This window comes from Capra hircus, chromosome 1 (genome assembly GCF_001704415.2).
Source record: "Capra hircus breed San Clemente chromosome 1, ASM170441v1, whole genome shotgun sequence".
Taxonomy (NCBI): domain Eukaryota; kingdom Metazoa; phylum Chordata; class Mammalia; order Artiodactyla; family Bovidae; genus Capra; species Capra hircus.
Genome location: NC_030808.1, coordinates 134630441 through 134892506, shown reverse-complemented (window position 1 = coordinate 134892506; position 262066 = coordinate 134630441). Strand labels below are relative to the sequence as shown.

At 41.9% G+C, this 262066-nt stretch overlaps 1 protein-coding gene and 2 long non-coding RNA genes across 5 annotated transcripts; 1 reads left to right on the top strand and 2 right to left on the bottom strand.

Annotated features, from left to right (window-relative positions):
• On the top strand, positions 6606 to 11748 carry LOC102171466. The gene is made up of 4 exons (XR_001295892.2): positions 6606 to 6811; positions 7115 to 7271; positions 8506 to 8618; positions 11385 to 11748. It is a non-coding gene; the product is annotated as an uncharacterized LOC102171466 (long non-coding RNA).
• LOC108636920 lies at positions 57360 to 60008 on the bottom strand. 2 transcript variants are annotated; one of them, XR_001918636.1, is made up of 4 exons: positions 59747 to 60008; positions 59457 to 59610; positions 59028 to 59082; positions 57360 to 58261 (listed from the first exon to the last, which is right to left on the bottom strand). It is a non-coding gene; the product is annotated as an uncharacterized LOC108636920 (long non-coding RNA). The 2 variants fall into 2 exon arrangements; XR_001918637.1 differs by having other exon boundaries at positions 57404 to 57451.
• RYK (receptor-like tyrosine kinase) lies at positions 127224 to 238493 on the bottom strand. 2 transcript variants are annotated; one of them, XM_018051063.1, is made up of 15 exons: positions 238178 to 238493; positions 213154 to 213275; positions 201577 to 201676; positions 199632 to 199766; positions 196557 to 196610; positions 192362 to 192506; positions 185167 to 185267; positions 181717 to 181842; positions 179082 to 179168; positions 169581 to 169650; positions 162053 to 162185; positions 161051 to 161160; positions 160729 to 160888; positions 129608 to 129744; positions 127224 to 128097 (listed from the first exon to the last, which is right to left on the bottom strand). In XM_018051063.1, the coding sequence occupies exons 1-15, from the start codon at positions 238404 to 238406 to the stop codon at positions 127986 to 127988; spliced, it is 1821 nt and encodes a 606-aa protein (XP_017906552.1). In that variant the 5' UTR covers positions 238407 to 238493; the 3' UTR covers positions 127224 to 127985. The 2 variants fall into 2 exon arrangements, with proteins under 2 accessions (XP_017906552.1, XP_017906543.1); XM_018051054.1 differs by having other exon boundaries at positions 181717 to 181851; positions 238178 to 238421.

The window sequence follows — 262066 nt, the reverse complement described above, 5'->3', positions numbered from 1 at the left end:
CCTGCAGTGCAGGAGACTTGGGTTTGATCCCTCCATTGGGAAGATCCCCTGGAGAAGGGAATGTCAACCCACTCCAGTATTCTTGCCTGGAAAACCCCATGGCAGGAGGAGCCTAGAGAGCTACAGTGCATGGGGTCACAAAGGGTCAGACTCAGCTGAGCGACTAACACTTTCACTTTCTTGTCCTCATGGCTGGCTCCTCTACCGGCTTCCTCTCCTAATTCCAGGGAGAAGATGGAAAATATGAAGGGGCTGTGATCACTTCAGGGAAGCAGATCTCTCCTGTGCATGCTCCGCTGCTTTTCCTTAAATCTTGTTGGCCCAAACTGGGTCACACGGTCACCCATTAGAAGGAGGCTAAGAATTGTAGTTAATATCTGACTGCTTCCTTTCAGTGTCTACAGCAACCCATTTCCCCTAAAAGAACACCCTCAGCGTCTGTTTCTAAGATTCTTCTCAGATCCTGTGATTTCAGCAAATACTTCTCAGCACTAGAAAAATAAAGCACAAGGACAGTTCCTGACTTCAAAGATTCTAGGATCTCAGGGTGGGGAGCAAGAAGAGAAAGCATCAGAGTGAGGTAGCAAAAGAGCTGTTGTGTACATTGGCTGCAGGAACACAAAAGAAGGGCAACAAGAAAGCTGCCTGGAGGAGGTGACTCTCAGACTGAGCCCTAGGGACTGTAAGGACTGGGAGGATTAGAGTGAAGGAAGGTAAATCTACTCCATGATTTCAGTCTGGCTGGAACTGAGACCAGAAGACAGTGAGAAGGTGTGCAGTGAAGATGTTGGAGCACTGAGTGGCATGCAGTGAAGTGCAGGTCTTATTTCCAACATGCTGCTGCTGCTGCTAAGTCGCTTCAGTCGTGTCCGACTCTGTGCGACCCCATAGACGGCAGCCCACCAGGTTCCCCCGTCCCCGGTATTCTCCAGGCAAGAACACTGGAGTGGGTTGCCATTTCCTTCTCCAATGCAAGAAAGTGAAAAGTGAAAGTGAAGTTGCTCAGTCGTGTCCAACTCTTCACAATCGCATGGACTGCAGCCTTCCAGGCTCCTCCACCCATGGGATTTTCCAGGCAAGAGTACTGGAGTGGGGTGCCATTGCCTTCTCTGTCCAACATAATGGAGAGCCTTTAAAGGCTTCTGAAGTGCCCATGCTGGTTTGCATTTTACATGGGCCTATGGGGCAGCTGGGTCAGTGTGCAGTGGGGCAGTCTGGAAGACATCTCAGGAGCTCTGCAGCAATGGGGATGATTCTGGGGAAGAAGGAAAGGCACAAAAGATGTTGGGCATCCAAGTGTCAATGAGGGAGATGTTAGGGATGAGTCCCAGAGTCTGACTTGGGCAATCTGCTTTGGTGATGCTGAGTGCTGAAGAAGAACCCAGAAGGAGCAGCAGCAACTGGGGGAATGTGGTGAGTCCCTGAGGCTCATTAGAGTTCAGATTGCCTGGAGTACGTGCAGGAAAGAGATCCAACAGGCAGATTGGCACAGCAGTCCCGTGCTCAGAGGATATGCTGGGCTAGAGGTCGGGGGCTGGGTATCCACATGGAGGCAGTGGGTAAGCCTCGAGAACAGATGTGTCTCCTGGTGAACATGTGTTGGAGAGCTAGGTCCAGAAGCAGCCACAGCAACACCCAGTTGGCACAGGGGGTGGAGCCAGCAAAAGAGACAGAGGGGAAGAGTCCAGCATGGAGAGGAGCAAACCCCAGAACCCACGTCCGCGTGTTGATAGAGCCCCGGGGCAGTGTTCTGAGGAGGAGGTCAGGAGCATGCCTGGGATGCTGAGAAGGGATGATAAGATCCAAGGATGGCCACTGGACCAGCAGTAGGACCTTGGCAGGAGTGTTTGTGCTGGGTGATATGAGCAGAGGCCAGACTATGTGGCCTGAGGAAGACCTGAGAGGGAGAAAGTGCAAACAGGGGCCAGTAGAACTTGCTCCAGGGGTGCAGAGTGGAGGAGAAAAACAAAGGAGCCAAGCAGCTTCTCATCTTAGCCCTGAAACTTCCTCTCCGCCTGAAACTGGAGCAGTCACGTTCCTCTTGGGCTTTGGCTCATGCTTCTCCCCCTGCCTTGTAGCGCTTGGTTTCTGCCCTTCGAGGGTGGCTCCTGTTTCTATCTGTTCTGGGCCCCCATAACAACAATAGAACTAAAGGAAACTAAAGGTCGTTGTGCCCATTTCACAGATGAATAAACCGAGGCTTGGAGCTCTTCCCTAACACACACTGTGTGTTCCTCCTGCCTTTATTATCACAGGTAGCAGTGGAGACGATACGTGTTTTGCTGAGGGCACAGACCCCCGAGTCACACATAAACGCCACTGCCCCTCCTCACAAGCTGTGCTACTTAAATAAAGAGGCCTGCATCACCTCTCAGTGCCTCTGTGCCCCTTCCCAGCTGTCATAAGTGTGCATGAGACCGTGCTAAGTCCCCAGTGCTCGTGCGGGAGTTGCTGGTGCCCAGTGGGCGCCTGGTGGTTGGCAGGATTGAGCTTGGTCTCTTCCTCTAAGTCAGTTGTGAGCCCTTTGGGACAAAGCTTCTGTGTTCATTCTCTTCGCCAAGCATATCCTGTAGCTTTAAGATGTTTATTGAGTGGAATCAAGTTGAAATGAATCCCAGAAAGACCCAGTGACTGGGGAAGGCCTCATTGCTCCAGAGGCCCCCAAGCCCCTCCTGCCGCATACCAGGCTCCCCCTTCCCGCTGCCCTCCCTTTCACTCCACCGCCTCCACCCCCTACCCTAGGCCTCCCTAGTCAGCCTTGTTGTCACTGTTGACTGGCCAGGGGCCTCTTGGTGTGTTTATCGGTCCCCGGGCCACACCCACCACTCCTGCAGCCGCAGATGGAGGTCTATGACAGTTTGGACTTAGCTATGATTTGGGGCTAACTCTGCCTGGGTTGGGAAGATCCCCTGGAGAAGGGAATGGCTCCCCACTCCAGGGTTCTAGCCTGGAGAATTCCATGGACTGTACACACTGTAGTCCATGGGGCTGCAGAGAGCTGGACACGACTAAGCGACTTTCACTTCACTTCACTTCATTGCCCACCTAGCTCCTTGTGTGCCAAGGTGATGGGCGTGGGGTGGGGTGGGTTGGGATGGGGCAGGGGTCCCCCAGTGACTACACCCCCCACTAGGTGCAGGGTATCTCTGCATCCAGATGACACTGGTGTGGCAGCCTCGTCCCCAGTGAGCGGCTCTGGCCACTAGTTTATATTTTTATTGAACAAACGCTCAGTGTTGACAGTCCTTGCCTCCCACTGGCACAAAGCTGATTCACTTAATCCTCAAAACAACCCAATAAGAGGAGTTACTTCTATTAGTGCCATTTTATATTTGGAGAAACTGAGGCTTAGAGAGGTTAAAATAACTTGCTCAGGGCCACACAGCTAGTAGGTGGCAGAGCCAAGATTCAAACCCTGGCCGCTCAGAGCAGAGTCTCAGCTCCTAAGTGCATCCTCTGCTCCCCACTCCCCCACCGGAGGGCTCTTCAGGGCTCTGAAGTCCACCTTGGGCCTCACCCATCCCTGCCGCTGAGGACCTCCGCTGCCAGCAGCACACCAGCCTGAGTTGGGGTTTGAGCACAGCCTGGGGCCCCTGGGATCCTTCTCAGTCCAGCTCTGAGGGCCCTTCACGCCTTTCTTCTCTACCCGCACCTTCCCTCCTGCGGCACCTTCAGCAGGCCACCTGAGCCTCACTCAGGGGCTGACCTTGCTCCCCTCTCCCCGCGGGAAAATGCAGCAAAGAGAGGGAGGGGCAGGGTGTCCCACTCCTGGGACCCCAGCTGCATTGCATGTTACCTATGGGCCACCAGTGTTTGCTCAGGGTGGGCACACTGATGGCATGTCCGCTTTCTTCCCAGAAGAGCTTCTCACGGCCTGATGTCTTGTTCCAGCTCTGGGTCTCACCCGCTGCAGGTCACTTGTTGCTTTGAGAGGAGGTATGGCGGGAGATTCAGCAGAGGCAGGAAGAGAGGCCCCCACAGCCCTGACTCTGCACCCCTCCCCCTGGGCAAGGAGCCCAGCTGGCCCCCATCCTCTGTGCTCCATCCATCCAGGTTCAGGTTGTCCCCAAGCGGAGTTATCACAGCCAGTCCTCCTGTGTGATCACCGGCCAGCCTCCCTGCAGCGCACCAACTTCACTGCAACCTCCTGATCCTGCCATGTGAGGGCCCCGGGCACATGGATCCTGTCCTATGGATGTTGCCAAGTAACCAGAAAACTAGTGCTTTGTCTCTTTGCCATGGCGTTTGTTTTTGAACTGTTTGGTAATCTTTAGGTTATAGTCTTTCAAAAATAATTTAACTGTGTTTGTGCTCTACTCCACCCATCATTTGGCACCGCTATTAAACCTTTACTGACTTTTCTATTTTTCCTGTTTCTTTCCAATAAGCATGTTTTTTCCTAGAAAAATCACAGTGTACTGTTTGGCTCCTACTTTTTACAATAAGCATTTTTCCATGCTGAGAGGGGCTTGTCACCATTTTTTGAGTGGCTGTGTGGACAACCAGGAGTTATGTAAGCTTCCGCTGCTGATGAATGTTGGGGGTGTCTCTAACTTTTGTCTTTTGTACACAGGTACTTGATGGATAACTTTTTGCAAAAAAACTCTTTGCCTTAGGACTGATGGCCAGCAGTGTCATTTGAACACCGCTAGATATTTTTCTCTGTGATATTCAAAATTATGCCTCCTGCTTTATTTCTACCACTTAGGTCTCTTCTCCTTACCAATGACAACCCTCCTGGCCCCTGTAGAGGGTGGCTGGCCCCCAGGGGAAATAGCCTGACTTGCTGTAAAGTTCACCCAGGTCCTGGGGTCCTCCTAAGGTCTTTCTTATTTCCAGTGGCTCAAACAGAGCCCTAGAACTCAGAGAGACACCTTCAGGCTGACCCGCGGGCGCCAGGTGATGTGACTGCCTTGATCTGCGGCTCTTTCCCCCTCCCCCAGCCCTGGAGAAAGAACTGTAGGTCAGAGGTCTTGGGTAGGCACCTTCCCCGAAAGAGCTGATCCGCACCTGTATGGTCCAGAGAGGCACCCCTTTTTCTCTCTGCCCTGTCAGCTTACTGGCTGTGTCACGTAAGGCAAGTCGCTCAACCTCTTGGTGCAGCATCGGCCTCTCGGAGCTGCATGAGGAGTGAGCGGGACTCACAAGCCCTCGAAATGATTACCACTGTTAGCATGGTTGCTTTCTCCCGGCTCAGAAGTGCTCCCGGCTCAGCAGTGCTCCCTCCTAGGCCCTGTTCCATCCTCAGCTGTTCCCTGCTTTTCTCCTTAGGAGGCTTCCTTTCTCCAAAAATGTCTTCCCAGAGGGAGCCTGGCAGACCTTAATCCAGCCCCTGCTGTGGAAGCTGCATGCGGGGTCAGGGGGGGTCACCTGTCACCCAGGCCTGAGGTGGCTGAAGGCATGAAAGGCCCAACCTGCCTGTCCCTAAGGAGCTTAACTGGAGCCCTATCCTCTCCTGATGCTGGGGATGAAGTTGGGGGGAGTCCAGGAGGGGCACTGCAGAGTGAGGCACCCTCCTAGGTCCCCTCTCCACTCTCCCCACTGAAGCATCCCCTCGTTCCCTCCACGTGCACTAGGAGAAGCTGGGCGTCCCAGTCCCCGCCCTGTAATTCTACCCCCACCACCCCCTGCCTGGGAGCCAGAGGCCTGGGCTGCAGCACAAACACGTAGGCAGTTCCTCGCCCCGCCCTCTCCTTGAATCTTCACACTTGTCCACAGCAGGGTCAATCCACGGGAGCCCCGACGGAGGCTGTGCTAAGCACTTTTCGAATTTCTAAAAGTTCCCACCCAGCCTGGACAATTTTGATTGTCCCCCAGGGCACCGGATCCTGCTCTGCTCCCTGTCAGGCTCTGGGTCAAGGTCTGGCCTCATGCTCCCACCTGGCTTCTGAAGGCAGTCGGTTCTTTTGTCAGTCTTGCTTCTTGACCCAAATCTCCTCCTCCTGTATTTGTCCAGGTCTGGGGTCTCTTCACTGGAAAGGCCTCTGGCTCCCTCTTCCCTTCCCTCCTACCCCCCCATAGCTCCCAAGTGTTCTCTGAGGCCTGCTTCTGTCTCCTCCTCTGAGAGGGAATGGGTCCCACCTGGCTGTGCACACACCCTCTGTGCTGTTTGGACGGACCCCATATCAGGTGGATTGTGAGCTTTCGGGGCAGGGACCAAGGACAAACACACGGAGATAGCAGGATGCCCGGGAGACAGGAGTCCCCCACCACACCTGGGATCCCCATTGCACTGATCACACAGACCTTACCTCCCAGATAAACAGACCTGGGCCTTCTGGGGCACCTGACCTGATGCAGCCAACCCTTCCTCTGACAGTTCCCCAATCTGTCCTCTGCCGCCCCTGCCCTTCCAAGAAGAAACAGCTCTGCTTTCTCAGCGGTAACTTTGGGGCCTCTAGAGCTCTGTGGGGCCCTTCAACTGGGCCGGGGTCCCTAACACACCCTGGCCCGTGTTCCTCAGGTGCTGAGTCACCTGGTGAGGTCACTTTCCAGTGATCTCTCCGTGAGGCCACCTCCCTGGTCATGGGTCACCAGGCGGGAGCGCTGGGGGGTGTGGCCCCATTGCTGGGAATTCGGGAAGAGAATGTTGATTGCTTCCGTGTGAGGCCAATGGGGGAGGAGGAGGAGGGCCACCCGGAGTGTTGGAACCCAAGACCCAGGAGTCCACAGCTCCCTCACACTGAGGAGCTCTGAGAACCTCGCTCTGGCCACAGTGGCAGGGACGATGGCCAGCAAAGTGGACATCTCCTGCCGGCCCTTCCCCACATCGCCTGGTTCCCCCCTTCCCACTCGCATGTTACGAGTTGAGGTGGGTGGGCCCTATTGGGGCAGAGGGCATGGGGCCTGGGCCTCTGCTGGAGCAGTCGGGAGAGCATGCTTCCTTCGGGGGCTGCCAGCAGTGGGGACGCCTTCCTGGAGGCGGGGGTGTGGGAGGCGCAGGTTCTGGGTGAATCTGTCCCAGGATGTGACCACTGAAGGAGCAGGAATGTGGGCCAAAGTTCACTGAGGCTTGTGACTGTGTCCCTCAGGCTCTGGGTCCCACTGGACCTCAGCATCTGGACTTTGCAGTCTGTGAGGCAGTGAGTTGATCTTGGCTTCCTGTTGCTCACAGGTAAAGTACGCTGATGAATCCAATAAACCAAGGTTTGGACAACACCAGGCAATTCAGAGAGCAGCCTCAGAGCCAGAATCTCACATAACCTCGAAGCTGCCTTGCTGGGCAGGTCTCGCTGTTACTACTCGGAAGAGTAGAGGAGTAAAGGTCAGAGGTAAGCGTGGTTTGGCACCTGTATCTTCTAAACACAGACCTCATCTTTCTGCTGGGTCTCATGTGCCACGGAGCTCTAATGCCGTGCTGGAGTCAGGCCCTGCCCGTTGAAGACACAAGGATGGGGGCTGGACTGCCCACCACCGGAGGAGATAGCCGAGCTGCAGAGGCTCCAGAAACATGTGGGGAAACAGCTCCGGGGGCGGACATGGTCACTAAAATTCATGCTCAGAAAGAATCTGTAATAATGAGGAAAACACTATGTCATAATGTCAAATAAAAAATAGGACAAACTTATAGATTACACACACATATATATATTTATATAATACTCACAATTATGTTTTTCAAAAGGCATAGAATTTTTTTAAGACTAAAAATATAGCAAAATGTTAAAAAGATGATCTTTCCATGGTGGAAATATGAGTTTTTTCATCTCATTTTTTCTACATCTTTCTCATTTCTTTGATAAATTTGCTTTATAATGAAGCAAATATAATATGCTTTATTTAAAGAAAAAAAAAAAACAGAAAATCACTTGGTCACATAGCAGTTTTCCATAAGTACCATTTTCAGAATTGAAAACAAACCAATCCTTTGCCTGAAACGACATCAGGGAAGCTACTCTTGGTCCAGTCCTGCCTTGACCATTCTCCCCTGGCGCTCAAGTTCCATTCACTGACTTTGGCCAAAATTCACACCCATCCTGTGCCCTCCTATGAGAGCTTGGCTATTCAGGGGGCTCATGTCACACTGCTGCTTGGCAGTAGCCCCCCTCATGGTGAGCTCTAGCCCACAGCAGCCTACAGGGAACTCTGGGCATTGTGCCCCTTTCGCTGGGGAGAAAATCAAGGTCCAGGGGACCTAAGAATTTGCCCTCAGTGTCAGGGCTGGAACCTGAACTGCAATCCACCTGATTCCAAAGTCCACACCTCTGGCCATGACGTGACGCAGCCTCTATTCTAAAACCTTCCTGGGTCACTTGTTTCTTTGACCCTTTCACAAATATTTACTGACCACCTACTATGCCCATGACACAATTATTATTTACAAAGGAGACGTGGAGAAAATCTGAGATATCAGCACACCCCAGCAGCTCACACTGCAGCCCTATTGTCTCAAAGCGGGATGTGTGCAGCCTGGGGGTGCCAGGTCATCTTTTAAGCAGCAGGCAGAATACATCACAACTTCTATTTGTAGCTGTTTTCTAATATTTTTTCATTTCTATTTTTAAGCATTTATAATACACGTGATATACTGCATACTGCATGTCTGCTCAGCGGCTCAATTGTGTTCAACTCTTTGCGACCCTTCGGACTGTGGCTCCTCTGTCCATGGGATTCTCCAGGTAAGAGTACTGGAGTGGGTTGCCATGCCCTCCTTCAAGGGATCTTCCTCACCCAGGGATCGAACCCGCATCTCCTGCTGTGCAGATGGAATCTTTACCACTGAGCCACCAGGGAAGCCCATACCCTACAGTGACATCCTTATAAAACATAGGTGATAACTCTTTGATTGGCATATGATCTTGTTTACGCGTCCATGTACATGAAGCTGTACATCACGGTGATCAGGGATGGCTTGTGGAGAAGGTGCGAGCTGCACTGGGATGGGTTAATCTGGGCAGAGTGAGAGGAAGAGGCCATCAAAGGCGACATCACAGCCCGGGGGGAACTCAGGGAATGGGATGTCGGCCCCCTCGTCCCTGCCTCCTCCTTCAGGCTCAGAGCCTGCAGAGCATCGGCTGGCCCTGGCGACCTCTGGGCCCCTGAGGTTCAGGCGGTGCCCACTTAGTCCAGCAGTTAGGCTCCCACCCTTGCCTAGGACATGGCCCCAAACTCAGGGTCTTTGGAGTCAGATCCTCCTCCTCCTCTCTTCCAAGAGCCCTCCATGCTTCCTCCTAGACCCAACTGCTCCCTCCATCCCACCCCTTTCAGCCCAGCCTAGCCCACCTTGAACCCTGGGTCTGCGGTCCCCACTCCCCACCTCCTCAGCCTCTGCCCCTCTGTTCCTTCTGCCTGCATCTTGTGGGACTGACTGCCCTCAGGACCCACTGCCTGAGAAAAGCTGCTCATTCTCCAAAATCCAAGGCCAGGCGGTGGCCATGGGGCCAGCTGGAGGTTTTCTCTTGGGTCCCTGAGGCCACTTCCAAGCCTTTGCTCCTTGAGCCCTGCCTCCTGTAAGCTCAGACATCCAGCCCAGGCCCCCTCGGCCCCTTCCTTGCCTCCCTCCACTGGGCGCTGCTGTACCCCTCGAACACTCTATGCTGGCACATCCCACTGCAGCTGACCTCACACTTCACCATCACACAGCGCCTTAACACCTTCAATTCTCCCATTTATCTGTCCCCACCTGCTTCTATTTCCTTCTAGCTTAGAACCCAGAGAATTTCCAGCAAGGGCTATCCATCTCCTCGACCAGGAGTGACCAACCCTCAGGCTGTGCCCTGAGTCCATCCCCTTCTGCTCCCTTGGGCAGTAATCTGCTCCTTCAGATTTGCTCCCCTCCTTCCTGCAGCCTCAACTCTCTCTTTTGAACCTCTTCCTTCAGCAAATTTGCTTATGTTTCCGTGTTTCCAATATTAATAACAGAACAATCACCCACCTCTTGGCTTCCTCTTGCCCCTGCTCTATCTTTTGTCCTTTTTTATGGTCAAGCTTCCTGAGATTGTCTCTATTTTTCTCTTAATCCATTGCACACTGGCCTGGGTATTACACCATCACAATGGATTGCTCTTGACAAGAGCACCAGGACCTTGTTAACTTATTCCCTGGATGCCTGATCCTGGCAGGCTCTCCACAGCCTCGAACATATACTCATGGGAATTTGCTCTCAGTTTAGTTTACATACCACCCCTTCCTGCTTCCCTTGTCCCCACCTCAACTGCTTCTCAGGCTCCCTCCTGGCATCCTCATGGTAAATACTCCTCAAACACCCAGGGGAAATTCTGATGCAGCTGGTCTGAGAAGGGCCAAGAATTTGCATCCCTTACAAGTTCCTGAGTGATGCTGCTGCTGCTGGTCCACAGACCACGCTTCAGAACCACCACTTTATAGAGGAAAGTTAGCCTTGGCCTGAGCCCTTCAGTGAATATAGCAGGCTCGTCGCAAAGTGGGCCCCTGCCACCCAAGCTAGGGAAGGTTCTGGCTCCACCTGGGCTCAGCTCACAGCAGTGAGGACTTTGACAGTGGCTTGCAGTGACTCTTGGCTCATTTTCCAACTTACTTCTAGTCGTTGTTGCTGTGGCTAAAGAACAGAACATAGGCATTGAGGGTCATTATTGGTGCTCAAAGCGGAGATAAGTGGCAGGGATGCCCATCAAAGGGTGTTCTGCCTGCTCCCAGGTCAGACTCAGGCCTTCCTTTTCTCCGCTGCATTTTCTCTTTGCCCCATCTTTCGTGTCTTAAGAGCACACCAAGCCATACTTCTGCAGAGACCTAAACAATGTTATCCAGTAATTGCATTCAGAATTCTCCCTCAGTTTCCTCTGACTCCCTGAGCTCCATCCGCAGCACCCACTTCTGGGCTGAAAGTCAGAGGACTCTCCATGCAGGGCAGATGTCCCCCAAAGAGGAAACAGAATGCACGTTTTCCTGCTATAGGAACATAAGGACAGCCTAATACTGAGGCCAGGGTCATTCCGCAGGGCTGAGCCTCAGAGCTGCTAGGCTCCTTCCTCTTTGCCCTGCGTCTGCCTGAGAGGCTAAATAAACGAACTTCACCTTGGGCCCTTGCCAAGAGTCTGCCTGTTTCCCACAGCAGCCTGAGGTGATCATATCTGCATAGGAAGGAGGGCTGGCGTGCTTGTGCTCACGAATGTATGAAGTCTCTGAGGCAGGGGTTGACCCATATCTGACTCAATCACTCAAAACAGCCACAGTTTACTAGAGCCTGTGGAACAGTGCCTGGATCCTTGCCTAGTACTCAAAAGATGCTCAATAAATATTTGTTGAGTGAATGAATGTGTTCACTCCAGGATAATCTGTTCATTCCAAGAAATCTGACGCGATCCTGGCTGCTCTCATCTAAACCGAGTTTTTCCTATTTCTTTTAATCTTTCCCTTTTTAAAGTTCTCAGATGGGGCATAAAACAAATCCTCTTTCATCCTGCCAGGGAACATGGACCATGGAACCAACACATGCATGAACATCCCTGACAATGGGCTCCCTGTGCACTCAGCCGACCCAGCCATCCCTCCAGCGGCCACGCCACAGAGGGAGCCCATGGCAGCCCCACAGATGAACAACATAAGGCTGCCTCTCCTTCTCTAGAGATCTACAGCTCCTGGAATCTGCCAGGGCAGGTGACTCCTGGCAACTGTGCTGGTGTCCCTCCCCTTGTACACTCCTCGTGACGTGCGCCCTGCGTTCTCAGGCCTCAGGGGATCTGGGGCCTCAAACAAGGACTAAGAACAAAGAAGGGTCAGGGATGTGAGCCAGGTGTCAATAAAAGGCAGATGAAAGATGTTTTTAATGAATTGATTTGATTGCCAACTTGTAAAATAAACCTGCTTTTCGGAGCTAAGAGTTGGGAAGATCTCGCCCAACTCTACTTCTTTCATGCCTGGTTCCCCTTATGGATCAAGCTGTCACCACACAGCCCTCCCTATAAGGAGGTCACAGTGTTGCTGGGCAGACAAAGCCATCTTCATCAAATAGCCACACAACGTGACAACATGGCAGAGGTTAAAGGAGTCATTCTACAGCCTGTCACAGTATCATAGATGATTACTGGTGTGTTTGGTGTTACATTTTTCTAGCTTTGAATGCATTAGAAAAAAATTTATAACCCTTTACAAAAATGCTAAAGTTCACGCGGCTAAACTCATGCCAAGTGCCCCCCGCCGAATGTGCTCCTTTCCTTGGACAGTGTGACTTCCAGCCCCTGGCCTAAGAAGACTCCCCATGTGTGGCTCTAGCAGATAACTATTGCCCCCGAGGCCAGCCAGGCAGACATGGAGCATGCTGGATGGGGCTGGATTGTGCTGCCCTACTGCGCCATATGGCCCCAAATCAGAGCCCAGGTTTTCCTCTCTGGGCTCAGATGGCTAAGTGACTTGTTGGAGCAGAGCCCCTGGAGCACAGCAAGCAGGAAGTCTGTTCACCAATCAGCCAAGGCCGGGGTCTACCACCCTCCCATCCTGGCCCTTTGCCTCCACAAATAAAAGGCAGTGTAGCTCCACTCTCTCCCATTCCTTCTGTCAACATCCAATGCAATTCATGACCTGGCATCTTCAGGGAACTCATGACAAAAAGAAATAGGAGTCAACCTGCCAGCAATTTTAGCCCAGACTGATGTCGAGGGAAATGTGATCACTGCCCCTCGAAGCTGGGGAGGGGCAGGAACCCAGTCCTCCACCCGTCCCAGGGCTGACTGGGGTGTGGACACTTCCCCAGAAACCCATGCAAGGTCATGGGGCAGACCTTGCTGCAGACATTGTCTTTTGGAGAAATCATCCCAAAGTATTTCACAAGTGTATGAGTAAACACCAGCCTAAAGTGTGACTCTTCAGAGGAAAAGTGAATAATTAATCTAAATTTCAAATACTGAATATTTTTCAATAAATGTTGATTCTATTTGTATATCTCCAATCCACAAGTATTATTAAGAAGGTTTGGAAATGCTATTGAAGATAAAGAACAGAGAAAACATGTTAATCTCACTTACAGATATGTTCAGCAGTGTTGTTAACCTGGACAATGTCCAGCTCTGAGCTCACATGGGAATCAGTCACAGAGATGCTATCCATGTCTATTATGCTTATGATGTTGAGCTGAGGGCTTTTGTCATGCTGCCTTCTTCCTTTCTAAAAATGTGTTCAGAAAGAAAAGAAAAGGATGTTTAGGTTGCAATATGGAGAAGGCAATGGCACCCCACTCCAGTACTCTTGCCTGGAAAATCCCATGGATGGAGGAGCCTGGTAGGCTGCAGTCCATGGGGTCACGAAGAGTCGGACATGACTGAGCAACTTCACTTTCACTTTTCACTTTCATGCATTGGAGAAGGAAATGGAAACCCACTCCAGTGTTCTTGCCTGGAGAATCCCAGGGACGGGGGAGCCTGGTGGGCTGCCGTCTATGGGGTCGCACAGAGTTGGACACATCTGAAGCAACTTAGCAGCAGCAGCAGCAGCAGCAGGTTGCGATAACAAAATACCATAGCCCCAGGCTAATAAGCAACAGAAATTTGCTTCTCATTCTTCTGGAGTCTGGAAGTCCAAGATCAAAGCGTTGGCCAATTCCTGGTTCGTGGACAGTGTCTTCTCACTGTGTCCTCACAAGGGGAAAGGAGGCTCTCTAGGGTCCTTCATATAAGGGCCCTAATCCCATCCCTGAGGGCTCCACGTTCATGACCTCATTGCCTGCTAAAAGCCCCACCTCCAAATATCATCACTGTCAGGGTCAGGTGTCAATATATGAATTTGAGGGGCATAGCATTCAACCTATGCGTGCACACATGCTAAGTCACTTCAGTCGTGTCTGACTCTGTGCAACCCTACAGACAGCAGCCCACCAGGCTCCTCTGGCCGCAGGATTTTCTAGGCAAGAATACTGGAGTGGGTTGCCATTTCCTTCTTCAATTCAATCTATAGCAATGCACAAAGAAGAGAAAGAAAAGCAAGAAAGATGATGGAAACATACACCCAGAGCACTATGTGTTTGGTGACCACTGCATAAACTGATGTGCTGGAGTGACCTCTGGGCGTGTTGAGGATCTGGGCATCCATAAAACTGGCTAGAGGCTGTATGCACTTTCTAGAACCCCAGAGAGGGGCATTATGCCAGGAAAGGCCTCCACTTGCCCACACACATAGATCATTGACCAAGCTCAGTTCTGACTGCCAGTTACAAGCCACTTGCAGAGTCTCTGACACTGGATGGCACACACCATAGATGTAAGTGCCAGGTTAGGGTCCTCCGATAAAATGCCAGATGCCCAGTTCAATTTGAATTTCCAACAAACAACAGTTTTTGTTTTTTTTTAAAGCATAAATATGTCCTAAATATCTCATGGGACATGCTTATACTAAAAAATTATTCATTGTTAGCTGGACATTCACATTGAACTGTGTGCTCTTCATTTTTACTCATTAAATCTAGCAGCTTGCTATACTAGGTGTCTGAGGGCCTTTCTGGACCAAGTCAGGGTGCTGGGGACAGGCATCCACCTGGCCAGGCCTCCCCAGACACTCAGATCAGGCGTACCCCCGGTCAGGTGACCACAGAGCTGCTCTTGAATGACTTCTGAGAGAAGGGCCCACTGAATCCATTCCACCAGCACGGGGAGGGTCCCCATGCCACCATTTCACTTCTGACATATGTCAGTGGGGTAAAAATAAACAGTAGCAAATTTAATGTGAAGATTAAGGGTGACAAACTGATGCTAGAATCTAGATGCTTTATATCAAGTGTGTTATTCTTTTTTTTTTTTTTTTGAGGTCACAGATGTCAAAAGCTTAATGGCAGCAGGACTTAACGGGGAGTTCTCTTTATGAACTTTTTCTGTTAATTGGAGAAAGACTACCATTATTTTATTTGACATGGAGAACATGCATACTCCAGCCTGAGGACTGTCAAGGAACCATCAGGACACTGCTTGTTAATAGATTCCCAACCCATTTGGAGACCCCGGAGATGATAGGAGAGGAAGCCAGGAAAGCAAGCCTCAGGCAGAGCTGGACTGGTTCACAAGGGCCAGAAGAGGGGCAAGCAGCCTGCAGTCAAGCAGTGTTTTGGGAGAGGGGGTGTTCCCTAAGGATGCATAGTATCTGTGGGCGTGCACGGCCACCTGGGGGCCATGCATGTGTGGCATTGTTGTTGTTGGGGGACACTCTGGGGAGTGCAGAGCCCAGATGACAGTCCACCAGAGCCCAAGGCCCTGGAGGGCAGTGAGCAAGGGCAAGTCAGGCAGACCCCAAGCGATGCTGAAAGCTCAGCTTCTCTGTGTGCCACTGCTGAATTGGATCTTGGAGACAGAGTTTTGGGTGAAGTAGAAAAGAACAGCTTTCTTACTTTGCCAGGCAAAGGGGGCCTCAGCAAGCCAATGCCCTCAAAACCATCTGTCCCAACTTGGGAGATAATAGTGAGAAGTTTTACAGTAATTGTTCAAAGAGGACATGGTCAGCTTGTGGACATTCTTCTGATTGGTTGGTGTGAAGGTGAGTGGGAGTCAGCATCATCAACTTTCTGGTTCCAACTGGTCTGGGATCTACATGTTTGTGGGCAGCATACCATTGTTAACTGTTGACTTCTTCCACCCAGAGGGTGTTTCAGTATCTGCAAAATAGCTCAAAGATATTGTGGTGCATCCACTGATGGGGAAACATGACCTTGCCCCAAGGCTGCTCTTAACTGTTTCTCACTGGTCTCATGTACTCTCCCTTCCCTAATTCGTAACTGCTTGAAACCTGTCCATTGGAACCTGGGAAGGTCCTGGAGGCTGAATGAAGGCTGCTTCCTATAACCAAGGAAATAGTGGGCACAGAAAGGCTTTGTGCCCAGGAGCCCCACAGGGCTTTGCTCGGTATCATAAGTGGAAGGTGGCATGGAAGGTGGAGGTTAGCCACCCAGAGAGAAGTCCAGGTTTGCTCTTGGCCTGCCACACAGAAGGGACCCTCTTGAGAGTTGGCAGGGGGAGTCTGTCTGATGGGTTGGAGACTAGAGCTGAGAAGCCCAGGTTTATTATCCTGGCAGAAGTCTTGAGGGGACCTCAGAGGCTGTTGGGCGAGTGTGGCCCAAGTGGGAGTGACTGGGGCCCGCCTGGCACGTCAGCAGGAGGGGGCAGTGAGGATGGTGACAAAGCGACCAGAGAGAGCAGTCCCACATAGCCGGAGTGGACAGGGGTGACAGGAGCCACATACACTGTCTGATTTAGACCATTAGGACATGGGCCAGGGGTTTAGCTCCTGCCTTTACCTGCTGTTGGCCAATCGGCCACGTGTCTTCCACCATGGCCTGACAGCAGGTCTGGTCCCAGTTCTGGCACCGTCTCTGTGTTCTTTAGAGAAACCATGTCTCCTCTCAGGAGCTATTTTCACAGCAACACGGGAGACCCCCTTCATGTGCTCTGGGAAGTCACAGCTTCATGTCTGGCCAGCCAGGCTGGCCCAGCACAGCCACTGGTGTGGACCAAGCATGTGGCCTCCACACAGGATGGCCAGCCTTGGCACCTGGGCCGGGCACACACCACCACAGCTGCCCCACCATCGCGCCCCGGTGTTTCATCAAGGGAGTCTGAAAGTGAAAACAACGGGAAGAAAAGTGAAACCTCCCAAAGGGGAGGGCAAGGCAACAGCGGCCCAAGGAACACAGGCAAAGGTCACTCCGTGTCCCTTGAAATGAGACCCAGGGAAACCTTTGTGACTTCCGCATTCCTGTCTTCCGTCGCAGTTCCTGCGTGGCTCTGGTTCCTGGCACACACAGCCCTGTAGAGGCTGTCATCACAGCCCTGTCAGCCAGGTGGCTGCTCCACCCAACCCTGTGCTGACAAAGGGTCATCTCCCCACACGCCAGCCACACACAGGACCGAGCATGTGGTTCTGCATGTGGTTCACACAGAACTCACACCTGCGCACAGGACCCGTCCTCAGGTACCCCTGCAGCTCTCCCCAAACACAAGCCTGCACACACCCCTCCCCCAGCTCAGCCCTCACACACCCATCCTGGCAGAAGCACACTCACGAGCACAGACGCGGAACAACCTGTGCGTGCTAAGTCACTTCAGTCACATCCAACTGTTTGTGACCCTATGGGCAGTGGCCCACCAGGCTCCTCTGTCCATGGGATTCTCGAGGCAAGAATACTGGAGTGGGCTGCCATGCCCTCCTCCAGGGGATCTTCCCCACCCAGGGATTGAATCTGCATCTCTTACGTCTGCTGCATTGGCAGGCGGGCTCTTTACCACTAGTGCCATCTGCATTCTCGCACATCCAGTCTCCCTATGTGTGCTCATGCCCAGTACACAGACAGGTGCACGGGCCTCTCTGCTGACAGCTATCAAGCCCGTGGCTGGCTATTCCTCTGTGCACAGGGCAGGGACACCAGCCCCTCCCTCCACTGCCATCTAGGAACGGTCTCCACCACCTTCCTGAGCTCAGCCAACTGGGCAGGGCCCCATAACTGCATCTGGTTCTGTTTGCACTGACTCAAAGGGCACTCCCTTTGAGACCCCGCCCTTTGAAGGCCAAGCCAACACTTACCAGCTGTTTTTCCCACACATTGAACATGGAGTGCTGGAGGAACTGGCATCCTGGCTACCTGGACTCTGGAACAAATCAATACGGTTCCTCTTATCTCTATGTTAGAGAGGCTATTCCAAGCTGTCAGGAACACAGAAATAGACACTCAGGTTATTTGGAATGGTGGCTGTTCATTGGAAGGAAGAAAAAAGGGACAGAGAGAGATGCATGGGCAGGACTGCAGCAGTGTCCTGCATTTGGAACTTGAGTTTGGGTTTAACCCTAAGAAGAGTGTCTGCCCTACCTGGGTTCCGGGTACAGCACCAGACGCCTAGTGTGTGTTATCAAGGGGCGCTCACAGCAGCCTTCTGGAGGAGTTCCCATCACTGTCCATTCAAAGAGGGTGGTGAGGCTGAGATAGTTTGTGGCTTGCCTGAAGTCCTGCAGCTAGTGAGTGCAGGGCTGGGACATGAGCCCCGCTGTCAGGGGCCCATCCACGCACCAAGGAGGCCCCGCAACCTGCCGCTCGCAGAAGCTGGTGTCTGTGGCTCTCGACCTGGTGGATCTGCCTTTCTCTTGAGATGACTTCCCCCGTCTCTGGATGTTTGTCTGTCTGTCTCTGCTTCCTACTCTGTGTGTCCCTATCTAAAAGTCCCAAGAGGGGACCCTTAGCATCAGTCGGATTCTAGCCAGTGCGGAACCACTCTGAAAGTAAAACGAGCAAAGTTTCAGCCTCTGGGTGGCTATTCCTCAGTGCGCAGGCAGGAACACCAGCCCCTCCCTCCACTGCCATCTAGGAACCGTCTCCACCACCTTCCTGAGCTCAGTCACCCAAAGCTCCCTTCCTTCCCACAGTGAGCAGATGCCTTGGGGCGAGGCGCTCAGCTGTGGTCAGGACAGCTAGTCACTCTCAGATGCCCTGGGGATGGGGCAAGACACTCCACCAACCCCAGGTCGTCCAGTGTGGCTTCAAATACTGTTATTGGAAATCTGTTCTGAACATATTTCTCATTTTCCTGACTTGGTGAGATTCATCTAGTAAGAATAATTTAATATCTACAAAAACTAGTCAGGATTTTATGATTCCTGGGGCATCCTTCTGCATTCCAAGTGCATCAAGCAGCCAAAGCAGGAGGAACGGAGAGCTGATGGTGGTGACAACCAGGAAACTCCCTAAACATCTTTTTAAACATTCCTGATGAGAGTTTTGCCTTAACATTAATTAAGAGGCAACAAAGAGGAAATTCCCTGGCAGCAGGTTCAGTGAGCTCAGGCGTCATGGCTGCAGATGTAGGCAGGGTTCCTGGGTGAGGTAGCTTCCTTCCCCTGGGACCTTTCAGCCTTGGCTGCAGAAGGCTGCCCACACCAAGGGGCCTCTGGAGACACCTAGGCGTGGAGGATCCCGGGCCAGCTCCTCAGTCATCTGCATTCCCAGGAGCCTTCTCCGCTGATAGAGGACAGAGGTGGGCGTCTCGGGTCACTCAGCCCATAACACCCGCAAGCACAGGCCACTAAGCCACCCTCCCTTGGGACTGTCAGGAGCAGCCCATTGCAATTTGATCCTTTGCATAAATACATTAGAGACTGCAGACTTCATGTCAGCTGTGTGGTCCCGATCCTGTTACAAAATATCCGCATTTATAGAGAAACTTAAAGGAAGGAGCAAAAGTCCCAAATCCTTCACTGAAAATGACTGAGTGGGAGGGAATATTCACACCCAAAGCTACAATCTGGATTCTGGACTCTGCCCAACATCAAACAGTATTCCCTGTGGATCTGAAACCCCACATGCCAGCAGCTACTGCGGAAGCAGGGCTTTTCCAGGACAGTCATCTCCTTGGAAGCTGTGCCCTGAACTGACCAAGGATGGCTGACCTTTAGAGTCTCCTTTAGCCCAGGCGGCAGCTAGGCACGAGGCTGTGGGGCTGGAATTCAGACCTCTCTCCCCACGGGCCTGGGCGCATGGGTGTGGGCTGCTGGGGGAATGTTGGCCTGGCCTCGGGCTCCTGTTTTCCTAAGTCAGGAGCCAAACGAGAGATGGCTTCAGACCATGTGCTGCAGGCTGACAGTTACCCGACAACAGGCCAACATTCACAGTTGCGCCTCGATTTTTTAAAGGAGTGTATGTCGGTAGCCTTGTTTGGCAAGAAAAACCTTGATTCCCCACCCCCCACCCTTATTCTACAGCAGAAATAGGCAACTTTCTACCAAGGTTTTACAGGATTCCTAGCCCAGCAGCTGACTTGGAAACTCTTCCAAGAGGGTCCACCTTCACAAAGTTGATGTATGGGTCTCAGTCTCCTGATTTTAGCCTGCATTGTTGACAGAAGCACTTTAAAGGGGTGTGGATCTGAATGGGGACAGAGGTGGGTGATTCTGGGGGAGGCGAGTGGACCCACTGCATGTCATGACTAAATAAGCCCACTACAGGAGAGGAGGCTCTGGAGATGCGCTGCCCCAGCGGAAGTGACCTCAGAGAGGAGTGAGGACCATCTGAGGACAGGTCCCCAGAGCCCGACACTCTCACGGGAGGGGTCTGAGCCATCTCTGCTCAGAGGGAATCCCTCCACACAATCAGTTCTCCCAAACCCAACAGCCCAGCACCCGAGGAAGGGCCTAGGAGCATGAGAGGGCCAAGTGGGTGGGCACAGGGCCTTGGGCGGTGCCAGTCCTTTCCAGAAGAAACAGACACCTGCTCTGCTTGCACTGCCAAGAGGAAAAAGCTGAGCAGAGGCTGCCCTTCCCCACTCAGTCAATGTGACCAAGACCCTCCCATCCTCCTGGAACCTCAATGGGGTGTGTTCCTAAGGGTCTTTGCTCAGAGCAGCCCCATGGTGCCACCAGGACTCCCCCTAAATTACTGAATATTTCACTGAGAGACTCAACTGGACAACTCCAGGACCCAGGGAGGCAGCGGGTGAACTCAGGACCCCAGAGGACTGATGCTGGGGTCATCATCAGTTGTAGGTTTGGGGAGGGGTTCTAAGTTGGAGAGGAAGTGGGTTCCTGGGCTTCCTAATATTCCGTGAATCTCATCCAGACCTCCTCTCTTGGTTTCCTGGGGCTGCTCTAACTATAGTTCCACAGGATGGGGTGCTGGCACAACAGAACTTTATTGTCTCACAGCTCTAGAGGCCAGAAACCCAAGGTCAAGGTGAAGGCCAGGGTGGAGTCTTCTGAGGCTTCTCTCCTTGACTTGTCGACAGCTGTCCGCTCCCTGCATCTTCCCGTGGTCTTCCTTCCCTGTGTGTCCATGACCAAAATCCCTCCTTTTATAGCACTAGCCATATAGGATTAGAATGGTTCTAAGGATCTCTTTTTAATTTAATTACCTCCTTACAGATCTGGTCTGTAAGCAGACAGTCTTTTCACAGCAAACGCCCTGGTCATAGCAAACACCCTTTTCCGACAACACAAGAGACGACTCTACACATGGACATCACCTAATGGTCGATACCGAAATTAGACTGATTACGTTCTTTGCAGCTGAAGATGGAGAAGCTCTATACAGTCAGCAAAAACAAGATCTGGAGCTGACTGTGGCTCAGATCATCAGCACCTTATTGCAAAATTCAGGCTTAAACTGAAGAAAGTGGGAAAAACCACTAGGCCATTCAGCAATGACTTAAATCGCTTATGATTATATAGTGGAGGTGATGAATAGATTCAAAGGATTAGACCTGGTAGACAGAGTGCCTGAAGAACTATGGACAGAGGTTCATAACATTTTACAGGAAGCAGTGACCAAAACCATCCCAAAGAAAAGGAAATGCAATAAGGCAAAGTGGTTGTCTGAGGAGGCCTTACAAATAGCTGAGGAAAGAAGAGAAGTAAAAAGCAAGGGAGAAAGGGAAATATATACCCAACTAATACAGAATTGCAAAGAATAGCAAGAAGAGAAAAGGCCTTCTTTAATGAACAATGCAAAGAAATAGAGAAAAACAATAGAATGGGAAAGACTAGAGATCTTTTCAAGAAAATTGCAGACATCAAAGGAACATTTCAGGCAATGATGCACATGATGAAGGACAGAAATAGTATGACCTAACAGAGGCTGAAGAGATTAACAAGAGGTGGCAAGAATACACAGAAGAGCTACACAAAATAAGGTCTTAATGACCCAGATAACCACGATGGTGTGCTCACTCACCTAGAGCCAGACATCCAGAAATGTGAAGTCAAGTAAGTCTCAGGAAGCATTACTATGAACAAAGCTAGTGGAAGTGATGGAATTCCAGCTGAGCTATTTCAAATCCTAAAAGATGATGCTGTGAAAGTGCCGTACTCAATATGTAAGTAAATTTGGAAAACCCAGCAGTGGCCACAGGACAATCCCAAAGAAGGGTAGTGTTAAAGAATTTTCAAACTACCAGACAACTGCACTCATTTCCCATGCTAGTAAGGTCATGCTAAAAATCCTTTAAGTTAGGCCTCAGCAATACTTGAATTGAGAACTTCTGGATGTCCAAGCTAGATTTAGAAAAGTCACAGGAACCAGAGATCAAATTGCCAACATTTGTTGGATCATAAAGAAAGCAATGGAATTCCAGTAAAACATCTACTTATACTTCATTGAGTATGCTAAAGCCTTTCACTATGTGGATCACAACAAACTGTGAAAAATTCTTAAAGAGATGGGAATACCAGACCATCTTATCTGTCTTCTGAGAAACCTATACACGGGTCAAGAAGCAGCAGTTAGCCTTCTACATGGACTGGTTCAAAATTGGAAAAGAAGTACAGCAAGGCAACATATTGTCACCCTGCTTATTTAACTTATTTGCAGAGTACATCATGCCAAATGCCAGGCTGGATGAATTACAAGCTGGAATCAAGATTGCCAGGAGAAATATCAACAACCTCAGATATGCAGATAACACCACCCTAATGGCAGGAAATGAAGAGAAACTAAAGAGCCTCTTGATGAGGGTGAAAGAGGAGTGTGAAAAAGCTGGCTTAAACTCAGCATTCAAAAAACTAAGATCAGGGCCCAGTCCCATCACTTCATGGCAAGTAGATGGGGAAAAAGTGGAAGCAGTGAGATTTTCTCTTTGGGGTCTCCAAAATCACTGCAGATGGTGACTGCAGCCATGAAATTAGAAGATGCTTGTTTCTTGGAAGGAAAGCAATGACAATATATTATTACAGTATATTAAAAAGCAAAGACATCACTTGCTAACAAAGGTCCATATAGTCAGAGCGATGGTCTTTCCAGTTGCCACGTACAGATGTGAGTGTTGCACCATAAAGAAGACAGAGCACCAAAGAATTGATGCTTTCAAATTGTTACTGAAGAAGACTCTTGAGGGTCAAGTGGACTGCAAGGAGATCAAACCAGTCAATCCTAAAGGAAATCAGCCCTGAATACTCACTGGAAGGACTGATGCTGAAGCTGAAGCTCCAATACTTTGGGCACCTGATGTGAAGAGCCAACTCATTGGAAAAGACCCTGATGCTGGGAAAGACTGAGGGCAAGAGAAGAGGAAGTGACAGAGGATGAGACGGTTGGATGACATCATTGACTCAATAGACATGAATTTGAGCAAACTCTAGGAGATCATGAGGGACAGGGAAGCCTGGCGTGCTGCAGTCCATGGGGTCACAGAGTCGGACACGACTTAGTAACTGAACAACAACATTACAGATCTTACTTCCAAGTATGGTCACGTTCTGTGGGCAGCGCTTCAACATGTGAATTTGAGATGCCGTAGCCCAGCCTATAACACCTGCCCAAGCAGCAAGCATCTACTTCTGGATGGCGTCTGGGTGCTCCCTCTGTAAAGGCAATCCATGTTGCCCACCGGGTATTTTGCAAATGCTTTCTGCTTCAACCCCTATAAGCTCCCCTGGAGTCAGCAGGGAAGGCATCCTTGTCTCATTTCATAGATGAGAAAACAGGTCCTGAGAGCTAAAGTTAGTGTCCCCAAACCCCCTGCCAGGAAGTGAATGTTCTGGGCTGAGACTGGGCTCCTCACTCCTTGGCACTGTTCTTTCAAACTCCCTGCTTCAGGGACTACAACATTTCCCTTCAAGGAAGGAAGAAAATATTTCCTCTGATAAGAGCTCAACACCCAAGTCAAGTTTGCAGGCTTTCAGGCTCCTCGTCCTATTTAATGTGCCAGAGCTTCTTCTAGTTAACATTTATTTGCTAAATAAAGTCACTTCTCCCTACATTTGGCTCTCACACAGCTGCTGTGAGCCAGGCGCTCTGCGAGGCCCCCTCATATGTATTATATCAAAAATTAATCGTATTTCATAGATGAGAAATGGCAGCTTAAGGAGGTAAAACTGAGCTGCTGGCCAGTGCTGGAAGGGTGCAGTGAAACCCTGGAAAGGGTGATTCACAAGCCCTTATCTTTTGAGGGTAGCAACCCTCAACAAATTCAGTTACTCAGCAAGTGTTTATTAGAGGTCTGCTCCATGCCAGGCACTGTTCAAGGTGCCACTCTAGTTGTTTGGGTTTAATCTATTTACAAAAAAGACACTGAGACCTGTGTTTATGGAGCTGGAGTTGTCCAGAGGGAGACAAACAATAAATATAATAAATAGGTAAATTGTATTATGATTTCCCTGGTGGCTCAGTGGCAAAGAATACGCCTGCAATGCAGGAGACTTACAGGAGGCACGGGTATGATCTCTGAGTTGGGAAGATCCCCTGGAGGAGGAAATGGCAACCCACTCCAGTATTTTTGCCTGGGCAATCCCATGGACAAAGGAGCGTGGTGGGCTAAAGTCCATGGGGTGGCAAAAAAGTCGGACATGACTGACTGGCTAAACAACAACAATCATATTGTATTATATGTTAGAAAGTGGTAAGTCCTATGCGGCAGAGTGGGGATGATCAGGAACAGTGGGCTGGGGAAAAGAAGTTGCAGTATTGAACGGGGAGCTCAGGGCAGGTGTTCTGGAGCGTAGACTCAGGGGAAGGAAGAAGTTAGACAATGAGGATGCCTGGAAAAGAAGCTCTGAGCAGAGGGAACAAGTGCAAAGGCCCAGCGGCCAGGAGGATGCTTGATGTTTTGTAGGGACAGCATGGGGCCCTGTGGCCAGACAGGCAGGGAAGAGGGTGAGGATGGTGTGGAGGGGAAGTCAGAGCAGAAAGGGGCCTCTGGGGGCAGGCTCACAGCCACTGCCAGGACCTGGGCTTGGCTCTAGAAGCGGGACCTCGGCAGGGCTCTGAGCAGAGAAGGCAGGCATGGTCTGACCGCTTTCTAGTGGGATCCCAGCTGCTGTGTTGAGAACACCTGGCAGGGGAACAGAGAGGAGGAGGAGATGCCAGTTAATAGGACAGTGGCGTGGACAAGGTGGTCCTGATGCTGACAGCTTCTGCTGCTGTTGTTGCTCTTTCTCCCTCTCCCCATCTCTGCCTCCTTCTTCCTAGAAAGTCTCTGCAATGTGGCAGACTACATTCCAGTCCTGGCGACCCCAGTGAGCAGCTCTCTGGGGCCAGAGATAGCTGCTTCAGTGCTCAGAATATTAGATTTCTCCTTTAGTAAATGAAGTAAAACAGGATTAATGATGCCAGCCTCGCAGAGCCGTTGGAGACTCACCCGTGGATGGACGGATGTGGGTCGTTTCAGTCAGTTCAGTCGCTCAGTCATGGCTGACTCTGCAACCCCATGGAGTGCAGCACACCAGGCCTCCCTGTCCATCACCAACTCCCGGAGCTACTCAAACTCACGTCCATCAAGTTGGTGATGCCATCCAACCATGTCATCCTCTGTCATCCCTTTCTGCTGCCTTCAATCTTTCCCAGCATCAGGGTCTTTTCCAGTGAGTCAGTTCTTCACATCAGGTGGCTAAAGTACTGGAGTTTCAGGTTCAGCATCAGTCCTTCCAATGAATATGCAGGACTGATTTCCTTTAGGATGGACTGATTGGATCTCCTTGCAGTCCAGAGGACTGTCAAGAGTCTTCTCCAACACCACAGTTCAAAAGCATCAATTCTTTGGAGCATTCAGTCCCAGCCAGCTCAGTCAAGGCCCCTCAGATCGGGCCTCTGAGCCCTTGATCCCCTGCCTCAAATGGGAACCCTCCAGACATGGGGCTCACAGAAGGATGCAGTCCTCTGTGAGCATCAAAGGCAGAGCCTGTGGTCATTGGGCAACCAGCTTAGAGAGGCCCAGGGATCCAGGTATGAAATTCACGTCTTCTGACCCTCAGGGCAGGGGGCTGTGTGTGCGCACTGGATCAGGAGTCCGGCAACCTGCATTTGTGTATTTTTAAAATTGAGATATAATTGACATACAACACTATATTAGTTGCAAGTGTACAACAGAATATCTGTATATGTTGCAAGTGGTCACCACAGTAAGTCTAGCTAGCAGCAACCTGCATTTCTGCATCAACTTTGCCACATCCCAACTCAGCAGACTTGAGAGACAACATCTCTCTGGGCCTGTTTCCCCACCTGACAAGTGTGCATGCTGATAACATTTCCACGCTTCTCTCCAGCCTTCTGGGAGTTTTCAGGGCCTGAGAGGAGCCCAGGCAGTTGTGGAGTCACAGCGTTACTCACTTCCTTGTTTTCCTACATGACTTGGCCCTATTTCCTGGCTTCCACCTCTACCCAGTCAATGACTTGGTCTGAGCCACTTATGCGGGGAGAGCTGGTGAGCTGAGCTGAGATCAGAAAACTGCTGGACAGACCTGAGCCACACAGCCTCATGCCTTCCCCTGAGGATGGGCCCTGCCTCTAAGGAGATGTGTGGATGGAAGTTCATGAAGGTCAAGCTGGAAGGTCTCTTAGAGACCCTCAACTTACAGTGGGGAAACTGAGGGTAACAGAGGGGAAGAGACTTGTCCAGGATCTCACAGAGGTCACCAGAAATACTTATTTTTTAATAAACAAGAAACAGCCTTATTATAGTATAAGCAGCATCTATTAAGCTCCACATGAAGCGCATAGTTGGGTGAGTTCTGGCTCACATACACCCCCATCAACCAGCTCCACAGTCAGGATACTTATCGTTCCCATCACATTGGGACTTCCGTGGTGGTCCAATGGCTAAGACTCTTCACTCCCAATGCAGGGGCCCAGGTTCGATCCCTGGTCGGGGTACTAGATTCCACATGCCCCAACTAAGAGGGCACAGGCAGCAACTAAAGATCCTGAATGCCTCAACTAAGACCAGGCACAGCCAAATAAAGCTAAAAAAAATTTCCCACCACCTCCAGAAGCTTCCTCATGGCCCTCTGTCCTGTCTCCCTCACCGACACTCCAGGAAAACTCCAGTCTGCTTTCTGCCACTACCGATGCATTTTTGCATCTGTTTTAAGGGAGCATTGAAGGGCTGTTGGGCAGGCTGGGTGTGGCCTGGGAAAGACACGGACCACCAGGATTAGGGCCTGAGGACTGGAAGGCTGGAGCAGCCATACTTTGAGGTGAGGGTCAGGGAGCTTCGTGAGCTTAGCCTTGGGCCCTAGGCGAGCTGTCTAGAGTCTGGACTAGAGACCCGCAGCGAAAGGAAGTCAGGGACTGGCCAGACCTCCAAAGAATGCGTGGGTGACAGATGGGCCCTGGTCTCCCGCTAAGCAGCTGGTCAGGGCCAGCACTCTACAAAATGTCTGATCCCCTCCAGGGGTCTGGCCCCCGTGAGCCCAGGAAAGTGGGCCCTCCAAGGGCAGAGAATTGTCGCATCTGCCTGGTGGCCACACAGTGCCTGGTCCCTGGGAAGAGCCACTGAATGGGCAAGGAAATCTCCCTTTACCTTGGCAATATTTGCAAGAACCCAAAGTATGTGTCAGAGGAAGGCAAGTACCCAGACAGTGACGACCACTTTCCATGGGCCTCACCTCTGGCCAAAGGTTCTGCAGAAAAGGAAAAAGCAGTGACATCTGACTCATCTTTCGCGAACACTCCCTCAGTTGACCTCCCAGTAACCCCATCAGCTAGGTTCCTCCTTTACAGAAGAGGAAAGTGGGGCTCCAGAGAGAAGATGGCACCAAATGTGGACCCACTGCCTGCTCGGTGATCCCTGGGGCACGAAGGCTTGAGTAAATCTGCCTTTGGCCATCCCCAGCTGGTCACTGCCCTTTCCCCAGGGCTCTCCTCTCTCTGCAAATCTACTCCAAGACATTTTGTCCTGTTTGGACTAACTGCCCCACCAGCCTTATACCTTGGCACTGCACCCTGGCCTCTCACTGTGAGCCGACACTTCCCACCTGCCCTGTCCTAAAGGGCTTTCTCTGGGCCATGCATGATGCCTCATACTCCAGGTGTGTGCAAGGCCTCATGGCAGTATCTTCCAGAAACCCCATTGCGGCTAGAATATTCGACATAACAGATAAACACAGCTGAGCAGCTTTCACTGTTTCTGGCCTGCCACACAAGAGGCAGGCACTGTCCTAACCCTCCTGCACCTCGAGACAGGAGGTCCGTGAGTCAACCTCAGGTCATTAAAGTTGACTGTGAGGCACGCGTGCTCTGAAGAAAAAGGTCAGAGCATAGGACAGGGGACCAACCATCCCAGGATCCATAAAGGGGTTCTGGGGAAGGGAGTGGGGAGCTGGGGCCAGAGGAAGAGCAGGAGTCACCAGGGGAAGATGGAGGAGAGGTTATTCCAGGCAGACGAGGGAGGGAGCAGAGCTGTGAGGGCCAGAGGAGGCCTGTGTGGCTCAAGAAGGGACACCAGGCAGGTGACCTGAGGATGTCCAGAGGGGAGGTGGGACCAGAAGTGGTGTGTCTTGTCCACCAGCACAGACGCATGCCCTTCCCTAGAGCAGCTCAGGGATTGGGAGCAGGCAGGGGCCCCGGGCCTCATAGCACCTTGTGGAGAGAGGCTCCCAGGTCAGTTCCTGCTCAGCAGAGGCCAAGTAGCACCAAGAGCTCTGCCCAGCAGAGAGGGGCCCGCTGGTCCCCATTGCCTGTCCTCTGTCGGCTCCACGCGGACCAGGAGGCCTGGGCCGTCCGTCTGCAGTGAGTTTTCTGATGGAGGCGGAAAGGCCAAACCCTGGAATGTGCTGACCTCTGCCCCCTGCAAGGCCCAGGAGCTAAGCCCCATTCTTCCCAATGCCAAAGCCCCGCTAAAGCCAAGGGTGGGTGTGGCCCAGCACAGGGCAGGCCAAGCAGGAGAAATATTTCCCCCAGGATGGTTCCCAGAAGGGTCTCCTTCAGCATCCCCAGCCTCCTTCCCTAATGAGGAGAGGAAGGCCCCTGAGGCCAGAGTCAGCACAGCATGCCCCAGCCGGTACTGGCTCAGCACTTCCTGGGCAGGGCCCTGCCAGAGCCCTTGAAACTGGCAGCCCTGGAGCTCCTTTCAGGAAACTTCACAGTTGGTTTTGGAATCCACTCTCATCACATAGGAACAGAACTCTGTGGCCTGTGTTGGGAGGGAAGTCATGGGCGGCTGGAAGGGGTGGGGGCTGCAGGGCAGGGCCTGGGCGTGGGGAGAAGATCAACCTTGGAGGAAGCCCAGCCTCGTGCTCTCCAAGCCTCAGTGGCCTCATCTGTGACATGGAAACCACGGCTGCTCTGCCAATGCCAAAGGAAAGCTTTGAGGTCATGGGAAACTGTATGGTGCTTTCCAAGTGCGAGGTGAGCCTCTTATCAGGCTCCAGTCACCTGAGGGGAGGACACTGAGTTAAGGTAGCGACAGCCCTCAATGTGAAGCAGAGACGCTGCAAAGCTGGGGCTCTGCTGCCTGAGGGGCCAAGCAAGGTCTGAAGACTCTCAGCACCCCTCATCCTGAAATGCAGAGCCCTGGGTTTCTTTTCTCCAGATGAACTGGGCTCTGAACCCTCCTGGCAAGCCAAGACATGGGCTTGCACTGGGGCTTATGGTTCTTAAGGGAGTCCTTAGAGAATCTTCAATGGGAGGGGAAAACACAGACTCCCCGGTGGGTAGGGCAGGATGTACAAGGATCCCAGCTAAGGACCCCTAGAGGTGTGTGTGCAGGAGTTAGGAGTAGACTGGGAACTTAGAAGGAGACAGGAACCCCTGCTAGGAAGCTCCCACAGCCCTTTGGCTCCTGAAGCCTTCTCCGTGGTGAGTTCTTGAGAGTGAGGACACTTTCTTCCTTAGGCCCACAGAGTATGCCAAGAGAAGGGCCTCTGTACGTATGTTGGGAAAATGAACAGAACAACTCTTGGGAAACTCTCAACTCAAGTCTCATCTAGCACAGCACCTGCATTCAGCTGGTGCTCAGTATATGTCTAGCGGCTATCTGTTCCCCTAGTAAACCCTGCCCTGTAGTCAACACGGACTCCTTGAGCTTCTCCAAGCACGTCTTTTGTTCTCCAGCCTCTCAGCCCCTGTTCCTTCTGTGGGGGAGTCTTCCCAGGCCCTTCTTCACCAGCTGACATCCTGAGCATCCTTTGTGGGCCTCCTTTCCCAGAAGGCCTTTTCTGACCAGAATGACTTCCACTCGGTACCACCCAAAGTCCTCCAAGGACTTTCCTCATCCCACAAGGGACTGCCAGGCTCTCAACACTCACCACACTCCCAGCCCTAACCCTTTCCCTAGCCCTCACCTCAACCCAACGCTCAGCTGAGGGTCTGTCCTGCCGGGAAGGATGGGAGTGTATCCATCCGCTCTCCCCTCGGGGCCAGACTCGCCCCCTCACGCGCTCACCCTTTCTCAGAAGACACAGGAAAGGATGTCTGTATGTCTTTGGATGACAAAGCGAGAGTCTCTGGACCAGTCACCGAACTCCGCCAAAAGGAAGTGGTGGTTTTGAAGAGCCCTGAGCTGGTGGTCAGGATGCCTGGGCGGGTGACCTTGGAGAAGTCACACACAGAGCCTCAGATTCCCGTCTGTGAAATGAAGAATTGGACCACATCTCACAAACCCTGACACATTGAAAGTGTCCACTCCTATCCCAAGAAGGAAATTCCCCACAATGGCTGGAAAAGGAGGGCGGGGTATGTGCTTAAGGGCCCCCTGTCTACCAGGGCCAGTCTCCCTCTCTCCAGGACTGCCCAGGAGCTCAGGACACTGCCGGAGGGTGGGTGTCCTGCCCCTGGTCAGGTTTGCTGTATTTTGCTGTGTGGCGAGTCCTGGCCTAAGGTCAGCTACCTCTGCATCCAAGGCAGATTTCCTAGGAGGGAGCCCTGAAATTGGCTCCCAATTTCGGAGGAGGGAGAACAAGTTGATTCCAGGGAAAGAATATGTTTTCCGGAACATTTAAGACAGCTGTTGTTTCTGAGGCCTGCGGGGGTGCCCCTCACTCTATCATCCCCAGAGTTGCCAGCTCCCCCTAATCCTTGGGACCTGGGAAAACACTGTCCTCCTTCCCTCCCACCACCCCTCTCTCACTTCCAACAAGCAGTACTTCCTCTGGGATTCTCCACCTTGGACTCACTCCAGGGAATTTCTGGAAGCATAAAATGGTGCAAACAGATTGTTTTCATTATGATTATTCTGGGTTTAACCTCCTGGCCCTGCGTCACTGAGAATTGGGGGCTCTTTGTTAGAACCGCATGGGGCAAGAGGCCTTTCTTTTTCTTCTGTTTGCTGCCTGAATCAGTCTTATTTTCCTTCCCTCAATTCTGGATCCTCTCCTGCCTGGACCCATTCCTCCACATGCCCTCCCTGCCTCCTGCAGGATTTGTCTAATGAAGCCTCAGGGTGACTCTGCCCTCCTGCCCGACCTGCACTTTCATCAGACCCTTGCTTCTCTCTGCGGCTGCTTTCCAATGTGAAACCAACCTCTCTGAACCCGCCTCTGAAAGACTTAGAGGGTCTGCCAACATTTGGTCTGAATGTTTTTAACATGAAAAATTTTCCTGTTCCTCAAAATTGTAGTGAAAACAACTCACACAAATGTCTTACATGTAAATTTCAGTACATTGAAAACTACCAACACATTAACTTGGACTGCTGCAAGACCGCGTTTTTTTGTACAGATCTCAAAGCAAGAATTTTATTTAATTAAAGGTTGTTCTAAGAACAGCAAGAGAGCTAATTTAAAAAAACAAAAACCACACTTTTAACAATTGCAAACACTTCTCCATGTGAAACAGAATTTCTTTTATGTATTTATTTATTATTATTATTTTTTAAATTTTACTTTACAATATGGTATTGGTTTTGCCATACATTGACATGAATCTGCCACAGGTATACATGAGGAAACAGAATTTCTTAATCTGGTACAATCAAAATAGATGGCAGTGGTTCTCAGGTGGGGTGATTTTACTCCTGACACCTGACTCTGGAGGAAGGGCCAGGGACTGCTGGCTACCATCACCAGGCAGGGTCATGGGTTATGCCATGAGGGCTGCCACTCTGGGCCCACCACTCCTAGACCACGTGACCCCAGTCTCAGGGCCTCGTCTCACCAAGCTTACATTTCCTCAACTGTAAGATGGCACCACAGTATCATGTATTTCATTTGACAGTTGTAAGGACTGGATGGTATCATTCACGCCAAGTGCTTAGAACAGTGTCAAACACACAATCAGTGTTAGCCTCCACCATCACGATTCCTGTGAATTCCGGCAGCCTGCAGGTCAGAACTGGCCATTGAAGGACCCCTGTTTTGCCTCCCTGACTCCAGGGTCCTCGTCTTGCTTCACAGCCCAGCCCTGGCGTGGCCTTATGTGGATGGAGGGGAGGGGGCAGCCTATTGGAAGGCAGTCCTCAGAACAAAGCTTTAAGCAGCAGTATCCAAAGACACAGACACTTGAGGATTTTTCTGGCCGCAAAACTTACAGATGCCCAGATTCACAAAGCCCCCTCCCCACTTCCTCTTTGAAAGCTGGAGTCCTACTGGGAGGAAGAGGGGGGCTGGGCGGGTGATGGTTAGGGTTCAGGCTCAGCCCTGACCTTTAACTTCGGTGAAGAGCCTCCTTGGAGAAGCTATTCAACCTTGGCAGAGGGGAGGGGAGTGTCCTACCAGGACACCAAGGGAAAAAGGCGGTGTTTACATTTCTGTAAACTCTATTGTTTGAGAGGACACAGAATAGCCATTTCCCACAGCAATGGCCAATGGGGTCAGAATTTCTCACATCTTGCAGTGAGACCAGCCTGACTGGGCTGTTTATTTATAGCAAAAGGCATCATTTTACCAAAATTATTTACTAAAAGCCATCTTCCAGTATCAAATTTGAGAATTTGCTCTAAATGTGACAAATGGGTTTACTTGCTACAGATGGTTTCCCTGCAAAGAACAGCCAGGCTTGGTCAGGCTGTTGGAGTGAAAGCAAGGACCCCTCAGTCGCCCTACCTATGAGGAGGTGCACTGTGATCCCAAAGGGAAGCAAGGTTTTGTCTTCCTCAAACCTGTATCTCTAACCCCCACAAGTTATAAGCATTAAGAAGATGCTGAAGCCCGTTCTGGAGAAGGTTTGTTTTGCTGAGCCAGTCGGCGAGGTTGGGGGCATCCTAGGTCTGTCCTGGACACCTCAGTGCCTTCCCCGTCTCCTCCTTCTAGGGCTTCCCTCCCTCCCACAACATCTTCTGGCTCTTCCTTCAGCATCTGTCCAGAACTAGACCACCTCCCATCTCCACCGCCACCCTGGCTCAAGCACCACCATTTCCTGCCTGAGTCATTGCCGTGGCCCCTCCCTGGTCTCCCTGCTTCTGCTATGGCCCCTCTACAAACTACCACCTGGAGAAAGGTCATTTTAAAATGTAAGTCTGATGTCACTCTTCTAGAACATTCGAGTCCAGAGGACCCTTCCCAGCTCAGTTCAGTTCAGTCACTCAGTCGTGTCCGACTCTTTGCGACCCCATGAATCGCAGCACGCCAGGCCTCCCTGTCCATCACCAACTCCTGGAGTTCACTCAAACTCATGTCCATTGAGTCGGTGATGCCATCCAGCCATCTCATCCTCTGTCGTCCCCTTCTCCTCCTGCCCCCAATCCCTCCCAGCATCACAGTCTTTTCCAATGAGTCAACTCTTCCATGAGGTGGCCAAAGTACTGGAGTTTCAGCTTCAGCATCATTCCTTCCAAAGAACACCCAGGGCTGATCTCCTTTAGGATGGACTGGTTGGATCTCCTTGCAGTCCAAGGGACTCTCAAGAGTCTTCTCCAACACCACAGTTCAAAAACATCAATTCTTCAGTGCTCAGCCTTCTTCACAGTCCAACTCTCACATCCATACATGACCACAGGAAAAACCATAGCCTCAACTAGACGGACCTTTGTTGGCAAAGTAATGTCTCTGCTTTTGAATATGCTATCTGGGTTGGTCATAACTTTCCTTCCAAGGAGTAAGCGTCTTTTAATCTCATGGCTGCAGTCACCATCTGCAGTGATTTGGAGCCCCCCAAAATAAAGTCTGGCACTGTTTCCACTATTTCCCCATCTATTTGCCATGAAGTGATGAGACCAGGAAGTCAAATTCAAAGTCCTTTCTGTGGCCTGTATGCTATGCTCCCAACTCCGCATACTCACCTGGGCCTCCTCTGTTACCACTTGGCTCACTCCTCCCAGGTACACTGGGCCCTTGTTCTCCCCTGAACACCCCCTGGTACAGCCTGCCATTCCCTCTGCTCTCGCATGGCCCCCCTTACTTCCTTCGAGCTCCTGCTCAGGTATCTCCTCATCAGAAAGCCCTTCCCTGACCATCCTGACAATTGCCAGTGTCCGGCCCACTGCAAACCCAGGTTTTCTCCTCTATTTGCTTCACAGCATTGCTGAACCTTCGCTCTCTGCTCATCACTTACTTGTGTGTTGGTGGTCTCCCTCCCTGGAGATCCGCTCCTCAAGCGTGGGACATGGTGGTGTTCACAGCTCTATCCCCACTATCCCCATCCATGTCAGGAGCTCAACCAATACCTGTTGCATAAGTGATGATTAAGGGAGTGAATTCTGAGGGCAGCCCCAGACTGCTGTGATTCCTCTCCTCTGCCCACAGCTGATGGTGCCTGGGACCACCAATTCCCAGGTGAACCAGCACCCAGACAGGTCAGGAGGAGAACGCTCAGCCCTCCTGCATCATGGGGATTTGTGGGCCAAGTCCTCATCGGTCTCCACCTCCCTCTTTCTCAGTTTAAAGGGAAGATTAGCCAGGAGATAGTGAGAAAGAGGTTACCTGTCAAGGGTTCCCAGCTGCAAAGACTATGGCTCCCCACAGATCCATGGATGAGGCCCCAGGCTGTCCCAGCCTTCTGGTTCCAGGTGTCTTCAGAAGCCACAGGCCTGGATGAAGAATGTTCCATCTACACATATAATATCATGCCACTGGTGTAGGTATCAGGATTGGGAGCAGAGTCAGGGAGGGTCACTGTGTGAAAGTGTTAGGCTTCAGGGTGGCTCTGTCTGAGACAGAGGAATGCCTTTGGTGGCTTTTGGCCAGTCCAATTGGTCAGGAAAATCATTCCAAAGAAGGAGGGCCAGAGAGCATGATCTCAACTTCCACAAGCGATCATGAACTTGGGAGGATATTCCAGGTAAGAGAAACAATATAAGAAACAGCAAACTGGTTTCCTGGGCAGGGACTGAGAAGCTGGAAATCAATTCTGTAGATGGGCTAAAGTGTAGGATTCATGCTGGGGGGCGGGGCAGGGTGGCCAGGGAAAAATGACCCCAGCACCTACTGCGCCAGGCCCTGTCTCGGTGCTGCTGCTGCTGCTGCTGCTAAGTCGCTTCAGTCATGTCCAACTCTGTGCGACCCCATAGATGGCAGCCCACCAGGCTCCCCCATCCCTGGGATTCTCCAGGCAAGAACACTGGAGTGGGTTGCCATTTCCTTCTCCAATGCATGAAAGTGAAAAGTGAAAGTGAAATCGCTCAGTCGTGTCCGACTCTTAGCGACCCCATGGACTGCAGCCCACCACGCTCCTCTGTCCATGGGATTTTCCAGGCAAGAGTACTGGAGTGGGGTGCCATTGCCTGTCTCAGTGCTAGAAGATGAATAAGGCCCAACTTCCCCCACCCTGTCACACCCTGCACAAGGTGGTGAGTGTCAGAAATGCATGTGCAGCCAGCATCACGGCACACACACAACATGCATATACACACTGCACTTTCACACACACACGCAGAGAAAAGGCACCTGGATGAGAGCTTACTCAGTGGCCCTTGTCAAGTCTCCAACATGATTTCTCCCAACAGAACATAGGCAGTGGTGCCAGAAGATCCACCTGCATCTCACAGGCTGCACCCAGCCCCCCTCCTGCAGTCCCCTAGAGCCAGGCTTCCACCTTGAAACAAATCTCTTAAGTGCCCTTTGTTCCTTAGTAAAAGCACCCAGCTCCTAAGGTGTTATTACTGGGGAAAAGCAGGGTGTTGAGTAGGTGGATTCCATCTGTGACCACTGTGGGTACTTCACTGGTGGTCTAGTGGTTAAGACTTCACCTTCCAATACAGGGGTTTTGAGTTCAATCCCTGGTAGGGGAGCTAAAATCCCACATACCTAGTAACCAAAAACAAGAAATAAATGGACCAAAACATGAAGTGGAAGCAATATTGTAACACATGCAATAAAGGCTTTAAAAAACTGGTCCACATCCAAAAAAAGAAAAAATAATAATTTTTTAAAAGCTACCATAATAATAGATATGTAGCTCAGCTAGTAAAGAATCTACCTGCAATGCAGGAGACCCTGGATCGATCCCTGGGTTGGGAAGATCTCCTGGAGTGGGGCATGGCAACCCACTCCAGTATTCTTGCCTGGAGAATCCCCATGGACAGAGGAGCCTGGTGGGCTACAGTCCATGGGTTCAGAAAAAGTCCAACACGACTGAGCAACTAAGCACAGCACAGCAGGTTAGCCTTGGAGGAAACAAAGATGCTGGCAGCATGGGGTGGAGGGGCCGGAGTGGGAGAGAGGTTTCACTTTTACTGTGTTTTATTACACATTTCAAATTCTGTATTAGGTTTATGTCTATGTATTACTTAAGAAACCAATTTTTAAACATTTTTAAAACTCCCAGGCTCAGAGGAGCCAGACTGCTTCACAAGGAAGTCCCCAAGCAAGGTGGCCCACAGGCCTTCCTCACCATTGGTGCCGACCAAGTGCTGTGGTCCCAGGCACACCATGAGATTGCACTAACTGGCAACAGAGCAGCAAGGCTGAAAGGCAAGCGGGAGGTCTGGGGAGCCAGGCCGCCTCTGAGTCAGTCACCACGGCAACCCAAGAGGCCTGAAGTCCAGATGTTTGCTCAGCCCTTGAACAGCTCTGTTGGAGAATCATGGTCCCAGGAGAGGACGTCCCATTGGCCAGTGCTTGGTCTGATCAACCCCCCACCCACCCACCCATGTGCATCAGAGTGATAACCTGGAGGGCCTGGAGCTGGGAGTGGATATCCTGCCTGCGCCTGGGATCACCCTACCAGGGCTGCCCACAGTGGGGAAGCTTCACTCACTCCAGTGGGTGCTGTAGGGTGCCAGGCCATGGCTGTGGTGGCGGACCTTCCGCCACAGGGGTGATGGAATACAAGGCGCTTGAAACTACAGGGTGGGTGGGGAACACGGTGGTGGACAATGAGATCAAAGGGAGCACAGTGTTGAGTAACCTGCCACAGGAGGCTGCTTGCGTTTCCCACTGCCAGAGCACCCTGCCAGAGAAATGAATTGGGTCTTGAAGCACTGCTAAGCTATTCTGAACATGAAGTTGCAATTTCAGAGGCAGTTAATGGGATTTGGTTGTATGACTCATGCTATAAACCCATCGGGGTTAAACCTCCGAGTGGCTGACCTGCCACACCCTGCTCCTGTTTCTTGGCAGGAACTGGAGAGCTGATCGCCAGTGATGCTCCTGGAGCATGTCAGAGGTGGGTTGGTGGCTCCCAGCACATTCCCGAACTTTCTGGCTGAGTGGCCTACTTCTTGGCAATCTTGGGGCACCCTGCAGTCTATGAAAGGACATTTTTCTTTCATGAAAATATTGAAATAATTGGAGCTGAATGATACCAGTCTAGCCTGCCATGAGGCTGAGGCTGCCAAACACCTGTGTTCTCACTCACATGGTTAGTATTAAACAATGACTTCCTCCTGTGAATGCTCAGTCGTGTCCAACTCTTTGAGACCCCATGGGCTAGACGCCAGGATCCTCTGTCCATGAGATTCTCCAGGCAAGAATACTAGCATGGGTTGCCATGCCCTCCTCCAGGGAATCTTCCTGACCCAGGAGTTGAACCCAGGTCTTCAGGATTGCAGGCAGATTCTTTACCATTTGAGCCACTTGGGAATCCCCTCTTCCTGTGGATAGGGATGATCTGATACAATTTCCTAGGATTGCTTTTTATTACATGAAAAAAACCTCACTATTGTTACCAATAAGATATCAACATTCTGCCATGGCCAAGGGAGTTTTCAGTTACAGCTGATACCAAAAAGTCAAAGGCCTTAGTCACAGACTTGGAGAAAGGAGCCCGACAACCCAGCTTCCCTTGGCAGAAGCCATTCAAGATGAAGGCTCCGTTTTAACTTCAGAACATTTCTGGTCTCCTCTGTGACAGCAGGGTTTTTGTTCGGCCATGTGTTCTGCCTGTCTCCAGCCTCTGGCAGAGGTCCCTGGGGCCCTTGACCCAGACCTGTTTCCCCAAGAGGGTGACCAACCATCCCAGTTCATGTGAGACTGAAGGAGTTCCTAGGGAGTGGGACTTTCGGAGCAAAAACCAGAAAAGTCCAGGGCAAACCAGGACAAGTTGCTCAACCTAGTTCCCTATCGCCGTCCCATCATAGCTGCTTTCTCCTCTCTGATCCTCAAGGAAGGGGAGGGACGGTGTGGTCCTGGCAAGAACAAGTCAGCTCCTGATAATTCCTCCCACGTGGTGGTCCACCCACCTGTGCCAGACTCTGTGCTAAGGGCTTTTCACATATTATCACGTATTACCATGTATTATCTCATCTCACACTTTCCACAAATGCTTTCCCCAGGAATCTCCAAGGGGCTAAATGACTCATCTGTAGTCACCTTAACAAGATAGAGAGGCAGGAATGGGGACACAGATCTACCTGACATCAAAGTCTCACCTGGACACAACACGAATATAAACCACACAATCATTCTACAGTTTCTTATACCACTTGTCTTTTAAAACTTTGCTCAGGAAACCCTAAAAGATTTCTGAAACTCTTTGTAGTCTCTCAAAACTGAACTTTTAAAAAATGGTCTCAACCATATTAATTTTTTTAAATTGGATATAATTGCTTTACAATGTTGTGTTAGTTTCTGCTCAAAATTGAACTTTAAAGCATTTTGTAAGTCTAAATCTCTCTAAATATATATAATTTTGATATATTGTAACTTTTAATAACTCTCACATCACTCTTTAAAATGTCCATAATGATGGGAATACAAAATAGCAAACCCTAAGGAGGGGAATTTGGTAATACCCATGGGGTTGCGAAGAGTCAGACACGACTGAGCGACTTCACTTTGACTTTTCACTTTCATGCACTGAGAAGGAAATGGCCGCCCACTCCAGTGTTCTTGCCTGGAGAATCCCAGGGACGGGGGAGCCTGGTGGGCTGCCGTCTATGGGGTCGCACAGAGTCGGACACGGCTGAAGCGGCTTAGCAGCAGCAGCAGCAGCAGCATAATTATATGAGTGTTTACCCTTTACTCAGAGATCTTACTTCTAGGAATCTATCTCAAAGATACACTAGTAAAGAATACGAAATGACACACTGTGAAACTGCAGCACTGTTTGTAACAGCCAAAGTCTGGAAATCCACATTTCCAGCAGTCCGGGATTAGCTTTATATACCACAGCTTGTCAGCACAATGGAGTTCCATGCAGCTATGAAAAGGAATAAGGAGAATTTCTGTTTACACTTTTGGAATAAAGTATGGAACATGTATTGTTCTATGAAAAAAGGCAAGCTGTAGAATCCTGTGTGTAGTATACTACTTTTTCTACGAAAATCAGGGAAATATGTATATTCCTATTCACAGTTGCCTGTATTTCAAGATAAAAGCAACAGTTGAAGAGGAAATAAAATGGTTTCCTGCATGGAGGGGGATTGTAAAAGATTTAGGGGAAGAGACTACCTTACTTTATAGCTTTGATTTTGGAACCATGTAGATTTTACATATTTTACAGAGTAACTAAAGAAAGTTAAATTAAATGGACTTAAGTGGCTTAACCATGCAGAGAATTATTAAAGTGACATTAAAATACAGTAATTTAGCTGAATATTAAGAATAAGATATATGATAAATAAATTGCAAAGAATCTTAAGTTGCTTATCTCAATAATCATACTGTAGTGATAATATTAGTGATATTACTTTGAAGCTATAGTGTATTATGAAAAAATAAATAATTATGCTAGTGAATCAAAATCTTCAGCATAAAAGAGATGCAAATAGAAAATTTTAAATGTTAAGTCAAATTCTGTAATCTTAAAGTTTACTCTGAAGTATTAATATTGATTCATGATGTATTTATATGTCAAAAACCAAATACTTATTTCCTAGCTCTGCCATCTGAAAAGACCTAGAATTCATGACTTATCCAGTAGCAACAAGCACTCCTAGCACCCAGAATATGGTCTCTAAATAGCATCTCCCAATACAAGGCTTCTGGGAGAAATATCCAGAAGCTGAAGCAGAAATTTTACAAGGTGAGCCTGTAATATCTTGCTTATACAAAAAAAGCCAGGATGCTACCCAAGACTACTAGGGTCATGTCAGAAGATCACGGAAGTCAAGTCTTACTGGCCAGATAGACATGAAACAATTTAAGCATCAAAAAGAATAATGACTGCAATGAAACTTTATGTCAAATATGCTTAAAATAACTGAGCCCATGCATAATAATACAAAAAAAAAAATTCTGACTCAGGCCATGGGCCCTGAACACACTTGTATGTCTGATATGGGTAGGCAAAGGACACAAGACCCGGGTCACTCTTTGCCCAAACTGTTTATCAGGGTCACGTTGGCAGAGAACTGCCTTGGGGGATGATCAATATCTCCCTCCATGACAAAGATGACTTTTCATCCGCTTAGCTAAGTGTTTCTCATTGTGATGCAACCCTACTGCCTGTGTGGCATCCACCTGGGCTTGCTCTGTGTCACCCATGAGACCTGGGAGACAGGGGACGGATGCCTACATGAAGCCCGTGTTGCTTGCTGAGACATGAGTAAAAATCCATTGTTTGACCCAGGAGCTGTATGTCTTCAGTTTACACCCATGAGACTGGGGCAGCTAACTTGGTGGTTTTCAGTAAGCTAAGGTCCCAGACAGACGCTCATCCAAAGCACTGACCACCTTTAGAAGATATAGGGCTACTAGCTTATTATTTTGAAAACTGGTAAAAAGCAATCATTTATTGCAATTCTGGCACAAACCATACTTCAGCGTAGCTAAATAGTTGATGTAGGAAAGTTCTTTATAGAAGAATCCTAGCTAATAAATTCAAAAGAGGTGAAGAGAATTTGCAGATTATTTTGCATACCCTAATGTAATAATGAATCTAGGCAATGTTCATTAGTGACTATCCTTTAAAACTGCTGACTAGAATGCTGATGAAAAGCTGCAGTTCATCACTCTACAATGAATATCTCCCCAAAACAGAGATAACAGGCATTTATGTGATTTTTGCTGCAATAAAATGAGAATGAAATCACACCATCTATGAAATGTTCTTATAGAAACTTGCTGGACTTCTCTGGTGATGCAGTGGATAAGAATCCACCTGCCAATGCAGGGGACATGGGTTTGATCCCTGGTCTGGGAAGACTCCACATGCGGTGGAGCAACTAAGCCACAAACAGCCCACATGTGCTGCAACTACTTAGCCCTTGCATCTAGAGCCCATGCTCCTTCACAAGAGAAGCCACCGTAATGAGAAGCCTGTGTATTGCAATGACGAGTAGCCTCCCACTCACTGCAACCGGAGAAAGGCTTCGCAAATCAACAAAGACCAAGTGCAGCCAAAAATAAATAATTCTTGAAAAAGGAAAAGAAAATGGCCTATGAATCTGCTTAAAGCTCCAGGCCTAACAACCATTCACAGGAAAAAGAGGGACAAAGAAATATGTGAATGACAACAAGAGGGTGCAATCAATAAAGTCTAGAATATGGGATACACTCAGATTCTTCAATAAGTAAATGATGAAAAAGCCACAAAAACATAGAGAGGCAGAACTGCTGGATATTACAGAAGACTTAAGAGATGTCGATTAAATTCAGTGCATGTGAGAACTTCATATTCTGATTTAAACAAATCATCTGTAAAAAACCATTAATGAGACAATGGTGGAACTTAATGGAATATTTGATGATAATTAAGGAATGACGGTCAACTTTTAGGTGTCACAATAGCATGGGGTTGTTTTTGAAGAAAGAGTCCTTCTTAGAAACTGAAATACACACAGATGAAATGATATGTCTGGAATTTACTTTAAAAGAATCCAGTGGCCAGAGGCAGGGGAAGGAGTGGGAGTGGGGCCTGGAGATGAAACAAGATCCATCATGTGTTAATTATTAAAGCTGGTCATGGGCACATGCGGATTTGTTTTAATGTTTTCTTTACTTTGGGGATTGAAATTCCCATAGTAAAAAAGTGTTTTTAAGCAAAATGGTACTACTTTTGAGCTTCTTAAAAAAATGCAATTGAAATCCAAATACACAAAAGTTGTATATTTGATGGAGTTAGAACAATATAGCAAATCTAAGAAGGGATTCATCTATTGAATCAAAGCTGATTTTCTGAAAATTTTGAGCATCCCATCCTAAACAGCACTTGGAAACATTTTGTCCCACGCCCATACCTAAGTAGACAGTCTGCTTTTAGTTTACTTTCTGGGAGTTATTAGTATAAAGGGGATGTAAAAATGCTGTCAATCATGTGAAAGACATCAGAGCTTAGATATCAAAAGGGAATCCATATATTTGAAAAGAATGGAATCCACAGGACTGGCGGTAAGTGGGCGTGTACCTGTTCAGACGCTTCCTGTCTTCCTCCACCCCAGCCTCCCACTCCATTCCCAAATCTACCAGGTACCCCAACTCTGCACCTTAACCCTGTTATTAGGCCCTCCTGGGCCCAGATCACTCAGGTTGCTCTTCCCCTCTTCCCTCTCTCCCTTTGCCCCTCTTTCTCCAGTTCCTGTGTATATGACCTGCAGCCATATATGGCATATACGGGAAGGGGCAGATGCCTGGCTCTGCCATAAATTTGCCCACAGGAAGGCGGGCCCAGTCCTCCCAGACCACAGGGAAGGGCCATGATCTTTGACCCCCTCCTCCCCTTGAGCCCTCCCTTCCATCTTCACTCTTCTTCTTTTTAAAATTTCTTTCTTTTTGGTTGCAGTGGGTCTTCATTGTAGTGCATGGGCTTCTTATCTCAGTGACTTCTCTTGTCGGGGAGCATGGCACAGGCCTCAGTGGTTGCAACCTGCGGGCTCAGTATTTGTGGCACACGAGCTCAGTTGCTCCACAGCATGAGGAATCTTCCTGGAGCAGGGATGGAACCCATGCCCCCTGCATTGGCAGGTGGATTCCTTTTCGTTGTTGTTAAACAATGATTTTATAGCTTAAGTACAATAGGCAAATATATGCCACCAGGGCAGAGGCTGTGGATGACTTGGATTTCCAACTGGGAGTGGGGCGGGGGGGTGGGGAGGACTCATTTCGTCTTGTGACAACGAGCCAGCTGGTGAATACAGCTCTCAATCAGAATCAGATGCAAGCCTATTATACCGAGTGAAGTAAGTCAGAAAGAAAAACACCAACACAGTATATTAACACATATATATGGAATTTAGAAAGATGGTAATGATGACTGTATATGCGAGACAGCAAAGAGACACAGATATAAAGAACAGACTTTTGGACTCTGTGGGAGAAGGCAAGGGTGGGATGATTTGAGAGAATAGCATCAAAACATGTATATTACCGTATGTGAAATAGATCACCAATCCAAGTTCAATGCATGAAACAGGGCACTCAAAGCCGGTGCACTGGGACAACCCAGAGGGATGGGATGGGGAGGGAGATGGTAGGGGGTTCAGGATGGGGGACACATGTACATCTGTGGCTGATTCATGTCAATGTATGGCAGAAACCACCGCAATATTGTAAATTAATTAGCCTCCAATTAAAATAAATTAATTTTTAAAAAATCAAATGAAATTTAGCATCTTTATCCTTTCTGTTCTGCTCAAGATGCTTTCGAACAGCAACAGCTTTCTTAATTAAATGATAGAGATCCTCAGGAAGATCAGAATAAGTCCTTTGAACTTGAGAATTCTCGGGATTTCATTGCCTGTCACGAAACTTACTTGTGCAACACCTTGTGAGTCTCTCAGGATCATACCAATTTGTGAGGAAGTCAGGCCCTTCTTGGCCAGTTTGTATATCTGCTCCTTCACGTTGTCAGACATCAGATCCAGCCAGATGGGGACATGCGGTGGTAGGGGAGAGCTGGGACAGGCCCTTCCCTGGGACAGGTCCTTCCCAGGAGTGTGCATGTAACCCATGATGGTGGCGGTATGGTAGCAAGAGGGGCAGATGGATTCTTGGATTCTTAGCCACTGCTGCCACCAGGGAAGTCCCATCCTCACTTGTTCACCTTTAGGTCTCCAGACAGGCCTTCCTTCACTGCCTCTATCCAGGAAGTGAGCCCCCTGGGCCCAGCACCAAACCCACACCAGCTCCTGTGAAGTGCTGGCCTCCTGTAGAAGCTGGCCAGGCTGGAACTCCTGAGCCATCAGTCCTTTGCAGGCTGCTGCCCACGATGAGAGGAGGCACACAGGGAATGGGAGGGGACAGAGTAGAGGATTGGCACAGGACAGCAGGTGGTAAAATGAAAAGGATGGGCTGGAATTCTCCCCAAGAAGACACGTCTACAATGCTCCTGGAAGGAGGGGTCCAGAGGATGATCAGCAGGCACTCATTTGGGGTGGAGGTGGGGGGAACCGTGGGATAAAGATAAGGAGGGACAGCCAGGGGAAAGGATGGCAGTCAGTTACTGAGGCCTTTATTCCAAAAACAGATGCTATGAGAGCGCCTGGCTGTGCTGTGGTACCCGAGACAGAGTCCTCCAGCAGAAGGTACCTTGTTGAGAAGACATCACAGAGCTTGTGTTTCAGGGACCACTAGCAGAACTCAGAGCCTGGGAGACCCTCATCAGGACACAGGCCTGGGGGACCCTCATCAGGGCTCAGATCCCGGGGAACCCACACCAGACCTCAGGGCTCCTCCAGTCTGGCCCTAATGCTCCGTGGCTTGTGGGAAGCCACTCTGACACACCTGTCAGAGTGTCAGGGTTTCCACACCTTCCTGATAACAGGGCCACAGACCCTTCTTCAGGCACACAACTCCTTCTGGGAAAGTTTGTCTGGAAGCACAGTGAGAACAGGTCAGGTGTGAAGAAACGCAGGGCTTCCCCAGGGCTCTGGCCTGTGGGGCAAGCCGCTGACCAATGCGCTCCTGCAGGGAGGAGGAGCCGTCAAACAGGAAGTTCCCCAGGTGAGGGGCTGGGGTGAGAAGGTTGGCTGAGTTCTGTTGGGAAGGGCTCTGAGACCCCTGACTCCCCTCAGTGCTCCCCCTCCCACCCCCACGTCACATGGGCAGAGAAGTTGCAGTCTGAGGAGCATCAGGCGTCTCAGATCAGCTTTCCCGATGCACCTGTTCAGGGGCACCAAGGACCCTATGTGAACTCCTGCTCTGACCACCCCACTCCTGGGTCCTCTAGGGCAGAGTGGAACATAGGCCTGGAGTCTGGCCAGAGAATGGGCAGGCCTAAAGCAGGAACATTCAATCAGACTGGCAAAGGTGCACAGCCTTGTCCCTTGGCCCTACCAGCACTCACCCGCCCTGCTGTGTCCTGCAAATATGTCATCCGTGTTGCTATGTCTCCCTGACTCAGCGGTGGTGGAAAGTTTGCCACAGAGGAGTGAGCAACAGAGCTGAATGAAGAGAGAAAGAAGAATGGATGATGCCTGTCGCCTAGGGAGCTCTCCAGGAAGCATCCTACTCAGTGGGCCCTTCCTGCAAAAGAAACTCGGCACTCAGCCAAATCCAGAGGACTACAAAGTCAGGCTTCCAAGGAAAAAGGTTCAAAGCACCAAAATTCTTTAGTCCTTGTGGGAGAGGCTAGCCAGGGACTGGGATCTGCTTTCCCAGGATATGCCCAGCCTCTGCCCAGATGTGTGAAGAGCCTGGATCTCCAGACAGCCCAGCCTGCCAAGCCAGCCGTCAGCAGAGCCCCCACAGCTTACTTTCCCACATCGCCACTGGATTCCAGTTCAGAACCTCCTGCAGGATCTGTGAGCCTGAGCCAGAGGGCAAGACATGACAGGAATTTGCACCATTCAAATCAAGACTCTCACCTGGGTCTGCAAATGGGGATCATCTAGGGCAGGGGAGATTTCTAAAAACAGTCATTTTGTCCCACTCCAGACCAACTGAATCAGAACCTCTGGTGGGATCCAGGTCAGGAGATTACAACATGCAGCCAGGACCAAGAGCCCTAGGCCCAGCTCCTGTTGTGTGAAGGTGGGGCTTGGGAGGGTAAGCCATGGAGCATCTCAGTGACCTGACTTAATCTCTGTAGTCACATCTCCTGGACATGCATCTATGTCCTGCTAACTAACCCTAGAGAAAGCACAAACTCCTTAGCCTGGCACCTAATTGAGGCTCCTGGTCAAGAGAACAACCCTGAGCAAAACAGTGTGTCCCAGGGTGCTGTGGGGTCTGCAGCTCTTGACAGGGTCAGATAAAGGGAGAGAGGGTGGATAGGGAAGAGAGTCTGTGGGGGTAAGAACATGGACTTTGGGTCAGTTGGGTTTCAGATCAGATATCACGACTTTGAAAAATAACCTCTCTGAGCCTCTTTTTCCCGAAATGGGGATCAAAATTCTGACTCAGATTTAAGGTGAAGGATTTAATGGAGAACTTCCAACTGGCACCCAGGAAGGGCTTGATACAAGGAACTGTGGTAGCATCACTGTGGGCCTTAATGTGTAAATTGCTGCAAAGGGGAACTACCTCTGGCTAGGGGTGTCAGCCAGTCTGTCTTCCTGCAACTGGTCAACAAGAATGCTGGTTCCTGCTGGGCAGGTGGTGAAGTGGTGAGTTCAGCTGCAGAGTTTAGCTTGTCATGAGAACTGTCCAAGGCTACCCTGGAGGCTGGGTAAAAAGTCTGCCAGAGTGGGCTGAAGTTTGAGGGCAGGTCCAAAACCCCTAGAATCACAGCCCTGGCTTCTGCAACACTCGCATGCCTGGAGGCTGGAAGAGAGACACCACAAACAGCACTTGCCCCTTGCTTGGGAACATCCCAGGGCATGAAGGGAAGTCCTGGGTTCTGTGGGAAGGGCTCATGCATGAAGCCTGACAGACCTGTGTTTGAGTCCAGGCTGGGCCTCCTCCTAGCTGTGTGGCTGGGAGGAAACAGAACCACTCTGAGCCTCAGTTTGCCCATCTCTAGGATGGCAGTAGTGATGGCGACCTCACAGAACAGAGCTGCAAACCATGAGGAGTCACGCATAGGGCGCGTCCAGTGCCGTGCGAGGCCTGCAGTGAATGCTCACCACCCAGCAGAACTTCCTGCTTCCCTTGTGCTGGAGATGAGAGATGCACAGCTCTTGGCTAGGCTTCCAGCCAAGGATGCTGAGTCACAGGATAACCAGCTGACATCAGTGCAGGCATGGTAAGAAGTGGGTGGCAGTGCTCCACTTATCAAAACTGTTGGAAAGAAAATCCTGAGTGTCCATCCCTAAAGAAATCAATGAAGATTGGTGCAATTTTTACTCCTGAGAAATTGGACTGTGGCCTTCCCTGGAAATCTCTGCCTGCCACACCCTGCAAGCCACCCTCCTGGGAGTTCCTGCTACTCCATTGCTTACCTCCTGGCTGTTTGCCTATCCACCTCCATGATAGATAGTAAGCACTGTGAGGGCAGGCCTGTGTCTCGTCCATCATTGTAACCCTGGTGCCCAACACAAGGGTCCTACCAGTTCAGCCTCTGAGGCCCTGAACATAGAGTGAGGATGTCCAAACACCAGACTAGATCCTGTCCTCAAGATGGCATAGACAGACCAGTGCCCCCTCCAAAGCCAACTGACCTACTCTGACCTCAGGACCACCTAGACATGACACACAGCTCATCAAGAAATCAGCCACATTGGCTGCCGGGCAGGCTGACCTCACTGGGGTCTCTGCAGCCTGCCCAGCTTGCTCATCTAAACTTTGAGAATGGGCTTCATACCCAGTGCCCCTTTGGGACTGGTTTGTGTGAAGTGACGAGGTCCTGTTATCTCAGGGAGGAGACAGGAGTTAGGGCTGGGCAAGCACACACTTCTGGGAGGGCAGGGCAGCCTCATGATGGAAGAGGGCAGCTACCCTCGCCTTCCCCTGCCAATTTACACTACTTCCTGTCATCTCTTCCCTGCAGAAGGGAGTATCTGAACTGGGAGCTAGGGGCTTTTGTTGAGCCTCCTGTGAAATGGCAACCCCTAGAAGGTTTTGAACTAGAGAGTGATAAGCTCTGACTTATCTTTTCAGACAATCCATCTGGCTGCTGTGTTTACTTGATACTGACACTCAGAGTGCACATACCATGAGCCAAGTCTTAGTCCTCACAAAACAACAACAAAACCTACTATGAAGTAGATATAATTATAATCATGTTCTTTTATAAATCAAAAAACTGAGTCAAAGAAGTTGGGTAACTGCCCAAGTATATCTAGCCAGTATCTGGTAAAGTCAAGATCTGAACCCAACACTCTGGCTCTTGAGTCCACACTTTCAACCAGCTTACTTTATAGAGGGTGTAAGAGCTCATCTGATTCCAGATGTGTTTCAAAGGAAGAATCAACATGATCTAATGATGATGATATGATGTGGGAATCAAGAAAGAAAACAAGAATGATCCTAAGATGTATGTCCTACCACTTCTAATCAAAATAATATTGGAATGCTGACTGGGTGATAACATAAGAAAAAGAAATAAATGAATAAAGGTTAGAAACAAAGAAGTAAATCTGTCTTTATTTGCAGACAACATGATCTTACATGTTGAAAATCCTAAGGAATCGATCACAGAAGTTACTAGAAGCAATAAGAGAATTTAGAAAGATTGTAGAAGACAAAGTGGATATGTCAAAATCTATTCTATCTCTATCAACAATAAATAATTGGAAGTGAAAATTTTAAGTCCCAATTACAATGTCATCAAAAAACATGAAATAGAGATCAATTTATCAAACTATGTACAAGTTCTGTTCATTAAAAATTACAAAATTTTATTAAGAAAACCTAAAGAAACAAAGAGTTAACAAAGACTTAAAACAAAGACTTAAAAATGATTTACAACCTTAAAGTTGAGACTTGTTTTATTCAGTGGGAATTTCTAGGACTTCAAGCCTGGGAAGCAGCAGCTCAAGGAACCCTGAAAGAACTGCTCTGAGGAGGTGAGCTGGGGAGCTAGATTATATAATAGAAGCTTTGTAACAAGTGTTAGAGCAAGTTCCTGTGCCCAATGCACAGTGAGGCCAAACAAGGAGAAACGATGAGTTTGGAGCGGAGATAGATTTACTGAAGGGCCCTACAAGGAAATCGGTGGCTCAAGCCCTAAAATACCTCTAAGTGCCTGAAGGGTTTTGGCAAAACACTTTTAAAAGCCAGGTGCAGGAGGGGGGTTGAAAGGTATTTGGTCAGCTTGTGCATAGTTCTCTGACTGACTGATGGTGAGACAGCTGGGTGGTGTCACAGGGGTTACCCTATCAGTCCTCAGTCTCCAGGGGGCTTGGGACTATGTCCTCACCATTAGCAAGTAGTTAACTTCTTAATTTGTTGGAGAGGGAAAGGTTTCTTACATCTGCAAAACAACTCAGGAAATGTGCATCAAATACTATTATCTAGGTACTTCAGAGAGTAGCTAAAGCAGAGGATACGGGGAAAGCCTGTTCTGCTCACCTCCTGGAAGGCCCCCTTGGGGTCCTGCTCTGTTACTCAGGTAGTCTGAACATTAAAAAATTATTGTTAATTAAAAGAAAACCAGGTATCTCAAGTTAAGGAATTTACCTTTTTTTATTTTTAATGTATGGGAACTTGCAAGAGTCTTGGCTCACTGAAATCATTTCTTTGATATGTACCTTAGCTGTTCTTTCAGTTCAGTTCAGTTCAGTTCAGTCGCTCAGTCATGTCCGACTCTTTGTGACCCCGTGAATCGCAGCATGCCAGGCCTCCCTGTCCATCACCAACTCTGGGAGTTCATTCAAACTCACGTCCCTCGAGTCAGTGATGCCATCCAGCCATCTCATCCTCGATCGTCCCCTTCTCCTCCTGCCCCCAATCCCTCCCAGCATCAGAGTCTTTTACAATGAGTCAATTCTTCGCATGAGGTGGCCAAAGTACTGAAGTTTCAGCTTCAGCATCACTCCTTCCAAAGAAATCCCAGGGTTTCTCTCCTTCAGAATGGACTGGTTGGATCTCCTTGCAGTCCAAGGGACTCTCAAGAGTCTTCTCCAACACCACAGTTCAAAATCATCAATTCTTCGGTGCTCAGCTATCTTCACAGTCCAACTCTCACATCCATACATGACCACAGGAAAAACCATAGCCTTGACTAGACGGACCTTAGTTGGCAAAGTAATGTCTCTGCTTTTGAATATGCTATCTAGGTTGGTCATAACTTTCCTTCCAAGGAGTGAGCGTCTTTTAATTTCATGGCTGCAGTCACCATCTGCAGTTATTTTGGAACCCAAAAAATAGTCTGACACTGTTTCCACTGTTTCCCCATCTATTTCCCATGCAGTGATGGGACCAGATGCCATGATCTTCGTTTTCTGAATGTTGAACTTTAAGCCAACTTTTTCACTCTCCTCTTTCACTTTCATCAGGAGCCTTTTTAGTTCCTCTTCACTTTCTGCCATAAGGGTGGTGTCATCTGCATATCTGAGGTTATTGATATTTCTCCTGGCAATCTTGACTCCAGCTTGTGCGTCTTCCAGTCCAGCATTTCTCATGATGTACTCTGCATATAAGTTAAATAAGCAGGGTGACAATACACAGCCTTGACGTACTCCTTTTCCATTTGGAACCAGTCTGTTGTTCCATGTCCAGTTCTCACTGTTGCTTCCTGACCTGCATACAAATTTCTCAAGAGGCAGGACAGGTGGTCCGGTACTGCCATCTCCTTCAGAATTTTCCACAGTTTATTGTGATCCACACAGTCAAATGTTCTTTAGTCCCTAAGTTATGTCAGACTCTTTTGCAACCCTTGAACTGTAGCCTGCCAGGCTCCTCTGTCCATGAGATTCTCCAGGCAAGAATACTGGAGTGGGTAGCCATTTCCTTCTCCAGGGAACCTTCCTGACCCAGGGACCGAAGATCCTGTGTGTCCTGTATTAGAGGCAGATTCTTTACCACTGAGCCCCTGGAAAGCCCTGATGGCTGCTAGCAGGCAGATATTCTTTCCCTCCTCAGGGAGTGAGTTTAAGAAAAGATGTTACAGTCATCAGCAATTGCAGCCACCACGGACGATGAGCTGGTGAGCCCCGAGAGAACACACTCCCTGAGGAAAGAAAGAATACTGATGGATGTTAGATGTCAGGTGAACCTCCTTTGTTTACAGATATGGCAGGGAATATTCCATTTCTCAGAGAGATACCATGTTCCTGGGTTGGGAGACTCTGCTTTAAGATGTCACTTCTTCCCCAATGTGACCTATAAATTCAATAGTATCTCAATCAAAATTTCAGCAAGTTTTTCTCATAGAAATAGAAAAACAGATGCTAAAATTAATATGGAAATGTTAAAGATTTAAAAATAGCCAGAATAACCTTGAAAGAGAAGAACAAATGTGGAGAGTTTATACTATACTTGATTTTCAGATACACTGGAAAGCTACGGTAATCAAGAAAGTGTTATAGAGACAAAAGATTGATGGGACAGATTAGGGAGTCCAGAAATAAACATGTACTTATACGGTCAATTGATATTCAACAAAGATACCAAGATAATTCAGTAGAAAACAGGGACCTGATCTGGGGATCAAACTCATGTCTCCTGCATTGGCAGGTGGATTCTTTACCACTGAGCCGCTGGGGAAGCCGCAAAGGTATCATCTTTACAACAAATGATGGCGGAACAACTGAATGTCTATAAAGAAAAAAAGGAATAGGAACCTTAATTCTCACCTCACATCATACACAAAAATCCATGTAAAGTGGAGCATTTACCTAAATGTAAAAGTCAAAACTAAAATTTCTAAAAGAAAATATAGAAGGAAACCTTTTGAATTTGGGACAGGCAAAGATTTCCTGACCAAGACTCATAAAGCATAAAAGAAATGATCACTTAGATTTTTATCAGAATTAAAGTTTCTATTCTTCAAAAGATACTGCTGAGAAAATGAAAAAAAAGCCACAAACCAGGAGAAAATAGTCACAAAACAAATATTATACAAGGGATTTGTATCTAAGATATATATAGAACTCTCAACTCAATAATTAGTTGACGAACGGCTCGATTTTTTTTTAATGGCAGAGGATTTAAACATACTTTATAAAAGAAAAGGTATGACTGACCAATAAACCACATGAAAGGGTTCTCAGACCATTAGTGCTTAGGGAAATATGGATTAAAACCACTGTACATCCAATGGGGCTTCCCACGTGGCTCTAGTGGTAAAGAATCCACCTACAAATGCAGGAGACATGAGAGACATGGGCTCAATCCCAGTTACCCTGGGTCAGGAAGATCCCCCTGGAGGAGGGCATGGCAACCACTCCAGTATCCTTACCTGGAGAATCCCATGGACAGAGGAACCTGGTGAGCTACAGTTCATCGGGTCACAAATGACCCAGTAGAATGGTTTAAATTTAAAAACTGATAACACCAGACATTGGAGAGAATGTGAAACAACCAGAACTGTCATACGTTGTTCAGACATTGTAAGAGTGTAAGACGGTATAACAGAACAGTTTCACAGTTCCTTACATACTTGCCATATGACCTAGCAATTCCACTCCTAGGTTTTGAGAGAAATGAAAACGTATGTTTACAAAAAGACTTGTACATAAATATTTAGAGTATCCTTATTCACAGGATTCTCCAAAATCTCCCAAATCTCCAAAATTCTCCAAGCCAGTCTTCAGCAATACGTGAACCGTGAACTTCCTGATGTTCAAGCTGGTTTTAGAAAAGGCAGAGGAACCAGAGATCAAATTGCCAACATCCGCTGGATCATGGAAAAAGCAAGAGAGTTCCAGAAAAACATCTATTTCTGCTTTATTGACTATGCCAAAACCTTTGACTGTGTGGATCACAATAAACTGTGGAAAATTCTGAAAGAGATGGGAATACCAGAACACCTGACCTGCCTCTTGAGAAACCTGTATGCAGGTCAGGAAGCAACAGTGAGAACTGGACATGGAACAACAGACTGGTTCCAAATAGGAAAAGGAGTACGTCAAGGCTGTATATTGTCACCCCGCTTATTTACATATATGCAAAGTACATCATGAGAAATGCTGGACTGGAAAAAACACAAGCTGGAATCAAGATTGCAGGGAGAAATATCAATAACCTCAAATATGCAGATGACAGCATCCTTATGGCAGAAAGTGAAGAGGAGCTAAAAAGCATCTTGATGAAAGTGAAAGAGGAGAGCAAAAAAGTTGGCTTAAAGCTCAACATTCAGAAAACGAAGATCACGGCTTCCGGTCCCATCACTGCATGGGAAATAGATGGGGAAACAGTGGAAACAGAGTCAGACTTCATTTTTTGGGGCTCCAAAATCACTGCAGATGGTGATTGCAGCCATGAAATTAAAAGACGTTTACTCCTTGGAAGAAAAGTTATGACCAACCTAGATCAGTTCAGTTCAGTTCAGTCGCTCAGTTGTGTCCAACTCTTTGTGACCCCATGAATCACAGCACGCCAGGCCTCCCTGTCCATCACCAACTCTGGGAGTTCACTCAGACTCACGTCCATCGAGTCAGTGATGCCATCCAGCCATCTCATCCTCGGTCGTCCCCTTCTCCTCCTGCCCCCAGTCCCTCCCAGCATCAGAGTCTTTTACAATGAGTCAATTCTTCGCATGAGGTGGCCAAAGTACTGGAGTTTCAGCTTCAGCATCACTCCTTCCAAATAATCCCGGGGTTGCTCTCCTTCAGAATGGACTGATTGGATCTCCTTGCAGTCCAAGGGATCCTCAAGAGTCTTCTCCAACACCACAGTTCAAAAGCATCAATTCTTCGGTGCTCAGCATTCTTCACAGTGAAACTCTCACATCCATACATGACCACAGGAAAAACCATAGCCTTGACTAGATGGACCTTAGTTGGCAAAGTAATGTCTCTGCTTCTGAATATGCTATCTAGGTTGGTCATAACTGGAATAAGCGTCTTTTAATTTCAGGGCTGCAATCCCCATCTGCAGTGATTTTGGAGCCCCCCAAAATAAAGCCTGACACTGTTTCTACTGTTTCCCCATCTATTTCCCATGAAGTGATGGGACCAGATGCCATGATCTTGGTTTTCTGAATGTTGAGCTTTGAGCCAACTTTTTTGCTCTCCTCTTTCACTTTCATCAAGAGGCTTTTTAGCTCCTCTTCACTTTCTGCCATAAGGGTGCTGTCATCTGCATATTTGAGGTTATTGATATTTCTCCCTGCAATCTTGATTCCAGCTTGTGTTTTTTCCAGTCCAGCGTTTCTCATGATGTACTTTGCATATACGTTAAATAAGCAGGGTGACAATATACAGCCTTGACGTACTCCTTTTCCTATTTGGAACCAGTCTGTTGTTCCATGTCCAGTTCTCACTGTTGCTTCTTGACCTGCATACAGGTTTCTCAAGAGGCAGGTCAGGTGTTCTGGTATTCCCATCTCTTTCAGAATTTTCCACAGTTTATTGTGATCCACACAGTCAAAGGCTTTGGCATAGTCAATAAAGCAGAAATAGATGTTTTTCTGGAACTCTCTTGCTTTTTCCATGATCCAGCGGATGTTGGCAATTTGATCTCTGGTTCCTTTGCCCTTTCTAAAACCAGCTTGAACATCAGGGAGTTCACGGTTCACATATTGCTGAAGCCTGGCTTGGAGAATTTTGAGCATTACTTTACTAGCATGTGAGATGAGTGCAATTGTGCAGTAGTTTGAGCATTCTTTGGTATTGCCTTTCTTTGGGATTGGAATGAAAACTGACCTTTTCCAGTCCTGTGGCCACTGCTGAGTTTTCCAAATTTGCTGGCATATTGAGTGCAGCACTTTCACAGCATCATCTTTCAGGATTTGAAACAGCTCAACTGGAATTCCATCACCTCCACTAGCTTTGTTCATAGTGATACTTTCTAAGGCCCACTTGACTTTACATTCCATGATATCTGGCTCTAGATTAGTGATCACATCATCATGATTATCTGGGTCGTGAAGATCTTTTTTGTACAGTTCTTCCGTGTATTCTTACCATCTCTTCTTAATATCTTCTGCTTCTAGTAGGTCCATACCATTTCTGTCCTTGATCGAGCCCATCTTTGCATGAAATGTTCCCTTGGTATCTCTAATTATCTTGAAGAGATCTCTAGTCTTTCCCATTCTGTTGTTTTCCTCTATTTCTTTGCATTGATCGCTGAAGAAGGCTTTCTTATCTCTTCTTGGTATTCTTTGGAACTCTGCCTTCAGATGCTTATATCTTTGCTTTTCTCCTTTGCTTTTCACCTCTCTTCTTTTCACAGCTATTTGTAAGGCCTCCCTAGACAGCCATTTTGCTTTTTTGCATTTCTTTTCCATGGGGATGGTCTTGATCCCTGTCTCCTGTACAGTGTCATGAACCTCATTCCATAGTTCATCAGGCACTCTAACTATCAGATCTAGGCCCTTAAATATATTTGTCACTTTCACTGTATAATCATAAGGGATTTGATTGAGGTCATACCTGAATGGTCTAGCGGTTTTCCCTACTTTCTTCAATTTGAGTCTGAATTTGGTAATAAGGAGTTCATGATCTGAGCCACAGTCAGCTCCTGGTCTTGTTTTTGTTGACTGTATAGAGCAGGCAAATTTGGCCTTGGAATGCAGAATGAAGCAGGGCAAAGACTAATAGAGTTTTGCCAAGAAAATGCACTGGTCATAGCAAACACCCTCTTCCAACAACACAAGAGAAGACTCTACACATGGACATCACCAGATGGTCAACACCAACCTAGATAGCATTTTCAAAAGCAGAGACATTAGTTTGCCGACTAAGGTCTGTCTAGTCAAGGCAGGGTTTCTCCAGTAGTCATGTATGGATGTGAGAGTTGGACTGTGAAGAAGGCTAAGCGCTGAAGAATTGATGCTTTTGAACTGTGGTGTTGGAGAAGACTCTTGAGAATCCCTTGGACTGCAAGGAGATCCAACCAGTCCATTCTGAAGAAGATCAGCCCTGGGATTTCTTTGGAAGGAATGATGCTGAAACTGAAACTCCAGTACTTTGGCCTCCTCATGCGAAGTGTTGACTCATTGTAAAAGACTCTGATGCTGGGAGGGATTGGGGGCAGGAGGAGAAGGGGACAACCGAGGATGAGATGGCTGGATGGCATCACTTACTCGACTGAGTCTGAGTGAACTCCGGGAGATGGTGATGGACAGGGAGGCCTGGCGTGCTGCGATTCATGGGGTCGCAAAATGTCAGACACGACTGATTGACTGAACTGAACTAACCAGATGGATGCAGTTATTAAAACTCCTTGTGAGTGTACACTTCAAATGGGTGCATCTTACTGTACGCAAGCTTATAGTATCTAAAAAATATCCTATAGAGTTTGTTTTTAAAAAAAATTAAGAGCGAATAGGAGAACTAGAGACATGGGTATAGGGTGGAGGAAGTTCTTTGTGGCCAACCTCTCCATGAAAAAGAATGCTGATAGGGCTGACTGCAGGGGTTGACATGAGGTCCAGGTAAGATCATTCCTCACACTCAAGGCCTGAGCATATTCCTGGCCTCAATCAATATTAGATATTATTATACTAACAACAAAGATGTCCACAGAGCTCTGCTGGCCCAATCTCTGCTTTGGATGTGCCCTAATGAGTGCAGACATGTCCCTGACTTCTGTCTTCCTGCTCTGCTCTTCCAGACTTTCCCAGGCCTTGGAAGTCATAGGCAGCTCCCAGCCCTGGATGAGGACATGGTGCTTTTCTCTGTGGTTGTTTAGCAGACAGGGAGAGGGGTTGCCTCATTGGCCCCGAGGAGGCCAGGCAGATAAACTCCTGATGTAATCTCTGCTGCTATGCTTCTCCCAGAATGTCTGCAGTCCTTCAAATGGGACTGGATATCAAGCGGACTTCCTATTTGGATATGCCATTTGTCCTTACGTCAGAGGCGTCTCTGGACTCAGAGCCCCAGAACTCTGTCCCTTACCCTGCAAAACCACAAGGGTAATTTGTTTATCCACAGAGATAAGAGTGAGGTGATGAATAACAATGGGCTGTGCTCCCCATCTACATTGTGTACTCAGACAGTGGGAGGAAGTATACGTCATGGAAGCAGCAAGTTGGGAGGAAACACAGGAGCTGCTCTGTATATTCCAAGTGTGGTATGTTGACTAAGAAACATGCACAACTTGAGAGTCGCAAGCTTTACTTGGGGGCAAAATGAGGACTGCAGCCCGGGAGACAAAACCTCAGTTAGTTCTGAGAGATTGTTCCAAAGAGGTAGTCAGGGAAGGTCAATATATAATATTTTAGTGAAGGGGGAGTTCAGTGCAATCAAGCACTTAGTTTACAAAAAGGTTTTCTTCTCATCACAAGGAGCTGATATTGTTGCAGGAAAGGGAACCCCTTCCAGGGCCCGAAACTGGGCTCTTGTCTAACACTCAGAAATGAATTGTCCGAGGAGACACGTGTGCTGACAAAAAAGAGACTTTATTGGGAAAGGGCACCCGGGTGGAGAGCAGTAGGGTAAGGGATCCCAGGAGAACTGCTCTGCCGTGTGGCTCGCAGTCTCGGGTTTTATGGTGATGGGATTAGTTTCCGGGTGGTCTTTGGCCAGTCGTTCTAATTCAGAGTCTTTTCTGGTGGCACACGCATTGCTCAGCCAAGATGGATGCTAGCAAGAGGGATTCTGGGAAGTGGACGGACACCCGGCGTCTCCTTTCGACCTTTCCCGAACTCTTCCGGCTGGTGGTGGCTTATTAGTTCCATATTCCTTACCAGGATTTCCTGTCAGGAAACAACTCATGGAAATGGTGCCTGGCCAAGGTGGGCGGTTTCAATCAGTGTGCTTCCCCCCTAACAATATCACCATAAAGAGATTTAGTAATTTTCTAGATATGAAGAGATTCAAGGATTGGGATTGTGAAATCAGCTCCTGAAAATATCGAACTACCTAAAGACCTGCTCCACCAGATTCCCTGGAGCACAGAATGCTTCATTCCACCCTGGATTCCCGTTGCAGTGCAGCAGCTGCGGGAGCACAGGTTCAGTCTCCACAGAGGCAGTCAGCAAATGCCCTTATTGTTCAGTCACTGCCAATCTTCTTGGCAAGTGCCAATTTATAGTTGACAGGCGAGTGCCATTTTGTAGTTCACAGGTATGTGGAATCACAGTTTATGTTACTGAGTCCAGGCTCACTCTGCTCACCACACGATAGGCTAATAAATCCAAGAGATGAGGTGCTGAGGCAAAGAATATGACTTTATTTGGAAAGCCAGCTGACCCAGAAGAAGATGGCAGACTAACATCTCAAAATAACCATCTTGTCAGGGCCTGGATGCCAGGTTCTTTTATGGATCAGAGATGAGGGGAAGTGAGGAAAGAAAGTAAAAAGATCATTTAATTCTTGCAAATATCCCTAGAATGGCAAGCTTCTGGCAGGGGGGTGTGTTGGTTTCTTTTTCTTACAGTCATTTCACAGGTGCTGTGAGATGGAATATCTCCTGTCATATCAATAAACAAGACTGTCACAGCTATCCATGATTCCAGCCCTCCAAACATGAATTTCTGAGGCATGTTGACAAGCAGCGCAGCTCCCTACACAAGGAATTTAAGGATATCACAGTCATCAGTGATTATAGCCCTGTTAGCTAAACAAAGGCACTTTAGTTTAAGGGTCAGGGAGAGGGTTCAAAATTCTCTGAGGCAGGCCATTACGTAAGATTACAATAACAACAGCAAAAACTAGGGTTAAAGTCAAGGAAACAGATTCATTATGGAGTCAAAATTAACCCTTCCTGGTTACAAAGCTAGTATAGGACATACCTGCTATTCTAATGTCTTTTGATTTTTATGGACACTTTTTAAGTTGTGTCAAATTTTCATTTATCCTAGGTACACATAAAGTTTCCTCTTCAAGTCATTGCACTTTTTTTTTTCTTTTTAATAGGGCTTTAATAGGTTTTTAAAGAAGAGTGTTGAGCAAATAAAGGATGATTTTATGCAAATATAGTAAACACACACACACACAAATAACATGTAAGTGACTGAAATTTAGAAGGCATTGATAGACCAGCTCCCCACTTATTAGATTTGGAAGCAAGTCCCCTGGAGGTTGCACAGAATCTTAATAGTGAGATTCTTATCGGCAAGTCCACAGGCACCCAGGAGCCAAGCCTTGATCCACAGGCAGAAGGGGAGGCAGTGCTGAGCTGATCAGGGTTGTAGGAAGACCCACACCCAGCAGACACTGCCGATTTCAGGGATCCCCTCAACACTCCCAGAGTATCCCCAGGGTTATGGAGACCTGAACCTTGATGCCCCTGGCTGGTCTTTAGTAAACACAAGAGAAAAAGGCACTCACCTCAGGCCTCTGTCTCTTTTGTCGCCGACTCTGCATTGCTCAGCCAAACCCTAGGCTGGCAGGAGAAAGGTAGCAGCTCCTTATCCTGTGTGCCAGCAGCCCACTCCTCACCCAGCAGCAGAGTCCTTGTGTTAGTGGACCAACACCAACTGTGTTGTCCCCAGCCCTGGCAGATACTTGATCATGGCATCCTCCCACACTGCAAGGAGGTACGCCCCATGGCCAGACCCCTTCAGAGATGGGGAAACCTCATTTCAGAAATATTAGAGCCTGTGCAAAGTACAAGCAGGGAACTGAACCAGCGGATGAGGTTAAACGCTACTACCTGCCACCTGCCCCATGACATCTTAGAGCCTTGAGTCCAGTGCAACCTTACTGAACATACTAGGGCCAAAACAACTTGACAGAGTGCTTGCTGCATCCACTTACCCGAGGGCCAGGAGTTATATCACCCATTCACCCAACACTCAAGTAAGGAAGATGAGGCTCAGAAGGATGAAGGAATTAGTGCAGAGTCGTACCCATGGTGAGACCTGGGAGTCAAGGCCAGTTCAGAAAACTTTCCCCCCAATCTCCAGAGTCCCTAGGAGAAGGGAGACCCTAGTTCAGAGAGGGTGATCACATGTTAACAGAGAAGCACGTCCTATTTCAGGTACCCACTCTCTACTGCCAGCATCCTGGGGAATCACCCCAGGAAAACCCCACTATTCTGGGCTTACCTTCTAAAGGCTCTCGAGTCTTGGAGAAAAAATTAGCATTTCCTGGCAGGGCAGCTTTAAAGACAGTAAGACCTCTCAAGTCACTGCACAGTCTACCCAGAAAGAAGATTGATTCCATGTGGCAGCGAAGAAGTCTGGCTTGGCAGTCACCCTGGCCTGGATTTGAATTCCAGTTGAGATATTCACTCACTGTGTGTCCTTAGCCACATTAATTGACCCTTCCTTGTCCATCTACCTAACATATATGGATAATAACACCACCTTCAGATGGTAGCTATAAAATATGCAAATCTCTGGCATAGTGTCTAGAACATAGTATGTGCTCAATGAGTCAACAGTAATAGCAGTCACTACAGGAATTGTACTAGGGTTAGCCATGAAACGTTTTTGCTGTTGCCACTCCCTGATCTTTCACCTGAAAAGCAGAGACAACATTTCTCCAACAAAGTTCCATAGCATCAAACCTGTGGTTTTTCCAGTAGTCATGTATGGATGTGAGTTGGACCATAAAGAAGGCTGAGCACCAAAAAACTGATGCTTTTGAGTTGTGGTGCTGGAGAAGACTCTTGAGAATCCCTTGGACTGGAAGGAGATCAAACTAGTTAATTCTAAAGGAAATCAATCCTGAATATTTATTTTAAGGACTGATGTTGAAGCTGACACTCCAATACTCTGGCCACCTGATGTGAAGAGCCACCTCACTGGAAAAGACCCTGGTGCTGGAAAAGATTGAGGGCTAAAGGAGAAGAGGGCAGCAGAGGATGAGACAGTTGGATGGCATCCCTGACTCAACGAACATGAGTTTGAGCAAAGTCTGGGAGATAGTGAAGGACTGGGAGGCCTGGCATGCTGCAGTGCAAGGGGTCACAAAGAGTTGGACATGACTTAGCAACTAAACAAAAATAACAAAGAGTAAATCTGAAATGTTCTCACTACAAAGAAGAAATGGTAACTATGTGCTGTGATGAAGGTGTTAGCTAATGCTATGGTAGTAATTGTTTTGCAAATTCTAAGCGTACAAAATCAACACATTGTACACATTAAACTTACACAGTGTCCTATGATAGCAATATTGCAAAGCTGGAAAAAGAGTTTTTTCACCTCCTCTCCTACAGGGACTCTAGTCACATGTATATTAGGATGCTTGAAGTCCCTGCAAATAAACACACTGATGCTTTGTGTGTTTATTTGTAGTATTTTTCCTTTTTTGTGTTATTTTGGATAGTTGCTATTGCTCTGTCTTCAAATTCAATCTTCTCTTCCACAATATCTAATGTATCATTTGTAACATGTTTTTTTAAAAAATCTCAGACATTATAGTTTTCGTGTCTATAAGCTCAGTTTGAGTATTCTTTATATTTTCTCTGTCTCTACTTAATGTCAGAGAAGGCAATGGCACCCCACTCCAGTACTCTTGCCTGGAAAATCCCATGGACGGAGGAGCCTGGTAGGCTGCAGTCCATGGGGTCGCTAAGTCGGACATGACTGAGCAACTTCACTTTCACTTTTCACTTTCATGCACTGGAGAAGGAAATGGCAACCCACTCCAGTGTTCTTGCCTGGAGAATCCCAGGGACGGGGGAGCCTGATTGGGCTGCCATCTATGGGGTTGCACAGAGTCGGACACGACTGAAGTGACTTAGCAGCTACTTAATGTGTTCAACCTTTCATCTATCCTCCTGAACATAGGGATTATAGTTGTAACAACTGTGTGAAGGTCCCAACCTACTGAATGGATCACCTATATTATTTCTGAGTCAGTTTCTAATGACTGATTTTTCTTCATTATGAATCATATCTTTATGCTTCTTTGCATGTGTGGCAATCTTTTGAGTGTACGCCAGACATTCAAAATTTTACCATTGTGTGATGTATATTTCTGTATTCCTATAAATATACTTAACTCTCATTATCAGATGTAATTAAGTTGCTTAGAGCCAGTGTAATTCTTTCAGATCTTGCTTTTAAGCTTTTTTAGATAGGACCAGAGCAGTGTCTAATTTAGTAGAGGACCTAAATTTTCTCCACTGCTGAGACAAACACACCTGATACCTTGAGAACTAGGTAACTTTCCTCTGGTGGTGAAAAAAGGCACATGTCTGCCCCTGTGTGAGCTACAGGAATTTTTCATCCGATTGCTTTTGGGTGATACTTACTTTAGCCTTGTGAGATATTCTCATCTTCATGCACTGGCCAGTACTCAGGTGAATACTTCAGCAACCATCTACAGATATCTAGACTTCTCTATCTGTGCAAATCCTCTCTGATGATTTGTCCTGCAAACTCAAGCCACCAGGGCCTCCTAAATCCAACTTCTCAGCCTGAGGAGACCACTAAGCTCTCCTTGGATTCCTTTCCAGGAATTAAGCTGGGACCTTCATAGGCTTCACCTCATTTTCTTCCCATTTTTCAGGAATCACTGTTCTTTACTGCATAATATCTAACATCTTAACAACACTGTTACATATATTTGTCCAATTTTCTGTTATTTTGGGTGGAAGAAAATCTGGTTCATTAATCCATCTTGGTCATGATTAGAAGTTGTAAATGTTCACCTTTTGGTAGCGTAAGATTGAAGTGTCTTGTTAGTCATCCAGGTGGAGATGTAAAGCTCATGATTTAAGAGTCAAATACTTCGTGGGAAACCAACGTGTTTAGTCCATTTAGTTCCTTGGAACTTGTTGCAAATACCTTGACTGCTGACAGATAAGAGATGATTCCAGGATGTTCTGTACATGGAGGGAGGTGGGGTACAGGCTCAACACTCACTGCACAGCCACTGCCGTGGTGATGATTGTTTTAAGTCTTGAACAGGCAGAGTCGGTTTTTGTCCAGGCTTGTCATAGCTTACAAAATTTAATTCCTTCAAACACTGGGTTGGGTTGGTAATCTACTTGCTTTCAATTTCATTTATTAATCATAACCAAGGTTTTTTCTTGATCATAGTTCTCAAATCCTGAAGTGTTTTCTCACCCTTTTCCTTTGCCTTTCTCTCAGTGTAAAGGCAGCTACTTTGAGCCTACCCTGCTTGAACAAAAAAGATCAAAATTTTAAATTTGCACTGAGTACTTAATTCAACTGCTAAATTTTACTGAGCCTTTATTGTTTAAAGCTTAAAAAGTTCCTATATCTTACTATTTGGAACTTCAAAATACTTGTCTTTTCCTTCTTTCAAAGTGCCAAATATCTGGGATCACCCAGCTTCCTTTTATTTAGGCATTTACACTGACTGAGTCTTTCCTGAATGTATATCATCCTTGCAATAGCTTGCCGTCAAGGCTAATAATATCCACACATATTAATACTCTATTTCTCACCTCTTTTTTGGTTCTGACAGCCATTTAGGCATGGGGTCTTCCTCTCATGTTTCAAAAAATGGTGGTTTTATTCAGTGCTTTTTCTCCAGCAACATAGATCTCTCTTTCTCCAGCCCCCAACATAGCTTCATCACTGCTTGCCACCTACTGCTATGGCAATGTCATATACTGTAGGACTTAATTTCAGCAAGACTCCACTTCCTTTACCAATTTCTGTATCAGTCAGAATCAACTAATACCTATAACAAAACTAAATCTCAGTGGATTAATAGGAAGACTTTTTCCTCCTTCACATTAACAAAGAGAATGTTTCTGGTTGGGTGTCCCTTCCATTTAATGGATCTTCCATCTTTTTGCAGGTTTCTTCTGGGTCCAATGTATTCAGATAGCTGCCTTATAGATAATGAGAGCAGCCAAGAACCTCAGAGAACAGCCTAGGAGGTGGGTCAAGAAGTTGAGTTCCATTGATTAGAACTAATCACATGGCCCCATCCAGAGGCAGTGGACACTGGGAAATGCAGTCTTCCCGCATGCCTATAAGAATAAGTAAATGACTTAGTTTCTTCACAGCACCATCCATGGCCTACATTTACACCACTCACCTACCAGGAACCCACCACAAGCAAAATGAGAATATCAACAAAGAGGAAGTATATGCATAGAAAAACAAAGAAGCAAAAATTCTTGAACTGAAGAAATACAGTAACTGAGCTGAAAACTAATGAAGGGTTCAACAGCAGACTATCAGGCAGAAAACAGAATCAGTGAGCTTGAAGAAAGATCATTTAAAACCATTAAATCAGAAGAGCAAAAAGGAAAAACTGAATTAAAAAAATTGAAGAGGTCTACAGGAGACAGGGATCAAGACCATCCCCAAGGAAAAGAAATGCAAAAAAGCAAAATGGCTGTCTAGGGAGGCCTTACAAATAGCTGTGAAAAGAAGAGAAGCAAAAAGCAAAGGGGAAAAGCAAAGATATAAGCACCTGAAGGCAGAGTTCCAAAGAATAGCAAGAAGAGATAAGAAAGCCTTCATCAACGATCAATGCAAAGAAATAGAGGAAAACAACAGAATGGGAAAGACTAGAGATCTCTTCAAGAAAATTAGAGGTATCAAGGGAACATTTCATGCAAAGATGGGCTCGATAAAGGACAGAAATGGTCTGGACCTAACAGAAGCAGAAGATATTCAGAAGAGGTGGCAAGAATACATGGAAGAACTATACAAAAAAGATCTTCATGACCCGGATAATCACGATGGTGTGATCACTCATCTAGAGCCAGACATCTTGGAATGTGAAGTCAAGTGGGCCTTAGAAAGCATCACTACAAACAAAGCTAGTGGAGGTGATGGAATTCCAGTTGAGCTATTTCAAATCCTGAAAGATGATGCTGTGAAAGTGCTGCACTCAATATGCCAGCAAATTTGGAAAACTCAGCAGTGGCCACAGGACTGGAAAAGGTCAGTTTTCATTCCAATCCCAAAGAAAGGCAATGCCAAAGAATGCTCAAACTACCGCAAAATTGCTCTCATCTCACATGGTAGTAAAGTAATGCTCAAAATTTTCCAAGCCAGGCTTCAGCAATACGTGAACTGTGAACTTCTTGATGTTCAAGCTGGTTTTAGAAAAGGCAGAGGAACCAGGGATCAAATTGCCAACGTCCGCTGGATCATGGAAAAAGCAAGAGAGTTCCAGAAAAACATCTATTTCTGCTTCATTGACTATGCCAAAGCCTTTGACTGTGTGGATCACAATAAACTGTGGAAAATTCTGAAGGAGATGGGAATACCATCAGGTGGTCACCTGACCTGCCTCTTGAGAAATCTCTATACAGGTCAGGAAGCAACAGTTAGAACTGGACATGGAACAACAGACTGGTTCCAAATAGGAAAAGGAGTGTGTCAAGGCTGTATATTGTCACCCTGCTTATTTAACTTATATGCAGAGTACATCATGAGAAATGCTGGGCTGGAAGAGGCACAAGCTGGAATCAAGATTGCCGGGAGAAATATCAGTAACCTCAGATATGCAGATGACACCACCCTTATGGCAGAAAGTGAAGAGGAACTAAAAAGCCTCTTGATGAAAGTGAAAGAGGAGGGTGAAAAAGTTGGTTCAAAGCTCAACATTCAGAAAACCAAGATCATGGCATCCGGTCCCATCACTCCATGGGAAGTAGATGGAAAAACAGTGGAAACAGTGTCAGACTTTATTTTCTTGGGCTCCAAAATCACTGCAGATGGTGACTGCAGCCATGAAATTAAAAGACGCTTACTCCTTGGAAGAAAAGTTATGACCAACCTAGATAGCATATTCAAAAGCAGAGATACTACTTTGCTGACTAAGGTCCGTCTAGTCAAGGCTATGGTTTTTCCCGTGGTCATGTATGGATGTGAGAGTTGGACTGTGAAGAAGGCTGAGTGCCAAAGAATTGATGCTTTTGAACTGTGGTGTTGTTGAAGACTCTTGAGAGTTCCTTGGACTGCAAGGAGATCCAACCAGTCCATTCAGAAGGAGATCAACCCTGGGATTTCTTTGGAGGGAATGATGCTAAAGCTGAAACTCCAGTACTTTGGCCACTTCATGTGAAGAGTTGACTCATTGGAAAGACTCTGATGCTGGGAGAGATTGGGGGCAGGAGGAGAAGGGGACGACAGAGGATGAGATGGCTGGATGGCATCACTGACTCGATGGACGTGAGTCTGAGTGAACTCTGGGAGTTGGTCATGGACAGGGAGGCCTGGTGTGCTGCGATTCATGGGGTCACAAAGAGTTGGACACGACTAAGCAACTGAACTGAACTGAAGGGATTTATGGCAATGCCAAAGAATGTTCAAACTACTGCATAATTACATCCATCTCACATGCTAGCCAGGTAATGCTCAAAATCTTTGAAGCTTAGCTTCAACAGTGTGTGAACCAAGAACTTCCAGATATACAAGCTGGATTTAGAAAAGGCAGAGCAATCAGAGATCAAATTGCCAACATCCGTTGGACCACAGAGAAAGCAAGAGAATTACATTAAAAATCTACTTCTGCCTCGTTGACTATGCCAAAGCCTTTGACTGTGTGGATCACAACAAATTATGGAATATTTTTAAAGAGATGGGAATATCAGACCGCCTTATCTGCCTTCTGAGAAACCTGTATGCAGGTCAAGAAACAACAGTTAGAACTGGACATGGAACAATGGACTGGTTCAAAATTGAGAAAAGAGTACGTCAGGGCTATATATTGTCACCCTGCTTATTTAACTTATATGCAGTGTACATCATTCAAAATGCCAGGCTGAATGAAGCTCAAGCTGGAATCAAGATTTCTGGGTAAAATATCAATAACCTCAGATATGCAGATGATATCTCACCCTAATGGCAGAAAGTGAAGAGGAACTAAGAGCCTCTTTAGGGAAGGTGAAGGAGAGTGAAATATCTGGCTTAAAACCCAACATTCAAGAAACTAAGATCATGGCGTCCGGTCCATCACTTCATGGCAAATAGATGGGGAAAAAATGAAAACAGTGACAGATTTTGTTTTCTTGAGCTCCAAAATCACTGTGGACAGTGACTGCAGTCATGAAATTCAAAGATGCCTGCTCCTTGGAAGGAAAGCTATAACACACCTAGACAACATATTAAAAAGCAGAGACATCTCTCTGCCAACAAAAGTCCATATAGTCAAATCTATGGTTTTCCCATCACTTCATGGCGCTTAGGTGGGGAAATAATGGAAACAGTGACAGATTTTGTTTCCTTGGGCTCCAAAATCACCGTGGATGGTGATTACAGCCATGAAATTAAAAGATTTTTTGCTTCTTGAAGGGAAGTTATGACATACCTAGACAGTATATTTAAAAGCAGAGACATCACTCTGCCAACAAAAGTCCATATAGTCAGCTCTATGATTTTTCCAAAAGAGATGTACAGATGTGAGTGTTGGACCATAAGAAAGGCAGAGCTGCAAAGAACTGATGCTTTCAAATTGTGGTGCTAGAAAAGATTCTTGAGAGTCCCTTGGTCTGCACGGAGATCAAACCAGTCAATCCTAAAGGAAGTCAGCCCTGAATATTCATTGGAAGGACTGATGCTGAAGCTGAAGCTCCAATACTTTGGCCACCTGATGCAAAGGGCCAATTCATTGGAAAAGACCTTGATGTGGGAAAGACTGAGGGCAGGAAGGGAAGGGAATGACAGAGGCTGAGATGGTAGGATGGCATCACTGACTCAATAGACATGAATTTGTGCCAACTCGGGGGTAGTAAAGGGCAGGGAAGCAGTCCATGGGGTCTCAAAGAGTCAGACATGACTGAGCGACTGAACAAAGCAACCTAAGGGATGCTATCAACTGGACCAACATACGCTCTGTGGGAATACCAGAGAGAATGTGACAGAGAGTTTATTTGAAGAAACAATAACTTAAAATTTCCCAAGGAAATAAATTCAAGAAGATTCAAGAAGCTCAAACAAGTCCAAAGAGAACCACGATGAGACACTATAATTAAATTGTCTAAAGTCAAAAACAAAATCTTACATGCAGCAAAAGAGAATCATAGGAGATCTTCCATAACATTTTCAGTGAATTTCTCAAAAGAAACTTTGCAGGTCAAAAGCAAGTGGGATGATATGTTCAAATTGCTGAAAGAAAAAAAAAAAAAAAACTGTTGGCTGAGAATATTATATCTGACAAAAGAGTCCTTCAGAATGAAGGAGAAATTAAGACTTTCCCAGATGAACAGCTGAGAGAATTTATTACCACTAGTCTTGCTCAAGAAGAAATACTAACGAGAGCCCTTCAAGTTGAAATGAAACAATGTAAGCAACATGAAACCATTAAAAATTATAATGATTTCTCTTTTGCACAGCAAAGGAAACTATCAGTAAAATGAAAAGACAACCTACAGAATAGGAGAATGCTAATGGGAATCCTAATGATAAGACCAATAAGCAGTTGATATTCAAAATACATAAGCAGCTCATACAACTCAATATCTTAAAAAATCCAAACAACACGGTTAAAAATAATGGGCAGAAGAACCGAATAGACATTTTTTCCAAAGAGCAACAGATGGCCAACAGGCCCGTGAAAAGCTGCTCGAGATTGCTAACCACCACGGAAATGCAAATCAAAACCACAAAGTGATATCACCTCACACCTATCTATCTGATGGCTATCATCAAAAAGACCACAGATAACAGATGTTGGCAAAGATGTGGACAAAAAGGAACCCAAGAACACTGTTGAGGGGAACGTCAACGGGAGAAGCCACTGTGGAAAACAGTCTGGAAATGCCTCAAAAAACTAAAAATAGAACTACCATATGACTCAGCAATTCTACTCTTGGTCAAAAACAAAAACACTAAAGCAGCATTATTCATGATAGTCAAGACATGGAAGCAACCACAGATGAAAGAATAAAAAGATGTGAAATACACATGCACACACACACAATAGAGTACTACTCAGCCATAAAAAGAAAGAAAATCTGTCATTCGCAACAGCATGGGTGGACTTGGAGGACACTATGCTAAGCAAAATAAGTCAAACAGAAAAAGACAAATACTGTATAATATCACTTCTGTGTGGAATCCAAAAACTACAAAAAACTAATAAATAGAGCAAAAAAGAATCAGACTCATATATGTAGAGAGCAAATTAGTGCTTATCAATGGGGAGAGGGAAAAGGGGAGGAGCAAAGTAGAAGAGGGTGATTAAGATGTACAAACTATTGTGCATAAAAAAATAAGTTATAAGAATACATTAAACAAAATAGGGAATATAGCTAATATTTTAAATAACTATAAATGGAGTATAATCTTCAAAAATTATGAATCACTATGTTGTACACCTGTAATTTATGTATTATATATACAATTATATTATGCAAATATAGTTGTACATCTCAATGTTTTAAAGGAAAAGAAAGAAAATAATAATGATCTTCAGTAATAGCAAAAACATAAATACAGGAACTGAAGAGCCTCCTGATGAAAGCTAAAGAGGAGAGTGAAAAAGCTGGCTTAAAATTCAACATTCAAAAAACTAAGATCATGGCATCCAGTCTCATCACTTCGTGGCAAATAGATAGGGAAACAATGGAAACAGTGACAGACTTTATTTTCTTGGGCTCCAAAATCACTGCAGATAGTGACTGCAGCCATAAAATTAATAGAGGCTTGCTCCTTGGAAGAAAAGTTATGACCAACCTAGACAGCATATTCAAAAGCAGAGACATTAATTTGCCAACAAAGGTCCATCTAGTCACAGCTATGGCTTTTCCAGTGGTCATGTATGGATGTGAGAGTTGGACCATAAAGAAAGCTGAGCGCCGAAGAATTGATGATTTTGAACTGTGGTGTTGGAGAAGACTCTTGAGAGTCCCTTGGACTGCAAGGAGATCCAGTCAATCTTAAAGGATATCAGTCTTGAATATTCTTTGGAAGGACTGATGTTGAAGCTGAAGCTCCAATACTTTGACTACCTGATGTGAAGAACTGACTCATTGGAAAAGACCTTGATGTTGGGCAAGATTGAAGGCAGGAAGAGAAGGGGACAACAGAGGATGAGATGGTTGGATGGCATCACTGATTCGATGGACATGAGTCTGAGCAAGTTCCAGGAGTTGCTGATGGACAGGGAAGCCTGGTGTGTTGCAGTCCATGGGGTCACAAAGAGTCAGGCATGACTGAGTGACTGAACTGAATCTAAATACAGGAGTAAATATAGTAATTTTTAATGCATATATGATAAATACACATGACAAAAAACATTTTTAAACCAAAAAAAAAAACCTATGTTATGGGAATACAATGTAATATGTGACATCAGTAATATAAGCTATAGGAAGTGGGGAGCTATAATGGGGCAGAAATTTTTATACATAACTGAAGTCAAATTGCTATCAGTTTAAAATAGAATGTTACACTTTTAGGTGGTTTGATGCAATTGCAATCACAAAAGAAATCACCCATAGAACATACACAAAAGGAAATGAGAAGGGAACCAAAGCATAATTACTACAAAAGAAAAAGGAACATAAAGGAAGAGATTAAGAAAGGAAAGGAGAGACATGCAAAAGCTATGAGACAAACAGAGAACAGTTAACAAAATGGCAACTATAAGTCTTTCCCTCTTATTAATTACTTTAAATGTAGATAGATAAATTCCTCAATTAAGACTTAGATTGGCTGAATGGATTTAAAAAGCAAAATCCAACAAAAGGCTGTCTACCAGTGACTTATTGTAGATCTCAGAACACATATAAGCTGAAGACAAAAGGATGAAAAGATATTCTACAAATGGTAACCAAAAGAGAAGAGTACTAATATCAAAGATCAAAATAGACTAAATCAAAAACTGTTACAAGGGATAATCCACCAAGAAGATATAAAAATTATGAATACCAAACCTCAAAGCTCCTAAATATATGAAGCAAACCACAGAGTTGAAGGGAGAAATAGACAGCAATACAATAATAGTAGGTGACTTCAATACTCCCACTTTCAATACTAAATAGAACAAACAGACAGAAAATAAGAAAACAGAGAACTCGAACAATATAGCAATTGGATCTAATAGAGCACTCCACTCAATAACAACAGAATATATATTTTTGTGTTTTTTTTTTAACTTTTTATTTTGTATTGGAATACAGCCTATTAACAATGTTGTGATAGTTTCAAGTGAACAGTGAAGGGACTCAGCCATACATATACATGTATTCATTCTCCCCCAAAGAATATATATTCTTCTCAAGGACAATTGGAACATTCTCTATGAAAGATTACATCAGTCAGTTCAGTCAGTCAGTTCAGTCGCTCAGTCGTGTCCAACACTTTGTGATCCCATGAATCACAGCACGCCAGGCCTCCCTGTCCATCACCAAATCCTGGAGTTCACTCAGATTCACGTCCATCGAGTCGGTGATGCCATCCAGCCATCTCATCCTCTGTCGTCCCCTTCTCCTCCTGCCCCCAATCCCTCCCAGCATCAGAGTCTTTTACAATGAGTCAACTCTTCGCTTGAGGTGGCCAAAGTACTGGAGCTTCAGCTTTAGCATCATTCCTTCCAAAGAAATCCCAGGGCTGATCTCCTTCAGAATGGACTGGTTGAACCTCCTTGCAGTCCAAGGGACTCTCAAGAGTCTTCGCCAACACCACAGTTCAAAAGCATCAACTCTTCGGCGCTCAGCCATCTTCACAGTCCAACTCTCACATCCATACATGACCACAGGAAAAACCATAGCCTTGACTAGATGGACCTTAGTCGGCAAAGTAATGTCTCTGCTTTTGAATATGCTATCTAGGTTGGTCATAACTTTCCTTCCAAGGAGTAAGCGTCTTTTAATTTCATGGCTACAGTCACCATCTGCAGTGATTTTGGAGCCCCCAAAAATAAAGTCTGACACTGTTTCTACTGTTTCCCTATCTATTTGCCATGAAGTGATGGGACCAGATGCCATGATCTTGGTTTTCTGAATGTTGAGCTTTAAGCCAACTTTTTCACTCTCCTCTTTCACTTTCATCAAGAGGCTTTTTAGTTCCTCTTCCCTTTCTGCCATAAGGGTGGTGTCATCTGCATATCTGAGGTTATTGATATTTCTCCTGGCAATCTTGATTCCAGCTTGTGACTCATCCAGCCCAGCGTTTCTTATGATGTACTCTGCATAGAAGTTAAATAAGCAGGGTGACAATATACAGCCTTGACGTACTCCTTTTCCTATTTGGAACCAGTCTGTTGTTCCATGTCCAGTTCTAACTGCTGCTTCTGACCTGCATACAGGTTTCTCAAGAGGCAGGTCAGGTGGTCTGGTATTCCCATCTCCTTCAGAATTTTCCACAGTTTATTGTGATCCACAGAGTTAAAGGCTTTACATATTAGGCCATAAAACAAATCTTAACACATTCAAGACCAAAATTATACAAAGTATCTTTTCTGATTACAAATGGAACAAAACTAGAAATCAAAAGCACATGGGAAACAGAAAAATTTATTTATATGTGAAAATTAAATAACACATTCTTAAGCTACAAATGGACCAAAGAATAAACCACAAGAGAAATTAGAAAACATCTTGAGATAAATGAAAATTAAAATACAGTGTACCAAAACTTGTGTTGTGCACTGAAAAGCAGTTAGCACTGCTTTCGGTCCAGAGGAAATTTTATAGCTGTAAGTGTGTATATATAACCTAAATTTATACCTACAAAAACTTTGAGGAAAGAAAGTAAACCCAAAGCTACAACTTGCCTGATGATCCAGTGGTTAAGAATCTGCCTTGCAATGCAGGGGACGCAGTTTCAACCCTTGGTCTGTGAAGATTCTGCATACTGTGGAGCAACTGAGCCCACGTGCCACAATTACTAAGCCCAGGCTTTAGACACCTGCAACTACAGGGTCCACACAGCTCAATTCCTGAAGCCCACATACTACAGAGCTCGTGCTCTGCTATAAAAGAAGCCATGCCAATGAGAAATCAGTGGACCGCAACTAGAGGGTAGACCCTGCTCGCCATGACTGGAGAAACCTAATGCAGCAGCAAAGACCCAGTGCAGCCAAAAATAAGTAAATAAATAATTGAAAGATAACCAAAGCTAGCAGAAGCAAGGAAATACAAAGATGAGAGAAGAGATACATGAAATAGAGAAGAGAAAAAATTGAGTTAAGTTTTTGAAAGATTAACAAAATTGATAAACTCTTAGCTAGATTAACTGAGAATAAAAGAGAATACTCAAGGGACTTTGTTGGTGGTCCAGTGGCTAAAACTGCGCTCTCAATGTAGGGGGCTGGGGTTTGATCCCTGGTCAGGGAACTAGATTCCACATGCCACAACCAATAGTTTGCATGCCACAACAAAGATCAAAGATGCCATGTGCAGCAAGCAAGACCTGGTGTAGCCAAATAAATAATAATTTTTTAAAAAAGAGGGAAAATACTCAAATAACTAAAATCAGAAATGAAAGAGGAGATATTACAAATGATGATACAGAAATAAAAAAATTCTTTTTGATAAAAAAGAATATTATGAACAATTATTTATATAAATTAAACCTAGAAGAAATGGATAATTCCTAAAAACACATAACATAGCAAATCTGAATCATGAAGAAATAGGAAATTTGAGCAGATTAATAATGAGTTAGGAGATTGAATAAGGAATCAAAAAAGTGCCACTGGCCTTTCCTGGTGGTCCAGTGGTTAAGAATCCACCTGCCAATGCAGGGGATGGGAGTTCAATCCCTGGTCTGGAAAGATTCCACATGCCATGGGGTAACTAAGCCCATTTGCCACAGCTACTGAGCCTGTGCTCTAGAGCCTGCAAGCCACAACCAATGAAGCCTGCATGCCTAGCCCCTGTGCTTTGCGATAAGAGAAGCCATTGCAAGAAGCCCTCACACTGTAACTTGAGAGTCGTCCCCGCTTGCCACAACTAGAGAAAGCCCATGCAGAGCAACGAAGACCCAGCACGACAAAAAATTAATAAAATAAAACAATTTAAAAAAAGATGCCATTGCTGAGAGTGGGGAGAGGGCATACCTATAGGAAGTGGAACCAGCTCAGACATGACCCTCAGGGCTCCTCCTCTAGCACCTTGGGACCTGACTCTGCCACCAAGCGTGCAGTGACAGGCCCTGAGAATAGGAGAACTAGACAGATTCACACCTGACTCTGCCTCCAGCCCCTCCATCTCCAGCACCATCTCGCACCATCACACTCTTTGACTTCAGACTATAACAAAACTACAAAACAGTAGATCAATGGAACAGAATAAAGAGCCCAGAAATAAGCTCAAGCACTTACATCAGTTAAGCTATGACAAAGGAGACAGAACTATACAGTAGAGAAAAGACAGTCTCTTCAATAAGTGGCGCTGGGAGAATTGAATAGCTACATGTAAAAGAACAAAATTAGAACATTTTCTCATACCACATACAAAATAAACTCAATGTGGATTAAAGATCTAAATGTAAGACCAGAAACCATAAAACTTCTATAAGAAAACATAGGCAGAATGCCCTTTGACATAGCTAGTAGCAACATGTTTTTGGATCTGTCTCTTCAGGGAAAGAAAACAAAAGCAAGGATGGACAAATGAGACCAAATTAAACTTAAAAGCTATTCTATAGCAAAGGAAACCATCAACAAATGAAAAAATAATCTGCTGAATGGGAGGAAATATTCGACAATGATATGTCTGATACGGGGTTAATCTAAAATATCGGGTTGGCCAAAAATTTCCTTCAGCTTTTCAGTAAAAATAAAAGACACATTTTTAAATTTTCACCAAGAACTTTATTGAACAATATATTCATCATTTTGTCTGCCACTCTTCAGGCAACTTTATAATTCCATCTCCAATTTTTATCTTCTTGAGCAAAGAATTGTTCCAAGTGTCTTTTACAGTTGTCCAGGGAATTGAAATTTTTTCCATTAAGAGAATTTTATAAAGACCAAAATAAATTGATTTCCAAAGCTGCAATGCGTGATGAATATGGCAGATGAATCAGAACTTCCCAGCCAAGCTGTAATAGTTTTTAGCTGGTCATCAAAGAAATGGGCTTCCCTGGTAGCTCAGCTGGTAAAGAATCTGCCTGCAATGCAGGAAACCCCGGTTCAGTTTTTGGGTTGGGAAGATCCCCTGGAGAAGGGAATTGCTACCCATTCCAGTTTTCTGACTTAGAGAATTCCATGGACAGAGGGGCCTGGCTGGCTATAGTCTATAGGATCGCAAAGAGTCAGACATGACTGAAGCGACTCAGCACATCAAAGAAATTTGCAGTCTTGTGTTACTGACCTACTTTTGGTGTAGTTGGTGATGGTTCATTTCACTTTGCTCCATGATCTCTTCCATCCTATATTACTATACAGTATCTACTTTCCATTGCCTGTCACAATTTGTTTTTAAAATGGAACATTATCATTATGTTTAAGTAGAGAATCGCAACCAGAAATATGGTCAAGAAGGGTTTTTTTTTTTTTCTTAACTTATATGGAACCCAAACATCAAAATAATTAACATAACCAAACTGGTGCAAATAATTTTCAACGCTTGATCTGCATATTTTGAGTATATTGGCTATCTCCCATGTGATAACATTGATTGTTCTCAATTAATTTCTTTATTTGATTGCTATCAATTTCAACTGGTCTATCTGACCACTGAACATCATCCAGCAAGAAATCTATAGCATGAAACTTCACAAACTACTTTTGACATGTTTGCTGAGTCACAGCACATTGTCCACTCATTACACAAGCCTTTTTTTGTGTTTCAGTTGTGTTTTTACCTTTCTTGAAATAATAAAACATACTATGCTAAAATGTTGCTTTTTTCTTTCCTATTCACTGTTAAAATGGTTACCCCCAAAGTCTCTAATTTTGATAAGTTTTTCATGAATGCTGATATGACAGCTGTCACAATAAACTAACAAAATTGTTTCAAATGACATTAAAGGCAACTAAGTGCCACTAGAACCATTTTATGGGAAAAACTGAACAAACCTTTTGGCTGATACAACAGATAAACAGCTCATATAACTCGATATCAAGAAAACCCCCAAACAACCCATTTAAAAATTGAGCCATATACCTGAGTAGACATTTTTTTCCAGAGAAGACATATAGATGGCCAACAGGTACATGAAAAGATGCTCAGGATTGCGAATTACCATAGAAATGCAAATCAAAGGCACAATGTGATATCACCACACATCTGCCTATTTGATGATTATCATCAAAAAGATCACAGACAACAAATGTTAACAAGGATGTGAAGGAAAAGGAACTCTACTACACTGTTGGTGGGAATGTTAATTGGTATAGCCCCTTTGGAAACCAGTACGAAGTTTCCTCAAAAAATGAAAAATATACTACTATGTGACTGAGCAATTCTACACTGGGACATATATCCAAAGAAAATGAAAATGCTAATTCAAAAAGATACATGCATCCCAATGTTTATAACAGCATTATTTACAGTAGCCAAGATATAGAAGCAAGCTAAGTGTCCATCAAGAGATGAATGAATATAGAAGAAGAAAATTTCAATATATACATACATATATATTCCGTATGTTTATATATGTGTGTTATTCATCCATAATAAAGAAAGACATTTCCTTTTTGCAACAACAAGGACCTGGAGGCAGTTATACTTAGTGAAATAGGTCAGGTGGAGAAACACAAATATGAATTCACTTATATATGTAATATAAAAAATAAACAAATGAATAAATATAATGAAACAGAAACAGACTCACAGATAGAGTGAACAAACTAGTGGCTACCAGTGAGAGAGAAAAGAGACAAGATAGCAATAGGGAAATGTGAGGTATAAACTACTATGTATAAAATAAATAAGCTACAAGGTTATACTGTATAATACAGGGAATATAGGCAATATTTTATAATACTTTTAAATGGAGTTTAATCTATACAAATATTGAACCACTATGCTATACACCTGAAAATAATATAGCATTGTAAATCAATTAAGCTTCACTTATAAAAAGAAAATTAAGAAAACAAATCTATTTACAATGGCATTAAAAAGAATAACATATCTAGTAATAAACATAAACAGGGAGATGAAAACTTGGTACACTGTAAACTACAAAACACTGTGAAAAAAATGAAAGGAAACACAAAATGACAGAAAGGCATCCCATGCTCATGGACTGAAAAACTTAATATTGTTAAGCTGTTTGTACTGCTTAAGGTGATTCACAGATTCAGTGTGATCAGTCTCAAAATTTCAATGACATTCTTTGTAGACTTAGAAAAATAAATCCTAAAATTCATGCTATCTCAAGAGACATGGAATAGGCAAACAACTTTGAGAAAGAGAAACAAAGTTCAAAGTCTAATACTTCCTGATTTCAAAACATACTACAAAGGCCCAGTAATCAAAACAGTGTGATACTGGCAAAAAGACAGACACATAAATCAATGAATAGAACGGAAATTGTAGAAATAACTCTTCACATGTATAGTCAAGTGATCTTCAACAAGAGTGTCAAGACAAAAAAGTGAAGAAAGTATAGTCTTTTCAACAAATAATAGAAGGAAAACGGAATATCCCCACGCAAAAGAATGAGGTTGAACCCTTACTTTACACTATATGCAAAAATTAACGTAAAGCGGATTAAATACCTAGGTGTAAGTCTTAAAACTATAGAACTCTCAAAAGAAAATATTAGTGAAAAGCTTTATGACATTGGGCTGAATGATTTCTTAGATATGACATTGAAAGCACAGGCAACAAAACCAAAAATTGACATATGGGATTACCTTAAGGTTTAAAACTTTTGTGCATCAAAAGACATAATCAACAGAGTTTAAAGAAAAAAACATAAAGAGTGGAAGAAAACATTTGCAAGTCATATATGTGATGAGGGTCTAGTGTTCAGAATATAAAAAGAACTCCTATAACTCAACAAGAAAAAAATCTAATAATCCAATTAAAAATGGGCAAAGAATTTCGATAGACATTTTTTCAAAGATGATATACAATGGCCAACAAGCATATGAAAATATTCTTAACATCATTAACCATCATAAAAGTGCAAAACAAAACTATAGTGAAATACCACCTCAGAGCCATTAGGGTGATAATTACTAGAAAAAAGAAAGAGAAAATAACAAGTATTAGCAAGCATGCATAGAAGCTGACACTCCTGTGCACTTAGTGGAATTGTAAAGTGGTATAATCACTGTGGAAAACAATATAGAGATTCCTCAAAATAGAACTGATATGCAATCTAGCAATCCCACTTCTAGAGAGGTATTCAGAAGAATTGACACCAGGGTGCCGAAGAGACTTTTTTCACACCCATTCCCTGGTGGCTCAGAGGTGAAAGCCTGCCTGGAATGCAGGAGACCTGGGTTCGATCCCTGGGTTGGGAAGATCCCCTGAAGAAGGAAATGGCAACCCACTCCAGCACTCTTGCCTGGAGAATCCCATGGAGGGAGGAGCCTGGTAGGCTACAGTCCATGGGGTCGCAAAGAGTCGGACACGACTGAGCGACTTCACTCACTCACTTCACTATGTATGTAGAAGCACTATTCACAATAGTCAAGAGATAAAAGCAATTCACATGTTCATTAACGGATAAATGCAAAAGCAAAATGTGGTGCATACATATAATGGTTCAGTTCAGTCGCTCAGTCGTGTCCGACTCTTTGCGACCCCGTGAATCGCTGCCCTCCAGGCCTCCCTGTCCATCACCAAGTCCTGGAGGTATTCAGCCTTAAAAAGGAAGAAAGCGCCGTCGCATGTGCAGCATGTGACAGGACCTTGAGCACATTATGTTAAATAAAATAAGTTATCAGAAAAAGATAAATACTGTATGATTCCACTTAGGTATCTAAATTAGTCAAAATCATAGAAAATTAGAGTGGTGGTTACCAGAGTTGTTTAATAGGTATAGAGTTTCAGATTTGCAAGATGATCAAGTTCTGGAGGTTTCTTTCACAATATGTTAATATACTTAACAGTGCTTAGTATGGCAAATTTTACATTAAGTGGGTTTTTTAAAACTATAAGTAAGAAAATATGTTTAGGAATAAATAAAACAAGACCACTGCATTTCAAATCCTGTGATTAGCAGTCAAACATAGACTAAGAGAATAATTTATAGCCTTAAATGAATTTATTAGAAAGATTAAAAATTAATGAAACAAATTTTAAACTCAACAAGTTAAACAAAAACTATAGACCAAACATCTTAGAAGAAATATGTCAAATCAGTAAAAACAAAAACTGCAAATTAAAAATTTTTAAACGGAAATGATCACTACAACTGAAGATTGGTTATTTGAAATAAATCAGTAAAAAAGACAAATCTTTGGCAAGTGTGATCAAGAGAAAAAAAATACCAAAAAAAGTTTTTCATAGCCAATATCAAGAATATGAAATAAGGCATAATTTTGGGAGAGGAATATTTTTTAATTATGTAATAACTCTGAATATGATGACTTATCAGATTCATTTTTGCAGTCTTTTTTATCATAGGTTATGCAAAATATTGAGTATAACTCCCTGTGTTATACAGTAGATCCTTGGTTGTTTTCTATATTATATATAGCTGTGTATAAATGGTAATCCCAAACTTCTAATTTATCCTTCTCCGCTTTCCCCTTTGGTAATCATAAATTTGTTTTCTTTATCTGTGTGTCTGTTTCTGTTTTGTATATAAATTTGTTTGGGTCATTTTATTTTTTAAGATTTTTTTTTAGGGAAATTAAAACAGATGAAATCTCGCTTAGGCTTCAGAAGCAAGAGAGCAGGCTTCTGACCTTGCTTTTGACCTGCCTGGACACTGCCTGGATTCTATGCCTGCCTACAAACACAGCATGCTGCTACTGCTGCTAAGTCGTTTCAGTCCTGTCCGGCTCTGTGCGACCTCATAGACGGCAGCCCACCAGGCTCCCCCGTCCCTGGGATTCTTCAGGCAAGAACACTGGAGTGGGTTGCCATTTCCTTCTCCAATGCATGAAAGTGAAAAGTGAAAGTGAAATCGCTTAGTCGTGTCCGACCCTCAGCGACCCCATGGACTGCAGCCCACCAGGCTCCTCCGTCCATGGGATTTTCCAAGCAGGGGTACTGGAGTGGGGTGCCATTGCCTTCTCCAACAAGCACAGCATATCAGGTAGCAATTTAGATAAGAAAGGGAGTGGATTTTGGAATTCTTGAACCCCTGGAGGTCTGGCCAACCGCTCAGGGTTTAACAAAATCCTATGACTCACAAAGTGAAACAAACAGAACTGTACAAAGATTAAAATAAAACCAGGGCTGCATTTTTGTGTGCAAACTAATATCAGTTTGTGGCCTGGGCTTATACGCAGGAGCCCTTGAAATTGCAACTTGAAATCTCACTGGTGGAGTGGACACACTGCCTGGGATGTTTTCCCAACTGGGACTCCAGATTGTTGTTACTCAGGACTTCCAAGCACCCTGTTTAAGTCTGGATGTCAGCGAGCTCAATTTGGTGATGCATGTGCTATTAGTCTTCTCTATTGTTTCTATTTCTCTTTTCTTTTAATGGTAGTCTATTGAAATTAAGTTAAATTTTGTTGTTCAGTCACTGTCATGTCTGAATCTTTATGACCCCATGGACTGCAGCACGCCAGGCTCCCCTGTCCTTCACTATCTCCCGGAGTTTCCTCAGATTCATGTGCATTGAGTTGGTGAGGCTATCTAACCATCTCATCCTCTGCCACTCCCTTCTTCTTTTGCCTTCAATCTTTCCCAGCATCAGGGTATTTTCCAATGAGTTGGCTCTTTGCATCAGGTGGCCAAAGTATCGGAGCTTCAGTTTCAGCAACAGTCCTTCCAATGAATATTCAGGGTTGACATCCTTTAGGATTGACTGGTTTGATCTCCTTGTAGTCCAACAGACTCTCAGTAGTCTTCTCCAACACCATTTGAAAGCGTCACTTCTTCAGCACTCAGCCTTCTTTATGGTTCAGCTCTCACATCTATACATGACTACTAGAAAAACCGTAGCTTTGACTATATGGACACTTGTTGGCAAAGTGATGTCTCTGTTTTTCAATATATTGTCTATGTTTGTCATAGCTTTCCTTCCAAGGAGGAAGTGCCTTTTAATTTCCTGGCTGCAGTCACCCTCTGCAGTGATTTTGGAGCCCAAGAAAATAAAATCTGTCACTGCTTCCACTGTTTCCCCTTTTATCTGCCACGAAGTGATAAGACCCAGATGCCATTATCTTAGTTTTTTTTTTTTTAATATTGAGATACTGTCATATCTTTTTATCTCTTCATACTGTTCATGAGGTTCTTGTTATACTGGAGAGGGTTGCCATTTCCTCCTCTAGTGGACCACGCTTTGTCACAACTTTTCACTATGATTTGTCTGTATTGGATGGCCCGGCATGGCATGGCTCATAGCTTCTTTGAGTTATTCAAGCCCCTTAGCCACAACAGAGCTGTGATCCATGAAGGGGTAAATCAAATAATCCTCAATTAAATATTGAAATTGTTTATTTGTGTGTGACAAGCGGTTTCTTCTGTTAACAAATCCTTTGATCCTGAACTGAAAGTAAAACTTGCAGTAAAAGTCAAATTAGCTTGTGAGCAGGATTCCTGAAACAAAGCACCACTCTTTAAGGAAAAAGAGGTTAAGATGAATGCAGTTGTTATTCTTGAACTGGAAGATTAGCCTTACTGCTCATTAGCTGCTAAACGGGGTATATCCACTGAATTGTGTGAGAAATGGAACCTCAAATTAAAGGGGTCAAACCTTTAGAAGTTATTTAATGTTTGCGGCTCACTCGAATTGAGAAAGTAGATGAATGTACCACGCTGGGTCAGAGAGGCTAGATCCTCCTCTCTGCCGACCATAAGGTGTGTGCACGCACGCTCAGTTGCTTCAGGGTCTGACTCTTTGTGACCCTATGTGCTATAGCCTGCCAGGCTCCTATGTCCTTGGATTCACCAGACAAGAATACTTGAGGTGTTGCCATGCCCTCCTCCACAGAATCTTCCTGATGGGTTGAGCTCATGTCTCTTATGTCTCCTGCATTGGCAGGTGGGTTCTTTAGCACTAGTGCCACCTGGGAAGCCCAAAGAGAGATTTTTACCTAAGGTTAAACAAAAGATAATATAATTTTAAAACTCCCCAGACAAAAAGGAGGCTCAAAAATATATAAGGCTATTTGGTTTCTGGTGACAACGTATTTCACATTTGGGCCAGATACTGAGTCCACTTGACAAAGTAACTTGATGTGAAGAAACTTTTAAGGAGAGAAAATGTAAATGAGATAAGAGTTTCTGCTGCTGCTGCTAAGTCACTTCAGTCGTGTCCGACTCTGTGCGACCCCATAGATGGCAGCCCACCAGGCTCCCCTGGCCCTGGGATTCTCCAGGCAAGAACACTGGAGTGAGCTGCCATTTCCTTCTCCAAGGCATGAAAGTGAAAATTGAAAGTGAAGTCGCTCAGTCGTGTCCAACCCTTCGAGACCCCATGGACTGCAGCCCACCAGGCTTCTCCGCCCATGGGATTTTCCAGGCAAGAGCACTGGAGTGGGTTGCCATGATAAACACTATTAAGAATTATTACGCTTGAGTAATGTCTATCTAAAATAGTTTCTCCAGATTTTGGTAACTTGAATTTCTAGGGTTGTGCTAAATTAAGTTAAATGATGGAATTTTATTAAATAACTAAGCCACTTCTAAGTGGACAGCAAGGAGATCAAAGCAGTCAATCCTAAAGGAAATCAACCCTGAATATTCATTGGAAGGACTGATGTTGAAGCTGAAACTCTGGTACTTTGGCCACCTGGTGCAAAGAGCCAACTCACTGGAAAAGATTCTAATGCTGAGATTGAGGGGGCAACAGGGGATGAGATAGTTGAATGGCATCATCGACTCAATGGACATAAGTTTGAGCAAACTCCAGTAGATAAAGAAGGACAAGGAAGCCTGGCATGCTGCCATTCATGGGGAAGCAAACAGTCGGACACAACTGAGTGAATGAACAAAAACAAAATTATATAAGATGCTAAAACATTAATTACTACATACAGGCTTCCTCTTACAGAGAAACTAAAGATATTTTGATGCTGGGAGGGATTGGGGGCAGGAGGAAAAGGGGACGACAGAGGATGAGATGGCTGGATGGCATCACCGACTCGATGGACACGAGTCTGAGTGAACTCCGGGAGTTGGTGATGGACAGGGAGGCCTGGTGTGCTGCGATTCATGGAGTCGCAAAGAGTAGGACACGACTGAGCGACTGAACTGAACCGAACTGAACTGAAAGATGTTTTGGACTATTAATGAATATGTTTGGTGCTATCCTGAGATATCCTCTGTAAGAAAGTAAATATTTGCAGAACTTATCACTGGTACTTGTGTTCACCAACCTAGAGAATGCTAATAAAAGGACAGTTCCTGGTTGCTCAAGGAAAGTAGAATGTATGTTTTTAATAAAGAAGTCATGAGGAATGGAATTGCATTTTGTTAAGGGAAAAGGAAGTAGGTCTGACGTACAGGTATCCATTTCTGAATGGGAAGATAAAGTTTTGGATACAAAAATGAGAAGAAAGGTTTGTGGAAGATGGACTCTGAGAAAAGAGCTTCATATATGGTACAGGTTTTCTTGAGATGTTGAACTGCCTTTGATAACAGATTTTATGTTTCTTTACCTTTTAAGTGATCTGTTCTATACTTACCTTTGAAATCCTTTATTGTTAATTTGGCTGAATGAATAACTATTGTTTCATAATGACCTATGATTTTATCTCACTGAATATTCTAAACCCTTTGATATTTTTGACAGAACTTCCTAAAATCAGATTCTAATTAAGTTCTTTTGACCGCTAGCTAATTTTGAGGTAATTCAAAGGGCCTCTGAGGCATCCCAAAGAAAGATATTAAACTAACATCACTTGGTATGTTAAAGATTTATTACATGAACAAATCTCCTTAGATTATATTGTAAGGTAAATTTTACTAATACAGATATTTTAGAAATTATACAGAATTCATAAAGACCTGATATGTCATGAGAAAATGTTGTCAGTCATACCTCTAGTTACTATCTGAAAGTGTTACGTGTCACAGCAGTAACCAAGTTACTTTTATCAATTGCACTGTAAACAGATTTTAAATATGCCTTTTTAAGCCTTTCTGTCATTATAGAAACCTATGGTTTCACTCTGATGCCTTTGCAAAAGTACTACCTCTTCAAGAGAGGACTTTTTAATATTAAATTACAATCAACTAGATAAATAAATTTGTTATTAACAGTAAGTTTGTGTCAGACTAGACTTTGTTTTTTCTCTCTGTTAAGAGAACAGGATTTTCTTGGAATGTGGATTTTGATAATAGACTATGTAAATTTGTTTGCCTTTAAGTGATTTACATTTGTTCTTAAAATCTTTTGTTACTTTGGTAAATAAGTATTATTTCACATGATCGATGAAGATCCTGGGCGCACGTTGTTGTTATTGTTCAGTTGTGTTCTACTCTTTGCGACTCCATGGACTACAGAACGCTAAGCTCCTCTGTGCTCCATTATCGCCCAGAGTTGCTCAAATTCACGTCCACTGAGTTGGTGATGCGGTCTAATCATCTCATCCTCTGTTGCCCCCTTCTCTTTTTGCCTTCAATCTTTCCTAGCTTCAGGGTCTTTTCCAGTGAATTGACACTTTACATCAGGCTGCCAAAGTATTGGAGCTTCAACAACAGTCCTTGAAATTAATATTCTGGGTTTGTTTATTTTAGGATTGACTGATTTGATCTCCTAATAGTGCAAGGGACTCTCCAGAGTCTTCTCCAGCAATACAATTTGGAAGCCTCAATTTGGCGCTCAGTCTTCTTTATGGTCCCGCTCACGTCCATACATGAGTACTGGAAAAACCATCAGTTCAGTTTAGTCGCTCAGTTGTGTCCAACTCTTTGCAACCCCATGAACTGCAGCACGCCAGGCCTCCCTGTCCATCACCAACTCCCAGAGTTCACGCAAACCCATGTCCATCGAATCAGTGATGCCATCCAGCCATCTTCTCCTTGGTCATCCCCTTTTCCTCCTGCCCCCAATCCCTCCCAGCATCAGAGTCTTCTCCAGTGAGTCAATTCTTCCCCTGAGGTGGCCAAAGGAGTTTCAGCTAGCATCATTCCTTCCAAAGAAATCCCAGGGCTGATCTCCTTCAGAATGGACTGGTTGTATCTCCTTGCAGTCCAAGGGACTCTCTCAAGAGTCTTCTCCAACACCACAGTTCAAAAGCATCAATTCTTCAGTGCTCAGCTTTCTTCACAGTCCAACTCTCACATCCATACATGACCACTGGAAAAACCATAGCCTTGACTAGACGGACCTTTGTTGGCAAAGTAATGTCTCTGCTCTATAATATGCTATCTAGGTTGGTTATAACTTTTCTTCCAAGGAGTAAGCGTCTTTTAATTTCATGGCTGCAGTCACCATAGCTTTGACTAGACACACCTTTGTCAGCAAAGTGATGTTTCTGCTTTTTAATATGCTGTCTAGGTTTGTCATAGCTTTCCTTCCAAGCAGCAAGTATTTCTTAATTTCATGGCTGCAGTCATCATCCACACTGATTTTTGGAGCTCAAGAAAATAAAATCTGTCACTACTTCCACTTTCCCCCCTTCTCTTTGCCATGAAGTGATGGGACTGGATGCCATGATCTTAGCTTTTTTAATGTTGAGTGTCAAGCCACCTTTTTCCATTCTCCTCTTTCACCCTCATCAAGAGGCTCTTTAGTTCCTCTTCACTTTCTTCCATTACAGTGGTATCATCTGCACATCTGAAGGTGTTGATATTTCTCCCAACAATCTTGATTCCAGCTTAGGATTGATCCAGCATGGCATTTGCATGAGGTACTCTTCACGTTAAGTTAAATAAGCAGAGAGACCATATACAGCCTTGCCATACTCTTTTCCCAGTTTTGAACCAGTCTGCTGTTCCATATCCAGTTCTAATTGTTGCTTCTTGACCTGAATACAGGTTTCTTAGGAGGCAGATCAATTAGTCTGGTATTACCATCTCTTTAAGAATTTTCCACAGTTTGTTGCAATCCACACAACTACTAGGAGCTTCCCTGGTAGCTCAGCTGGTAAGGAATCCGCCTGCAATGCAGGGTTTGACCCCTGAATTGGGAAGATCCCTTGGAGAAGGGAAAGGCTACCCACTCCAGTATGCTGGCCTGGAGAATTCCACGGACTGTACAGAAAGAGTCAGACAGGACTGACAAAGAGTCAGACGCGGCTGAGTGACTTTCATTTTCACTTTTCACACAGTCAAAGGCTTTAGTGTAGCCAATGAAGCAGAAGTAGAGGTTTGTCTGGAATTCCCTTACTTTCTCTATGATCCATTGAATGTTGGCAATTTGATCTCTGGTTCCTCTGCTTTTTCTAAATCCAGTTTGTACATTTGAAAGTTCTGAGCTCACACAGTGCTGAAGGCTAGCTTGAAGGATTTTGAGCATAACTGTGCTAGCATGTGAAATAAAGGCAACTGTATGGCTGTTGGAATATCTTTCGCATTGCCCTTCTTTGGGACTGGAATGAAAACTTACATTTTCCAGTCCTGTAGCCACTGCCGAGTTTTCCAAATTTGCTGACGTATTGAGTGTAGCACTTTCACAGCATCATCTTTTAGGATTTGAAATAATACAGCTGGAACTCTGTCACCTACACTAGCTTTATTTGCAATGATATTTTCTAAGGCCCACTCGACTTCATACTCCAGGATGTCTAGTTCTCAGTGAATGAACACACCTTCGTGATTATCTGGGTCATTAAGACCTTTTTTTTTTAAATTTTTATTTTTACTTAATTTCGCTTTACAATACTATATTGGTTTTGCCATACATTGACATGAATCCGCCACGGGTATACATGAGTTTCCAATCCTGAACCTCCCTCCCATCTCCCACCCCATACCATCTCTCTGGGTCATCCCCGTGCACCAGCCCCAAGCATCCTGTATCCTGTATCGAACACCCTGTATCCTGTATCGAACTGGCGATTCATTTCTTACATGATAGTATACATGTTTCAATGCCATTCTCCCAAATCATCCCACCCTCTCCCTCTCCCACAGAGTCCAAAAGTCCGTTCTATACATCTGTGTCTCTTTTGCTGTCTCGCATACAGGGTTATCATTACCATCTTTCTAAATTCCATATATATGTGTTAGTATACTGTATTGGTGTTTTTCTTTCTGGCTTACTTCAGTCTTCTTTTGTGTATTCTTGCCACCTCTTCTTAATCTCTTCTGCTACTGTTAGGTCCTTGACATTTCTGTCCTTTATTGTATCCATCCTTGCATGAAATGTTCCCTTGATATCTCCAATTTTATTGAAGAGATCTCTAGTCTTTCCCATTCTATTGTTTTCCTCTATTTCTTTGCATTTTTCATTTAAGAAGTCCCCTTCTTATCTCTCCTAGCTGTTGTCTGGAATTCTGCATTGAGTAGGGTTTATCTTTCCTTTTTTTCTCTGCCTTTCACTTCTCTTTTCTCCTCAGCTATTTGTAAAGCCTCCTCAGATTAGATTGCCTTCTTGCATTTCTTTTTCCTTGGGATGGTTTTGGTCACTGTCTCCTATACAATGTTATGAACCTCCGTCCATAGTTGTTCAGGCACTCTGTCTGCCAGATCTAAACCCTTGAATCTATTTGTCACCTCTGCTGTATAAGGGATTTGATTTAGGTCATACCTGAATGGCCTAGTGGCTTTCTCTACTTTCTTCAATAGAAGCCTGAAATTTGCAATAACAGCCTCATAATCTGAGCCACAGTCAGCTCCAGATCTTGCTTTTGCTGACTGTATAGAGCTTCTCCATCTTTAGCTGCAAAGAATATAATCAATCTGATTTTGGTATTGACCATCTGGTGATATCCATGTGTACAGTCATCTTCTGTGTTCTTGGAAAAGGGTATTTGCTATGACCAGTATGTTCTCTTCACAAAACTCTGTTAGTCTTTGCCCTGTATTTGTATTTCAAGGCCAGACTTGCCTATTATTCCAGGTATCTCTTGACTTTCTACTGTTGTATTCTAATCCCCTATGATAAAAAAGACATCTTTTTTTTTGGTGTTAATTCTAGAATGTCTTGTAGTTCTTAATAGAACTGGTTAACTTCAGCTTCTTTAGCATCAGTGGGGCATATACTTGGATTATTGTGATTCTGAATGTTTTGTCTTGGAAATAAACCAAGATCATTCTGTCATTTTTGAGACTGCACCCAAGTACTGCATTTCAGACTCTCTTGTTGACTATGAGGGTTCTCCACTTCTAAGGAATTCTTGCCCACAGTAGTGGATATAATGGCTATCTGAATTAAGTTCACCCATTCCCATCAATTTTAGTTCACTGATTCCTAAGATGTTAACATTCACTCTTGCCATCTCCTGCTTGACGACATCCGATACCATGATTCTTGGACCTAACATCCGGGTTCCTATGCAGTACTTCTCTTTACAGCATTGGACTTTATTTTCACCACCAGACACATCCACAATTGAGCATCATTTCCACTTTGAACCAATGGCTTCATTTTTTCTGGAGCTATTAGTAATTGCCCTCCACTCTTCCTCAGGAGCATATTGGACACCTTCCAGCCTGGGTGCTCATGTTTTTGTTTTTTCATATTGTTCATAGGGTTCTTGTGGCAAGAACACTGGAATGGGTTGCCATTGCATCTTCTAGTGGACCACATTTTGTCAGAACTCTTCAGGTGACCCATCCATCTTGGGTGGCCCTGCACAGCATGGCTTGTAGCTTCACTGAGTTACGCAAGTTCCTTCACCATGACAAGGCTGTGATCCATGAATAAGGATAGTCCCTTACTATTATGTTTTATTGCTAAAAAGTTTAACTGAATCATTCTAAAGCTTATTCCAATAATCTATCTTTGGATGGAGATCACATACCCCATGAGCTACAACCAAGGGACATAAAATTGCATGTGGTCTGTAAGTGTATTGCATGCTAATTGGAATTTATGGCAAAACCAGCAAGGCAAAAGAGTGCCTTTGGGCTTCTGGAGTAGGAAATTTCCAGAGGCTGGAAGAAATTGCACTATCTTTGAAAAAGAATTATTGGCTCATTATTGGGCTTTGATTGATATGGAACAATTGACTATAGATCATAATTTAATATTAAGACCTCAAGTGCCAGTCATGCAATGGGTACAAAGCTCACCCCAAACCTACAGAAAGGGGCAAGCCCAGGAGTCCAGCATAATGAAATGGAAATGGTATATTCAGGAGCAAGACAAACCTGGGTCACTTGGGGTTGCTGCCTTACTTGAAAGGATTTCTGAAATTCTATAGAAGGCCTCAAGCAAGAGGCTGTAATTAAGCCTGAAATAACTGAGTTGTTTGTAAAATGGAGAAAGCCCTTTGACTCTAACTGCACAAGGAAAACAGCATGTGTGGTTTACTTATATAGGGTCACTCGCTATTGGAAAGCAGTGGCATTTAATCTGGTCACTGCTAAATTGCTGGCAATGACTGGGGAAGATAAAAGCAGTCAATTTGCTGAGTTATATTCTGTTTATCAGGTATGAAAGTAAGAAAATCTAACCGAATGCCATATATACATATATTCTTGGTCAGTAGCCAATGGGTTGGCTACTTGGCTTCCCCTTTGTGTAAAGAATAATTGGCAAATTCACTTCTAAGAGCTATGGGGAAAGGAATTATGGTTTGACATTTGGGAAATTGTTCAAACTACTAATGTTTAAGTCTTCCATGTAGATGTACACAGTGTTCCAAATTCTATGGAACGATGGTATAACTCTATTACAGGTGAACAAACCCAAATCCAAGCATAAAAGCTGATTCAGACTCCAGCGACTTAAAAGGTTTGACTCTGTGAGCACACCAAAAATGTGGCCATCTGGAATAAAAGCAACATAGAGGTGGGCTCAAGACTGAGGTATTTCCTTAACTATGGATCTAATTAAATATGTTATTATTCCATGTCCAATTTGTCAATATATTAAGCATAGAAGCTTACCATGTTTAGCTAAAAGACAATTGGCATGTGGCAAACTGCCTGGGCAGATGTGGAAAATTGACTATATTGGTCCATTAATTCTAGATAAAAGGATACCAGTATGTAAGTACTGCAGTAAGTACCTATTCTGGAATATTTAGTATCCCCTTTGGGAAAGTCAATCAGACTAATATTACTAAAACATTGCAAATAATTAATTTGTATTATGGTACTTCATTTCCAAATTTAGGGTAAAAATGGGTCACACTTTAAAGTAAGTTAATACAAGAGTTTGCCCAAGAACATAATATACAATGGATATTTCATATTCCTTATTATCCTCAAGCTGCTGGTTTGATTGAAAGAATAGTTTGTTTAAACAACAATTAATTAAACTTGGAGAGAGCTCTCATAAAAATTGGAGGACTAACTTGAATGCTGCTTTCAATATTTTAAATAATAGACCTATGGGAGACTCAGAAAGCAAAGAGGAGCTAGAAAACCTCTTGATGAAACCGAAAGAGGAGAGTGAAAAAGCAGGCTTAAAACTTAACATTCAAAAAACGATGGCATCCCGTTCCATCACTTCATGGCAAAATAGATGGGGAAACAGTGACAGACTTTATTTTCTTGGACTCCAAAATCACTGCAGATGGTGACTGCAGCCATGAAATTAAAAGACGCTTGCTTCTTGGAAGAAAAGCTATGACCAACCTAGAGAGCATATTAAAAAGTAGAGACATTAATTTGCCAACAAAGGTCCATCCAGTCAAAGCTATAGTTTCTTCAGTACTCGTGTATGTATGTGAGAGCAGGACCATAAAGAAGGCTGAGTGTCGAAGAACTGATGGTTTTGAGCTATGGTGTTGGAGAAGACTCTTGAAAGTCCCTTGGACTGCAAGGAAATCCAACCAGTCAATCCTAAAGGAATCAATCCTGAATATTATTTGAAAGGACTGATGCTGAAGCTGAAGCTCCAATATTTTGGCTACCTAATGTGAAGAGCTGACTCATTAAAAAAGATCCTGATGATGGGAGAGATTGAGGGCAGGAGGAGAAGGGGATGACAGAGGACGAGATGGTTGGATGGCATCACAGACTCAATGGACATGAGTTTGAGCAAGTTCCAGGAGATGGTGAAAATCAGGGAAGGCTGGTGTGCTGCAGTACATGGGGTCGCAAAGAGTTGGACATGACTGAGTGGCTGAACAACAGATAGGAGAATCAGAAACTGCTTTGATAAGAATGACTATTCCAAACGTACAGATTCATAAAATAGACTTGCATCCTGAAATAACTGAGTATTGGGAAATTAGCCCAGTAGCATTAGCTCCTTTCCAAGCTACTCCTGAGGTCACTAGACTGGATTTTTACTCTATATCTGAGTGTAGATTTACTAAAAGATTGGCATGTGTTATTTCAACTGGTATTGGAATCAAAATACCTCCTGAGCACTTTGGATTAATCTAAGAATGCTCCAGTTTTTAACACTGAAAGGGCTCTATGTCTGTGGAAGAGTTATAGACTCAGACTAGTAAGGAGAAATTAATTTTTTTAAATGAAGGAAAGCATGATCTTCTTATTAATAAACATAATCAAATTGCCCAACTGCTGAATTTTCCATATGTAATTGACAAAGTTCAAAAAGGAGAACTTCCCACTTTATTAACAGTTAGAGATGATGGAGGGTTTGAATCCACAAATGAAATACATGGAATCAGAGCTAAAGTTTGGGTGAAGGAGCCCAACAGTCCTCCCATAACTGTTGATGTGATTTCACAGGGAAAGGATAATACTGTATTAGTAATGATGCCTGGACAGGAAAAACTGAAATATGTGCCATTAACACATTGTTATTCTCATGAATAGACTACTCTTGAAAGCCTGATTATAATATAGGTTGTCATTCATGCTTCAACCTTCAAGGATATGCTACAATTAAAAGAAAAATATGAAGAAAGTTATTGGGGTGTCTTCAGCAGGAAAAACATGAGCCAGACTTGAACTCAGGTTAACATCACTGTACTGCAAACAAGGCCCATTCTTTCGTAACTTTGACTTTCTATGGACAAAATTTATCTCTTTGCTAGATAATACAGCCCTGGTAAAGATATAGCTCAAGTCATGAACAGAAGTTTTATGTGCCGATTTCATGTGTTACTTTAATAATTGCACCCACTTACTGATAGACTGTGACAAGATTATCAAAGGACTGTTATGTGGACCATCTTCTTGCATTTGGGGAGCCATGCTTATTGGAGAAGGAAATGGCAATCCACTCCAGTATTCTTGCCTAGAAATTCCTGTGGGCGGAGGAGCCTGGTGGGCTGCTATCCATCGGGTCGCACAGAGTCAGACACGACTGAGGCGACTTAGCGTGCATGCATGCATTGGAGAAGGAAATGGCAACCCACTCCAGTATTCTTGCCTGGAGAATGCCAGGGGCAGAGAAGCCTGGTGAGTTGCTGTTCATGGGGTCTCACAGAGTCAGACACGACTGAAGCGACTTAGCAGCAGCAGCAGCTTATTGGAGAACTCCACTAACTATTGTGAATGGACTAAGTCCCTAAGTCCTGTAATATGTTTTTTTTTTTTAAGTAGCCCCTCAATTTATGTGTATTGTAACAATGACGTAGAAACTACTATGTATCAGTGAGAAACCTCTTTTTCTGGAAGCCTAGCACATGTTAATCATATATATTGAAAAGGGGTCACCTATTACTTTTCCCCCATGAGAAATTTTTATTATGGACTCAAATATTATTTCCTATCTTGTTCCTAATATTAGTTTTTCCTTAGAATTGTTAAGTAAAATTTTGGAAGGAACCAAAGAGTTACAAAATTTCATAGATAAACATAATTGTAACTTGATAGAACATTCCACTGTTATTACTATCGCCACCAATAAGTTAATGGTTGTAGGAGTTGATGTTCAAAAACATACTTCTCATTCATGGGGGACTTTTTCTTGCCTAAATCCGCTACTGCTCAAAAATTGTTTTCTGCCTTGTTTAACCCATTACTTATTTCTTTATTAACTATCTGCAATTGTTACTTAACTTACAGAATTAAGAAGACTTGCCTTATTCCTATATTCTTCAGCCTAAACAATCTTGAGGCCGACTGTTAAGGAAATTAAAATAAAGGCTTCAGAAGCAGGAGAGCAGGCCTCTGATCTTGCTTCTGACCTGCCTGGATACTGCCTGGATTCCATCTCTGCCTGCAAGCACAGCAAATCAGGCAGCACTTTAGATAAAAAAGGGAGTGTGTCTTGGAATTCTTGAGCACCTGGAGGTCTGGCCAACCATATGGGGTTTAATGAAATCCTATGACTCACAACGTGAAACAAACAGCATTGCAAAAAGATTAAACTAAAACCAGAGCTGCATTTTTGTGCACAAATTATTAATATCAGTTTGTGGCCTGGTATTATAAGCAGGATCCCCTGAAACTGTAATTTGAAGTCTCACCCATGGAGTGAACACACTGCCTGGGATACTTCTCAGCACTCTGTTTAAGTCTGGATGTTGGCCAGCCTAATATGGTGATGTATTTCTCTTTTCTTTTAATGATTGCATGTTGAAATTAAGTTAAATAATCCTCTATTAAACATTGAAGTTATTTACTTATGTGTAATGAGTGGTTTCTTTGGTAAAGAAATCCTTCGAACCTGAAATAAAAGTAAAATGTTTAGCAAAGCAAGATTCCATATATAAGTAATATCATATTTGTTTTTTTCTGTTTGTGTAATTTGCTTAGTATGATAATCTCTAGATTCATCTGTGTTGCTACAAATGGTAATATTTCATTTCTTCGTGGCTGAGTAATATTCCATTGTGTACCATATCTTCTCTATCCATTCATCTGTCGATGGACATTTAGGTGGCTTCCGTGTCTTGGCTGTTGTAAACAGTGTTGCAGTGAACACTGGGGTGCGTGTATCTTTTTAAATTGTGGTTTTCTCCAGATACGTGCCCAGGAGTGGGATTGCAGGATCATGTGCTGTGCTCAGTTGCTTCAGTATGTCCTATTTTTTGTGACCCTATGGACTATGCTCCATCAGGCTCCTCTGTCCATGGGATTCTTCAGGCAAGAATACTGGAATGGGTTGCCATGCCCTCCTCCAGGGGATCTTCCTGACCTAGGGATCAGACCCGCGTCTCCTATGTCTCCTGCATTTCAGGCAGATTCTTTACCAGGGAAGCCCCTGCAGGATCATATGGTAGCTCTATTTTTAGTTTTTTAAGGAACCTCCATACTGTTCTCCAGAGTGACTAGCACCAATTTACATTCCCACCAATAGTGCAGGAAAGTTCCTTTTTCTTCACATCCTCTCCAGTATTTTCCTTTGTAGACTTTTTGATGATGGCCATCTTGAGCAGTGTGAGCTGTTACCACATTGTAGTTTTGATTTGTATTTCTAAAATAATTAGCAATGTGAAGTATATTTTCATGTGCCATTTGGTCACCTGTATGTCTTTTTTGGAGAAATGTATATTTAGATCTTCTTCCTTTTTCATTGGATTTTTTTTATGTTGAGGTATATGAGCTCTTTGTGTACTTTGGAGATTAATTGATTGTTAGTCATCATTTGCAAATATTTCTCCCATTTTGTAGGCTGTCTTTCCATTTTGTTTATGGTTTCTTTTGATGTGCAAAAGCTTTTAAGTCTAATGAGGTCCCATTTGTCCATTAAAAAAAATTTTTTCACTACTGTAAGAGACGAATCCAAAAAGATATTATTGCGATTTAGGTCAAAGAGTGTTCTGCCTATGTTTTCCTCTAAGAGTTATAAAGTATCTGGCCTTACATTCAGTTCTTCAGTCCTTTTGAGTTTATTTTTGTGTATGGTGTTAGAGAATGTCTTAATTTCATTCTTTTACATATAGCTGTTCAGTTTTCCCAGCAGTATTTATTGAAGACTGTCTTTTCTCCAGTGTATATTTTTGCCTCTTTTGTCATAGATTAACTGACCATAGGTGCATAGGTTTATTTCTGAGGGACACCTGATTTTATGGATGAGTTTCTTGGTAAATATCTGAGTGATGATTACACAGTATATATAATGATCAAAATTCATTAAAATAAAGATTCAAGACGTGCACTTTGTTGCATATCAATCACAACAATTTTAAAACAAAAATAAAAATTTACTACCTTTCAATGTTTTCCCTCTACATAAAGCAGTAGGATTATATATTACACATAGAAAAATCTATCAAACCTTCAAAGAACAGATGACAATAACTATGAGCCTAAAAACTTGTAAACAATTTCTGAATATAACACTAAAACCAAAAAACAGCAAATGTAGTAAGGTAAAACGAGAATATAGAGTAGCTGCTTATAAACTTGCATTTAACTTTATAATTAGAAAATCAAACCCTGAGTTATATCTAAAGAATCAAAAGAACAATATGTTATTACCAAATAGAGATACCTCAGAAATTGATAGGTAGTTCAATATTAAGTGTTAAGTGTTGGGCGCTCAGTCCTGTCTGGCTCTTGGCGATCCCATAGACTGTAGCTTGCCAGGCTTCTCTGTCCATGGAATTTTCCAGGCAAGAATACTGGAGTGGGTTGCCATTTCCTAGTCCAGGAGATCTTCCCAGGGGAGATAGAACCCAGGGATCGAATCCAGGTCTCCTGCATTGCAGGCAGATTCTTTATCATCTGAGCAACTAGGGAAGCCCAGTTCAACATTAGATAATTTTAAAATATATTTACTATATTAACAGGTTAAGAAGAAAGGGAAAATGATTGTCTTAATTGATGCTGTAAAAGCAGTCTATTGGGAGAAATATCAATAACCTCAGATGTGCAGATAACGCTTATGGCAGAAAGTGAAGAAGAACTAAAGAGCCTCTTGATGAAAGTGAAAGAGAAGAATGAAAAAGCTGGCTTAAAGCTCAACATTCAGAAAACAAAGGTCATGGCATCTGGTCCCATCACTTTATGGCAAATAGATGGAGAAACAGTGGAAATAGTGACAGACTTTATTTTGGGGGGCTCCAAAATTACTGCAGATGGTGACAGCAGCCATGAAATTAAAAGACACTTACTTCTTGGAAGAAAAGTTATGACCAACCTAGACAGCATATTAGAACATTACTTTGCCAACAAAGGTCCTACAGTCAAAGCTATGGTTTTTCCAGTAGTCATGTATGGATGTGAGAGCTGGACTATAAAGAAAGCTGAGCACCAAAGAATTGATACTTTTGAACTGTGGTGTTGGAGAAGACTCTTGAGAGTCCCTTGGACTGCAAGGAGATCCAATCAGTCCATCCTATAGGAAATCAGTCCTGACTATTCATTGGAAGGATTGATGTTGAAGCTGAAGCTCCAATACTTTGGCCACCTGAAGCAAAGAACTGACTCTTTGGAAAAGACCCTGATGCTGGGAAAGATTGAAGGTAGGAGGAGAAGGGGACGACAGAGGATTAGATGGTTGGATGGCATCACCTACCCAATGGACATGAGTTTGAGTAAACTCTGGGAGTTGGTGACGGACAGGGAGGCCTGGTGTGTTATAATCCATGGGGTCACAAAGAGTCAGGCATAACTAAGTGACTGAACTGAAGTGAACTGATAGTGCCTCTCAAAAAGCTACAGAAGACATCACAGAAAGTGGAGAAACACTGGAAGTATTTTCATTAATGTAAAAGAACAAGATATAAGGCAACTATAAATATTGAAGACTGTCCTAAAGGCTTTTTCAAAAGGAGAAAAAGATTAATATATAAACCCAGAAAAAAATAAAAACAGACAAAATTATCTAGTTATTGGTAATATAATCATATACATAGAAAATTTCATAACACACCAATGGATAAATTGTCAGAACTAGTTAGAGGGTATAGCAAGTAGCTTTCTTTTATACCAACAAAACCATTTAAAAACTAAAATAGAAAATTTTCCATTTATTTTTTCAAAAAATCTATAAAATTTCTATTTGCAAGTTTATAATATATAATAAATTTTGAAATGTGAAAAACCTATATGAAGCAAATTATAAAATTTTAAAGACATAAAAATAATAGATTACAATTAGAAAATATAGTGTGATGGTGGATGGGATTATTCTCTTTATTAACATGTCAATTCACTGAAAGGTAATTATTAACTAGAGTTACAATAGAAATGCTTAAAGGGATTTTATGAGAGATTCCAAAATCCATCTGAAAGAGAAAATTACAAGAATACAGAACCTTTACAATGTTCAGCTGGTAAAGAATCCACCTGCCATGTGGGAGACCTGGGTTCAATCCCTGGGTTGGGAAGATCCCCTGGAAAAGGGAAAGGCTACCCACTCCAGTATTCTGGCCTGGAGAATTCAGCGGACTATAGTCCATGGGGTTGCAAAGAGTCAGACACAACTGAGCAACTTTCACTTTCACTTTTTCTATATTCTTCTCTTTGCGACCCCATGGACTGTATACTCCATGGAATTCTCCAGGCCAGAAAACTGGAATGGGTCACCTTTCCCTTTTCCAGGGGATCTTCCCAATCCAGGGATTGAACCCAGGTCTCCCACATGGCAGGCAGATTCTTTACTAGCTGAGCCACAAGGGAAGCCCGAAGAATACAGAAGATGACTGGAAAAGACAAGAAAAAAAAAAAAAAAAAAGAAAGAAAGAAGCGTGTCCTTTAATATAACAAAGCATACTAAAAAGCTATAGTAATCATAACAGAATGGTATTGATTCAGGTATAAACAAGTAGATAATTAAACAGAATAAAGAATACAGAATGAAATCTATGAATGTATAGGAATTAAATATATCAAAGGTTGCATTGCAAAAGAGTTTTTAAAAGGGACAGAATATTCAATCAATGATTTAGGAACAATTAACTTTATCATGTGGAAGGGGAAACAAAGTCGTCTTATCCCTTGACAAATATGGATTCATCTATGAAAGTACCAGGAGAAAATTTAGGCTAATATGTTTATAATTATTAGATAAGAAGGTGTTCTTAAGACAACAATGGAAAAAAAGTAATGAATTTTATTATATCAAAACAAAGAAGAAAAAATTAGTGATAATAGGGAAAGTGTTTGCATACAATATATCAGCTAGTAAATAATATCCAGAATATATAATGAATTACAGAGAAAAGAAGAGACAAAAGAGATAAGCCATCTGCCTTAAAAAAATAAAAAAGGACAGACTACAAACTGACTATTTCCAGGAACAATTCCAGGACAATTTCCAGATGGACCTAAAACTTTAATGGAAGGGAACCTTACTCTTTCATCAGGGTTATTTGTACTGAAAAGAGCATCCCAAGAGGGTGAGATAAACCTGCATTGCTGTTTTTTCCCTTCTGTCACTTGTCCCAAGACATGAATGCAATGTGGGAAGCGGGGTAACTAGAGGTCCAACATTAGTTTCCTAGCCAGAAGACCAAAATGGAGCCACGGAGAGATAAAACACGTGTAGGAGGTTGCAGAGAAGGGGGAGCTTAAGAGAACAATCCTATGAACTTGTTTGTGAAATCCTGGGCTCACCTCTGAATGGTGCATGCATAGATCTAATTCTAAACAGCATACCAAAGGAGTTGAGAACTAAACTGAGATAGACTGTGTTCTGGGAACCAAACTGACCACTAGGTGGCGTACACGCAGGATAGATCGGAATAGCACTGCAAAGGCTTGAAAATGGAACTTAGTGTTAAAACTACACATGGCAGAAGGCTCATTGGAACTTGCAGCCAGAATCCAAGTGAGCTGGCTGCCTCTTCACACAAAATTTCGATATTTTATATAGGATTTAAATAAGACCCAGAATCTCACAACATAATTACAACAGCCAGGACACAATCCAAAACTACCAGGCATGCAAAAAAACGAGGAAAACGTCAACTCTCAGGGGAAACGACAATAAATGTGACTTAAATATTGGGACTACCCGATAAAGACCTTAAAGCAGCTATTATAAAATGAGGATGAAACTGTTAAAAATGAATGGAAAGATAGAAAATCTCAGCAGAGAAACAGAAACTATAAAGAGCCACAAGGAAATTTTAGAACTAATATAATAACTGAAACAAAAACCTCATTGGATGGACTTAATGGAGTGACAGAGGAAAAAGCTGCTTACTTGAAGATAGATGAGAAGAAATTATACAATCTAAACACCAGAGAGAAAAAGATAGGGGGAAAAACATGAACAGAGCCTAAGAAGCCTGTGTGACAATATCAAAATTGTCAAATAATTTTGTCAACACAAAAATCATGTTGCAGAAGAAGAGGAGAAAAAGTGTAGTGTAGAAAACATACATGACGTAATAAGGTTAAAAAACTCAAATTTGGGGGGAAAAAAATAAGCTTACAGGGTCAAGAAGCTAAAATAATCCAAAGATAATAAACTCAGAGAAGTTCATGCTAGACATTTCATAATCAAATTGCTGAAAAATAAAGACAAGGGGAAGAATCTTGAAATCTGGAAGAATAAGAAAACAATGATGCAACATTTCTTTTAGAAGAACAAAGAGTCAAATGACTATGGATTTCTTATCAGAAACCAAAGAGGCCAGAAGGAAGTGGAACAACAGTTTGAAAGTGCTGGGGAAAAAAAAGAACTGTTTTGATTATGGTAGTGGTTATAAAAATATATACCTGGGCCAAAACTCATGGAGCTATACACAATACAAGTCATATGTTAGTTAAACAATGAAACAAGTTGCAAAAAAATAGTTTGGGGGTAGACTTCACCAATTAGACCTTACTTCTACACAGAAGAAATTTATTTGCAGCTTCTTGATTTGCACTCTCAGTTACCCAGATGGCCAAAGTTACCAAATGTGTTGGAGGTTCTTTTAAATTATTATTTATTATTTTTGGCTGTGCTGGGTCCAGCTGCAGAGAGCAGGGTCTGCTCTCTAGCTGCTTGGGTTTCTCTTGTTGGGAGCACAGGCTGTAGGTCACGTGGGCTTCAGTAGTTGCAGCCTGGGGTCTCAGTGGTTGTAGCTCCAGGGATCCAGAACATAGACTCAGTAGTTGTCATGAATGGGCTTAGTTGCTCCATGGCACGTGGGATCTTCCTGGATCAGGGATTGAACCCACATCTCCTGCACTAAGAGATGGATTCTTTACCATTGAGCCACCAGGGAAGCCCCTAGACATTCTTAAAGCCAGTAACACAGCCTCTGCTTGCACTAAAGTTAGGCATGTCTGCAGAATTTTTAGCTTTTTTTCTTTTTTAAGGTCTTTGCATCACACTAAGGCTTTGTCTTTAATTATAAGAAAGTTTACCTCTCATGACTTCAAAACACTAATGTCCTGGAGAAAATTCCAAGCAAAATAGCAGAGTTTCTGAGTTATGCTGACATCATTGTTTATCAGTCATGTATGAGCTAATTATTAAAGAAACATATTATAGTGAAATAGAGTATATTTGATAATAATGAGAAAAAAGTTACATGAAGTTAAAATGTTCTGAGGTCATCTCATTATCCAAGAGGTACGTAAAGGCACTGATTAATATTAACTTTTATAAATCAAAAATAAATTGTTATAATTTCCTGGGTAAATACCAAAAGAATGAAAGTAGAGCACATATTTAGTGTACTTAGAAACTAGTTGAAAAAAAAAAAGAAACTAGCTGAGAGGAAATGAAATTATTAAAATATAAATATTCAAAAATAAGAAAAGAAAGGACAGAAAACTATGAGACCTATGAGATGGCACATGGATTTGAATTAAATTGAAATATATTAGTAATTAATAGTCAAACTACATAAAATCAAAACAAAACACAAGTGATGTTATTTCTAAGCTATATGTTATAAAGAAGCAGCAAGATTTACAGTGAAAAGGAAGAAGGAGATTTATCATGTAAATATTAACTAAAAGAAAGTTGACTTAGCCAATTTTAACATCTCTCTCTCTGTAACTGATAGAACAAGATACACTAAAGTCAGCAATATTGTTGAGCTCCTTTGAGCAATGCTATCAAGAAACTTGACCCAAGGACACATTTGTTGTGCCTGATAACTTATGAGTACACGTTCTTTACAAGTGTAAAGTGAAAGTGGAAGTTGCTCAGTCGTGTCCAACTCTTTGAAACCCCATGGACTTCTCTAGGCCAGAACACTGGATTGGGTAGCCTTTCCCTTCTCCAGGGGATCTTCCCAACCCAGTTTCAAACCCAGGTCTCCCTCATTGCAGGCTGATTCTTCACCAGCTGAGCCACAAGGAAAGCCCAATAATGTATGCCATTCAGACAAAGATGCTGTGAAGGACTTCTCTTGTGGTCCAGTGGTTAAGAATCCACCTGCCAATGCAGGGGACATGGGTTCAATCCCTGGTCCAGGACGATCCCACATGCCACAAGGCAACTAAGCCCCTGTGCCCGCATTGTTACAGGCTTAGTAGTGCAACATTTAGACAAATTTTGCTATAAAGCTATAAAACAAATTTGAAAGGAATGAAAACACATAGAGCATGTTCTGTGATCACTATGCAATTATTCTAGAAGTTGACAACAACAGAAGATAACTAGAAAATTTTAATTTTAATATTAATGAATACATTCCTAAATAACCAATGGATTAAGGAATCATAATGGAAATTAGAAGATATTTTCAATGTACTAATAATGAAAATGGTAAGTAAAACTCATGTGATCCAGCTGAAGAAGTATTTAGAAGAAAAGGTAATGACTACAATACACATATTAGAAAAGAAAAAACACCTAAAATAAACCTTTAAATGTAGAAAAAGTACAAAGCAAATCTAAATAAATGTAAAGGAATAAAGAAATTTATGAAACAGAGATGCAATATGCAATACTGATGATCAGCAAAGCCAGAAATTTACTATTTGAAAAGATTTTGAAAATTGAACTCTGATAAAACCTGTCATTAAAAGAAGACACATTCACCCAATATCATGAATAAAAAGTGAAACAATTACCAGTGCTACAGACATTAAAAATATAAGAAAATAATATTATAAATAGGGCTTCCCTGGTACCTCAGCTGGTAAAGAATCTGCCTACAACGCAGGAGAGCCCAGTTCAATTCCTGGGTAGGGAAGATCCCCTGGAGAAGGGATAGGCTATCCACTCCAGTATTCTTAGGCTTCCCTGGTGGCTCAGATGGTAAAGAGTCAACCTGCAAGGGAGAGATCTTCCTTGGGTTGGGAAGATCCCTTGGAGGAGAGCATGGCAACCCACTCCAGTATTCTTGCCTGGAGAACCCCCATGGACAGAAGACCCTGGCAGGCTACAATCCACAGGGTCACAAAGAGTCAGACATGACGGAGCGAGAATATCGTGAATAAAAAAGTGAAATAATTACCAATGCTATAGATATTACAAATATAAGAAAATAATATTATAAATATTTTGTATTCATTTGAAGCATGTTATGAGAAGTTGCTAGGGAAAATACAACTTAAGAATGATAGAAAGCTAAATATCATTGACTTCAAAAGAAATTGAATCAGTAATCAAAGATCTTATGACAAAGAAAACTCTAGATACAAGTCATTCAACACTGTTCACAATTATTCAATAAATAATTTCAATCATACATGAACTCTTCTAGAGAACAGAAAAGAAGGAATATCTCCAATACATTTTTCCTTGTGGGGACTGGCATCAAAACCTTAATGCTATAATCTAACAGAGAAAGTATAAGAACAAAAACTTAGAAACTATCATCACTCATGAATATATATTTTCAGTTCAGTTCAGTTCAGTCGCTCAGTCGTGTCTGACTCTTTGCGACCCCATGAATTGCAGCACGCCAGCCCTCCCTGTCCATCACCATCTCCCGGAGTTCACTCAGACTCACGTCCATCGAGTCCGTGATGCCATCCAGCCATCTCATCCTCGGTCGTCCCCTTCTCCTCCTGCCCCCAATCTCTCCCAGCATCAGAGTCTTTTCCAATGAGTCAACTCTTCACATGAGGTGGCCAAAGTACTGGAGCTTCAGCCTTAGCATCATTCCTTCCAAAGAAATCCCAGGGTTGATCTCTTTCAGAATGGACTGGTTGGATCTCCTTGCAGTCCAAGGGACTCTCAAGAGTCTTCTCCAACACCACAGTTCAGAAGCATCAATTCTTCGGCGCTCAAGCCTTCTTCATAGTCCAACGCTCACATCCATACATGACCACAGGAAAAACCATAGCCTTGGCTAGACAGACCTTAGTCGGCAAAGTAATGTCTCTGCTTTTGAATATACTATCTAGGTTGGTCATAACTTTTCTTCCAAGGAGTAAGCGTCTTTTAATTTCATGGCTGCAGTCACCATCTGCAGTGATTTTGGAGCGCCCCAAAATAAAGTCTGACACTGTTTCTACTGTTTCCCCATCTATTTGCCATGAAGTGATGGGACCAGATGCCATGATTTTCGTTTTCTGAATGTTGAGCTTTAAGCCAACTTTTTCACTCTCCTCTTTCACTTTCATCAAGGGGTTCTTTAGTTCCTCTTCACTTTCTGCCATAAGGGTGGTGTCGTCTGCATATCTGAGGTTATTGATATTTCTCCCAGCAATCTTGATTCCAGCTTGTGTTTCTTCCAGTCTAGCATTTCTCATGATGTACTCTGCATATAAGTTAAATAAGCAGGGTGACAATATACAGCCTTGATGTACTCCTTTTCCTATTTGGAACCAGTCTGTTGTTCCAGGTCCAGTTTTAACTGTTGCTTCCTGACCTGCATACACATTTCTCAAGAGGCAGGTTAGGTGGTCTGGTATTCCCATCTCCTTCAGAATTTTCCACAGTTTATTGTGATCCACACAGTCAAAGGCTTTGGCATAGTCAATGAAGCAGAAATAGATGTTTTTCTGGAACTCTCTTGCTTTTTCCATGATCCAGCAGATGTTGGCAATTTGATCTCTGGTTCCTCTGCCTTTTCCAAAACCAGCTTGAACATCAGGGAGTTCATGGTTCACGTATTGCTTAAGCCTGGCTTGGAGAATTTTGAGCATTACTTTACTAGCATGTGAGATGAGTGCAATTGTGCGGTAGTTTGAGCATTCTTTGGCATTGCCTTTCTTTGGGATTGGAATGAAAACTGACCTTTTCCAGCCCTGTGGCCACTGCTGAGTTTTCCAAACTTGCTGGCATATTGAGTGCAGCACTTTCAAAGCATCATCTTTCAGGATTTGAAATAGCTCAACTGGAATTCCATCACCTCCACTAGCTTTGTTTGTAGTGATGCTTCCTAAGGCCAACTTGACTTCACATTCCAAGATGTCTGGCCCTAGATTAGTGATCACATCATCTTGATTATCTGGGTCGTGAAGATCTTTTTTGTACAGTTCTTCCATGTATTCTTGCCACCTCTTCTTAATATCTTCTGCTTCTGTTAGGTCCAGACCATTTCTGTCCTTTATTGAGCCATCTTTATTTTAGAATTATGTTAAAAATGTTATATTGAATATAACAATATATAAAAAGAATACAGCATCAAGTTGTATTCACTCAAGGTATACAAAATTGGTATATTATTACTACAGAAAATCAGTCAATTAATTAACCTGCCACATAACAGATTGAAGAGTATGAGGTCCATCAATACATTATGTATTGTATTGCTGTGATGGCTGTAGAACAATACAACATATTAGCATTAATAAGAAAGTTTAGTTAGCTTTCTGGGTACAAACTCAATATAAAAAATCAACATTCCTTCAGCAAGGTTGTTGGATACAGTATCAACATACAAAAATCAATTGCATTTCTATAAACTTGCAATAAAGTCTGAAAATGAAATTAAGACAACAATCCAATTTACTCTATCATCAGAAAGAATAAAATACTTTGGAATAAATCTGAAAAAATAAATGCAAGGCTTGTATATAGAAAACTACAAAACATTGTTGAAAGAAATCAAAGAAGTTTTCAATAAATGGAAAATGATCCCATGGTCCTGGATTGGAAGACTTCATATTGTTCAGATGAAAATATTCCCCAAACTGACCTGTAGATTCAATGTAAACCTAGTCTAACTCCTAGCTGGGGTTTTCTTTTCTTTTTCAGAAATGACAAACTGATCTTAAAATTCATGTGGAAATACAAGGGATGCAGAATATCCAAAATAATCTTGAGAAAAGTATAAAGTTGGAAGACTTTAACCTTCTAGTTTCAAAACTTACTACAAAGCTACAGTAACCAAGACAGTATGGTGCTGGCATAAGGATAGGCAAATGGATTAACAGAATAGAATTGAGAGTCCAGAAATAAACCCTAACAGTCATAGTCTCTACATTTTCGCCTATTCTGAACATTTCATATAAATGAAATCATTTAACATGTGGTCTTCAGTGACTGGCTTCATCATTTAACACAGTGTTTTCATGGTTCATCCATGTTGCAGCATATATCAGTATTACAGTCTTTTTTACAGTTGAATAATATTTTGTTCTATGAATATACCATGTTTTGTTTATCTGGTCATCATTTGATAGACATTTTGGTTATTTGCACTTCCAGACATAATGTAGAGAATTTAGAAGTCATCACTGTCATCCCTACATAAGAAAAAAGCTAAACAAATGGAAAATCAACAACTCTTCTTAGAGCCACAGAAAATTGAAGTCATAGGGCAAACGGTTTCCCTGAAAACTAGAGAAACAGTTGGATACGGAGACCCATATCTCACCTGGAGAATCCCAGGAGCAGAGGTCAGTATGATAAAAAGTATAAATTACAATTGACAGATTGCTGGAAGCTCAGCATAGACAAGCTTGAGAGCTAAAAACTCTGAAGGGGGCAGTCATGGGGATTCCTAACACTTTTATTACTTTCAGGAGCCTCTCTATCTCTCATGTAAAGATTGGAGAAGTTTCCCCTTGTGCTTCTGGCAGAGGAGGGGAAAAGTAAACATTTTAGAATATGCCCAGAGTCCCCTCTTCTCCTTGACATGGCCTACCCTCAAGGGAAACTATTTTATCAAAGCCTGACTGACTTGAGTTTTGCCCAAGTCTAACCAACCTGAGGAAAGGACACTATTCAACTCCAGTCTCCTCTGAGCTTCCTGTCTCACTTAAAAGGTGAGGGAGCTGGGAAGCGCTTGTGATGCCCAGGGACACGGGCCGACTAAAAGACTGAAATCCAATGATGGTACTACAGAGTGTGTCCCTTCCCCCACTTCCACATCCTGTACAACAGGGATAATAGCCAAAAGATTGCAAACCTCAGATCTGATTTAAGAAGGAGTCTCTTGGGAAACTCAGTGACAACAGGGCAGACAAAAACAAAAATGCTCGAAGAAAATTTAGCCTCTGACCGTAGCTCCAGCTAGCAGTGAACACAGCCTGACTCCCAGCCAGACAAATGGAAAATATTCCACTACTACTCTGCTTGTTCCTTTCACACAATATTTCACATCCAGCTTTCAACAAAAAATTGCAAACCTTGCTAAAAGGCAAAAAAAAAAAAAAAAAAAAAAAAAAGGACTGAAGACACAAAGTATCAGAATCAGACCCAAATATGGCAGAGATTTTGGAATTATCAGGCTAGGAATTTTAAATAACTGTGGTTAATACACTGGGGACTTTAATGGGGAAAAAAATGGACATGTAGGAACAGATGGGTAGTGTAAGCAGAGAGATGGAAACTAAGATAGAACCCGAAGAAAATGCTAGAAATGAAAAACACTATTAACAGAAATGAAAAACACTATTAACAGAAATGAAAAAATGCCTTTGATGGGCTCATCAGTAGATCACACATGACTGAGGAAAGAACTAGTGAGCTCGAAAATATTTGAATAAAAACTTCCTAAATTGCATTCCCAAACATGAAAATGCATGTAAGAATTAAAGATTTTAAAATTAAATAAATAAATAAATAAAAATTAAAAATTAAAAAAAAAAAAAGAAACTGTATAGATACAAAACTTCCTAAATTGAAAAGCAAGGAGGAAAGGAAGGAAGGAAGAAAAGGAAAGGAAGGATATCCAAGAATTGTGGGACAGTTACAGAGGGTTAATGTAATAGCAATAACAGGGAGAGGAAAGAAACGAATACAAGTATTTGAAGTAAAATGATGTCCAATCTCCTTTCTTTATTTCCAGATTCATGAATTCCCAATCAAAATGTTCAATAGGATGGTTTTCTTTTTTTTTTCTTTCTTTTAGTGAAACTGACAGGTTGATTCTAAAATACACAGGGTTAAGAACCAAAGAATCTAAAGGAAAACAAAACGGAAAATCTTGGCCTATCAGATATTTAAGACCCTACAAAGAGATAGTAGTAAGACAGTGTGAATACAGTGCTCAAAGGAAAAGGAGTATGTCAAGGCTGTATTGAGTTTTGCCTGCTTATTTAACTTATATGCAGAGGACATCATGAGAAACGCTGGGCTGGAGGAAGCACAAGCTGGAATCAAGATTGCCGGGAGAAATCTCAATAACCTCAGATATGCAGATGACACCACTCTTATGGCAGAAAGTGAAGAGGAACTAAAAAGCCTCCTGATGAAAGTGAAAGAGGAGAGTGAAAAAGTTGGCTTAAAGCTCAACATTCAGAAGATCATGGCATCTGGTCCCATCACTTCATGGGAAATAGGTGGGGAAACAGTGGGAACCGTCAGATTTTATTTCAGGGGGCTCCAAAATCAATGCAGATGGTGACTGCAGCCATGAAATTAAAAGATGCTTACTCCTTGGAAGGAAAGGTATGACCAACCTAGACAGCACATTAAAAAGCAGAGATATTACTTTACCAACAAAGGTCCATCTAGTCAAGGCTATGGTTTTTCCAGTGGTCATGTATGGATGTGAGTTGGACTGTGAAGAAAGCTGAGGGCCGAAGAATTGATGCTTTTGAACTGTGGTGTTGGAGAAGACTCTTGAGAGTCCCTTGGACTGCAAGGAGATCCAGCCAGTCCATCCTAAAGGAGACCAGTCCTGGATGTTCATTGGAAGGACCGATGCTGAGGCTGAAACTCCAATAACTTTGGCGAAGAGCTGACTCATTGGAAAAGACCCTGATGCTGGGAGGGATTGGGGGCAGGAGGAGAAGGGGACGACAGAGGATGAGATGGCTAGATGGCATCACTGACTCAATGCACATGAGTTTGGGTGAACTCTGGGAGTTGGTGATGGACAGGGAGGCCTGGCATGCTGCAATCCATGGGGTCGTAAAGAGTCAGACATGACTGAGCGACTGAACTGAACTGAACTGAACTGAGTCTCAAGAATCCTATAATAAACATGACCAGTCCAGTGCAATAATCAAATCCTTCTCTCTTTACTGCCAGCTTCTCTGTCACTGCGTGGAAAACAGTTCTGGTCTGTAAGTGGGATAGATTCTCTGAGTCGCAGTTTCCTGACCTGTGAGAGGTATTTCACACTGTGCTGCTTACCTTATAGAGCTGAGGTGTGCAATAGCAGAATAAAGTGACCTTGTGGTGTCTCTAGAACTCTGCATACCATGCTCTCTCTGGCAGGGAAGACTCCTCCTAAATCCCCCTCTCCTGGACAGCTCCACTCTTCCTCCTGACTTAGCTCCTGAGAAGCCCTAGCTCCTGAGATACCCCAAGGCTGAATTTGGGGTTCCTCCTTCATGTTGCCATCTCTTGGAACTTGATCACACTGTTTGTGCTTGTGTGTTCTTATCTCCTGTTAGATCCACCACCACAGTCTGCAGTGGTGTTTGCTGAATACACAGAAAGAGAGGGGAAGAGTCCCTGATAAACGGTGATGAGAACTTAGCAATGTGAGGCTGGTATAATTGGCAATAAATGAGAGAGAGGAGAGGTAAGGGATGAAAGCAGGAAGAAGAAAGAGGCAGGGTGGTAGAGAAAGGACAGGACCAGAGACAGAGGAGCAGCTACCCAGACTCACAGGCTTCCTGCGGTAGTTCAGCGGACCAGGGGGTGGGGCCAGCTCATCCCCGTCTCCTACTGAGCTGCTGGAGGAAGGAGGAGGCAACAGCTTTTGCTGGCTGTTTCCTGCTCCCTGATCCTCACTCTCCCTCTTGTTCCCTGTGGCCCAGCCCTTCTACAGGTGGCCTGTAGGCAGGGTGAGGGGGTAGGATTTAGAATAAGATTGTCTCCAAAGAAATTCTCCCATCTTCCTTGCTCTTCCTTCGTTTTCTTGAAACAGAACAATCCTTGGACATTTTCTTACAAGTTTTGTGTGTGATGGTCTGTCTCGGAATTGTTGGAATCTGATTGTCCATCACGTTGGTGACTCAGATGAACTGAAGAGTCCCATTTTAACACTGATTACACTAGTTTACAAAATGGCAAAAGGAAAAGTTACAGCACTAATTCACAGCACTCATGGGACAGGGGCCACCAGAAGAGTTTGAAGAAAATCATATAGGACCATCCTGATGGGCAGAGCAGAGAGACAGCCAGAGATGTAGACGCCTGGGAGGTGAGAACCACTGCTCATGGGGACCTGGGAAGAGTCAGTGGTCAGAAGGTACAGGTACAGAGGTCAGGAGACAGCAGGGAGGAGAAATCAGGGTGAGTCCTTTGCCGACCTGGAAAGAGTTGTGCCCAAGAGAACATCCACTGTATGCTTGCCCTCTGTATTGAGTAGGAAGAACAGTAGGCCAAGATGGTACCCACCCCAGGCCAAACCAGAGGGTGCCTTATAAAAGAAATTAGAGTTTTGGGAGAAGGTTGGGAGTTCCTGCAGCCAGTGCTACCAGCCCAGGAGAAGGCTTCTCCATTTTACTGGGGGCTGGGAGAGAAGAGGCCCTGGCAATGACCCTTAAATGGAATCTTGCCAGTTGATATGCCAAGGGTTCCAACTTGGAGGAGAGGGCTGTTGAAGAAATGGATTCTATGATTGTAGAGAAGATAAATACAGCCATCTATATTAAAACACAAATCCTTCATTCGCAGATATAAATGTGTAGCCAAGGATCCCCAGATCTTTGAGTAAAACCAACAACCCATAAAAAAAGAGCCAAGATAAACAAACAGAACCATGAACCCAGAAGAAACAGAGATAGTGTAGGGAATAGAAAATAACTGAAAAAAAGTCTACTTGGTATCCTCAGGGAGATTTTTAGGAGGTTTTTCTTTTATAGACAAAGGGAAAAAAGTTATCAGAAAATAGAAAACAATGAAAATGTTCTTGGAAATTGAAACTGGAATTTTCAAACTTAAAAAATGCAAAGACATAGAAGAAATAACTGAGAACAGTAGGTCTCAAAATGTGATGCCCAACTAGCAGCATCAGGATTACTGGGAAACTTTTTAACATGAAAATTTCTGAGTTCCAGCCCAGACTTACTAAATCAGAAACTAGGGGTAGGGCCCAGCAATCTGTGGGTTTTCACAAGCCTTCCAGAAGACTGGGGTGCACCTCAAGTTTGATAATCACTGTGACCTAAAACATAGGAAAAAAAAACAGAGAGGTGAGAAATGTGAGAGAAAAATTAAAAGATCTAGAGAATGAACGGAGGAAGAGTCACTGAAAAAGAAAACAGATTTCTGGGGAGAACACAATCAAATACATAATTTCAGAAAATGTCCTTGAACTGAATAAAGATATAGAACTTTAAATCTGAGAGTCTTCAGAGTTGTATCTTCTCAGAATTGCTGGGAATATTAGAGCTAGTACATGTAAAGAATCTGTAACATCTCATAGCACAGAGCAAGCACTCAGTAGCTATTATTCCCTTCTCGTTCCTTGGTTACTTGCTGTGTGCTCTTCCAGACTTCTCTCTACACCTTTATAGAGTCCTGCCTGTAGTTTATTTTTTCCATAGGTTCATCTTACTGTACACAGTGTTTTGCAACTTAGTCTTTTGTGTTTAATAAACAGGATGTTCTCCAAGGTCAGTTCCTCCAGATTTACTTCAATTACTAGGCAGTATCCATACGATTCCCTGGTGGCTCAGACGATAAAGCATCTGCCCTCAATGCAGGAAACTCGGGTTCGATCCCTGGGTTGGGAAGATCCCCTGGAGGAGGACATGGCAACCCACTCCAGTACACTTGCCTAGAAAATTCCATGGATGGAAGAGCCTGGTGAGCTACAGTCCATGGGGTCACGAAGAGTCGGACACAACTGAGCGACTTCATGACGACGATCCATACTCCACCTGCCTCTTGTTGATAAGTTTATGTCTATATTTTACAGTTATAAATAATGCTGTACTTAATTTCAGGTCATTCAGTGAAGGTACCAATTTCCTTCGTCAACACTTGATATTAAAAATGAGTTTAATTCTTGATACATGTTATTAAAAAGAAAAGATCCTCTTGCTGCATTTCACTGCGTCTCCTTGACTTCAGAGGGGGTGGCCCCTTTCTTGTGTTTGTTGAACATTTATGTTTGCTCTTCTATAAACTTTATGTTCATATTATTCTCCTAGTTTTTTTCATATCAAGTTCTTTTATTTATTGTTTCATATAGTATGAAAATTAATTTTTTCTTCTCAGTTGGTAAAGAATCCACCTGCAATGCAGGAGACCCCAGTTCAATTCCTGGGTTGGGAAGATCTGCTGGAGAAGGGATAGGCTACCCACTTCAGTATTCTTGGGCTTCCCTTGAGGCTCAGCTGATAAAGAATCCACATGCAATGCGGGAGACCCTGGTTCGGGAAGACTCCCTGGAGAAGGGAAAACTACCTATTCCAGTATTCTGGCCTGGAGATTCCATGGACTGTATATTCCATGGGGTTGCAAAGAGTTGGACACAACTGAACGACTTTTACTTTCACTTCATGTAACAAATTTACAGCTTCAGGTTAATATTAATTTTTGAGGTTATAACTTTCTAATTTTATTTTTTTTCATATAGATAATTTTTAAAAACTAGCATTTGAATAGTTTTTTTATCCTAAAAAAATGTTGTTTAAATCATTCCCCCATTTTCACATGTAAATATGCCCATTTCAGGGCTCTCTATTCTGTTTCAGTGATACATTTTTCAAATCCTTAATAATTTTCCCCACTCTAACCACATCACTACTACCAATCACCATCATTCTGTATCTTTTTCAAAATATTCTTATCTATTCTTGAACATTTTTCTCCCAGACAAACTTTAGAATAAGCATGCCAAGTTCATTTTATACTCACTTACTACTTTTTCAACGTTCTCCCTCTGTGTAGATCCAAGTTTTTGACCTATATTATTTTCCTTCCCTCTAGAAGAACTTCCTCAAATATTTCTTGTTTAAAAAGGTCTATTGGCAACAGATTTCCTGAATTTTTGTCAGAGGAAGTGTCTATTTCTCTTTTACTTTTGAAGGAAATTTTGCAGGGTAGAGAATTCTAGGTTGGTGAGGTTTTTTTTTTCTCTTGACACCTTAATTTCACTCCACTGCCTTCTTGATTTGCATGTTTTCCAAGGTGAAGTCCTATGCTAATTTTTACCTTTGTTCCTCTGTAGGTAAGGTGTTTTACCTCTCTGTTTTCTTTTAGAATTTTTTTATTTTTTATTTTCAGTAGTTTTAAAATTGTACACCTAGTCTTTCTTCTGTTTTTCCTTCCTTCCTTCCTTCATTTCTTTCTTTCTTTTTTAGCAATTATCCTGCTGGATGTTCTCTGAGCTTCTTCCCAGTTCTGTGGTTTGGTGCCTGACACTTAGTAACTAACAAACAAAAATTTTTGTAACACAAACAAAATTTTTCAGTAATTACTGCTTCAAATGTTTCTTTTGTTCCTTGCTTTCTTCTCCTCTGGTCCTCCCATTACACGTATACTACCCATCATTGTTGTCTCACAGACCTTGAATCTTCTGCTCATTTTTGATTGTTTGCTTTGTCTTTTAGTCTTTGTGCTCCTTGCTTTTCAGTTTTGGAGCTTTCTGTTGAGATATTCGCTAGCTCAGATTCTTTCCTCAGTTGTTCCAGTCTACTAATAAGACATTGAAGGAACTCTTTATTTCTGTAATGCTGCTTATCTCCAGCATTTGTTCCTCTGCTTACGTTGGGCATCTGGTTTGCATGTCGATACTCTATCCGTTAGTTTCCTTAGCATATTAGTTGCTTTGAATTTATGGTCTCATAATTCTAATATCCACCCCCTCCATGTCCACTTCTGTTTGCTCTGTCTTTTCAAGCTGTTTTTTGTCCTTTAGTATACCTTGTAATTTTTCTCTTGAAATATCCAACCCTGGTCAGCTCTAGTCTTCCACAATGGAGAAGGGAAATTCCCAACTCCAGCCCCCTCTTCCCATTCTATCCCACTAGAAGTGCCCCCCCCCCCATTCATTTAAAAAGCCCTTGTTTTTAACTGCATTGAACCCATTAGTTAATTTGGGAAGAACTGACATGTTTATAATTTTGCACCTCTGTATCCAGGAACATGTTTAACAACTCCGTTTATTCAGGGTTGCTTTTTAAAAAGTTCAGTGTCTTCAATAATGCTTGATAGATTTTTATAAGTCTTGCACATTTTAAGACTTGCTTATTCCTATTTTGTATAATTGTTTATAAAGCTATTTTTATAAAATACTTTTTAAAAAGTCAAGTACCCTGTTTAGGTATTGTTGGCTTCTTGAAATGTTAATGGTTTTAGTAAGCTATTCTTTACTAGGCCTTTTTTTTTTTTTTTTTTTTGGTTGTTTTTGCTTTTTTCCTTTACTTCTAATAGTTGATCTAATAGCTTTATTAGTTCTATCTAGCTACTTGATGAAAAAACCTGGTGATGACCACAATTTTTGCCACCCTTCCTGCACCACCACCTGCCTTCCTGTATTATTTCTTATTCATATCTTACTGTACCATGAGATTTTGACAAATAAGGCCTGGAAGAACATGAAGTCACAATCCAAATTTATGGACCACATGAGAAAAGAAACCACCACAAATGAAAGTCAGCAAAAACATGAGCAGCTTGAGACTAAAAATTCAAGAAATGGAATTAATAGATCCAAATTATTAAAAAGGAATGTGTAAGATGATTAAAGAAACAAAAAGTGTAATGAAAAACATAAGCAACTACTTAAGTAAAAAGAGATTTTTTTTTTTTTACAAAAAACAAAGGAGAACTCTGGGAAATGAAAAAAAAGAGACACTGAACTTTAAAACTCAAATCCCATTAGAGAGCAGAACAACTATAATTGAAAAAAAAAAAAAACTGGTAAATCAGAAGCTAGGTTACAAAAATCTACCCAGAATGCAGGGCAGAAAATTAAAATGAGGAAAAATTTTAAAGAGAGGTTAAGAGACATGAAAAGGGGAATAGGTAGGTAGGCAGGTTTGGTAGCTCAGTCATGTCCGACTCTCGTGACCCCATGGACTGTAGACTGCCTGTCGGCTCCTCTGTCCATGGGAGTCTCCAGGCACGAATACTGGAGTGGGTTGTCATTTCCTTCTCCAGGGGATCTTCCCGACCCAGAGATTGAGCCTGGGTTTCCTGCATTGCAGGCAGACTCTTCGTTGCCTGAGCCACCAGGAAAGGGGAATAGGAAAAGACAAAATTAGACTTCAACATATTTTTTTCCCCTCTTATTGTTAAGGATTAATCTAACACTATACTCTAGTCCTGTATCCAAAACTTGGCATTTCCCCCCAGATAAAAGGAAGTTAATCAAATGCTTACTGTAGCAAGTACATTTACACACAAACATATTTTCCTTAGATCTTTGAAAACAATTTCAAGGCTGCTTCCTGGTATCCTGTGCCTAGATGAGAAAGTATATTTGTAACAAAGGTACTGTGTGCTTTCTAATTTTGCTGCATACATTTTTTAAAAATAAAAAAATAGACCAAGGAATCTAATTCCTGGGTACGAAAGAGTGAGGGAAGGCATTTGTCATGAAGTCACCATGGTGGTTGCTGGTGCCTCTGTTCCATGGTGGGTCAGCCAACCATGTCAACTTTTCAGAACGACATTCTTAGTGATGTTTGTGCTGGTGAATTAGAGCAGAGAGTGATAATGTCTAGGTCATGGGTCATTTCCTTAGTGGCTCACTACCACAGGCAGCAGCCCAACCCCAGTAGGCGCCTTGTGGTCTCAAGTCTGGGTCCAGAGGTCAGGGCCACTGGGCTGAAGTTGCTATCACTACTAGAAAAGCAGCTCCAGGGACTCTACCTGGACTGTGCACATGCTTAAATATAGGTTGAGTGAATGCATCAACATATGAGCCAGCACGATGCTATGCAGTGGAAAAGGGACCCCGTCAGTGGGTCTCATGTAAAAACTTCCTACACGTGACCATCTCACCCAGTAGATTGTACTAAGCATTCCATTCTTCTCTTTCTTTCAGGAGGGTTTATCTTAGAAAACAAGCTTGTCCCTCACATACCTTCCTCCAAGGCTTTTGAATACATTAAGATTTTTTTTTTGCCAGTAGGAGCTCTTAGAATAATGAATTCCATATGTGCATATTTCTCAGTGGGAAGATCACCTTTATTTGGTCAGTAAAATTTATTCTTTCCTCCAATAAATCATTATTTTTCATAAGCCCTAGAAGAAGTTGCAGAGAAGAGGGTGGAGTGATCCTTCATTGCTTAGGAAGCTTACAATGTAACAGACTCCAAAATATATATCTCTGCTATGCATCAGTATTTGTTATTGGAACACATTTCTCATACCAGTTTTTCAGAATGCTTGAGTGATTTTCAAAAAATAGAAAAAGAAGGTTAACTCTGGCAGCCAAGGTAAGACTGGGAAGAAGATGGAAAGGGAAGGAGCAGAAGGTACAGGAGAGGCTGGCCTACAGACAAGACACTCTTAGGAGGATGGAGGTTAGAGCAGGATTGGTCAGAGAGATCCAAAATTCTGCCTCCGGTTGACTCAGTAAGAATCACAAGAGGAGTGAAAGTGGCTCCCTGATCATGCCCTGATGGAGGACCAAAAATGAAGAGGATGAGTTTTGTGTTGTCCGTGTTGGTTTGAGGTAGCTGAGTAACATCCAGGTGGGAATGCCCAGGAAGAGATATTCAAAAAGGCCTGGACTAGAGCTCCAGGTGCGGGTGGGGACGGGGGCAGTGGCTTGGCATGGAGCAGTTATCTGAGTAAAGATGGAACCACTGAGTAAGACAATGCAGAGAGAAGGCTGGGCTAGGAGCCTCAGGAAGTCCCACATTTGAGTGAATGGGAGAGAAAGGAGCCTGAGTAGAAGGATAGAGGAAGAGGAAGAAAGGGCCCAAGAGAGAAGCACTGAGGGAACAGTGTTTTGCGCAGGGTGACGTGGTTGAGGGGTCAGGAGGAGGACACGGAGTCTTGCTGCTTCAGGAGCATTGGAACCTGCCGAGGGAGGCATCCCAGAGAATAGACACTGGTCACAGGTTGGGGTGCTGACCCCTGAGCAAGCCGTGAGATGGCCCAGGGGTGCTTGAGCTGCCTCTTCCTGTGATGCTGCCCAGCAGGGGGCACTGAATGGAGAGCAGAGGGAAGTCTGGACAGAGGAGGGGCCATTAGAGACGAGAGAATCACAGGGGATGAAGACCACCCTGAGAGAGGACCCAGGGCAGGAGGGGACGAGAGTGTTGGCAAGACCAAGAGATGAGAAAGCTCTTCCAAGAAAGGGGAGAGGCATCTGAAGAACATGAGAAGGATTTTCTCCAAGGGCTAAGTCAGGGAGCTGCCGGGAAGGGTCAGCAGGAGGGAGAAGGTAAGATGAGACGGGAGGACAAGCAGGGCCAGAGTGAAGGAGAGGACAGTAGTGGGACGCCAGCACACAGATCATACACAAAGTGGGTCTGGACAAGCGAGGGACAGCTAGACTTCTGAGAGGTGCCCTGGCCTAGCTGCAGCTTTGAAAAGGAGCCCAAGGTCATGCCATGGTCAGTCTTCCTTTTCCCTGAGCCCCAGGGAACTCAAGGCTTCCAGGTGACCACCGAGACAGTGGTGGCTTCTTTTCTGGGAACACTCCAGCCCAGAGGTCCTCTGTCTAGCATAACCTGGCCTTGCTCTGTTTCCTGTGGTTTCCTCCCTTCACCCACAGCTTCCAGGGGAAGGAGGTGATACTTCCTGTGCTATTCCTTCTGGAATTCCTACCCAGGCTTTTGGGGTCCATGTTCTGGAGAATCAAGTTGTGCCATACTTGCCCACTGTGATGATCCAATGGGCCTTCAGCTCAGACAGCTGTGAGGACCACGGCCTGAAGTAAGGGAGGCTGGAGGGCAGCTTCGTTAGGAAGGGGTTGAAGTGTCCTAGCAGGAGAAATGGAGGCCCGGACAACAGGGTTGGTGATGGAGTGGAGAAGCGGCGGGGTGGGGGTGGTGCTGCAGGGGCACATTTGAGAAGGAGTGGATTGAGTATGGGGGTGAGAAAAAGAGAGGAACCAAGGCTGGTCTCTCAGACTAAGTGGCACTGAATGTTGTCATCTGACCAGCAGAGTTCCTAGCAAGAAAGGTACTAATGAGTGCATGGCAGCCCAGAGGGTTTTCCACAAAAGAGCAGCTGTCTGTATTCCTGAGAGGCCCAGAGGGTGGGCAGGGCCCATGGGTGAGGGCCCGCTTCTCCTGCACAGTCACGCAGGGACTTCCCTGAAAGGTTCAGGGTCAAAGTCTCTGAGCCAGCTCCGGGGAGGCTGGGGGAGGTCCAGCCTCATGGGACTACCTCAGGCCTGTGCCCTCAACTTCTACCAGTTCCTGCCCTGGGTGAAACCATGCTGTGTGGGCTGGGAGGCCAGGCTAGACTCCACTCATCCATCCTAGGAAGACAACTCACCTAACGTGATACAGCTTTCCACAAGATGGACATTTTTGGTTTTTATCTCTGGGAAATGGAGCATTTGTTTTGCAACAAACAGATTTTTGGATAGAAAGAACTGGATTTGCAAATAAAAGTTTTAATAAAAATGGGGGGAGCAGGGGAGGAGGTCAGCCAGACCCTTTCTAGCTGATACCATGAATGATCGCCTTACTGTGAGGATGAGGCTCAACCCCAGAGTGTGTGCAAAACTGTAGCCAGACTCTGGGACCTCAGTGGTCTGAGCTACTGGGTTTAGAATATAGGCTCTCCTCACACCAGTCAGAAAACCAAACTCCAGGACAGAAGTGATGCCCACTCACACGGACAAGGGGCATGCATGTCCACGTAACCCACACACTAGCCCTTAGCAGCATTCCGATCCCACAGGAGTGGCTTGAGCAGTTCCCTCTTAGAACAGGAGCCACTGCCCCTCCAGGGATCACCCCACAACTCTGGAGATGCTGGCGATGCCCTCCCCTAGAGTTCAGACTTTGCTGGTTTTATTGGGCCCGGGGATAAGGTTCTGTGTGGCTGGAAACCTGGGGTGCCCCAGCTTCAGAGCCTTTCCTCTCATAAACACTGTGCCATAACTGGCTGGTTATCTGCCCTGCACCCCCTCTTCTGTCCTACCTTGCCACTCACACCAGACTGTGAGAACAAGATGTCTTCCTAGCCTTCTCCATTCCCAGAAACTGGCAGAGCTCCTCAGTGTTCTTGTGGAAGGAACAGACCAACAACCCAATACTCAGCCAGCTCATCCCATCCCTTTGGTACAATAGAAACTTTATTCCTCAGCGGTGAGGACAAACAACTTGTATCTCCCTAAAAGCCCCTCCTACACTCAGGGCCTGGCAGGACAACAAGGCAATGAGGAGCTTGCCTTTCTTCCCATCACTGTGCCCACGGCCACAGCCGCAGCACTGAGCCCAGCACAAGCAGCAGCCGGGCTAGCTGTGAGTCTCATTCTGTTCTCCTGCACGTGACTGGCTGGCTGATGGCAGGTAGCACACAAGTTAGCTATGCTGTGGCATGAAAAGATGAGATGGGCAGGGCCAAGCAGATGGCCTGTCTTGGAAATTTGACACGAACATAAGCAAAGAAACTGCCAGTTAGTTACAGATATGCAGTGTGTACACAGAGGGCTGGAATGGCCAAACTGGCCATATGCAAGTTTCAGTTACAAACTATAAATAAGAGAGGAGGAAGCTAGCTGGTACCCAGACAGAAGCCAAGAGGAGGCTTTAAAATTCTAGGGTTCAAGAACAGCCTCTTAGATAAGGGAAACAAAAGCAAAAATGAAGAAATTGGACTAAGTCGAACTAAAAGCTTTTGCACAGCAAAGATTATGATTAACCAAACAAAAAGGCAGCCTGTGAATGGGAGAGGATATTTGTAAACCATAAGTATGATAAGGGGTTAATATCCATAATATATAAAGAACTCATACAAGTCAACATCCAAAAAACAACCCAGTTACGAAATGGGCAGAGAACCTGAATAGACATTTTCCCAAAGACATAGAAATGGTCAATGGACACAAGAAAAGATGTTCAGCATCATTAACTGTCAGGGAGATGCAGACCAAAACCACAATGAGATAGTACCTCACACCTGTCAGAATGGCTATAATAAAAAAGATTACAAAATAACAAGTGCTGGCAAGGATGTGGAAAAAAGGGACCCTTCATGCACTACTGGTGGGAAGGTAAATTGGTGCAGCAGCTACTCTGGAAAAGAGTACAGAGGTTCCTCAAAAAATTAAAATTGAACCACCATACAACCCAGCAATTCTACTTCTGGTATTGTCCCAAAGAAAACAGAAACACTAATTTGAAAACCTGTCTGCATCCCTGTGTTCACTGCAGCGTTATTCACAATAGCCAAGATATGGAAGCAACTGAAATGTCCGTCCATAGACGAATAAAGATGTGGTGTATACACACACACATGAGTATTGTTCAGACATAAAAAAGAATATCTTGCCATTGCAACAACATGGATTATACTACGTGAAAAAAGTCAGAGAAAGATAAATACTATGTGAATTCACTTACATGTGGAACCTGAAAACCAAACGAAGAAACAAAAGAGAAACAATCTACAGATGCAGGGGACAAACAGATGGCTGCCAGAGGGGCGGGGAGTGGGAGCAGTGGGAAAAAAAAAAAAGGTGACTGTGAAGCAATGAATGCTAATCCGCTTGCTTGTGGTGATCATTTCAAAACGTATATTTATATGAAACCATCACATGCATACCTTGATCATATACAACTTTTGTCAATTATACCTCAACAAAACTGAAAAAAGATTTTAAACATTAAATTTTAAAAGGACAGTCTCTTGGGAGAGATGAAATGTGTGGTGGTTTCTGCAGGTGAGGCTTTACCTAGACGGAAGGGAAGTGTGGTGTGGTGCACATTTACAGGAAGGGAGAGAATGGGAGAAGTCATATAAAGGGTATATGTGTAAGAACAACTGGCTTCGTGTGGTGGGTAGAAAGCAAGGGAAGGGAAGAAGGTGCATGTGAGCAGAGGGCAGGCCCAGATGGTGGAGGGTCCTGTGTGCTGGTTGCTGTGCAGGGAACCTTGAATATGCTCTGGGACGGCCTCACCTCTGGGCACCACCATGTCCCCAAGTCCCCCTCCCAAAGCCATGGCTCCCCCATCCCCCAGAACTACGCCACTTCTAGACCCAACGTCAAGCCTACTCTACCCACAAAACACTAACTCCTATTCCAACCACTTACTACTTAATCTCACATCTACTCTGCAGCCTCTATGACGCAAGGCTCCAGGCCCTTAATATCCTGGCCTAACTACTTTGCCCAGCTGGGACTCAGCTGATCATGTGAAATACGTCTCACCAACACCTGAAGCTTTCTCACACTGCTGCCCTTACACCTGTCCAGAAAAACTACAATCCTTCATCAACCCCACATTCAGCCTTCTCTCCTGTGGTGGGCTCCGAGCTGGCCCCCAAATCTATTCTCTTCTCTCACAATAGTAGAGTTTCATTTGGGAATGGTGGAGTGTAGTTTAACTAGACCCATTTCCCAGAATTCCTTGTAGCTGGGTGTCTAAGGTCCCACCAGTGGAATGTGAACAGAAGTGATGTGCACAACTTCCCTCTCCCTTACCTGAAAAGAAACTGCTTGCTTTCCGCTTCTGCTCTCAGGAGCTGGAACACTGCTGCGGCAGAGACCTGGCTGTGGCCACATTAGCAGTTGATGGGATGGTGGAACAAGACAGAAGGACTGAGGACCCTGAGAGGTTCTGGAAAATGAGTCACTCCACTCTCCTCCCTTAGGACTGTAACATGAGAGAAAATCAATGTTTATCGTATCTAACCCACTCCTTGTTATAGCAGATTCAAGTACAGTCAAAAGTATGCAGAACAATGCCCTAACTGATCAGGGCAGTCCTGTCTCCAGGCCTCAGCTAAGATCCACCTTCACTTGATTCTGATCAGCTCCCTTGCCAATTTCCCGTAGTAAAAGCTTCCAGCTCTCATGTTTATCAGGCCCCCATCCGACTTTCACTCTCAACAATCCTGTCCCTTATGCACAACAAATGTGGAGATGAGCAAGCAGGGTCCACCAAGTCCCCCACAGCCCTGCAATACTCTCCTCTATCCCAGTGGCTGGTGTCCTTTTCCCTGAGCTCTGATCAGACTCCCTGGATGGAATTCACAGCTCCACCACATACTACCTGTGCAACCCACCTCAGCATTCCTTTCCTCCACTGCAAAATGGAGATGACAGTACTACTGAACAGGACTGTGCGGATAACTGAGATAATGCCTGGTGTTAGTCAGCAATGACCACCAGCCAGTAAAACAAACGTGACCACACCACCTTAGATGGAGGCCTTTCACTGAATCTCCATCACCTACAAAACTCAGTCTAAACCTTGCAATAAATAAATAAAGTCCTTCATGACACATTGGCCATTTACCCCAGAAATCTTTCTTGACATTTTTCCTTGAATGCTATGTTCCAAAACTACCAAACCTGCCCACAGATCTAAAATAATAAAACATTCACTAACTAGACAGATAGATATTAAAATGCCCACTTTTGGAATATTAGTGACTACTCCAGTATTAATGTCTACTTCCCTTGCTGGAAAAAAACACCCACTCCCTAAAAATCACCATATGAAAAAGCCTATTTTTTATCCTGTGTCTGGGAAGTGACACTGAATTCAGTTTCCTAAAATAGAACTTAGGATATCCATTTTTCAGCTCTAAAGTGCGATGATATTATCAGCTCTACGCTAAGATGATTTGAGGGAGGCAGGAAACAATCTTTACATGTACTTTTAAATCTTATTCTATTGTTTACATACATTTGAAGTGTTGCCTCCTGTGGAAAGGGAAGGATGTTCCTTTCAGAGGGACATGACACATGAGTCTGATGTTGAGGCTGGCAGTAAGACGGCCAGGGTGGCCAGCAAGGGCTGTGGGGACGGGGCAGGCCCTCAGGGCAGAGCTAGCCCCAGGTTTCCACAAAGCCCAGCAGTGCCTGGCTGCGGCCTCCTGTCTCTTCCTCTTCCTGCCTTCCCAGAAGAGGCTGGAAGGACCCGCTAGGGAGTACTTAACCCCCCCTCCCCCCACTACCCCACCGAGACAAGAGTCTGATGAACTGACCAAGAATGCCTGGCAGGTCAAATAAAACTGCCCTCCTTTCAGTCGGGTCATCTTGCGGGTATCTAAGAGGGGGGAAAAAGAGCAAAGGCCAGAGGGACACTGCCTAGAGATTCCGACACAAAACTTAAACACAGGTTTATCAAGACATTGCATTTCCTGATGAAGAGATTACGGTCAAGTCACACCTATTTTGGCCTGAACAAGTCAGAGTCAGATGAGCGAGCTTCATTCAGAATATGAACTCCAGCACTTTTCTGAGGCCAGGGCCTATGACCAATTCCTCCTCAAGTCCACCAGTGTCCAGAATGTCCTGTTCTCTGAGTTATGCAGACAACATCTAAGATGTTCTTTAGATGTATATTAAGTAACACTGTCACCAAATACTTTCAATTCAAAATTAACAAACCTTACATGAATGCAAAGTCTTTAAAAAGCATATAAAATATAGTCCAATAAATTCACGTGATATTTCATTAAATGAATAAACAAATGTTTAAGCTCTTTTACTAAGAATTTTTATGGAGACAGACAGCTAATCCCAAAGGCTCTAGGTAGTGAGACTGAAGCTAGAGGAAAGGCACCTGGTGGGAAATACTGCAGGCCAAACGCTGAGAACAAAAATATCCCCACAAGGCCAAACCTATAAAGTGGCGGCAGAATTATGGACTGGTGGAAAATAGTAGGGCTGAGGCCAAGGGAACAGCAATCATGGTGGAATAGTAGGGTTTTCTGGATATAGAGGCTCAAATGTTAGGCAGTTGTCCCGATCTGGCTTTCTCAAATAACGGCAGTACTCACCAACCCAAAAACAGGCTGACTGGGCCCTCCTTACACTGGGCAAGGCTTCACAACCACTGTACCTCCTCTCAAACTGACAGAACTCTGAAGCAGCGATACTGCTAAAGGAGCCCAGGGACCAGCCCCTTACCCCATTTCTGCACAAGGGCAGACAGTGCTAGCTGCCCACCAACAGCCATCCCTACTTCCTTACCAATGGAAGGTAAATCTTGTTCAATATTTGTGCTCAAATGTGCATAAACTGATGAACAGTATATGTTTACATACATGCATGCATATATACACACATATACATACATATATATTCATTACAATGGAAAATTCTGCATAAAAAGAAACACTGAATATGCTAACATATGCATGAATCCCAAAACGTTATGCTACATGAAAGAGGTTAGACATAAAAAGTTAAATGCTATATGATACCATTTCCATCAAAGGTCTAGGACAGGCAAATCTAGAGAGACAGAAAACACACTTGTGGTTGCCGAGGGCAGGGTAGGAATGGAATTAGGAGCGACTGCTGACGAGTATGGGGTTTTTTCTTGTCGCATTGGTAAAAATGAATTCAATTGTGGTGATCACACAGGTCTATAAATGTACTGAAAACCAGGGTTGTACACTGGAAGGGCAATATGTGAATTAAATCTCAATAAATCTTTGAAAAAAATCCAATAAAACTTTATTTCCCAAGATGGTGGACTGCTGGGGTGCCCATGTGCTACAGCTCTGGCCGGTAAGGCGCTGGTGGAAGTACACTACGGATAAGTTGTCTCCTCAAGGAAAAGACTCAACTAACTCATGCCTTTTGCCTTTCATCCTTTTCTCATCTTTCTGCCTACTACAAATCTAGGCCCTGGGGTCTCTCACAACAAAAACATGTTAAAGCTGAGAGAGTAGCCAAAATGGAGGCAGTGGGTAATGGGTGATACCCTGGAATCCCCACACCAACTCTGGCTTCTCTCTCTCTGGAGTTATGTGAAGAAATAAGCCTGTACTTCGTTAAGTGATTATAATCATGTTTTGATCGCTTGCAGCCAAGCGATCATGCATGATAGCTAACATCAGCAGGACTGATTCATGGGGCCAAGAAGGTGAAAAAAAAAAGTTCAGAAAGACACAAAAAAGTGGATTCCAAATGGAACATTCAGATGCCATGCAGTGGGCCTTAATTTTTTTAAAAAGGGTAGTTATTTTATTTTCAAACTATATGTATTTTTACCAGTTTTGTATATCCCCAAGGGGGTGCTTACCCCTCTCCGAAAACAGATTGCTAAAAAATGTTTTAGTTTTGAAATACTGATAAACCAAATATGAACAAATGGCATACTATTATTTGCTCAGAGGAATAATTTCAAATATAATCAATTTCCATCTTTTTAAAAAAATAATTTTCCTTATTTATTTTGGCTGTACTGGGTCCTCGTTGCTGCAGGACTTTTCTGCAGTTGTGGTGAGCAGGGTTCCTCTCCAGCTGTTGTGTGCTGGCTTCTCATTGCAGTGGCGTCTCTTGTTGCAGAACACAGGCTCTGGGGCATGTGGGCTCAGGTTTTCATATGATGGAAACGTTAAAAGTTCTGTGCACCACTTCCCTTCACCCTCACATTCCCCCCGCCCCAGTAAAAACATAACCTTTACCACAGAGAAAGAGATTGGTGGCTAGAGAGGTTTTCACGCTTGCAGACCAAATGATAAGAATGAAGAGGACTCCACACCCAAGGGATTTTTCTCCCTCTGCTTAGTCATTCCCATGAACAGGGAAATGTTTCCTGATACTGTATCTTCACCTGGAAAACAAACATGCCTGTGCCCACTCCCCACACCCCCTTACCCCAGTACCTCTCTGATCTCTTAATTACAGCACCATTTCCCTTCACAGCAAAACATTCAAGTAAGGTCTCCACTTTCCCACCTAGTATTTACACTTCAACTTGCTCCAGGTCCTACTGCTTCTGCCAATAATTCCATAATGCCAAATCCCACACAGGCTTCTTCCTCCATTTTGAAATACTTTCTTTCCTGTTTCCTGTTTTTGTTGTTGTTGCTTTTTCCAAGTAGAGTGGTTTCTGCTCAGTCTTTTGTTAGTTTTTCTTCTTTCACTAGACCATTACCAGTTGGAGTGCTCAGGACTCAGTCCCAGGATCTTCTCTCCATCTGTAACTGCTCCCAAAGCAAGTTCATCCAATGCCATGGCTTTAAATATGATCCACATGTTACACTCCTACACTTAAATGTTCACCAAGACCTCCTCCCTGAGCTGCAGGTTCTCAGCTATCTCCTTAACAATCTCCACTTAGATTACCAATCGGCATCTCAAACATGGCTTACACAAAGTTACTGATTTCCCCTGCCAAAGCATAATCCTGTTCTGAGGTTTTGGGTTTTTTTTTCCATCTCAGTGTATAGTTTGGCCATACAGATTCAACTATACATTCAAGTGTCAAATTATCATTCTGATTGTGCTCTTTCTTTCTTCACCCCACCCTCCAACATCCAACAAATCAGGTCCAATCTTTTCCTCCTGACTTCCTGCACTACTCAGATTAGTCCCAAACCCCTATCTTGTCTCTCCTAAACTATGCAACAGTTTCTTACAGTCTCATTACCTTCACCCTTGCCTCCCTACTGTCTAATCTTCACAAGAAGTTGGCATAATATTCTGTAAAAGCCATGCAGACCACGTCACACCCTTATTTAAACACTCCTTGAATGAAATTCCATTGTATTTAGAACATGAATGTGTCGCCTGGCTTACAGTCTACCCTCCCCAAACAGGTCTGTCTCTGCATCTCCTCTGCCGCCCTCTTCCCCAACAACATTCTGGCCACACTGGCCTTTATTCTCTTCTTCCAGTGGCAGCAGCTGGAGAATGAACAGGGATGGCTGACACTGGAGGTCAGCTCATTCCTGCTTTCAGGCTTCTAAGGATGTCCCTTCTGTCTGGATTGTCTCATGGCTGGCTTTTTGTCATTCAGATCTCAACTCAAATGCCAGCTGCCCAGAGAAGCCTGGCTGAAGACACTTAAAGTTACTCTCTCTGATACCACCCTGTATTTTTTTCTTTTATAACACTTACCAAAATCTTGCTTGTGTTCATTACCTGAGTCTTCTAACTAGAATGTGAGACCTAAAATGGGAGGGACATCAATGTCTTGTTCCCTGCATATCTTGAAGGCCAGATGTACAGTGGGATCTCAGTAAATACAAACTGAATGAATAACCCAAACTTCCTTACTTTTAGAAAGAAAATTTTCTTACAATGGGGTTGTTATAAGGAGAGAATGTAACAGTGTTCTTTGTCACTAGCTTATACCACATCAGCGCTTTGCCAATTTGCTTCTTTCCTATAAAAATTACATCTTCTACAAAATCTATTCAGTAATATCCACAAACCACTGGAACGAGACCAGCCATGGAAATCTTATAACTGCTGTTTTTGTTGCAGTCAATGACTCCAAGCAGTTCAGCAAGAAAAACCTATCTAAGTCTTAAACCACTTCTAAAACAAATATACAAACATAAAATAACTTATAAACAGAGATACGGTTACAGGCACTGCACATCCAAGCAAATTGAGAGCACCTCTTACCACATGCTAACTTAGGGTAGAAGTCAATGACAGCACTTTTTTCTCTGAACTGATCTTGTGTACTGAACTGTGATATCTAAACATACTATCCCGAACACTTAAAAACATGCACTGAATGTTAGAAGTGATGCCAGAGCTTAACTGCTCACTTCATGTGCATAATAATATACAGTAAATGCTATAAATATTTGTTGACTGAATGTCTTCTAAGATTGCAGGTTGTGAACCCAAACTTCTATGACTTACAAAGTTCAAAGAGCTGGCCCTTTAGGCGGCTGAGTATTTCATAAAACCGAAGAACCAGTATTAAAAAGGAGCACCCAGAGAGACCATGGTCTTGGCTGCTTGTAGCAGAGCACGAACCATGTAAGCTATTTCCCCAAATGAACTGCTGATTCATAAAGCTCCTTTTAACAAGAGCAAAAGCCTTCAACTGCTACGTACTCTCTCTACTCTCTCTCCTGAGGATGGGAGCAGAGGCAGGCACCTGCAAGGCCTAGCTATTAACATTTAAGAGGCCCAACCACCTCTGCCTTAGGCCAACTATAGCCAAGCATAAACACATATACCCTAAATTTAATGGCTCTGGAGAAAAGCTTTAGTGTTTTAATACTGTCCTGTAATAATACTCTCAACTTTTTATTAGAACCTGGTGGCTGAGTAGAGTCGACTGCACTTGTGTTAGGGCTTGGGAGCCTGAGTGAGACATGCATGAAACGAAACAGGGTGTCCAGCTGCTGTGTGTTCAGAGACTTATCAGACACAAACAATCATTCATCATGAAGAACATTTTCAATACTGTCATAATATAAAACAAATATTTTAATTTTTCAAGTGTTTTCTTTAAAAAAAAAAATTTTATACTTAAGTCAGCCTTGAAAATAAGCACAAAATCTACCTATTTACATTTTTTAACTCAAAACACTCACGCACCCATTCTGTGCATAGCACTATTCTAGGTGCAAGAAAAGGGAGTCTTAACTATAAAAACAGGATTTCACTTTCTGGAATTCTGTTATCTCCTTTCCAAAGAGTAAAAATAAATAAAATCACCATTGTTTACTGTTGACCTGCCCCCAAGCCCACTCCTGGCTCTCAGAAATGCTAGGTTCTGCCAAATTTAAGATGTTTCAATGAACTCAGTTCCTACTTCCCCCAAAATAAGAAAGCAGAACCCTTTTCCATTAAACAAATAAAAAAAGAAACAATTTTCCATGAAAGGCCAGTTTCTATTTCTAGTAAGTATTTTTCTTTTTTCCTCTCTAGCTTTTCTTTAAGTTTTCTTCCTCCAACATTAGCTTTTCCTGTACAAGGCAAACCAACATTTTTTTCTTTTTTTTTTTTTCCCTAAGAAAAAGTACTGCATCTTGAAGACAAACCATTCCCAAGACTGGTGATATTAAAACAAACAAACAAAAAACTTTAAAGGTGAATCACCTACATGATGAAGTAAAAAAAAAAAAAAAAAAAAGCAGTTGGCACTAAGATAGCTATTCCAAACATCCATGTTTAAACAATTTAAAAAACTGTTTATTTATTTTGTAACAATGTACCCTAGTCCAAAGTTAACTATGTTTAAAAAAATTTTGGCCAAAAAATTTACACAAACATTTTCCGTTCAATCTAATAAAAGTGATATCTAGAAAATATCCCATATCATTAAGTCTGTCTTATATAGTTCAAATTCTAAAGCATTCCTAAGGCATGGTGTTCTGGAAGACAAATGTGCTTCTGTGGTGCTGCGTGACGTATGTGGCATCCAAGATTGGCTCCAAGCAGGCCCAGCAGGCACGTTCCTCCTGACGCTGTGAGACTGTGAGAGCAGAGTCAGACGTAGGCCCCCAGGGCTGCATGGAACTCTGTGAGACACTGGACCAGCTGCTGGAACTTGGGCCTCTCCTCCGGATCTAAGGCCCAGCAACAAGCCATCACAGCAAATCTGCAGTGACAAAACCAGAAAATTTGCCTATTGACGATATACTGGGTTGGCCAAAAAGTTTGGGTTTTTCCACAAGGTGTTACTCTTAACCTTTTGATCAATATGATACCAGCTACATTTTCAGTCTAAATGTAGGTGTGGAGAGGAAGACATATTAAAAATCAATCTCTTCGCAGAGCAAAAATGAGTTATCTGGACATTACATGTGGATTTCAATTCTGAAACATGTCAAAATATACCACCAAGTAGAGATTTTATGTAACTATTCAAAACACAGTCAAAATAATAATCTGCTTTATCCTGCACAGTTGATTCTTGAAGAACACAGGGGTGAGGGGAGCTGACCCTCTGCACAAGTCAAAAATCTGCATATAACTTATAGTCAGCCATTCATATCCCCAGTTCCTCCACACCCATAGACTCAACCAGCCACAGGCTATATGATACTGCAACATTTATCACTGAAAAAAAAATCTACATGGAAGTGGACCTGCAGAGCTCAAATCCACACTGTTCAAGGGTCAACTGTATGCAAGCTGTGACAGAAAAAACTTGGAGGAAGGGGAAGCTGTAACTAAGCTGTAAGAATCCTGGATCTATAGTAAAATCTGTACAAAGCTGCCCCCTCATCACAGTATAAAAACCTCAGGGGATTCTGGAACTGTGACTTAATCACTGTGTACTGCATCACCCCTGAAGAGCCTCCTGCCCACTCTGATCCCATTACATGGGAAGACTAGCTATGTGGTAAAAACAGGAGATGGGAGATATTTCATTCACTAGACCAGAACGTGTTCCTTATACGTATATCAATTCATACCAGCTGGCAAGGCCAGATGGCAAAGGGAAAGGCTTGATATAGAAGCAGAAGAGGGCGTCAGAGGATAAGACGGCAGGATGGCATCACCAATGCAATGGATGTGAACTTGGGCAAACTTCGGGAGACGGTGAGGGACAAAGAGTTCTGGCATGCTGCAGTCCACGGGGTTGCAAAGAGTTGGACATGACTGGGCGACTGAATAACTAACAGCATGTTCAGTGTTTTCTCACTATGCAAATGAGTATCTTGGATTAATCACTACAAATATGAGACAAAAATGTCCTAATGTCAAATGCACTCAAGAGTGACTGAGTCTGGCTGACTTTGTGGTTTCTCTGTGTGCATGCTCACTCAGTCGTGTCCGACTCTTTGTGACCCTTTGGACTGGAGCCCATTAGGCTCCTCTGTCTACGGGATTTTTCAGGCAAGAATAGTGGAGTGGGTTATCATTTCCTCCTCTTCTTCACCAAAGGATTGAACCCACATCTCCTGCATTGCAGATGGATTCTTTACCACTGAGCCATCAGGGAAGCTTACAGCTTCTCTACAGGAGTATAATTCAAGTCCAAAGAGGCATGAGTCTCAAAAGAGTAGTCTCTGTATTAGTATGGACACCTGTTCTTATTTCTTTCATCCCAATCACTGTAAATGGAATCAAATCCATGTCTTCAAGCTCAGAAAGAAACTTACAGTTCATCAGGACAGTTGATTGGCTGGGCTATTCGGTAACCGTCTTTCAAGTATGCAGCCATTTCAAATGGGTCGATGTCCACGTAGGGTGTCTGGCCCAGAGTCATAAGCTCCCACAGTGTCACTCCAAAGGCCCACTGAGAAGAAGAGCAGTAACACCATGAGGGGATATTTAACACAGTGGTCAGAATGCTGCTACTTGCGGCCAGGTACGGATAAAAAATACCAATCAACTCTTGACATATCCAGTTAGGTTCTCTTGTTGAACAGAAAAGAACAGTTGAATAAATGCAATCTGTAATATGAATATTATTATGTATATTCTTAGAGCCACTGGAAAGAATTATTGTTGATTACAAGCCCCACCACTCAAAATCGTTAATTATTTCTAAAATTTTCCTAATATTTAAATGTGTTACTATAAATACCATGGCTAGCCTGCATAGCTGAGAAGTGGAAAATGTAAATCGTGTAAAATACAATGTCATGGATTTTACTATATTCAAATAATTTAAATTACCAGAAATTCAGGAAATTTCAGTATCTGGAAAGAATATCTTTCAACCTTGCTTGAGTAAAAGACCAGATAGTGGTAGGAGCAGAAATCATAAGCAGTGGCAGCAGTGCTTAGTCATGGTCCATCCAGGCTCCTCAGTTCAGCTGCGGCTTCTGGGGAGTACGGCAGGAATATGGGGAGTGGCTGGCAGGAATACGTCTACATGCAGCTGCTGCCACGAGGTAGGGAAGGACCCAGACTGGGATACCCACTCATCTGCTGCCACACACGAGCCCTGAGGTCAGGGGAGCTGAAGGCGCACAAGGAGGAAGATATCTGTGTACCACGCTGTCATGTTTTGAATCCCTTCAAGTTCTAGACCTTTTTTTTTTTTTTCCATTTTTTCTCATTTTTTTCATTTTTCCTTCACAACAAACCTATAAGCATCATTGGTAGCCTGGTATTACAGATGAGGAAACAGGCTCAAAGAAATAACTTGCCATAAAATACACTTTTTATAAGTGATGGGGGGGGGGGGAAGGAAAGGAAAAAAGAGGAGAGGAAAACACAAGAACTGGTCTGTTTAAAACATTTAAGCACAATGCATTAAATTTTAAGCTATTTTTTAATAATAATAAAATCTAGAAATATTATCTAAAGTATACAGATTTTTAGAAGATGTGTTAGTGAATAATAGCTTTACTTCTTATTATAATCTAGACAAGAAAACAGCAGAATGTTATCTTCTGGATACAGATTTTTTAAAAGATGTATTAGTGAACAATAGCTTTATTTCTTATTATAATCTAGACAAGAAAACAGTAGAATGTTATCTTTTGGAGTATTTTTTAAATTGTCAAAGAATTCTATACTAAGCAAAAATATACTTGAAACATGAAGACAAAATACACCTTTTCAAACAAAAGCTCAGAGAACATGTCACTGGCAGACCTACACTGAGACACATGGAATAGTTCCTCATGTGGAAAGAAAAAACACCGATGGGAATTTGGATCTAGTCAAAGCATGAAGAATGCGGAAAACATATGAACTAGGTATTTTTTCCTCATTTAAAAATTTCCTTAATAGACTGTTTAAAACAGAATCCCATGTACTATGGCGTTTATAATATAAATGGAAGTATTAGGTTGGTGCAAAAGTAACTGCGGTTTTTGCATTGTTGAAATTTACCATTTGATACTGGAATACAATTAAATAAATGTGGTTACATTATACATCATTTTAATGTACATTTTTTTTTTTGCTAATGACTTATTACTTGCTGTTTTATATTTATTTTAGACTAGGGAAATGATGTTAGATAAAAAGCAAATTCGAGTAGTTTTCTTATTCAAGTTCAAAATGGGTTATAAAGCGGTAGAGATAACTCGCAACAACAACAACACAATTGGCCCAGGAACTGCTAACAAATGTGCAGTGCAGTAGTGGTTCAAGAAGTTTTGCAAAGGAGACGAGAGGCCTGAAAATGAGAAGCGTAGTAGCCGGTCATCATCAGTTGATAACTACATGAGAAGCTGCTGAAGAACTCAACATGGACCATTCTACAGTCATTTCGTATTTGAAGTAAATTGGAAAGGTGGAAAACTTGGTAAGTAGGTACCTCATGCTATTGCTAAGTCACTTCAGTCGTGTCCAACTGTGCGACCCCACTGACGGCAGCCCACCAGGCTCCTCTGTCTTTGGGATTCTCCAGGCAAGAACATTGGAGTGGGTTGCCATTTCCTTCTCCAACGCATGAAAGTGAAAAATGAAAGTGAAGTCACTCAGTCATGTCTGACCCTCAGTGACCCCACAGACTGCAGCCTTCCAGGCTCCTCCGTCCACAGGATTTTCCAGGCAAGAGTGGGGTGCCATTGCTTTCTCCGGCAATAGAGTGGGGTGTCATTGCCTTCTCCGAGGTACCTCATAAGCTGACCAAAAATCAAAATAATTGTCATTTTGAAGTGCCATCTTGTCTTCCTCCATGCAACAATGAACCATTTCTCAATTAGATTGTGACATGCAATATAAAGTGGATTTTATACAAGAACTAGAGACGATCAACTCAGTGGTTGGACTAAGAAGTTCCAAAGCACTTCTCAAAGCTAAACTTGCACCAAAAAGTCACAGACATTGTTTGGTGGTCTGCTGCCCATTTGATCCACTACAGCTTTCTGAATCCCAGCAAAACCATCACATCTGAGAAGCATGCTCAGCAAATCAATGAGATGCACAAAAAACTGCAATGCCTGCTGTTGGCATTGGTCAACACGAAGGGCCCAATTCTTCTCCATGACAATGCCAGACCTCACGTCACACAATCAATGCTTCAAAAGTTGAACGAATTGGGCTACAAAGTTTTGCCTCATCTGCCATATTCACCTGACCTCTCACCAACCGACTACCACTTTTTCAAGCATCTCTACAACTTTTTGCAGGGAAAATGCTTCCATAACCAGCAGAAGGCAGAAAATGCTTTCCTGAGAGTTTGTTGAATCCCAAAGAACGGATTTTTACGTTACAGGAATAAACAAACTTGTTTCTCACTGGCAAAAATGTGATTGTAATGCTTCCTATTTTGATTAATAAAGATGTGTTTAAGTCTAGTTATAATGATTTAAAATTCATGGTCTGAAACCACAATTATGTTTGCATCAACCTAATAAAATGTATGTCCAGAACAGCATAAAGGATGGGTAGGGATGAGTGAAAACAATGTATTGTAAGCTGCTTATATTACATATGAAGTGGCATAATATTTGAAAGCAGGATGTGTACTTTTGTAAATCCTAGAACAGGTTTCTTAACCTCAGCACTACTGACGTTACAGAGTGACTGAATTTCTATTGCAAGAGGCTGCCTTGTGCATGGCAGGATGTTTCGTTCAGCAGCATCCCTGGCCTTCAGCCACTAGATGCCCCAAGCAGTGATAACTGAAAATGCCTCCAGATACTGCCAAATGCCCAAACCCCCAGGACAGAGGGTACAAAATTGCCCCCAACTGAGGAAACCCTAAGCTAGACTGATCAAAGAAGATAAAAAGACAGAACCAAAATGAGGAATAAAAGAGGAAACATCATTACAGACCCCATAGACGTCAAAAAATATTACAAGTAGCTCAACTTTATGCCAATAAATTCAACAATTTAGATGAAATGAACAAACTTCTTGATATACACAAATGACCAAAACAGACACCAAAAAAGAAAATATATATAGCTCAGTAATGTTTTTTAGAGAAACTGAATTCACAATTTTAAATGTTTCCACGAAGAAAACTCTGTATCCAAACAATTTCACTGGGTGAGTTCTATTAAGCTGAAAGAAAAGAATAATACAAGCCTATTATTTGTTTGCTAGGGATGCCATAGAAAGCACCACAAACCAGGTGACTTGAACAATGGCATTTATCTCACAGCTCTGGAGGCGAGAAGTCCAAAATCAGGGTGTCAGCAGGGCTATTCTCCCTCTGAAGCCTGTAGGGGTGAATCCTTCCTTGCCTCTTCCTCGCATCTGGTGGTCTGCCAGCAATCCTAAGTGTTCCTCAGTTTGCAGCTGTAGTACTTCAATTTCTACCTCTATTTCACATATCATTCTCCCCTTGCAGGCCAGTGTCTCTTCTTATAATGACATCAGTTATACTGGATTAAGGTTTACCTTAATTATGACTTCTTTTCAACATTATATCTCTAACAATTCCAAAAAGTCACATTTTGAGGTAAAGGGGTTAAGAGCTTCAATGTATGCTTTGGGGGAACACAACCAAAACCACAGCAAACTCTTTCAGAAAACAAGGGGGGGATGAAACACTTCTCAGTTCTTTTTTAGACCAGAGTTATCCTAAATAACCAAACCAAAGAGTTAAACCTTTTTGGACTTAATATCTTTTTCATTAATTGTTACCACTAGGTAGAGCAATGGCCACCCTTGAGGTCTATGCTTTGGGAGGACGGAAGAGAACAGGATCAGATGCAGATGGGTCTGTATTTTTAAAATCTCCACAGAGACAGAGTCTACTGAAATTTCCACAAACTTACCAGTTTAAGAGTAATATTCTATTCTGCTTAAAAATGGAAAAATGATTTCAAATTAATAAAGTTAAAAGAAAGTGCCTGCTTACACACAGGTATCTGTCTACCTTTAAACTTTATATGGCAAATAGATGGGGAATCAGTAGAAACAATGGCTGACTTTCTTTTTCTGGGCTCCAAAATCCCTGCAGATGGTGACTGCAGCTATGAAATTAAAAAACACTTACTTCTTGGAAGGAAAGTTATGACCAACCTGGACAGCATATTCAAAAGCAGAGACATTACTTTGCCAACAAAGGACCATCTATTGTCAAGGCTATGGTTTTTCCAGTGGTCATGTATGTGCAAGCTGGATTATAAAGAAAGCTGAGTGCCAAAGAATTGATGCTTTTGAATTGTGGTGTTGGAGAAGACTCTTGAGAGTCCCTTGGACTGCAAGGAGATCCAACCAGTCCACCTTAAAGGAGATCAGTCCTGGGTGTTCATTGGAAGGACTGATGTTGAAGCTGAAACTCCAATACTTTGGCCACCTGATGCAAAGAGCTGACTCATTTGAAAAGACCCTGATGCTGGGAAAGATTGAGGGCAGGAGGAGAAGGGGATGACAGAGGATGAGATGGCTGGATGGCATCACCAACTCGATGGACATGGATTTGAGTAGACTGTGGGAGTTGGTGATGGACAGGGAGGCCTGTGTGCTGCAGTTCATGGGGTCGCAAAGAGTTGGACACGACTGAGTGACTGAACTGAACTGAAACTTTATATAAACTCTTAATAGTGACAGTAATTAGTCAATGCAATGATTAATTTTTAAAGTGGTGTCTTATTTCCACAGGGAAAGTAGTTCGCCTACACAGACGGAGCAGAGCCTTTACAAGATAAAGAGACGGATCTGTTATTCACTCATTGGGGCAGCAGCTGTGGGGAAGGAATAATCAATCCAAACAATCTTGGAGGAAGAAACAATGAGAATTGGTAAGAACTGGATGCTGCCACTTCAGTAACCCCATCCACTGACAAAAGAAGTTCTAACAACTTCTGACTGTAAGACAGTACTGCTGGTGGTATTTGTGACCTGGAGTGTACACAGGTATCATAACAGTATAACATATATAAGCTGACTTTAAAAAAGTACATCGTTCACATTGTTTTGTCCACATTATCACTAAGCACCATCTACGGTTCCTGTATTACAAACTGCAGCACTAATAAACACCAAAAAAGAACAATAAAGCCAAATGGAAAGTTGCAGTTTCATTTCCTTAGAAGCTAACAACAACACAAAAAGTGATTAATTACATGTTGGCTCACCAACCCTCTTTAAAAAAAAAAATCAAGACCAAATAGCACAAGGACGATTTGTGGAAAAGTTGTTCTCTAAAGTCTTCTGATAACTGAACTATTTTAAATTTAGACAGACATTCTATAATTTCCACTTGTTTGATGTTGCTGGAAAGGGGCCAGTAAGAAGGTCAGGCTGTTTTTCCCAGTTTCATGTAAAATGTATTGCTATGTCCATTTAGGGAACATGTAGAGACTAACAATGTTCTTCTATTTCTCTTAATCCTCTTCTCCAACTTGTATTATTTTATAGTTTAATACACAAAAGATATGAAATACCTTTTTTCACTAACAACATGTGATGTTCACTAACACACTGATGTGACTTGTCAACAGGTATATAAATAAAATTCTTTTTTACTCTTTGATAGAATGTTCACTAATGTTGGGACTATTCAGAGATTTTCGTTTTGTTACTTCAGGTATTTATAATGCAAGGCTAATCTCAATATATTATATATGGTAAAAAAAAATTTTGTCCAATTCTGAATGATCTCATCTGACCACAGTAGGGCATCATCAAGTGTTCTATGGCTTAAAAATCTGTTAACACTAGAAACTTAACATCCTTTTTTCATATATGGAAATAGGTTCAGATGACCAAAGTAGAATTAATTTAATCTGGAACAAGTGCTTTCCAAGCTTGAGTAATAAGAAGAGTCACCTGGAGTGTTTGTTAAAAATACAGATTCCCCAGCCCCATCTTAATAGTTTGGAGGCCTGGAAGTCAATATTTTTAACAGATATTTAGACCCATCTATCTTTAGACCTAGCTGGGTCTAAAGATCCTGCAAATTTAGAAAGTAGTCTTAGATGAGTTAGCAGTGATGGTCAGACAACAAAGACAGATGACAGCTTTTATTTTTACTGTAGTATGGCCAACATATAATAAACTGACTTGCTATATTCCCACACATGTATATACCTCTGAAACAAGTCCCATAATCAAGACAATAAACAAATCCATCACTTCCAAAAGATTCTTACAGCTCTAATCCTTTTCCCCTAGTCCTCTCCACCACCACCCCTACTATTTCCAAATAACCAATAATCTGCTTTCTGTCATTAACAATAGTTTGCATTTTCTATTGCGTGCATGCTAAGTTGCTTTAGTAGTGTCCAACTCTTTGCAACCCTATGGACTGTAGCCTGCCAGGCTCCTCTGTCCATGGGATTCTTCAGGCAAGAATACTGGAGTCGGTTGTCATGCCCTCCTCCTCCAGGCGATCTTCTTGACCCAAGGACTATAGAATTTTACATAAATGGAATTATTCAAACTGTACATCTTTCCTAGCTTCTTTCACTCTGAATAACAATTCTGAGATTCATTCATGAGGTAGCATATATCAACTTTTCATTGTTGAATAGGATATGAATAAAGCAGTTTTTACCTGTTGATAGACATTTGGATTATTTCCTGGTTTAGCTACAAAAACAAGCTGCTATGGACATCTATGTACAAGTATTGGTAAGGAAAACACCTGCTTTCATTTACCTAGAAGCAAAATGACTAGATGTGGTATGTATATGTTTAACTTTTTAAGTAACTGCCAAACTGCCTTCCAAAGTGAATGAATGGACCATATTACATTCCCATCAGCAGTGTAAGAGAGCTACCATTTTTCCATATCCTTGCAAACACTTTGGTCTTCAATTCTAGCCACAGTAACGGGTGTGTAATAGTATTTCATTGTGGTTTTAGTTTGCATTTTCCTAAAGACTAATGATGTTAATCATATTTTCATATGCTTATTTGTCATCTATGTATTTTCACTGGTGAAGTATGTTTAGATATTTTGCCCATTTTTTTTTAACATTGGGTTGCCTTTTTTTCCTTTTATATTTACTTATTTGGCCCTCCACCCAGCATGTGGGATCTTAGTTCCCCAATCAGGGATTGAACCCAAAACCCCTGCATTGCAAACACGGAATCCTAACCACTTGACTGCCAGGGAAGTCCCTTGGGTTGCTTTTTATTATAAGTTTCCCTTGCTATCTGAAAGTAGAGCATTCCTATGAAACAGTTTATAAACTGAAATGGTATAAAGTGAGGCAATAATTCCTTTCGGACCAGTTTACTAACACACACACAATATAAATCAAGATAAATCACAGATGTTCACAAACACAGTTAAAAGCTATGGTGGCTTGATGCTGATATGCTAAGTGTAGTGCCTGGGTTTGAGAAGGCAATAGCACCCCACTCCAGCACTCTTGCCTGGAAAATCCCATGGACGGAGGAGCCTGGTGGGCTGCAGTCCATGGGGTCGCGAAGAGTTGGACACAACTGAGCGACTTCCCTTTCATTTTTCACTTTCATGCATTGGAGAAGGAAATGGCAACCCACTCCAGTGTTCTTGCCCGGAGAATCCCAGGGACGGGGGAGCCTGGTGGGCTGCTGTCTATGGGGTTGCAGAGAGTTGGACACGACTGAAGTGACTTAGCAGCAGCAGTGCCTGGCTAAGGAGCTTGGCAAGGCCACTCTTGGTTAGTGTAGTTAGGGTGAGAGATGCCTCTATAATCGCCACTGCAAAACAAACACTTGAAAGCTATTTTGCTTTTTACCTTTTTTTGTAAAACCAAAATCCTCTTTGGATTTCTCTTGGTTTGTGGAAATCATTATACTAACATAGGTCTTTTGTAAAAGCAAAGTCACACAAAGCGAACTTCTGAAAGTGGGGAATGAACTGAAGTGAAGTCACAAAGTCGTGTCCGACTCTTTGTGACCCCGTGGACTATAGCCGACCAAACTCGTCTGTCCACGGGATTCTCCAGGCAAGAATACTGGAGTGGGTCGCCATTTCCTTCTCCAGGGGATCTTCCCGACCCAGGTATCGAACCCGGGTTTCCTGCACTGGAGGCAGACGCTTTAACCTCTGAGCTTGTACTGAATTTCTAGAGTTCCTTATATATTCTGCAAATTTGTCCTTTACCATAGATATACAATTTGCAAACATATTCTAAGTGCGACTTGTCTTTTCATTCTCTCAACACAATTTCAAAGAGAACAAGTTTCAAATTTTGATAAAGTCTAATTTGTTCTTTTACAGATCTTTACTTGGTGTCTTATTTAAGAAATCTTTGCTTAATGCAAAGCCCCAGAGATTTTCTTCTACTGTTCTCTTCTAGGAGTTTTATAGTTTTAGGTCATGCACTTAGATCTGTGATTTACTTTGGGGTAACTTTCGTGCATGGAACAAGTTATGAATTGACGTCCATTTTTTTTTTTTCCTGGTAGCTGGATATCCAGTTGCTCTAGGACTATTTACTTGAAAGATAATCCTTTCTTCGCTGACTTGCCTTAGCACTTCTGTTGCAAATTAACTGTCCATACATGTGTAGGTCAAGTTTTAGACACTCTATTCTACTCCACTGAACTACCTATCTTAGTGCCAATACCACAACTGTTCTAATTATGGTAATTTGAAATCAAACCCATAATGTCCTTTTTTCAAAGTGTTTTGTGAAGTGAAAAGTTATCTTTTCATATTAATCTTATCAACTTCTACAGAAAACATTTAAAGTCTGCAAATATTTTCTTTGAAAATGTGTTGAATCTATAGATCAACTTGGAGAACATCTCAATATTGAGTTTTCTGGCCCAAAAACAAGGCACAGCACTCCATTTATGTAGGGTGTTAATTTCTCTCAACAATGTTCCCTAGTGTTCATCATAAAAATCTTTCCCAATTTTTGCCATATTTCTGAGAATTTCATACATTATGTTATTTCTTTCAAAAAACTCTAATATCTGAGTTTTATTAGTATATAGAAATACAACTGATTTTTGAACAATGATCTTATATTTTTCTAAACTCGTTTTTCTAAATTTTTCTAAACTCATTTACTCGATGTTCTTCACAGACAATAAAGTTGTCCACAAATAAAGTTACTTTTTCTATCCACTCTTTTGCCTTTCATTTCCTTTTCTTGCCTCAGTACACCGGCTAGAACCTTGAGAACGATACTGATGAGAGTAGGTGTCCTTGTCTTGTTACTGGTATCAGGTAAAACGAATTCAGCCTTTAAGCATTAAGTACAGGAATAGCTATAGTGTTTTGTTTTGTGTAGATGCCCTTTACCAAACTGAGGTATTTCTGTGTCTATTCCTAGACTGCTAGAAATTTTTATTAGAAATGAATTTTGGATTTTTTTTCTAATACTTTTTCTGCATCAACTGAGATGATCATGTGGTTTTTCTTTTTTAGTATGTTAATATGGTATATTGCACTGCTTGATTTTTCAAACGATAAAAAAGCTTGTATTCTTGGGATAAAGTTTATGTGGTCATAATATTATCTTAAAATATATTTGTGCAGTCTAAACTTTCAATCTTTACATTTGTGACCATGATAATGATATGCAGTCTTCTTCGGTGATGTTTCAAGAATGAGAATGAGTTATTAGTGAGAATGAGTTATTAGTGTTAGTCGCACAGTTGTGTCCGACTCTTTGTGACCTCATGGACTATACAGTCCATGGAATTCTCCAGGCCAGAATACTGGAGTGGGTAGCCTTTTCCTTCTCCAGGGGATGTTCCCAACCCAGGGATCGAACCCTGGTCTCCCACAATGCAGGCGGATTCTTTACCAGCTGAGTGACAAGGGAAGCCCCAGCACGAATTAACAGAAAGTATTCCTCAACTTTCTAAAGGAAATTGTATAGAATTTGTATTATTTCTTCCTTAAATGCTTCAAGGCATTCACCAGTGCCCCAGTTTAATACAGACCTAAAGTTTTCTTTTGGGGCAGGCTTTTAACTAAAAATTAAATTTTGGAGAAATTCCCTGGCAATCTAGTGGGTAGGACTCTTGAGCTTTCACTGTCGAAGGCCTAGGTTCAAGACAGTGCAAGCCACACGGTGTGGCCAAAAAAAAAAAAAAAAAAAAAAAAAAATCAACTTTTAAATAGATATGGGTATTCAGATTATCATCTTTTGAGATTAAAAGATGATCATCTTTTGAGATTAAAAGATGATCATCTTTTAATAGCTCTGCTGGAATTCTATCACCTCCACTGGCAGTGGGGGAATTCTGTCCTAATTATTTTCCTTTAGCAGGTATTCCATATTTACAGAACTGAAGTTGATAACGTGTGTTTGTGCACACACATGGGCATGTGCCTTTGGGGCATTTAAGATCACTCACACCCAGCAGTGTTAGTCTTATCCTTGGAGAGCTGCACAGTTGACTATATAAAAGGATCTCAGAGGGCCTCACACTGTCCTCTTCTACCCTCTATTTCCATGCTGAATCTTCATATTTCTCTTTGTCTCACTCCCACAGACTTCCCTTTGGAGATCCCATCTGCTCCCTCGACTACAGTTGTTATTTATGAGTAAATGATTTATTCATTGACCTTTGTGGCCTAAGGTGTCCCTCTTAACTATCAGATACATTGCATAGATATCTACTGTGCTTTTGTACCCAGGGCCCATGTTTCTGAAAATGTCAGCATAATCTTTGCACTGTGAAGATGCAACACAATTGAGGACAACAAGTAGACTGTCTGGTTTTGGGGGAAAACATGATTGATTTGCTATGGGGCATGTTGAGTTCAAGATACTGATGGGTGGAGTGTAGGTCTGGACTTCTAGAAAGACAGAGAAGCAGGATATTGTAAATTGGACATCAGCTTCATGAGAGTGGTGACTGGATAAACAGAGAGCTTATGGTTCTCAGAGGTATAAAGAAGCAAATAGAAAGAGAAGAAAGCCAAGAGAAGAACATAGGGAATGCTGACTTTTAGTTAGTGAGAAAGGAAAGATGAACAGTGAAATAAAGCAGAAAAGTAAGAAGAGAATCCAGAGAATGCTGTGTCTCAGAAACCAAGGAAGGAAATAATTTCAAGGAGATTCTAGTCTCTAAATATACCTGCAATGGTCAGAAAGGATGAAGAAATCATTGGGGGCTTTTAAACAAGCAGGTTTAGTACATCAGTAAAGATAGATACGATTGTCATGGCCCTGTGGGAGATGAGAAAGTGGTGACAATAAGTAGATTACACTTTGAAGAAGTTCAGTTATGAGGAGCGGAAGGATTGTACCTTAATGGGCTGGTAAGAGCAAGACAGGTTTTACTGTGTTTTCTTTTATTGAGTTTGTTTGGGTTTTAGGCAAGGAAGCAATAGGGACAAAGAAACTGGACATATGATTACTGGAAGAGAGGTCTAAGCAATGACAGGTCAATGGGCCCAGAAGTCCAGGTAAAGGTACACTTTTGGCATAGGAGGAGGTATCTGAGATGGAATTAGAGCAACAGATAGGAGGGAGAAGATACGGAAAATTCTTAAAGAAGGACCTCTCACTGACCTGTGGGACAACTTCAGGTTGCTGAATATATTTGTAAGTGGGGTCCTCAAAAACATGCAGTGGAGACATGGGACAGGGGACAGTGGACAGAAAAAATGATGAAGAAATAGCTACTGAAATGTTTCCAAATTTGATTAAAATTATAAAACAACAGTTCTAAGAGCTCAACAAACCTCAAACACTATAAGCATGAAGAAATTTACCGAATATAATCAAATTGTTCAAAACTACTGATAAACAGAAAATCTTAAAAGCTGCCAGAAAAAAGAATGTTTACAGAGGAATGTATACAGAGTATACAGAGGAACCAGGATACTTTCTCACTGGAAGCCACTCAAGGGGGAAGACAGTGAAGCAACATCTTCAACATCTACTGCATGAGAAATACCCAGCTATAATATCTTTCAAAATATGAAGGAGAAATAAAGCCTTTTCCAGAAATAAAAAAGCTGAAAGAATTTATCACAAGCAGATACACACTATAAGAAATGCTAAGGGAAGTCCAATAGGAACCAATAATGTCAAATTGAAATATGGCTCTAATAGAGGAACAAAGAGTACCAGACATGGTAACTGCATGGGTAAATATGTACAACTTTTTTTTTTCATTGCTTAAATCCTTTAAAAAGATCACTGAACATATTCCCATGCTCTTTTTGCAGTAATTGATAAAACAGAAAATCAGTTAAGGATATAGATTTGAAAGACAGTATCAACTATCTTTATCTAACTAACAATTATAGAACATTCCATCCAACAACAACAGAATGTGTATTTTCGGGTCCACATGGAATATTTACTACTAAGGTGGACCATATTCTTGACCATGATGAAGTCAATAAATTTAAAGGACTTAATTCATGCAAAGCAGGGTTTTGTGAACACAATGGAATTAAATTTAGAAATCAAAAACAGAAATCTAGAAAATCCTCAATTATTTAGAAACTAAATAATACATGTCATCCAAATAGCTCATGTCAAAGAAGTAATCAAAAGGAAAATTACAGAGTACTTACTATAACTGAATGAAAATAAAAACACATTTCAAAATTTGTGGGATGCTGCATGTATACTATTAAACATTAATATTAGAAAAGAAGAAAAGTCTTAAATTAGTGACTTTCACTTTCACCTTAAGAAACTAGAACAAGAACAAATTAAACCCCAAGTAAGTAGGTGAAAGTAAATAATGAAGATTAGATGGAAGTCAATGAAACATGAAACAGAAAAATTAGTGAAAACAATTCTTAACTCTGAGAATATCATTAATGATAAATCTTTTGCCAGATTAAAGGAAATAAATGTTATAAATTAACAATATAATATATGAGAAAGGTGATATCATTAAGGTGATACTACTACTTACAGGTGTTAAGTAGTAGGAGAATATTATGAACAACTTTTTCTCAATAAGTTTAGACACTCAGATGAAATAGACAAATTCTTTGGAAGATAAGAATTCTCAAAGCTCAGTCAAGAAGCAGATAATCTGAATGTTGTTCAGTTGCCAAGTCATGTCCGACTCTTCATGACCCCATAGACTGCAGCATGCCAGGCTTCCTTATCCCTCAGCATCTCCTGGAGTTTGCCCAAGTTCATGTCCATTGCACTGGTGATGCCATCCAGCCATCTCATCCACTGTCGCCCTTTTGTCTTTCTGCCTTCAATCTTTCCCAGTATCAGGGTCTTTTCCAATGAGTCAGCTCTTTGCATCAGGTGGCCAAAGTATTGGAGCTTCAGCTTCAGCATCAGTCCTTCTAATGAATATTCGGGGCTGGTTTCCTTTAGGATTGACTGGTTTGATCTCCTTGCAGTTCAAGGGACTCTCAAGAGTCTTCTCCCGCACCACAGTTTGAAAGCATCAATTCTTCGGTGCTGAGCCTTCTTTATGGTCCAACTCTCACAACTATACGTGACTACTGGAAAGACCAGAGCTATACAGATGTTGTAGGCAAAGTGATGTCTTTGCTTTTTAACATGCTGTCTAGGCTTGTCATAGCTTTCCTGCCAAGAATCAGTCATCATCTAATTTCATGACTGCAGTCACCATATGCAGGAGACCCGGATTTGACCCCTGGGTTGAGAAGATCCCCTGGAGAAGGAAATGGCAACCCACTCCAGTATTCTTGCCTGGAAAATCCCATGGATGGAGGAACCTGGCAGGCTACAGTCCATGGGGTCGCAAAGAGTCAGACACGACTGAACAACTGAACTTCACTTCAGTCACCATATGCAGTGATTTTAAAGCCCAAGAAGAGGAAATCTGTTACTGCTTCTGCCTTTTCCCCCTTCTATTTGCCATCAAAGTGATGGGACTGGATGCTGTGATCTTAGATTTTTAATATTGAGGTTTAAGCCAGCTCTTTCACTCTCCTCTTTCGCTTTCATCAGGAGCCTCTTGAGATCCTCTTTGCTTTCTACCATTAGAATCGGTATATCTGAGGTTGTTGGTATTTCTCCTGGCCAACTTGATTCCAGCTTGTAACTCATCTAGTCTGGCATTTTTCATGATGTGCTCTGTGTACAAGTTAAATAAACAGGGTGACAATAAACAGCCTTGTACTCCTTTCTCAATCCTGAACCAGTAGTTCCATACAAGGTTCTAACTGTTGCTTCTTGTCCAGCATACAGGTTTCTCAGGAGAAAGGTAAGATGATCTGGTACTCCCATCTCTTTAAGAGTTTTCTACAGTTTGCTATGATCCACACAGTGAAAGGCTTTTAGCATAGTTGATGAAACAAGAGGTAGATGTTATTCAGGAATTCCCTTGCTTTCTCTATGATTCAGCCAATGTAGGCAATCTTGACACCTGGTTCCTCTGCCTTATCTAAACCCAACTTGGACATCTGGAAGTTCTCAGTTCACGTAACGCTGAAGCCTAGTACGAAGCATTTTGAGCATAACCTTACTGGCATGGGAGATGAGTGAAACTGTCCAGAGGTTTAAACATTCTTTAGTACTGCCCTTCTTGGGAACTGGGATGAGGATGGACCTTTTCAGTCCTGTGGCCACTACTGGTTCTTCCAAATTTGGAAAGCCTTCCAAAGGAGGCTTTACAAATAGCTGAAGAAAGGAGAGAATTGAAAGCAAGGGAGAAAGGGTAAGGTATACACAACTAAATGAAGAGTTCCAGAGAATAGCAAGGAGAGACAAGAAGGCCTTCTTCAGTGAACAATACAAAGAAATAGAGGAAAACAACAGATCTCTTCAAGAAAATTGGAAACATCAAAGGAACATTTCATCCAAAGATGGGCACAATAAAGGACAGCAATAGTAAAGACCTAATAGAAGCAGAAGAGATCAAGAAGAGATGGAAAGAATACACAGAAGTACTGTACAAAGAAGATCAATATGCCAGCAGATTTGGAAAACTCAGCAGTGACAACTTGGAAATGCTGTTTTCACTACAACCCCAACGAAGGACAATGTCAAAGAATGTTCAAACTTTCACATTATAGGGCTCATTTCACAGGCTAGCAAGGGAATGCTCAAAATCATTCAAGCCAGGTTTCATCAGTATATGAACTGAGACCTTCCAGATGTACAAGCTGGATTTAGAAAAGGTAGAGGAACTAGACATCAAATTGCCAACATCTGTCAGATCACAGAAAAAACGGGAATTCCAGAAAAATATCTACTTGTGTTTCAGACTACACTAACAACTTTGTGTGGATCACAAAAAACTGGAAAATTCTAAACAGATGGGAATACCAGACCACCTTACCTGCCTCCTGAGAAACCTGTATGCAAGTCAAGAAGCAAAGTTAGAACCAGACATGGAACAGACTGGTTCCAAGTTGGGAAAGGAATATGTCAAGGCTATACACTGTCACCCTGCTTATTTAACTTATATGCAGATTACATCACAAGAAATGCCAGGCTAGATGAATCACAAGCTGGAATCAAGACTGCCAGGAGAAATATCAATAACCTCAGATACGCTGGGCTTCCCTGGTGGCTCAGATGGTAAAGAGGAAAGAATTCACCTGCGATGTGGGAGACCTGGGTTCCATCCCTGGGTTGGGAAGGTCCCCTGGAGAAGGCAATGGCTACCAACTCCAGTATTCTGGCCTGGAGAATTCCATGGACAGAGGAGATAGGCAGGCTACAGTCCATCAGGTCACACACGACTGAGCAACTTTCACCTTCACCTTCAGATATGCAGATGACATCACCCTAATGGCAGAAAACAAGGAGGAACTAAAGAGCGTCTGGATAAGGGTAGAAGAGCAGAGTGGAAAAGCTGGCTTAAAATTCAACATTCAAAAAATGAAGATCATGGCCTCTGGTTCCATCATTTCACGGCAAATAGATGGGGAAAAAATAGAAACAGTGACAGACTTTACTTTCTTGGGCTCCAAATCACTGTGGATGGTGACTGCAGCCAAAAAATTAAAAGACGCTTGCTCCTGGGAAGAAAAAGTACAACAAACCTAAACAGCATATTTAAAAACAGAGATATCATTTTGCCAATAAAGGTGCATATAGTCAAAGCTATGGTTTTACTAGTAGTCATGTACAAATGTGAGAGCTGGACCATAAAGAAGGCTGAGTGCCAAAGAATTGATGCTTTCAAACGGTGGTGCTGGAGAAGACTCTTGAGAGTCCCTTGGATAGCAACGAGATCAAACCAGTCAATCCTAAAAAAAGGTCAACCCTGAATGTACATTGGAAGGACTGATGCTGAAGCTGAAACTTCAATACTATGGCCACCTGATGCAAAGAGCACACTCATGGGCAAAGACCTTGATGCTGGGGAAGACTGAGGGCAGAAGGAGAAGGGGCTGACAGAAAATGAGATAACTGGATGGCATCATCGACTCAATGGACACAAGTTTGAGCAAACTCTGGGAAGTAGAGAAGGACAGGGAAGCCTGGCGTGCTGCAATTCATGGGCTTACAAAGAGTGGGACACAACTGGGGGACTGAACAACAACAACAGATAAAACAAGAAGATAAGGGACAGGAAGTTCTGAAAACCACAGGGAAGGAGTCTGGATCTCTCTTTACCAGTTCTTTTAAGAGTTCACTTTGAAGATCAAAATATCATGAAGTAACATTCCTGGAAGTGGAGGCTTGAGTTAGCTCAATTTTCATTGACATTAACTAAATTTTCACAAACTTCCAAAACTAACACTATGCTGTATTCAAGGTATAGGTTTTATTAATATATACCCCTTTTTTAATGTCCAATTTTTGAAGTTATAATATTCTACCAAGTTTCATTTTTCAGACATATTTTTAACCCCTTTCCAACTAACCACAGCTGAAACATACATCTATAAAATTATGTTACTTTAAAAAAGCTTTACTGGCAGCAGCATGGCAGCCATGGAGGATGAGCGGCTAGATCTCCTATGGGACCACCACGTGCTTCCAGCGCTGTCTGCAGGAGGTAACTGATGGCCACAGTGAGTGTGTGACATAGGCTGGTCCTGCGGAAAGGTACTGTGGAGCTGGGAAGCACTCTCAGGGGGGCTGCACAACCACCCACCTGGCACTGTCTCCACTCCTGCCAGCCTGTGGTCACCCACGCTCCCATGAGCTAAGGTGCAAGGGCTGGGGTGAGCAACTGACTATTGCATTTTTTGCGCTCTCCATGCTTGAAACGTTGGACTCCTTGCATGTGGTGAACAGGGATGATATAACTGACTGGATTTACTCCCTGCAGGTCTTTCCCACAGAAGACAGATCAAATCTAAATCACCGTGGTATCTGAGGCTCTTCATATCTGGGTATTCATTCAATCCATCAAAGAATCCTTGAACAGTTTACCCTCATGATAGTGGCCACACAGCAATGACCTACATTGACCTTTCATTCCTAGTTATTCTTGGAGACTGACTTAAGCCAAGTAAATAAAGATGCTTGCTTAGAAGGTTAGAAAACCCTTCAGCTAAAAGATGAAAGTTTTTGTGCATACTTGAAGGCAGTAATAATGACATGTAATTTGTATACCCAGGCTTCAACAATACGTGAACCGAGAACTTCCAGGTGTTCAAGCTGGATTTAGAAAAGGCAGAGGAACCAGAGATCAAATTGCCAACATCTGCTGAATCATAGAAAAAGCAAGAGAGTTCCAGAAAAACATCTACATCTGCTTCACTGACTACACCAAAGCCTTCAACTGTGTGGATCACCACAAACTGTGGAAAATTATTAAAGAGAAGGGAATACCACACCACCTTACCTGCCTCCTGAGAAATCTGTATGCAGGTCAAGAAGCAACAGTTAGAACCAGACATGGAACAACGGACTGGTTCAAAATTGTGAAAGGAGTACATCAAGGCTGAATAATGTCATCCTGCTTATTTAACTTATATGCAGAGTATACCATATGAAATGCCAGGCTGGATGAAGCAGAAGCTGGAATCAAGATTGCCGGAAGAAATATCAATAACCTCAGATATGCAGATGATGCCACATTAATGGCAGGAAGTGAAGAGGAACTAAAAAGCCTCTTGATGAAAGAGAAAGAGGAGAGTGAAAAGGCTGGCTTAAAACTCAACATTCAAAAAACTAAAATCATGGTTTCTGGTCCTATCACTTCATGGCAAATAGATGGGGAAACAATGGAAACAGTGACAGACTTTATTTTCTTGGGCTCCAAAATCACTGCAGATGGTGACTGCAGCCATGAAAATAAAAGACACTTGCTCTTTGGAAGAAAAAGTATGACAAGCCTAGACAGTATATTGAAAAGCAGAGACATTTCTTTGCTGACAAAGGTCTGTATAGTCAAAGGTATGGTTTTTCCAGTAGTTATGTACAGATATGAGAGTTGGACTATAAAGAAAGCTGAGTACGAAAGCATTGATGCTTTTGGACTGTGATGTTGGAGAAGGCTCTTGCAAGTCTCTTGGACTGCAAGGAGATCAAACCAGTCAATTCTAAAAGAAATCAAACCTTAATATTCATTGGAAGAACTGAATCTGAAGCTGAAGCTCCATTACTTTGGCTACCTGATATGAAGGTATCTATTATTGTTATTATTTTTTTTGATTGGGAGCAACTCAACTCTAAATTTCCATTCTGAAGATCAGCCCTGGGATTTCTTTGGAAGGAATGATGCTAAAGCTGAAACGCCAGTACTTTGGCCACCTCATGTGAAGAGTTGACTCACTGGAAAAGACTCTGATGCTGGGAGGGATTGGGGGCAGGAGGAGAAGGGGACGACCGAGGATGAGATGGCTGGATGGCATCATTGACTCGATGGACATGAGTCTGAGTGAACTCTGGGATTTGGTGATGGACAGGGAGGCCTGGTGTGCTGCGATTCATGGGGTCGCAAAGAGTGGGACACCACTGAGTGACTGAACTGAACTGAACTGAACTGAACTTTGAGGTAAACAAAAATTACATCTCATCAACTTAAGATTGACTCATAGGGGGATTTGTCAAGTGACCAGATAATCATTTAGATGCTTGGCATGTACACTTTGGAATCTGTGGCCTGTCACTAATGGAGGAAAGTGGCATTCATGAAGTTCATCCTGGTCTGAATGTAAGCACACAGACTTCTGAGCGCCTTTGAGATCTCCATCAGAGCTAGAAAACCAAGGACTGTCTGAACAGCGCTCAGACAATGTACACATCTCCATGTGACTAACTTTGATTGGGGAACGTGCTCAGAGAAGGCACACATCTCCACAAGACTAACTTCGATTGGGAGGGTGGGAAGGATTTGTAGCGTTAACTGTAGCTCAAGGATAAAAGCCATGTATAACCAAGTATAGGGCTTCCCTGGTGGCTCAGTGGTAAGGAATCCACCTGCCATTGCAGGAGATGCACTTTCAATTCCCAGGTTGGGCAGATCTGTTGGAGAAGGAAACGATAACCCACTCCAGTATTCTTGTCTGGGAAATCCCATGGACAAAGGAGCCTGGTGGGCAACAGTCCAAAGGGTCGCAGAAGAGTTGGACATGATTTAGCGACTGAGTAACAACATAACCAAGTGTGCTCTTTTTTAAAGAAGTAGAGTCTTACAAGAGAATCCGGTGCTGATGCCACTCTGGAACATGGTCTTGAGCCAGTAACCTCTGTGCTAGGTTCAAGAAAATATTCATTCAAGTTTGAACCACAATGGACTCTGTTGTGGTTCTTAAATGTTTACACTGTATCTCTAAGTTCTGTGAGGCAAATTAACTATATGTACTGTAGGTTATCTTTAAAAAAAAAATTCTTCAGTACAAAATTGTATCATATTATAAATGTACACATATCTTCAAAAGAAGTTAACAGTTTACACAGCATTGATAAAACTTTAGGTACTTGGATACTTAGTAATCATTTAAAAAGCCTGACTGCTTATGGTAGAACACTGATATAATGAACAAAGTATCTGGGATGGTTCTTTGAAAATGGAATATCCCATAATTTTTAAAAAGAAGAATGACTTACTCTGTCTTATTCTTAAGTAAAATGTGCCAATTAAACTTTTGTGGCCTATACAAATGAAACTAACTTCACAGCAAGAATAAACACCTTAACTAATACAATAATTTTCTAAAGGGAGATTTTTGTGCTGTGTGGTTCATATATTTTTAGATGCTGCTGGGGTAAATAATAGTTATATTGGATTATAGTTGCAAATCATTAGTCGCTTTTTTTTTCCTTTCTGCAGAGAAAACAGTCTTATCTAGAAGGAAAGACATTTAGGGGTTTTGTTTCTTTTACTGAGATAAACGATACTGTAAATTATACTTTTATAACTGAGTTATTTTTAGCCATTTGATTTTTTTTTAGTTTGTTGCCCCTTTGTGTTAACTGCTCTAATTTCAAACTGATGGTTCTTTAATTTTTTCTAATTAGATAAGTAAACATTTAAGTAAGAAAAAAAATAACACTATTCAAGTAAATTTAATGGTATAGCTCCATACACAGTCATTCATATATTTGTATATTCGGGTAAGCTGGAAGGAAATGTAACATTTAGAGGTTAAGGACTGGGGATTTGCTTTGTTTTCTTCATTCTGTGACCTACTTGAATTGTAAGGAAGTTAGTATAAAACTTACTTTTATTAGTAATCAGTTTATCAATAAATCACATCCATCACTGTTAAAACAAAACAAAAAATAAAATAAAAAAGCTTTACTGGATGCACAGTGGTGGCATGTTGAACAGAGAGAGGCAAAGGACAGAGGCAGGGATCTGATTAATAAATTTATACAAGTGAGCTTTAAAGGGGTCTTTTTAATAACTCTTCAGTGTAAACTATCACCTAAAGATCTTAATAATATTTATATTTATGTCACAATATTTTATATTATGGCAATATTATTCTACTACAGTTAAAAAAAGTCCCCAAGTGTACAATTACTGTATATAAAATGCACTGACAAAAAACACACACTGACTGCAACAAGTATCAGACTGAGTACATGTTGTTAATTCAACTTCAAAAATCAGCAATCTTTGGACACAGAGTGTCACACATGACTGAAAAGAGATCAATTCTACCATAAATCTGTCCTCAGATCTAATATTGGATGCCTACCAAGCCATCACATATATCTGCTATATACAGTACTTTCCTCCATGGTATCAGATGCTTTGACATTGCTCCATCAGAACAATGGGGCCATTTGAAGGGAATATTAAATAGAATGATAAGGATAAGGCAGGAAAGGAAAGAGATGTTCACAAGATCTCTTAAGGAAAATATCTATTCTCAGCTCAGTTCAGTCGCTCAGTCGTGTCTGACTCTTTGTGACCCCATGAGCTACAGCACGTCAGGCCTCCCTGTCTAACACCTACTCCCAGAGCCTACCCAAATTCATGTCCATTGAGTCAGTGATGCCATCCAACCATCTTATCCTCTGTCGTCCCCTTCTCCTCCTGCCCTCAATCTTTCCCAGCATCAGGGTCTTTTCAAATGAGTCAGCTCTTCATCAGGTGGCCAAAGTATTGGAGTTTCAGCTTCAATATAAGACCCTCCAATAAACAACCAGGACTGATCTACTTTAGGATAGACTAGCTGGATCTCCTTGCAATCCAAGGGACTCTCAAGAGTCTTCTCCAACACCACAGTTCAAAAGCATCAATTCTTCGGGGCTCAGCTTTCTTCACAGTCCAACTCTCACATCCATTTATAACCACTGGAAAAACCATAGCCTTGACTAGATGGACCTTTGTTGGCAAAGTAATGTCTCTGCTTTTGAAATATGCTGTCTAGGTTGGTCATTACTTGCCTTCCAAGGAGTACACATCTTTTAATTTCATGGCTACAATCACCATCTGCAGTGATTTTGGAGCCCAAAAAAATAAAGTCTGACACTGTTTCCACTTTTTCCTCATCTATTTGCCATCATGTGATGGGACCAGATGCCATGATCTGTTTTCTGAATGTTAAGCATTAAGCCAATTTTTTCACTCTCCTCTTTCACTTCCATCAAGAGGCCTTTTAGCTCCTCTTCACTTTCTGCCGTAACGGTGGTATCATCTGCCTATCTGAGGTTATTGATATTTCTCCTGGCAATCTTGATTCCAACTTGTGCTTCCTCCAGCCCAGCGTTTCTCATGATGTACTCTGCATATAAGTTAAATAAGCAGGGTGACAATATACAGACTTGACGTACTCCTTTTCCTATTTGGAACCAGTCTGTTGTTCCATGTCCAGTTCTAACTGTTGCTTCCTGACCTGCATACAAATTTCTCAAGAGGCAGGTCAGGTGGTCTGGTATTCCCATCTCTTTCAGAATTTTCCACAGTTTATTGTGATCCACACAGTCAAAGGCTTTGGCATAGTCAATAAAGCAGAAATAGATGTTTTTCTGGAACTCTCTTGCTTGTTCAATGATCCAGGGGATGTTGGTAATTTGATCTCTGGTTCCTTTGCCTTTTCTAAAACCGGCTTGAACATCAGGAAGTTCACGGTTCACGTATTGCTTAAGCCTGGCTTGGAGAATTTTGAGCATTACTTTACTAGCATGTGAGATGAGTGCAATTGTGCGGTAGTTTGAGCATTCTTTGGCATTGCCTTTCTTTGGGATTGGAATGAAAACTGACCTTTTCCAGTCCTGTGGCCACTGCCAAGTTTTCCAAACTTGCTGGCATATTGAGTGCAGCACTTTCACAGCATCATCTTTCAGGATTTGAAACAGCTCTACTGGAATTCCATCACCTCCACTAGCTTTGTTTGTAGTGATGCTTCCTAAGGCCCACTTGACTTCACATTCCAAGATGTCTGGCTCTAGGTGAGTGATCACACCATCGTGATTAACTGGGTCGTGAAGACCTTTTTTGTATAGTTCTTCTGTGTATTCTTGCCACCTCTTCTTAATATCTTCTGCTTCTGTTAGGTCCATATCATTTCTGTCCTTTATTGTGCCCATCTTTGCATGAAATGTTCCCCTGGTAGCTCTAATTTTCCTGAAGAGAGATCTAGTCTTTCCCATTCTATTGTTTTCTTCTATTTCTTTATATTGATTGCTGAGACAGGCCTTCTTATCTCTCCTTGCTATTCTTTGGAACTCTGCATTCAAATGGATATATCTTTCCTTTTCTCCTTTGCTTTTCGCTTCTCTTCTTTTCACAGCTATTTGTAAGGCCTCCTCAGACAGCCATTTTGCTTTTTTTGTATTTCTTTTTCCTGGGGATGTTTTGATTCCTGTCTCCTGTACAATGTCATGAACCTCTGTCCATAGTTCATCAGGCACTCCATCTATCAGATCTAGTTCTTTAAATCTATTTGTCACTTGCACTGTATAATCATAAGGGATTTGATTTAGGTCATACCTGAATGGTTTAGGAGAGAAATAACTTAATGGATTTAGTGGAATCCACTGAATGGATCAGTGGAGAAATAACTTAAGAAAGAATGAAGGGATGGTGCCAAAGCAAAAACAACACCCGATTGTGGATGTGACTGGTGATAGAAGCAAGGGCTGATGCTGTAAGAGCAATATTGCATAGGAACCTGGAATGTTAGGTCCATGAATCAAGGCAAATTGGAAGCAGTCAAACAGGAGATGGCAAGAGTGAACGTCGAAATTCTAGGAATCAGCAAACTAAAATGGACTGGAATGGGTGAATTTAACTCAGATGACCATTATATCTACTACTGCGGACAGGAATCCCTTAGAAGAAATGGAGAAGCCATTATAGTCAACAAAAGAGTCTGAAATGCAGTATTTGGATGCAATCTCAAAAATGACAGAATGATCTCTGTTCATTTCCAAGGCAAACCATTCCATATCACAGTAATCCAAGTCTATGCCCCAACCAGTAATGCTGAAGAAACTGAAGTTGAATGATTCTATGAAGACCTACAAAACCTTTTAGAACTAATACCCAAAAAAGATGTCCTTTTCATTATAGGGGACTGGAATGCAAAAGTAGGAAGTCAGGAAACACCTGGAGTAACAGGCAAATTCGGCCCTGGAGTACAGAACGAAGCAGGGCAAAGGCTAATAGAGTTTTGCCAAGAGAACACACTGGTCATAGCAAACACCCTCTTCCAACAACACAAAAGAAGACTCTACATATGGACATCACCAGATGTCATCGAAATCAGATTGATTATATTCTTTTCAGCCAAAGATGGAGAAGCTCTATACAGTCAGCAAAAACAAGACTGGGAGCTGACTGTGGCTCAGATCATGAATTCCTTATTGCCAAATTCAGCCTTAAATTGAAGAAAGTGGGGGAAACCACCAAACCATTCAGGTATGACCAGATCAAATTTAGTCTCAAGGAGAGCCAAACACAGAAAATGTATTGAGGGCAACTACTTGATCACAAGACAAGAAATGGTCACTCTGAAACTATGTTAATTATTCCCAAGGTAAATCCACTTATTCCTCATTCTCAGGAAATATTAGGTCTATTTCATAAAACTAAACAACATATTTCTTAATGTTAATATTAAACTTTAAATCCTTATTTCCTAATGTCTCAATGATCTTTCATTTCTGCAGCTTTTCCTAACATCTTTTAGCCAATCCATCTTAATATAAATTTAATATTTAAATAGTAAGTCCAGGATTTCCCTGGTGGTACAGTGGTTAGGACTCCACCTGCCAATGCAGAGGACACAGGTTCCATCCCTGGTTTGGAAAGATTTCACATGCCACAGAGCAACCAAGCCCGTGCCCACAGCTACTGAGCCCATGTGCTGCCACTGCTAAAGCCTAGAGCCTGTGCTCTGCGACAAGGAAAGCTGAGGCACCTCAGTGAGATGCTTACCCAGTGTGACCAGAGAATGGCCCCCACTCTCTGCAACTAAAGAAAACCTGTGCAAAGCAACGAAGATCCAGTGCAACCAAAAATAAACAAAAAGTACATCTGTAAGATTGTTGATGTATAAAATGTCAACCATAATGGAAACAAAATAAGTAATGGGACTCTTAAGTATTATTCAAAAATTAATAAGGAGGGAATAGCATAAAATGGAACGTTTTCTGTTCTTTTAGAAATAATAAGCCTTCTCTGAAAACTATAGCGCTCTCTCTGATACCACAGTATCACAGCAGTTCAGAAGACCACTCTTCCTGGGCATATTACGAACATGAGTTTCTCCTGCTTGAGTCTGTTCAGGATTGTGGCAGTGACTGTCCATGGCACTGGGAAAATAGGAGTAATTTAAGAAGCACTCTACATCAAACAGAATATCTGGATAACTTACAGATTTCTCTCCTTCTAGAAATAATCTCTAATATTCACAAAAAAAATAACGTCAATGAATACAAAGTGTTAGTCACTCAGTAATGTCCGACTCTTTGCAACCTCATGGACTATAGTCTGCCAGGCTCCTCTGGCCATGGGACTTTCCTGGCGAGAATACTGGAGTGGGTTGCCATTCCCTTCTCCAGACAATCTTCCCAACCCAGGGATCAAATTCAGGTCTCTCGTATTGCAGGCAGATTCTTTACCATCTGAGCCACCAGGGAAGCCCACTTTTCATATGCCCTGCACCCTAAAAACTGTTCAAATACCTTAAAGGATCTCCTCATTGCCACAAACTACACTGATAAGACCAGCATGGAAATCATTTCCTTGATTTGTTTTTCCCAAGAAAATGCTTTTTAAACACTATGTAACACCACAAAGACAAGAAAACTAGCATGAAAAACTCTTAATTGTACATTCCTGCTTGCATTTGTCTCTTAATAGAAGGTAGCCTGTTAGCAGAATTATGTTAGCTACTAAAATTAGCTAAATAATTCAAAGAAGATATAAATCAAAAAATCTGTTCTCAAATAAAGGAAAAGCAAGTTACCAAAAAAAAAAAAAAAAAAAATCTATGGCAGTACCACATCAAAATATAAACAGAATAAAAACAATATCCAGAAATTCTTAAGAATGGTTAGGGTGACATCATATCTTAGAATAATATTAGAGATTTATAATTAGTCAAATCTAATTGTGCATATTTCCTACGTTCAACAGTTAAAAGCTTATATTAACATTATAAGAATGTCGACATAGTGAAATATTGAATCCTTCCAGTAAAAACTGTTAAAACACAAGCCAGAAATGCAATGTATTATTTTTAAGATGGAAAACATTAACGTATTTCCAAGGAGAATTTTTAAATATAAAGGAATGCAAAAATATTAAGGGTCTTTTAAAGGGCAGAGAAAATGTCCCTTCTAAGGCAGTAATATCATTTGTTAAATGTTACATTAAATGTAATAGCTAAAACAGGTATTTTACATGCATAGATATTGTGGTGGGAAGGGAGGTTACATTACTTGTGACTCTGAATGAAGTTTTACAGCCCAAAAGTAGACTGTTAAATATAGTTTTTTAAAATCCCAACTCCAGGAGAATGGACACATGTATATGTCTGGCTGAGTCCTTTTGCTGTCCACCTGAAACTATCACAACATTATTAAACAGCTATATGCCAATATAAAATAAAAAATTTCAAAATTAAAAAAAAAAACAACCAACTCCATCCATAAAGGAAAAGTGGGATCAGAATACATGATTATACATTTTCAATACCAAAGTTAAAAGGCAATTTAACACATGTGCTTTAATATAAGAATTCAAAAAATATTCAGTCTCACATAACTGAAAGGCTAGATTTTTACACTAAATAAGTCCCATTAGAGTCATAGGACACAGAAAGGTATTTCCATTCCTTTCAATCTCAATTATCCAAGACAAAAGATACTTAAGGGAAAAATACATCTATCTTAAAAGAAATGACATTATAAGAATCTAAAATAGAAAAATCTGAACCTTTTAGGATCTGACCACGTTAAATGTAAACTGACAGGTATGCTCACTATCATACTGCTCCGAAGAACTTGGGTCACACAGATATTTCAAGTTTATGCTAAGGCACACTAAAAGTAGAGATGATTTTAAAGTAATTTTCCTGTTAAGCTTCTTACCAATAAGACTGTGGTGATTTTTAAAAATAAAGCCATCAAGTGATTAAATAACAGGGTATTTGGTATAACTCTATCCTGATGGAAGGCAAGTTCTCATATAGGAACTCTTGTAAAATTTGTAAAATATCATAACAGTAAGAATAACTGATCCTATGATTTTGAAATATTTGCTTAACTAAGCAATGTATGCTCCACATGGACTTCGCCAGTTAATACAGCACAGTGTATCAAGCTGAAGAGATGTAGATCATATTGGTTAGAAATGTATTATTAACTGAAACCTCATTAGTTGAAGTGTATCATCCAATTTTTACTCTGGAGTTCCTGTGAAATATGCAATGTGTTACTAAAAATATCTCCTTAAAAATTTTCCTAATGCGGTTTAAATATACAATGGAATACTTACACAGAAATAAGCAGATACATTAAGTTAAGCAGGCATATCTGGGGGTTTTCACTGTGCAAGCAAACAGTACCATCATGCATACCCCTCTGAAAATTTTTCCAATAATCAAACAATCCCCAATCTCTTGAAGCTACATGGCATTCATGAAGACTGTAATCTCAGAAATATCTTTGGGTTTCCTGCCTGTTAGACTAGTTTTGAGTTCACCATGACTGCCACCTCATGTCTGCTAAGGCAACTATGCTACATTTCAGTGAGTAATAAAATCATAACATTTCAAAACCAACCACTGAAAAGAATATTAACATCCAAAAGAGATGAATGAATTAATCTTTCAAATCAACTATGGAATGATATTTTCAAAGAAAATGTAAGGAAAGTTTCTTTTACTTTTCTGTATTTAAAAGTGTTCATATGCAGCTACCAGGTTAGTAGTTATAACTTGATTGACTATTTTTATAGCCCCTTTACATGAGTGTTTACTTCTCCTTTGAAAAGAATTAGTAGAAACTTAAGCAGGTTATCTATAATTTAACAGTAAACTTGCCTTGTTTATGTTTATGAATAGACTGTGAGGCTAATAAAGCCAATTTGAGTTCTTTTAAAAAAATAATAATAAAAAAAATAAAAGTGTTCATATGTAGGCTTTCCTACTACAGAGGTGAATTTGAAAACCACACAGCTCTAATTCAACCGATATTATGTTTTAGAATTATGTTCTAACACCAAAGTTAAATTCAGTTTTCGCCCCCATGAAAACAGTTTTGCTTAGTGTAGAAACTGGTATTTCATCTACTATGCAGAACTTCTGAACACAGGTTTGGCAACCTGAAGAACAGGTACTTGCGTATAACTGGTCCTTACTGTCATTCAACACAGCAGCTGCGTGCTGGCCTAGATTCTGCCTTCCTTTTTAAAAATATTATTTGAGAAACACAAACATAAAAAACAAGAAAGCGACCCCTCCTTCCCTGCAAAGAAGTCCAGGTTCTCTTTATGTAACTATAGAGTCATGTAAGCTGTTTCGTGTATCTGTACTGCTTTACTTGGGATTTTAACTTTGTGACATTAATGTTAGAGAAGTTTTATTATCACAGCTCTGGAAGAACAGACTAGACCTAGTTCCCCACTGCATACAAGCTGAACCCTCAGGGCTCAGTATCTAAGAATCAGCATTTATTTCTCCCACTTCCACCCATTCTCCAGCAGAACCCACGCCTCTGGCTGGGAAAGACTGTGGCAACATGAAGCTAGTTTCTATCCACTATTAACCTTTGCAGCTGCTCCATGAAGAATAAAACATCCTTCTTATCATCATCCATATTTTTTTCTAATATTTATTTTTGTTTGGCTGCACTGGGTCTTAGTTGCATCATGCGGGATCTTGAGCTGTAGCCTGCAAACTGTTAGTTTCGCCATGTGGGATCTAGCTCCCTGACCAGGGATCGAAACTGGGCCCCTGCATTGGGAGCACCGAGTCTTAGCCACTGGACCACCAGGGAAGTTCCCATCATCCATATTTACTCTGCCCATCTGACAAGTGTCAGATAAGTTGTTTTACTTTTTTTTTCCAGAGAGTAGCTGACTTTAAATTAAGTTAAAAAAGTATTTTGTAGATATGCATAATGGAAGACCTTCATTTATAGGAAAAAAAAAAAAACCTTTAAAAAGTACATACGTAAATTGTTCATTCACATCAAGTGAGCACATTTTATCAAGACGCTTGGTTTGCAGAAAGGCACAATATATCAAATAGCCAACCTAACTTCTGACAAAGGAAAAACAAACTTTAAGTAAAAGATTATCATAACAAGAGAGGGTTTCTCCCCAAATAAATCATTCTCATTTCAAAGGTTTTAAACTGGAATACCTGCCCTCAACAAGGAAATATTAAATAACCTCAATTACTGAAGGGTGGATTGAATGGTGGCAACAAAGATATGTCCACATTCTAATCCCTGAAACCTATAAATATCACCTTATATGACAAAAGATGTGATTAAATTAAGGACCTTGAGAGTAGCAACTTCTGGATTTTGAGGTGAGTCCTAAATGCAATCATACATATCACTGTAAGAGAGGCAGAGGGAGTTTTGAGAGACCAGCACATGGAGCATAGACGATATGAACATGGAGCAGAGAGATGCGACCACAAGGCAAGGAATGCCAACAGCCACCAGAAGCTGGAAGAGGCAAGGAAAGTTTCTCCCTTGGCAGCTCTGGAGGGAGTATGGTCCTCCCCACACCCTAATTTCAAACCTGTGACTTCCGGAATTCAGTTGTGAAAGAATAAATCTCTGCTGTTTTACCACCAAGGGTATAACAACAGCAGTCACAGGACACTAATACACTGAGAAAGTGTGTATTAAATGAGAAGTCCTTAAACGACACAAACTTAGTAAAAGGGTAACCCTAAACAAATCGCTGAGACCCAGGATACAATGATATGGTAAGTCCAATTTTTACAGCTGAAACTTTGAAGCTAATTACCCTACAAAATTTTACATGCAACACTAACAGATCCTGGTTGATACAGGGGACTTGTAAGCAGAAGTTTTACCCAATCTCTAAACATTCAGCTATAATAATGAAGTGCAGTGAACAAGACACAGAAAAACAATTTTCCAAATCCAACTAAAACGTGACAGAAATTAAAAACAATTAAAATAGCTACAAAATACACAACAATAAATGTGGCTTCTGAAACTATACATCACTAAATTTAAAGGATCCCACTATATGATCTCCTTGAATGAGCAGAACCACCTAGACACTGACAAGAGGGAAGAGAATGACATCTGGGGAATTATAAATTATACAGGCCATAAAACCTGGAAGAGGTCATTTGGAAAAAAAAAAAAGAAAACAATAAATCTTTACTATCTGACAGCCACTTAGTCACTCTGAGACTTAAATAGCCTATCTTCAATATCATTACCTTTAAAACTGGGATGGTGTCTATCTCTCTCTCACAGGTTATTCTGAGGATGGAATGAGATTACACACAGTGATGGTCCCACAGTTTGGGTCACAGCTCGTCTCCACAAATCAGCTGACAGGGAGCTAACTACACTTGCTTTCTGAATAAAAAGTCTGGGGGAACAGATACTAGATTTTAAAAAGTGGAAAACACTCTAAACGTGTTTGGAGCCTCTTCCACATTTTGTTGCTATACGGGCGTCTCAGCACTTACCACATCACTAGCGCTGGAGAACTCATTATTAACCAGACTTTCAAGAGCCATCCACCTAACCGGCCTGTTTTCATTGTCTCCCAAACAATGATAGTCCATGGGGAACAAGTCTCTAGAGAGGGCATTGTCTGTGATCTTAACTTGAAGTGTGTCATCAATGCTGAAAAGGAAAGACATGAACATCAAATACAATCAGCATGTTGAAAAAAAAAAGGAACACAGTCACTATTAAATACAACACAATCCCCACTGACTCCTCGAGAGAACCCCAAATCTAGGGAGCGCTAAACATCAAACCACAGTGACAAGTCATGGCACCTACACGCAGTTCCTAGCAGCCAGGTCTTTGTGGATGACTTCCCTTCTGGCCAGATAGCTCATTCCACAGGCAATCTGAATAGCCATGTGGACCAGGTCTTGCTGAGAAATTGCCTGAGGTAACAGAAAATGACAATGCTTGTGGTTAGCACAAAAACATTGATGGTAGTTGTTTATTTTATCCCACATCTTACTCTATCCCCAAATACTTTATACCTGCACATTGAGTTTTAAAAAGCTACTTTTTGACTAAGAATATGTTTCCATAGCTTATACTTATATCCACTATAGTCCTTACTGTTGACCATTTAGTTTACTATTTCTCATCTGTTAAGCATATCACACCAACATCCAGAATATACAGCAGTGGCTCAATAAACATCTGATCAATGAATGCTGAATTCTCCAGGTAATATTTCTAATGTGTATAATTAAATAACTTGTTATTTTATAGGAGGTTATCCTCTAGGGACCATTTTCAAACTAATGCAAGTTTACAGCTAACTCTGAGGTGCTCTCTGAAGCCAGTGTGCCCGTAAGGAATGAAATTTTCCCGCACATGATGCTGATGGACACAGCCTCCAACAACTTGTTGGAAATCCTGGTTATCAAATTATTCCCCACAATGTATACCTCTGGCTATCACCAGTTTTTTGGGGGGAGTACAACCTCTGTAAGGTCTATTTTCATTTCTAGAAGAAAGATCTAGCGCAAGTACCTTCAAAGAATTATCAGGAAAATGACTGAGATGGTGTTATAGAGGGTCTGAGGTGGTTATGAATAACACACATGGCTACACAGGGAAAACCTTCAGCACCAGCCTCAAGACAGGAATCACAAACCATCTTCCTCTAAATCAACAGGTTAGCAACACCTTCTGGTTCAGTGTGAGTTTCTTTTTGCAGACTTCTAAACAGTTTGTATTCAAGAATGTTAACATCTACTTTCAAAGATATTATTTAGAAGCTACTGGCAAATAATTGGTATTTGGGCAAATTTTTCTCACCTGCGGATTATTGGCCTCTACTAATTTGCACTGCCGTAAAAACAATTTAAGATTCCCCCAATTCATGTAAGGCAATATCACCATGGGCTTTTCTCCTTCTTCTATACACACATTGGTAATAGGAAGAAGATTTCTATAAAATAATAAGAAATCAGGAGAAAACAAGTGAAATCTGAAACTTCAGGGGGCTATTTTTAATTAAAAGTAGTAAAATAAAGGTAACCTAAAAGAAAACAACAAATTCTCAAACTTATTTGAAAACACATAACCATTTAAAATGTAAAATTATAAAGCTCTTTTAGAATAGATTTTAATGCTTCCCAAGTATCCACTTTCTTGATAGGGAAAAAACTCAAAAGCTGTTTCCTGCGGACTAGATTCTTCTAAGATACTTCTCTAGCCACACTAAATCATTACTCTAAAGGGTAATCAGAGAGACCAAAAGATGACTTGATGATGAGCATATGATAATAGCTTACTTGGTTCATTATCAACACTTTTAAAAAAAAAGGGCCCCAATGCAGTCTACAGAAAAGAATATGATAATCAAGAGCCTGAAACTATCTCACAAAGCCAAAGAGTTCTTAGCAGTTCACATGAGATTTCTAAATCCTAAATTTACCATTTACTGTCTGGGTGACCATCTTTCTTGGCCTTAGTTTCCACACCTCTAACATAGGGACACCCCCAACCATAAAAAGTTGCTGTGATATGCAAAAAGCCAAGCATGTAATTGAAAAAAAAAGAATTGTTCCTTTTTAAATCTCCAGGGCAGACATAAATACATACATCCTCTGCCTAGTGACATCTCTTCCATTGGTACTGGAAATAATTTTTCCCAAAGTTATATAACTTTTTACATAATTATTAATACCTCATTTCCCCCACTAAGCTGAAAGTTCCTAGATGGCAAAAACTAAAGTGAACTTTCTAAAATACCCAATGCTTTGTATTCTGTGCCAAAGAAATAAGCATTTAATAAATATCTAAAAAATAACACCAAACAACAACCTTAAAAACACTTCTCCTTAACTTAGAAAATTGTCTCTAAGCATATTCGTAAGGAAACATTATTTAACATAAAGCTATATGAACAAGGATAGTTAATGCAGGATTATTAGTAAAAAGTTGCAAACAACATGATTGTCCAAAAATAAGAAAGTACAGCCAAATAATAGGCTAGTATACAAAACAAACAGTCACAAAAAGATGCTATGAGAATATGAGTAAAAGCTTACATTATAGGAAAACAAGATACAAAATTCACACATTTGCAGGATAATTACAAATACAGTAGAAGAATAGTAAAACTCTGCACAAAAATGTGCCAGAGTTGTTGTCTGAGTTATGGGACTTTAGATCATTCCTACCTTGCTTTTCTGTATTTGCTACGTTGTTTCAATTGAGTATATATTTATCAAAACCACAGTCACACAATTTTGGCCTAACAGTGCACAAGTGAAAGCTATGGGCCCCCCTTCTGCTGTGCAGGAGCTACTAAGATGGAAAGCACTGATCCTGTAGAGCCAGGAAAATGAGGACTAGATCAGTACATTTGTATGTGGTAACCTCTCTGTAAGGCTTCTTGCTTGTATTATAGCCTGGGAGTGGCAGCGATGATTAGTTCCACTTCACAGGGGAGGTAATCCATGCAGGGGTAAGTGATAAGGGTATCTGCCAAGAACAGCAGCAAGCACATGAAGGAAAAAGCCAAGTCTTCAACTGATTCTAAAACCCTGTTTTCCCCTCGATCATTGGATATTCCCTACCAGGGGAGCAAGACAGAGCTTCTTTTCACACCAAGTCCCATACATCCTAAAATGACTGCAGCAGGAGGACTGGAGGGAGGTGATCAAAAGGTACAGACTTCTCATTATAAGTACAGAAGTGAAGTCGCTCAGTCGTGTCTGACTCTTTGCGACCCCATGGACTGTAGCCCGCCAGGCTCCTCTGTCCATGGGATTCTCCAGGCAAGAATACTGGAGTGGGTTGCCATTTCCTTCTCCAGGGGATCTTCCCAACCCACTGATTGAACCCAGGTCTCCTGCATTGCAGGCAGACACTCTACCCTCTGAGCCAACCTGATGACTACAGCTAATACTGCTGTAGAATGTACAGGAAAGTGGTTGAGAGTAAACCTAAGAGCTCTCAGCACAAGGAGGAAACTTTTTTCCTTTATTCTTTCCCTTTTATTGTATCTATATAAGAAGATAATGTTAGCTGAATGTACTGCAGTAATCATTTCACAATATATATAAATCAAACCATCATGCTGTATGTTTGAAACTTATACAGTGATATGTCAATTATTTCTCAATAAAAGTGGAAAAAATGATGAACAGGTGTGAACTCAGGTTTAAGTGAACCTACTATGACTTCAGAGGTATGTGAAAGAGCTGTCCAATCTATTAAACTTTCAAAATTATTTTTCTGCTCCTTTCTTAATGACTGAAATTCACTGAGCAGAGTTAAAGGACTCTGACTCAAGCACAGTAAGTTTGCTGGATGAGATCAAAGCATTTACCCTTTATTTAAAAGCCCTCCAGGAGAAATAACAAGCTGCACAAAAATGTTTCACATAACAGATGGCTGCTCTTCATTTTGCCCAGTTTATAAAGGGAAAGATGATAAAGAGGAAGGTCTGGGATCTATAAAAAGAGTAGATGGGAGCAGAAGCAGGTGTATAAAGGAAAGGTAGGTTCTGGGGGGAGTCGAGACAAGAACTAGTACAATTCTCCATCTTGCCGAGTGGGCCTGCAGAGTGAGAGCCATGAGGCATTCAGCAAAGTGCCTACCATCAGGCACTCTTGGGCCTACGGAGAGTCAAACCACAAGAAAAATAGTTCAAGTACTTTTTATGAAGCAGTCCTAATGGAATTTAAGTAAGCTGATAGCTATCTTTTATTTATACAGCTATTTTAACTTACAATAAAAATTATTCTCAAAAATTCCACTGGAAAAAGGAATGAACAGAATTTCAAAATGCTCTAAAATATTTCAGTCCTTTACAACTCTTAATCATAGAAGGTAAAAAATAAAGTAAACATGATGAATTACATACCAAACCTAGTTTTTTTAAAAAGGGTAAAATCAGAAACCAGGCATCATTTGTGGCTGAGTATATTGAGTTTGCTTGATAAATTCTATAATCTGATTACTAAAGATCAATATCTGATTTTTAACCCTCATGCTTGGCAGCATTCCAAGTGCAAAATGGGCACTTAATAAAGGAGAACAAAACAATGAATAAACAAATGCATAAACATAGCCATGAGCAGTCCAGACAGCTCAGTTCAGTCGCTCAGTTGTGTCCGACTCTTTGCAACCTATGGACTGCAGCACACCAAGATTCCCTGTCCATCAGCAACTCCTGGAGTGCTCAAACTTACGTCCATCAAGTCGGTGATGCCATCCAACCATCTCATCCTCTGTCGTCCCCCTCTCCTCCTGCCTTCAATCTTTCCCAGCATCAGGGTCTTTTCCAATGAGTCAGTTCTTCACATCAGGTGGCCAAAATATTGGAGCTTCAGCCTCAGCATCAGTCCTTCCAATGAATACTCAGGACTGATTTCCTTTAGGATCAACTAGTTTGATCTTCTTACAGTCCAAGGGACTCTCAAGAGTCTTCTACAACACCACAGTTCAAAAGCAACAGTTTTTCAGTGCTCAGCTTTCTTTACAGTCCAACTCTCACATCCATACATGACTGCTGGAAAAACCATAGCTTTGCTAGACAGACCTTTGTCAGCAAGGTAACGGCTCTGCTTTTTAATATGCTGTCTAGGTTGGTCACAGCTTCTCCCAAGGAGCAAGTCTTTTAATTTCATGGTTGCAGTCACCATCTGCAGTGATTCTGGAGCCCAAGAAGATAAAGTCTGTCATTGTTTCCATTGTTTCACTACCTATTTGCCATGGAGTGATGGGACCAGATGCTATGATCTTAGTTTTCTGAATGTTGAGTTTCAAGCCAGCTTTTTCACTCCTCTCTTTCATTTTCATCAAGAGGCTCTTCATTTCTTCTTCACTTTCTGCCATAAGGGTGGTGTCATCTGCATATCTGAGATTATAGATATTTCTCCCAGAAATCTTGATTCCAGGTTGTGCTTCATCCAGCCCAGTATTTCGCATGATGTACTCTGAGTATAAGCTAAATAAGCAGGGTGACAATATGCAGCCTTGACATACTCCTTTTCCTATTTGGAACCAGTCCACTGTCTGGTTCTAACTGTTGCTTCTTGACCTGCATACAGATTTCTCAGGGGGTAGGTCAGGTGGTCTGGTATTCCCATCTCTTGAAGAATTTTCCCAAGTTTGTTGTGATCTACACAAAGGCTTTGGTGTAACCAATGAAGTAGATGTTTTTCTGTAACTCTCTTGCTTTTTTGATGATCCGATGGATCTTGGCAATTTGATCTCTGGTTCCTCTGTCTTTTCTAAATCCAGCCTGAACATCTGGAACTTCACAGTTCATGTACTGTTAATGACCGGCTTGGAGAATTTTGAGCATCACTTTGCTAGCGTGTGAGATGAGTGCAATTGTGCAGTAGTTTGAACATTATTTGGCATTGCCCTTCTTTGTGATTGGAATGAAAATTGACCTTTTCCAGTCCTGTGGCCACTGCTGAGTCTTCTCAGCATTCGACTTCACATTCCAAGATGTCTGGCTCTAGGTGAGTGATCACACCATCGTGGTTATCTGGGTCATGAAGATCTTTTTTGTACAGTTCTTCTGTGTATTCTTGCCACCTCTTCTTAATATCTTCTGCTTCTGTTAGGTCCATGACACTTCTGTCCTTTATGGTGCCCATCTTTGCATGAAATGTTCCCTTGGTATCTCTAATTTTCTTATAGTCTAGACATCAGGAGTCAAAAAGAAATGTATTGTAGACCCTAGTCCCCTTATAAATGAAATAAATTCCTACCATGAGTAGAAAGAACCATATACATTCTACATATTAACAATGTATTTTGCTAATTTAAAACCTAGGAGTCCTGGTATCACTTTATGACTGGAAGGAACAATTAATCAGGATCAAACCATAACCTATCTTTAGAAGACTGCCCCTAATCACTGAACGTGCAGTAACAAATAACCCTAATTCAGTAAGTCATCCCATTCCACCATCTAAGCGTATCTTGCTAAGTCGCTTCAGTCATGTCCGACTCTATGTGACCCCATAAACAGCAGCCCACCAGGCTCCTCCATCCACAGGATTCTCTAGGCAAGAATACTGGAATGGGGTGCCATTTCCTTCTCCAAAGTGTATCTTGTGGCTACTAATTCATCCTAGTTGGATTCTGGAAAATCCAGCTTAAAGCTGCCTGAGAAAATGCTACAAATGCTTGCTGTGAACATTTGTCAGCCAGAGCACCTTTGGGCTACCATGGATATGAAACTGCTTCGTGAGAAAATTCTGGCTTTGTCTATTTTTATCCCTGCCACCCACTTTTGTGCTGATGTGGTGCAGATCTTTCATCAGAGTAAGAATACTAGCTAAGCACCTAAGTATTAGGTTAATATTATACACTAGTATTTAACATTTTGGTTCTTCCCCCAAGGGTCAGCATGATAAATAAAGTACTCCCAACACTGTCAACAAGAACACTTCCCAGTTCATCATTACCCAGTTCTTATCTTGTTACTCAGAGGAAATAAAATGTAGCTTTTTTCAGAAAATATAATCTAAGGAATGAGTTATCTATCCATTCCTCTTCAAATGAGTTCTATTCTTGGATTAGATGAGTGAATCAGGCCAATGGAAGGTCATATTCTTAAAAGCACACGACTTTAATCCTTCAAAAGGACATTTTTAGTTCCTCATTACTGTGTGGTCAATTTTTTTCAAAAGTCTCTGGCTGCTTTATTTTCAATGTTCATTAACTTAATCAATGTCCCAAATATATGATAAACCTAATGAGACATCTGTCTCAGAGTATGAAGCCAGAAAATCTTTTCTCCGCCAGGAAACATGTACATTTCCTTCTCTTCTAATACTGAGATATAACAAATTGTAATACTTCCTTCAGCCTTGCTTGCCCAGAAGCCAAGAGTTGCTTTGTCTCCTTATTGTTGGCTTTTCCAGCATCACAATGCCAAAAAACTCAGTTTCGTTTTCATTACCATTTTTTTTATCTTACCATAGCTGCCTTTTTACATCCTCAAATTCTTTTGAATATGAACTGAAGTATAAATAAAATTCAAAAATAAAACTGCACATTTTTTTGCAGAACTCAAGTAACTGCTCAAAGTACACAGAAATTACAATGTGTAATACCTTTTGCACATATTACTTTATTTTTTCCTAGAAGTCTATAAATATCTTCCAATAAGGATGGTCACCCTCCCATTTTTCAAACATAAGTGACCAAATTTCCAGTAGGCACACAAAATAAACTGACTCTGTACAGTGCTTTACATCAACAACAAACACGTTGTCCAAACACTGATACCGCTACATAATGTGATACTATAATTATGCCCCTTTTGGCTCAGAAGTTAGAATATCTTGTTATAGCTCTGCAAAAGGACTGCTATCAAGCTTTTAAAAAATTTTCTTCATATAATAGAACTATATGTATCTTTAAAAAAATCATACTGAAAACTAATGATGAGACTAGTTAAATAAAATTTGATGCCCCATTTAATGAACTACAAGTAGTCTTTTAAAATGGATATGAATCTAGTTACTTACATGAAAAGTTAAATACATTATTTTGCTATAACAAGAAGGATGCTAACCTCATTAAAGATAATAGTATTGTGATTTTGCAGGAAAATATTCTCAACGTTTTGGAAAACTGCATGCTAGAAATGCATCAAAAGTGCTGAGATATCCAATTTAGTTTAAAATATTTCCACAATCACAAATACCTATCTATCTGTATCTATCTAAATAAATGAATGATACAGACATGCACAGCACAAACGGCAAAATGTAAACTATCAATGAATTTAAGCTGTGGGCTTATTGGTGTTTCTATTCTGGTCTTTGGTACTCTACATTGGAGGTCCCCAACCTGTGTGGCACCAGGGACTGGATTTGTGAAAGACAATTTATCCACAGATGTGGCGGGGGCAAGGGGATTCAGGTGGTAAACTAAGCAAAGGGGAGCGGGAGATGAAGCTTTGCTAGATCACCCGCCATTCACTTCCTGTCATGCAGTCCAGTTCCTAACAGGCCTGGGGACCCCTGCTCTAGATGCGCAAAATTTCCTAACAAATATTTTTTTAGCATATGTATATCATTATTCTACTTTTTAAAGGGAAATATACACATAAATATTAGCCCTTTCCTGAAAGCTCAGCTATAATTGCCTAGATGTGAGCTTATACACTCTTCTTTACATTTTATTATGTTTTTAAATTTGGTGCAATGAGCATGCATTTCATTTTTATATTCAAGAAAAAAATTAAGCTATTCCAAAAAGGCTTTCAATTAAGAACACACTATAACATTTTTTAAAAACATAGCATACTATGTTACCAAGTGTACTTAACACTTAAATGCTGAGTGGTTTCTGCTCTTACCTGTGATGAAGACCTCGGAGCTTACAACTTTCGGTGAGCATCATTGTCACCTGAATTTCAGAAGCTTGATCTGTATATAAAGAAAAAAGTATTGTCATATATAGTATGATGATATTACACTTATGACACCAATATTTTCTGATATTAGTAAGGAACTATCTCAAAGAAGGCTGAGAGCCAAAGAATTGATGCTTTTGAATTATGGTGCTGAAGAGGACTCTTGAGAGTCTCTTGGGCTGGAGAGCAAAACAGTCAATCCTAAAGGAAATTAACTCTGAATAATCACTGCAAGTACTGTTGCTGAAGCTGAAGCTCCAATACTTTGGCCACCTGATATGAAGAGCTGACTAACTGGAAAAGACCCTGATGCTGGGAAAGATTAAAGGCAAGAGAAGAAGGGGGCTAAAGAGGATGAGATGGTTGGATGGCATCACTGACCCAATGGACATGAGTTTGAGCAAACTCTGGGAGATAATGAAGGACAGGGAAGCCTGTCGTGCTGCATTTCATGGTGTTGCAGAGTGTCAGACACAACAGAGCGACTGAACTGAACTGAATCTGTTTCATCGATCTTAAGTCTATATAACACTTTCTTGATTACTGTAGTTTTCTAGTATATCTGAAAATCAAGTATAGTATAAATTCTCCAAATTTGTGCTCTTTCAAGATTATTCTGGCTTTTTATCTTTAACATTTCCACATTAATTTTAGCATCAGTTTTTCTATTTCTATGAGAAAAACCTGCTGGAATTTTGATCAAGATGAATTTGAGCCAACTCCAGGAGATAGTGTGGTACACAGAGGAGCCTGGTGCACTGTAGTCCATGGGGTCACAAAAAGTCAGACGTGACTTAGTGACTGAATAACAGACTATATGGTAAATTTTCATTAAAAGTTTCAGGTAAATCTAAACAGGTCTAGCCTAAAATTCTATTGTAGTACATAGAATCTCACTGACAAGGTCAATATTTACAAACGCCAGTAAGGATAAGTTTGACTACATAAAGTTGAAATAACAAAGTAGAGAAAGTAATAGGCTGGATAAATATCTGCAACACATAAGGCATATAAAGGGCCAACTCCCCCCCCACCACCCCACCCTGCCGCTTAGAGCTCATACAACAGGGAAAAAAATTTGAAAAAGAGGCAAAGGATATAAACAATTTATTTAAAAAAGAAACATAAAGAACCAGCAAAATTAAAAAAGGGTTTTCTGCCTCATTCCTAAATAAAGAAATGCAAATTAAACTGTGGAAGTCGCTCAGCTGTGTCTGACTCTTTGTGATCCCACAGACTGTAGCCTGCCAGGCTCCTCTGTCCATGGAACTTTTCAAGGCAAGAATTCTCAAGGGAGTGGGTAGCCATTCCCTTCTCCAGGGGATCTGCCCAACCTAGGGATCAAACCTGGGTCTCCTGCACTGCAGGGGTATTCTTTACTTTGCTAAGTCACTTCAGTCATGTCCGACTTTGTGCGACCCCATAGACAGCAGCCCACCAGGCTTCCCCGTCCCTGGGATTCTCCAGGCAAGAATACTAGAGTGGGTTGCCTTTACCGTCTGAGTCACCAGCAAATTAAACTACGAGATGCCATTTTCCTCTTAAGGTTGGAAGAGACAAAAAAGTCAGCTACCTGCCAGTTTGGGCAACAGTGTAAACAGGCTCATGAACAGCATCTTGGGTAGGTAGAGGAAGCAACATCCAACAAAATTTTTAAATACATATACCACATACCATCATTAATCCCACTGCTAAAGTCTACTCACAAAAACTCATCTATACATAACTTAACAAGAATACTGTTCAACTGTAACAGCAAAAAACTCAAAACAACCAAAAACCAAAGTGCCCATCAACAGAGACCTAGTTAAATTTTAGCATGCAAGAATATTATGCAGATATCTTCATTTAAAAAATCAGATTTATATGCACTGACACAGGAGTATTTAAAAGATACATTAAATTTTAAAAGCAAGGTAAAAAAACTGTGTTTATGTGATCAGATATATTTCAAAATCAAATTTGTTTGGATGTCCATCAACAGAGGAATGGATAAAGAAGATATGGTACATATATACATGGGATATTACTCAGCCATAAACAAGTATCAAATCACACCATCTGCAGCAATAAAGGTGGACCTAAGACGGTCACACTGAGTGAATTAAGTCAGACAGGGCATATGCGGAGTCTAAAACAAGCATACAAATAAACCTTTTACAAAACAGAAATAGAGTCAAAGACGTAGAAAACAAACTTATGGTTACTAAGGGGGGAAAGAGGGATAAACCAGGAGACTGACTTACACACACTACTATATAAAAAATAACCAACAAAAACTTACTGTATAGCACAGGGAACTCAAATCGGTACTGTGTAATGCCCTACATATATGGGAAAAGACTCTAAAACAGTGGACGTATGTGTATGTATAACTAATTCACTCTGCTACACAGCAGAAACTAACACAACACTGTGAGTCAACTATACTCCAATAAAAATTATTTTTTAAAATGGTTTTTGAAAATTAGATATATTTGGATGTTTTTCTTCTTACTGGTAAAGAGTCATAAGAAACTATTTAGGGTGGCTACTTTTAGAGGTAGGAGAGCTGCATTTTGTACTTTCCTGTCCCATTTACATTTTCTAACTTTACAAACATACAACTAGAGAAGAATGACCACAGGAGACGGTGGCGCCTTTTACTGTTTCCTTCTTACCTCTATGTAGCTAAACAAACAAAAAGGAGTACCACTACATTAGTAAAAAAGATATAATTTTCATATACTAGTCAAAATCAGTAGGATTATTCCATTTTATTTTTAGCTTCTGAGCTCATGGTTTTCTCTCCAGGTAACAAACAGACTAAAATTGGCTTTTAATTCAATGTTTTTGAAATAAAACATGATAACGCAGTTTATTAATATCTTTAGTCTACACCTTCAAAAGAATTAAATCAAAAACCATCAAATATTTGTACAAATCTATAAGGGTTCCACTATCTTAATAAAATAGAGGATATTCTTTCCTGTTTGAAAAGAACACTTCCATTAAGTGAATAGTATATTTTCATTCAGTTCAGTTCAGTTGAGTTCAGTTCAGTCGCTCAGTCGTGTCGGACTCTTTGCGACCCCATGAATCGCAGCACGCCAGGCCTCCCTGTCCATTACCAACTCCCGGAGTTCACTCAGACTCACGTCCATCGAGTCGGTGATGCCATCCAGCCATCTCATCCTCGGTCGTCCCCTTCTCCAACTGCCCCCAATTCCTCCCAGCATCAGAGTCTTTTCTAATGAGTCAATTCTTCGCATGAGGTGGCCAAAGTACTGGAGTTTCAGCTTCAGCATCATTCCTTCCAAAGAACACCCAGGGCTGATCTCCTTCAGAATGGACTGGTTGGATCTCCTTGCAGTCCAAGGGACTCTCAAGAGTCTTCTCCAACACCACAGTTCAAAAGCATCAATTCTTCGGTGCTCAGCCTTCTTCACAGTCCAACTCTCACATCCATACATGACTAATGGAAAAACCACAGCCTTGACTAGATGGACCTTAGTCGGCAAGGTAATGTCTCTGCTTTTGAATATGCTATCTAGCTTGGTCATAACTTTCCTTCCAAGGAGTAAGCGTCTTTTAATTTCATGGCTGCAGTCACCATCTGCAGTGATTTTAGAGCCCAAGAAAATAAAGTCTGACACTGTTTCCACTGTTTTTCCATCTATTTCCCATGGAGTGATGGGACCGGATGCCATGATCTTCATTTTCTGAATGTTGAGCTTTAAGCCAACTCTTTCACTCTCCTCTTTTACTTTCATCAAGAGGCTTTTTAGTTCCTCTTCACTTTCTGCCATAAGGGTGGTGTCATCTGCATATCTGAGGTTATTGATATTTCTCCCAGCAATCTTGATTCCGGCTTGTGCTTCTTCCAGTCCAGCGTTTCTCATGATGTACTCTGCATACAAGTTAAATAAGCAGGGTGACAATATACAGCCTTGACGTACTCCTTTTCCTATTTGGAACCAGTCTGTTGTTCCATGTCCAGTTCTCACTGTTGCTTCCTGACCTGCATATAGATTTCTCAAGAAGTAGGTCAGGTGGTCTGGTATTCCCATCTCTTCCAGAATTTTCCACAGTTTATTGTGATCCACACAGTCAAAGGCTTTGGCATAGTAATAAAACAGAAATAGATGTTTTTCTGGAACTCTCTTGCTTTTTCCATGATCCAGCAGATGTTGGCAATTTGATCTCTGGTTCCTTTGCCTTTTGTAAAACCAGCTTGAACATCAGGAAGTTCACGGTTCACGTATTGCTTAAGCCTGGCTTGGAGAATTTTGAGCATTACTTTACTAGCATGTGAGATGAGTGCAATTGTGTGGTAGTTTGAGCATTCTTTGGCATTGCCTTTCTTTGGGATTGGAATGAAAACTGACCTTTTCCAGTCCTGTGGCCACTGCCAACTTTTCCAAACTTGCTGGCATGTTGAGTGCAGCACTTTCACAGCATCATCTTTCAGGATTTGAAACAGCTCTACTGGAATTTCATCACCTCCACTAGCTTTGTTTGTAGTGATGCTTTCTAAGGCCCACTTGACTTCACATTCCAGGATGTCTGGCTCTAGATGACTGATCACACCATTGTGATTATCTGGGTCGTGAAGATCCTTTTTGTACAGTTCTTCTGTGTATTCTTGCCATCTCTTCTTAATATTTTCTGCTTCTGTTAGGTCCAGACCATTTCTGTCCTTGATCAAGCCCATCTTTGCATGAAATCTTCCCTTGGTATCTCTAATTTTCTTGAAGAGATCTCTAGTCTTTCCCATTCTCTTGTTTTCCTCTCTTTCTTTGAATTGATTGCTGAAGAAGGCTTTCTTATCTCTTCTTGCTATTCTTTGGAATTCTGCATTCAGATGCTTATATCTTTCCTTTTCTCCTTTGCTTTTTGCTTCTCTTCTTTTCACAGCTATTTGTAAGGCTTCCCCAGGCAGCCAATTTGCTTTTTTGCATTTCTTTTCCATGGAGATGGTCTTGATCCCTGTCTCCTGTACAATGTCACGAACCTCCATCCATAGTTCATCAGGCACTCCATCTATCATATCTAGGCCCTTAAATCTATTTCTCACTTCCACTGTATAATCATAAGGGATTTGATTGAGGTCATACCTGAATGGTCTAGTGGTTTTCCCTGTTTTCTTGAATTTCAGTCTGAATTTGGTAGTAAGGAGTTCATGATCTGAGCCACAGTCAGCTCCCAGTCTTGTTATTGTTGACTGCATAGAGCTTTTCCAACTTTGGCTGCACAGAATACAATCAATCTGATTTCGGTGTTGACCATCTGGTGATGTCCATGTGTAGAGTCTTCTCTTGTGTTGTTGGAAGAGGGTGTTTGCTATGACCAGTGCATTTTCTTGGCAAAACGCTATTAGTCTTTGCCCTGCTTCATTCCGCATTCCAAGGCCAAATTTGCCTGTTACTGCAGGTGTTTCTTGACTTTCTATTTTTGCATTCCAGTCCCCTATAATGAAAAGGACATCTTTTTTGGGTGTTAGTTCTAAAAGGTCTTGTAGGTCTTCATAGAACCGTTCAGCTTCTTCAGCGTTACTGGTTGGGGCATAGACTTGGATTACAGTGATACTGAATAGTTTGCCTTGGAAATGAACTGAAAATGAATTTTAATTTTTTAAAATGGTTTTTAGATATCAAAAACAAAGTCACGAGTATATCTTTAAAAATACTTTCAAAGAAACCAATAATGTATGTCAATAGTAAAAAAAAATAGTAATAATAATTTACATATCTTATAATCAATGCAGTAGGAGGGAGAAGACACAAAGATTGGAAAAGCCAACACCCAGCTTCCAGTCCTACCTAGGAAAATGTTGAACCATCAATAAAATCCAGACCACTAAACACAAGCACCATGATTACATACTCATTCCTTAAAAGTGGAGCTGTCAAAGCTGAGAAATTATTAATTTCACTTACTTCCAAGACTAACCCATGGAATCACTCCAGATGGCTTCACTTAAAACTTTTGTAGGAATAAAAAATGCGTAGACACAAACCCTAGGACTTGAAACACTTGCTACTTTGGAAAAATCACTTTACCCCAATGTCTGTTGAAATAAATTTTAGTTGTTTAGAAACTGTTTAAAATTTAGGATCATTCAGTAAATGGCAGGATATGTCTTTTTTATTCTTTCTGTAATATAAACAATTTTTAATCAAATTATGGTCAGAACTATTAGTATTTGGGGGCTGGAAGGAATTTTTTAGAATTTAAAACTAGTAATAGTTGGAAGTCTGCACCTAATTGGTAAGAGTTTATCTTCCTGCCAGCTAGTACAGAGATCCAAGCAAAATAAGAAGTAATTTCACAATGTCATGTTTTGCATAATTTTTCAAGTTCTTAACTTTGATAAGCATGTTCTATTAAGCAAGGGACATTTGAGCTGGATAATGAGCTAAGAAAACTTTAGGGGGAAATAATTTTATACATTTAGTAAGGAAAAATCATTTTCCTGGATTCTTTACCCAGTTTGGCCCTAGCCTTTTAATTTTAAATACTGAAAGGTCTAACTCAAAATGTATGTATTTGAAAAGAATACTATACAATAATTTATATTCTAAAAGTTTCAAGAAAGAACAAAATGATTTTTTAAAAGCCTACTTATTTCTAATTTGTAAAAAATTAGAAGTTACAAAAGAAAATAAGAACTTAATACCAATAACCTCAAATTCATTCATTTATTTTATGGAATTCAATTTCACAATATTCAATGTGTGAAATTCAGATTCCTAATTTCAATCTCTGGAAATTTATATTAGCATATCCATTAAGTTTCTGTGAAAAATTATGAACTTTTTAAGAAGCCAAACTCCAATTTTGTGCTTTTGCCTAAAGGAAAGGTCACTGATCTTTTAAAAACTTATTTTTGTATTTTAATCTGTACTTCTAACTGCACAGCATGTAACAAAGCACACAGATTTGTCAGAGAACTTTGTCAGCTCTATGTGGCTTCAATTAAAAAATAAAAATAACATTCCAAGAGAATAAATCTCAGAGACAATCACGTGGAGCTATCTAACAATTTTAAAGCAAATACTGTGGTCAGTACACTTCCTCCGTGTTTCCCACACAAACCATGACTGTATCCTGGCTAAGGACTCACTGTGCCTTCTCTGGTTTCCGTATAACTCAGAGAGAACATTATAATTACAGTGGTAAGATACAGAAACAAGCAAGTGACTACAACGCAAATGTATACAGACAGAGAAATCTTATCTTGTGAAACAGTCCCAGTATCTGCATTGTGTTTTCTTATCACTATTATTTCCTTTTCTCCCCTATTCCAATCCTAAATCAACCCAATTCTGTATAGAAACCTCTTTAGTTAATTCTACATTTATTCAGAACAAATTAATATTAGTTCAGTTCTAAATTATCCATAGAATATTTACAAACCTCAGAAGAAATATTAGAATTAAGGGGAAATGTTTCCTTTAAAAAGTGGAGAAAGTGTAACAAAAGACAGATGTTATTAAAATTAGGGCTCAAATTTTACATTTACAAAGAGTAATAGATAAAGTATCCTTCAACACTAGTCAGAAAACCTAGTGGGACCAAACTTAAATATCCATTTTTAATAGTGTTTTACGGTTAGGAGAAGTGAATGAATAAATATTGAATGCAGTAAGTTAAATCATTTGTTTAGAAAAGAAAAGTATAAATTTGTGCTTGTAGCATCCTTAAACAACTTTGCTAAATTAAAAGAAAGTAAATTCCTAAGATATTTTTTGTTAGATTAGTACAATCCAACTTTTTAGAAATGATAAAATAAGCCCTTCATACTTTTCAAGAATTCCTTTAAGTAAATTTAGAAACATAAGTTCTTGTAAATTAACATTAAACATAAGCTCTTGTAAGTTAACGTTGTGAACGTCATAAAATTGTCACCTCCTACTCATAAAACTGAATTTAGTTTTGCCCTCAATTTATGCATTTGAAATATTAAATTTGTTTTTCCAAAATATTCTAGTTATCTCACCTTACATCAGACGCTGTCAGGCTTAATTAAGTACTCTTTAAATTATCACATTTTTTCCTTCTCTTAAAATAAGCAAAAAGACTCAACTAAGAATTGTTTTAGTTCAGTTCAGTTGCTCAGTTGTGTCCGATTCTTTGAGACTGCATGAACCGCAGCACGCCAGGCCTCCCTGTCCATCACCAACTCCCAGAGTTTACCCAAACTCATGCCCAGCAAGTCGGTGATGCCATCCAACCATCTCATCCTCTGTCGTCCCCTTCTCCTCCTGCCCTCAATCTTTCCCAGCATCAGTGTCTTTTCAAATGAGTCAGCTCTTTGTATCAGGTGGCCAAAGTACTGGAGTTTCAGCTTCAAAATCAGTCCTTCCAATGAACACCCAGGATTGATCTCCTTTAGGATGGACTGGTTGGATCTCCTTGCAGTCCAAGGGACTTTTAAGCTTTTACAAATACCAATCATAAATCATTAAAATTTTAATATCATAAAAAGGTTTGCTAATTTACCAGTATTAGGCAATAAACCATATTAAAAATATTCTAGTATATTTTTATAGGGACTCTCTAACTGAAAATTTTATATAAACCAGTAAGTGAAAATCTAAGCAATATATTTCTCTAAAAGGTGAACATGTGAAAATAGGTATTCTGTTAATGAAAATATAAACTAAGCACTACCTTTTAGAAAACAATCTGGCAACCACTATCAAAATTTTCAATGTAAATACCTCATGGGGCAGCAATTCTAACTATGGCTGTATCTGTAAAACTCTACCAAGATAGAACACACACAAGTGGATATTTTCTGCAAATTATACATAATAGCAAAAAAAGGGGGTACCAGGAGTGAGAGGAAGGCAAATAACAGCTATACTCATAAGGTACAGTGGTTCATCTTTTTCTTTACAATTCCTCAGTACTGGGGATAGGGTGTGCTGAGATGTTTTTTAAGAAGGAAAAACCAAACATTGGAACCTAGGAAAAACATAATATTAGATATAAGAAAAAAGAAGTTAAGTGGATGCAGTTTAACTGGAAGCCTGAGTACTATCTGGGGCTTCCCTTGTGACTCAGCTGGTAAAGAATCCACCTGCGATGCAGGAGACCTGGGTTAGATCCCAGGGTTGGGAACATCCCCTGGAGAAGGGAAAGGCTACCCACTCCAGGTATTCTGGCCTGGAGAATTCCGCGGACTCTATAGTCCATGTGGTCTCAAAGTGGACCACTCACCATGACTGAGTGACTTTCACTTTTGAGTACCATCTAACAAATGCATAATGTCTTAACTATTAGCTTCTATTTTCTATACCTTAATGAGAACACAAATCTCCTAAAAGCCTGTATGAGCTAAATTAACATGGACTTATTGAAAGGTCTGTCACACTTTGAAAATCTGAAATAATTTCACTGGCATAAGCCACCTTAGACAGAAAAGCATTATGGAGACAGGATGGGAACAAATCCTACCTTTAACTGTTTTCACAAATGTTTGTTTTTCTTTATTTGGATCTTTCTCATCTACTAAAATCCCATGGAAAATACGCCCAAAAGTACCTAGAAGGAAAAACAATAATTACTGAGATCATATGATAATGCTCATAAAACTATACGTACAAAACTTTCTGGCACAATACAACTTAAACATAACAAGGCCAAATGTGATCAACATTACTCCAGCCCTAGCATAAAAAGACTCAAATCTTTATTTTCCTTCTTTTTAAACTACAAAACATCTTAACTTGCTTTTAGAAAAGACGTATTTAAAAAGTCTATGAGAATTCATTCTGAATTAGCCTAAACAAACTAATGATACAGCTAGGAGGACTGGGGAGAAGGCAATGGCACCCCACTCCAGTACTCTTGCCTGGAAAATCCCATGGGCGGAGGAGCCTGGTAGGCTGCAGTCCATGGGGTTGCAAAGAGTCAGACACGACTGAGCGACTTCACTTTCTCTTTTGACCTTCATGCATTGGAGAAGGAAATGACAACCCACTGCAGTGTTCTTGCCTGGAGAATCCCAGGGCCAGGGGAGCCTGATGGGCTGCCGTCTATGGGGTCGCACAGAGTCGGACACGACTGAAGCGACTTAGCAGCAGCAGCAGCAGCAAGAGCACTGGAGCTCAGCAATGGGCTATCCAGAGAGACATTTACAAATTTCTAGACTTAGCCTCAGAGCAATGACAAAGGAGAAAAATGGACTCTCCTTATACATTCAAAAACACAAAAAAAACCTGCTTCTGTTAATGACTATTTGCCTCTGGGACAGTTCAAACCCCTCCCTTAGCTGTGACTGACAAACAAGCATCTCTAACTGATAGATGAATTCAGAATGACTCACATGCACCCAAAACACTTCAAACTGAGTTATGGAAGGGGGAAAACTACTGTCTGTCTAACAATTGAAGAGTTCAGGAAAGTATGTTATTATTAATTTCTGTCCTCTTCTTTCAGCATTGTCCCCAGTCAATACCCTGAAACTTAAAAAAGAAAGCAAGGACCAGCAAACAGGGAAGGGCAGGGTCTTATCTCTCAAACACTTATCATGTGTTACTTCATTTAATGTACATCAGTTCATCTAATCTTCGTGTCTAAAGTAGAAAACATAAGCCCATATTTACAGACAAGGAAACTGGCTATGGAAGACAGGAAATTATTTCTCTAATGTCATGTAGGTAATAAACTGTGGGACTGAGACTGGAATTTGGGCATAACTCCAATATCGATGCATCTCCTTCTGCTGGAACCCCTATACTTTCCATCACAGAGAAAATTACTTAGAATGTTTCAAAAAGGCCTGTGAGCAAGTGAGCATCTTTGGTCAAGAACTAAACAGGAAATATCCTTTTAAAGGTGATAAACACTAATAATCATGCTTTAATATACTTGAATATCAAAATATCAAAATCGTACCAAAGCTTATTAAGGCAAGTTAAAAATCTAAAGAAAGGGAAAATAAAGATCAGCTTTATAGAGGAAATAAATTGTGCACTGCTTTCTACCTGACCTGTCTCTTGAGAAACCTATATGTAGGTCAGGAAGCAACAGTTAGAACTGGACATGGAACAACAGACTGGTTCCAAATAGGAAAAGGAGTATGTCAAGGCTGTATATTGTCACCCTGCTTATTTAACTTATATGCAGAGTACATCATGAGAAACGCTGGGCTGGAAGAAGCATAAGCTGGAATCAAGACTGCTGGCAGAAATAACCTCAGATATGCAGATGACACCACCCTTATGGCAGAAAGTGAAGAAGAACTAAGGAGCCTCTTGATGAAAATGAAAGAGGAGAGTGAAAAAGCTGGCTTAAAACTCAACATTCAGAAAACTAAGATCATGGCATCTGGTCCCATCACTGCATGGCAAACAGATGGGGAAAACAGTGCAAACAGTGGCTGACTTTATTTTTCTGGGCTCCAAAATCACTGCAGATGGTGACTGCAGCCAGGAAATTAAAAGACACATACTCCTTGGAAGGAAAGTTATGACCAACATAGACAGCATATTAAAAAGCAGAAACATTACTTTGCCAACAAAGGTCCATCTTGTCAAGGCTATGGTTTTTCCAGTGGTCATGCATGGATGTGAGAGTTGGAGTATAAAGAAAGCTAAGTGCCAAAGAATTGATGCTTTTGAACTGTGATGTTGGAGAAGACTCTTGAGAGTCTCTTGGACTGCAAGGAGATCCAACCAGTCCATCTTAAAGGAGATCAGTCCTGGGTGTTCACTGGAAGGACTGATTTTGAAGCTGAAACTCCATTACTTTGGCCACGTGATGCAAAGAGCTGACTCATTTGAAAAGACCCTGATGTTGGGAAAAATTGAGGGCAGGAGGAGAAGGGGAAGACAGAGGATGAAATGGTTGGATGGCATCACTGACTCGATGGACATGGGTTTGGGTGGACTCCGGGGGTTGGTGATGGACAGGGAGGCCTGGCGTGCTGAGGTTCATGGGGTAGCTAAGAGTCGGACATGACTGAGCGACTGAACTGAACTGAATTGCTTTCTATCCTTAGGGATGAAATCCTTAAAATCTGAAACAAAAAAACATTTATACTAACAGTAAATCTTCCTTGAAAACCTGATTTTGAGAGAATAGGTACCTTCTTGGAGTACATCTTTTAGAGTTATCCTCTCCCTGGATATTGCGATATCCTTCACCTTAGCTTTCGCCTCCAAAAGAGTGACACTTCTCAGGTCGTTCTTCTCTATCCGCAAGGTAGGATAACCTGAGGAGCCAACAAAGCCAAACCAAGAAATATAAATACCTTCTTATGGCATCAGGATCAACTAGTTCAGTTAGAACCCCAGGAGTCAAGCCACAGGAACAAATGAAGGTAAGAATCAAAAAGGAAAAAGGCACACACAGGGAGAATTATTTATGAAGGCCCTACTAAATTTTAAAGAAACATTTCCCCACCTACCCCAAAACCTTAAAATGCAGAATTAAAACAAGAAACACTAAAAACAGTATTTTATTAATACCACTTCAATTGCTTTTCTGCCAAATGAAACAAAATTTGACTCATGGAATTAATCTAATCCCTTGAATGAACTGCTTTTTTCTCCAAAGATTTTCTAATATAGTCTCCTAACAAAAAAACTTCAAATGAAGAGATGTTTGTAAAAATATCTTTTCTTAAAAAAAAAAATTATATATATATACATATATAATTGGTTTAATCATTCTAGCATCCATACAGCCTAGGCATACCATTGTGAGATCCATATTCGTTGTTCAGTTCCCTTGATTCATATTCATTCTTAATATGATGACAGCAAAACAAAATTTCTGGCCATAAATTAAAATTCTCATTGCAACAAAAAAAAGTTAGACTAAAAGGAAGATCTAGTGTTATTAGCAAGCAGAAATCGGAACGGTATTTTAGGGAAGAAAAATCCCAAAAGAAAGGGTGGACTCAGACAATGATTATCAGTGGCTGCTGGAAGAACTACATGACAAGCTTTGAAAAACTTTATTATAAAAGGATGCATTAGGATGACAAAACCTGATCCCACTGATCAGCAATTTGACCATGATACATCTAGGTGTGTGTGTATGTCTAGTATATATGAGTGTTTAATCCTTCCTGGAGTTCTCTGAGTTTCTTCCATCTGTATACTATTGTGTTTGTTATTTTTGAAAACTCTTGACTCCTTTATCTTCAATTATTTTTTTCTGCTCCTTTCACTTTTTTTATTTACAGGCAAATATATTGCTGTTGGTTTTTTTTTAAAAAACAATATTTATTTTGTATCATGCTTAAGAAATGAAGTATCTATCTCCTTAAGGCAATGTCTACAAAAACAAGTAAACTTATTGGTGGTAAACTTAAAAATCTGTCAAAAAATAACTGTACTTCCACTGACTTTTTAAAGTGCATTTTGCTTTTAGCATATATAATGATTTGCTTACCTACCTCTTTAAGGTTATATCCACAATCAAGAAATGACTCCAATGAGCAAAGCTAAACATTTAAAGCAATGATGTGTTTCTTAGGAATAATCTGAACTACCCTCACATCTATCATTTTATATCCTGAAGGACATACATCTTTCTTTCCTTGGTGGAGATGTTAACTGCTGCTATGATTTCTCTTAGATTTCTTTTAAGCTACAGTGCCCGCTTCTTTCCCCTTTCGTTTTTCTTGCCACATCTTACTAAGAAACTAGATCAATTACCCTGGAGAAAGTCCAGCATCTGACTCTTCCAGTGTCATCTAACTCGTTCCTCTATCCTTATAAACTGAAAGTCAGTCTTATAGCCTTAATTAGATCCAGGTTAACTCTCTGTGGGGGAAGAAGACAAGAATATTCCACCTGGGAATACAAACTACCTAGCTATCCTACTTTTAATGACGCTAAGTTCCAGTAGCAGATTCAGGCAGTAACACTATGATCCCTCAAATGGTAAAGCTCCCTACCCTCCCTTTGTTCATATAGTTTAAAACATGGACAATCTTTTACTGAGTCAAGGATTTTATTAGGGGATGCAGGTATGATATTCTGAGTCTATCATTCTTTCTGCATTTATTAGCTGGGACTTTTCTGTTAAAAAAAAATGTTCCCTTCACAAGCCAGCACTATCTGGTTAGTGCAAAACAGTTCATGCTCAGCTGTCAGAGTAAGGTATTATTGGTGCCTCAGTTAACTCCCATAAGGAACTTTTTTTAAAAAAAAGTATCACTACAAATTTGTGGATTTTTACACATTTCTACATTTCACATTTATATCACTTCAATCTACTGCAGTCATTATTCTTTTTGATGCTCAATGGTTCCATTTTGGAAAGCTCTCGTCTTTAGTAGTTTCCTTGATTTTTGGCTCAACAAATATCCCAGGTTATCTTACTTATTCCTGACCCAGTCCTAAGATCATCCATTTCTCCAAAGAATCCTGATTCTTCTTAATGAGAAACAATACTGAAAGACCATAGGAGGGCACTGGGTGAAGAACAGATAGTCTTATCTTTTAAATAATGTTGTTTATCATTTTTTTTAATTGACTTTGCATTTTGCATTCACTCCTAGGATCATCTGTTTATGTGGGGGCTGTGCTGCGTCCTGATTGCTGTGCCTGGCCTTGTCTCTAGCTGAGCTGCTCTCTAGACGCAGTGCATGGCTTCTCACTGTGGGGGCGTCTCTGGTTGTGGAGCACAGGCTCTAAGGCGCACGGGCTTCAGTATTTAGCAGCATGCAGGCTCAGTAGTTGTGGTCCACAGGCTTAGCTGCTTTGTAGCCTGTAGGATCTTCCCAGTCCAGGGATCAAACCTGTGTCCCCTGTAATGGCAGGCAGATTCTTAACCACTGGACCACAAGGGAAGTCCAAGAACAGATATTCTTAATTTTAGTTTACTAGAAAGTAAATGTCAGTCCAAGGGAGAAAAAGGTAACTTGGCTACAAGAACCTAATTAATCAATGGCACCAGTGAGTTGAGTCCTGACTTGTGGCCCACTGTCTATCCTGATGATTGTGTTGTTTCTTGTTTGGTGAATGACGTTTCTCAATCCTCATTATGTCTAAATTATACTCCAAGAATGATTATTTTCCCCTGAACAGCTACAGTATAAAAACTTTAATTAAAATCCTGTTCAAAATAAAGGAAATTAGATCTCCAATGGCAGCTAGTTTACCATCATGATCAGAAAACAATGTAAAGTCCTTACCACAGCCCATGAGACCAAATAATTCATTAAAATCCAAGTCTCTGTCTTCATACAGCTCAGTGGCTTATTCTAACTATCTGAAAATCCTCCTTTTGAATTTGTACAGAAGTGATTTAGTAACCCTTTTAACATAATCTCTAGAAACTTCCCTAAAACTAATTCTAACAACTAAACCTAAAATTTTAATACTCTAATTTTGGAATGTTTCATTCAATGTTCTAGAAGACAAAAGTTTAAGCCTAATTCTGTACATGTTAGATTCTATGAATGTAGCACAGCATATGTCCCATAAGTAATTAACCAAGGACAAGACAGACAGGACCAAGGACAGATCATAAACAATTTTAGTAAATCATCTTTAACTTTTAGAATTAAATTAACTCTTACTGGTAATAGGAGTTGCATTGTTGGGTGTGTCGGCTCTCAGATACTGAGTCGTCTGGGTAGACGGCTGAGACAGCCCTTGGGAACTACTGCTGGCACTGATGCTGCAAATAATTTTTAAAAGAGAAACACTTGGCAAGTCAGCTTCAATGAGAAATTTCCTTTTTCAATACACATAAAATGCATGGAGCCATTATAACCAGCTTAAAACCTTAACAGAGATCACAATAATGCATGGATCTCCATCACAAATGTTTCATACTGAATTTTTACTCTACTTCATAATGCAGAGCTCTGTTCTTTTTCTTTCCTTTCTGCCTCCACAATCATCAGGCGATTCATCATATCAAAGTCATTCACAAAATGTAGCATTCTTCAAATACCATAGATAGCAGTCTTGAACCTCATACAATATATTAGGAAACTGTGGACCAATACTTAGTTAAGAACTCATGCCACTCAATTTAGATCGCTTTTAAGATAAGGAGTATAAAGACAGGATTCTTTTAATGATGGTCCATAACCAAATGGCCTACAGATGATGGCATATGAAAGCAAATCAAACACGCTCAAAACTTGGGAAAGGATATCCTACCTGGTTCAAGTCTGTTTAATTGAATACATTTTGCTTCTTCTACTTCCCTAATCCCACCTTTTGGGAATTTATAGAATTTATTAGAAATGGTTAGCACTTGAAGCATTTTATTATGCCACATTTTTAAGTAATCAAGAGACCCAGAAGATGGTAGGCTCAAACAACTTCATACTCGAGATTACTACAAATCAATGTCCTTTCATTTTGTCAGTGGACAACCACCTTATACCAGGTCACCCTCGACCACATTCTAATTACACTGCCTCAAGCCTAGTAATTCTGCAGCAGTGGAAAAGTAAAGCATAGAAATTCAGCATGAAGTGTGAAATCAAAGGCAAGATGTCATACCCTCAAGAAGGAAGGGCTACTTTCCACGTCTCCCTTAGCTGTAGGATCAGCAGAGTCCAATCAGAGACTCCGAACTTTCCTAAATATGAAAATCTTTTGAATGACCACACCCCACACAATAGTTCTGTATTTTCAAAGCCCAGTGATTAAAAATACACATAATGACAAAAAGCTGCTACTCAAAAATTGATCTATATAGGTCTACATGTATAGTAGGTACAGGATAGCACAGTGAAGAGATGGAAAGTATAACCTTGAAATCAAAACTGCCAGCACCACCATTTATTAACTAGCTGTATGACCTTAGGCAAAACAGTGCTTTTGGAGCCTCAAACTAGTGATGGATAAAATGACTACAATACTACCTCCTGAAAAGGTTGCTAAAATAATTACATGAAAAATATAATCCTTTTAGGTCAATGGCCTGCCCTCAAATATACATTTATAAATTATTATTACTATTTATATTCATTATTACTAATATTACCATCCCTAATCCTTAGAACCACAGAGCACCGGTTTTTGGAGTTTTGAGCACGACTCAAAGATCACATCAGAAATTAAAACTGTAGAAGTCCAGGGTTCAATAATGGGGAGGGAGGAGAAGCATTATCATTCCCAAAGATGGAGAATATAATAGAATACAAATACGTACCCATAAAATGGGATTAAGAAAACCCATATCCCAGGATCTGAGGGAGGCTCAAGTTATATAATATATGTGGAAAGTACAATTTAAATATCACCTGCAACCAACACTGATGACTGAATAAATATGCACAGATCCCAAAGTATTTACTAGTTCAACAGTAGGTGGCACTCTTGTACCACCTCAGATTCTTGAAAAGCCTGAGCATGCAACAATGTTAGGAGCATGCACATATTTAGTGGCTGAAAGTTATGACCAACCTAGACAGCATATTCAAAAGCAGAGACATTACTCTGCCAACAAAGGTCCGTCCGTCTAGTCAAGGCTATGGTTTTTCCAGTAGTCATGTATGGATGTGAGAGTTGGACTGTGAAGAAAGCTGAGCGCTGAAGAATTGATGCTTTTGAACTCTGGTGTTGGAGAAGACTCTTGAGAGTCCCTTGGACTACAAGGAGATCCAACCAGTCCATTCTGAAGGAGATCAGCCCTGGGTGTTCTTTGGAAGGAATGATGCTAAAGCTGAAACTCCAGTACTTTGGCCACTTCATGCAAAGAGTTGACTCATTGGAAAAGACTGATGCTGGGAGGGATTGGGGGCAGGTGGAGAAGGGGACGACCAAGGATGAGATGGCTGGATGGCATCACGGACTCGATGGACGTGAGTCTGAGTGAACTCCGGGAGCTGGTGATGGACAGGGAGGCCTGGCGTGCTGCGATTCATTTGCACGTCGCAAAGAGTCAGACACGACTGAGCAACTGAACTGAACTGAACTGAATAATGAGCAAAGCACTATGTCAAGCGGCCAGAACAAACCTTTGAAATCCCAGATTTATGAGAGAAAGATGGAGCATTTGAGGATCAACCCTTGTTACCTATTAAAATCAATATTTACATAGCTATAGCACATGAGATAAAAAGTGAGATAAAAATGTACACTTGCTTGCACTTAACAGTTTAATACCAGTCTAAATAAATTATCTCATTTAACTTTCATAAGCAAGTAAGATGAGCAGATATGAACTCTGCTATAGAGTTAAAGTTAGAATTTAGGGCAAAGATCATCATTTTCCTTCAGAGCACTTGTTATAATTTATATATCTAATTCATTTATTAATTCAACACTATTTACTAAGTGTCTATTATATGCCAGATACTGTGCCAAGTGCTGGTGATACAGTAGTGAACACAATAAACAAAGATCCCTACTTTCGTGAAGCCTACATTTTAGCAGGATTTCTGGTTTAATATCTGTTACAGCAGACTATAAACTCCATGAAAGCAGGAGAAGTACCTGTTTGTTCACTCCTTCCTCCCCAACACTAAAGCCAGGGCCTGGCCCAAGAGGCCTCAAGTGGGCCCAACTGAGCCTTACTGACAGCTCAACTAACACTTATTGGATCAATCAATAAACAGAGAAAAACACACTTTCTTCATATAGAAAGCTATAAAGCACACAGAATGGTTGCTTCTGATATGAGCTATTTATATGTATCAAAAGAGGCAAAGAATTACTGCTCTAATAGAATGATTCCTGCCTCTCTCCACTCATCCCTCCTTCAAGAAATTCTTCATGAAATATTCATTCAATGGTAGCCATTAGACACCAGACACAGAAATGAATAAAGGGAAATAAAACGGCCTTGTCGCCAGTAATGAGATAAGGGAAAATGAAGATATTGTCAAACAACAAATTCAAGCAACCCACAAAGGAATGAGTTCTCCTATATTCAACAGCCAACAGGGAGAGACTATGGGGCAGACAGAGCAGAGGGCAGTCCCTCTGTGCAAAGGCTTCACAGAAGCTCTGCTTCTCCAGAATACACTCCCCCGGCACAGCAGAGATGGAAAAGATGAGCTTGTACTGTCAGGAGAGGGCAAGTCACACACATGGGCTCCAAATTCCTTGGCATGAGCACCCCCTTAGGCAGTTTTGGTCTCTGCCTCTAAATAAGCTGTGCAGAACAGGACTCTGGCTCCCGAGTGTCAGGAATGGAAAAACTCTCTACCATCCCTGTACAAGGAATTCCGTGGAGCCATGGGTTCCATCAAACCTTACAGGGCTGTTGTCAAGACTGAGGGAATTAATGGATATAAAGCACGCGGAACAGTGCCTGGCATATAACAAGTGAAAAAAGAAGTGAAAGTGTTAATTGCTCAGTTGTGTCTGACCCTTTGCGATCCCACAGACTGTAGCCTGCCAGGCTCCTCTGTTCATGCAATTCTCCAGGCAAGAATACTGGAGTGGGTAGCCATTCCCTTCTCCAGGGGATCTTCCCAACCCGGGGACTGAACCTGGATCTCCTGCATTGCAGGCAGTTTCTTCACCGTCTGAGCCATCAGGGAAACCAAATATAAGTGCTTTATACAATTACAATACTGAGTTATTACAATGCATCTATTACAACAATTGGCCTTCCCTTATGGCTCAGACAGTAAAGAATCTGCCTGCAATGCAGGAGACCAGAGTTTGATCCCGGGGCTGGGAAGATCCTCTGGAGGAGGAAATGGCAACTCACTCCAGTATTCTTGCCTGAAGAATTCCATGGAGAGGAGCCTGGCGGGCTGCAGTCCACGGGCTCACAAAGACTCAGACATGACTGCGCGACTAACACTTTCACTTTCATTACAACAACGAGTCCTTCCTGTTGCTCTGTTCTGGTTCTAGCAGCACAATCCTGAAGAAGTTATTTAATCTCTTCAAGTCTGTGTCTTCATCTTTAAAACAAGGACAGCATCATACCCATTAAGTGGCTGTGAGCATCAAATAAAATACTACACATATACAGCATGGTATAGTACTAGCAGACAACACCTGATGAAGTGGTAGTCATTGCCATCTCACAGGCCCCAATGCAAAGAGAAGCAAGTGCCTCAATACTATTAGATTACTACATGGGAACCTTCTCGTCACCACTATTAGCTTGCTGTCAAGTAATAAGTAACAGCTAGTAGAAAAGGCAGAGAAGGCAATGGCAACCCACTCCAGTACTCTTGCCTGGAAAATCCCAGGGACAGAGGAGCCTGGTAGGCTACAGTCCATGGGGTCACTAGGAGTGGGACATGACTGAGTGACTTCACTTTCATGCATTGGAGAAGGAAATGGCAACCCACTCCAGTATTCTTGCCAGGAGAATCCCAGGGACGGGGGAGCCTGGTGGGCTGCCGTCTATGGGGTCACACAGAGTCGGACACGACTGAAGCAACTTAGCAGCAGCAGTAGAACAGGCAAGAGCTGAAGAAGAAATCAATCCATGACTACCAGTACACTGCAACTTTCTGAAAAGAAGAAGCCTAATAATGGCACTTACCATATGCAGGGCTTGTTCTAAGAGCTTACAGTTTTATTTCACTAGAACTTAACAACATGCTTACTAAGTATGTGCCATGATCATCTCTGCTTTAGAGATAAGGAGAACCAAGACATAAAGAGGCTACAAAACTTCCTCTGGGCCACAAAGTTAGCAAGTAGCACAACCAGAACTCAGAGGTGTGCTAGCTCTAGTCCATGCTCTTAACCACTAGGCTGTACCCTGATAACAAGTGATGATGAAAGGTGATTCTCGTCAGGCATCGTCTGGAAATCTTTGTCAAAAAACTAGAGAGAAATGGAACACCAATTAATGGGTGAGTGAGTGAGTGAAGTCGCTCAGTCGTGTCCGACTCTTTCCGGCCCCATGGACTATAGCCTACTGGGCTCCTCTGTCCATGGGATTTTCCAGGCAAGAATACTGGAGTGGGTTGCCATTTCCTTCTCCGGGGGATCTTCCCAACCCAGGGATCAAACCCGGGTCTCCTGCATTGTAGGCAGACGCTTTACCGTCTGAGCAATGGGTGGTAACGAATTATTTCAGCAGCAAAGGTATAAGCCCCACAGATTCTTAAGTTTTTGTACAACTCTGACTGGTTGTACATGGTTCAGAGCCCTCACACACAAGCAAACCCTCAAGAAGAATGTGTTTATCAAGACTAACTCTGAAATGCTATGCCTCCCAGTGACCTTTAACTCTGCCATATCCTCTCTCAAGAGTCCCATCAAAATGTTCCTGTTACCTCACGACCTCCTTAGCTCTTTCTCTACAAAACCCAAATCTAATGAACACAATCATACACACAAAACATATCCTGCAACACTTCACCCATGTGTTTCTTTTCTTACTCTGACCTCCTTTCTCTTCTTTCTCTGCTCAGATAAAAAAAGTGTAACCGAGGGGACAGAGAATACTTAGGGGCAGGAATTAATCCAACCAGCCTCCCCCATTCCCTTGTGCTGTTTCTGCCGGATATATGCTTACTCACTATATGTATGACACCACATAGGACTGGGGGAGTCAGCAGTGAGATGCAATGCTTCCTAACTGGAAAAAGCTTACATTCGAGCAGGAAAGACAAGTACATAGGGAAAAGGTACAGTAACTGCTACCAAACAGAGAAAAAGAGAAACAGGGAAGGAAAGAGAGACAAAAAGAGGAGGGAGAAACTGACGGCTGGGGGGCTCAAAAAAGACTTCATGGAAGAGATGGCAATGGAGTTGAGATGTGAAGAATGGAGAGGGTTTGAATCCATGGCAAATATAGGGAACAAAAGAAGGCATGAGCAAAAGTCCTAGAGGGCAAAGAGTAGAGCAAAGGTGAGGAAGAAGTAATTATTGGACTGGAGCATCAGAGGCAAGTTCACAGAGGAAGGGGTGCTTATCTCCACACTTTAAAGGAGGACACCTTGAAAGCCAAGTCACGAAGCTGAGAATGTCTTCAGTCAGCAAGCGGGAATCACTAAGGAGGGAAATGAGAACTGTGGACTAAGAAAATAAACTCATCTATCATTTCATCTCTACCTCTCACCCTATCCTGTCTACAATGTACTTCTAGTCATCCTGACTCACCCAGGCTGGGACAAGCTGCTATATTCCCACACTATAATACATATCATCAAATTTATAAACTTTTATAAATATGTTTAATGTCAAAGATTAAATACTTGAAGCCATGACAGTACATCATTATTGTTTTATTCCTAGTACTTAGCATAGTATCTACCAGTGTATCTCAAAGCTACACATTAGAGTCACCAGGGAAGCTTTAATTAAAAAAAAAAAATACTGAATGCCCAAACACCACCCTAGACCAATAACATCAGAATTTTTGGAAGGGGTGTTGATATATTTTAAAAGTTTACCCATGATTCTAATAGGCAACCAGGTTGAGAACTATGATTTAAATCATAGCAGGTTCTCAATAAATGTTAATAAACTGGACGGATGAATGGACGAATGGACAGATAATGATGGAGGGACAAGCGAGAAGGAAAAAGAAGGGCTATTTCAAAAAGGCACTAGAAGTCTAGAAGACAGTCATGTCAAAGGGGATAGAAAAAAAAATTGATCTCTACTTTTTCATCAAATAATAAACTGTATTTCTGACTTCACAAATTTTTTAAAATAAAACTACAGAGAAACACAAAGATGGTATTTTTCCTTTGGCCAGGGCTTAATCACCTTCCCTTCTTCCCCTGCACCACTGTGCACCACTGAGCATGGGTGTGGGTAGGCTCCCATGTATATGCAAATAACTACTTTTATTTTTTTCCTTTCCCCGAAGATGTACAATACCTGTCATCCAGTTCAATCCTTTTCATACTATGAAGGTGCAAAACAGCTAATATTATTGCTACAAGAAATATTACTGCACAGCAAACTCCTACGCTGATATAAAACACACGCGTAGAAGTGGTTGGAGCTGCATGTACAGGATCATCTGAAATAAAAATGAATAGCACATTAAGCTTTTGAAACAAATGTCATCAATTGCTTTGTAACCCAATATACACCATGAGTATCCTGTTCTTTGTAAAAGAGATCTTCATTTCACGTGTCCATTTTTTGATAAGATCGGTTACCAGTAGTGTGTTGCTATAAATTCATACAATTTAAAGTGTTTTTGTTGTAGTTTAAAAAAGGGTTTTTAAATTGAACTTTTGGTTAATTAGCACAATTCACAAGTGGCATACACATAATAAACCACCTATCTACAGTCATGCTGTCCAACAGGGAAATGCTCTGCAGCACGCCATGCAGTACGGTAGCCACCAGCCACCTGTGGCTAGTAAGCACCTGAAACGTAGCCAGTACAATGAAAGAACTGAAGTTTTAATTCTATTTCATTTTCTTTAATTTAAATACTCACATATGGCTAGTAATTACCATACTGGACAGCAAGCTCTACAGACCCTTCCTCAACAGTGGCGTCTGGTGTGAGAGATGAGACATCTATTTTGCCAATCACCACTCCTCAAAGGGGGAGGAATATACAGAAGGGCAACCCACGAGGTAAAACAAACTTTTTCATCTTTCTCTCTTGAGAGTTAAAAGAAATTATTTTGCTCATCTGTCAGCTTTAAAAATAAAAGCAGGAAAACAAGACTCTACTCATGAAATAATATTCATCTTAATGTTAAAAAATAAAAGCAGGAAAACAAGACTCTACTCATGAAATAATATTCATCTTAATGTTAAAAAGTTGAAAATTATTAACATATGCAATTTTGTCATCACCCTTATGAACATAAAGTGTTGCACTGAATTTCTTTTATGTTCGATTATAATATTACATTGAAATGTTCTCTGATTAAATGTCCTCGTCCATGCAGAGCATGTGAGTGGCAGCAAATCATGTGCAAGATGCTGGAATTTACAGGGAAAGTCTCCCAGTAGATGAATGTTCACACTGGGATGTTTAGGAGAAGTCATGGGTTGAGGTGTCATGTAGTAATATCTGTGTTTTGTACATGTATGTACCTAGGAGCTTTGTAACAATGCCTCTTAAATAATAACAAACTTTTTAATTTAATATATTTTAGACTGAAAACTGTATTTCAATCCCACTTTCTAAAATTAAAAAAAAAATTATGAAAAAAAAAAAAAAAAAGAAAGCCTCAGCAACAGAGTGCTCACATACACACAGGAGCAACAGAGAAAGACGCAGAACCAAAGATCCACATGATAAGAGCAAGCAGAACGGAATAAAAACGATGTAACTGGAACTGGTGTAACTAAAGATTAATGTGTACTCACATCAGCATCCTACTGAAGAATTTGAGTTTCACCCTAAATGATATGAGAAGTCACTGCAAGCCTTCAAGCAAAGGAATGACACACATAACGATAGTTGAAAAAAAACAAAGATGACTCTGCATGCTATATAAAGAATACTGTGGGGAAGAGCAAGAGCAGAAGCCAAGAACACGCCAAGAAAGAAACGGCCATGGCTTGGACAAGGATGTTAGGGGGAGGTAAGAAGTTCATGGATTGGGAAGCAGAGTCAACAGAGTTTGCTAAAGGGATTACGCCAGGATAGAAAGAAAAAGAGGAATCAAAGCTTTGGCTTAAAGAATTAGGTGGAAAAGGTACCTTTACAAAGAGGAAAAAGAAGCAGGTTGGGGAAAGAGAGAATTAAGAGTTTTGTTTTGTCCAAGAGCACCTGTACATGTCTATGTGGAGATGTCAAGCTGACAGACAGACAAATGCAGAGTTATGGGAATACGTCGGGAGAAAAGATATAAAAGCGACAGCTTTCAAAACCTTATTTTAAGATTGCTTTCTAAAATTTAAACTTTGAATCAACAAATAATGAACCAGTACAGACTGATGCAGAGAGACCAAATGGCTTCTAGAACAGCTATACTTGACCTGCAGCCTGAATGAAAGCAGGACTTTCCTTAAGAACACTAGGGGTCATTCAATCTTGAAGGGCTGGGAAAGAAAGGTTCCAAAGGTTGATGTTGGCGGCATCCATCTCAGCATATCCCAGGGCAGAGGAGAGGACGTTGCTCTGCTGGGCACATGCCCAAATGCACCCTGCCTGATCACCTTTAATTCCAGACTAGTGTATGCACTGTTTCCATCCCCTCATTGACATGTTACCTGCTACCACCTGGTCACCCTTCGGGTCTCAGATAAGACGCCATTTTTCCTCAGGAAGCTGCCCCACATTTCCTCACAGGAGATTACATACCCTTCTCCTCAGGGTCCCAAAGCACCTTGCGCTTGCCATGCCACAGCTTGCCACAGGATATTGTTATCACTGCTTATTGCCTATCCATTTCCTCTGGTGCATTAGAAGCCCCAGGGAGCTTACAAAGTCTGTTTCATTCAAGGTTTAATCTTCTGCCTCAATCATACCACCTGGCGTGTCACAGCGTCTCGGTAAATGTTAGGTAGATGAAAACAAAGAAAGGGAAGGGAGGAGAGAGGAAGCAAGGAAGAGACCAAGGATATACAACACTCTATTCTCCCTGTGAGAAATAATAATCCTAAGCATAAAAGGAATGGATAAAATCACCAGAATTTTAAAAGTAAGCTTGGGGAGCAGTGATATTTTAAAAAATAGTTTAATTTCTTCTCAAAGACAAATCCAAATGAAATATTTTTAAAAGACAGATAAATCTCATATTATTTTCTCTTTAAAAATGGTATGCTTTGAAATATCCAGAACTATTCAATTTAACCAAGTACAAAATCTAACTACCAGTTTAGAAGAGAGAAAAACATGTTAAATGGCACCATTAAAATGCAGATGCAGAAAATTCTATGAGACAAATGAGTCAAGTTCTTCAACAAGTAAATGACAGTGAAGGGAAAGGGGTGGTTTCTGATTAATATAATACACGTCAACCACATACAGTGTAAGTTTGCTTCATTTGGATCCTGATTCGGGGAAGAAACTACACACAGACAGCTTTGAGACAATCAGGTTAATGGGAGCATGGATTAGCTACTAGAAGACATTAAGGAGTTAGTTTTGTTACACGTGATAAATCAAATACAAGTAAAGAGGTGTTAGATGATTGTGGCTTGTTGACTGCTGCTGCTGCTGCTAAGTCACTTCAGTCGTATCCAACTCTGTGTGACCCCAGAGACGACAGCCCATCAAGCTCCCCCGTCCCTGGGATTCTCCAGGCAAGAACACTGGAGTGGGTTGCCATTTCCTTCTCCAATAACTGATGGCTTTTAAAAAGTTCTTTACACTGAAACATTTATAGGTGAAATGGCATGATGCCTAGGATGTGCTTTAAAAAATTCTACCCTTCCCTACCTACCCACCTGTCTGAAAGAGGAAGGAATCAACAGTACAGGACTGGTAAATGTTGATGATTACTGAGGGTGATGGTCACATGGGGGTTTATCAAAACATTCCCTTGACTTCTCTATATTTGAATTTCTCTGCCCCAGTTGTTTTTAGTTTACTTCCATAAAGAGAATCTAATACCATGTTAAGATGCTGTTATTAAAACTCAGGAAGAGTAAGACTTAAGGATGCACCCATATCAGAAAAGGAAAAAGAAGTCTAAGTTATACAATCTTACGGAACCATTACCAAAAAATAAAAACCTATGCTGCATTTCTGCTCTGTAGGTTTAAACGACGTGGATCTTTCAGCTCGTATTTTCGCCTGGATGAAACTAGCTGAGAGCTGCATCCAGGCCATGAATCAGATTTTCTAACTTTCTGTTAAACAGATGAAGATCTTACACATATTTCATATTCAGACTTTAATTATGGCCACCTGAAATGATATAAATTCTTGCTTATAAAAGTTTTTTAGAATTTTACTTTACAAAATTTTCAATATTCAAATAGTTCCATCTAAATATACCATTCTACAAAACATCAGTTAAATAAACAGCATGGCATCACTTAATCTTTTGGGAAACTGGAAACCACAAAACCTCCAAGCTTCATGAAATCAAGTCTATTTGCAATCAATTATTTTTCATCCCTAATGATGGAAAAATACAGTAACACTTACAAATAGTTCTGCTAGTGTTTTTGTCCAAGGCTGAAGTTTTTACTTCTTCAAGTTCTGAATTTAAAAGGAGATAAAAGATGCTTTAGAAGTTCTTTTCCATGAAAATCCTTATATATTGTAATTAAACTTTCTGAATTTTTTTCTAACAGTTTTATATTCTAAAAGAACATTGCCTAAACTAAGTAACAAGCTATTTGTTGCAAAATGATAAATGCTACATTACTATTCTGATAATCATCACTATATTCATCAATCAACAGTATATGCCTATATTAGCCAATTACAGTCACTCATTGAAAAAGGGTTTCTGTGGTCAAGAAGTCTATGAAAACCTACAAACCATAACCTCTGTGGAGGCTAACAGTGCACATTAGCAGAGTGTAAAGGCACTGAGGAGTTTCAGAGTAATGAAACTTGTCTGAACCAATAGTTTCCATCCTCATATGATAAAGGAAACTTTTCTTGCCAGTACCACCAATTAACATTCAATACAGTATACACATGTTTTCTGTTGCAGACACTTTTCAAACAGTACTAAGCTTGAAAACCATATAAATAAATATATTAAGATCACATACTAAAGTAAGAATCATGAATGTGAACTGGAAGATTAGGGTGGCCAGAAGTACAACCACCCAAAAAAAGACTGGTTCAATATTAAGTTTAAGTCAAAAACAGAATAGAAAACTACATCAATGGTTAGTTTTCATGTACATAATAAAGAAAATGGAGAGGGTATGAGATCATTCTGAGTATCAGCTGAGCATTAAACCTCAGTGGGTACTAGCACTGGTGTGCTCCACAGACTCCATCACACTTGGCCATCATTCTGCCTTTAAGCACTAACAGTTGAAGTGCCATTGTAAAGGCAGCGCCACCTCCCTAGGGACCAGGAACCATCTGTTCTGCACTCTGTATCTAAAGTCCACTTTGGCTTTAAAATTACATGAAAGTAAGTGTGTAACTGGATATGCAAGAACTGACAAATGTACCAAAACACTAAAGCTAAAATGGGGCTAACTTTTCATTACAAAAATGTCTATTCTGGATAAAGAAGTGGTGAAAATATACACACACAATAAAATAAAAAAATAAGAAAATCCTACCATTTGTAACAATCCAGGTAGACTTTGAGGGCCTTATGCTAAGTGAAATAAGTCACACAGAGAAAGACTATGAGATACTCCATGATCTCACTTATATTTTCAGAATCCAAGAATTAAAGTTTTTTTGAATCATAAGAGAAGAGATTAGATTTGATATTATCAGAGGCTGGGTGTGAGGAAAGAGGACCTAGAGAGGTAGTCAAATGGTACAAACTTCCAGTTACAAGATAATTACTGCAGATATAATGTATGCATGGCATATGTTATATGTTAACTGTATGATTATGTGAGAGTTGTTGAGTAAATCCTAATTTATTAAATTCTCATCACATGGAAAAATTTTTTTTCTTTTTTTGCTTTCTCTATTGTTCACTACATGAAATGATGGAGTGAAGTCATTCAGTTGTGTCTGCAACCCCATTGACTGTAGCCTGCCAGGTTCCTCCGTCCATGGGATTTTCCAAGCAAGGATACTGGAGTGGGTTCCCATTTCCTTCTCCAGGGATCCTCCCGACCCAGGGGTTGAACCTGGGTCTCCTGTATTGCAGGCAGATTCTTTACCATCTGAGCCACTGGGGAAGCCCACATGAAATGATGGCGGCTATGTAAACTTATTGTGGTAAGTTTCATACATTGTGATTTCACAATGTATGAAAATCAAACCATTATACTGTCACCTTAAACTTATACAGTGGTATGTGTCAATTATATCTCAATAAAACTGGGGAAAATACAGAGAGAGAGCAACTGTTTACTCCTAATTAAAAGATTAAATGAGAGCTAAAAAAAAACGCCCATTCTAATGCAGTACCACTTTTTTGCTGGCACATATCTGGACATTAGCCATTTTAACTCTGGCTAATGAACACCTGCTGGCCTCAGGTGTTCTCATAACACTCAGCAGTAATCCTGACTAGGAAGTGTGTTAAGAGACAGTTTGACAATGAAGCAAAAGCACAGGTTTGCAACCCAGCTCCACCACTTAGTTATCCGGTCTTGGCAAGTTGGTCGGACTCTCTGAGCCTCAGCTTCCTCCTCAGAAACTGGAGATAATGAGAGAAGCTACTGCATCAGGCTGCTATAAGCATTAAATGGGTTTAATGTGTTTGTAAAGCACTTGGAACATGGTTGTCACTCAGCAAAACCCAAACTCAGCAAGTTTTTTTTAGTATTTTTTTACCTACCTTACACACTAACCAGCTCCACCACTGTGATGGGTAAATTCAGGTCACTTTAATCTCTATGGAACTTAAGTGAGTGGGTTGGTTAGATAACCTTTGGGGAGAATTCTAAAATTCTTGCTCTATGAACTTGTGTGCTGAAGCTCTTTCATATCTGCTGCAATTTCTTGAGTAACGGATTACTCAAAGCCAAAAACTACCGACAACTAGTAAGTATCCACATATAGAATTTTAAGTTTCATGATAGTAGATTAATCTAAAATCAACCCACCTACCTCTTGAAACAGGTTATTATGCCATTTTATAGATGAAAAGAAAAAAAAAAAAAAACCTGAAACTTAGGTTAATAAAAGGAAATCTATTCCAGTACTCCACCAAGGGTAGAGTTATAATTCTAACATGTTTTTCTGGGTCCAGGGCAATGTTTCTATATAAAAGTAATTCATAAAGGAAACATAGTTAACATCCCATTACTCAGGGGCCCCTGTCTAAAGGCTGTAATTTCTTTACCTCTTTGGCCATTGGTGCTATTTCACATTCCTAAAGGAAAACATTCTTACCAATTCTGACAAAAATTTTGAGAAAGCAGGGACTGAGTGGGGCCTAAATGAGATGGCTAGCTAGAAGCTATCATGGTGATTATTTCAGAATTTCATCAGTTAGGCTCTCTTTTCTTACTTGCAACTATAGTCAAGATTGGAACACAAATCTGTAAAAAGACGACAAAATCTATTTTTGATCTTCTCACATCTATATAAAAAACATACTTTAGTAAATAAATTTCTTACTTTTATAGCACATTTTCCTTCGTTTAAAGTTTAAGACTGTAAAGTTTTTTGAAGAATTTACTGTCAAGTTGAGCTGCATGAGTATCATAACCTCAGAATCTACTTTGCCCGTACAGGAAAGCTCGACCCGAAACACTGTTAAAAAAAATTAATAAGAAAAAATATTTAAATTTTCTAAAAATCAACATTAATGTCCCATAATTTAGAATGTATTTCTGTTGCAATAAAACTAAAAAATAATACATTTACATAAAATAGTAAGCAAAAACTTTCAGAGAATTTATCTTTAGACTACACAGCTTTAAGTATAAAGTACTATAAAAGTTAACATTAAAGAACAAATCAAGACAAAGGAAGAGAATTATTTTCAAATTTGCTCATGATTTTTAACACACCAATTTGTCTCCTAAATTCTCTTATTACCACATAGTAAAGATACAAGATCATGAGGCAAACTCCATATCTTACCAGGCACAATCAACAACAGTAACAACAAAACTCACTTGATAAAAAGGAAAGACAGTTTTACCACCAAAATGCAATTATGTATTGTTGTTAAGGAAGAGATTAAATATAAAGCTATAAATGAAACTGATAAATTCTCACCTATGCATCAAAAAAAAAAAAAAAACCTTTCTAAGCAGAAACTGTTTTAATCAATTACCACAGCAATGGGATAACAGACTTGGGTGCTTTTTTTTTTTCAGTCTTTCAGTTTAAGACTCTTTCTACAAATTTAGAATGCATCATTCTACCATCTGTATCAGCGTATGAACAAATGGGCATTTCTGAATTTCTTTATTAGCCCATAAAAATTAACCAGCCTTCTCATATTTTCTTAAGGCTTAGATTAACGTATGCTACTGGTAACAGTGAGTTAAGAAAGTTTCATAACACTGGGACTTATACTTTCAAGTTTTAAAACTTTTCATTTTCTTTAAATCTCACATCTTCAGGAGCCCTTCTCAAAAGACGCTCAAAACAAACTGGTATAAACATGATACACATCATTTACTCAGGCAACTCTTGAGAACCTATCCTGTTCAGATGTTACGCTAGGCACCAAGGGTAGACAGCTGAAACAGACAGCTCCTGCCCTCAGGTGGCCACAGGCTAGCAGGCACAGACAAGGACATAAAATTACAAAATAATGTGATCAATTTTAAACAGTTAAATAAAGATCTTACAGGGCAGGAAGAATAGAAAGAGTTAACAAATGGAGGGAGAGAAGGCAGAAAAATAAGAGTAAAGACTTTGAGTCTTGCAGAATATTTAATATGAACAGAAATTCAGATGCAGGAAAGATGGAAAAATGGTTCCAAACATAGAGATCAGCATGGGCAAAGCCTTGGCTCTGAGAATCGCATGCAGCCTGGCACTGCTAGAGCACGGGGGCAGATCCAGCAACAGGCTAGACAGACAGGCAGGGGCAGATGCTAAGCACAGCACATCAGCTGGAGAATCTGGAAGGTGCTCAACAGATGAGGGTGGGGCACTGAGGAAGTGACTGTCCAGGCTGCAGTGCAGGAGCTAATGGAAGAAAAGCAGTATCAGACAAAGGGGCTCGGGTCAGGGCCAACAATGCAGAAAAGGAGACAGGGAAGAGCCGAGCGCACGTTGATTCCAGAGGAGATGGGGAAGAAGAAACCGTTTAAAAAATCCAAATAATCCTTATTTACAAAAATCACTTGTAAATCACTTGTAATCACTTTAAAGAACTTATACATCTTATACCTAGGTTCTTTAAAGGTATGGGTGTGTGCGTACGTGCTAGGTTGCTTCAGTCGTATCCAGTTCTTGTGCGAGCCCATGGACTGTAGCCTGCTAGGCTCCTCTGTTCATGACATTCTCCAAGCAAGAATGCTGGAGTGGGTTGCCATGCCCTTCTCCAGGTACAGGGGATACAGTTAAAAACAGCATGTTAAACTCCGTCACTTAGACTCACCTGATAAAGTGCGTGGAACTTCCCCCTGAGCAGAAATGTTGACCTGGGGCATGTCCATAGCCACAAAATTGTCTACTTGGAATCCCAGCTTATATTCAACCTATAATACGGAGAAATAAACAAACTGGACCTGTGATAACAGACAGGGCTTAGTATAGCTTGACCACACTGATTTTGGTCATTAACAGATAATCTAGCTCTATTTTTAAAAGTCCAAATTGTCAGAAACAGTCTTAGGAATGTTCCTGTATTTTAACAGTCAAAGACACCAAGCCAGGAAAGTTTAACATACGCAAAGCAGCCAGAGTGAGAATCCAGATCTGGTGAGTCTAAGATGTTTCCCCACCAAACTGTGCTGCTTCTTACATGACTCATTAGATCACTACCTTGGGGTGTATCTTATTTATTTCTTCCAGTTTTACTGAGATTTAATTGACATATATCACTGTATAAAATGGTTTCAGCATAATGACTTGACTTACATACATGATGAAATGCTTATCACAATAGGTTTAGTGAACATCTATCATCCCATATAGATACAAAATTAAAGAAATAGAAAAAAATTTTTCCTTGTGATGAGAACTCAGGGTTTACTCTCTTAACATACATACATAGCATACAGCAGTTGATTACATTTATCAGGTTGTATACTGCACCCCTATCTTATAACTGGAAATCTGTAGCACCTTTTCACTGTTTTCATCCAGTTCCCCTCCTGTCCCCCTCTTCTGGTAACCAAATCTGATCTGATCTCTTTTTCTATGAGTTTGTTTGCACGTTTGTTTGTTTTTGAAGTATAACTGACCTACAACACTATGTTAGTTCCTATTATACAAGAGTGATTTTTTTCCTATACATTTCAAAATGATCACCACAGTAAGTAGTTATGATATGTCACCACAAAGACAATATTATTTGGTTATTGATTATACCCTCCACAATGTAAATTTCATACCCTTGACTCTTTAATTTTGCAACTGGAAGTTTGCACCTCTTAATTTCCCTCGCCTATCTCTTCCCCCAACCCCTCCTCTGGTGAGCACCTGCTTGTTCTCTATGTTTAGGACTCTGTTTCTGTTTTGTTATGCTTGTTCATTTGTTCCTGGGAATTTTCAATTGGATAAAAATCCAGTCCAGTAAGCCACCCTCTATCTCATGCCCAGAACAGTACCACCACTCTCCTAAACCACCTGCCATCTAGGAGTCAGAAATCCTGCTGAGGATCACAGTCACCGACAGAGAAGCCCTAGGGAGGCAGAGAGATATGAAGAGCCAAGGAGTTGAGATGTATAATTTACAGTCGATGACTAGTCACCAATGTCTTCTCTAGCTGATAAAAGCCAAGCTCTGAAGGCCTGTATGTGACTGGCAGATGAAGGTCTGATCCGTAGATCCACTCACCTCACAAGTAGATTCCAAATTACAAATTTCTCATAAAATATCTATGCTGCATTCTCTAGTCCAGCTTTCACCACTAATAGAGTTAATGTTTAGATGTCCACCTAACCTCTGGATCTCAAGTGATTCAGAATCCAGAAAGGAAGACAGATGACTAGAAAAATGTCTCTGGAACATCAATATTCTCTAGCAATACCTGGCCTCTATAGGTGGCTTGATAGAACCAATCAGTATCAATCAATATCAACACCAAACACACCCCTTTTGCTAGCAAGATGTTCATGAAAGAAACAGCTCAAACCGCAAAGCAATAGCTGAAAATCAGAATGGATGCCATCTTCAAGACCCTCAACGAGGCCTTATATTTCCCGATATTCTTTGTCCTGTCCTTGGGATTCAATGAGAAGGGAACCCCTCTCCCATTCAGTGGTCACAGGCCTTCCAGTGAAGGCTGGGACTGGCAGAAGCCAAAGGGCAGAGGGTTAGGAAAACAGTAGTAGGAAAGAGGTTCAAGAAACCATTCTTCAAGAAACTTAACTAGAAAGAACATAATTAGGTAATGGCAGAATAGACTTCAAAGCCTATCTTTCTTTTTTCAATGGGAGATACTCAAATGTGGTACACGCTAATGGAAAAAACCAATAAATAGGACATAACAAAGATGAAAGAAAACAGGGAAAAGAGTAACCTCCCAGATTGTAAGAGAAAGGATGGACACCTGTGCACTGACTGAGTCAGGAGGTGTCTAACCCACATATAAGAAGGGATCAATCCAATGACTATAACTCCCTCTCTTGGTTCCCCTTTTCACACTTCACTTGAAAGTTCCAGAACAGTATTGCTGTTGTTCAGTTGCTCAGTCATGTGCGATTCTTTGTGACCCTGTGGACTGCAGCACGCCAGGCTTCCCTGTCCTTCACCATCCCCCAGAGCTTGCTCAAACTCATGTCCCTTGAGTCAGTGATGCCATCTGACCATCTTGTCCTCTGCTGTCCCCTTCTCCTCCTGCCTTCTTTCCCAGCATCAGGGTACTGGGCCATTCAGGTGTACCCAGAACACTATAGGGATATGCAAGTATTAAAGCACTGCTTTACAGTTAAGATAGATATACAAACAATTGTTAAAAGTTGTATTTGTTAAGTGCCATGTTCATAACAAAGGAAATGCTCTTGCTGCTGCACATCAGTGACTTGGTGGTTCCTTGGTTTGAAGTGTTCCCGCTCACCTTAGCATGCTGCAATACTTAGTCACTGCCACCAGGGGGTGTGAGAGAGCCATAGCCCAGCAAGTGTGGGCCAAGAATGAGCAGGCTTTCCAGCAATACTTACTAATATTAAGAAAATGCGTTTCACTATATTCCTATATCCATGCAATCTCTAAACAAAGCAATACATGAAAGGCAGCTGCCTGAAAAAAAATTCAGCACAGTCAGCAAGAACTGGATTGGAACCATGAGACTGTGTGACCATCAGATAATTTACTAACTTTCCCCGAGCTTCAGTTTTTATAAAATGCTGCTGCTGCTGAGGATCAAATAAAATAATTAAATGACACACCTAACTGTCAGTCCAGTACAGGTCCCCTCTGATGAACGCAGACCCCAGTAGCATCAGCAGTCATTCCAGGGTGGCCATGCTATGCCCCACTGCACTTCCTCATATTGGCCAGCCTGCTCCTGACCGCCAAGATTCTGACACAAGCCTTCCTGTGCCCTGCCAAGAGCAATCCTGCAGCCCTCTGTATTGTCCCCTATCTTGGGAACCCCACTAGACTGAATAGACTCTCACACTGTCGGCCTCTTCACAAGAGTCTTCCCTGCCTTTTCCTCCAGCCCGGCTTTCCTAATCATTTGGTCCCTGTAACCCTCAACCCTCAGGGCCTAGACAGCAGGGTCAGCATTCCCTCAGGATCTTCAGGTCCTTTCTCTACTTCCCTTCCTCATGCACAAGCCCCTGTACTCTGAAGCTCACAGCTTCTACTCACAATGGCTATTTCTCACGCCATCATCATCAGTGTCACACGAGGACTTTACAGAGCCCGCGGCGCTCGGCTCTCTTTGTCTCCTGCCATCTTCCTGGTGGCTTTGATATTAATATTGAGCATTCCTATGTACTGAAGTACTCCATAACCAAAACAAATGTAAAAATCCCAATCTATCAAAGATCCCATCACAACCTCTGATTTCTACAAAACCAGTTCTTTGTTTCCAACACTCTGATTCAACCAACACTTATGAAGCACATTTGTAAACCAAGGGCTGTGCTCATAGCTGGGATGTAATGGCCAGTGACGCTATTTCCATTCTCTCCAGCCTATCCATCCAGGGACCTGGTTTCACTTTCCATAGTCTGTGCCCCAGAGAAGACTGGCTACCAACATCGTCTTTTTGCCGTCAGAACACTGACCACCTCTCACGCCACCCCTGCTGCCCAGCACAGCCGGGGGAAACCACAGACCAGAGAGAAAGCTGCTCTTACACAACGATGATCCCCACGTTCAGGGTAGGCCGTTAATCCTGCTCAGCAGTCCCTTCCCCACTCAGCCCCTTCTCCCTAGTTGTCTCACTCCAAACCTCTTGGGACTCACGGCTTCACCACCTGCTGCCCGCTCCACTTTCCTCCTCTCAGACAAGGCTCCTGTCCCCTTCACCTGGCACACAAGAACCAGCACCCCACTTTCTGCCTTTCTTTTCACCTCCAGGCAGATTTGGTGGCTCAGATGGTAAAGCGTCTGCCTACAATGTGGGAGACCCAGGTTCAATCCCTGGGTCAGGAAGATCTCCTGGAGAAGGCAATGGCAAACCACTCCAGTATTCTTGCCTGGAAAATCCCATGGACGGGGGAGCCTGGTAGGACACAGTCCATGGGGTCGAAAAGCGTCGGACACGACTGAGCGACTTTACTTTTCACTTTCCAGGCAGATCTGTTAGAGCACTCTTCCTCTGCACTCCACTCCCAAGGAGAGATTTATTCCCTTCTCCAAATGATAAACCCTTCTCTCAGCACACTAGCCTTAGCCCGCTAGACCACTAGTGGGATCCTGTATCGTCAGCTCGTCTCTCTCACTCTCCTACATCTTCATTCTCTCCCACATGCCCAATAACTTACTAGACATATGTGCCTAATAATCTTACAGCTCTCAAACATAGCAGATTGAAAACCAAATTTACTATGCTTCCCCACACTTGCTGTCTCCTTTACTCTAGGTCTCAATAATTGCAGGCAGAGGCACAGCCAGCCAGGGACCAGAACCCCTGGGGCAGTAGACAGAGCGAGCTGCAAACAAGGTTAAAGGCCCTAATTGTAGTCTGAGGGCAGGGACGAGACCAGCACTGGAGAGCCTCAGTGTGGCAGGGGGTGAGGGCAGAAGGTAGAGAAATGGGCTCATGAATGGAGCTGGGTAGCATCAGAGGCACGCGGAGAAGTGGTGAAGGGGTTGAGCAGGATTTCTGAGAAGCCCAGCCCTTTGGCCAGCAGCAGCCTGGAACACAGAAAGGCGTGAAAGCATGGCGCCTGCCCTGTGGCCTCCCTTTTTGAGGGACTGCCTGAACATGAAAGGCATTCCAAAGCAGTTCTCTTCTCCCTCAGGAATCTTCAGAATATAAAATTTTAAATTGTAGTTTCTGGGGTTAGAAACAGCTTATTATTAAAGGGCAGTTTTTTCTATTTTGGCATGCCATCGATCTATACAGACTCTCACTGGCCAATAATCCTTTGAAGAAACAGATCTGCTCTAAAGCTAACATTTATAATCTACTGGAACAAAGAAAATCTGAAAATCAGTTGTTTATCCGAACAAAGAATGAGCCAAAATACTTCAGAAAAGAAATAAGAAAAAAATATAAATATTTGAATAAGCTGAGAAATAAACATTTTTTGTAATCTTCCCTTACTTGGAAACAAATGGTAATTGCAAATAGGCAGCTGCTAAGTAAAGCCACTTCCTCTTGGAACCCAGTACAGATTTAAAGTGAGTACACTTTGCCTGAAGCCCAACAGCCTTTCAATTTCTCTGAAATTATCACAAGTGCTGCCTTTCTCACAGAAACCCCACTCTGCAGGGGATACAGCAGGCTGGCCCCCAGGGCTGCTGTAGGAACTCTGGACAAGCTCCCTGCAGACCCTCCTGACAATGATGAATTTCTGAAACCAAAAAACAGCTTATAGGGACTGAGTGGGGTAAGTATTCCGCTACCTTTTGGTATATTTTTGCCTTTCAGCTATCTAAAATATCTGACACTTAACAGATGCAATTGCAAGTTTTTTTCCTGGATACTGGAGAATGTTCTGGAATGCAGAAGCAAGTTGTTATCTGTTAAAACCAGCAGTAAGGGGACTGTGAAAGAAAAGCAACACCAGAGTTCTTACCCCATCTGGAAATGCAATTAACCCATTATATTTACCAACCACTCTCTAAGGCAGTGTGATACAATGTCAAGAGTAAGACAAAGCTCCAGTCTCTGAGAAGACCACAATCTGTTTGGCAAGATAAAACAAAGTCACTGCAGAACACTATTATCAGACGCTTCGATAATGTTAAAATATCCACAATGAAGTGACATACCAAGAAGACTGAAGATCTTTGGAAGCAAGTATCTCATCTTCTGGTAATTCTTAAAAAGCAGTAACTGCAAAGTGTTGGACCCGAGGAGCCTTGACTCTCTTTCTGAAAGTTCCTAACTGCATTCCAGAGCTAACAAGATCAGGTGAAGAACTCTTCATCATGTCTCTCCTGCCCCCTTGCATGACTATCATTTCAAAAATATATATATACACACACATACATACACATATCTAGATGCTTATCCATGTACAGACTATCTTTAGAAGGGGAGATCAGAATCAGGGAACAGTGGCTGCCAATGGAAGGGGAGTTAGGTGGCTAAATTGCTTGGGGATGGTACTAGAAAAGGCTAGGGGATTTATTTTTCACTACATACCCCTATGCCTTTCGCATTTTGTACCATATGCATAAACAAAATACTCAAAAGATTAATTTTTAAAATAAACAAACTTCAATTAAACAACTATGCTAAAACCACAAAAGAAATTATGACCTAAAACTGGAACTAGGAGTTGCAATGGAGGTCAAACCTGACATTAGATTTAACATACACACACTCCTTTGCTTTTTTACTATAAAACATTTTAAGTCATAACATGACTAGTACTTTCCTGAGAATTCTTATACCTTCTACAGATGAACTGTGAAATAGGCTTAGCTATATGTTCAAACTATGAGTTACATTCATTTTTTTCAATTTTAAAACTATATTTTTTCAAATTTAAAACTTTATTCACAGTAAAATATCTGCAAAATCCCAGGTGTGCAACTAGTTTGCCAAATAGTTTGTCAAGAATACCCGACCCATGTTTCCACACTTCTAGATACAGGCATCCACTGCCTCCGAAGCGGCACATCCTAACTGAAAAGCTCTAACTGCTCCGAAGTTGCCCCTTTGCTGAGCTGCGCCCTGTGCATCTCTTCCATAGTCAGTTAAGGAGCACCTGTAACTAAGTACCAGGTGCTACAACAGGCACAAGGGACCCAGAGAAAGATGAAAAGAGGTCCCTACCCCTGACGTGCTCAGTGCCTCAAAGGGAGAGAGAAGAGCAACTACAAAAATATTCTTAAGAGCATGATAAGGGTGTGAAAGGAAAGGGCACCTGACACAGCTGAAAAAGCGGTGACACCAGGTCTAAGTTTCATGAGCTAAACAAGAGTTAGTGAAGTAAAGACTGGGGAAAGGGTATCTCTAGCACAGCGAACAGCAGCACAGTAACAGAGTCCAGGGCATTCAAGAAATAAAGAGAGACACTAAGCGATTAGCTGGAGGGCAGGCAGAAAACAAAGACGAGATCATGAAGGCTCCCTATGAAACAGAATTTTATTCTGGTGGCAACCGAGAGCCTCAGAGCAGCTTTGCAGGGGGTGCAGCAAGAAGTCAGTCCAGAGGCCAGGAGACCAGTTAGAAGGCTGCTATTTTTCCATAATCTAGAAACATGATAGAAACATGAAAGCCTAAGTTAAGGAGGAGGCATTAGATCTCAAGAGAGATAAGAAACTAATTTAAGGCATAGTTATGAGAGAGAATCATCTGGATCATCTGGACTTGGAAGGTGCAGGAGGCGTCTAGGATCCCTTCTAGGCATCTGGCCGGGCCGGGTAAATAAATGGTGATGGCCTCCAGCAACTCAGGGAACTTCTGACTTACAAAGACCATCATACCAGTAAGGGCAGCCCAAATGTACACTAAGGATGGTGTTTAACACCTGCCACAGAAGAAAGTTATGCTCTACAAGATAATGTGAAGAATGCAAAGTACTGTAGAGCAATACTAAGGCTCCTCCTCACCCAACATGTACCCAGACCAACACTACTTCCCGTTCCAACATATACATTCATCTGAGCCCCTTCTTCTATGTATTTTCCCGCACTCCAATTTCCTCCTTGTCTACAGGTTTCTAAAACTCCTCAGGCACTCATAAGCAGTCAGATCCCTGAAACTCACTAAAAAAAAAAAAAATTAGTGTATGTGTATTTTTTAAAACAAATGAATAAGAGGTTTAATTCTGTTCAATTCTAACTGCCACATCCCACATTACCTTTTTATTCCTAAATCACTACCCATACTCTTGCCTGGGAAATATTCTCATGGTATATATATATATATCAGCAATCTTTTTTCCCAAGTGGGCCCCCAAACAATCACATCCTGTTCAAAGTCAGTAGTTCACTCAGAATAAAATCTCTACTATTTCATTAGATTTTTCACAACTTTAAAATATATGTATTATTTGTTTTTATATTCATCAACATTACAGATGGGAAAAGTAACAAAGGACTAACCATCAACTTTTTGGAGACTATAAAAAGCTTCTCTACTTGAAACAATGGATCTCAGAGTTGCAAGGGAACCTAACATTCAAGACCACCATTCCACAAATGTTTAAATTCCTTCTACAACACTCCCACCAAATGGTTACCCAGCGCAGATCTGACCTCTTTCAGTGAGAGGAAAAATCACAATGGCTAAAAGTGAAACCGAGTTTTAAACACAGGTGCAAAAACTAGTGTTTGAAAGTGTGTTGAGTTACAGAATTTTATATAACTTCAAATTGTGCACACGTGTGCGTGCCAAGTCACTTCAGCCGCGTCCGACTCTTTGCAACCGTATAGACTGTAGCCCACCAGGCTCCTCTGTCCCAGGGATTCTCCAGGCAAGAATACTGGAGTGGGTTGCCATGCCCTCCTCCAGGGGATCTTCCCAACCCAGGGGTCAAACCTGCATCTCTTATGTCTCCTGCATTGGCAGGTGAGTTTTTTTTACCACTGGCACCACCTGGGAAGCCCTAATTTCAAATTATTTCCCCACAATTACTTGTTCATTATAAAGGAGAGAACCTTACAGTGGAGAAATCTGGTGAGCTGCGCGGTCACAGTAACATCCACAGTAAAAGGACAAGCTGACATCACGTGCCCAGCGGAGGACAGCACTGCTGCGGTGTTACCACCAAGGAGGCATTCGTGAGCCCAATCACGAGGAAGCCTCAGGCAACTCAAACTGAGGCGGCCCTCCACCGGCCTATATGTCCCTAAATGTCAGAGTCAAGAAACAGAAAGGCCACAGGAGCGGGAAAAAAAAAAAAGCCACAAAAAAGATGATTGTGATTAACTGGTGAAGTGTGAGTTCTGGAGATTAGGAACAGTCTTGTGTCAGTGTTAAGTTTCCTGATTTTGACCGTTGTACTTTGGTTATATAAAGAACGCTCCTATCCTTAGAAAATATACACTGATGTACACTGGGGTAGAAGGGCACGAAACATGCAATTCACTTGCATGCAGTTCAAGAGGAAAAACGTCTGTGTGCGTGAGAGTAGGGAGAATGAGAGAATGAATCATAAAATAAACGCGGCAAACCAGCAACAATTTGTGAATCCGGGTGAAGGATAAATGAGAATTCTTTGCACTGTTTTTGTAATTTTCTGTCTGAAATTATATAAAAATTAAAGGTTACTCCCCCAAGTAATGGTAAGGTCACCCAAGTAATAATAAAGTCACACAGTACTGAAAAATGTGGTTTATCTCCAAAATTAGGTTTGTCTCCTTGAAGAGTCCAGGTGCCTACTCATTCAAACCAACAGACCTCAGATTAAAATGTCTCGAGTGAACCTTTTCTGAGTGACCTATGTCATTTACGCTGGCACTTCAACATATCCACGTTACCATCTACTAAATGTTCTTAGATCACATGAATCTTCTCCCTCTGTTTTTGCAGATTTCATCCTAAAGAGATCTAACCACTTCCAAAAGAACATCCCCTATTTGGATACCCCAAGGCAATAATGTTGGACTTGAGGTGTTCTAGACAGCAAGGCACATACACTTTACCCAGGATCCAAGCTAATTTAACTTTCATCAAAACATTCCTGCAGGTGTATTTTAATGCACGTATGTCTATATGTGTACGTTTCTCTAATATACATGTGAGCATATATAAAAATGTGGATATATGCATATTTACATAATCATTTTTGCTTACCTAACTGGCAAACAAATATACTTAAAATATTTAGCATTAAGCAGTGAACTGAAATAAGCACCTTATTCACTTTGTAAGGAATGTTGGCTCATTGGTACCATCTTGGGAGAGGGATGGGAGAAAGAATTTGGCAGTAGCAATCAAAATTTTAATCATGAACATTCTCTAACCCAGCCATTTCACTTCCTCATCACAATGTACTATACAGAAATAATGCTAAAAGTACACAAAAATTTCTGAACAAATTTAGATATTCTTAGATATATACACACACACATATACCTATATACATACATATACATTCACACACATATTTTTTCTATGATTCTATATTCATTAATAATAATGCTAGACACAGCAACAAAAGATGACTACCAATTGTTTTTACCATCCCTTTACCATAAAATTTTGCCTGCCAAATGAATGAAACTATTTGTAACAGGGAAGGGAAATGTTACTAAAAATCCATACATCAATGAAGCACTTAACAAATAACCATACATCATACATCTATACAATATCATACTATAAAGCCATTAAACAGACTGAGTTAAATCTGTAATTACAAAAGTAGAAAGTTGCCAAGACATAGTATCAGGTAGGGAAAAAGTACTGTGCAACACATGTATCAGGTAATTCCCTTTTTGTTTAAAAAGGAAAAAGAAGTACGATTTCAAGTATCAAGTACACCAAATTTATAAACAATGATTATTCTTCTCGGTTCAGATGTACAAAGTCTTAACAGTTCTTAAAACAACTCTGTAATAGTTGAATTTTCCCAATAACCATTATTGTTTTCTAAGAAGATACAAAGATCTATATTAAAGGGGTCAGATTTAAATGACTTGCTTAAGAACAAATACCACTGTATAATAATTTTTAAAAAATAAACTCTACAATAGGTATTTTTATTTTAGTATAGCAGAACCTATTTTTATTTCCCAAATAAAATCCTATTCAGAAGCTTATACATGAGGCTGACAAAATAAAAGAAACTGAAGTTGACCAGGGAAGGTGGACTCTACACTCAGCCTCTCACTCTTTGACTTAAGAGAAAACTTACCACGATAGACAAGCCCAAACAGAGGAAATCTGAAGAATTCAGCAACAAGTAAACCGGGCAAGAAGTTTGTTACAGTTAAAGAAGCTTAGCCAGAACCAACACGAGTGCTTACACGTCCTGTTCTTTCCTTTTACTGTTTCTCCATAACCGGGAAAACTGTACCCAAGACCTCAAACGTGTCTAAACCACCTATCTTACCAATCCCCCAACCCCTCATTCATAGCTCTTCATAACACCACTAGCAGGTCCACCTGTCCCCTCTTCCAGCTAGAGCTACATCCTTGCTTGAAAAGCCTGAAAATAAGTGTTCTGTCAGAAGCTAGTCACATACATGACTAGCTTTCTTTTCATTTTCAAATGAAACGCTACTTTCATTTTCAAGGATTTTTCAAGTCTAGAGGAATGGGCTCAAGATTTAAAACACAAATCTGAGAAGACCCAGTACCGCTACAGCCCACCACCCACTGACCCTCTTGTGCAGCTGGCAGCCCACCCCGGAGATCCAGCCTCTGCCTCAGCCTCTGGGCCTGGGTGGTTCTGTCTTGGCCTCTTTGGTGGACCGCTCTCTTACCTTGGACTTTGCATGCCAAGTGAAGTGCAGGAAATTTGTCTCGCTGGGTACTAACAGGTTAAAGGATAGAGCGTAGTGACTAATAAGGTCATTTCTCACATAATAAAGTTCTGCATCAAGACCTAGGAAAAAAAAGAGAAAAAATTAAATGCCCCAAATACCCTCAAAAGCATTCAAATACTGATCCTAATAACAGAGTAAAAGCACATCCCACGCGTGCTGCCTTATAAAGCAGGAAGAAGACTGGATTTCATCATTGCCAACAAAGATGAAGAAACTGAGATTCGGAACAATTAAGCACAGGGGTGCTGGAGCCAGAACTCTGGTTCTGAGAACCACCAATGCGACGCATTTCCTTTTGGACAAAGACCTTCTCAGATAAATGCCTACAGACAAAAGCCCCTTCACCCTGCAAAACTGATGTGGATTTAGGAAAAGAGACAGGCACCTGGGGGAAACATGAGGTGAGTCAAGGCCTCAAGACCCAGCCAGAGGTGATCCTGGCTTCTGTCAGTTCGATGTGCTGGCCACCTGAACAGCATGTTACCAAGGTACCCTCACGCCACTGCCACACAGATACACATCTTCTTCCAAATCTGAACTGCAAAGCAGAGAACACTACACTTCTCATATTCTCAGGACTGCCCTCTCCACAAAGCAGATGCTCGGTAAACTCTTGTTAGACAAGTTAGCACCACAGATGAAAGGAAAACATATCAAGATGCCTAAGAAATGCTAGCGATTTCAAATTTCACTCATCTCCACACCACTTTCTTGGCCAAGGTTACACCCAACCTCCAACACATATCACATTACTCAGTTTTGTGATAACCCCTTCATCCTACTTGTATTAAATATTTTCTTTAAAATTAATTCAATTTTTAAATAAAAATTTAAAGGAAAGATTTAATCACCATCTTAAGAAGAAACCCAGTATTTACTGAGAAAAAAATACAAGGTAACCAAAAAAAAAAAAACCTACCTACTAACTGCTAGCTAAACACTACTGTCTACATGAAGGCTGTGAGCCTGAGCACAGCTCACTGTTTACAAAAAGGGAAGAAGAGGGTAACATCAAGTGCTTGAGAGAGGTAAAAATATCAGAAGTTTTCTCCACAATATAATCCAAAAGAACTGAAAGAATAAAAGCAGGGAATAAGAGCTCTCAATTGATTTACTGTTATTTATAGTTGTGGGTAGGTGTCCCTCCAGTAACGGATGACACGTATTCCACACATGGGAGGGAAAAAGGTACAGGGGAGGCCAAACGAAATGTAAATTTCCTATTGACTGAGCTTCATACCATGAGTTTAAAACGCCTTGTGGTGTGCAAAGAGGTCAAGGTGAGGCTCTCATACCTCCTAAGATACCCACTCCAGTATTCTTGCCTGGGAAACTCCATGGACAAAGAGGCCTGGCAGCTACAGTCCATGGGGTCGCAAAGAGTCTGACGTGACTGAGCAACTAACACTTTCACCTTCACTTTTCACAACCTGGGTTAAACAAACATCTCTTGGACTAGCCACGCAAACCATGAATCCAAAGAGAAAAATTGATGAAGTGGTCATCATTAAAATTAAAAACTTTGCTCCTCAAAAGATATTGAGAAAATTCAAGTCACAAACTGGGAGAAAATATTCACAACATATCTATCAAAAGGACTTATTTTTAGAATATGTCAAGATCTCTTATGAACCAAAAATTAAAAGACAACACAATTAAATAAAAAGGGCAAAAGATGTGAACATATATTTTGTAAGAAAAGATATGCAAATAGATGATATGCATATAAAAAGGTGCTATACATTACTAGCTAACAGTGAAATACAAGTTAAAACCACAATGAGATATGATTTCCACTCAGAAGAATGACTAAACGTTGGCAAGGATGTGGAGCAAATACAACTCTCATACATTGCTAAGAATGGGACAATGTTCAACTACTTTGGAAAAGGGCAGTTTTCTTACAAAGCAAAGTGTACGTCTACTCAGATTCAGTTATTCCACTCCTAGATAATTAACCAAAAGAAATTAAAACATACGATTCCACAAAAAAACTCATATGTTAACATTGAGAGCACTCTTATTCAGAACAGCAAAAACTGGAAACAACACAAACACCCCTCGGCAGATAGATGAATAGCCAATTGTGTTATATTCATTCACACAATGGAACACTACTTGGCAATGAAAACAAACTGCTGAGATTTTGTAACAAGGGATGACTCTAACAGACCATGAACCAAAGAAGCTGTACATCCTGTATTAATTATTTTTATAAAACGTTCTAGGAGCAGGCAAAACTAATTTGTAGTGATAGATCAAATCACTGTGTTATTAAGGGAACTTCCTGGGGTGATGGAAACGTTCTGCATCTAACTAGGGTGATGGTTACATCGGTGTATGTATTTTTCAAAACTTAACCAACTGTACATTTAAGATCTGCATGTTTCATTATATACAAAGTTCATCTAAACTTTTTTAAAGAGGGAGGAAAAAAAGACTCAACAATAGTTTTTACCTCTCTTTTCTAATCTCAAAAAGTTTGCATACCACAGAAAGTTACTAGCACCAACATAAAGTTCTAGAAAAAAATCATCATAAGTGACCAACAACTTCCAAATTTAAATTTCAAATATCATTCACAGGGAAATAAAGAAATCTGTTCCTAACAAATAACAGTTACAATGTAATTACTGGTAATAATAACAATGATGCTTATTTGCACTTTCCAGACACAGTTTAAAATGTTAAGAGCATCTAGTAAATTCAACTCCACACAAAGCTCCTTCCCAGTGTCTTAGCTACCTCATTCACTGAGATACTGGAACCTGTTAATGAAATTTCTAAACACCCTTCTCCTGTGACTGATTATGCCAGACTCCCAATGTGCATGAGGCGAACCCACTCTCAACATGTTCTTCAATGTTCCTTTCACTCCCCAACTCCAACAACCTTTATCCATACCAAAGCAGCCCATCTCTATGGACAGAGGGAATAAACAAATTGCTTTACCTCCAAAATCTTGAACTGTAATTATTTCAATACTTTAGTAGCTCTTCAGTTCCTTCCTTTTATTGTTAAAACAGCTGTTCTCTGGGCTCATACCTTCAGGGTCCATAATCCTCTTGTTTCTCCCACTTGATTATAGCAATCATTTCCTTGTTTTTTTTCTTACTGACCTCAACCCCAATTACTGCAATTACTTTCTTAAGAGTACCCTCAACTTTCTCCCACAGCTAAGACACGCATACTCCATCCTGCAAACACTGGTCTTGAACTGTTTGGACTTCCCTGCTCCTCGTCTTCTCCGGTGCTCTAACTGAGTGCTGCATAATCCTGGATGAAGGCACTCCCACAAATGAGTCACTATAACATGCTTCTATGTTCAACAAATAAATATTTATAAGCTGCTGACAGTTTGGAGCCCTGTGATCCATATCTATAAACACTTAATGGCCACCAAAATAAAAACTGAAAATTTTAAATTCACTACCCTAGATTTAGGTATTGAAACTATAATATAGTAATACTGTAAAACTGTAATACAACTGCAAACAGAGTTGCTGTTTCCTGATTAGATTTTGAGAGAATTTGTTTTGAAATAGCCATTCTTTACTAAGGTAGTTATTCCTAGCTTGAAAGGATTTGAATTTCTTCAAAGAAGCCATTAAAATGAAGTTCAAATTTTCACCCATCAAATTAGTAAATCTAGTTTGTTCTGTCATAAAATATATTCCTAAACATCAATTAGCATATCAGTGGTTAGGAAATAAAAATACCAGTACAACATATTAATAGAAACTGTGTCAGTTAACATTTGAATCTTCCCAGACATGGGGAACTAGAATAGCAGGTAAAGAACTATAACTTTCACTGGAAAAGGAAAAGACCCTCACTTAGTTCAGCTGCTGCCAGGCAGGAGTCCCCCTCAGCCCTATTTTAAGAAAGCTAAAACAGTGAAAACGAAAACTAAAAATAAGCACCCGCACAAAAGGTTCTCTGCTCAGAGGAGCACCACCAGTCTCTGTGTGGTTCCTAGTCCCAGGAAGCTGCGCATTCTCTTATGCCCAACTTGATGGCAGCCCCACCAGCTTAGAAAGCAGCTCTCATCTGCACTACCTCAAAATCATGCAAGCCAGTGATTTCCATCCTATTATTTTTTAACATCTTTAACTCTCTTCTGAAGCTGCCTCAGCCACCCTAAGTGGTTTGACCAAGCTGTTCAAGTTATCCCATAAGGTACCAATTATGCTTTTATTAGTACTTGGTTTGAAAATTGCAGAGGTCTTGAGTGGTTTGCCCTTAACCTTATTTTTCCCATAATTCCTGTTATTTTTAATGATTTCGAAATCTTAAAGGTGTTTGTTAGAAATGCATTTGATGTTGGAACAGAAATGCTTATATTCTTTCAATACAATACTGAATGTTAGATAGGGTGTAGCAAGCAAGCAATTTATGAACATATATCAATGATTTATAAATGTTTATACTCTAACCCAGTAAATCCAATTCTAAAAATTCATCCTTAGAAAACCAAATATAGACACAAACATTTATGCATAAAGATATTAGTCAAAATTATATTTAAAACTGAAGAAAAGTAACAATATAAATTACCACTAATAGAGCCATGATCAATAAACTATAATACATCCATAACAGAGAACAACAGTTTTCAACAATTTCTTTGGAGAGGGATGGTGTTCCAAGCCACTGCACCCTTTAGTCAAATCTCTCTCTGCTCACCCATGAGACATACTGAAATTCCCCTTTGAAGACAGGTTTTAGCCACTAAAAAAATTACTGGAAAAGACTATGAAGCCATCAATAAGACTATTATAAATAAATTTTAACAAATTGAGTTTTGCTTATAATAACATTAAATAAGGACAGGCAAGATACATACTATACATAGTAAATTTTAAATAATGTCTGTCATTTATAATGGGTCTCTTGCATAAAACAGATGTTCAATAAACATCTGGTAAATTAAACTTAAACGTACATAGTAATGCCATTTGCAGCAACATGGATGGACCTAGAGAGTGGCATCCTAAGTGGAGTAACTCAGAAAGAGAAGGAGAAATGACATCCCTTAAATGTGGAATCTAAAAAGAAATGAGAAAAATGAACTTAGCAAACAGTGACGCACAGACTTAGAAGACAAGCTTATTGGTTGCCTGTGTTGTTTTAGTCAGTAAATTGTGTCTGACTCTTTGCGATTAAGTGAGATAGAGTCTGACTCTTTGCAATTAAGTAAGTCAGATAGAGAAAGATAAATACTGTATGATATCACTTTTATGTGAAATCTAAAGAAAATGATATAAAGGAATTTATTTACAGAACAGAAACAGACTCACAGATATAGAAAACCAGCTTGCAGTCACCAAAGGGGACAGTGTGTTTATGTGTCTGCACAAGCTCAGTCGTGTCTGACTCTTGGCAACTCCCTCGATGGTCGCCCACCAGGCTCCCCGTCCATGGGAGTTTCCAGGCAAGAGTACTGGAGTGGGTTGCCATTTCCTCCTCCAGGGGATCTTCCCGACTCAGGGATCTAGCCCACGCCTCCTGCATCTCCTGCACTGCACACAGATTCTTCACCTGTTGAGCCACCAGGCTATTAAAAAAGTGGGCAGAGTAAATCAGGAGTTTGGGATCAGCACATACACACTACTATATATAAGATAAATAAACAAGGACCTACTGTATAGCACAGAGAACTATATTCAATATCTTGTAATAACCTATAATGGAAAGGAATCTAAAGGAATATATACAAATTCAGAATATATATTCAGTTATAACTGAATAGATAATATTTAACTGAATCACTCTGCTGTATAACTGAAATCAATATAACATGGTAAATTAACTATACTTCAATTTTTAAAAAGATTTCTAAAAAAAGACGAGAACCTTCATTTTTTAAAAAACTAAATTTATATACATAATGTGTGGGTTCCATTTCTCAAAAAGGAAAGAAATACCAAAAAATATGAACAGTAATTGATTTTAATTGGTAATTTATGGGTTATGCTTTTATCCTTTTTCTTATATTTTTCATAAGAGTTAAGTTAAACTGGGAAAAATAAAAATTAATTTTCAAAATCACGTTAAAGAAACATTCAGTCAGCCGCAGCAATTCACTAAACAAAAACCCAACTGCTGTCTAAAATAATACATGAAGGCCAGTAAAAGCTAGAGAAAAGGCCCTCAAATGACAAAATTCAATTAAAAAATCACATTGGTAGAGATAATATCTTTGATATATTAAGATTAACATAGTAATAGCATATTACTAATGACTAAAACACCTTTCCCTCAACTTTCCCTTAAAATAGCCAACCAAAAGGCTGTCATTGTTGCTGTTCAGTCACTAAGTCGTGTCTGAGTCTTTGTGACCCGTGACTGTAGCCCACCAGGCTCCCCTGTCCACGGGATTTCCCAGGCAAGAATACTGAAGTGGGTTGCCATTTCCTTCTCCAAGGGATCTTCCCAACCCAGGGATCAAACCCTCATCTCCTGCATTGGCAGGCAGATTCTTTACCATTGAGCTACCAGCGAAGCCCCAACCAAAAGGTAAAATTTGGAAAAGCATTACAAAGTGAAAAAGATCAAAGCTCAGAATTTCACCATTCAACAGTGACAATGGGGCTGAAATGAGAAGAAAATCCTTGAACCACCCAGGCTCACTGTCTGAATGAGGATAACCTGGGAAATCCTAAAGATGATAGGGAAGGCAACAGAGCAATAGGTTTCAGGGGAATCAGAAGTGTACCAAGAATTATATTCCCAGACAAATTCTCATCATGTGCAAAGACAATAGATTCTCAAAAAAATACCAATTATGTATCCTCCTCCATAAAAGTCACTCCCAAACATACTGAGACATTAATAGCACTTTTATTTTTAACATGAGATAATCATTTTATACTGAGAAAAGGTTTATCACACATAATAATTCTAGTATAATAATTATGAATATAGCTCTAAATCAAAATGTAGAATCAAAAAAAATCTCTAAATATTAGAAATGCAAAAAAAACCCAATGTAATCAATTTTCCCAAAATAACAGAAATATGAGGAGAATCCAATATATATTTAATCATGTTACGAAACTATCAGCCTATGACTGATCTTAGCACATAGATATGTGTATCTCCATCCACAATTAATATGGAGGAGTGGACATGTAGACACATCAAGACCATACTTTTAAAGGAAATTTAATTCTTCCAAAGCAACCATAAGAGATTTTTAAAAAGGTGATCAGCTATAAGGAAAAGCACAATAAGTTTGTAAAGAAGAAAATGTTTAGTCCACAACCTAACCACAGGGGAGGGAGGGAAAATATAACATTATAGGTCCTGATGTACCATCTATCTCAAAGAGTTACCTGTATCCTAAGATTTCAACTGCATAAAGAAAAATGAGAACATGGAAAAATGCTGGAAAGATATTTACCAAAGACTCCCAATGCACAGTTAAATAATGTGTACTTTTCTTCTTTTTTACAGTCCTGTATACTTTCCAAATGGCGTATGTTTTTATTCAGATAATCAGGCAATAGTTAGTAAAATAAAAAGAATTTTAAACAAACTGATTTTTTTTAAAAAAGATGAAATCTGTAAAGACTATGATACATGTATTCCTGAATGTAATCTTTATTCTTCCCTTCCCCATCATGCTCAAAACAATTTTTAAGAAAGAGAAAAGTAATAGACAATTGAAGACAGAATCTAGGTAATCTACTCCTTTCTAACTGCCACTAATCACTAGCATTTCCAGTATGACATAACAATTAAACGCAGTCTCAAAGCAGGGCCAGCAGATGGCAGGGTTTATCACTGTCTAGGAGTGGTGCTGTAGCTTCTGCAGAGAAGTGGGCCGTGAGGAATGGTTAGAGAGGTAGTGAAGGAAACCGTTTATTCAGTGATGCTTTACTCAGGCAGTTGTGCACAAGCCAGGGAAAGGGCAACTTTAAGAGACCAGGAAACAGCCTGGTTCCGGTAGAAGGGAGTGACTAAGAGTAGGTTGGGGTACCCTGATCACAGCAAGGAAGTTCCAAGGGCTGAGAAAAGGACCAAGTCCAAACTGGCCGTTTCAATGAGTGCCTTATTTAGAAAAGTACCAGCACAGCCACAAGTAACAAGTGAGAAAAAAAAAAATCATAGTAATGTTAATATCCTTGAGAATAAAGGGAGGGAAATAATGAAAACAACTCACTGAGGCTCATCTTACAACTCAGTGACTCCAACAACCCTAACAGGTCAAAGGTCCTATAAGTAAATCTCAATGATATAAAAAGAGAAGAGGATGCTGAGTCACTATTCTAGGGCAAAATAATCAAAAATCAAAGTAACAAATGAAGGATATAATGCATGATAAAAGCTGGTCCCCTAATGAACAATCCAAAAAGGAAATTAAGAAAACAACTCCAATCAATTAAATTAGGAGATAAAAGTTTTATACACTGAAAACTACAAAACTGCTGAAATTAAAGAAGACCTAAGCAAATGGAAAGACATCCCATCTTCATGCATTGGAAGACTTATTATTACTATTGTTAAGGTAGCAATACTACCCAAAGGGATATAGCAGTACAATCCCTATCAAAATTGTAACTGCCCTTTTTGCAGAAAACAGAAAAGTAGATTCTCAAATTAATATGGAAATGCAAGTAGCCTCCAACAGCCAAAAGAGTCTTGAAAAAGAACACAGTTGAGTTACGTTTTCCAATTGCAAAACTTACAATAAAGCCAGAGAAACCAAAACAGTGTGGTAATAGCATAATGACAGACCTCTAGACTGATGGAAGAAAACTGAGAGTAAGGAAATAAGCCTATATATTTCTACCCAATTGATTTTTTTCCTTAGTTTTTTTTTTTTAATTTTAATGGAGTACAGTTGACTTACAATGCTTTGTTAGTTTCAGATATATGACACAGTGATTCAGTTATACATTCATTCTTTTCTAGATTCTTGAATATAGATTATCCGAGAATATTGAGTAGAATTCCCTGTGCTTCACAGTAGGCCCTTGTTGCTTATCTATCTTTTCGATTAATTTTTACATAGCTTAAGTTCAATAGTTAAAAAGCTTAAAGTTTTAAAGTTTTACACAATTGATGCAGGTATAATCAGGCCTTTGATATTGTGCAACCAGAGATATCGGTCACTTAGCAGTTATTGCTTCTTCCCAATCAGCATAAAAGACTTAGCCAATTAATGTAGAATTTAAGGAACCAGAAAAACACTAATTTTAAACAAACTACAAAAATATCTTGCAATGAAATTGGCAGTGTTTCTCTATGCAACTTTTAAAAGGGGAAATGCGTTCTGTAGGGTAAATTTAGGTTTCTTGGCAGAGTGTTTCAATCATGTGTAAACATTGGCTCCATTAGCTAGTACTGGAACAGAACAAAACCCATAGTTATTTTAACCATCATCAAAAGTGGTACTCAATTCCTCAGGAACTATATGGTAAAGGATGTGTTATGATGCACAGCAAAGAAGCAATAGATAGGAGGGAGTGGGGCACAAGGGCAAACCTGGGAAACCCTGTAAGGCCAAGGCTGTTAGTGACCTCAAAAATCCACCTGATGTCCAAGTAGACATCTAGTCTACTGATTTTTGGCAAGTGTGCCAAGACTGCTTAACGGGGAAAGAACAGCCTCTTTAACAGATGGTCCTGGGACAATTGGATATCCATATGCAAAAAGAATGGAATTACCTCAACCACATATAAAAACTGACTCAAAATAAATCAACCACCTAAATATAACACCTAAAACTATAAAACTCTTAGAAAAAAGTATAGGGATAAAATTTTATGACCTTGGATTTAACAATGGATTCTTAAATATGGCACTAAAAGCAAGAGTAACAGAAGAAAAATAGATAAATTGGACTTCATAAAACCCTCTGCACATCCAAAGCCATTATCAAGGTGAAGACAACCTAGAAAATGGAGGAAAATGTTGCAAATCATCTATCTGATAAGGGTCTAGTGTCCACAATACATAAAGAACTCTTACAACCCAACAACAAAAAGACAATTTAAAAATGGGCAAGGTGGACTTCCCCGGTAGTCCAGTGGTTGAGAATCCACCTTCCAACGCAGAGGACGCTGGGTTGATTCCCAGTCGGGGAATTAAGATCCCCCATGGGGTAGGGCCACTAAGCCCACACACCACAACTAGAGAGGAGCCTGCAAGCCACAGTGAAGATCCTGTGTGCCGCAACACAGATCCTGTGTGCTGCAACTGAGACTCACGAAGCCAAATCAATAAATATTTTTTTTTAATGGGCAGAGGATCTGAATAGACATTTCTCCAAAGAAAACACACAAACAGCCAACAAACATGTGACTATCATTTGTCATGAGAGAAATACAGATCAAAACTATAATGAGGTATCCCTTTACACTCACGAGGATAGCTTTAATTAAAAAAACAAACAAAAGTGCAAGCGTTAGCAAGGATATGGAGAAGTTGGAACTTTTGTACACTGTGATGGGACCACAAAATGGCTCAGTCACTGAAAAAAAAAATAAAAGTTTGGTGGTTCTTCAAAAAGTTAAAACAGAGAATTACTACATGACTCACTCTCAGGTATATATCCAAAATTGAAAATAGATAATCAAGTACTTAACACACACGTTCACAGCAGCACTATTCACAATAGTAAAGATGTGGCGACAGCCCAAATGTCCAGCAAAATAAGAAGGAATAAACCAATTTTGGTGTCTACCCAGAACGGAACACTATTCGGTCACGGAAGGGAATGAAGGACTGACACGTGCTACACTGTGAATGAACTCCCAAAACACAGCGCCAGAAAGAAGCCAGACAGAAAATGTCTCACATCTTATTAGTCCATTTTGTGTGAAATATCCAGCATAGATAAATCCACATAGATAAGTGGAACACAAATTGGTGGCTGCAAGAGGCTGAAGAGAGAGGAAGATGGGAAAAAACTGCTTAATGGGTAAGGACTTTTACTCTGGAGCAATGGGAATGCTTTGAAACTAGACAGGGTTGGTGGTTGCACAACATGATATATAAACTAAATGTCACTGAGTTATTTCTTCACTTTACAAAGGTGAATTTTATGTCATGTGAACATCACCCAATAAATTATTGTTTTTAAAAAAGAAAAGAAAAAAAGCTGACCCCTACCCCATAAATGCAAAGGGAGTGTGCTAACACTGTTCTCCAGCGACTGGAAAGGATTCTGAGGAAAATTTCACTCACAAGAGGAAATCAGGTTTCAGTTAAGCTGAGGAGAAAAAGCAGCACTGTGAAAGAGTCAGAGGAGACCTCAAAACAAAACTTGAGTTCCACAAGATTAAAATGAAAGGGCTAACAGAAAAGAGGACAGAGCAGGCCAACAAGCAGATGGAAAGTGGAACGCGACTGCTGGAGGGCAGACAGGAACAAGGGTGAGCAGTCGTGGGCTGAAAAGGCAGCACTCCAGTCTTAAAATTATAGAACTGTCCTCTCCTAAGATGAAAAACATTTCAGTTCTTCAACTATCATAACCAGACTTAAATTTCTCACTGCCAATTCTAGCATAGTAGGAATGTTACTCTCTTGTTAGAAAATATGGCATTTTATTCGTAAGTTATTTTTAGATAACCCAAATTCCAAGCTGAAAAACGAAAGTTATTTCTACAAAACGCACAACATCCATCAAGGAAAATTCACTTTCCCCTAAACAATTTTAAGCTCAAGCTTAATTCAAGGCTTATAATCTACATGACCTGGCCTGTGCAGCTTAAGTTCAAATAACACAACACTTTAAAAACTATTCTAATTGATTTTAAAAGTTAACTATTGGTTTCCTAAGACCACAGCAACGGTTGAACGATTAGTGCCAGTGACCAAACCATCTGTCTTCCCTGCTACCTCGCATACCTCTCAAGCAAGGCTGGAGTATTAGTGTACTTGTAGGCACTCAAATGTTAGATGTATGAATGGCTGGCTATTGATAAAAATCAATGTCAAAGACGAACATGAGGAATCAGTTAAGGCAAAAAACAAAAGTATTGTAGGAACAGAACTAAAGTGGAGTTTTTGCTAATGAGTAGCTGAGTGACCTTTGGCAATCAATTATTTAACCACCTTCTCCAGGCATCAGCTTCCTCAACTATAAAACAAGGGAGTTAAACCAGACAAAGTTAAAGTCCCTCCTCAGCCACAAAATTCTATTATTCTATGATATCACGATGGTTTCCAAAAGTCAGCCAAAACTCTATTATTCTATGATATCATCCATGGTTTCCAAATGTTAGTCAAACTAAAGTTGAAAATTTAGTCAAGATACCCTTCTAGGTTCTGAGGACAATATGGTGTGCGAGCCAGAGGAAAAAAAAGGCTAAATCGTTTACTATGTCTGAAGCCACTAAATAGTCTGCATTTTAATCAATGCTCAAATTAAATAAATACAGAGTTCTTGTTTCAGATTTTCCTAGTTTATGGAAACTAACAAACTGAAATGGATACAATAAAGTAATAATTTGTCCACCAGAAGCTCATAAATCTAGCTATAGTCAAATTATACCTAGAAAATTAGCTGAGGCCTAATATTTAACTACATCATAAGAAGAGAATTTACAAATGTTACACTGTAGGAAAGGGGCATCTTTTCTTCAACTCCTATCTAAGGATAGCAACAAAAACATAACCCATAATCTCTAGCACTGTAACATAAAGTATGAAGCATGCCCTGCCACAGTGCCAGAATGTTCTATCTGGTAAAATGATACTCTGAAAAACAATTTATCATTGATTCCTGCACTATTTAAAGAAGAAAATTATCTTACCAAGCTCATGTATTGCAAGCGCAGTGCTACAGTAGAGATGAAGTAATTTACTCACAGTCTGACATAACCACCTTTCAATCTCTTTCATAGCCAATTCCTAACAGGAGCACACACACACTTTCAGTCAGCTGTGCAGCCATTAGTAACTCAGAGTTGGCTGTTACAGCCAGGGAATCAAAGACATAACAGAGAATTCACAAACATTATTCCTCCCTGCAAGCAACTCCAAGTGCAAATTTGGAGTCCTTGTCCCAAAGCTACCTGAATTTTTTTTGCCCCAGGCAAGTCACTCAGCTCTCTGCTAAAAGTTAGTTGTATGAGGACAGGGATCTTTATCTGTTTTATTTCACCAAAACATGTCTAGCTTCTAAAATAAGGCCTAGTGTAAACTCAGTAAGTAAGTATTCAATGAGTAATAAATGTTGCTACCTAAGGCAATCAATCAAGCAAGTGATATCTAAATGACCCCTCTAACATTCTATGATTTGAGTTTTTATCCAAAAACATACAAATCCCCCACCAATAACTAAAATAAATTATTCTGAGGATTATATGGCACTTTCATATACAGCAACTACGGTAACAGACATCCTGTTATCACTGAAAAGCATCTCATTCATGAGGAAACCAACACTCAGAAACATTAATTACTTGCCTGGCCACATATAACAGAAGGAGGAGATAGATTTAAAACTCAAATATGCAGATTTCAAATCCAATATTATCCCACACCATATTATCTACTATAAACCCACATTTTTGCACATGTGCATACATGCTCACATACACAAACCTTAGAACTTTTTCTTGAAATTGGACTAAATTATCTTAACAAATAATCTAAGGAGTTAAACAACTTTTGAAAAAATGCAAACAATCGAAAAGATAATCCTTGGACATTTCCACTTCTGGATGAGACAGAGTAACAGGACCAGATAAACTCTCTCGTCTGAAATAATCAAAACCAGACAAAATACATGAGTTCAGAAAGGCAAAGACAGCTAGAGTATGTAAGACAAATTTCCAGAGAAGAGAGAGCTGCACAGAGAGAGAACTTCCAAGATCTGCAGAGGGCTACCCCTCCAGCCTTTGGCTGAGTACTAATCAGAGCATGCATCAGGAAGCTACACAGAACAGAGTAAAAATAAAAGGTTAACAGAGTGTAACACTTCATAACTACTGTAACTGTACCCCCACAAAAAGTCAAGGAGAAATATGGAAGACGTAAAAAGGCCCAAATCAAATTGCTAGTGATGAAAAAATACACTGGCTAGGGTTAACAGCAGATTAGCATTTCAGAAGATTAGAAATCTGTTTTCCAGCTTTTAATTATTTTGCCAGAATCTCTGTTGAATATTTTATATCCTTCAGCTGTAGTGTGGACCAGCAGTCTGCTGAGACAGCTACGTGCCAAGCCACAAGGTAGCCTTAGTGAAGCAGGGACACTAGAGAATATGATGCATACAGTGATCACACGGTTTATATATGGTACATATATATGGTATATATGGCTATGGAAGCCAAGGTGGGGACATCTCACCCAGGGAGCGGGGTTCAAGGGAGAGAGAGTTGGGAAAATTAGGCAACTTCAAAGGAAGCTATTATAACTAATTTATTTACACTTCCATTCGCAAGTTGAATCCAATATCCTTTTGGATAATAACTAAGTGGGCAAAGGGAAATGATCAAAAGAATGATGACTCCAGCAAGGCACAAGATGGTGAATTTTTTAAAAAAAGCATGATTCGTTCACTTACTCATTCACTGAATTTTAACTGAACAGTACCTGACTATGTGCCAGGTACTGTTTCAGGTGCTGGGGATACAATATAAAAGTCAAACAATATAAAAGGGTCTCTCCTCAAACAGAATTAACTTTCCTACAGAGGGAGATAGAAACAACAAAAGTCAAGTGTTAGCCTCTCAGTCGTGTCTGACTCTTTGCGACCCCTTGGGCTGTAGCTCGCAGGCTCTGTCCATGGAATTCTCCAGGCAACAATATCGGAATGGGTAGTCCCTTCGCTAGAGGCTCTTCCTGACCCAGGGATTCAATCCAGGTCTCTGGCACTGCAAGCAGATTCTTCACCATCTGAGCCACCAGAGAATCCCACCTAAAAGAAAACAAAAGTGACAGAACAGAGTGGCACTGAGGGTCAGCCCTAGAGAGGCAAAGCTCTCTGAGGAGGGAACACTAAGCTGATACCCAGAAGGCTCCAGCCACGAAAAGATCCGAGGTAAGTACATAAGGCAGAGCAAGAGTTGACTGCAGACCCTCGGGTGAGAAGAACTTGGCACCGAAGGAACTAAATGGTGGTGTGGTGGGGCGCAGCGACAAGAGAAGAAGCAGGTGGCAGGCAAGAGTCTCCATATAAACATTAATTTATAAAGCAGGAAGACTGAAGCCTAGATATACGATATTTATGAATCACTGTTAATTTCTTAGGTGTGATCTTGGTTATTATAAATTTTTAAGAGTCCTTATCTTTTAGACACACACACCGAAGAATATTTTATGCAATTTTCTGAGTTTGCTTCAAAATAATCCAAGCAGAAGACAGGGGGAAGTGATGACAAAGGAGTGGATTGGGAGTGGGGAGGTACCGAACAAACAAAACTGACCCTGAGTTGATAATTGTTGAAACTGGATAATGGATACATAGAATTTCATTATACTAGTCTGTCTACTCCTGAATGTTTGAAATTCTCCATAATAAATACATTTTTTAAAAGCAAACTTACTTAAAATATAAGTAGAGGTATTAGTAAACATAAATGCCCCCTTCACAGGGGAATTTTCAGGGCTGCAAAATTATTCTGTATGATACCACAGTAGATGCATTTGTCAAAAGCCATGTAATTACAACAGAATAAGCTTTAATGCAGCCATGAAATTAAAAGACGCTTACTCCTTGGAAGGAAAATTATGACCAATCTAGATAGCATATTGAAAAGCAGAGACATTACTTTGCCAACAAAGGTCCGTCTAGTCAAGGCTATGGTTTTTCCAGTGGTCATGTATGGATGTGAGAGTTGGACTGTGAAGAAAGCTGAGCACTGAAGAATTGATGCTTTTGAACTGTGGTGTTGGAGAAGACTCTTGAGAGTCCCTTGGACTGCAAGGAGATCCAACCAATTCATTCTGAAGGAGATCAGCCCTGGGATTTCTTTGGAAGGAATGATGCTAAAGCTGAAACTCCAGTACTTTGGCCACCTCGTGCGAACAGTTGACTCATTGGAAAAGACTCTGATGCTGGGAGAGATTGGGGGCAGGAGGAGAAGGGGACGACAGAGGATGAGATGGCTGGATGGCATCACTGACTCGATGGACGCAACTCTGAGTGAACTCCCGGAGTTGGTGACGGACAGGGAGGCCTGGTGTGCTGCAATTCATGGGGTCACAAAGAGTCGGACACGACTGAGTGACTGCACTGAACTGAAGCCTTAATGTCTGCAAACTTTTTACAAATTCAGGGGGCAGGAGTTGGATGAAGGTAGTCAAAAGCACAAACTTCCAGTTATAAGATAAATAAGTATTAGGGGTATAATGTATAACATGATAATTAACACTGCTACATGCTATATATGAATGCTGTTGAGTAAATTGAAGAATTCTCACCACAAGGGAAAACACTTTTTTTCTATTTCTTTAATATTGCATCTACATGAGATAACAGTGTTCACTAAACCTACTATGGTAGTTATTTCATGATGTATGTAAGTCAAATCATTATGCTGGCCATGTTAAACTTACACAGTACTGTATATCAATTATATCTCAATAAAACTGGAAGAAAAAAAAGCACGTAGGAGGTCAGAGAATCTGACCTGATGATATACAGAATGTAATAGATGCTCCCTTCCAGAAGCAGCTTCAACGGATTCAGATGTACCCATAAACTTTCATCAAGAGGCCCTGCAAAACCCTCAAAGTCTAAGAACCCCCATCAGAGTACACAAAACTTAGTATATGTGGGATCCATACCCTTGTCTAGGGAAAGGCTCTAAGGTTTTCACAAAATAAGTTGAAAACCACTGATATTTCTCTTGACAGCAACTTCCTAGCTGAAAAGCCAGTTTCCATTGTTTTTAAACCTAATGCCATTTTGGCCTTCCCTGCAAGGACATTACTATGCAGCCATTACCACAAATAAGTTACCACCAGTAAATTTTACGATTCTGAAAGAAAGTTGTGACAGATACCCAAATAACAAGAAAGATGGCAAATTATGTCTAAGTCTCCTTTACAATTTCACCTTGTTAAAATACTGTATTTCATTTAGTCTAAATGCACCATTATTTTTTGTGCCATTAAGAAAGAGAAAAGGCTGTCAATTACCTGATGACTCACCACTGATTGCAAAATGATTCCAATTTCAGAGATGTTCAAATGTGAAAAAGCTGTACATCTTATAATTCATGAGACATACTGTTCAAAAACCTCAATGGCTGGACCCCATCTCAGATCTCCTAAACAAATTGCTCAGAGTAGGTCTCTGAATCTGTATTTTGTTTAAGCCCCTCGGATGACTCTGGCTGGATAAAGACTATGTAAACTGTTAACTTTCAGAGGCAGCATAGTAGAGAAAGCACGCACTTTAGAGTCATACAGCCCCAGACATCTCTGTGACCTCCAGCAAACTGTGTAATTTCCCAGAGTCTCAGCTTTATCTAATAAAAAATGCCAATGCCATCTACTGCCAACAGTTGATAAATAAAAGAAATTAAGTGAAACTGATGACACAGAGCAAGACATATTTATAAAAGAACACGTTCATTATTTATGAACAAGATAGAACATATTTGTCTTAAGAACAAGAATGAAACCTCTGAAATTACTTTTCAAAAATAGTCTGCCACTCAACACTGTTAAGACAGTTGAGAATTTTCAGTAAATGGTTTATTATGTAATTCAGCAATACACACATTTGTTTTGGCACACCACATTTTTAGAGGTCCTACATAAATGAAAGTTGTTTATAACATCTTGATTAGAAAATATTATACTTGGTATACATCAACAATAACAGAAAAAAAACATAGTTTTAAGCATAATACAATTTCAGAGTAGGTAATGGCTCTATTTCATGTCAAGGTTTTCTTTTGTTTTAGTACATATAGCTGGCAAGTTTGTTCAGAACACTGGCATAACTGTGTTAAAACCCCAAAAGTAGTCATGTAGAACTTCTCAATTCAGGATGCTCAAAAAGGAAAAAAAAAAAAAAAAAACCATGTTTCATTTGTTTCTAAAGTGACCCTTAAAGTCCAAACAGTATTTCAGGCAGCACCTTCAGAACAGACGAGTCACTCAGGATGTGACACAAGAGACAGGTTTAGCCATAACTGGACAGTTCTCCCACGTGTGTAGAATGAAGACTGGAAAAAAAAATTCAAAACCCACAACTGCAGGATGTCTCAGTGTTGCTCTCCCAAAGAAGAACACATGGATTCAAATTAACACTGTATCAATACCACCAACCCCACCCAAAACATCCAGGCTTAGGAGCACGGTGCAGGGCGCTAACCCACCTCCACCAGCACCCACCTCCTCAGAGTCTGAGCAGCAGCAGGACAGGCCCCACAGCAGCAGAAAGAACACGCTCACTGCTCCCCCACCCCAGACACTTGAGGTTGAAAAGGAAGAGAGTGCTGGGAGAAAAATGGCTCATCTCATTTTTCTTTTCCTTCAACCATTTTCAATAAGAAAAAGCTGCCCAAATCTGAAACTTTGATTCCTCTCTGCCTCCTCCCTTTTCTTTAGCCCTACATTCTCCCCAACTGAGTCTTCTCCAAACTCCCTGTGAGTTCCCCATAAACCCATCCCACACCCTCAACTGCCCTAGCTGATCCCCTAGTGGCTCAGATGGTAAAGAATCTGCCTGCAACATGGGAGACCTGGGTTCAATCCCTAGGTTGGGAAGATCCCCGGGAGGAGGGCATGGCAACCCACTCCAGTATTCTTGCCTGGAGAATTCCCATGGACAGAGGAGCCTGGCAGGCTACAGTCCATGGGGTGGCAAAGAGTCAGACATGACTGAGCAACTAGCACAGCACAACAAGGCTAACTCTGTTCCATCCGCCTGATCCATCTTTCCAGCCTGCAAGCCACCCTTTGACTGGGGCCAAAGCTATCTTCTCTGTAACCCTTCTGTGTACTCTCCTTCCCTAAATTCTACAGTTTCACATTACCTATAAAATAAAATTCAAATTCCTAATCTAATTTCAACCTACCTCTCAGCTTTATATTCTGCACACTTCCTGGTTTTGCCAGATTTTCTCATCTTAGCCACATTAAATTGTTCCTATTCCTTGACTGCACACATACCTGCTTCCATACATCTCTGGCTTTGTGCTATTTTTTCTGCCTGACATGAAATGCTCCTCTTTTCCGTCTTTCAAGCTCATCTTTGGAGATGAGACTCAAATGTCCCCTTTTCTAGAAAAACCTTCCCTAAACTCCATAAGACCCTCCATCCTTCTACAGTCAAAAGCAATCATTCCCACGATAACTTACATCAATCAGAAGTATAACTCTTATCTTAATGTTAGAGTTGTAGCTACAACTGTTACTCTCTCCTACGAAATTTCGAGTTCCTTAAGAGAAGGAATTTAGTAACTTTGAATTGCCATTTTCTACCACAGTATGTGGTACTTGGTTGGGCTTCAAAAATTTTTACTGGACTGATTCGAGAAGCAATGATCTCAACTAGTATTAAACTGATTTTAAATAAGATGTTAACAATGCTTAACTCTTCCAGAGGGTACTTTATTTTAATGGAGAGGCAGTTATCCAGAGTGAATTCCTAATTGGTGGGAGGCGGAGTCTGTTCTCGGAGTCCCCTAGACTCCTACAGATGCCCTGCCGCCAGCATCTCTGCTATCACGACCAGTTTATACCATACCCCCCATCCGTCAGCAAATTTTTCCCACACCCTAGCACTGCCCCAGCCACAGACAACTTTCACCAGCTCTGGACTTCCAGGGAACTCAACTATCAGAATTAGCAACTAGACAGTGAACAGGAGAGAACGTGGATAATAGTGAAGACAAATGAGCACGTATGGCAGCAGGCTTGTCAATTCTTCTCCTTAAGAGTTTCAGTTAATCACAGCTCCTCCAGAGCTGACAGAGAGGCAATATAGATTCTGGACTCGGTTAAGACCTGGCCCTCTACTCACTGCCCAAAGGGCCCCAAATCAGAGTCCTCATTAGTAAAATGGGGAATCGAATGCCAACACTGCTGCCTAAGCAGGCCCTGGGGCAAATAAAGGGATTCCCCACAAAGCTTGTGAAGCTTTTGGAGTCTCTATACCAATAGACCTCCATCAAGACTGCATGCCCTACTACCAGGGAATGAGCTGGTTACATACTTCCTTCAAATCTGTAACAATACATACCCAAAACAGGGATTATTTTGTACCTGACATAGGGAAAAGATTTTAACGTGTCAGCAGCACTATATTACTGTGCAGCAACCATTACTGTGACCACCACCACTACTCTTCCTAATAGTGTCATTACCAAAAAACTACACATCACCAGCTCTTCAACAGTCAAAGCCCAACCCTAACTTCCATTTACACACTGTGATCACTAGCCTTTAACCCCAGCTTCCTAGGACTCCTCTAAAATGACAGTAATGAAACCACAAAGATATTAAACTACAAACAAAGGGAAAGTAGACAACAACCCATCAAATATTTCAACAAACCTGTGCATGACGTGCTTGTGTGTGCTTAGTCGTGTCCAACTCTTTGTGACCCTATATGCAAGATGCAACACGGCTGAAGGAATGGTCAGTGCTTCTCAGGACCCCTGGAGGGACTCAGCCCTGGAGGCACCAAGGGCCACCAGCCTGAGGCTCTAGCCTGTCAAAGGAGGAGCCACTAATGAGGGACATTCAAAGCTGCTGGGCCCCCAGGTCTGGCAGTTAACGCGAAGTTTTTCTCTGAAGAAACTGAACCACAGAGACAAGGGAGTTGTAAACAGAAGTCCAAGTCTACAGCCTGAATAACGGCACCCTCCATCTCTCCCCAACCTGATAATCCAAACCCAGGCAGCACATCTGAGGCAGCAGACTGGAGGTGTCTTCTCCACAGACGCTGACTAGTCCTACAGAAGAGGGGAAGGTGCTGATAGGAGGCTCCCAGTGAAAAGCCCACTCGCACCCCATGAGAGGCCAGGAGACCTCTCACACACACACACACAAGCTTGCTCTCCCATAATCAACTTTCCAGAATCTCACTCTTAATTAATTACAGACATGGAAGCATCAACAGATATAATTTACATGAACAGAAAAAGAACTCTGAAATAAACAGGCACATTGGAGGAAGCAGAAGAAATATTTTTAAAATATTAAATATACAGAAAGAATTAAAAACAACATATGCCTGAAAGATAAATGAAGATAATATATCCATAAAATTAGAATAAAATGAAATTGAAACAGGGAACAGAAGGAATTCTAAAATTTAAAATCATTAAGATTTTTCAAATACAAGAGCTTAGAAGACAAAACTGAGAAAATTTCCTCCTCCTTCCACCTCCAAATATAAAGATATAAATAAGAGGCAACATAAGTTAAGGCTATCTGAAGATCAATTACAGGAGATTCAATAACCAAACCAATAGACATTTCGGAAACAAACAAAAAGTGATGGACAGGAAATTATCAGAAGTAACAGACATTCTTTAAAACTGAAGGATATGAGTCTCTAGATTGAAAGGGCTGACTAAGACAAGAGGAACCAAAGACAGGAGAAGGGGCCACAGAGAAGCTTATAAAATCACAGAATTTCTTAAAGACAAAGACCCTAAGCTCAAACAACAAAGAAAAAAAGCATCAGAATGCCTTTGGATTTTTCATCAGAAACCCTTAAAGCCAGGTAACTGTGAAAAATGCCACCAGAAGTAGCAAAAACATATGTATTTTTTTCTGTCTGATATGTAAATTCTGTCAAATCACCTAAAAGCATGAGGACAGGATAGACATCTCCAGACGTACAAGGCCTGAAATAATTTACCTCCCATGCACTCTTCTCGGGAAGCTACTGAGGATTCACTTTAGTAAAAGGAAGCAAACCAAGAAAAAGAAAAGGCAGGAGATCCAGGGAACAGAGGAAAAGCGTACAGAGGACAGAAGAGAGGGGTACAGAATCTGCAGAGAAAACAAGCTTGCTGCTTTCTCCCTCCAAAACAAGGAGGCTCTATGAGGAAAACAAGTGGAACTGATAGATGATTTGATGTGTTACTTGAAAAAAAATATCAAAAGGCATTTAACATATTTCTTGGAGTGTATGAGAGAATGTAGCCATAGATACAGAATAGACTAATCAAAAAGTTTAAGCCTCTTATTTGTTCCAGGAAAAACAAAAGCGTTTTGGAAAAGAAAACATAACCATTTATGGGTCACCATTTAACTCAGAAGTGAATTTATATTTATGTGTGTGTGTGTGTATACATACATGTATACATACAATAATGTATAATAAAAATTTATAATATAAATATATACACAATAATGTAAATATAGATTGCTGGTTTTACTAAAAACAATGAACTAAGCACAGGGGTTTGGGAATGAGAAGAGGGCAACTGCTCAGTTATTATACTAGGATATCTACACTGATATCAAAATATGAAAAGTAAAAAAACAGGGGGACAAAAAAGAGCTAGCTTGGGAAAGCAGCTTCCACTGGAAAGTAGGGCCTGGAAGATGAAAGGCCAAAAGCAGAAGACTATTGCTTTTTAAGCCTTTTAGCGTTACTGATTTTTTTAAAACTATGTGCATGTATGAACTGCATTTAAAAAAAAATTATTTTCATGCCAAAGACAATTAGTTCCGTTTAGTTCAATTTATGAAGTCAACTACCAACTTCATTTATAAGTTTCGCACTTGGCAATGCAAATTCGTTGTCTTAGAATATAGACACTGTATAATATAGAATATTATACAGTGATGGTTAATTTCTCAAGTTAGCTTTTAGAAGGCACGTAAATCATAATGATACAAAAACATGACACAAGCAGTCTTAATAAGAGTTCCTATAGGAAACTGCATTCTGAGAACTCAGTACACCTGGTACACATCACCCCACCCACTTGCTCTTTTCCAGCCAGGAGTAGCCAAGGAATACTTTCAAGTTAGAATAGAAGGATAGATAAAAGAAGAGGAGGACCTGGATCTGTGCAGGATGGAGAGTCAAGAGACCCACTATAACAGATCAACTCTTTCTGTATTAAAGAAAATACTACAGGTCTCCCCTGTCCCAGAGGTGACTGAGGTTTTGATCAGCAAGGAAATTCTTTCTCCCTTCTTCCCAATGGCTCATTCCTGGGCATAAATTGGATGTTTATCAATCAGGTAACAAATACAACGCTTCAAGTATTAATTAGCAATTATTCTTTTCCACCACACCATAATCAAACTTCTATTATAAATATCTTCATTTCATTCAATGACACTTTGTGGTCTATGTCAACACTACGTTTGATTTTTTTAAAAAAGATTATTAAATGTGTGGCCTTGAGCAAGTTACTGAAAAGTCTCACTTTCTTCATCCTTAAAATGGGGATAATAATATTCACCTCACCGGGTCACAAGAAAATTAAAGAAAATAACGTGTATAAAAGATGGAGGAGCAAGTATATGGCAGGCACTCCATGTCAGCCTCTGGTTGTCCCCTGTCCCTTTCCTCAATCCAGTTCAGTTGGAGACCCAACTCCTTGGGTCTCCATGACTGCAGCATGCCAAGCTTCCCTGTCCTTCTCCTGGAGATGATTTCTTACATATAAACAAAGCCACAAATTATATACACATTTTTAACCAAAAAATCGTTACAAAATCATGCACAATAAATACATAGTAGTTTTTAAATGAGTAAATCACTATTTTAAAAATATTACTTTTTAATTAATGTGATGGGTTAATTTATAAACAATATTTTTCCTAAACCTTAGTCTTGCTTCAAGCACTAATCCAATTTGCAATTTTCATTCAGCTAAACGAAATTCCGCTAATTCTGCTAGACTGCAAAGAGGATTTAGAATGGCAGGACATTACAAAAACACAGCATTCTTCTTTGGTTAAAGACTACAAACCCATATATGCAACAGTGTCTAAACAGTCTGCTTAAAAGCAATTCCATTTTAACACTAAGTCGACTTCAACAGGCTTCAAGAAAGTCTTATGACTTTTAAAAAACAGAATAAAATGATAGGTAAAAATAATTTTTCCCATCAAACACTCAGATGTACCACAAATCTGAGATGAAATAAAGACGGGGAAAAAAAACAAACTGCTCTTTGGCCCATAATACACAAAAGAAAGTGAATGTCTAGGTATCTGCAAGTACCAAAGACTTCCTATTTGGGGCCATTTCTATTAGACCTTCCTCTAAGGGGTTACTTCCAGAATCCACAAAGTCATATTTTTCAAATTAATTCCCCAATAACAAAACTATTTAGGTAGAACAGAACCACCAGCTGACCCAAAGCCAAGTTCTCCTTTCCTTAGAAGGTATCAACGAAGAACAGTGGCCCAGAAATACAGGACCAGTCCAAACTCCAACATATCCAAGACAAAAACCAAGGTACTGAAGAAGTTACAAGGTCTGGCACCTGGAGATTCATTCACTATTATAAAATACGCTTATCGTCCCAGATCTGGAGGCTGCCTCGAACACGTAGCGCCCTTATAACCAATTTCTTTCATTTAAAGAAAGTATAAACCTATGATAGCAGCAAAGTATCAGCACAGTAGTGTGGCCTCTACCAGGGCATCAAATTCACTGCAGTTCCTAAATAAAACGTGGATTTCGAGTACCCAAAGTCCAGGGCCCTAGAGCGACACGTATAGAAAGGGTCAAAGAAACTTGGAGCGGCGGGGAAGAGTGCCTCTGGGGAATAAGGCGAAAGGCTGAAGAGGCTGTAAGCAGGCTGGAATGGAGTAGCTCGCCGGCGGCCGAGGGGTCCCCGGGTCTTTAGGCGGCTTGGGGAGTAGGCCGGAAGGCTGGCCCGGGGTCGGGGGCGGGCAGGGACCACACCTCCCGGCCAGCACAGCAGGCAAACGCCGGGGCCCGGAGGCGACCCTGGAGCTGGGACCGACCCGCCCGCGGTCCAGCGCGCGCGGACTGGGCCTGTAGCACCCGGGCCCGGGCCGACCTGCCCGCCCTGGCGCAGGCGTCCCCACTCACCGATGAGCCGGCGCACCTCATCCTCGCTCAGGTAGAGGCTCACGCTGGGCCCCGCGGCCGCGGGCGGCAGCGCCGGGGGCCGCGAGGCCGGGGCGGCAGCGGCGCCAGGCGTGGGCAGCAGCGGCAACAGCGCGAGCAGGAGCAGCAGCGGCGGCGGCGGGGCCTTCAGGCCGCGGGTCCCCGGGAGGCGGCCCTGGCCCGGCGGCCCCGGTCCCGCCGTCCCGCGCATGGCCACCGCCGCCGCCGCTGAGGAGAAGCGTGGGCCGCCCGCCGCGCCGCCGCCGCCCACCCCCGGCCCCGAGCCCCTCACAGCCCCGAGCCGGGGGCGGCCGCCCAGCTCATCGCGCCGCCGGCCCGTGGCAGCCGGCCGCCGCTTCAGACCGCCGGAGCGCGCCGCCGCGGCCGCCGCCTCCTCCTCTTCGGCGGCATCGTCCGCCGCGGGGAGCGGGTCGCGGTAACGCGCGCGCGCGCCGCCGCCGCTCTGAGAGCGCGCACGCACGCCCCGCCTCCTCTGTGCGGACCTCGAACCTCGCGAGGAACCCTTTGGTTTCCGAGGAGCATTGCTGGCCTAGGACTTTCCGGTCACCCTCTAAAGGAACCAGTCCTCGCCCCACGTTGTCACTAGCCTGGTGTTTGCTTGCCTATTGTCTGTAACACACACACACCCGCCCAGGATGGAGGGTCGTGGCGGGCAGGCCCAGGCCGCGGCTGCAGCAGACCAGGCTCCCAAATCCAGGGAATTGCGTGGATGCGGCCGTGGATTGCAAAAGAGAAACATGCTTTTCGTTTGGAGAGAAGATGGAGACAAATAGAAATCACCTTTTATCCTACCAACAGAGGTCAACACTAACATTTCTCTGTCTGTCTTTATGGGTATATACTATATACTTTTATTTTCCGAGATCTTGTTCAGCAAACTTTTTAACCTTATTTCTACATGTGACAAATTTTTATTTTTTATAATCGTTCTGCATCTCTATAATCAACCTGCATTTGGAGTCGTTAACATATGGTCCGTGCTGGACTTTGACAGCTCTCCCCCGCCATATGAAATTGTCTGCAAAAGTGTGTTCTGTGTGTGGGCTTGAGCACACACAGAAGTGATATGGACATCTCAATTGTTGTAGGGAGTCCCTGTCCTTCAACGAGGTTAAGAATCAAAGATACACCTGGTCTCTTTTTAAAGGTGATCCAGCGAGCCGGTGCGCCTTGTAATGTCATGACCTGTCGCAGTGAAACCTGCTCCAGATGCTGCCTCTCTTCTGGAGGCTTCCAAGCATACTTGCCAGTCTGGGTCACCTAGTCCCTGTAGGCAGGTCTCTGCCTTGACCCTTCATGCTTCCCACCAGGCCTGCGCCCCTACAAACAGCTGCTCCCTGCCAGGCCCAGCTTCAGTGAGCAGTTGCTGCACCAGTGGTGAGCCCCTGAGAGGCTGCTATTTTTATCCTCTGGGGAGGGTGGGGGAAGTCCTGGAACTTGGTATTCTTCTCTATGGAGAGGGATGGATTCCAATTAAACTGCCCTTGATAAAGTGTTTCCAAATAGGAAAAGGAGTAAGTCAAGGCTGTATATTGTCACCCTGCTTATTTAACTTATATGCAGAATACATCGTGAGAAACGCTGGACTGGAAGAAACACAAGCTGAAATCAAGATTGCCAGGAGAAACATCAGTAACCTCAGATAATGCAGATGACACCACCCTTATGGCAGAAAGTGAAGAGGAACTAAAAAGCCTCTTGATGAAAGTAAAAGAGGAGAGTGAAAAAGTTGGCTTAAAGCTCAACATTCAGAAAACGAAGATCATGTGCCGGGGTCCAGCCCCGGTGGATCCAGGGTAATTCGAAGGTGGAGACAGAGTCGGCATCCTGGAAAAAACTTAATTAATTACAGATATAGAGGGAGATTAGAAACAGATAGTGTAGTAGGAGAATTAGTGGAGAAAAGAGGCTGAATAACTGGTTTACATGGAATACCAATCACCACCTACGTAGGCCACAGGCGTCTTTCCATTCTCCCAAAGGAGAGAAGGCACTGAGGCCTCCCCGGTCTGATCTCAGAAGCCCAGGCAGAATTAGCAGGCTTGGTGAGTACCCACATTTCAGATGGGAATTCAGCCAGGAAAATGGGGAGCGAGAAAGAAGTGACACGGGGGAATCAGTCTTTCCAGAAACTGATCCGATTTCCTTATTTTTCAGGTTTGTTTATATACCTTTTTGTTATACATAGGGATGAATACAGAGTCACTCGGGGGTCAGCAGACCTGACCCTTGTCACAATCAGGTGCTTCATATAAAATTATACAAAGGTCTTATGAGTTTCATCATCTTCTGGCCATGAGGTCTGCTGACATTTTATGGCCCTTTCTGATGTCGGTCAGTTAACCACAAAACTTACTTTTCCAGGGGTGATTTTTTTCTTAAATCAGGCGCCACCCTCCAAATAAAGTTGCATTCCTATAGGGTGAGGGTGTAGTGAGTTACAATCAAGAAAGGAATTTACTTAACCTAAGGTTTAACATGATTAATCTTAAAGGTTAATACTTATTTCTCCTATATGCTAGTTATATTCATTATAAGGGCAGGAATATGGAGATTTAGCAGCAAATATTGGCTCAACAAATGTAAACCCTTCACCAATGTTTCCCTTAAGATCTATTTTGTCTTAAGATAGTGATAAACTTACATTTTTGCATAGCAAGGACACAGTGATTTATAACAAAGTACAGTGGTCTATAATAAAAGAGAAAATTCATTAACTCAAAAAGTCTAGTATTGCTAACATCAAAAACTACTATATTTCCTTTTCTATATTCAAAATACATTGATTAATATATTCCCAGGTGCCTAAGGATATGGAGGGCTGCTGGCAATCATTGACTCATCAATGAAAAAAGCCCTACGCTAATACTCCAAGCTCTCTGTGCTGTTTATGTTTGAGGGGCTGTCACACAAGCTAGTCTGTCAGCAGAGAGGTTTGACCTGAGACACCCTTGTCACACCCAGGGCAGGGGATTAGCAGTAATTATTGGCAGGACAAATGAAAAAACCCTTCACCAATGTAATTCCTAATCAACCTACTATACTATACTAATGATCTTCTAACTTCTCAAAAGAGTCTGTATTTAGAAAGTTTTAAAACATCCCGTGCCTCTCACAGTTGGGAGGCTGTAAACAATCACATGCGACCGGACGAGCCTGATCAGGCAGGCCAGAGAACCTTCAGAGTTCGTAAGTTGAAACACTCTTATCATGCCCAGGAATTTTTATTAACTGGAGCTGCAAGTTAACTCCTTCTCTGAGAGAAATGGTTATGGGGGAGAGCTCCCCGTAAAGTACTCTGGTTTTGGGGGTAGATGCTCGGGAACGGGGTTTCCTGAGGCTTGATCACGCCTTTGCGTATGCCAAGCTTCCTTCCTCATGACCTTTGGCATGGGCAGAGTTCCTCACGCTGGCTCCCAACAATCATGGCATCTGGTCCCATCACTTCATGGGAAATAGATGGGGAAACAGTAGAAACAGTGTCAGACTTTATTTTTCTGGGCTCCAAAATCACTGCAGATGATGAGTGCAGCCATGAAATTAAAAGACGCTTACTCCTTGGAAGAAAAGTTATGACCAACCTAGATAGTATATCCAAAAGCAGAGACATTACTTTGCCGACTAAGGTCCGTCTAGTCAAGGCTATGGTTTTTCCAGTGGTCATGTATGGATGTGAGAGTTGGAATGTGAAGGAGGCTGAGCGCCGAATAATTGATGCTTTTGAACTGTGGTGTTGGAGAAGACTCTTGAGAGTCCCTTGGACTGCAAGGAGATCCAACCAGTCCATTCTGAAGGAGATCAACCCTGGGATTTCTTTGGAAGGAATGATGCTAAAGCTGAAACTCCAGTACTTTGGCCACCTCATGCGAAGAGTTGACTCACTGGAAAAGACTCTGATGCTGGGAGAGATTGGGGGCAGGAGGAGAAGGGGACAACAGAGGATGAGATGGCTGGATGGCATCACGGACTCGATGGACGTGAGTCTGAGTGAATTCCGGGAGATGGTGATGGACAGGGAGGCCTGGCATGCTGCGATTCATGCGATCGCAGAGTCAGACACGATTGAGCGACTGAACTGATAAAGTGTTTCCCAGGTGGCCCTAGGGTAAAGAACCCACCTACCAATGCAGGAGATGAGAGAGACATAGGTTCAATTCCTGGGTTGAGAAGATCCCCTGGAAGAGGGCATGGCAACTCCCTCCAATATTCTTGCCTGGAGAATCCCATGGACAGAGGAGCTGTGCAGGCTACAGTCCATAGGGTTGCACGGAGTTGGGCACCACTGAAGTGACTTTAGCATGCATGTACACGCATGGCCTCAATTTGTCAAGCCTTAGCTCCTCAGCACAGAATACTGTGCCCAAGGAGGCTGGGCAGAAGGTGGGGGCTGAGGAAGAATGATCCACTAGAAAATAAAATAGCCACAAAGGTCAGAAAAAATACTCTTGGGGCAGCCACTGCTACCAGTTAAGGGACCTGGGCTGTGTCAAGAATGGTTTAGGGCTGGGAATGTTTTGTGTGAACAGACTCTCAAATCAGAAAGGCAAAGTTTCCTTAAAGGATGGCATCTTCCCAGCATTTTTGAGAATGATTCACAGTCCCAAGTAAGGAAGCTCCAGTTCTCAAAACAGTCTCCTCTTACCAGTGACTTCTTGAGGTAGGGTGTGATGTAAACGAAGCACGGAACTGTCTGGCAGTCAGGCTTGGTTGGATTCTGGTACTTGACCTTGGGAAAATTACTTAAATTCACTGAGCCTCTGGTTTCCTCATTCATAAAATAGAAGTGATAATGCCACACTCACAGGGCTTTTACAGGATTTAATTGGCCAAGATGTCAATAAAACACTTAAGCAGACGCTGGAGTCGGTGGGTGTCACATCTGTTGTTAGTGTTATTATAATTAATCTCTTCCCTCTAATGACCACTTCCTGGAAAGTTTCGTCAACAGTTACCTTCAGCTATTCAAACCAGGGATCCTCAAGACCATTCAGTGTAACACCACACCTACCCCAGAGCCAAGTTCAAGACATTAATGCCAGGCATCACGCTTGGCCCTAGGATGCCAGGGTGAGAAGGAGCTTCCTTGAGGATGTATTAGGTTGATGCAAAAGTAGTTGTGGTTTTGGATGGTGAATTTTAAATCATTATTACTAGACTCAAGCATAGCTTTATTCATCAAAATAGGAACCATCACAATCACATCGCATTATTGCCAATGAGAAATAAGTTTTTTATTCCTCAGTTCAGTTCAGTCGCTCAGTCGTGTCTGACTCTTTGCGACCCCATGAATCACAGCACACCAGGCCTCCCTGTCCATCACCAACTCCCGGTGTCCACTCAAACCCATGTCCATTTAGTCGGTGATGCCATCTAACCATCTCATCCTCTGTCATCCCCTTCTCCTCCTGCCCTCAATCTTTCCCAGCATCAGGGTCTTTTCCAGTGAGTCAGCTCTTCTTATGAGGTGGCCAAAGTATTGGAGTTTCAGCTTCAGCATCCTTCCAGTGAACACCCAGGACTGATCTCCTTTAAAATGGACTGGTTGGATCTCCTTGCAGTCCAAGGGACTCTGAACAGTCTTCTCCAACACCACTGTTCAAAAGCATCAATTCTTCGGCGCTCAGATTTCTTTATAGTCCAACTCTCACATCCATACACGACCACTGGAAAAACCATAGCCTTGACTTGACGGACTTTTGTTGGCAAAGTAATGTCTCTGCTTTTCAATATGCAGTCTAGGTTGGTCATAACTTTCCTTCCAAGGAGTAAGCGTCTTTTAATTACATGGCTACAATCACCATCCGCAGTGATTTTGGAGCCCAAAGTCCATTGTTTCCCCATCTATGTGCCATGAAGTAATGGGACTGGATGCCATGATTTTAGTTTTCTGAATATTGAGCTTTAAGCCAACTTTTCACTCTCTTCTTTCACTTTCATCAAGAGGCTCTTTAGTTCTTCACTTTGTGCCATAAGGGTGGTGTCATCTGCATATCTGAGTTTATTGATATTTCTCCTGGCAATCTTGATTCCAGCTTGTGCTTCCTTCAGCCCAGCATTTCTCATGATATACTCTGCATAAAAGTTAAATAAGTAGGGTGACAATATACAACCTTGACGTACTCCTTTTCCTATTTGGAACCAGTCTGTTGTACCTTGTCCAGTTGCTTCCTGGCCGGTATACAGGTTTCTCAAGAGGCAGGTCAGGTGGTCTGGTATTCCCATCTCTTTCAGAATTTTCCACAGTTTATTATGATCCACACAGTCAAAGGCTTTGGCATAGTCAATAAAGCAGAAATAGATGTTTTTCTGGAACTCTCTTGCTTTTTCGATGATCCATCGGATGTTGGCAATTTGATCTCTTATAGTGTAAAAAAATCTGTGCTTCAGGATTCGACAAACTCTTGGAAAGCATTTTCTGCGTCATACTGGTTGTGGAAGCATTTTTCCTGCAAAAAGTTTCTGAGTTTCTTTAAGAAGTGGTAGTCGGGTGGCAAGAGGTCAGATGAGTATGGCAGATGAGGCAAAACTTCACAGCCCAATTTGTTCAACTTTTGAAGTGTTGGCTGCGCAACATGTGGTCGGGTGTTGTCCTGGACCAATGCCATTTGCAGGCATTGCAGTTTTTGGTGCATCACATCGATTTGCTGGGCATATTTCTCAGATGTAATGGTTTCACCAGGATTCAGAAAGCTGCAGTGGGTCAGATATAGGCAGCAGACCACCAAACAGTGACCATGACCTTTTTTCAGTGCAAATTAGGCTTTGGGAAGTACTCTGGAGCTTCGTCTCAGTCCAACCACTGAGCTGGTATAACTGGTTGTCATATAAAATCCACTTTTCATCACATGTCACAATCCGACTGAGAAATGGTTCATTGTTGTTGAGTAGGATAAGAGAAAACAACACTTCAAAACAACGATTTTGGCGGGGGAGGGGCTCAGCTCCTGAGGCACCCACCTATGGAGCTTTTTCAGCTTTCCATTTTGCTTCTAATGCCAAATAACCATAGAATGGTCGACGTTGAGTTTTCAGCAACTTCTTTTGTAGTTGTAAGAGCATCAGCTTCCATGATGGCTCTCAATTAGTCTTTGTCAACTTCGGATGGCTGGCCAATCTTAAGGCTCTCATCTCCTTTGCAAAACTTCCTGAACCACCACTGTACTGTAAGCTCATCAACAGTTCCTAGGCCAAATGCATTGTTGATGTTGTGAGTTGTCTCTATTGCTTTATGACACATTTTGCACTTGAATAAAAAAAGCAGTAGGGTTTGCTTTTTGTTTAACATCATTTTTATAATCTAAAATAAATATAAAATAAACAGCAAGTAATGTCATTATCAAAAAACATAAAGTGAGAAATGCACATTAAAATGATGTATCACATAGCCTACATTTATTTTAGAATGCGTTCCAGTATCAAATGGCAAATTCAACAGTGCAAAACCACAATTACTTTTGCACCAACCTAATATGGTAAACATTTATTACACATTTTCATCAGCACAAGAAAGAAAAAGCTAGTGGTTGTCAAAGTGTGGTTCCCAAACCAGTAGTTTCCATTTGGGACCTAGGGAAAATGCTCATCCCTCGGCCCCACCCCAAACTAACTGAAGAAACAACTTCAGAGGGTAGCAACACAGAAAGAAGTGGTACGTACATTTCATCAGCAGCTGGGAGCGCCGCTCTGTCCTACTGTGGAGCAGTTGACTTCTTAAACCTTCTCCCTCCATTTCGGTGTGAATAAGTCAAGTGGCACTGAGGTCCTCAGAGGGAAATACGAACATCCTCCTTGACACACATCATCATCTCTCTCCATCACCTCCCAGTTTGGTGTATGTTCTTATAGCCCTTTCTCTAGACACTTAGCTACATATATTAGATACACAACTATATGTATGTGTGATTCCTTTCAGTTTTACAGAAATGGATTATTGTTGACACTATTTGCTTTTTTCCCTGGTCAAAATGGACTGAGGTCTTGAGGGTGCTTGCTTAACAGGACACAAGCATTTTCGTTGCAGTGGTTGTCGTCGTTGTTCAGTTGCCCATTTGTGTGTGACCCTTTGTGACCCCATAGGCTGCAGCATGCCAGGCCTCCCTGTCCCTCACCATCTGCAGGAGTTTGCCCAAGTTCATGTCCATTGCATTGGTTATACCATGCATGCATGCCATCTAGCATGCGATGGGCCATGCTAGATTTCGTAGTTCTGGTGATGGACCACATATCCTTTCACGTGCAACTCTGCACATATTCAGAAGGGAAGATTCTCAGCAGCGGATGTGCTGAGTTAAAGGCCAGTTACCTTTTATTATTGATGCTGCTGCTGATGCTGCTAAGTCGCTTCAGTCATGTCCGACTCTGTGCAACCCCATGGACTGTAGCCTACCAGGCTCCTCCGTCCATGGGATTTTCCAGGCAAGAGCACTGGAGTGGGGTGCCACTGCATAGATTCCACTGAATTGCCCTCCAAAAGGCTTTATCAGGGTATACTTCCACCAGTGGCATAAATGAAAGAGACAACACAATATGTCAGGTTTGTTTTTTTTTAATGAGTTTATTCAGGATCAACAAAGAATTTTTTAAATTTATTCATTAGTGTGTTTCTTTTCAGCTTTCCTGGGTCTTTGTCACTTTGCGATGGCTTTCTCTAGTTGCCCGGAGCAGGTGCCACTCTCTCTTGTGCTGTGCGAGCTTCTCATTGCGGTGGCTTCCCTTGTGGAGCACAGACTGTAGGCACACGAGCTTCAGTAGTTGCAGCAAGCAGGCTCAGTAGTTGCGGTGTACCGGCTGAGCTGCCCTGAGGCATGTGGAGTCTCCCCCGATCGCGGCTTAAACCTGTATCCCCTGCACTGGCAGGCCAATTCTCATCCACTGTGCCATCAGGGAAGTCCTGTCAGGGTTTTTCATTTTGCTTTTGACAGGCTGGTGAAAGAAAAAATAACTCCTTTACTCTGGGTTTCCCTCATTGCCGGTGAGGCTGAGCATCTTCTCATAGGTATTTGTTGACCATTCAGTTTACAGCTTTGGCCTGTTTTTCTAGTGGGTGATTTTCCTTTTTTGCTGAGTTGTACATATTTTATTTTACTGTATCCCTTGTCATTTAACTTTATTTATGATGTCTTTTACTTAATTTAAATTTTTGATTTTTAATTTTAGATAACTCTCACAATGTATTCTTTTATGGCTTCTGCTTTTGTATCTTGCTTAAAAAAAACTCCACAATGAATAATTTTTGTGTTTTTTTTTCATGCTTTTGTACCCTCAAAAAAGTTAAACCCTTAATCCATCTGTATTAGGGTTCTCCAGAGAAACAGAACCAATAGGATATAAATAGCAATAAATAAGTAAATATATGTATATCAGTTCAGTTCAGTCAGCTCAGTCTCTCAGTCGTGTCTGACTCTGTGACCCCATGAATCGCAGCACGCCAGGCCTCCCTGTCCATCACCAACTCCCAGAGTTCACCCAAACTCACGTCCATCGAGTCCGTGATGCCATCCAGCCATCTCATCCTCTGTCGTCCCCTTCTCCTCCTGCCCCCAATCCCTCCCAGCATCAGAGTCTTTTCCAATGAGTCAACTCTTCGCATGAGGTGGCCAAAGTACTGGAGTTTCAGCTTCAGCATCAGTCCTTCCAATTAACACCCAGGACTAATCTCCTTTAGGATGGCATGGTTGGATCTCCTTGCAGTCTAAGGGGCTCTCAAGAGTCTTCTCCAACACCACAGTTCAAAAGCATCAATTCTTCGGTGCTCAGCTTTCTTCACAGTCCAACTCTCACATCCATACATGACCACTGGAAAAATGATAGCCTTGACGAGACGGACCTTTGTTGGCAAAGTAATGTCTCTGCTTTTTAATATGCTATTTAGGTTGGTCATAACTTTCCTTCCAAGGAGTAAGTGTCTTTTAATTTCACAGCTACAGTCAGCATCTGCAATGGTTTTGGAGCCCCCCCCAAATTATATATATATATATATATATATATATACATATATATGTATATATATAGAGAGAGAGAGAGAGAAAGGGAGAGAGAGAGGAGAGATAAGAGGAGATTTATTATGGGAATTGGTTCATATGATTATGGAGGCTCAGAAGTCCCAGGATCTACTGTCTGCAAGCTGGCGACCCAAGAAAGCCTGCAGTGTAATTCACTCTGAATCCAAAGGCCTGAGAAAGGGGTGGGGGCAATAGTGTAATTTAAATCCCAGGCTGGAGCCTGAGAACCAGGAGAGCTAAAACAGTCAGAAAGGCAGAAGAAGAAGAGGAATTCACCCTTCCTCCATCTTTCTGTTCCTTTCCAGCCCTAACTGAATTGGATGATGGAACCCTCATTGATGAGGGTGATCTTCTTTACTCAATCTACAGATTCAAATACTAATCTCTTCCAGAGACACCCCCACGGACATATCCAGAAATAATATGTGGCCAGCTATCTCAGCATCCCTTATCCTAGTCGAGTTGACACATAAAATTGACCATCACAAGTCCACTCCTTGTAAACCTGACACCCGTAAACATCTCCTTAAACTATATTCAATCTCTATAAATAAAAACAATAATGTGATCATAACTCTGCCAACATGATAAAACTATTCTATCTGCAACTGAAGACACACTCATTTCTTCCCCAGAAGTGGAAATAAAATCCTTGAGTGATGTCTATTCTCATGATAACCTATTTGTGTCTGACTCTGTGCGACCGCATAGACAGCAGCCCACCAGGCTCCCCCGTCCCTGGGATTCTCCAGGCAAGAACACTGGAATGGGTTGCCATTTCCTTCTCCAATGCATGAAAGTGAAAAGTGAAAGTGAAGTCGCTCAGTCGTGTCCGACCCTCAGCAACTCCATGGACTGCAGCCTACCAGGCTCCTCTGTCCATGGGGTTTTCCAGACAAGAGTACTGGAGTGGGGTGCCATTGACTTCTCCGTTGACTGAAATACTATGATGTAAATTAATAATACTGGCAACCTGATGCGAAGAGCTGACTCATTTGAAAAGACCCTGATGCTGGGAGGGATTGGGGGCAGGAGGAGAAGGGGACAGAGGATGAGATGGCTGGATGGCATCACTGACTCGATGGACGTGAGTTTGAGTGAACTCCGGGAGTTGGTGATGGACAGGGAGGCCTGGCGTGCTGCGAGTCATGGGGTCACAAAGAGTTGGACACAACTGAGCGACTGAACTGACTGACGGACTGACTGATGTAAAGTCAATACAGTAAGTCCCCTACATGTGAACCTTCAAGTTGTGAACTTTCCAAGATGCAAATGTGCAGGTGCCAGCAAGGAACCAGAAGCTGTGCCCTGGACGTCAGGTGTGTGTGAAACTGCAGCTTGCTGCCCAGCTCCTACCGCTGAAGATTGTTCGGCGCTACCATCCCCTACCTCCTCTCCCTCCTCCCGTCAGTAACTCCTCTTGCCTGTTCCTTGGATGCCTGTCCTTGTATACCAGTTGTTGTACCGTACTATTGCACTTTTCCAGGTACTGTACTGTAAGATTAAAATTGTTTTCTTTATTTTTTGTGTGTTTTTTAAAATACATTATTTGTGTGAAAAATATAACAAACCTATTACAGTACAGTACTATATAACCAGTTGTGTTAGTTGGGTGTTTGTTGGCTAACTTTGTTCGACTTATGAACAAATTGGACTTACAAATGCACTCTCAGATCATTCGTATGTTGGGAACTTATTGCATAGCTTATGTTACATGATGAAGGAAATACAAGTGGAAAGAAAACAAAGATATCTGTGGAATATATGCATATATACATATATGTATATTATACATAACAAAATAAAATCTTTTCATAATAAAGTAAGCATCTGGGATAAATGGTTTCTATGGAAAAAATAAATGTAACAAAATTTGTGATAATTATGGCCCTCATTTCTATAGCTGGTCCCACGATTGTAGCTGGGCTTTTATCACTACCTTGTTCTACTACCCATTCTGTGATCCTTTTGCCTTCTGCCAACACCTCAGCTGTTCGTGGCTCTTTATCTGGTTGGGGGACCCAAACCTTCACTCCTAAAGGATCCGGCCATTACTAAGCCGGATTGGGTTGTCAGTTGGGTTGGACTGGGTTGTCACAGTCTTCCATTGCCCTTGATCATAGGGCAAAGTAAGCTAAGGGGACCCTCAGGGGTCTCCTGTATTCTGATATTCTTCCTTACCTGTCTTCTGTTCTCCATTATTGCTTTGAAAAGTCAGTTGTAACTCTCACTGCCACTTTCACACATTATCTGTCTTTTCTTTATGACTGTTTAAGAGTTTTTTAAGTGGTGTTCTGGTTCTACAGTGTGTGTGCTTGCTAAGTCACTTCAGTCATGTCAGACTCTTTATGACCCTGTGAACCGTAGTCCACCAGGCTCTTGTGTCCATGGGATTCTCCAGGCAAGAATACTGGAGTGGATTGCCATTCCCTCATCCAGGGGATCTTTCTGAGCCAGGGATAGAATCCACATCTCTTATGTCTCCTGTATTGGCAGGTGGGGTCTTTACCACTAGCGCCACCTCAGAAGCCCACAGTTTCACTGCTGCTGCTGCTAAGTCGCTGCAGTCGTGTCCGACTCTGTGTGACCCTATAGACGGCAGCCCACCAGGCTCCTTTGTCCTTGGGATTCTCCAGGCAAGAACACTGGAGTGGGTTGCCATTCCCTTCTCCAATGAATGAAAGCGAAAAGTGAAAGTGAAGTTGCTCAGTCGTGTCCGACTCCTAGCGACCCCACAGACTGCAGCCCACCAGGCTCCTCCGTCCATGGGATTTTCCAAGCAAGAGTACTGGAGTGGGGTGCCATTGCCTTCTCCTAGGATACATGTATACATGGATATCTTTCCATTTATCTTGCTTGGAATTTATTGTGATTCCTGGATCTAGTGTCCTTAAAAAATCCCAGGAAATCCTCAGCCCCATTTCCTTTGTCATTCCTAGATGGATAGATATTAATAGATAAGTATGTATTTTTTCTGAATCATTTGAGAATAGGTTGGAAACATCATGCCCCTTTACGCTTAAGTCCTTCATTGTTCATTTCCTAACAAAGACATTCTGTTATATAGCCATAGTACAATTTTCAAAATACAGACATTAAACATTGATACAAAGTTATTTTCTAATCCATAGTCCATATTCAAATTTTGTCAACTGTCTCAACAAAATCTTTATAACTGTTTTTCCTGGTCTAGAATCCAATCCAGAATCACATGTTGCATTGACTTGTCATGTCTTTTTGGTGTCCTTAATCTGAAATGTTTCTCAACTTTTCTTTTGCCTGAATTTCTTGTATTTTAATGTTCCTCAATTGGTGTTGCCTGATATTTCCTCATGATTGGATTCAGGTTACACATTTTTGGCAGGAATATGCCTGAAATAATGTATTCTCTGTGCATCATATCAGAAGGCCCATGATATCGGTTTATTGACTGTTTCACTATTCGTTTTGCCTCTGCTGGGTCTTTATTGCTGAATAGGCTTTTTTACCTAGTTGCAGAGAGCGGGGGCTACTCTCTATGTGCGGTGAGAGGGCTTCTCACTGTGGTGGCTTCTCTTGTTGCGGAGCCTTGGATTTACGGTTCTCTGTCATCAGTAGTTGCGGCTCTGTGGATCTAGAGCACAAGCTCAATATGTATTTTTTTCTGAATCATTTGAGAATAGGTTGGAAACATCATGCCCCTTTACCCTTAAGTCCTTCATTGTGCATTTCCTAACAAGGACATTCTCTTATATAGCCATAGTACAATTTTCACAATTTGTGATGCACGAGCTTTGTTGCTCCATAGCACGTGGGATTTTCCCTGACCAGGGATCAAACCTGTGTCTTCTGCATTGGCAGGTGGATTCTTTACCACTGAACCACCAGGGAAGCCCAACTGCTCCGCTCTCAATTGTTATAACCAATTTTATTAGTCAGGAAACAGAACCTGTTATAATCATTTGTATTAGTCAGAAACAGAACCAATAAGAAATAAATACAACATATAAACAGTATTCAGATCAATTCAGTTGCTCAGTCGTATCTGACTCTTTACGACCCCATGAATTGCAGCGCACCAGGCCTCCCTGTCCGTCACCAACTCCCGGAGCTCACTCAAACTCACGTCCAACGAGTCCGTGATGCCATCCAGCCATCTCATCCTCTGTCATCCCCTTCTCCTCCTGCCCCCAATCCCTCCCAGCATCAGAGTCTTTTCCAATGAGTCAGCTCTTCTCATGAGGTGGCCAAAGTACTGGAGTTTCAGCTTCAGCATCAGTCCTTCCAATGAACACCCAGGACTGATCTCCTTTAGGATGGAATAGTTGGATCTCCTTGCAGTCCAAGGGACTCTCAAGAGTCTTCTCCAACACCACAGTTCAAAAGCATCAATTCTTCAGCGCTCAGCTTTCTTCACAGTCCAACTCTCACATCCATACATGACCACTGGAAAAACCATAGCCTTGACGAGACGGACCTTTGTTGGCAAAGTAATGTCTCTGCTTTTTAATATGCTATCTAGATTGGTCATAACTTTCCTTCCAAGGAGTAAGTGTCTTTTAATTTCATGGCTGCAGTCAACATCTGCAGTGATTTTGGAGCCCTCCAAATTATATGTATAGATATATATATATAGAGAGAGAGAGAGACAGAGAGACAGAGAGACAGAGAGACAGAGAGGGAGAGAGATAAGAGGAGATTTACTATGGGAATTGGTTCATATCATTATGGAGGCTCAGAAGTCCCAGGATCTGCTGTCTGCAAGCTGGCGACCCAAGAAAGCCTGCAGTGTAATTCACTCTGAATCCAAAGGCCTGAGAAAGGGGTCATATCTTTCCTTCCAAGGAGTAAGTGTCTTTTAATTTCATGGCTGTAATCACCATCTGCAGTGATTTTGGAGCCCCAGAAGATAAAGACTGACACTATTTCCACTGTTTCCCCATCTATTCCTCATGAAGTGATGGGACCAGATGCCATGATCTTAGTTTTCTGAATGTTGAGCTTTAAACCAACTTTTTCACTCTCCTCTTTCATATATATATATATATATATATATATATATATATATATACACACACACATATATATATACATATTAACTTTTATCACTTGGTTAATATATTGTCTGATACATTTCCTTTTTTGTAAAGTTACTATTTTTTCCTTTGTTATTAATAAGAAATTTGGAGGAGACACTTTGAGATTGTGTAAACCTCTAACTCTTCATCAAGCATTAATTCACTAGTTTGATCACCCTGCCAATGATTGATGACTTTCTAATTTTATTATACCTTCCTTATTTAGTTGGCATTCAACCCTAATGGAGACCTTTCCCTTGTCTCTTATTTATTTTTAAATTTTATTTACATCAGCGTGGATTCATATATCTGATGAGACTTGGGATTTGGCCAAGGAAAGTCCATTCAGTTGGTTCCTTTGTCCTTTGGTATGTCTCCAGCATTGGTTGAGCTTTTTTTTTTTTTACTTTTTGGAACAACAAAATATTTTTATCTCCTCTTGTACTTTTCTGTCCTCATCCTAAAGTCAGTCCATTTTTCTTAGGAGCCCCAGTTCCTTTTGTGGAGAATGATATTCAGAAACCAAATTTGGGGAGCTAGGTATGCTTATTGCTACTGAGGTATAATTGGTTCTAGTAAGGAAATAAGCATGTTTATGTATGTATATGCCTATGTGTATATGCATGCAAAAAATCTGTAAAGCTACAAATTTGTATCAATACCTCTGATTCTATTCTTATGCCATTCCTTCCTCAACCCTTCTCTGACACTGGGCTTCCCTGGTGGCTCAGAGGGTAAAGAAGCTTCGCGAAATGCAGGAGACCCGGGTTCGATCCCTGGGTCAGGAAGATCCCCTGGAGAAGGGAATGGCAACCCACTCCAGTATTCTTGCCTGGAGAATTCCATGGACAGAGGAGCCTGGCAAGCTACAGTTCATGGGGTTGCAAAGAGGGAAGTGAAGGAGCGACTAAGGCTGCTCTGGCACATCACTGACTCGATGGACGTGAGTCTGAGTGAACTCCGGGAGTTGGTGATGGACAGGGAGGCCTGGCGTGCTGCGATTCATGGGGTCGCAAGGAGTCGGACACGACTGAGCGACTGAACTGAACTGAACTGAACTTGATTCCCATTAACCACAATGTATCTGTTTATTTGTTCAGTCCTTCCACAGGTAAGCAAACTCTTGGCCCTGCTTGCTAAAAGCTTAGCCCCAGAAACACCAGTCCCCACCAGGACTCCCCACTCCCCAGACATGCCAGCCAAAGCTCTGCCTCCATGAAGGGATAGGAGGGGAGGTCATGAGCTGGGCCCATGACATGCCATCTCTTACCTCTTGGGTATACTGGCCAGAATGTCTATCACTAATTCCCTTTTTATCTGTGTCTGTGTCTGTTTCAGCTCATCTTTTTCATTTAAAAATTACCATAAATTTGATTTTAATTTACAAATTCTCAAATGATTGCTTTTCTACTACAGCCAGTCCTTGTCTATTTTTGTCTAATAATAATAATAACAATAATAAAAGAACATCTAGCCTCTATTGAGCACTTATTATTAGCTGCTTAACCAAGTGAGTGTTTTGACGTGGATTATCTCATTTAATTTTCACAATAATCCTATGACATTGCATGCATGCTCAATAGCTCAGTTGTGTCCGACTCTTTGTGAACCCATGGATTTTAACCCACCAGGTTCCTCTGTCCATGGTGGTTTTCAGGCAAGAATATTGGAGTGGGGTGCCATTTCCTTCTCCAGGGTATCTTCCCAACCCAGGAATGGAATCCATGTCTCTTGTGTCTCCTAAATTGGCAAGCGGATTCTTTACCGATGTGCCAGCTGGGAATCCCTCCTATGACATTGGTATTTCATAGATTAGGAAACCGAGGCACAAATTAAGTACTTTGGCCAATGCTATCCACACACCTAGAAAGTGATAGAGCTAGGAAGTGATTTCAGGTAGTTTGATTCCTGATCTCATGTGCTTAGCCATTCTGAAGCAACTCCTCATCTGCATTTAAGCTCTTCTCTTTGCTCTCAGTCTTTCCCCGACATCAGTCTTTCTTCTTGTTGAGTTTGCTGCTTTCTTCTAGGGTACTGGTTTTCCTCAGATAACTCCTGACTCCTGACAGCTTTCTCTTCCTTGGGCTTGTAAACCCGTGTTTTTGAGGCGCAGGTTCTGGGGAGGAGAGCGTGCCTCTGCTGAGAGTTGGGGAGCCTCCACTCGCGTATCTTTGCTAGGAGGTCTCCATGAATGTCACCTGCTGCCTGGACATCAGTCTGCCTCTTTCGCTCCAGTGTTAACCCCTGCTCAGCACAAGAGGAGTTGACAGAACTTTCCACCAACCCTGTTGCTTCAGATGAAATATCCTTGTGGATACTGACCCAAAGAGTCTCCCATTCCTTGGATCCATTGACTCTGAACTTTGCTCTGTTGACCAACCATTCCCACCCCCAAAACAGGATTTTTCTGATTTTTCACTGTAGTTTTCTCTAATCTTGTTTCTCTTGGTTCGATACCACCTGCTTTCATTTTTTCTTACTTACTTAGTTATTTTTTTTTACTGTGCTGAATCTTCATTGCTGCATGTGGGCTTTCTCTAGATGCAGAGAGTGGGGGCCGCTCTTTGTTGTGGTGCCCAGGCTTCTCATTGTGGTGGCTTCTTTTCTTGCCAAGCAGGGGCTCTAGGCGGGCTTCAGCAGTTGCAGCACACAGGCTCAGTATTTGCCACACAGCATGTGAAATTTTCCAGGAGCAGAGATCAAACTCATGTCCCCTGCATTGGCAGGTGGATTCTTAACCACAGGACCATCAGGGAAGCCTGATACCATCTGCTTTCTGTCTTTGCTCAAATTTCTCAATTTTTCTGATCCATGTAAAAGGTATCAGTATTTCCAGATGACAGAATTACCATAAGTGAAACTTAAAAGCAAAAAACAAGTTGAGGACAAATCTTTACAGTTCTGATTCCAGGTGAAGGGCTGACACACATGCCTACAACTCAACAAAAGCAGATAAAGAAATGGATACTCAAAGAAAAACATAAATAGTTTGGAAGTATATTAAAATGCTTAAACTCGGTCATAAATAAGAAAAATGCCAGTTAAAACTACACTGAGATACTATATTGTTAGATTAACCAGTCTTTACCAGTTTGATAGCATTCTGCTGTTCACAGTGTGGGGAAACAGACTCTCTCATCATGCTTGATGGGAAAGAAAATCACAAGTCTTCAAGGCAGACATTCTGACTGCTGTGTATCAAGTTAACAAATGCACACATTCTTTGACAATCTAGTTCTTGTTGTTCAGTCACTTAAGTTCTGTCTGACTCTTTGTAACCCCATGAACTGCAACATGCCAGGCTCCTCTGTCTTCACTATCTCCCAGAGTTTGCTCACACTCGTGCCAATTGAGTTGGTGATGCCATCCAACCATCTCATCCTGTGCCATCCCCTTCCCCTGCTGCCCTCAATCTTTCCTAGCACGAAGGTCTTTTCCAATGAGTTGGCTGTTCGCATTATGTAGCCAAAGTATTGGAGCTTCAGCTTCAGCATCAGTCCTTCCAGCTAATATTCAGTGTTGATTTCCTTTAGGATGGACTGGTTTGATCTCTTTGCAGTCCAAGGGACTCTCAAGAGTCTTCTCCAGCACCACAGTTCAAAAGCATCAGTTCTTTGGCACCCAACCTTCTTGATGGTCCAACTTTTACGTCCATACATGACTACTGGAAAAATCATAGCTTTGATTATATGGACTTTTTCAGCCAAATGATGTCTCTTCTTTTTAATATGTTGTCTAAGTTTGTCACAGCTTTTCTTCTAAGCAGGAAGCATCTTTTAATTTCATGGCTGCAGTTACCATCTGCGGTGATTATGGAGCCCTAGAAAATAAAGTCTGTCACTGTTTCCACTTTCCCCCCTTCTATTTGCCATGAAGCGATGGGACTGGATGCCATGATCTTAGTTTTTTGAATGTCGAGTTTTAAGCCAGCTTTTTCGCTCTCCTCTTTCACTTTTATCAAAAGACTCTTTAGTTCTTCTTCGCTTTCTGCCATAAAGGTGATAGCATCTGCATATCTGAGGTTGTTGATATTTCTCCTGACAATCTTGATTCCAACTTGTGATTCATCCAGCCCAGCATTTCACATGATACATATAAGTTAAATAACCAGAGTGACAATGTACAGACTTGACACACTCCTTTCCCAATTTGGAACCAGTCCATTGTGCCATGTCCAGTTCTAACTGTTGCTTCTTGACCTGCCTACAGGTTTCTCAGGAAGCAGATAAGGTGGTCTGGTATTCCCATCTCTTGAATTTTCCCAAGCTTGTTGTGATCCACACAGTCAAAAGCTTTAGTGTAGTCAGTGAAGCAAAAGTAGATGCTTTTTGGAATTCTCTTAGTTTTTCTATAATCCAGCATATGTTGGCAATTTGATCTCTGGTTCCTCTGCCTTTTCTAAATCCAGCTTGTACATATGGAATTTCTTTTGCATACTGTTGAAGCCTAACTTGAAGGATTTGGGGTATTACCCTGCTAGCTCGTGAAATGAGCATGATTATATAGTAGAGCATTCTTTGGCATTACGCTCCTTTGGGATTGGAATGAAAACTGACCTTTTCCAGTCCTGTGACCACTGCTGAGTTTTCCAAATTGGCTGGCATATTGAGTGCAGCACTTTAGCAGCAGCATCTTTAAGTGTTTTCAGTAGCTCAGCTGGAATTCCATCACCTCCACTAGCTTTTTTTGTAGTAATGCTTCCAAAGGCCCACTTGACTCCATACTCCCGCATGTCTGGATCTAGGTGAGTGACCACACCATCGTGGTTGTCTGGGTCATTCAGACCTTATTTGTATAGTTCCGTGTATTTTGCCGCCTCTTCTTAATCTCTTCTGCATCTGTTAGGTCCTTACCATTTCTATCCTTTATTGTGTCCATCTTTCCATGAAATATTCCCTTGATAGCTCATATTTTCTTGAAGAGATCTCTAGTCCTTCCCATTCTTTGTTTTCCTCTATTTCTTTGCATTGTTCACTTAAGAAGGCTTTCTTATCTCTGTTTGCTTTTCTTTGGAACTACTTATACCTTAAGATATATTTGCACACTTACGAAGTAATATGTGGACAAAGTTATTCACTGCATCATTTCATAAGGGCAAACAATTGGGAAACATGTTCATTAACAATGCAATGGTTCAATAAGCTATGGTGGGTCCCCATGGTTATGTGGGTATAAAGAAAAATGAGAAGGCTCTTTATCTATGTATATGAGTAAGACCAGATGCAGAGCAATGTGTGGAGTATGCTACTATTTGTACAAAAAAGGGGCAATGGAATATAATTTATATGCTTGTATATGCATAATATAGATGTGGGAGGTTACACGCATACCACCACCACCGTCACCACCCCCACACACCACCACACTGATTGCCTGGTGAACAGGAGTAGTGATGGAAGGAAAATTTACTGTACATCCTTTGGTAATCTTTAGAATTTTAAACCAGGTTCTCCTTTCCCTTAATAATTTTGTATAATTCTTCTCAAAAGAGAATGTGATTCAACAATCAGATTCTTATTCTCTGGTGCCATGATGGATTTTCCCCCTTCCCACCCCCTCTCCTTCTTCTCTGCATCTCGCTCCATGACTTTATGAGATTTGGGAATGAGTGAAGGGACAGAAGATATGTGCAGAGTTTGCTGCCTTTTTCCATTCTCATCTCTAATTATTACTCTCTAGTGTAGAGTGCTGGAGAAGGCAATGGCACCCCACTGCAGTACTCTTGCCTGGAAAATCCCATGGGCGGAGGAGCCTGGTGGGCTGCAGTCCATGGGGTCGCACAGAGTCAGGTGTGACTGAAGCGACTTAGCAGAAATAGCAGCAGCAGCAATGTACAGTATGTTCAAAAGAGCATAGGCCAGTGTATTATGACTGAGACAGAGAGAGACTGATTTTAAGGAATTGGTTCTGTAATTATGGGAGCTGGTAATTCTGAAATTTGTAGGACAGGCCCACATTCTGAAATTTCAGGGAAGAATTGCTATCCAGTCCCTGAGTCCAAAATCTGCAGATTGGAAACTCAAGCAGAATTTCTGTGTTGCAGTCTGGCAGTCAAATTCCCTCTTAGTGGAACTGAAGTCTTAAGGCCTTCAGCTGATTAGACTGAGGCCCATCCACATGACGGAAGGTCATCTGCTTTACTACAAGTTCACATGGTCAAATGTTAATCACATCTAAAGAATACTTTCACAGCAGCATCTAGATTGCTGTCTGACCAAAGAGCTGGGCACGACTGCTGAGCCAGGTTAACACATAAAATTAGCTACTGCAGCCAGTCTTCCTGTTCTTATCCTCTTCTCTGCCCAAGGACCTCTGCGGTTACTCATTGTTGTGGATGTCACAGCATGTTGTCTCCCGTGCTCAGCCATGTGACGGTCTCCAGGCACCCATGTCATCACCACAGAAATGGAAGGGTGTCATTTTCACTTAAGTGTCAGAATCACTCCAGGGTTCTCCCAGCTCCGTGCAGAGGGAAGCTCCACTTAGAGGGAAGCTCCACTGGAACTAAGATTTCACTGAAATGAATTTCCCTTCCCTGTCTTCATTGATTTACTGATGCTGTCTCTAGCCCTTTCACAAATGTAATCGTAACAAATAAACAGTATATTTATGACACAACTTATTCTGGAAAAATGTCTTATTCTTCTTCTTCTTTTCCTTCTTCTTCTCTTCCTCCTCCTCCTTCTTCTTCTAATGACACTGTCACGGGTAGCTGCTATGGATTCAATCAGCCAAAGAAAGAAAAGTCATTTCTTCCCTCCCTGTTCAAGAGGATCTTTAGCTCATGATAGCTTTAAACATGGAGAAGGCAATGGCACCCCACTCCAGTACTCTTGCCTGGAAAATCCCATGGATGGAGGAGCCTGGTAGGCTGCAGTCCATGGGGTCGCTAAGAGTCGCACATGACTGAGCGACTTCCTTTTCACTTTTCACTTTCATGCATTGGAGAAGGAAATGGCAACACACTCCAGTGTTCTTGCCTGGAGAATCCCAGGGATGGTGGAGCCTGGTGGGCTGCCGTCTATGGAGTCGCACAGAGTTGGATGCAACTGAAGTGACTTAGCAGCAGCAGCTTTAAACAAGCTCTTTCAATGTGCTTAAGGCTTGCCTAGCTCTCCTGAACCCCAAAGGGTTACCAGACCTATTTTCTCAGGAACTTGGTTAAACAAGCTAAATTGGATGAATCAGGAGTGGAGATGGGGGCTAGATTAGGGCTTCCCAGGGAAGAAGGGATTGGTTGCCAAGAAACGTCACTGGAACGGTGGAGGAGGAGTTTCTCAGGGTTTGTGAGGAGGCTGGATGTCTTGGCCACTGAATGGTGACTCTGATTGCCACAGGGGCCCTGTAACTGAATCTTGTTTGTGATGAAGCCTTGAGAGGCTCATCTTAGTCCTGCCTGGAGCTGTAGGGCTAGTCCAAGCTGAAGTCCAACTCTACCACACAGGAGTAACACTAGTGACTCATAAGGGTTTACTATGACCAGACATCTCTCCCCATTGTTCTGGTCTAGACAACCCTGGGCTTCTCATATGACCTAGGGAAGAGGACAGAGTTGCTGAACATGACTAATACAAGTCTTCTTGCTGACCATTATAAGTTTGAGAAAAACAAAATTACACAGTCTCATCTTTGCACTTTGAGTACTGTAGAGCAGTCCTTATCTGATAGGGTTTTGAGATCTGGCCTTTTTCTACTCAGATTTCTTTTGTTAGATTCTATCCTTTCTCCCTAGAGAAGGAAATGGCAACCCATTCCTGTATTCTTGCCTAGAGAATCCTGTGGACAGAGGTCCCTAGTGGGCTGCTGTCCATAGGGTCCCACAGAGTTGGACATGACTGAAGCAACTTAGCACCCATGCATGCACTGGAGAAGGAAATGGCAACCCACTCCAGTACTCTTGCCTGGAGAATCCCAGGGACAGAGGAGACTGGTGGGCTGCCGTCTATGGTGTCACACAGAGTCGGACAAGACTGAAGCAACTTAGCAGCAGCAGCATTTCTCCCAAAGCCCATGGAGTTTCTTCTCCTACTCAGAAGATCCTCTCTCTTTGGCATCTGTCTCTCCCCAATTTTATCAGGAAATATATGAGACCCTGAAGGATTATGGAGGTTCCTCATTCTTACTATAGAACATATCATGGGCGATCAGTTGCTACTGCTGCTAAGTCTCTTCAGTCGTGTCTGACTCTGTGCGACCCCATAGACGGCAGCCCACCAGGCTCCCCCGTCCCTGGGATTCTCCAGGCAAGAACACTGGAGTGGGTTACCACTTCCTTCTCCAATGCATGAAAGTGAAAAGTGAAAATGAAGTTGCTCAGTCATGTCTGACTCTTAGCGACCCCATGGACTGCAGCCTACCAGGCTCCTCCACCCATGGGATTTTCCAGGCAAGAGTACTGGAGTGGGGTGCCATTGCCTTCTCTGGGCGATCAGTTAGCACTACCTAAAGCCCCTGATTAATTCTGTGCCTGCATTTCCGACAAGTAAATGCTCTTCTGCAAGGAAAGCCAGAATTCTGTCCCATGATACATCAGCTTGGTAAGAGGTTTACAGTTGTCCCACCAACCTTTAAATCATTATGGAAAAGACTTAAAAAGAATGTGCATATATATGCATAACTGAATCACTTTATTGTACAGCAGAAATTAACACAACATTGTAAATCAACTATACTTCAATAAATAAAATAAACTTTAAAATGTACATTAATGTAATAAATACTGTGAGAAGTCCTGGTGAGCTTTACTTAACTCAGTAATTTCCAGGCAATTTAATTGTGAGATGCTTTCTCAC

Bases quoted from the DNA above. Each gene is read 5' to 3' on its own strand.
- RYK (XM_018051054.1), bottom strand. From the start codon at position 238,406: ATGCGCGGGACGGCGGGACCGGGGCCGCCGGGCCAGGGCCGCCTCCCG. The intron at 201,677-213,153 runs GTAAGAGAGCGG...TCCGTATTATAG, and splicing joins CTTGGCATGCAAAGTCCAAG to GTTGAATATAAGCTGGGATT. The intron at 128,098-129,607 runs GTAAGTTTCTTT...TTGTCACTGCAG, and splicing joins ATCAACTGTCCTGATGAACT to ATTTGCTGTGATGGCTTGTT.